Source organism: Xiphophorus maculatus, chromosome 22 (genome assembly GCF_002775205.1).
Source record: "Xiphophorus maculatus strain JP 163 A chromosome 22, X_maculatus-5.0-male, whole genome shotgun sequence".
Taxonomy (NCBI): domain Eukaryota; kingdom Metazoa; phylum Chordata; class Actinopteri; order Cyprinodontiformes; family Poeciliidae; genus Xiphophorus; species Xiphophorus maculatus.
Window position 1 is genome coordinate 13,155,785 of NC_036464.1, and position 265,551 is coordinate 13,421,335.

The window sequence follows — 265,551 nt, forward strand, 5'->3', positions numbered from 1 at the left end:
AGAGGATCATTATAGCAACAACTTCATGTTGTTCATGTAGTTTATTATGATTAAATGTGACAGATTAATGCAACACATAAAGTAATTGTGAAGTAAAATGTTAATCAGATATGCATTTTCAAATTTTTTACAATACAAAATCTAAAATTTGTTACAGGTATAGTTATTCAGCCATTTTCATTTTGACATGCCAAGTAAATTACATCGCTGATCATAAACTCCCAGTAAAGTATATTAAAGTTTGGTGGCTGTAACACAACAAAATTTGAAGAAGGTTCAATGAGTGTGAACACTTTTCCAGGATACAAAAAGAAACTCTTTTCTTTTAAAAGAGTTTTGTATTGGAAAGAAAAATGGCAAAAAAAAAAAGATTCTGAAATTAATTCACCTAAATATATGAAACTATGCTGTTGTCAAATAATGTTGTTTTGTTTTTTTCAGGCTGGGACATGAAAAGACAAAAACCAATGCACCTATTTATATGTGGAAAATCCCAGTTTCTTTCTGACCCAACTCTGCACTCGACTCAGAGCAGATGCACCATCTTACATCAATGGAGCTTTTCTCTTCAGTGGAGGGGAAACCTCATACACATAGTGGGCAGGGATACTCACCACAAACCAACCTGCTACGTCCCCCTATGCTCCAAGACTCTGTAAATGTCAGACTGTGGAAGAGAGAGTTAGTTTTGGAGTAGTATGGTATTTTTGTTTTACCTTTTGTTAATATGTCTCTCTTTCTCTCCCACACATCTGGATATCCATATACACACTGTGGATACTGGAGGCCAAGCCTTGCATACTGGAAAATCCTAAAAAAAGTTTTGGTGTTTTGTGAAATTATGAGTAATTGGTCCTGGTTGATGCACAGGATAAACTCCAGTTTTAGTTGCTCCCTCCTGCACAATTTGTATAATCTACATACTCACACAATTTAAAGGCTTTTAACTTCAATTACTCTGAGTCCCACAGTTGAAAACTTCAACAAAAAAAATACCTACTGATGAATTTGATGGGAAAGACCAGATATGGTTCACAAAGGAGCACAAGGTTACTAATCATACAGGCTAATTATGTCAGACTTGTGGATTGCAAAACTACCTTTCTGCTTTGATAAATAAATATTTTGCTTTGTATTTGAATTATATGTGGAATTTTTGACACCACTTGCCATTTCAGTAAAAAAAAAAAAACGTCACCAAAATTCTAAAGGTAAGATGAATGTTTGCTGTGTTTGTTTTTTTTACATCCTAAAGATGCCTGAAAGAAAGACAGAGGCTGGTGGTTGTAGAGGTGATGGTGGCCACAACAATGCCTGTCCCACTCCCTACTGTTTCATCAGTAGACTTAACTACTAATGGCCCCCTAATGTACAAATACCATTCTGTAGGCATTAGTCACACTTCTCCTTGGTCTTTGATGCACACACAAACATGTAACCACATACTAACACCAAGACACTCAGAGGAGAGAATCTATGAGACATTAGTCACAGTGGCAGCCCTGCCAATGACTGGAAAGCAGATGAGGGCCAAGGCCAGGGACTTGGGGTCTATATTTTCCTGCGCAAACAATGCATGTCAAGGAGGCCCAGAGAGGCTTTCTTTTAAGATGGGAAGATGTTGTTCAGAGCACAAAGAGAAGGCAGCAGGCAGTAACAGTGAGCGGAGTGGTGAAGATTGAGATGTGTTTGAGGAGCAAGTTGTCATTAATACATCTGTGTGTTTATGAGTTCATGGTTTGCATTTACCTGCCACTTATTTGGGAATATTTAATGGTGTAAGAGTCAGGATTACAGCTGTAGAAAGCACAGAATTTGTTTTTTATTTTATTTTATTTTTTTACGTTTTCATATTTTCAGATTTATTTACATTTAAACATGTTCATTATCACATAAAAAGTGATTGGCAGAACCACTTATCTAAAGCAAAGTACATTAGGGTTTTGTTTAAAAAAATGTGAAAAATTACTGATCATTCATTTGTAAGGAAAACAATAAGCGTATGGTTATTTTTTTATGTTGACTGTGGTAATTGCATATTTGCATGGCGTCAGGAGGATGGTTGAGAGCATGAGACCTCGCCCAAACTTCTTGACATTTTCCCACGCATGTCCAGAGAGCTATGAGCTGACAATCAAAAACATTTCAAGAAATTCATCATCCTCCTCCCTCCGCCCACACACTCGATCAATCAAATGCCTTTTGTAGCCATCTGGGCTACAGCTCTGTTTGTTAAAATGGAAGGAGGCCTTTAGAAATGGACACATTAAATTAGACCTCAAACCCATTTATCGACAGCAGAATCTGTGATATTTCCAAAATTGAATAGGTCGTGTGATATAAATAATTTACAGATGTCACTTTTTGAAAAGACTGCCACTGCAACAACCTTAGATGTTATTTTCAATGAGTGAGTCTTATGGTGCAGGATACAGGGAGTTGTGTTGCTTAGGATAAATCAGCATTTCCCAACTTTTTTCTTACCCTCTGTGAAATTAATAGAAGTGAATTTAAAACACATAAACAGCTTTTATTTGTTTCACAGCAAAAAATACTCATGTGAGGGGAGGGGCAGTATTATGACAAAAAAGATCTGTCTTTGTTTTCTTATTCTGATTTTATTTATTTATTTACTTCAAGTGTAACTTATGCACACATATTCCAGTTTTGCAACTTGAATCTGATGGAAAACCTGTGGAGATAACAAGAAATTAGGGTGATGGCAGGAAGATGTTCCAGGCTCAGACATATGCAATAATAAATATAGTCAACATAACAGAGTAATATTGAGATTTTATAAGTAGAGGTGTTGGTGCTTTTATTGTTTTAAGACAGAGAATTCTTTGCTTTTCTATTTTTTTTTTTTTACATTTTTATTCTTTTCTATGGAATAAACATAATGCAAGGACAAACATACAATATTTGGTCCAAATTTTGTGACTAAAAAGATAAGAAAATAATAAAATAAATTCAAAAACATATATTGAATTTTGACTTTTCTTTCCTTTTGGCTTAACTAAAGTTGACCTAGATTTTTCTACAGTCATAGTGAGGTGGAGGATATGAGCTGGAACATTTTTTTTTTTTTTTTTTTTTTACTGAAGGAGGTTGACTTGAAAAGTTCAAGAAGCCCTGAAATACATGCAGAAACCCTGTTACTGGTATTAATATCTGTCTTCTTCAGAAAAGGTCTTGTCTGTGTTCAGTAAATATACCTGTGTGTATCTGTGCTTGAATATCCAGAAACTTTCAGGACTTAAACAGTCTCTTAAGGGAGGTCTGCAGCAAGAGCACCGTAACAGGACATGCTTGGACATGATTTATCAGATGGAGATATTCAAAACCAGCAAGACATCTCAGAAAAGAAACGATGAGTGCGTAAAGATATAACTTTGTACTTAATAATTTTATGAAGCCACCAATTAGCTGAACTGTTGGTCTTGCTGCTCTGAGCACTTAAATTGATATTGTACTTTCAGTTCTTATGTTTATTCTGTGTTCTTCGGCTAGCTGTAAAACGGCTGGGCAATGGGGAACAGTTTCCCCCGTGTGAGACATGTTTTCCACAAATTTAGATGTTACTGCTCTTTAACAGGTAAAGACCCAAGAGAGAACAGAGGGTGGAAATTTAAAGCCTGTTTAATGAGTACAGGGAGGAGGAAAATACTGCAATTTGACTTTACATCATAACAGAAAGGTTGCCTTTAAATATTGCATGGAAACCACCAGAGTTAAAGTGGAACAAAAGCCTTTTCTTTGCAAAACTGCACACAGTGATGATGATACTACAGTGATCATTTCAGTTCATATATTCTGCTAAGATTAAGGATTAAAGCAAGTGTTAGCATTGAAAAGTTTGGTTTTGGTTCATGTCTTGGGCTTGTTGGAGTCCACTCATCCGAGTTATTTTGTTGTTTTCTTCCTCCGCTCCACACTTCCTGCTCCTCATTTCTTCTCAGATCCTCAGTTTCATTTTTCCTCATCGGCTCTTCTGGTAGTTTTTCATCAGAATCACAACATTATTTGTTTGCTTGTCCAAATTAATCCTGGTTGGTTTGAAGTCAATAAAATACTTTGCAGAAAATGTGTTCTTTTCTTCAAAGTGGCAAAAACAAGAATAAAGTTCCATATTTTTAAAACAGAAATGTGTGTTTGGTAGAAATGCCTGACACCAGTTGAAGGGTTGTTATTTTCAAAATTCCCAAACCACGGCTGCAAGAACAGAAGGATTTTGTTATAGATTTGGGAGGGTGATCTATTTTTTCTACACTTTCAGAAAATGCCCAGATTGGTTTAACTGTCAGTTGCATTTTCTGTCACCTTTTTATGTCTTACACTTCTAAACTGTTTGATTTTTGAACCCTGTTGGTTTTGCTATGATTATAACCTAATAATGTTATTACTTATTCTACATTTTGCTGCCAGCACTGATGAAGATTCATTCAAGTGGCATGTTAGATGCTTGAAACAAAAAGTGAACCTTTTTGCCTGACCGTCTTTATGATTAATTCAGCTCATGTTTATCCTGGCACTTGGGACCTCGACACAAAAGTTAAAAAAAAAGAAGTTGTTGTTCTCATTTCCAGAGGTGGAAGCATATATGGCGAGACAGGAAACAGTGTGACAGCAGCACTACAGAAATGATAACAGCAGGAAAGTAGGTGTACTACTGGTAATATTTCTTATTAATGGTATAAGTTTGTAAAATTATCTATATGTAATGTGAAACGTGCACCATGTAGCTTGTGTGAAAACCTACTGTTGTCATTAATAATTACTGACAATTTAATTAAAACCACTTATTCTCTTGGTGATGAAGTGTATGTTACCGAAAAGAAAGATTTGCATTCTCAGGTTTAATGGAGGAATATAAAACACTCCTGCTTCAGTGTGTAACCCAGTAAATGTGTGATTGCTCTTTTCTCAGGGGTTTCCATAGTAAACCCAGGACTTTGTCTGACATGATGATTATTATTATATGTTTCACCTCCTGAGTGAAATTACTTAAGAATATTTTACTATTCTAAAAATACAATTCAAATTGTTTGATACAGTCAGGGCTTGTGTTACTGTATGGATAAGCAGATAACCTGTTTCAGTGTTTTGGCCAAAGATCGAAGCAATCAACACGAAACAAATCAAACAGCACAAATACAGTTACATGTTAACAATATGCACAAGTCTAAGAACTGGGCAAATCTTCCGAGGAGCAGAATTTGATACAACACACCAATCCATTCGTTATCTATACCTGCTTGCTGGTCCCCCTCATTGGGCAAAATTAATAAATTTACTTCTTAAAATACTCAAATGAAGTTTAGATTTGCTTTTTTTATTTAGTTTTGACAATAATTTTATTTCCTAGGTGAGGTGCACAGATGTTTCAAAACATTTTGCACAAGCACATTTATTTAGTTCTTTGCTTTATGTTTCGCTCTACGATACATTGCTTTTACAGTGCAGCAACTGACATTTTGCGGTTTGATTAAAGAAAAAGACAACAAAAACAAAGAGATTTATACGTCCTTGTGGAACACCTGACCTTTTCCTATATTCTCAGGATCTTTACGGAAGTCCTGAGAATATAAATTTGTGTTATTTATTAAAGTTAATGTGAGACATGTTGCATGGTGGTGATCCCTCCGGCCGTTATCACCAAACTCTTCAGCTTCCTCTCAGAGTTTTAACTGTTTTTGTTCACTCTCTCTGCTCTCATCAGATTGGACACCAGCTGTAAAAAACAGCTGTTTTGTACCAAAAAGGTAGCATGTGTAAAACTCTCTGTCCCGTGTGTGAAACGAAAGTCAACACTGACTTGTAGCAATATTATATACTTCCTGCAGTCCATGTAACTGATAGCTATTTGTTTAAATCTTTGAAGGAAGTTGCAGAAGTCATAGGTCTGTTATGAGGTTTCTTGTTTTTTCAAATGATGAATGCAGCACTTTGGATTTACCTAAAAAAATGCCTCTTTTATTTCTTAGCACCGATTCTAACCCTGCAGAATACTTTCCTTCTTTGTGTGTTATAACCATGTTGGAGAAATAATTTAGACCTTTTGTAGAAAGCTATGTCAGCCATTCTCATTTTGAAAGTCTCTGTTCTCTCGGGCCTCTCTTTCCCAGCTCCTCTCCCCTGAAGCACCATGGGTGTGTTTTGGAGTGCACTCAGCGGGCTGCCCCAGTCACAAAGCCCTCATGCACCACAATCTGAGGCTGCCAGCTGGTGAGAGTGGGCAAAGTGTGTATGAATGTTTTGAGAGCAGAATAAAACTCACTTGCTGGCTTTATCCTCTCTCCCTTCGTAGCCGACCTAAGAAAAAGAATTAAACACACCTACTTGAAGAGACACGAAGGACTTGGATCTCAAAGTAGAGTAAATCAACAAGCTGCACTCATTAGACTCAACTCAGGTTTTTTCTGAAACCTTCCCAGCAGGAAATTGAGGCTGATAAAGCTCCTTCAGTGAGTAGCGGCCTCACAACAGATAAAAAAAAGAAAGTAAAACACAAAGACTAAAAAAAAAAGCCTGCTTTGAGGATTCAGGAATCCAAATTAATTGTGGGTCATATCACTTACAGAATTAAAGGAGGAAAACAAAACAGATGAACTACATCACCTTTCTGGAGCTCTTGGCAAATCAGCCATTCACACTGGAGCTCAAGTGTTTCCCGTGATCTGTTCACCGCTAAAGCCTTTACAAAATGTTCCCAAGCAGAAGAAAAGAGCCTTGATTGGATAGTATAAACAAAGGAGACAATTTTTCAATTTTCAAGGCCAAATGTATGTCTAATCTGATTGCTGAAGAAGGTCCTGAAAACCTGGCTTTTCTATATTCTTTGAAGTAAACAGAAACAAATGGCTGTTGATCCTCAACCTCCAGGCTGGTCCAATTCCACAAAAAGGCACGAGTGGGCACAAGGGAGATGCATCTGTCAGCTGTCATCTCTCCTAAAGTCCTGCTTCCTTCCTCTGGGGGATCGTGCAGCAGCCAGGTTTTTAGAAGAAAGGCGCTGTGGTACTCATCACACACTTTTTAATCATTTATAATGGAGTTGTAATGATGTAATGGTGCAGAGTTCAAGAGCTGCCTGGGATGTGGGGCTTTGGCCAGACTGACTGCAGGAGGCATTTTGACACTGTTTTGTCTAAAATAAATCAAGTACAGCAGCTATAAACACAGCAATTAAAAAAAAAAAACAACTCAAATGTTTTTACCCAAAACTTTTATTGTTGCTTTCATTAAAACAAACTATTAGCCCAATTAATTGTAATGATCAGTCGTACAGATGAAGATGGGGTGGCATGGCATGTTGCCAGTAGGATTTTATAGTAAATGGCCTTGCTCATAGTTATTTTTCGTTTTGTGTATATGACAGCTGTCAAGAAAAGTGAAAATTCCTCATAAGTCAAAAGAAATCCTATGTAATTTTGTTTATTTTAAAATCCAGAAAACTTTAAAACAATGCATAACATAGCATACATTTCAATGCATTTATATATTGCTAGTTACTGTCAAACTTTAAATGTGAACCGTTTTGATAGACAGTGAAATAATTAGATGTTTGAACGGATTGATTGTCAAAACACCCTCACTCGTCACACAGTTATTGTGGCTATGACTTAAGGTGAAAACTGCTGACCCACAATGACACAAAGGCTCATCTGACACTTATGAAATAATGTCTATATGATCACCAAGATTTTAAGCCAAATGTTCTATTGACTGACAAAAAAAATGGCATTTTTATTTCAAGGTATATGTCTTGTTGTATCTGGCATAAAAAACTAAATAAATATTCTATCTATTATCATGCAGGTTTAGGCATTGTTAAACCTTATAACACATATCTCTTAAAAGTCTATATTCAGCTACTAAATACAACTAAAGAAGCAAATGTATTTGCTTTCTTTTCTTTTCATATAGTCAGTTTCTGCTTCCCAGATCAGGTGTAGCCAAACATCATTGGATTAATTGACAGCCTTCTTTTCAGGGAGATCATAGCATCAACATGTTTAAATTCAACCATTTTGACACATTGAAATAAACTAGATAAATATTTTCTTCTCCTCCATGGGCTGCCACCTTATCGTGGTGGAGGGGTTTGAGTGTCCCAATGATCCTAGGAGCTATGCTGTCTGGGGCTTCATGCCCCTGGTAGGGTCACCCAAGGCAGACAGGTCCTAGGTGAGGGACCAGACAAAGAGCAGCCCGAAGACCCCTTATGATGGACAAGAACTTTGGACTTGGTGTTCCCTCGCCCGGACGCGGGTCACCGGGGCCCCACTCTGGAGCCAGGCCTGGAGGGGGGGCACGATGGCGAGCGTCTGGTGGCCGGGCTTTTACCCATGGAGCCCGGCCGGGCTCAGCCCGAAGAGGAAACATGGGCCCCCCCTCCCATGGGCCCACCACCCGTGGGAGGGGCCAAAGGGGTCGGGTGCAGTGTGGGATGGGTGGCAGCAGAGGGAGGGGACCCTGGCGGTCCGATCCTCGGTTGCAGAAACTGGCTCTTGGGACGTGGAATGTCACCTCTCTGGTGGGGAAGGAGCCGGAGCTAGTGCGTGAGGTCGAGAGGTTCCGGCTAGAAATAGTCGGTCTCACCTCGACGCACGGCTCTGGTTCTGGAACCAGTCTCCTTGAGAGGGGCTGGACATACTTCCACTCTGGAGTTGCCCAAGGTGAGAGGCGTCGGGCAGGAGTGGGCATACTTGTTGCTCCCCATCTCGGCGCCTGTACGTTGGGGTTTACCCCGGTGAACGAGAGGGTAGCATCCCTCCGCCTACAGGTGGGGGGACGGGTTCTGACTGTCGTTTGTGCTTACGGGCCGAACGACAGTTCAGATTACCCACCCTTTTTGGAGTCCCTAGAGGGGGTACTGGAGAGTGCTCCTCCTGGGGACTCCCTTGTTCTGCTGGGGGACTTCAACGCTCACGTGGGCAATGACAGTGAGACCTGGAGGGGCGTGGTTGGGAGGAACGGCCCGCCCGACCTGAACTCGAGCGGTGTTCTGTTGCTGGACTTCTGTGCTCGCCATGGATTGTCCATAACGAACACCATGTTCAAGCATAAGGGTGTCCATATGTGCACTTGGCACCAGGACACCCTAGGCCGCAGTTCGATGATCGACTTTGTCATCGTTTCATCGGATCTGCGGCCGTATGTCTTGGACACTCGGGTGAAGAGAGGTGCGGAGCTGTCCACTGACCACTACCTGGTGGTGAGTTGGCTCCGGTGGTGGGGGCGAAAGCCGGTCAGACCTGGCAGGCCCAAACGTGTTGTGAGGGTCTGCTGGGAACGTCTGGCGGAATCCCCTGTGAGACGGAGCTTTAACTCCCATCTCCGGCAAAACTTCGAACACGTCCCGGGGGAGGTGGGGGACATGGAGTCCGAGTGGACCGTGTTCCGTGCCTCCATCGTCGAGGCGGCCGATCGGAGCTGTGGCCGCAAGGTTGTCGGTGCCTGTCGCGGCGGCAACCCTCGAACCCGCTGGTGGACACCTTCGGTGAGGGATGCCGTCAGGCTGAAGAAGGAGTCCTATCGGGCCTTTTTGGCCTGTGGGACTCCGGAAGCAGCTGATGGGTACCGGCGGGCGAAGCGGCATGCGGCTCGGGCGGTTGCTGAGGCAAAAACTCGGGCGTGGGAGGAGTTTGGAGAGGCCATGGAGAAAGACTTCCATACGGCTTCGAGGCGATTCTGGTCCACCATCCAGCGTCTCAGGGGGGGGAAGCGGTGCAGCACCAACACTGTTTATAGTGGGGATGGTGTGCTGCTGACCTCTACTCGGGACGTTGTGGGCCGGTGGGCGGAGTACTTCGAAGACCTCCTCAATCCCACCAACATGCCTTCCACTGAGGAAGCGGAGCCTGGGGACTCTGGGTTGGGCTCTCCAATCTCTGGGGACGAGGTCACCGAGGTGGTTAAAAAGCTCCTCGGTGGCAAGGCCCCGGGGGTGGATGAGATCCGCCCGGAGTTCCTTAAGGCTCTGGATGTTGTGGGGTTGTGTTGGTTGACGCGACTCTGCAATGTCGCATGGACATCGGGGGCAGTTCCCCTGGATTGGCAGACTGGGGTGGTGGTCCCCCTGTTCAAAAAGGGGGACCGGAGGGTGTGCTCCAATTATAGAGGGGTCACACTCTTAAGCCTCCCTGGCAAGGTCTATTCAGGGGTCCTGGAGAGGAGGGTCCGTCGGATAGTCGAACCTCGGATCCAGGAAGAGCAGTGTGGTTTTCGTCCTGGTCGTGGAACACTGGACCAGCTCTACACCCTCGGCAGGGTCCTGGAGGGTGCATGGGAGTTCGCCCAACCAGTCTACATGTGTTTTGTGGACTTGGAGAAGGCGTTCGACCGTGTCCCTCGGGGAGCCCTGTGGGGGGTTCTCCGGGAGTATGGGGTACCGGGCCCTTTGATATGGGCTGTCAGGTCCCTGTATGACCGGTGTCAGAGTCTGGTCCGCATTGCCGGCAGTAAGTCGGGCTCGTTTCCGGTGAGAGTTGGACTCCGCCAGGGCTGCCCTTTGTCACCGATTCTGTTCATCACTTTCATGGACAGAATTTCTAGGCGCAGCCAAGGTGTTGAGGGGGTCCGATTTGGTGGCCTTAGGATCTCATCTCTGCTTTTCGCAGACGATGTGGTCCTTTTGGCTTCATCAGATCGTGATCTGCAGCTCTCGCTGGAGCGGTTCGCAGCCGAGTGTGAAGCGGCCGGGATGGGGATCAGTGCCTCCAAATCCGAGGCCATGGTCTTGAGCCGGAAAAGGGTAGAGTGCCTTCTCCGGGTCAGGGGGGGTGTCCTGCCCCAAGTGGAGGAGTTTAAGTATCTCGGGATCTTGTTCACGAATGGGGGAAGAAGGGAGCGGGAGATCGACAGGCGGATTGGCGCAGCGTCTGCTGTCAAGCGGGCGCTGTACCGGTCCGTCGTGGTGAAGAGAGAGCTGAGCCAAAAAGCGAAGCTCTCGATTTACCGGTCGATCTACGTTCCCACCCTCATCTATGGTCATGAGCTTTGGGTCATGACCGAAAGAACGAGATCGCGGATACAAGCGGCCGAAATGGGTTTTCTCCGTAGGGTGGCTGGGCTCTCCCTTAGAGATAGGGTGAGAAGCTCAGTCATCCGGGAGGGACTCAGAGTAGAGCCGCTGCTCCTTCACATCGAGAGGAGCCAGTTGAGGTGGCTCGGGCATCTGGTCAGGATGCCTCCTGGACGCCTCCCTGGTGAGGTGTTCCGGGCACGTCCCACCGGGAGGAGGCCCCGGGGAAGACCCAGGACACGCTGGAGGGACTATGTCTCTCGGCTGGCCTGGGAACGCCTCGGGATTCCCCCGGAGGAGCTAGAAGAAGTGGCTGGGGAGAGGGAAGTCTGGGCCTCCCTTCTGAAGCTGCTACCCCCGCGACCCGACCTCGGATAAGCGGAAGAAGATGGATGGATGGATGGATGGATGGAAATATTTTCTTTTTAATAACATATCCAGACAGGCACTTTGAGCCATTTGGGTTCCTTGCGGATCTGATCTTACATTCTGTTTAAGTTGCTAGCTGTGGTTAGCCGCGCTGCAGAGAAACACAAAATATTCGCTGTCAAAGACTCTTCAGCTGATGTCTACTATTAAAGGAGGCACTTAGTGTCTGAATGCTATTTGAGGAGAAAGCCTTGGGGCCACAGTAACAGTTTCGTTGTTGCAAATGGAGGTTGAGATGAAGTCATCCTTTGGAGCTTCGCCGGGTCTATTTTTGGGAAATAAGGAGAGGTTGGCTTAATGGGGCTGATTTGGGTGGATAATAACAGGGCTGATATGAACTCAGGAGGCATTCTCAACCAGCTGAACAATGAAACGGGTCCTTTGACTCAGGAGGCATACGGAAGCACTTCAGAGCGGATCCAGCTTGGCTACAATTTCAGTTTTCTTCCCCTCAAAACCATGATTATTCTTTTGAATTTCACCCCATCAAAACTGCACTCAGACCTCAAGGCACCGCAGCAATCCTCTGGGTCTGTCATTTGCATCTCAGGATTTGTGGGAACACGTTTGAAGCTTTTCGGATCAAATGCAGCATTAAAAAAAACACTACACTACGGCTCCACACAAAACGAAAATAATTACATAAACATAAACAATCGTATGATGAAAGATGCAGACCAAAATGTTAAACTGCAGCCAAAACTACACTTAGAGTGAAAGCTTATTTTTTTGCATCTTATTTATAGTAAAAAAAACACTGTGTTGGTCTATTCATTACATCATATGTATTTGTAGTCAAACCAACAACAATGTCTTCTTTTGAAAGCCTCACTAGCCTTTGTCCTGTTTGTCTTTTCCTCTCCAGATTTGTACTGGCAACATGGCGGCTGAAGAGAAACACAATCGGGCCCAGACTGCTTCAAGGTGGCTTTCATTCATCCATCACATCAGGGTCATTCTTAAAGCAGAGCTCATGCAAGCAGTTAATGCCACCGAGGTGCAGCGCTGGATGCTGCTCAGCGTAAAACCTGCCTCGAGGGGCAGACCAAAGAGGTCACGAAGCACTTCCTATACCTTAACCCCGGCCTTGTAGTGGAAACTACTGGCAGGCATCAAAGTAGTGTCAGCTCAGGATAAAGCTTCCTTATTAAGTTTGTAAATCCCCTCGGAGCGATTTTCACATTCTGGAACGAACCATTCAGCCCTCTGTGATTTTCTTTAAGCAGTTTTTGGGGGTCCTCTGCAGAGTTGAGAAGTTCATCAGAGGATATCTCTTGAGTATCTTGCAAATCTTTACTTCATCCTTGTGAAACAGATTCTGTTCTAAAATTGTTTAACCAGAAACACGATGCCATGCAGATCAGCAAAAGTATTACATATTTTCTAAAATAGAACAAACCTTACCTAGCAACTTTTCATCACCCACACATATAAGATAAAGTTACTGACTAACTTCAGGCCAAGGTAATTGTTTTAGTTCCCTTCACCAATATCATGCCACAAATTGATATGGTGTGTGTTTTTTAGACAAATAAGATTTAGTTTATTTTGAGGAGAACATGCAGACTACATGCGGAAAATCTCAAAACAGAATTCTGAATCTTCTTGCTGCAAAGCAGCAGTGCTAACACTGAGCAACCAAGACAAAAAGCAAGAGTCAATAGAAAACAAAGAAACAGAAAAGACACAATGAACAATGCAAGACTAAGCAATAAAATAAAAATAAAAAAATTAATTAAGTCAAGTTGATTTTAAAATCCAGATAAAGTTTACATAAGATTCATTCAATTTGGTATAACAAATGCTTGGAGCAGTTTTAAGCTCACCCCACACATTTAAAATAATTTAGGCAATAGCGGTTTTACCACTTGGGGACATTCATGTGTTTTGTACACAGCACTGAATGTACAGTCCTGCGTTAGAAAGGAGACACTAATGCAGATTTCTCTGTGGAATGTCACCTTGTGTACCCTCTTTGTATTTAATTCCACCTGAGTTCCTTGTTCTTTGCTGGGTCCTTGTCATATCTGTCTAGTCGTGTCAAGCTGTCTAGTCTGGCGTCTTGCCTGCTGTCAGTTATTTTGTAACCAGTTGGTGCCAGTATTTGAGCTTTTAGCCTCCCTCTCAATCTGGGCTGCTAGGACTTTTTAGATTTGCATTTTCATCATTAAATCATCACTTCTTCATTCCAACCTGGGTCCTCAGCGTCTTCCTCACCACCACTGACTGCAAATCGTGACAGAAAGTATCTTAAATATTGTTTTGGAAAACTACAGCTTTGGAAGCTGAAGTACCTAGGCTCGATGCTACTTGAAATACTATTGGCTGTTTTTTTCAGGACTGTCATTTATTTTCCTTGGTGTGATTGGCCGTCGCCTGTAGTGCAGACATAAAAAAGACTGTAGACATTAGCTTTTTTTGGTAGTGCTAAGACGACTTCCACTGTCTGTATTAATGCATATCAATGTATATTTGCTGTTTATTAAAATAGGCAGTTGTGTTTTAGAGTGGCTCTCAAGAATTTTTGCATTTAACTATTCAAGGAATAATTTGTGGTCCCTGTAACCCATCCTGACACAGTAGGACAGTAATAATGTTTTGCTCTTTACCCAGTACACTTGCACTATTCAAACTGGCATCAAACATATTTAATATACATATACTTTTATGAAATTTGTTTCCCTATGTTCAGAATTACATGAAATGTGATTTTATAAGTGCCAACATATGTATCAAGACGAACAATTTAAAAACAAAAGTACATAATTTCATTCCAACAGCTGGGTACACATAGAGCTACTGGTTTTGGTCATTTTTTGTGGCTAACAAAGCCATCTGTATCAGATTGTATTTTCACGCTTATTGTCATAAATGGTTTTGTTTGTGAAATGGACATCTTGCACAAAATGAGTTCTCTTTGATATGACAACAATGACAAATGCTAGAGAAAAATGTGATTCTGTACTCCTAGAAATTCAAACTGGGGTTGATAATAGCAACTTAGCATAACAGATGTACCTCTAAGTCTACAGCATTAACCAGGCATGCATTTCCCACATGGCTCCAGGACTCCAGCATTGTGGCGCTGGGATACCAAGCTATAAAGGGAGATGAGATAATCTGGCATGATGGTGGAGGTCCACTGTGGAGAGCGTATTGTCTCTGATGAAGCTAATAAAGTCCTGCAATGCCAGATCCTTGGCTCAGCTCCAGACCAGGCATACTGCTCCTGTCTTTTCACTTATCGTCTCCTCTCCACCCCTGCCCCAAATGTAGCAGGGGGGCTATCTGGAGCAGCTTTGATCCCTGTCTGCCTGTCATTTACCATTAGTCACCCTTGGGTAGGGGAGTCCTCTTTGGGTCAGTGATGGACCAGAGAAGAGCTGAATGAAAGGCTCATAGCCATGAAACAATGAGCTCTGTTCGGCGCAGGAGGCGTCAGGGTGTTAGCTGACATACTCTGGTGTGTGCCACATGTCTCACCCCTGACACTGTCACGGACCAATCCTTAGTCCCTTTACAGCTTTATCTCCCTGATGTGGCCCCACAACTCTGGTAGTGAGATCACAGCTCCTGCTCAAGCCTCCATACAGTCAGTTTACTATGATTTAAGTTCTTTTTAATGGGTTTTTCCAGGGCAAAGCTCTGACACAAATGGTGAGGACATACATTTACACTCAATTCCTTCAATAGGTAAAACAGACATGTTCGCTGTTTTACTCTTTAAAGAAAAAGGTTTTCAATTTCCAGTCGGATTCATATAGTATAGTTGTTTCTGGTTCTATGGGGTAAAGACCTCTGAAGTGAACAGGGCTGAATGATGTCTGAGAGCTTGGAGGTGTGAAGTCCTAGGAAGAGAAGCAGACAGTTCATCCATCCATCCATCCATCCATCCATCCATCCATCAATCCATCCATCCATCCACCTGTTGCATAGATATGAAAGAATCTGTAAATCTGCCCAAATGAAAGGATGTAAAAAAGGAAATAATAAATGACTCAGAACTGATTCTTGAGGAACCCCAATGGTTTGGTTTGGTTTGGAACGTTAGAGAAGAACTTGTTTGTCTTGATTTAAAATTTCAAATCAGATAAATAAAAAAGAAAAAGATGACTAATCTTGTCTTGTTTCAGCTCTGAATGATCAATTACAAACAGCTTTCGGTTGTGCATAACACTTAGTTGAAGTTACAGTTTGCATTGTAAACATATTTACCTTTTGTTTTTAATAAATTAAAACCAATCTCTTACTTGTTTTATGGAGACTTTTAAATATAATGTACTGCTACGGTGAAAACTGAAGGCTTTCTTTTTCTTTAAACAAAAAAAAGGTTTCAGAAAAGTTCTTTCACTGATATTATTGAATCTTAAGTCCCATGTGATTGCTTACTGCTGCTTTGGCCTTGATTTTCAACAGCAGGCATGAAGAGATTGACATACTGTATGTTTAGTCTTTTGGCCACCCATACATTACACCACCAGAGACTGTAGATCCCTCTGGCAGAAATGGTTTTGTCTTCTGCGAATGATTGCCAAAACCATGAAATGTCAAACTGATTCAACACGACTTGGAAATACAAAAACATCTATATTTTTTTATCTCCATTTTGAGGGTTCTTGGCTTTCACTAATCAGTCAGTGACCACTACTAGCCTTCTCACTTCTGGAATCACATTTACATATCTTCACCCGAGCAACGGTCAGATTCAATTAGAGTTCGAAACACAACGGGAGACCTGAACCCCCCACAACTGGGAAATGAATATCGTTGCTACCTACTCCACCAGGAGAGTAAATTTATTGAGAAATATCACAGGATGTCTTGTTAAATGATGGCGACAGACTCAAATTAAAGCATGAGTCAATAGGACACGTCGATCAAGACTTTTGAAAAGCCCTTGTCATTGTAGTCCCATAATATGTTTAGTATCTCCACTCTTTATAGATGTGGATCTTTATAGATTATGTAATTTTAAAGATGATTAAACTATGACAACAAACACAGGGACCATGTCACACTCTGGTAAAACCCCAGTCCATGTAATTGTAATTAAATTCAATACAAGTAATTGCACCACCTATTCAAGACTCATAGTAAAATTAAACACAGTGAAAACTTGGACTCTTTTGATTTGTTTCACATCTGAAACAGACTAGTTTCCCAGGTATAAAGTTTTTTTTGTAGTTTTGAAAAACCACAGCAACTTCAAATTGAATTGTAAGTTTATTTTTGACATAGGCTGGACATTTCCTATCTCTTTAAACACAATGATACATGAGTCACACTCAATCACCATTGTGAAAATTAGAATCATTAAAGAGTTCTCTGATCGGCCTCCCAGTGTACTTTCCTCCATCCTGGCTACCGACCTCAGGTGTTTTGGGGAAGCCTGTGCAAAGGGGTGAAGGTCATGGACTCATGGGATGTATTCAGGAAGCAACAGCACATGGTGTTACCCATAATGAACATCATGGGTGCCAGAGTAAGCAAAGCAGTACAGCAAAGCGCCTTCTCTATAGATTGATCTGCATTCCAACCAAACACCAAACTCTCAGGCTACTTCAATACTACTGCTTCCTTCCAGGCTTTTTCAAAGAATCGTAACTTTGGACACATGACTAATATATAAATCATTAAAAAGAAAAAAATGTAGCACAATGCTAATTGAATTTATGAATTACAATAAAGTTTGACAAAAACATGTAAATGACCTCTTAAATATAGAGTAAAATGTTCAGCCTAAGAGAAGCTCAAAAGTGAGGTTCTATTAATAATAACATTTAATAACAATAAACGTAAATTTTACAATTAATGGAAATTACAGGAGGCTTAGTAAAATTCAACAAGAATGAAGAAAGGAAATGGGACAGTGAGCTCCAGGAGAGACAAGTCTAAATAAAACAGGAACTGAGTTCTAAAGACAAAAAAACAACTATAACTATAATCTTCAGGAAAGACCAAAGGAATTAAAAAATACTCACAGAAATACAAAACCATTAAAGACCCATACTGTGAATGGCGATTGTAAACAATTTCTGGTCAGAGTGTTTGATTTAGAAGTGATATTTTTTTAAACTTTTACAATCATCTACATTTATATTTGGCAGTACTCCTGATAGGAAATCTTTTCCATACTCAATTCAAAGTACTTGTTTCATAGAGGAATCAATGGTGCCATACTGCCTCCCCTTTTCTTTTCCTCTGTAAATAATGATCCACTTCTGTGCACACATAATGATGGTTTAAAGATCCAGTAAATAATTTTTGAAAAGACTGCTACGACTTTTTAAGGTTGAAGGTATTTTTAGTTGTTAGAAGTCCGCTTTGGTCCCTCTCAGGTGAGCTATTAGTTCCACTCCTTCTGGATCAGCTAATTTTGATTTAAGCAACTGAAGTCACCAAGAGGGACTTTATTAAGTGTTGATGTCCATTTAAATGAAATTCACTTAAATAGTCTAAGCTTTCCACTGAGTGAACAGTTTAATTTTTCATTTCATTAATTTTGCTTTATTTAACCAGGTTAAGATTGAGATCTAGATCTGATTTGTAAGGAGGATCTGGGCAGAAAATCTGGAGCTCTGGTAAATTTTTATTCATTTTGTGTCAGCCTGCCTTTGTGTCTGTCAAGTGGTTTGATTCATGCTCAGAAAAACAGTCCACCAGCGGGATTTTGAATACAATATGTCTTTCTCTGCTTTACCACAGACTGACGACAGAAGGGAACTAAAGCAAATCCGAATGAGCCAATTAAACATGAAAAAATATTCCCAAAGCAAGCTGCAGCTCTGTCTGTTCATTTTTCCACACCAAACCTTAAAACTTCACTTGAGGTGAAATTATCAGACAGTTATTGTTTTTGTTCAGTTTTTCTAATCTGGTAAATTTAAGGGTCCCATGCTGTACTCTGAGTTTTTATTACATGACCACCTGTGGGCTCAGAATCAAAATCAAAGAGCCAGAAGGGACAGAGAAATCCAAAACTCAAAACTATTTGTAGAGGCAAATTCAGAGCAGAAATGGAAATATTTGGTTAACTCTGTGGCAAACGGTTGGCGGTTTTGGAGCGGTCCATAGGTGAAATGGAGTGAACAGCTGGCCCTTTGTTTGTGGACAGAATGGTGCACTCTGTGGGGTCACTGTAGGGGGGGCCAACATCACAGACACGAGGACACACAAACACACACTTACACGTGACGGGGTGCACAGGCGTGTGCACCCCTACACAAAAAAACATAACATTCCTCTGCTTCTATGAATGTTTTGTTAATCATGTGAATGGGTCACAGAGTTACACCCCCAAGCATAACTACAGTCTCCATAGACACAAACTCACTCACTCATGCTCGTTCTCACACTCAATATAAGCAGAGTGGGTGAGACTCCTATAGTGGGATTCCAGGTTCTTAATAACCCCTCAACCAGTGTCAAAGTCTGGCCCAAAACCAATGCCTGTTGCAGGCGGTCTGTGTAGTACTCAACGTATATCCTGTTTTTTACTGTTATTTCTTTAAAAAAAAATGTTTCAAGTCACATGTAGGTATCTGAGAATAAATATACAAAAATTAAAAACAAAGATTAACTGTGGAAGAATTAGTTATGTTACAGCAGGATGAATAAGCGTAACACACAGATTAGTCCATAAATTTGGTTATGTATAATAGAGTATAATGATAAAGAAAGTAAATATTCAAAAACATGTAATTGAGAAACTGCAAAGCGGCATAGAAAAAAAATCAGCTGAAGTCTGTCAGTATTTAGAAAGCAATCCTTTCATGAAGACTTGTCCTTTGTGTTTCTGTGATATTCTTTGTTAGACTGGTAACCTGTTCAGCGTTGTAAATAATTCTGCAGAAAAAACGTCCACACACCAAGCTTCAGAATGACCTGTAAATAGCAGGGATGGTATTCTTTGTGGATGGAGTTTGCATGTTTTCCCTGTGCATGCGTGGGTTCTCTCCGGGTACTCCAGCTTCCTCCCATAGATCCAAAAACATGACTGTTAGGTAAGTTGGTACATTTTCCTTAAGTGTGTGTGTGTGTGTGTGTGTGTGTGTGTGTGTGTGTGTGTGTGTGTGTGTGTGTGTGTGTGTGTGTGTGTGTGTGTGTGTGTGTGTGTGTGTGTGTGTGTGTGTGTGTGTGTGTGTGTGTGTGTGTGTGTGTGTGTGTGGGCGTGTGGGCGTGTGTGGGGGTGTGTTTGTTTGGTTGTCTGTCTCTGCGTCGCCCTGCAATGGACTGGCGGTCACCTGTCCAGCGCATACCCTGCCTCTCGCCCAATGACTACTGAAGATAGGCACAAGCCCCCGTTGTGATTCTGCGAGGAGAAGAGTTCATAAAAACAATAAGTTTTTCACCAAGTCTGACCTAAAACCATGTAAAGGTGTTAAACAAGGAGAAATTCCAAAACAATTGCTACTTGTACCACACACAGTCTCACACATGCCGGAAGGTTAATTCCTCTCAACGCTCGATTCCCCCACTGAGAGTCGAACACAACTTCTGTTTGGTTTGGACAGCCCTGAGAAAGGACCTCCATGTTGAACAAACTGTAGCTCAGTGTGGTCCCTGTAATAGAGCCTGAGGAGTCAAATACAACAGGAGTTCAGTGCTGCTGGAGAGATCAGAGGCCAGTGATGTCCAATTATTCTAATGTTTCAGTAGTAAACCATCTATCCCAGAAACCTTAGTCATTTCATGCATCCATGCAACCATGAAGGTAGAATTTCTGAGGTCACTTATTTGTGGCCTAAATTTTGGGATCATATGAGCAGATCTTAACTGTGTTCTAATTTTTATAAAATGTCACTTCACTTAAATAAATGTACATTTTCACAGCAGAACACATAATCTTAACTAACAAACATTTCACCTCTTGGTACCTACATTGCTTTGCAAAAGTCATCATCCTGCTTATTTTTATTTCACATATTGTCCAATTACAATCACAGAAACTTCAAATTATTCTTTTGAGTTTTGACTAACACAAAGTAGTGTATAACTTTGAATTGGAAATAAAAGCATCCATGGTTTAAAAACGTTTTTCTATTCCCTTTAGTTAATCATGTTTAGGACCACCTTTCGCTGAGGTAACAGCTACAAGTCTTGCCACACGGTATCTTTTCGCTTTAGGTGTGGATTCTGATTGTGTCTAACACATAAATATGCTTTAAACTAAGATTTCCATGATGATCCTGGAAGATGAACCTCCTCTGACCAGCTTTCCTGATCCTGAGGAAGAAAAGCAACCCTAAACCGTGATCCGCTCCATGTTTCACTAAACACTAACAAACATCCAAGGTTTTCGCACACTTTTATCCTGTGAGTACACAAATGTGGACTCATTTTACTACTTTAAAGGACAATTGATTGCACTAAACCACATTTTGATATACCAGAGTTAAAAGGGTCAGATACAAACTCACTCTGCGTTTTTTAGATTTTAAGATGTAAAACCATTTCTCGTTTTCTATCCATTTCAAAATTATGCACCACTTTTTGTTGGTCTATGACATCAAATTCTAAGAAAATACTGTAAAATTACTGGTTGAGATGTGACAAAGTATGAAATCTGCAAGAAGTCTGAATACTTTTTCAAAGTAAGCTAATGAAAGCTAAAGAGTGCTTTGTGCGTATTTACAGTTTTATGATTTGGCTATTTTATGCTCTTTTCTTCACATTTGAACTTTCCTTCCTGTGCTCACACATGTTGCATCTGCTGTAAGGATGCACTTTTTCTGAATCCTTTCTGAACCTCTTTGTTTACTTCCCGTTTTCTTCACCAGAAGAGAGCAACAAGACAGGCACCGTGTTTTACGACTTGTAATCACAAAGCATCAGCTCATTGTTGCAAAACAATTTTCAGTTTTTATATATAGTTAATTCAAGAGAAACAGCAGCATGTTTTTTAATATTGTATAGCCACAAGTCCTAATCTGCATAGGAGGGGTCAATCATCTTACTAGATTTTTCTCTTCAAAGATGAAATGGGGTGGGGAGGGAAGAATTGCATGTATTCAGTAAAATGACCACAGCAGTTAATCATGGTTTGTTTTTCATCACAGTATAAGTCAACACCATATGGGAAAAGGAAAACCAATGTGCTTGTGCGGTATGACAAAACCATAAAGCATGCCACTTCAGTGAGCTACTCTACTGTCACTAAAGCATGCACGGACACACAAACACACATGGATGCCCTAAGAGAGGTCCAGATTTAAGAGCTGCCGCTGGCGTGGAACATAGTGAAAAGGAGTATTCTGCGCGGCCCTTGGGGGCCACAAAGGTATTGAGTGGTTCTCTGTGCGTGTATGTGTGTGTGTGATTCACACAGTGTGCTGCAAAATGACCTGAGAGGCCCCAGCTAGTTACAGCCTCTCTGCTGGAGACCACCACCACAAAACAAGCATTGTTGGTACAGAACTCCAGACACCAGATTAAACACACTGTGAGCACAAACATACAAAAATACATGCAGCACAGACCAAAGTGTTACAAGTTTGAAACCAGTGTGCTACTTGAAATGAACAAATTCAGCGCCAACACGCACATGTTAAACACTGTACACAATGCGGAGCCCTGCTCTAACAATAGCCCCTGGGTTGTTGGTCGGACTATTATTGTAGGTGTTTCTATGCTAATTATGTGTGACTGAGGCCATGTCAAAAGCAGTTACTGGAAATAATGTGGTGAGCTGGAAATTATGAGGTAGAATTACTTTGCCCGCAAGGAGGAAAAAAAAGCATTTCAGTTGACCAAATGGGTTCAAATTTTGTTTTCAAAAAGTGATCCAAAACCGCATGCAAGGAAATATAACATCGTCTTCTTTAACATCTCGGGTAGGGAGAGAAGGGGGTCAGCCTCATGACCTTCACTTCTGGCTCTTGACTCTGCAGGGACCCCGTTGGCTGACAGGATTGTGCGTCATCGCCTCTTACCGCTCCAGTACTATAACCCCCCTTGAAGCCGCTGGCGATCACACAAGTGTGAAAGTACCAGCCCCAACTGTTGCCCGGACCAACCCATTCAGCATCCAGATCCCACACAGTCCGACAGAGAGCAGAGAGAGTGCGCACGGAGCGCAAAGGGGAAAGTCGCGCTTTTACAGCGTGGATTGTTTTTAATGATTCGTTTGGACATTTCTCTGCACGTTTCCTCTTTTTCATATTTTTTGGAGTTTTTGCTGGATCGTTCTCGGCCCATAATCGGCAGTCCTTATTATGACTTCCTCGCACCTGTCTCTACTGACGCTGATCTGCGTCCTGGCCTCTGCATCGTTTACCGGAGACACCGGCTTCCTCCAGCTCTCAAGTGACTTTGATGAGGATATGCTCTCCCGGCATATGCATAGGTTGTACGAGAAATATAACAGAGAGAAGCGCCTGAAAGAAGGAAACACTATCAGGAGTTTCAGAGCCATCCAAGGTGTGTAAACAAGCTCACCTGCATGACGCATGGGCGCTCAAATGAAGCAATTTAGGAGTAGCTGTGCTGCAAAAATAAGTGTTTTAAAATGCATTGGGAATTGCATTTTCCCAATGCAAATTTGCAGGAGGAAAAGTTCCTCCAGTTATTTCCATTAACTGCTATTCAAAATGCAGACACCCAGCCGGCCCAAGTCACACATGAACAAAGCTTCAAATTATGTTTACAAAAGAAATTGAAAGACTAAATAAGAGATCACGTGGAGTAAAGGGTTATGTTAATAGTAGTGGTGGAATCCAATAAAACTGTCTTGAATTAGAGGCATCAAATAGCAATACTTGCACAGTAGCAATATTTTTTTCAATCCAAATACTACTGAATAAATAAGTCGAAACATATGTGAAATCAAGCAAACACATCAAAAATATAATTACTTATTTTGTCTCTGAATTTGCACCGGGACTTGTGTAGCAAGTACTGGTTCTGAAACTCATGCTCACAGCAAGACGTCATGTACTGACGTGATGCTGTAGCCTGGAAATGCAGCAGTTCTCAAAACAAAAGTGAACTCAAGGTGAGTGGTGGACCACAAATGGTGGAACCTAAAAAGAAGCTTTTAAATATTTGATTATTTTATAATAATTCTTAAAAATTAGTGCATTAAAGTCTGCATTAATAGTCGTAAATTAATGTTGCAAAACAGTTCAGCAGCTTATTGTGTCTGTGAAGGAGTCTTATTTTATTGACACTGTAATTGCAAACTAGACAATAGACAATGCATTATTTCTAGCAATTTCTTGTTAGTGAAACAAGAAATTGTCTTATAACCTGCAGATATTTAAATTATTTTACTAATTTTGCATTCCTCTCAATTGTTTTCTATTACCACTATGGACCCACCATCTTTTGTGAGGTTTAGTCTTTTGGTCACTTAAATCTTGTGTTGCCAACATGAACCATAAAGTTCTGTCTAGTTGGTCAAACAAATTACAAGCATTCAGAATAAGAAAGCATGACACTAGAAATATATTAACCTACCAAAACCTACCAAAAGTTAAAGCATTTTTTTGGGATTAATTGTTTGCATTCAATGGTATTTCAGTTACATTTGTGATGTAATATAATATACAATTTTAGAGTAAATAAATTAGAATTGCTACAAGACTGATGTACCAAAGGAATAACTTAGATAAATAAATTTGCCTCCACGTTTATGTTTACTCAGTAAATCGTTCTAAATAGTTTTACAGGGTCAAATAAAACTTTTTACGTTGGGCCCCAAACAGTCTAAGGCCGGTTCTGCACTCTAAATATCTAGGATTGTTTTGCATCAGTCTGAGAATGCATTTAAATAGTTCATTGGGGCTCTGGAAGCAATGGCGCCACTCGCATGCAGGGTCCGATGAATTACCCTAGACAGACTCACAAGAATGCGTTTGAGCCATGTGCAGTAAAATACAATACAGTAAAAAAAAAACTTAAAAAACTCAGGGGTAGGCAGATATGTGTGCAGAGGAGGGTCATTGTCGTGACTTCTGTGTTTAAGTTAGTTGGTCCTGAGGGGAACAAGTGACTCCACGTCCTGGAAACAGGAGGCTTAATGCACATTCTTTCCTCTCTATCTAAAGCTGCTTTTATTAATGCAACTCTTCATTTGTACACTGCAGAGCTCTCAGATAGCATATCATAACATGTGTGTATTTTTACTGCAGAGGCTTGATGTAATCCAAGGAGACATGTAAGAGATTTTTCACAACGGTTTGAGGACTGCTGAAAAAGTTGATTGTATCTCAGTGACTGAGCAGGCTGTAGCAAGCTTAAAAGAAAGCTTCAACTGAAACTGAGGATAAGCACTTCCATATGCAGGTTGAATTCTGGGTAAAATATATCTTTTCAGTCAGTCCACACTTCCGCTGAAGTCTTACACAATGAACAATAACTCTGCTGTTGAAGTTAATGTTGATCATGAATATGCAGCCTGCTGCTCACCCAGAGTCTGTTTCCTCTTAAGGGCACACCTTCTCACATCCTACCAATGAGCTGCTCAACAGTTTCAGGGTTCAGTCATGTAACAATGTAAGGAAATGCCTTTTTCCTATTTGGGGGAGAAACTTAACCACACATAAGTGCCTTTGGCTCAGAGTTTTTTCTTTTTCTAAACGTTTTGCCTTTAATGTAAAAAAACTCAAAAAACCGAGTTCAAACGCAATTCAGCTTCTCGTTGCCTTAACCTACTCCGTTTTTCTGTTTTGTCACAACTGTCACATTTTGCTCTTAAAACCAAAAGAAAAAAAAAAAACAACCAAAGAATATGGACCTTACCAAGCTCCGCCCACAACCGACCCACGTGACCGCAAGTCTCACAAACAAAGCCTCAGCGCGTTGTTTCTATGTAAACATGACTCGATTAGTGCATCGTTTCTACTTTCACAATATATCAGCTACTACAATGGACCGAGGAACTAACAAGTTCATGTCATCATCTGGGAGGAGGTTACTGGTTTCTCAGTCACACGCTGGTTGCAAACCCGAGGCCAGCAGGTGTCAGTCAGTTATGGTAGATCTGAAATTTGGTTTGATGACCTCAATATGAGAAGCTACAGACTGATAGGAGGAACCAAAGAGCTCTGTAAAGGTAAAGGCAAATCTTCTGAAGTTGGGATATAATTAATTTAATTTCACATAATTACCACGGTAGAAGCCATTTGTTGTGTATGAAACATATTTGTTCTATTTGATGTTTGTTGTGAATGACGTAAACTCACAAACGAACGAGGTAATTAGTACAACGTTTAGAAACTACAGCGGCTGTAATGCTGTAAGACACTTAGGCAACACACTCCACCTGCCTTGCCAGCTGGTGGTGGTCAGAGGCCTGGTGTCGTCAGTGCATTGCAGCATCATCTCTGTAAATGTGACCTACAGCAGCTGTGGCTACTATCCAGTAGTTTGCCATCATCAGCATGTAAACGTGTGCATGGATGTAGTGTGAAGTGCTATAGAAGTACAGGACATTTACTATTTAAAGCCAGGGAAGGGTTAACATTATCAATAGCTGGTCCCCATTAAGACTTCCTCTACATGGATAACAGCTGAACCACGAAAAGACTCACACAGACACACAGCAGTCACTATGCTCTCACCTTCAGGTAAAATGTTGTGGCTCTTTTCTGCACTGTCCACAGTGTAATTTACAGCTTACTGATCCCCAGTAAAGTAAACACACTTCAAGCTGATTTGTGTTTACTTTAAGTTTGTCATGAAAACAAAAGAAAGCCTTTTGCCTAAGGTAGCAGCAAGTCAGCAGGAACTGAATGAAAGTTCCAAGGAATTCTGATCAACTTAAAAATAAATTGTACATTTAAAAATTAGTTGGTTACTTATAGAACATATAAATATTTGCATATATATACTTAATAATGTAATTTTATTCATACATCTTATTTGATTCTCCAATGACTGTGTGCTGATTATGATTTAATGTCTCTTCAGACTCTGCTGACCACAGGATTGTGTACAGACTTAACCTAACAACCCTTCAGGAATCAGAGGCCATCCTCTCTGCAACATTCCACTTCCTGCTAGATAAGCACACACTTACAAGACCCTGGTTCTGTAAACGCTTCAAGAGCCCATCATGCCACTCCGCATTCACACAACCTTCTCCGTCCATCAGCTTGCTGTTTCGCTCCCTCTCTTCTGGGTCGGAGGTTAGATCTGAGCCGGTGGAGTCATCTATAGGTAACGTGACCTTTTACCCCCACAGGAAAGGGGTTTGGCAGATAAAAGATGTGACCAAGATAATAAAGGAAGCTCAAGATAGGAGTCAGTTTTTGCTGTCGCTGGAACTGGAATTTGGACAACAGCCCCATAAAAAACAAGGGGATGTTTTCTCTGCTGTCAGCATGCCCTACCTGTTACTGTATGCCAATGACCAAGCCTTAGCAGAGCCAAACAGTGTTGCTGTTAGCCTTCAGAGATATGACCCAATAAGTGAAGGAGCAGAAGTCCTGCACAGGTCTAACTCCTCACCAAGACTGAAGGGACGAATAAGAAGACAAACAAATCCACTTCCTGACACCATTCAGAACAACGAGTTGCCCGACGTCAACTACAGACCCAGTGAATACAGAAAAGAGGACCTGTGGGAGATCAACCGGCACCTTGCACTCAAACCGAAGTTTAAAGCAGAGAGGAAAGAAAAGATGGGGAAGAGTCAAGACAGGACCAGAGAAGAGCGAGACAAAGCTGAACATCAGACCCTCAAAGGAGAAGAGAGAATAGCACAAATTAAAATGGACGATTCAACTACCTTCAGAGATAGTCCAACACTTTCTCTTGGTGACAGACATAAGAATGAGCGGAGCAATCAGGGAAAACACAAGGGCAGGGTTAACACTCAGTCATCTGTTCTGAGTTTTGATGAACAAACAATGCGGAAAGCCAGGAGACGTCAGTGGGGCCATAACAGACGCTGTTCCAGGAGGAACCTAAGAGTGGATTTTGCTGATATTGGCTGGAATGAATGGGTTATAGCCCCCGAGTCATTTGATGCCTATTACTGTGCTGGTGCATGTGGTTTTCCAATGCCTCAGGTAGGAGTACACACATCCAACATCTTCTCTTGTTTCTTTCTACTTTGCCTTGTATCCTGGTCACAATTTGATGTTTCTTCTTTCCTTAAACTTTGTCAGGCTGCCAGGCCATCCAACCACGCCACCATCCAGAGCATAGTCCGAGCTGTTGGGATCATCCCTGGGATTCCTGAACCCTGCTGTGTCCCAGAAAGCATGAGTCCCCTGGCTGTGCTCTTCCAGGAAGAATCCAGAAACCTGGTACTCAAGGTTTACCCCAATATGTCCGTCCAATCCTGCTCCTGCCGATAGAACAGTGGTGAGGGGAGAACGCAAAAAAGGGAGAAACAACAGGTGTAAAGGTGGCAGAACTGTGCATCAGATAACAGGTTTCCTGATGCTGGAAAAAAATGACACCCTATATTTCTTCAGGAATAAGGGAGCTATAAAGGAATCACTTCCATTGAATTTGACTGACCTCTGCACTGACAGGAGAAGCACAGACAGTGTTTTGTATCTCCAAGAAGACCCATAGGTTGCTGAATGCATTCTGTTGAGAAGAGCATTTAAGAGATGTTTTCCTTTTTAATAGCAGAATGTTTTTAAACACAGCTCATGTTGAGTTTGTGGTTTTGTTTTACAATGCACTGCAAAAGTATTCATACCTGTTGAACCTTTTAAAATTTGTTCCCAATACAACCACAGGCTTCAAAATGTTTCCCTGGGATTTTATGTGACAGAACAATACAAAACTCTCATTTGTGAAGTGGAAATACAAGGACAGGTGCTATTTATTTTCTCCTTTTCAAATAAAATTATGTAAAGTGTGGTGTTCATTTGTATTCAGAACCCCCAAGTCAGAGTCAGATAACCACTTTTAGGTTTCTTCCAACTTCTAGAAACCTAGATCTGTGTTTGCATAATAATCCATCAAACACAGCAGACTGGAAGGATGGCATCTTTGAAAAGCAATTTCAAATTTAACATTTATCCCTGGGCTTTGACTAAGTCACTCTAATACATTTATATTCTTTCATCTAAACCATCCAATTTTGGTTCTGGTTGAATGTCTAACATTGGTGTCCTGGAAGGTGATTCCTCAGCCCTTATCACAAGTTTGTTGCAGTCTCTCAGGGTTTTCTTACAGAACTCCCTCATCTTTAGATGCAATCATCTTCCCATCAACTCTTGGCAAGTTCCCTCTTTCTGCTGAATAAAACCATTCCCATAGGGTGATGTTTCACCATTTTAAACATGTTCCATCATTTCCACATACATGCTCACACATTTTGTTCTACTTTATGTTGGTCTATCACTTAAAATCTTATCCAAATACATCCAAGTTTGTGTATCTAATATGATGAGATGTAAAAAGGAGTAAGAATACTGTTGAAGGTGAAATCTTTGACTGCAAAATGACATTATTTTTTGGCAGCTCATTCAGAAAACAAGATTACAAAATATTTCCAATTTTGTGCATACTTTATACCCTCATATGTGTACTTTTGTTTGCAGAAAATATGTTGTTTATGTTGTATAAAGAAACAAATTGTAGAGAGCACTTCACACCCAGCAACTCCCCTCTAACACTTCAAGAATGTTAGAATAAAAACATGTGTTTTGTAAGTTGTTTTCTTTTTGTACGTTTGGTATTTTGGATGTGAAATCTGATTTAATATGACTCTAACAATAACTAGATTATGTAATGCTACTTTTCAGATTATACTGTGTTTTTTTTTTACTTGTGTATTGCTTAAATTATGAACATTTTGCCTTATAAGAATTAGAATAAAAATAATTTAATCCATTGGCCTTGCAGTAATATTATTGTTTTACACAGTACTAGTTTTTCTCGGAAATTTAAGAGTGTGGAGTTTTGTATCAAAACAAACCTTAAAGGACACCATAGTTTTAGCATCATTGGTGTACAAAAGCAGGAAGGTTCCACTCAGAAGCAGGCCCTTTGAACCCATTGTTGCCCCACACCAAAGGCTCAGGCATCAGCTGTCCAGCGAATAATGTGACGGATGTGGGCTGCTACGGATAAATGGTTCATGGAGGAAGCAAGCCTTCACCCATCAGGACGTCAGCCACTTGAACTTCAAAACATAGAGCACTTCCCCTTTTTCTGCTCATCCAGAGAGCATTTCCAAGTGTGTTTTTTTCTTCCTGCAGATGCTTGCAGACAGCTTATCTTGTGTCGAGATGATCTGCTTATCCCTTTAATTCACATAAGATAAAAGCAACAGGAAAAGAGTCCCAATTTTTATTAACTATCCAATTACTACTCAGAAATTCGGCATCAGTGTGATACATCTGTTCATAATGACGAAATGTTTTATGCGTAAAACACCTGGAAAGAAAACTGTCCGAAAGACAGCTACATGTTTCAGAGAGGAAGGATATCAAAGACCGTATTGTGATTAATTATTGCTGTCCAATATTAAATTAATAGTATATTTGCCATGTTCTTCTATACATGGCGGATATACCATGTTTGGTATACTTGTTCTGATTTATTAGCACTTCTGCTGATAAGTGCTAATAAAATTAAGCTAGTACCATTTTATGTCAAAAGGTATTATATTATTTTTGGTAAATTATTATGTTAACCAATTCATATTGCTATATTTACTCTAATATGGCACAGACTGATACTAAATTTGTAATTTGTAACTGTAATTTCTGTAAATAATAATATGCCTATTTACTTAGTTTAGCCTTTAATTTGGAAATATATCTGTTCCGTAGCTGAGGGTTTTTTTTTTTACCATTTTTATATTTATTTACTTAGTTAGCTTTTTTCTTCTTCTTTTGTCCTCTTCTTCCTAAAATAATAAAATATTTTTATTGAGGGTTAATTTTAAGGGTTAATTGATACTGCATGTACAAGAGTGAAGTGTTAGTTGTTTTCAAATTTGAAACAATGCCTATTAGCCACTTCATTCCATGGATTATCAAGCAAACATAGAAAACCATGTAAAAGGGCATCTTTGTGTTATTGCATCTAATGACAAAACAGTAAAATAAAGACATCACTGTGAATATGTATTGCAGTAAGAAACCAAAACTGATGAGGGTGAGAAAATGTTGCTTCTTTTTTAAGAACCGGGAAATATTCAGCAATAAACTAAGCATTTTATGAATGAACTATAGTACGACCACCATTAAAACTGCAATGACGGCTGCAATTAGGGTTATTATAAATCATGTTTGCTTTATGTCAGAGCTTCAAAGTGTGTCAGCCCTCACTACAGCAAAATGTCTACTTTTTTTCCTTTTCTTTTACTTATTTCCTGACTGATCCCCTTTACAGTCTATGCACACCACATGTCATCTACAGTCACTCTCACAGGAAAGCTCTGTGTTGTAGCCAAGAAAATCACAGCAGACTCGTGCAAATGGGCCAAAATGTTTAGAAACCAAAGTGAAACAAGGCAAGTGGGAAACCAAGAATAATATTTACCTTTCTACAGCATTATGGTTAAATTATAGGGGAGCATTAAAGTAATTATTGGGCAACTGAGAATTTTCTGTACCATTTTCTGTAAAATGGTCTGGTTATTGAGCTCAGAGCAATACCTCTGTTCATTAGTACAAAAGCTACTGTTTCTCTTGATTAATCTGTCTAATCATGTGAGTCTGTAGTTGTAATGTTAAGAAATCTCATCCTATGTGTAGAAATGGTATAAAAATGTGAACTGGTTAATTTGTCTTCTAAACATTTTCCTCATCCAAGGAGGAATTCAGCTCCTTCAAAACCCACAATAAAACCCACAATAGCAAAAGTTTCTTTTCACTGCATGTTCTAGAATTCAGCCCCAGTTTCAAAAGATGAAAAGGATTGTTTCTAACTTTTAATGATTGACCATAATTACTTTCACCCATCTCAAATTTTCAAATAAAACAAGCTTTGATTTACAGCTTTAATTATATCTGAAAATAAAAACATTTTCTTCTCATAATTAATCTGACTCTGAAGAATCTGAAAGTGTTATTGAAAATTTTTCTTCAGTTTCACTTTTTTTTCCATTTCAAAACATTTTCTTTCAATTTTTAATCTTTATTTTCAGTTGCATTAGATGTTTTGGTTTTGTTTCAAATCTGTTTCAGATTGATTTTTTTTTTCTTTTGATCCAATTGTATGTCCCCATTAGGGCCCATATTTGGGCCTTTGTCATACAGGTTTCACATTCATAGGAGAGGTTATTCTAGAGTTGAGTCTAAATAGGCAACAAGCTGATTGGTAGACAGAATTTCAATCACAAATTCACAGGAGTGGAGCTTCCATAGATGTATAATAAAATGCATAATTTACCTGTTAACTCTGCTTAAGTCTTTATGCACTTACGTAGAATTTGATTTGGGCTTCTCTTCCTGTTATGAACAGCACAATTACTAACAATACAGATTTAAAGGAATCCAGGAGAGGTAGCCATGTTTATTGGCTTATCGATCAAATCAAATTTAGTTGTATTCCTGTTATCTAGACTTGTTTATCAGTTCCAGGTTGAAAACCAGTGGAACTTGTTCGCTGACAAGTTAACTATTGGCAATAGAAGCTAATGTTGATACTCAGCATTTCATAGTTTCAAACATGAGCAACATGTTCACTAAAAGGGATAGTCTAGAACTGTATAACTCAAGTTAATTAGATAAATATATGAAAAGAACAAATCTTTTTTTGCCACAATTAGGCTTTTCATTAAAGACAAACATATTGGATTTTCTGTTTATAATTTGGATTTTGAAATAACTATTCTGTTTGTTCATCCAGATTAAAATTTGGAAACCTCAACTTAAAAAACCCCACAATTAAATCATTTTGTATTACAAATTCTGTAATATGGTGTATTAAATGTTACCTCGATTCAGAAAGTGAAGCTAACATTTAATATGCACACAAAATGGTTTATTTCAAATGTTTATTGTACTTGATCTTGATTATTATGCTCTACAGCTGATAAAAACTGTTAAGAAAACATGATGATTTAGGGGGTCTTCACCTACTTCCATTTTTGGGTCCACTGAACAGTACTCCATATACATATTATCTAATGGATTTAATTTATTTCAGCTATCTGAATCAATCAGTAGTAACCATTTCATTTACTGCCTGGGCCATTGACAAATCCTGAATGAAAATGAAATCAGCGCTTCTTATTTACCAAACTCTCTCCTTCTAACATTTTTTCATTAAAATCCCTTTTATATGGAAATTTGTGATCTCCCAACTCCCTCAGCAATTACTTTTTGCAGTTCAGATTCATTGTTGAGAGTTCCAATGACAGAAAGCTGGACTACTCGCAATACATTTTGTGGTTCATAAAAAAACATTTAAAAATCGCTTCTACCCCTGTTGATCTCATGTGTTCTTCTATTTTTCTGAGAACCATTGTTTTTCTTTCATTTTTTTGTATCCTCTCTACCAACTATTGTGTGACTGGTCGGAAAATTGAAGTGGAAATGATGTATGCTAAAGACTTCTCAGGAGTTCTGCACTTGAGTTCTTATGAAGTATGAAATCTCCTGGCCAAACTTTCTTCTTGTTCTTTCCACTTTGACCTTTATTTGTTCTTGTGGATAATGTAAAAACCTTCAGTGAGTTGGTACTTGTTACAAAAGGTTTCAACAAACAGAAATAATTGCATAAAGGTTTGATTCACTGGCTGCTCGTTCAACTATAGAATTACTAATGCTCTTTTGTGACAAAAACGTTTTGATAACATTTGATTTCTAAAAGCAAACTCAAGCCACACCTCATGTACAACTCCAAAAAAGAACAGCTGATAAATATAAGGAGAAACTGCACAGAGACATTTTCAACAATCGTCAGCTTTTCCGGAGATCTTTTCAACCTCCTGAGTCACATAAGGCACAAAATAATCTGTTAAACTGTTAACGTACAGGGCACCAAGACAGACGCGCCCCTCTGCTGCCATCTGGTGGACAAACTGTAACGGACACGTCTTTAAATACATACATTCATTATACACATCAAAGTCTTCAAGTTTAAATTAATCTTTTTTTTCTTTCTTTTTTTTTTTAGTTATGAGAAGTCATGTGTCTCGACAGGTGGTGTCTCTCTCTGAAGTATTCGTGGCAAATCGGGCAGGTGAGTTTCTCCTCCTTCCTACGTCTCACCTGAGACTCCGCCGCGAACTCCTTTTTGTGGTGAGATCGCATGTGAAACACCAGATCGGAGGTCATGCGGAAGGACAAGTTACATTTGGCGCACCAGTTCTGCACCGACACACCGAACGAGGAGGTGAAAGTGGGCGGGAGGACCGTGAGGGCGGATGTGGTGTGGAGACTTCTGGACCAGTGCTCCGGCGCGTAATGGAAAGCGTTGCCTAATGGAATCGGGGAGGCCAAAGTCTGCATGTCACCGCCCACGATGCTGGATGCCATCAGATTGTTGTATCCCAGAATAGTCCTGTTGGTGAACGCATCAGTGATCTCATCCACACGGCTAGGGGGGGCTGTTGGAGCGCTGCTCAGTTGGATCTGCTGGTTCACAGCAGATGTCCTTTTATAAGGTTTACAAAACGCGCTTTTCTGCTCGCCCTGGCTGCTCGACAGAACCAGAGAAAACGCGCTGTTGCCGCTCGAAAGCACACCAGATCCTTCCCCTGTCCCCAAACGTGTGTCAAGCACTTTATGGTGCGTAAAAGCAGCACTGACTTCCCCAACTTCAGCTGAATCAGCGCTTCCTCGTGGCGCACGAACTGCTTTGACCCTGTCAGCTTTGAGTTTGTCAGGAGAGGAGGAGGAGTCATCCGCAGCCTGGTCGCAGCTCTTACCCATTTGGGTGACATTTTCATCGTTTGAAATATTTGTTTTCTCTAACAGAACCGTTTTTCGCCACTTGGGGACCGGAGCATCTTCGCTCTTTCTCTTTCTGGAGGGAGTCTCCGCCTCGTCGCTTCCTCCAGATATTTTTCTCTCTAGATCTCTGGCGATGTTGTGGAAATCGGTCACTCGGTGATGCCTCTTGGTTTCCACGTGCTTGAGCTCATGGACCTCACGGTACCAGGTGTCACTCTTCGATTGGGTGCACAGAAATCTGCAATGAGCCACGAATGGATTGTGATTTTTGAAGATCTGGTTGCATCTCCCGCATTTGTATTCTAGAAAAGAGAAAAAAATACATGTAGGCTATAGCATCACTTGGGATTTATTTATTTATTGATTTATTTACTTACTTATTCGTCTTCAATCAACATTGGAAATAAAGAATTTTCTTAGTACTTGTCTAACTCAGGTGGTTTTCACTTTAGATTTTTAATATGATAAACCAAACATTATATTGTGCATTGACTGAAATATGCTCAAATATTGCTGTTAAGCTAATGGAGTTATAAATGTATCCTCATCCCTAACCTCTTGCTTTGGACATTCCTATTTATTCTTCAGTCCTTCGGCTCTTTCCATTAGGCTCCTCAAAGCCTTTGTGAACTTTGTGTTCTAACAAAAATATTTCTATAGAAGTAACACAAATATTGTTTGTAGCTCTAAATACAAAGCAAATATAGTCACCGATAAACTCATGTAGCCTGCTGCATTTTAGCCTTTCCATGATTGTGTGCAGAAACAAGGAACTTGACTTCAGTCTCGCTCACTCCCAGCATAAAGACATTAACTTTAGAGGAACTAAAACAAAGTACAAAATAAGTGTATGTGCATCTATTTTTATGTATAGATAAATTATTTATTAAAATAATAAATATTTTAATGAAAATGCTAGTTTTAGCCTAACAGCAAAAGCAACTGTAGAAACTGTTTTTTTAAATAAAAAAAGGGTTGTTTTTTTTATATCATCTCTCCACTTTAATGGAGAGATGATTATTTAATACAGTAGCTGGCCTATTTGCATGTACATCACCTAAACACATACAAGATGAAGATCTTTGAATCGCTGTCCACTGTGTGTGAAGAGACTGAAGTTCACAAACATGTTCAATTTCAGTCTGGCTGGACAGCGCAGTCCTTATGATAAAATCCCACTATTTAATAAAATTTCCCTAAGCAACCAAGAAAAACTCTTCATGCAGCTTGAACTCATGCTTATAAAAACTCATGCTTATAAAAAATCTCACCTCAATTTAACACATTGATCTTGTGTATAAAGTCCATAAGACATATTTTGTTAAAATGTAAGTTGTATCTGGGTTTTTTTTTCTGGATATAATGTGCAGCTGCAATATCTACACACATACCAGCAAATAGCTTTTACACAGTTGTCCACTGTCATCACCATTATGTTTAAAAGGAAGTTCTCAAAATTCTGTTGAATAACAGTCTGAACCATTGTTTAAATCCCTTTAATTAATCCAATCCATCCAAGCAGTCTATACATCGGTACCCACAAAAAGCTGTGTCTCACCTCCGTCCAGCCCTTTGGTCATGTCTGTGAACCCCAGCAGGTCAGACAGCTCCTGGTCGTACCACACCAGCAGCTCCTCCTCAGACTGAATGTCCCGCGTAGTGCGTACATACACCTGACCCGCTTTCAGAAATGCCTCCGCGTTCTGCTCCTCTGCGTTACGCGCAGCCTGCACCAACCGCAGCCAGGAGAGCACAAGAGCTGAATTGTGCATGGCCTCTGGGTCAACCTGTTGGCACGACACATCAAAAAGGCGTCTTTATTTATTGTTGTCTGTTTTGTTGTTGCTGCTGTTTTTAATGCCACTATTTAAATTTTATTTTAAAGTTCACAAATAAGCCATACTGTCATAAAGTCGTTTAAAGTCCACATGTCCACGCTGCCTGACCCTTGACTCACCCTGAACATGTAGGACTTCGCGGTCTTGTCGCTGCATTTCTGGGCAATAAAGGCGATGGTTTCGTAGAAAGTGTTTTGAAGGACGCACGGACCAAAGCACGTTCCTGCAGGGATGCATCGCGTCACCACCACACTGGTATTCAGATCCGTTGGATGCTGCAGGAATTTAGTGTCACTGGACCAGACAGACCGAGTCTGGAGAGCGTGATCCATCACTAAGCTGGAGAAAAATAATCAGAATCAGATACCGATTTTTTTTTTTTTTTTTTTTTTTACAATCAAATAATATCTAAATGGCATGCATAAAGCTGTCTATCAAGTAATTTGCTATAGAAAACAAATGTTTTAAATCTGTAACGTGAAGCGACCTGGGTTTCAGATAACAAATGATAAAAAAAGATCCTTTCGAAATATTTATGAATAAATAAAATCCCAGAGGGAGGCAGACACAGCTGGTGTTGGAGTGAAATAATTTCTATCGTTCTTTGTTTCGGTTTTTCACTCGGTTACTCCTTTTGTCTCCGCATCTGCCGTGGAGTCCAACTGGCTCCTCTGTGCGCAAGAGAAGTTCAGCGGCTTTTAAAAAGCGTTTTCTGAACATTTCATACGATCACTGAAACATATATATGCAAAATGCCGATCTATTAGTTTACACAAACATATGAACATACGATATTGTAACCCATACGAAGAATTTGGTGCCACTCTTTTTTTAAAAAAAAAAAAAAGCGTTCTTTATGCACAGGTTTCGTTGTGACTGGTCCGTGGTGTTCCTGAGTAGGCAGCAGAGGAGACGTGGATGAAGGATGCTGCTGACGGACTCACCCGGCGAACATGGAGGATGCTGTTGGTTCCGGCAGGTGCAGCGGACCTCAGAAGCGAAGCTTCCTTGGACGAGTTCCTTCTCCGACTGAGAGCTCTTCCTCACTTGCTGCCTATCTCCTCTTCCACTCCCAGAGCAAATTGAAGCGTGAAGCGCGGCGCACTCATTATAACACGTGCGCGCTCACGGTCACACGCGCTCATGCACGCCTTTTGCTGCAGCATCTAAAGTGATAATACGGCATTTACAGTATTTTCCATATGAAAACAGGATTTTGGCATTAATCTGGAATGCAGTGTAATAACGCAAATCCCAATTTCATCGTGTTCATTTTAGCCTTGTGCTTATGTGCTACAGTCTGTACTTTGTGTTATTTCTCAGTGCGTAAAATAAATCAATCCAGTTATTCTGACTTTTTAACTCTACTCGAAAAATAATCATATGCTCTATTGCACAACAGAACCACTCCTTTTAGTGGTTTCAATAAAAACAGTAAGTTTGGCTTACTCCATGGGGCAGAATGTGGCCAAAGAAAATGCAATGAAGTTGGCTGCCATTGTGTGCGCCTTTAAGGGTCTGGGCTTGCCAACGGGCCAATGCATTATTCATAACTAAATGTTTTTGTTTAATGAGCATTTAATGATTATTCTGCATCAGAGCTTTCAATTTTGGGGTGGCCTAAATATCCTGCTGGTTTCTGAGCCAACTTTTTTTTTATAACGAGGAGGAAAAAAAACAAGGAAAGGATTCCTTGGAAATTCTCCAACTATCAAATGACTTTAATAAATTTAAAGGGCTTGGAGGAATAATTAATAATATATTTATTTATTTATTTTGGTTTGGGGGATATTAACTTGTATATTTATTATTTGGAAATAACAGCTTACTATAAATGTTTAATATAACCAATTTCAATTAAACTTCTGTTATCTGAGATAGTTTGTGACTAAAGTTGACAACATTGAGTGTAAAGGCACAGTTGTTCTCATGAGGTGATCACAACGTGACAACCTTTCCCTATATTGTGATATATATTTAACTTTGTGTCACATTGGACTTGCTCTGTTTGCTATAGCTTGTCATGCTAAAATAATTTTCTTTATTTTTGGGACAATCACAAATGTTTGGAAACTAACCAGTCTCCTATGGAGTCCCCTAGCGGCCATGAAAATAAGTTGTGTCCTAAATTTACTAGTAAACTGCTAAATGTGAATGATTGAATTTTTTTTTCTCCAGCTCAGCTTTGTGTGGTCTAATTGAGCCAAACCAACGCAAAAACAAACTTCGAGATGACCAGCAGGGTCCTTTCTTTTTGGCCTCAAACATCTTCATAAGAAAAATTAAAGGAGCTTAAAATTATCCAGTTTTACATTTATTTAGGCCTTAAGTGAGTGCTGACTGAAACATCAACAGTTTTATATTGTAACAGTCATGATGTACAGTATGTTTCAAGCTGAATCTGTGTCTCAAACCTCATGGGGAATGCAACATCACATTATTATAAAATTTGTTGACAGTCTTTCCTGATTGATCTAATGCAGATATAAATCTGCATTAGATTGGCTCTTAATGATATTTATATAATAAATAAAGTGGAATTGGAGCCCAAATGAAATAAGATTTATATTATATTATATAATATTTTAATTATTTATATTATAACGGATATTATAACGAGTCTGTTTTAAAAAGCGTGATAATGAATGGTTGGGGAAACACTCACCGCTCATACAACTGCTTTATATCAAACTATAGTGGGGTCGGCAGGGGTGCCACACACTCTTACATTGGGAAAATTTGGAGAGACCAATTTATCTGACAGTCATGTTTTTGGACTGTGGGGGGAAGTCGGAGTACCCGGAGAGAACCCACCATGCAGAGGGAGAACATGCAAACTCCGCGCAGTTAGATTCCCGGGTCGGGAATCGAACCCAGGACCTTCTAGCTGCAAGGCAACAGTGCTACAAACTCAGTTGTGAATGTGTATACATTTTTTGTTTATTTTTTTAATTAGCCTACACGAAAATACAAAAATCAAGGCTAAAACCTTTAGATGTCGTGCAAATGTATTTTTATTATGTTTGTGCCTTAAGCGTAATCCACAAACTGTGGCAATCTGCCCCCGAATTTGAACAGAGAGGATTTCTTTTTCTTTGGAAACAAATGGAAAAAGTGAAGTTTTGCATCTCTCCTCGGGTGTCGCTCCTCTCCTCCTCTCGGTTCTCCTCTCGCATCTCCTTCATCCTGCCCCGCTTTCATGCTTTTTTTTTTTTTCTTTTCCCCGTCAGCCGAAAGAGAAGTCTTGAAGAGCCCGGCTTGAGCAGAGCAACACTCCTCCAGGGCTGACTCCTCCTTGAAGACACACACACAAACAAAAAACCAACAGTCTGTTTGAAAACAGACGAGTAAAGAGAAATGTGAAGATCCTGAGTGGCTGCAGTGTTGGAGAAGTAAAGTGCTAACCTGGAAAGATGGCGTGGACACAGGCTCGCTTGTTGCTCCTCGCCTTTGCTTCGCTTGGATTTTTCCTCCTCTGTGTCCCGGTGGAAGGGGAGCCGCCGGGAGAGCAACAGGAGGAGGAGGAGACCATGTCCTGTCAGGGCGCGTTTGACCTCTACTTTGTTCTGGACAAGTGAGTCCCCTGATATTATTTATGGCATTGTTACTTTCTGCTCGCTACTCATTGCCATGCAACCGAGCTTAGAAACGTGGAGCGCATCAATTGTCCTGTTGTGGCCTAACGGTACTTTAGAGAAGAAAGCTACTCAATGCGGCGCTATGGGTGACTTATAAAATAAACATCTGCATCGTAGTGTTTGTTATTCTACAAAGTCAGTGTTAGGATAAAAGTGCCTATGTGTCACAAAACTATCCTCCTCCTAAAAGTCTACTGGAAGAATTTGCTTAGGAACACACCTAAAACCACTTTTCTTTGTTTAAGATATGTTCAACTATGCAGGCTGTAGTGATTTTTCAAGTAGAGGGAATATTCTGGCTTTCGGAGCGTATTTTTCTTTTTGTCTGGCTGAAAGTGGTGAGTCAAAAAAGGCTGTGTTACCCACGGATGTGGGCAGGGCGAGCAGGATAGGGTTTCAGGCTGATGACGCCTGCGGACACAGCTGCAGAAGCTGCCCGCAGCGGTGCTGCCTGCATGGCCCGGTGAGCTCCTCAACGGGTCCTTTTCACTTATGCCCTGATTTAAATAATCACTCTTTCTTTAATCCTGCAAGTTAATGGATATGTTATTGTGTTTTGGATAACAAAGCAATTATTATTATTATTTTGCAAACTCTGGCTGAAATCTTTAATTGTAAAATGGTAACATTTAAAACAAAGGGAATGTAAAATATACCTAAAGATACGATTTAAATGAACAGTATTTATTACAGTGCCATCTAGAGGCAAAATTGTAGATTGCAGCAAAATCATTCGCATCATTGGCTTCCTTAAGCATCATACAGGGCCTTTGTCATAATTTCTCTGCAGAGAAATTACAACAATAAACCACTAACCAATAAGGATTCACTGTGAAAAATTGTAAGAAAGATCCACTATTTGACAGAACAATATCAATAAAATACATATTTAGACTTATGCAGATTAGCCTAATGTTAGAGAGTATATTTAAAAATGCACCACAAATGTTCAGAACAATATTGTTAATTGATAAGATAGCTAACAATGTCTGAGAATGTATTACCAAAAGATCACCTTGTATTAAAACAGGTTTTAAGTCAACATTAGATCATAAATTCTTTAGAAAAGCTGGTCATTTCATCTTTTTCATCCATCTACAAGTGCGGTGTGGCTTGTGTCTGGACTATGCAGATGTAGATATGATGAAACACAGTGGTGGCAGCATTGTGCTGTGAGCTTTTCTTTAACATGGGAGTTGACGGGATGATGCAGATGAGTTAAATACGGGGAAATCCTGGAACAAAACTTTCTAAAACCTGCAAAAGACTTAAAAATCTGAGAAGGACTCTGAACTGTGTTAACCATATGTATTCAGCCTCATACATATGTTGAGATTTTTATCTGAACTGTATTTAAATTCAGGTCTTGAGCATCGATTTATGTCTAGCCAACATGCCCATGTTCACGACTCCACACACAAAGAGCTGTTTTTCTTTCAGTGAGCACATGAAAAGTTTTGAAGTTTCAAACACCCCTTAAAAGTTCATTTCTATGCTTTTGTAGTTTTAAAGTGGTTTGTTTGAAACATTTTATGTTTGTTTTTTGTTCTTTTGATGAAGAAATTGCCAGTGCTAGTTACATTCCAGGTTCTCGTCCACGCTTCTACACAGCAGCTGAAATCAGGTGAAACCAGTTAGCATCACTCCAGCAGAGAACATGGAGTGATGTACAAATAATTTATGTATTTATAGATTTGTTTGGTTGGCATTCTTTTTCACTGCAATGCTTCTCCTTACCTTAGAGTGAATTTATGTAGTGTTGTGATTTCCAGCTAAGTCTGCCCTCTATTTACTTATTTTTCTTTTATTTCAGAATATAAGTGTTTTAGTTTTATTTAAATTCAATTGCATCTTGTTTTTTAAGTTACTTCACTTTGTTTGTCATCTTGTTTAGTGAACACTGCAAATCAGGAACAGAGCAGAACATATTCATTAGTATAAAAGACCAATTTTATTATTTCAGACACATAGTTTATGACATTGCACTTCATTCCTTAAAAGGAAATTCAGACACTGAATACACTAATGTAAATTCACTTTTACATGCATATTTTCAAGAGTTTCTATCATTAAAAGAAAACATAAACAAACGAAATGTTGAAATAACAGACCAGGCTAATAACTGGTGATAATATTGCCAGAAATAAAAAAGGAAGGGGAGGGAGATATATTCTGAGCACGGGTAGTGATTCTCCAAGAACAATATTATCTTGTTGTTTTTTTTAACCTCACACACCATTATGAGTAACCTTACCGTAGCACAGCAAAAATGCTTTTGCAACAAGGCCAAGACAAAGCCACATGCTGAAAAAAGTCCCCTCAAAATCAACACTGCAGTTGTTATTGTTTCCAACATTTCTTCCAAATTTTTGTCTAACATGTGATAGCATGCTACATATCCTAACAAGCTCAGCTTTATCATCAATATCTGAATTGAATGTTGGTAGAAACATGGCGATGTGGCTTGTAAAAAAGGGTCTTGGTCATCGTGAGACTTTAAGAGTTTGTTGCCAAATAGGCCAACAAGAAAATGCTGCAATCTCTGCTGAGACCATAATAAATTTTTCACACAGGAACATCAAACTTTGCTTTTTGTAGCCCTCTATTCACTCTGTTCATGTTGCTATTTTGATTACTTTCACTATCGCGTTTGAATTTGTAAAAAGGCAAATAGATTAGATTATTTATCCATCCATTATCCAACATGGTCATGACTTGTGGGGTCACCAGGGCTGCTTAGAATGTTTTAGTTTGATTTTAAAAAATGCTACAAAAGCTTTATTTTTTTTGGTGAGTGCACCAAGAAAAATTGCTGCTTATGCACATCATGCGCCAAATGGACTTTAATTATGGCGTTTCAAAACATGCTGTCTTAGCAGAGAAAAAAAAATTAAACAACACCCAACACCACAGTCGAATTGTTTGCTCAATCTGATTAGAAGATGAAAAGTACAGCAAGTCTTTAATGGAGTAAAGATTGAGTTTGTGGCGACGCTGCACGTAATCCAAGGCTTGCAAACATGAGCTTGAAAAAAAATGCCCCTCTTCCAGTGTCCTCAATGGAACAGCCCCATGAGCTGTGAAGTAGACAAACTGAGTGACATTTAGGTCGGGTTTAGACATGTTGGGCGATCTTTCAGATGTCCACCTCGACATCTGCCTGCCACTGTTCAGTCTTTACCCTTTGCTTCAAAAAGTTTAGTAGAAGCCTCGGGAGTGCGGCACATCATGCATGGCCTAGCCTCTGGTTTGTTACACTGTCTAGAGCTGTAAGCTTCATCAGGCCTTCAGGAAGCTGCTGATCTTTCCTCCGAGATAGGACTGTCTCGTTTCCACGCTCTGCGGATCTTAAATGCCACCCAGTGACCCAATCTAATATTTCAGTAGCAGAGTACAGAGCAAAACTGAAAACAGCGAATGTGCATCTAGTTTTTAGACATCACCTCATCGGTGTTTGTCTGTCCCTCATGTTTGACTTTGGCTGTGTGACAGGGTTATGAGCTCATAACTGCAAGCAACAGAAAAACTAAATTACCATGAGTGCCACCTTCTTAAAGCCATGTCTGATCCTCACTTAAAACCAGGCTGCAGTTTTTTTTCCTCTCAGTCTGGGTCTTCACAAATTCAGCTGTGTGTTGTGTAGAGGTCTTAAACAGATTTATGTTATTTTTAAGGGGGAAACATAGTCATGTCTGGTCTTCAGAACCTAAAAATACAGCTACCAAAATAAAATTATGATAACTTTGTTTTTCTTAATTTTGATTGTAGAAGTAACCCAGTCTTTTATTATTATTACATTATTTTTTACATTGAATTCAACAATATTGAAAAAAAAAAGTAAAATCAAATTTTCATATGTAGTTGAAACCAAATATTTACATATATTGTTTAAAACTCAAATAATCAGATTTTCCTAACTGTCTGATATTTAACAAGCCAAAAAAACAATGTTCCTTCTTTTAGGTCACTTTCAGTACGGAAGAGGATTAGGGCCACCGAAAAAAAAAAAAAAAAAGAATTCTGAGATTAAAGTCAGAATTCTGAGATTAAAGTCAGAATTCTTTTTTTTTTTTTTGGGTCCTCTTCCGTACTTTCAGTCCTATTCGAAAACTTTTGCCATTTTGCTAAATGGCTAAATATTGAGAGAGATCACACTTTTAAAGAACTTTCTTTTGGGTGCTGGATGGCTCAGTTGGTACAGCATGTACCTCGCCACAGTTGTCCTGGCTTTAGTTGCCAATCTGGGCAACTTTTTGCACGTCTTCCACTTTTCTCTGATTTCCTGTTTGTTTGTTCACTTCTCAATAAAGACCCCAATTTTACTCTTACTTACTTCAAATTCAAAAGTTGTTCAGACCGTAATATTACGCTGCCGTTCAATAATTTTGTAAAGTTCAGAGATAATGTCATGACGTCAAGAAGTATGGATAGAGTAATTCACAACCTTTGAGCTAAATGGATTCAAACCTATGAATGTACATATTTTAAGACAACACAGCTTTCTCCTCTGACATTATTGAAAAATAAATAGAAATATTAAGAAGAGGAATTGTGAACCTCCACCAGTCTGGTTCATCCTTTACAATTTCCAGATGGCTGAATGCACCACATTCATATGTTCAGATAATTAAGAGAGTATAGACATAGCAGGGATACCCAGCCGGCATACCACTCAGGAAGAACACCGGCTCTGTGTCCCAGGGATGAGCATGTTTTGGTGAGAAATATGCATAACAACCCTGAAGCCAAAGTAAAAGACCTTGTAAGAAGGCTGGTTGAAGCTGGTAAAAGAGTGTCATATGGATATAGGCAGAAAGCCTACTCAGAAAAATGAAGGCTATTACTTCAATAGCAACTTAAACAGTCAGATATGTAGTTAGAAAACATACTTTGGGACAACTACTTTTATTTTTAGAAAAGATGTCCTGTAATGTAATTAAACTAAAGTTTAAGTGTTTAGGTAGAGGAAAAAAGTGAAGCTTGAAAGCCTGAGAATTAGGGGTGCACCGATTTATTGGTCAGCCGATTTATCGGTGCAAATTTCCTTAATTTTGGAAGGTCGGTGATCGGCCAATACCTACATGTGAAACTGATCATATCCTCTGATCTTATCTACTTCTGCGAAGGTCCAAAAATCAACCACTGTCCTCTTCAGCTCTAATGTGAGAGAAGTTTGATTGGTAGACCAGCCCACCAGGTCATGTCTGCATGCTAGTCATAGTACCGTTACCAATGCAGCAACTATCTGTCTATATTTACAACATTTCAGACAAAAAAAAAGAAGAAAAAAAAAACTTTTATTGTCCAAAATCAGAATCGGCAGGTCAGGCTTTTTAAAGATTGGTAATTGGCAATCGGCCAGAAAACTGCAATCAGTGCACTTCTACTTGTCTTGGGTTTGTTTTGCTGCAGGAAGGAACGGTTACTTCACAAATTAGATGGCTTGAGGAAAAAACATTATGTGGGAAATATTGAAGCAACATCTCAGAACATCAGCCAGGAAGTTAAACTACAAATGGGTTTTCCAAAGGGATAATAACCATATGCACACTGCCAAGTTAGTTAGAAGGTGTCTTACGGACAACAGAGTCTTTATTTAGGAGTGGCCATTACAAAGCCCTGGTCTCAGTCCCACAGAAAGCAGAAAAGGCGTGTGCAAGTGAGGCAGCTTAACTAACCTGGCTTAGAGGCCAAAAGTCCAGCAAATTGTTGTGAGAAGCTTGTGGAAGGATTCCCAAAATGTTTGGCCCAAGTCATGTAGTTTAATGGAAATGAAACCAAATATCAAGAAAAGACATGTACACTTCTGAATTTAAAAAAATAAGTTAAAAAGATTTCTCCCTCTCATTGTTCTGTATTTTAAGAAATGCAGAATTATTTGGGTAATCAAGGCTGACAGGAAATGTTTAGTCTCACAGTGAGGAAAAAAATTCTTTTTAAACAGTGTATATAACAATCTGGTTTCAGTTGCATTTTTACATACTTGTGTTCGAGTTAATCAGCAGCTAACATGTTTTTAAGTTGTTTAACTGTAACTTAAGTTTAAGTTACAAGAATACAATTTTCTTGTATTGACTTATAAGTCAATAAACTGCAGCAATATACAAAACATTTCTTTAGTAAATTCATTTACAATGTTCTGACTTTGCAAATTATAGAACATTAATAATATGAAGTTCTTTCGCTTTAGCCATTTCTGCACGTTACTGTTGCATGCATGTAACTCAAGCAATGTGCTTAGGTCTTATTTTGCTAAAATGAACATCAGCTGGGCTGTTTTAACTTTATGCAATCCTTTTCACAAACACGGTGAAATAAAGCAGAGTTTTTTGTTGAGCTTTGGTGCACGAAGTTTCTCAATAAGATAGGGATCTAGCAGGAAGCTCCTCCTGCTGCTTTTCTGTTTATCAGATAAATCCACAGAAGATGGTAATTGAGAGGGAAGTCTACGTTTATATGGAGGATACAAATAATCCCACTTGAACCCAACAGGCTCTGTGTTTCATTTTGCTTATGACCCTCTAAAACTCATGCAGATTTGCTGCTAAAGAGCTTTGATGTTACTTCCTGTAACACACATTAAGACATCTCCCCCCTGCTGAGTGATAGTTATGGTTCCCTCTGTTGTTCATGTCAAAGCCTTTTCTACTCTAGCGGACGGACACCCAACCTGTTGTTGGGCTGGCCGTGCATAGTGGGACCATCTGTTCCCCCTCACAGTCACACACACACACACACACACACACACCGTCACTCGAACACATATAACACAGAGGCCAGCTGCTTGCTACGCGGTCCCTGTTTAGAGGCAGACTGCTGCATCTGTCCCTGTCTAACCTCAACCCTGTGGCCCAGCAGCAATTAGCTCCCATTAGCAGCGCTGTGAGACGGGCTTTAAAGAGACGGTTCTGTTTATGGCATCATGCAGCAGACTAACCAGCATCTCACAGATGAGGGGTTGCAGTCCAAACTGAAGGAATGTTACTAAATCATCTGAGGGTTGATCTCGGCAGAGACAGGGGTGACTTTTATTCTGAAGCATGTGGGATGCATTTGCATGTTTTCTAAAGAAAATATTAACACTCTTATGCATACATGGATTTGTAGTATTTATTCATTTTTTAACTGGGAAAAATGCTGATTTTCAGATCTGGCAGCGTGAAGCATCACTGGAATGAGATTTACTCCTTTGTGAAGCACCTAGCAGAGAAGTTTATCAGGTAAAATGGACAACGACGCATATAAATTGTTGGATGGTTTGTTTAAGTCTTTACTGAAAGCTGAAGTGGAACAACTTTGTGTCTGCAGCCCCATGCTGAGGATGTCCTTCATCGTCTTCTCCACACAAGGAAAAATCATCATGGAGCTGACTGAGAACAGGTAACACACTCAGTGTTTTATCCATCCATCCATCCTAACGCTAGGTTCTACCTGATTCAAAAACTTTTGTGTGTCATGTTGACTCTACTACTCTGTTCTGTTTATTTTAATAAGAACTCTCCCTCAGTTTGTTTAGGGTGTTTTTAATCTGGATGTTTGTCTTTTACTCCTCAGGGAGGCCATAACCGAAGGCCTGAGGGCTCTGAACGATGTTATTCCTGGAGGAGACACATGCATGAACCTAGGCCTGGAGATGGTATGACTAATTCTTTTTGTGTACTAAATGCCTCCTCTGTGGCACAATGATTTTATATCATTCAGTTAAACAAAGGTTTAGCTGAATTACCTCAATCTGAAAAAATAGTAAACTGCTGTTTTGCCTGTTGGTACTCTGTATGTGTGTCCAAAGCACTCCATTTTACCGCCTGTCTTTTTAATAACCCCTTCTTTTACAGCTCACTTCATAGTAATTGGTAGTGACAGCTAAGTTTTTCACTTAGGACAGTTAAGCAAGAAAGCGAAAATGTTAAATGATGACATAAAGCAAAGTTCGGAAAAGTCTCAGAACAAAACAAGTCGGACTGTTTGCAGGCAGAGATTAACTCTCTGTGGTTTGAACAGTTAGTTGTGCAGGGTTATGTCTGCAGTCATAATTATTATGCTAGAATTCACAATTGGGAACTATGCATTTTCTTTTTTTTAAATTATATAATGACAGTTACCTTGACTAGCATGTTTTTTTTTGTCACATTATGTTTTTTCTCCCATTAAACTTTTAACGCCTTTATGCTAAAATAATAATATTTCCTCCACACAAGAAGAACTGGCACATATTTACATGTATATGTGCATTAAATTAATTTTTATTCATCTCTAATTGAATGTCACAATTTCTTTGCATTTCCTGGGATAAGCAGAAATACCAATATGTGATCATTTTACTGTATGAAACCATTTTAAGGGAATATCGACTGATACCTGTTTTTGCTATTACAGGCTAATGCACAGATATACCATGAGAACCGAGGTAAACTCCAGATGAAATGTTGTTTTTTTCTTTTTTTAACACAATTAAATATAATAGCAAAAACAAACAAGCGTATATACTCCATGTTCTTTGTAGGGACTGCCAGCGTTATCATCGCTCTGACAGATGGGGAACTGAAGGAAAGACAGTACGACACAGCACAGCGTGAGGTAATGCGTGTTAATGCGGGGAGAAATGCGTTATGGCATGCAGCCTTGTTATGGATTATTACCACTCTAGCTGCAATCAGTTTTACTATAGAAAATTGTTGATCGATTGAATTTGTGGCTTAACCTTAGGAGCAGTGATGGCATAGTTACTTTGAAAAAGTAACTTTAATCGGATTACTGATTACTCCTTGAAAAAGTAACTTAGATTACTGATTACTTGATTTGGAAAGTAACTAAGTTACATTAAAAGTAACTTTTTTAGTTACTTTCAGTAGTTGCTAACAACAACACTCTGCCTCCTGTGAAAATTACATTGAGCTTTGCCAAAACTTAATTGCAAGTTATTTTATAATGGTAACATCAAAAATGTATCTCCACTTATATGGTTGAACTGAAAGGGAGATTGTTTAATGGTTACAACAGTACAAAAAAAATAACTTTAGTAATTTGTGTGCTCCAGTATTGCCTGGAAAACTATAAATAGGATTTTAATCCAGCCTTTCTTTATTTTTAAGTGTTGATTTACTGAAGACTTTAGATTTCAATTGGCCAGTATGGGGATTGAACCCATGACCTTGGTGTTATTAGCACCACACTCTGACCAGCTGAGCTAACCGGCCATACATAATGCTGAGTTTTTATCAATGTATGAAAAACTCACATGATCTTACCACAATCAAGATTTGACAAAAGTGCTCATATTCTAATGTTTTTCAAAATCAACATGCATAATGGTTTAATTTAAAGCCTTCTACTATTTTGAAGAGTTGATTTTCTGAAAGCCTTTATGTTTCAATTGGGCAGTATGGGGATTGAAATCCCAATTCAAATGTTGCTTCAAACCTTGCTGGGAGTGGAAGTAGCTGAAATGAAGTATTTAATTTATGACCTGATTTGACAGAGGCAGCTGAAGAAAAAATTACTTAAAATCAACCTCTACTAACCACTAATGACAAACTAAAGAAATTATTAAGATTCCATATTATGGCTCTAAATACATTTTTAAGGGAAGTTTGGGGAACAAAGCTGTTGAACATCCAGAAAACGAGGCCTGAACCTCAGGAACAGAACAGTGAAGGTTGTAATGACTTGGATTTATGCTCCATAGATTCAGAGAAATAACCTCAGCTCCCACAGTGGAGGAATTTGTCCGCATGTCACTCATGAAAAAGCCGGCAGAACACCTGTTTCGCTTGCAGAATTGTGACAAGATAAATATTCAGCAATTAATTTTATGGTAATAAATCATGGACTGTTTGAAATCAAAAGGAAATGTAATGGTTAGGATTTAGTTTTTTGTTGTTTCGTATCAGAACAAAATTACACAAAAACAACTCATAGTGTCAGTAAGTCATCTTTATTATGAGAGACTTGTATAAAGTTTTGAGAAATAGCCTAGAAGTTCATTTTGCTCACATATTAAAATCCCTAAGGCCATTTTAGATCAGCAGAAAAGCAGAAACACTAAAATCTTACCAAATGTTCGACCAATCCTTGCAGGCACAAAGAGCCAGGTCTTTGGGAGCCATTGTTTATTGTGTAGGAGTCAAAGACTTCAACCAGACCCAGGTAAGATGCACATAGAAATAAAATGTTGCAAATGCATTAAAGCAACTACTCAATTCTGCTTCCTGTTTCTATATTTTGCAGCTTGCAACTATTGCAGATACCATGGAACATGTGTTTCCAGTAACAGGAGGCTTCCAAGCCCTCAGAGGAATTATTGACTCGGTATGACACACACATGCAGTACCACATCTATGTTATAGAAAAACTCGCCCACACAGGAAGACTCATTAGAGCATATTGGATCCCAAAATTTCACGTGTGATTTTTTTTTCCCCCTTTGTGGCTCTCAGATTATCAAGAAGTCTTGCATTGAGATTCTGGCAGCCGAGCCATCCAGTGTGTGTGCGGGAGGTAAGAGGTCTGAGCCGTGAGGGTCTTGGTTAAAAGAGGGGATGGCGTGAGCAATTGTGTCAGTCATCGAAAGCCTTTATAGTGGAACATGAGGTTAAGTAATTGCATGGATGCTCATGACCGCAGAGTGACAGGGAGCGTATTGTCACCCACAGCCAGAGGAAATTAGCATGGCCGCTCCAGCGCAGCATGTGTGCAAAAAAAAAATCTTTAAGCATGGCTGCATCTCTGGCCTAGTTTGCCACATTGTGTATGCTAAACAGACCTTTGAGATTGTTTCAAGCTCTATTGTCTACTCCTTCTCCAGTGATGTTGCTTCCTGTATGATGCTTAAAGAAGCCAGAACCAGCAGAGGAAATGCTGAGAGAGATCCTTTATGTGCAGCCGGCACGATGGATGAGCTTTGACATGACCTTATTAGGACTCACTTAAGAGACTGCATCTGCGGGCCTTCTACCAGGGCTGCTAATGGAGATTACCTCGCATTATGGGATATGATGAATGAGAAAAGCATGTTAGAGGAGGAGACTGGAGAAATATCTTGCCTTAGAAGTAAAACACAGTGAAAAAATTCTATTACCAGACATAATTACTGTCTCTGGTTTCTGAGTCTGGGCATGTCTCACTAGACGTGCCGAAATATCTTGCTAGAGCCTCATTTATTTTTCGATTGATGAATCTCCTAATGTTCAGTGAACTAAGAAACCAAGAGACCAAACCCTGATTATGGCCTAATTAATGGAGATTATACCCAAATGCACTTTGTTTGCCTCTGTTTGTAGTTCAATGTCTACACAACTGGACAGATTTGTTCACAACCCTGGGGAAAGATTTGTAACAAATATTTTTTTTAAAAGGTTTTAAAATAAATATCTTTTAGAACAGCAGCATAAGAAAACACTGGAATCCATATCTGAAATATTTCTTTTAATGAAACATAAATTGTGCAACTTTTAAAAAGAAATCTGATGACCTCTGTTAGCAAAGTGAAAATAATTCTTCAATAGATCTTTAAGTAGGCCATTAATCTAAAACACGGATTAAATCAACACAGAGATGAAGCTACACCTTCTTCCAGGTCTTTATCAATCTCCATACTTGGTAGAAGGTAAAATGTGGAATCACTAATATATTATCAGCAGGGATGCTAATAATGTTCCTTTTTAAAATCATTTTTATTCTTAACATTGACTAACAATAATTAAATTAAAGGTTGATTATTTTTATGTTTCTATGCAAGTTTACTCAACTGGAATAAAAGTTTTTGTTTTTTTTTAAGTCTCAAAAAGTCAGATCTTACTGACTTGTTATTGCAGAATATTTTCTGCCTCAACATAAAAAGGTAACACTGTTATTAAGCATTTACTTTGAAGCAGAAAAGAGTCACTAGTTTGTAATCCTACATCCACATCCCTTGCATTAACATTTACATACATTTACAAACATACTAACGTTCTGCATGCATGTTGTGACACTGTCTGCTTCCTTCTCTGCATCCATGCAACATATCGACGCATCTCCTGAACTAACACACATGGTTGGATGTTTTATAGTCGGCAGCATTCACACGCACACCCCTACATGGTTGTTGAATCACGTAAACACATGTCCCTCACATTGATGTGAAGTGACCAGATCGAGCTGCCTGCAAACAGGCCATCAGACTGGACAGTGAACACCGGGCCACACTATCTGACGTGACAGCACCGATTCCCCCTACATGACACACACACATACACACGCAAGCGAATGTTCGGCCGGAGATCCAACATGACAGCAGAGATTGCTGCTTTCATTAACGTCTGACCCTTAACTCCCTGCTGTCCCTTCCTTTTTATGCCCCTCCCTGCGTTTCAGTGTCCTTTCTCACTAGCGTGATTGAAGATACGCCGTTCAGACAAGTCATGCCACGTCTTCTACACGCACACACGTGCTCAGACAAAAGGACATACATGCATATGTCCTTAAGTGTGTCAACACAGAGACGCGCACTGAGACCAATCAAATCCATGTCAGGCATTCAGGTGTAGATGTAAAGGGACTTGTGGTCGCCAGGGCAGGCAGACAGCAGAAAGCAGAGCCATGCGGGTGGTGCGTCAGTGGGGTAACACCAGTATGTGCCCACCATGTGTCTGACAGCACTGACCTTTCAGCTTATCATCTGTCGGTGTTTGCAGAAAGGGCTTAGTTGGACTATTGTCTGACTTTTTTTTTTTAAGTTGTTGGTATGTGTTTAGTCAAGAGAAGGAACGTGCATGAAGAAAAATGTCATAAATAAATGCAACAACAAAAGATGTTTGCAATCATTAAACATTAGTAGCTTTAATGACAGTCAGTTGTGCTAGATTAATGAATACATTGTAGGTTTCTGTGTATGCTATGTGTCACACTGCAGAGTCGGCTATTTGATGGTAACATGTTGTGAGAGGATGTTGACTGCTAAATCAGCCAAACTGTGTTACTCTTAACCCATTATATTATATTATATACATTACATTTATTTTAGAAGATAACTATTTATGAAATGACATAATTTATGTGTTTTGAAGGAGATGCACAGTCATGTGGTCTAAATGTCAACACATTTGGATTTTACTCTGTGCACAACCGTAGGACAGTATAAAAGCGACCTAAGGGGGGTCTTATCTTGTCGAGGTTGGATTTTTCTTCTGAAACTGAGGTGCAGTCTTTGCAGTGATGTAGATGTTCTAAAGTCTGTTGTAACGTTGCCTTATATCTCTACTTTGATAAATCTCAAACATCACCACTCTTTTCTCTGAAGAACCTCTAAATTCAAGCCTTCACTCGTCTACATTTTTGGGGGTTTTAGCTGTCAGCTGTGCTTCTTCATGCATAAATGCGCGTTATAGTTTACGTAGCAGCTTGTCTGACCTTTAAGGAAGGGCTGCCACGTATACACCCTCTCCCAGTGATCTTTTTATTCAGTGATCTTCACGCTGCAGCGTTAAATGATAAAGGTGTGGCAAATGTTCACTTCTATTAGCAAAGATACTGCTGGAGGAAACCTCAGCGCACATGTGTGCTTGAAAGACCACAGAGAGACACACGCATTCCTGCTTGCAATTACAGAGGATAAATGCTTACACATTCCTTAAAAAAAAAACACAATATAGACACACGTTTGCCTCCACACTGACATGTGTGCATGCCTGTATGCCATGGTGCCATAGGTAAGGTCAGACCTACTTTGACAGTGCGGTTGTCAGCCTTCCAGGCATGTTTTTAGGATAGTGGTTCCCCCCTCGCTCTTTAACATATGCTGGGTAGCAGCCACATAGACACTCCAGCATATGCTGGCAAGCTTCTGTCAGTGCACTTTAACAGTGCCTTGGGGAAACTAAAGGTCAGACACACACACATGAACACATGCACACACTCCTCCCGGCTGCTGCTCTGTCTGGGATATTTGTGAATAGCAGCACTTTTAACATTAACACCACTGGAGCATATTATGGGCTTTCCACACATGCACGCACAAGCACACACATGTAAACAAACAGTAATGAAGCATGCACGGGTTTTCTGCAGCTTTAGCTCAACGCATCAGCGAAAGGAATGGCTGTCAGGATTCGCCATAATTGCACACTGAATGATTTACTTTCTGTATAATCAGAATATGAGAACAATCTTGATGTTTTATGGCTATCTCAGATGAAAATACGCTTATTACCACAAATGTACATGTTATCAATCTCTCCTGATGGCTGGTCTGCCTTCTGTTTGTTTCCCAGAGAGGTTCCAAGTGGTCGTTAGAGGTAATGGTTTCCTCCATGCAAGAAACATCAACCAGGTCCTCTGCAGCTTCAAACTCAATGATACTCATAGTGTGGGTGAGTTCTGCACACATGGACATTCATTCAAGCAGACATATACTTTAAGACAGGGCAAAATGGATCTTTAAAAGTTTTGTTTTATGAAGCTGAACTGAAATTTTCTTCGTGCTTACATATGGCAGGATGTGTTTGTACAGCTAGGGGAGCAGGACGGTGTAGTGACAAATAAAAATACTTATGTTTATGCAGTGCTCCGCAAACGTATTCGCCCCCTTTGAACTTTACGTGGCACACATTTGAATTCAGCACCCTTTAGTTTGATATCCCTGAAAAATAAGGAAAACAACTGGCTAGTGGGATAAAATGTACTCAACTAATCTGACTTCATAAAGGTGTGGTAAAAAGGAAATCATTTTGGAATTAATAATTATACGATCTGGCTTACACGCAAAGAAAAAAATGACACTGCATATTACCCTGATCACTTCATTCCCATGTTGAAACATGGTGGTGCCATCATCATGCTGTGGGCATTCATTTGTTCAGCAGGGAGAAGGAGATTGGTCAGAATGGATGGCAAGATGGATGGAGCACACGAGACTTGTATTTCTAGACAGAAAGTTTTGCTCTTTAGCTGTCAGAAGTCACATTTATCTCAGTTAAACCATCAGCTAAATACGATCTATGTCAGTAAATGTATTGTCAGATTTTACCAAAAAGTTCCAATTGTTTTCAAAGCCATTACCTGCAAAGGCTGTTATTTTTTTAAGAACACCACAGTGTTTAATGTTCTCACAGTGAACAACATACACATTTTGGGGCACGACTTGTTTACTAGCCTGCATAAAGAATTTCCAAAGGTTTTGGGAAAAATCTGATGCAATGATTTTACAGAGAAAACCCTTAGAAGTTCTGGTACCGAAGCTTTTATTGTTCCTTATTCAAATCTGAATGCTTGTTAGGCTTTGAAATGTTTTGCATTTCACAAGAAAGAAAAATTACTGAGTGGCTTTGCTTTTTGTTTTTTCTTTCCTGTGAAGACGAAAGACCCACTGGAATAGAAGACACATTCCTGCTCTGTCCTGCTCCTATCATAGAGGAGGTGGGGAGGTAAGCTCTCTTTCTGTGGTCCTGATATTTACCAGCTGCACCACAAGTTTTGTGTGGACTCAGAAGACTTTTGTCCTTGAAGAAATTAGGACCAAAGTCGCCGAGTGTCTGATGATCAATCAATGTTTGTCACCGCTAACGAAGCCAGACACCAATCACAAGGGGACGGCAGGAGGAGAGCCCAGGAACACGAGTTAATGAGAGCCTGCTTGAGAGAATCGCGCGGATGTGTTTGTAGGTTTGATGCCTTTAATCTCAAAGTGACAAAGTGTGAGCGAAGACAGCAGGCAGTGGAAAAGTTCCCTCTGAGGGCTCCCAGCTTTGCTCCCAGTAATTCATCACAGCATTATCTTTCGGGGGAGACGGAGCGTTGCTTTTGGCGGAGCTCAGAAGAGCTGGAGACCCGGCAGCCGCAGCCTTCCCTTCACGGCTGCCCGCAGTCTGGTACATAATTATACATTTGGGCCTGCAGCCTCAGACACCTCCTAGTCATCCTCTGTCTTGTTTCTGTCACTCAGATGTCTACCACAGTTTGAGTTTGTCCAGTGAAAAATGATAGAAAAATTATTCTCCTGGCCCGGGAGAAAGTAATTTTTATTTTCATATTGTTCTGTTAAATTTACAAATCTGTAGCAGTAAAGGGTTTTTTACCTTTCTTATAGACTGGAAAAAACTCTCAAAACTCAAGCAGACATTTAGGGTGTTTTATATGATTGAATACATTTGTGCCACATGGAGCTGCTTTCCCTGAGACCAGAGCAGAACATCATTAAATACTGCAGTAATGCCTTAAGGAAGCATCTATCCAAGATACAAAGGGCCCATCAGAGCAGAGTCAGCAGAGCTTAGCTGCCTGAGTGCTGCTAAAGAGGATGTCAGCTGTGACTGGCCAAAGGGCGCAGAGAGATGGCCAACATCTGGCTGATGAGTTTGAGACGTAGAGACATGTCATCCAGTGAGCAGGAAACTGCGCTGGTGATTCAAAAACATTTTCCTTACCTATTGTTAAAAACTAAAAAAAAAAAAGTTTTGTTTTTAAATTTAATTAAAGAATGTATGTATTTATTTTTATGTGAATACATTTTTATTTAAATCTTCAATATACATTTTTAAGACACAAATTCAGTTGTGTGTGTTTGTAATTTTCGCTACTAAAATAATTGATCATGTCTGTTTATGTAGCACATTTCAGCAACAAGGCCATTCAATGTGCTTTACATGATAAATAAATTATATGTTATAAGAAAGAATGAAGTGCAACGTTACAGAGGCAAAATAAAGAGGAGACATGAAAAGTTACAATCCAGACTAAAATTCTTCTATGTCCCAGTTGTTGTTCATCAAAGGCAACTCTGAGCAAATGGGTTTTTAGCCTTGACATAAACCATCATATGCTATTGCTGATTCCTTGTGCATATGCAGCTTAATATCCCTGTAATAGGCAAAGTTACCAGTAATGAATCCAGCAGGAGAGATCAGCATTCCTTACCATGCCTTCCAAGAAAGGACCCACATCTAAAACCCAAATTAATACATCAGAACCAATTTGTCACTCCACTGGAAAACCAGTCATGTTGTGTAAAAGAAAACATTTCCTGGCATAAATCTCTGGATAGTGCCAACATTGCCATTAAAACCACATTTTATTGTGCTGTACTAATAAAATGATGTTTTAATGACAGAGGTTTAAAGTCACCCTTCTGTGCAATCGTTTTAAAACCACCCGCTAATGTCTTCATACTTTTGATTCCGATTTTTGTTGGAATGTCGCCAACTACCAAAGCTAATGCAGTGCATATCTTTTCATGGGACGCTGAATAAGTAAACAAGCACAAAACCTGTGTGGGTTGGACTTTCTCTCTTTTATTGAGGCCTTTGGGTAGCAGTTCTTGAGGCTTTCTGCTCTACCCAAGCAATGCAATGTAGTTCACAAACTTTTTAAAGCAAGTAAAAACTATGGTTTTAAAGTATCTCTTGTTTTAGTAGCATTGTCGCATGCAATGAAGTCACTGAGGTCTCTGTCAGATAAATTTGTTTTGACTGGGAACCTTCCGGACGCAGACCCTCCACCCCCACCTTCACCATGCTCCTCCTGCACAATATGCCCACACAAACTCGCACAAGGCAAAAATGTATACAGTGGGTGCATTGATGATTGATAGGGACTGAGATCTCTCTGTCAGAGTGGAGCTGATAGCATCATGTCTGCTGTCTGCCTGAAAGGAAAGCCCACCATGTGATAGGGAGGCCAGCCAGAAAACAGAGGGAATAATTAGACAGAAAGATTAGTGGCACCTGCACCTCCAGTTCCATCTTCCCGAGTCAATGTCTCCAGGAGCTGTAGACCGCAGTCACCCACTGCAAAAGTGTACATGGGTTCTCTTAAGGGAGGATCAAGAATGGGAGAAGGTTTTTTTCCCTACCATCCCCCACGCTCTGTTTCCTCTCCTCTTCCCACCCGCCACCCTGCAGTGACCTCCGTGTTGTCAACCCCTCCTCAGATTTTAACCTAAAGCTCAATGCCTGCTGTTGTTTCTGCCTCCCATAAGAACAAGTAGCTGTTTTATACTCAAATCCAAGAGTTTGCTTCTTTGGTTTGTAGTTAAAACCTTAATAACTGTACACTGCCTTGCCAAGGTATTCCTAACTTTCTCACATTTTGTCATCTTACAGCCGCAAACTGCAAAATATTCTGTTGAGCTCTGTTGTGAAAGACTAACGCAAGATGTGTGAGGAAAATAATGAACAAATAAGATCTGGAAAGTATGGCGTGCAATGACATTTCAACCCTTTGCACTGACACTCCTAAATAAAAGAGAGCATTTTGCAGTTTCCCACTATCAATGTAGGAGGAAAACATGTGGCAGAAGATGTTCAGGTTACATCAGATCTAAGTTAAAATCTATGGCCGATATGCAAATCCTGATCACACCGTCACCCGGAGCTGAATAAAGATGTCCGCCATGCAGACTTCTGTTTGGGAAAATTAAAAAACAAAAACATCTGCTTCTGTTTTGCCGACTGTGCACAAGTTTGTGTGAGTGTATCACATACAATCTCAATAATTACAATAAAAGTTATGGTTTTTAACTCATAAAACATGAAAACGATCAGAGGGGTATAAATACTGTACATTTGGAAAGCTGTGTAAATGTCCAATCTCCTCTTCGCATCTATAACCCTGAATGGTTTTAGATCTTAAACTGCTTGTTTTTCTCTGGTCTCTTGTCTCCACCCTGAATATCTCGATGCAGCGGTAGATTCTGGAGAATAAGAAGAAAGTTTATCCTTCAGCGGTTTCCACATTAGAGCTTTGGGTCTAATCCAAGGAGTGGAGATTCTTTTTGTGGGTGGAGAACTCTTTGACCTTCCCATTTGCTTTAGCTGAGAGTTTTGTCAGCATATTTGTGTGCTTAATACAGCAGTAAGTACAACTCCATTAGATAGAGGAATGTGTTTGACACCCCAGGCGAGCCTCAACAGCCATAAATGTGTTAACACATGCCGACATCTTTGAGTGTTTTCAGACGAGATGATCAGAGATTTTGGGTTTTTTTTGTTTGCTTAGGGAGATCTACCTGCAGGTGAGCATGAACGAAGGCCTCTCCTACATCACCAGCTCTGTTCACATCACAACTACTGAGTGTGTGAGTAGGGCCTGCGTGGAAGCGCAACACATGTTCATATCTGTCTTTGGCATACTGCCTCTGTTAAACAATTTTTCTTCCAAGTTATTTTTCTCCTGCTTCTCTTATCTTCCCCTCTTTCCTCTGTTGTTTGTCATCAGAGGGGGCAGTGAGTACTTTTCATTTCCTCCCTTTTTCTTATTTTTTTTTCTTTGGTTTTGCAAATAGTTGCATGCAAGCCGAGTTTAATCGTCGTGCATTCCTCCCGCATTTCTGTGTAGTTTGACGGCACCATCGTGCTGATTTCACTGCTGGTTGTGTTCCTGCTCTTGGCTCTGCTGCTGATGTGGTGGTTCTGGCCTCTCTGCTGCACTGTGGTAAGTGTGAGCGTTTCAGAAAGTTCATCTAAATGATTTGATCAGGATTTCTGAAAGCATTTAGGTCAGTTACACCCAGGTTAACTCATATTTATGTGTCCTTTTGCGTCAGGTAATCAAAGAACCGCCACCTCCTCCACCTCCAGAGCCAGTAAGTCAGCACCTTCATCAGTCAGAAAATTATTGTTTTGTTTTGTTGAAGCTTTCTAAAGTATGCAGAAAATAAGTTGTAGTCTTTGAACAGTGCCCTGGAAAATAATCACATCTCTTGAGCTTTTGCACATTACACAAGACCATGTTTAAGATATTTATTTCAGGTTAATGGGACAGACCAACACAAAATACACATATTTATGAACTGGAAAGAAATTGATAAAAATCTGAAATATGTATTCACTCTAGCCTTCTGTACATTGACACCATAATAGTGAATCCATAAGAAATCACCTAAGCAGTAAATAGAGTCAACTTATATATGTATTCTCAATACACTGCTTCGTATTGGTTACAACATAAAATCACAATAAAATACACTGGTTACATTAGACAAAATATTAACAGAAATTAAAGAAGCATAAATACTTGTGCTGTAAATGATTCAACCTTAGTACAAGCTGTTAGCTAAATGACATAAGCATCACAATGACGTTTTTTGTCAAAGGAATCAGATGAGGATGATGGGATGCCCAGGAAAAAGTGGCCCACAGTGGACGCTTCATACTATGGAGGAAGAGGAGTTGGTGGCATCAAGCGTATGGAGGTAAAACTCAGACTCAACGCTTTGTTTTTTCAAAACGGAAAACAGCATTATGCACGGAGTATTTGATTTGTTTTTCCTTATAAATTTAAGGTACGATGGGGGGAAAAAGGGTCGACCGAGGAAGGTGCCAAACTGGACAAACCTAAAAACGCGATCGTAAAGATGCCTGAGCAGGAATTTGAACCTTATGAACCCAAGCCTAGAAAACCTCCACGCCGGCCCTCGCAGCAGAAGAAGTGGTACTCACCCATTAAGGTCAGTGTGTTGCAGCTACAGACATACTGTAGTTCATTTTTAGTTTACCTTTTCCCATCTACCTTGTAACTTTTTTTTCTACTTTCCAGGGAAAACTAGATGCTCTGTTGTCTCTGTTCAGAAGAGGATATGACCAAGTATCTCTAATGAGACCGCAGCCTGGAGATCAGGTGAGCCTGCTTCTTAAAGTCAGCTTAGCACACAAAGCTGTACACTAAACTGTAATTTAAGAATTGGTGTAATCTAGAGGCTCATTCTTTTGGTAACAACTACCCAGGAGTTTTTTAATAGTAAGCTACATGGTACAGATTGGGGGTTTTCTGTTGCTCAGCTGTGAATAACAGAGCATGCAGTTCGATCTTTATGTCTTACTGATTTATAACAACTGTTTCTACGTTACATGTAGAGGTCGGTTCAGATTTCCCCCCACTCCTTCTTAGATTCACCCTCAGTCATAGAGTCGTTAATACCATTCGTCTTGTCAAAGCCGCAATTGTTCACACACAAGGACTTCGGTTGTTTTCTGTGCTTTCCCCTGAAATTCCCTCCAAATAACAAGGTTTCAGTCAAGGTTACAAAAAAAGAGGTTACAATCTCTCTGCCTCCCCCATTTCTTTCCCTACTCTTACTGAACCTCACAAAAGATTTTAGGCCTCTTCAACAAATTGTATATTTTGTCACACTATCGCCACAAACTTTAATGTGTTTTATCTGGGTTGTATGTGGTAGACCAACACAAAGTAGTGCACAGCAAAATTGTTCAAATAAAAATCTGAAATGTCTTATGAATATATGCATTTATCTCACTTTACTTCAATACTCCCACACAAAATCCAGATGTCAACAACTAAGAAACAGCATCACAACAACCAAGGAATATAGCAGACAACAAAACTGGGCCTTTGTGGAAGAATTGGAAAATTGTTGAGTGGTTGAAAGAGATTCATAAGAGGATACATTTCTATTTTGTTAAATGCAGTTTATGAAACAGATGGTGCTCTGGTCAGAGGAGACCAAAACTTTTGTGCCCAACATGCAACACTTTATGAAAACTAATACCCCAAATACACGTTTCTCAATGTTAAACATGGTAGGGATGTTTACTTCAGCAGCACTGGTTGAGAGGTGATGAAAAAATGGAAAAATCAGAACAAAATCCTCAAGAAACCAGTTAGAGACTCCAAATGACTTGAGACTGGGGAACATACCACAAGAGCTACAAAGTAATAAGTTAGACTAAAGCATATGCTAAAGCATAGCATTAAAGTGTTAGAAAGGCCCTTCTAATCTGTGGTGAGATTTGATAATTGAGGTTCAGCAGTCAGATTGATCTTAAACTGTTTTGTAAAAGAAGAATGGGCATAAACTGACAGAACTGACAGGTACAAAGCTCAATAAATTACACAGAAGTTTGTGGTTTTTATGTAAAAGTTAAATGTAAAAATTTTCATTATTCCTAAAAGACAAGACATTGATTGTGTATGAAACAGAATTTACTTTTTTTAAATGCTGTCTCTCACACTTGTGAGTCCTAAATTGTGCCATCTCTATCATTCCTCCAAGTGTCAGAGGGAAGAATGAGCAAAGTGCTCTCTGTTTTCCAACATTGACCCCATGAAGGGCATCCCATAACCCTAAAGTCATGTTTTCACCATCATACTGGTCGTCATGGCGAAACATCTGCACTGTTGTAAATGGCGTCATTGTCGCTTCACATATCACTTATTGATTTATGCATTTGAATGGCATGATTCATCTTTACCATGTCTCAGTGTGTCAGTGTGTGTCTGCTGTATGCAAAGTCTATAAAACTGGTTAACATTGGTGCTTCTATCTCTCCTGCCTGTGCTGGATTTCTCTCTTTTTTTTTCTTTTTCTTTTACATGGCAGAACAAAAAGTGTCTGTCAGCGTCGAAGTTTCTGGAGTCTTTGTCAGTCACTTTCTATGGGAGCGTGGTTCACAGAGCCATTCAGCAAGGACCCAGTTTCCTTCACGCGCCATTAAGTGGGGAAAATGAAAAGCTGGACAGAAATAAAATGGATGCAAAAAGCCCACTTTTGTACCAAGGGAGATAGTTGTGCAGAACTGGTGCAGGACATGGTGCATGAAAGTTGATCTAAAATCCGAGATTGACTGTGAGTGAATGTCAAATGTCTCTGCAGAAGACTGATGGCTCGAAAAGATAGCAAGGTATATCTGTGTGGTTTGTTAAACGGCAGCTCAGAAGGAATCTGTTTTGCTTCTTCCACTCATTACTGACTAAATCACTTTGTCTGCATAGGGCCGTAAGTGGACTGCCAGTTTCTACCACGCTTCCTGTTTGTACTTCATTTTTTTCACTAATGAATGTGCGCACATGTGTATGTGTATTGGTGTGTAGGCGTGTGTTAGTTTTCCTGAGCAAATGTCACATATACAGACGGGGAGCTAAAAGACCACAAGACATATAATGACAGACGGGATTGCCTTCTTTTGTCCCCAGAGCTGATCGCCATCGAAATCTTCATCGCCACTTGCTTTCTCCACTTACAAAAAATTCTTCAGATAAATTCTAAATTATCCTGAATCATTTTTAACCACAGATTTCAATGATTAAGTGACAGAGGAGTGGTATTCAGGAAACCCATTATTCAAAACATCACAGATTTATTTTAAAAATAAAGCTATAACCTAATAAAAGCGTCTAAGCACCATCACATTATCTGTGTTTACAGTTTCTGACCACATTTAGGCCTCTGGTCATTTTATAAACACAAACTTTAATGTGTTTTATCGATAAATCTATTTATGTTAATGATGGTTTCTGTATGTGATTGCGCTTGATTTATTTTTGGGTCATTACCATAAAAGGGGCTAAATAAAAATAAACATGACAGTTTTACTGACTTGTATTAGTAAACATTTTAACAACTGTGACAACTCTTCTGGCTTCCTCACAATTATGCAATATTTTGAGTTAATCACAAAATCCTAAGGATCAAAGAGTATTAAGTCTTTTGGGAGCATGTTAATTTTTAAGGGTTTCTACATTTTCTCTGTATTGAAAGAGAGCATAGCAAAAGTAGGTAGTTTATATTTAGAATAGAATAGAATTCAACTTTATTGCCATTGCACATGTCACAAGTATTTATTTAACTAGATTTTGTCAAGTCATATCCACAGTTTCAGGTTTCATTAGGTAAATCATATGCACATCTAAACATAAGTCTTGACCCGACTGGTTGAGGGTCAAATTTGCTTAAAAAATTCTATTGCAGCATTTTGGTATCTTATGATATAATTTTGAAATTAATTTATCTCAAACTCCACCTTAAGGCACTTTTTATGGCACAGTTTTAATCCAGACATATAGAATCAATTTCAATTCAATCATTCTGATAGATGCAAAGTCAAAAATATGCAGTCATGTGGAAAAGAAAAGAAAGTTTTATTTCTAACTAATTGCGTCCAACAACTGACTTTGGAGCAATCTCCCCTCTTTCTGAATGAGCTTATGGAGACAATGGACAGCTGATTGCATCTAATCGTCAAAGTTGCAGCAATCATTCAAAATGAGCATGCACGTGGCAACTTTGGATAGGAAAAATACCTTTTAGGAAGAAAGAAAGACACTTCTATCAGAACCTGAGTCAGTGTGATCTGCCATTTGCCACCAGTGACTGGGGATTGGGGAAATTTAAAAAATGACTACATTTTAAGAGCAATGGATTTTAAGATTTTAGTATTATCTTATTCATTTTTAATTTTAAATGTTCCTTTCTACAATTTTTTTTCTAGTGTAATTGCTTGGAATGGAACCCATAGCTCTATATTAGTGTTGTTTTATCGCAGATTGTGTTGGACTTTTTTTTATATATAACAACTGAACATTCAGATAATATTCTCTGAACATTTAAAAAGTGTTGCACATAAAAAACTTCTGACCTTATCATATGCTTCTAACTGATGAATAAGAGATGCATTTCCTGAAAGAAAAAAAAACAACATTGAATCATACAAGCACCAATGCAGCAGTTTCCATATGTGAGTGAAGCGTGAGCTGTGAGGTCATGTGACCTGACGGGCTGAGCTGTCACTTCACATGTGTCTCGTTCCTGTTTTGTCCCCCACCGTCTCTTCACTATGATGGTTGAATGTGTGTGCATATATCCATAGGTGTGTGTGTGTCTGAGTGTGTACCACTTACTTGTAAATATCCACAAACAATTTCCCCTGTAAGTCTGCATTACTAAGAAGGACAAAGTATTTGGGGTTGGAAGTGGAAATAGAGAGCAGATGAATGTAAAGGCATGCTTGGGGTGTTTCAGGATTTGTTTTTGTCTCTGAGCAGATGTTCAAGGATCGAAACAAACAATCACAGTGACAGATACAGTAGTTTGCATCCTAACCCAAAAAAGTAAGTTTCTTGTTCCATTAGGCTCATTCTGCTGTGGATTTGTTAAACAAAGGCAAGCAGAGAAAAAAGTCTTTTTATTAGACTTGTCTGTCTGGTGCATCTGCGTATTGTAAAAGTTGAATTTTCATTGTTCTAAAAGTCGAAATAGAAACACTGTTCCTTAATTTAACTGTAAAACACATATTTGAAAAACAAACCCTTCCCTGTGTTGCATATTTTGTGACCAAAATTATTTAGAGTCACTGTGAGGGGCCCAAAATGCCACATGCTGCTGTGGAGCTGCAGGTTGCTGACCCCTGCCCCCGGGGGTCACACAAGGAGACTGACCATCATGACGAAACCAAATGCTCTGAAGATGCACCTCCACACCACCCATCCTCCATCTCTTTTATACATGAGCTTTCATTCAGACCATATGCTATGGTAGAACCATGCTTACAGTCACACACACACACACACACACACACCCCTGCACACACACATAAACATCCTCATATTCATGAGCTTGTCCTCTCATTGTGTCCATATGCTGTCTCTCCTGTTGTGCTGCTGTTCACAAACTGGCTTTTCATGGCCGCCCAGCAACAGCACCCAAAGAGCCCCGTTCTCCATCCACCCCGGCACTCCCGACCAAGCTGCCCTCAATCAATTACCCACCCCTCATATATACACGCTTGAACCCACAATGGCCCCCTTCAGTCACAAAGCTTCTGCTGCTGGGTCCTCTTAATGGCCCCTGTGTGACTTTAGGGCCTCTCTGCTTAATAAGGTGTTATAATCAGACCACCAAGGGTCTGCCACTCAGAGACTCCACCCTCCATCTTTCACTCAGCAACTCAGCAAGGAGAGATAAAAACCCATCAATGGGGACAATGAGAGACTCATCCCTTTCTCCAAAACTTGTAAATTATGTTAAACACTGTTATGAAGAAATGTAAATCCCTCCCTTTATATGGCTTCAAATCAAGCACATTATAGACATAACATGCTCTCTGTTTGGTATCTAAAGAGTCCAAATCACAGTGGAGGTTTGTCCTGAAAGAAAAAAGGGAACGCTGAAGACTAAAACACTTTGTCAGAGCCGGCATCGCAGCTATTGTGGTGCAGGTGTGAACGGAAAACAGAAGCTTCTCTGTGTGCTCCCTGAGGCACCAGACATCAGACACTCCTGTGTCTATCTGCAACGCTGGGCAAAGCCTAACAGAAACTATTCTGAATGTTGAATCTAAAAAAAAAAAATTCACTAAGTTTATACAAGGAATTAATTTTCCCTATTTCTGGAAAGTGTTCACATCCATAATAAATTATTTAATTTTTTTTTTTAATGTGACCCTTAACCTGGACATTTGAATCGAAAAATAATACATCTGTGAGGCGGAAAATAAAAAGGTAGAGCTGAATAATTGTACACACCCTTAAACTAATACTCACAACAGCTTCTCTTGAAAATATTATCTCACTCTACCTTATTAAAGTTCCCCAAATCCAACAGACTATGGTGACATCTCTTGCTCACAGCCTTCTTCAGCTGAGCCCACAAAGTTCTCTTTAGATTAAGTTCTCCGCTTTGACTAGGCCATTCCAAACCTTGCATTTTCCTCTCAGGAATACATATCTATGTTGACTTGGATCACATGCACTTAGTGTGATGTTAAAAAGTTAAATTAATTTTTAGCTCATTACTTGACAACTGGAGAGTTTTTATTAAAACTCCATATGTTAATCTATCTTTAAAAAAAAAAAAACGTCCATAAAAGTAGCAGTTTGCCAATGAAGCCCCATCACGTTGTCTTTGAGACTTGGGACACATGTAAACTCAGGCGACACCTAGCGGTTGCAGGAAATATAGCGGCACTTTAAAATAAAGATTCATTTCTCTAATTCTGCACCACTTGGCTTCATTTTCAGAAAGTAATCTACAGAGTCTTTTGACTACAAAACAGAAAAGTAATTGCTTCCAACACCAAGTTTCAACCAAGGACAAAATTTTATTTTAGTAAGGCTCTCTAGACGAGAATACAAAACTCCATTGTAGTCAGGACTGCATGTTTTCTCTGAGAAAAGGTTTCTTTCTCGCAACTCGAACCCTTACAACACAGGAGATTTTTGTCACATTGAAAACACAACACATCCTTGTCGGAGGTTCCTTCAGTCTCTTTGCCTTTTTAGAGATATTTCATAAAGTTTTGAATGTCCCTGTTTCCCCACATTTACTGTGGTGTGGAATATAAATAAATGATTTCTGCCCTTCTTCTGACTGATACCTGGAGACTATGAAATCCCTCTGGTTCTTTGTAACCTGTATGAAAAACCTTTTTTCCAAATTAGGACATATAATCTTTATCTTGATTAGAATGAATATAATTGTAAAATGGTGAAACTAAGTATTTGTTATTCCGTGTTTTTATTTATTTATTTTTTTTTACATTCCCTCGTCCACTTTTAAGAGATTTGTTTGTGTATTAGTTAATTTGATTAGAATAAATACTTGATATGTGAAAAAAAATTGGTTTAATTGGTCTCATTTTATAAGCCTGGTATTTATCAAGAGTACACTCTAGAGAGCCACTATTTTATTCATTATTCTGCAAAAAAGCAGTGGTGATTAAACCTGGTCTCCTTGCTCTGCAGGGTCGTTGTATTCGCTTTCAACGGGTCAGAGATGATGATCGGCCGGCTCCTCCCCGAATGCCTCACTCTCCTGCTCCTCCTCCTCCTCTCCCAGTTGAGGAACAACCTTTAGTCTCCAACTCTGTCCCCCGTACGAAACCTCCGTCAAGAGGACCGCGCACTGCTCCATCCTCGCTCACAGCACCTCCGTCCCGCTCGCCGCCTCCTGTGACACGACTCCCGCCCGGCCCACCCCCAACCCGTGCTCCGCCTGGGCCCCTTGGACCCCCACCATCCCGGCCTCCACCGAGGCTGTAATGACGAAGAGAATGGATGCAAATACAGAGCTTTGCAGAAGTATTTTAAACACTTGAGCTTTTTCCATCTTGTCATGTTACAACTAGAGAATTACCATAAATGTATTTCATTGGGAATGCATAACTGTGAAGTTAAAAAGAAAAAGAAAGAAAATGTTCTTCTGCAGTTACAGCTGCAAGTCTATTTGGGTTATTTCTCTTCTGTTGTCCATATCTTGTGTCTGAAATCGTTATTCACTCATCGATCAAGCTGGATAGACAACAGAGCAGCTGTTGATGTTCATTTTTCCTCCTGGAAGGTGATCCTCAGCATAATGCTGCCACAGCAATGTTTCACAGTGGAAATGTGTTTAAGGTGTCCGTGGGAGAGAGAGTACACAACCCCACTCTTAAATGTTTTTCTGTCTCAAATAGATTTTCAAACAGTATTGCTCTTTATTTTGCTCAATCAATCTTGTCATCTACATCACGTGCAGTGCTAGTTTTACACTTCGGGGTTATGACGTCAACTTTGGTTTCGGCTGGCCAGAGCACCTTCTTCCACATGGTGGCAAACTGCTAACAACAGATTTCAACTAGATTTCATTTTGGAGGATCAGAGTGAAGAGAACTGAATTCACATCAGATATTTCTGATTTGCTACTTCACAGCCGTGCAATACTTCTAGAATGCTTGATCAAATGTAATAAAATTTGTTGTTGTAACATGACAAAATGTTAGAAGAACAAAGGCAGGTCATACTTTTGCAAGTCACTCTCATATCTTAACTAATTCCCTAGAAAACCGAACGTCATAGTGAAAAATCTTCCAGGCCAGAAGCACAGATATTTTTTTGAGCGCTGTGTCTTGTTGCTGGACAGCAAAATTTATCAATCTTATGTCAAAACCTTTATAAAAAATATAAAACAAAAAAAAAGACCATGGATTCAACTGGGACTGTTTGTACAGTAACAGCGTCGTAGAGTAGGTGGTGGTTGTAAGTGTTTATCAAACTTTAGTAATGCTGAAAGTAAGCTAGGGACAGATGGCTTATGAACGTAAGCAGAAATGTTTTTACATATAAATGCAGCACAATATTAATCCATAAGGAGAAGGTGGTATGAAATACATCATGTAGTAAACAAAAAGGGTGGTAGCAGGGTCATTTATGTTGGCTTTTTAATTAACAATTCATACATTTTTATACCTTTTCAACCAAAGAAACCTTTACTGCAGTCTACTTAAAATGTAGTTTTAATGTTCACCAGTCTTATTGCAACTGCAGGGCAGTTTCTCAGTATGTTATTTATTGTAATACAGGCCCTCGTTTCTTTAGCATCTTTTTAGGGTTGTAGGTTTTAAAGTCATTGTAGGGTGGGGAGCACCATGGCAGATATTAGCGAGCTTTGTGGCATGGCATCTGATGTGCTTGAGATCATTTTGAACACATTCAAGTAAACGATTGTATTGAAAACCGTGTATCTTCAGGGCTCTTTGTATACTGCATTTACTGACTGAAATGATCGTTTGCATTATTTCTTCAATATTAACACGTCTGATTTCAATAAAGACATTTCTTTTTTATGCGCTGCCTTTCATAGTTTTTGTTTTACGTATTTAAAGATGAGTCTTTTCCGTGACGGTGTAACTCAAACCAGCAGAGGAACAAGCAGGTCAACAGATTTTATTACATGGTTATTAGCTGATTGAATTTTGTTAATACTTGTTGATGTAATGCCTTAAAACTACATCAAATTAATTAAGCAAATTACAAAATGTCAGGCCTGTTGTAAACTACACAGGAAATGTATGTCGAAAACCATAAAAAATTACTTTACATCCATTTATCTGGAGAGTTTATGAAGCAACTTTTAAGTCTTTACCAGGAAATATATTTCTGCAGTAATAAAGTGCAGTGCTCATATTCCTAAAGTTATATAATAATAGAAAGGGATATTTTAGCCCCCTTTTTGAACAACATACTATGGGGTACCCTTTATGAAGTTACACAATATTAAAAGTAATATTTGGTGAGACTTTTTTTGTCATCCAGACCATTTTAGGAATCCAGTGGTTTCAATCTTATTGCAATTATATATATATAAATATATGTAAATATATAAAGCATTTTGTGGGGAAATAGAAACCCTGTTTGATTTTAGAATATGCTTACACACACGAATTTTGTGTGTATAAATCTGAATAAATAATATTAACCAACTAGTCTTTGATATAGACTACATCCAGGTTGGCAGAGAGAGAGCGAGAGATCTGGTTCCTCGGATAATTGTAAAAATATTCTATAGAGTACTCGATTACTAAAATATTCTTTTACAACAGCCCTACTGCTCAGTGTAATTTTCTTTGGATATCAATAGCAAGAACAAACTTATTTGTTTTAATAGTTTTAAATCCACAATCAAATGCGATAATCATAAATAAAAAACAACTTTAATCCACAAACATTACTCTTATTTACGGATTGAAGACCATGTCTCTGAACTTTATCATATTTTTTTACTAAAGTCAAGACAAAAAAGCAGAGAAGCTACATGTTGATCCATGTAGGATATAAAACATAAGTGAAATTTAACCGACTTTGGATAAATCGGATTTTTTCTTATCAATTGCAAATCAAGGCTTTCTATTTACATAAGACTGAACCACATACAAAACAATGGAAATCCAGGGTTAAATCTTAATCTTTGTCCCAAATCCTGCTTCGTACTTCAGGTCCCTGTTGTTTTTCTCCTAAGGAATGCAGACATACTGAACACAGAAGTGACTCGAAGGTCAGCCTGTCATTACATGACTCGCATTACTTCATCCTATCAGGGAAAATGAATCACATCAGCACTACGGTATGTCAGAAAAACAACCTAAGTTTTGAAGCTGAGCTGCAAAATGCAACAACTTCCCTGTTCAAGTTGGGATTTATTTCAGATTTATGATGAGTCAAAACAGAAAAGCAAGTTCACTCTGCACTCCATAATTCACTTTAATACACTTGAAGGAACCTTATGGCATTAGTCAATGCTTTATCACAATTTACAGTACACAAGACTGCAGCAACGTCAAGTGGCTAAATGTGGAAATGAAAACAAAACTGTTGTGTCTCTGTATGAATGCAATCAATTTGGGGCATGTCAAAATGAGTACAGATACGATTTTCTTTTTTCTTCCACTTGAGTAACAACAAGGCAAGGGGAGCATAATCAGCAAGAAATTCTCATTTCCATCCCACTGAATGATGTAAACTGATAAATGTTCAGAGTATCTTTGAAACACACACACACATATCTAGGTGTGCTCTCACTTTGATACACACATTACAAAAGCAGTCCAACAAACAATACAAGTCATCTTCCTCAGGATTTCCTTTTTTTCTTCTGCATTTTCTTTCCAGACTGCGCCCCCTTCTGGACACCTCTCACCATGCCTTTGAACTGACCGTGCAGTTTGGCTCGCTTCCTGTAGGCGTAAAGCAAAACTTTAGGCTCAAGTCTAAGCCTACAAATCAGTGTGATGGCATGAGCTGATGCTCATACCTGCGATTGAGCTGGTCCTTCTTCAGAGGGATGTAAGCGTAAGGATCCACCTTTCCTTTTTTCTTCACATCTCCTTTTCCTTTCTGTCAGAGTTAGAAAAAGACACTCAGAATGACAGTGTAGACTCAAGCAACTTCACTTCAGTTGCAGATTGTTGTTCTTGTTTACCTTTGATTTATAATCGGATCCAACATCTTGCCTTCGTCCCAGAGGTCTATGGATACCCGAGCCGCCGGCTGTGAGAAAAGCATCATCATCACACAGTGCTATGTACAAAGTGTTTGCATCTATTTGAACCTTGCCACAACACAACTGCAAACCTTAATGTACTTTAACTGGATTTTATGCGAGTCTGCAACCTGTGGCCCTTCCGTATCGGCTCTTCATAACTTGGGCTAAAAATGATAAAGAACCAACTAATGCTTTTAGACTTAGAAATGATAGCAAATTCAATGTTTTTAGCAATTTTGTGGTTCTTTTCATGCAATAATTGTATTGCATGAAAATAACATTGTATTGCATTGTATTACTGAATTATCCAAAAGAGCCAGTAATATTATTTTGGATTATTTTTTTCTGGCCATTAGGTTGAAAACTGAGTCTTTTTCCCACCATAATTTTTCTACACCCCATGAAAGAACACATATCCATCCTCTTTTTTTGCAAATGTTTTGAGTTTTTCAAATATAAGAAAAATGGTAGTGGTTTAATAAAGACACATTTTCTAAAGTACATATGTGTTAAAAATAATAAATTGTTCTTTCTTCAAAAAGGCCAGGTAACTTTTGTGATTCTGAATGGGTTTTATTAAGCTGGATTTAAGGTAGAAATGGTTGTCTGCAGTTTCCCACAAGCTGTGTATAGGATACAGCAAACATTGAAGAGTCTTTTGGCCTATGTGCAAAACACTTTGTGTGGTCGAAGATTAACAATGCAAGTCAGTTTGTGCAAACCACCCACACCGTGAAGCATGGTTGTGGCAGCAGTCTGCTGTAGGAATGCTTTTCTTCACCAGGGAAAAGGAGCCTGGTCAGGGAGAAATCCTTGAAGAAAATCTGCACAAGACTGAGATTGAGGCAGAGGTTCGCCTGGTTCCATTTCACCAGAGCAACTCTAAATATACAGTCAGAGCTAAAAGGAGTGGGTTACATCAAAGTGCATTCATTTGTCAGAATGGCATAATCAAAGAAGAGAATAAAACCAAATTTGTAATCTGTGGCCAGACTTGATGTTCACAGATCCACTCCATCCACTCTAAGCCACTTTGTGAAAGAAAATTGGGTCAGAGGCTGGTAGGGATTTTAACTCAGAAGACTTGCATCTCTTTCAGCACACTGAACTAAAGTGCTAAGTCAGGGCCTTGAATGCATGCAAGCACATTAAAAACACATATCGACATCTTTCCATTTCACAAATAATCAATACTAAAATTCAAATAAAACACCACTGAGGTTTCTGGTTACAACATAACAAAATGAGAAAAAGGATAAATAGTGTCATTTCATCTCCAAGGCAGTTCAGTAATCAAGAGGAATATCTTCTTTAGTTACCTTTATATTTCAATTGAGGTTCAACATCCATGTCCTCGTCTAAATTGTCATCTTGAAACTTTCTCTTCTGGGATTTTTTCTGCAAGTGCAAAAAAAAAGAAAGAAAAAAAGCAAAACAGCTTACAAAAGTTTTGAGTTTTTCCAAATATAGGAAAATACACCGTGCTCAACTCACAGATTTCACTCCTGCTTCCTCCAGGATATCATTCATCTCTTCTCCACCTGTGAAGAGAAGCACCGCCGTCAGTGTGTTCACACAAAAAGCTCTTGCAACGACACCACCGGACTCCTCTAACCTTTATTTTTCCTATCGTCCTCGTCATCCTCTCTGATGATGAGCCGTCCGTCTGAGGTCACCTTGAAGCCGTGTTCGACCTTGGTGATCTTCTTCAGCTGTGGATTTGTGGCTGAGAAACAGCAAAACATCATTTTAACTCCTCTGAACCTCATAATTGTTCTCTGATTAAAGCAAGGAGCCTCACAATATCGTAGTACCTAGAACTCTTTGTGAAACCTTTGGATCCAAGAAGTTCAAAGGATCATCTCCCTCTCCCTCCTTCAGCCACGCTTTCCCTTTCTGTTTGCTTGATTTCTTCTGGGTGTTACGAGACTTCCCTTCATCCTCAGACAAATCACCGTCAGACTCAGCCAGGATGTCTTCAATACTAGAACGAAAACAGGGAATGTGATAAACATATACACGAAAGTGAGTTTCGTGTGGGGAGCTGTTGTTGTACCTTTCGCTTTTTCCTTTAGACGTCTCCTCTTCGCTCTCTGACGATGCGTCCTGCTCCTCTGCGACCTGCTTCCGCCTCTTGTTTCGGGCCTCGGCTTTGCGGATGTTTGTCAGCACCTTGTGGTGCTCTGCAGGCAGCATGCTCTTCACCAGCTCAAAGCTGGAAACCCATAATCAGAGCTTTCAGGAGAAGGAAAGCTTAATGCTAACAAATAACATAGCTAGGAAGAAAACTCACCCAAACTTTCGGATAAATTTAGTGAAGATGTTCTTGAGTTTGGTTCTGAAATGCCTTCTTACATCATCCTTGATGTTTCCAACTCCCTCCATCTGAACAGAGAGGGAACAAAAAGTATTTTATCATATTATATCCTCACTACTAAATGTTTACGCACTAAACCTTTAATCTACTGTTTAAATATTAACAATTTTTTTTGTCAATTACATCAAAATCTTTACAATTTCTCTTAGATAAGACATTTTACATCGTAAACGTTTGATTGATCATCAATGGGCAACTATTTGGACAAAATGTCCTATGTGTGCAGTGTACATGTGACTTTTAAACTATGTAAGTGCGATGGGCACCAGGTCATTTATTTCAATCAGAATTAAGACAGTTGAAAATGTTGACAAATTTTTTATTTTTTAAAAAAGAGGATTCTGGAGTTTTAACCAGCAGACAGACCCATAATTTTAGTCATTATTCAGAAACTGTTACCTTAAATCAAGTTAAATATGAGTTGGAAAGTACATTCTCGTATTTTGTTTTAGTGCAAAAAAAAAACAACAACATATTAATCTGTTGAAATTAAGAAAATTATCCAAAACAGAATATTTCTGAGTATCAACTCTCTGTGGAGGGGTGGGACTGACTGACTTGGTTGTCATGGAGAGCTCCTTTGAAACATTTTGTCACCGGTAATGTACAGTTCATACCATAAGGGTAACGTGTGAGCCCAAAGCTTTGGGGTCCATGATAAACAGGATGACTTTGATGAAGCCCAAAGCCGCTTTGACGACCTCCCTGGTTCGAGACGAAAGCAGCAGACAGACGTTTTGCAGCAGCTGCTCCATGGTGGAAACGTCTATCGAGTCTGAAAGACAAATGTAAAAAGTAAAAGTGAGTCTGCCGCACAGATGTCATTTTTTTTCATAAGTCCAGGTGAAAACATACAAATGAAACCCACCTTTGTACTCAAACACAAGACGAGTCAATGCCAAAATGGTGCAAGTGATCATGGTGACGGATCCGGTGAGTCCTGCATACACCAGAGCCAAATACTCCTCCATCGCATCTATAATCGAGGCAGGTAATGTTAGCTGTTTTATAAATTCCAATGTTACAAACTTACATGTATTCAGAAACAATGCAACACCTTTTTTGTTCCCACAGAAGCGAACAAAAGCGTTTCCTATTTCCACCAGAAGACTGTAGGCGTTCTTACGAGCTCCAACAGAAACCTCCTTGGTACAGATGATCACCTGCAGGGCAGAAATCCTCATAAACACCAAATACATGAGCTCTGTCTGTGTCTGTTGTCATCAGCTCTGATTTGCGTTTGCACCTCCGGCAGCAGCGCAGTGATGAAGCCCTTGTGCTCCTCATTCAACCTTTTCACGATATGGATAAGACACTTGAGTCTCGGCTGAGAAAAGCGAAAACAAAGCAGTCAGGTGGGAGTGAATCACATCAGTCAGGCGTACAGGATGTTTTTCTACATATATAAAGATTTTACCCTCTTTGCGGGAGACGAAGCATTTTTAAGAGTGTCAAGCAGGACAGTTTTCAGAGTTTCCAGGTTGGACAGGACAAAGGATTTACACTCGTCTCTCTCTGCTCCGCACATCTCCTCCAACACGCGGTATGCCTTCTTCTGCATGCCCGGCTCTTTGGCCTGAACACAAATGCAATAAAAAAAAAAAAGAAACCTTCTAAAAAGGGCCTGAATTAAAAAACTGCAAGGGCAACCAATATTTTTTCTAGAACAGTGAAAACTGATTTTTAAAAAGTTATAAATCTTGTTAATAAATTCATTACAGAGCGACAAACAAAAATGTATTTCTCTGAAAAATAAAATAGAATTTTTTAGAACCAACTAAAAATAGTTAAAAACAGAAATGGTACATCCTACACAGTCATGGGAAAGACTGCTAACTTGATAGTTGTTCAACAGACAGTCACCGACCCTCTTTACAAGCAGGTTTACTCAAAAGAAAGGAAATAAAGAAGCCAGGAGCTTCCAAAGTGCTGTAATGAAGTACATTATTAGAAAGTTTAGCAAGAAATAAAAATGTTGGAAAAAAAGGCACTCAAGCAAACCCACATAGATATAACCAGGACTTAGGCTACAACTACTTCAGATAAAGGAAGTTTATTCCATTTGAACATTAAAATCTCTGATTCTGGAGGAGTGGAGACCACTACCAAGTTTCCAGTCAGTGTTATTAGGGAGCCATGGCAGCTGCTGCTTTTGGCCCGCTGTGCTTTATAAAGTCCAAAGTCAGCACAGCTGTCTACCCAGAAATTCAAGAGCACTTCATGTCTCCCTGTCTTGGCAAAGTTTGTGAAGCAGCTGATCTGATTCTCATGCAAGATTCGACTCCTGCACTGCCAAAAGCAACAATGCTTACTCTTTTGGAAGAGATTAATGTGGCTGACTGACCAGCAACCTCATCTGATCTAAAGCCTATAAAGAATCCACAGAGGGTTGTCGAGAATGATGGGACGTACCAGAGCCAACAATGCAGTCGAGCTGCAGGACTCTATAAAGGGAACCTTTGCTTCATTCATTCAGGCTCCAAACCACTCTGCATTCATGCAGTAATTGCAGCAAAAAGAGCTCTAGCCGGGCGGCTAATACACAGTACATAAAAGTAAGTTTTCTGTATTACAAATACTTTTTTATTGGTCTAATTTGTTTCAAATTTTCTGGGAAACGGAAATTTGGGTTTTTATTCGATATAAGACAGAGTCAGAGTTAAACTTGTTGATTCAAGTAACTTTTCAATTATATTTTTATTTATTTCGATGCATCATTAAACATACCTCCATATATGGTCTTATGAGCTCAAACGTTTTGGCCATAGTGCTTTCATCAACGAAGGGAGCCATGGCAACCACAAGGTCCATCACTGCAAGCCTGAGAAGAAGATCGGACCGGAACAGGATCAGCAAACAGATGATGAAAATATATTAATCATTTTCTGATGGAAATCAAACCCAGTGGATCCCAGTTAGATGTCCTACCGTGTGAACTCAACGCTCTCCGTGCTGGTCAGCCGGTCAGAGGCTTTTTGCAGCAATGTGCAGATCAGCTGCGGATGATCAAAGTAAAATTGCATAAGCAGATCATTTTAACACTCTTCAGCACAACAGAAGCGCTAAAATGTTACCTGCATATCAGTGACAGTTAAGTAGACTTTGATGGTGTCCAGCACAGCCATCCTGTAAGTACCAGAGTCCCCGTCTGCAGGCTGCTGGCTGTACAGGTTGAAAAGGATGGGCAGGAAGTTTTTGGAGAACCGTCCCAATTCTGCCTTTTCTTCCACTTCAACATGATCGCATACAGGAATGATTATAACACTGCAACGATGCAACAGTTTGCACAAAGAGACGACCTCTGGGAACATTTGCCACCTGTGGAGCAGCTCTTGTTGATCAGCGTACGCAGAGCTTGGCACACGGTGAGGCGCAGGTCTGGCCGTTCGTTAATGGCCATGCCGAGCGTCCGGGCGACGCCCTTGAAGGACGCCGTCAGGTCCACTGGACATGTGCAGAAGCCAGGAAGCATGGTCCAAATCTGAAATGTGGAACTTAGATCAGCATTGTTTGCTTATGCACAATCTGGTTTGTTGTAACCATAGAAAGTACACCAGGCCTGGTGCATCCAAGCTTAGCAGGCTCACTTCCTGGATGAAGTCACTGACCTACCTATCTATGCATTTAGCTTTCTCAGTTTTATATTATAGAACAAACTCCCGGCCCAGAGATTGTGTGTTTAGCTTATCATTCTATTGTCATTTAATCTGTGGACATTTTTTAACCTCAGGAGTAAGTCATTCTGGATCAATGATTGTTCTTTTTTCTTGTTTGTCCGTCCTACCCCACTCTGTTGGAGTTCTTTTTCTTGCCATTTCTATCCACTGTTACCACATCCTCTTTGATATTATTAGAAGCAAATGCTAAGAGAAATCAAGAAAATGGAGGCTAAATACAACTGATATTGTCAGAGGTCTTAGGCTAGTGGGCTTGTGAATAACGGTTGTTTTTCCCCTAAATGTAGATATTTTTTAACCCCTTGTCCCGGATCCAATAAACATTAAGTAAATAACTCCAAAATTCAACACTTATAACACCAGTCAAAATTAAGTGAAAAGTTAAAGCAACGAGACAAGTTTTTGTTGTTTTTTTTGTTACCTGAAGCTGTAATGTCTGGTAGACTTTTGCTTCCAGCTTCTTTCCTTCTTGCTCCAACTCTTCAGCTACAAAACAGGATTAGCCAGTTAAAGCATGTAAAAACACAACATTTTATTTCCTAGTCCACATTCATTCAAGCTGCTAGCGCATGAGAGAGAGACTTAACAATAGCTAATTTTGGAGATTTTAGTAACCTTTTGGAAACTTCAAAGCTACGGTCACGGTTTACATTCTGTAGGGAATAGATCTGGAAACTGATTATTAGCAATGCTAGTAGTACTGATCATTAATACAAGATGCTAAATCTAGTTAATAGTTTTATCTCAATAAACTTGTAACTTGCCTCTTTGCTTGAGTGTAGTGGCCAAAGGGAGAAAATAAGAAGCAAAAAAACCGAGGCGAGTGTTTTTCACGTGATCTCGGATGACTGGAACCAACCAGCTGCGAGGGAACTCCAAGTCATCACTAAAAAAAAAAACGACAAAAAAACACAAGCAAAAGTTCATAAAATCACAGTAAAGACAGCAGAACATCCTGTCGTTTTGGCGTAGTACTTGTAGCCGGTGATGTTGAGAGGCACAGCGGCCAGCACCACTTCAGGCCCCATACTTTCCACAGCGCCTCCCACAGCCAGGTCCAACTCCCCGCTGAAGGAGAATTGAGGGACGGAGCGCAGGTCTGACAGGGACTGCAGGGACTGTCCAGCACAAGGGAAGAAGTGTCAGTCCACTTCATTTTACTCTTTATCATCTTAAGGGTTTCAACATGTCAAGGCTATACCTTAGTCATGATAGGGTGAGCTTGTTTTCCTGCAGCTCTGTAAAAGCAACCAAGGATCTGCAGCACAAAGGGCCACGAGGCATGAAAGCGATAGGATAATCCTTCCTCCACAATGCTGGAAAAATGCAAGTACAGACAGTTAGTAGTTGTGTAGTGACTTATGGAAAAACGGTTAAAAAACACAAAAAACTATCTGCGATCTTACCGAAACATTTTACAGACATATGAGGGGTTCCCTGCAGAGGCGGTGGCAGTGATCATCCCCATTTCCTCCATGTGAGGAGCAACACACTCAGTCAACAAACTCTGAGATATAAAGACATCATACATAACCATTTAGCATATGCACACACCAAAAACAACACCGAAAAGTTTAATTGCTGTCAGTTTCAGTGCCTATTACCTTAAGTGTGTTGGTGGCTGCAGAGACCACCTGTGTGTGCGGCGACAGCAGGCAGGACATGGTAGCAGAGAACAGCCGAGGGAGGTGACCTAAACTCAGAGAACTCTGCAAACTGGACCAAAAGACACACAGAAGGTCAGTGACACACCTGAGAAAAGTCCTTTCAATCTCGCTCTCCAATCTTGACCAACTATACCTTGCCAGGTGAACATGTGCTTTCTCCATGACGGTAAGCCAGGCTAGCAGAGGCTGCAGGTCATTCTCACTGGGAAGGTAGTCATAGAGAGCCTGAGGAAGACAACTGAGAGTGAGTCTTCAGCAGATTTTACGCCATGAGTAACGGGGCACATTGCTTTTGTCTCACCGTGATGATCTGGGCATTGAGTTCTGCAGAGAGGGACGATGAATTCGGCTTTGCAATGAAGAGCCGATGAAACGCCTGCATGGCGCTGGCTGTTACCATCTTACAGCCGAGACAAACAGAAGAAGCATTGCTTTAAAAAAAAAAGTCCAAAGAAGCACCAAAGTAGCTGCAGCTGGGGGAACTCACCACATGGCTGAGAGTCATGACACGCAGCAGAGTTTCACAGCAGGACTTAACGGCTCCCAGAGGAAACGATCCCATCAGCTCCTTCAGGAGGCAGAGCACATGGAGGGTGGTGGTGTCCTCTTTGCTACCTGACGAGGTGCCAAAGATCAACTCATGGCTCATCGGACACATTTTAATATAATTGCTAAAGAGGATGTTCTCTCGTTGGATCACCACAACTTTCAAAAAGCAAACATTTGGACCGGACATGGTCTTCCAAACATTTTCTGCAGCCATTTCGAAACTTACTTCAGTATAATCAGCTGAGACCCTTGCATAACTATTCACATCAGTTGAACTAGTTTGCATTTTGTCACATTAATCCACAATGGGATTTTAAAAACTTCATACAACACAATTACATTTTTTTTTGTGGTCTAAAATGTGACAAACATTTGCATACAGTTTGTTCTTTTAGAGCATAACCCAGCTTTAAACTTCTCCACAGCTTTATATTTGACCTTTCTGCAGTCTGCATCACAATTATGAATACATTGTGTTGGTTTATGGTGTAAAATCCCAACAACATACATTACATGCAGATCCTTATATTACCTAATTCACTTTCTGACTGTTTTTGTGTACAAAATTTGCTGATTTTAACTAATTACTAGATATAAAATTCCATCCTTTAACTGGAAAGTGAACATTTTACTACATCAGTTAAGTAAACTAACAACCATGATGCCTCACCTCCTGCCTGCTCTATTTCTTTGATGCAAAACTTGGCTGTAGTGACAGCAGCGGGGTGATGGCTTGGAGCATCATCAGCAAAGAGGAAGTCGCTGCCTCGAAGAATGGAGCAAACGCCTTGCTGAGCTGCTTTACGGACCTGAGGGGGGTAAAAAACAAACAAAATAGACAATCACTTGTTAGGAAAATCTTGTATTGTAATTTTTTGGATGAAAAGTAAATAAGGTTTCTGTTTATTTAAGCCAGTGGGAGTGACCTTTGGCTTGCTGTGCACCGTGAAGCTGAGCAGACCATGATAAGCCTGCAGAGTAGATGGGTAGCTCCAGACAGAAACATCCTGCTTCCTCAACAAAGTGGCCAAGCAGGACAAGATCTATAGATGCAAATGCAAAAAACAATATACATTTAAAAACAGAGTGAAAACAGAACAACACAAAGGCAAACCGGAAAATCCTCTCACCCATCTGAGAGCTGAAGATGCATCAGATGAAACTTGTTTAGACATGATGTCCATGAGAGCCTTGGTGGTGTCTGAGAACTTGGACTTAAGCACTGGAGCTGGAACACTGGTGACACCCAAACACTGAGCAGTCAGTATTAATCAGGTATAATATGTTCAGTCATGGAAAAGACAAACATTTTCTAATTTCTACCGTTTCATGACAAGGTTGAGAAGATAAGCCACTGCAGTCTGAGATTCTTCTGATTCCACAACTTCCAAGGTCGTCATCTACCAAAAATCAAAAACAGACTAATTAGAAATAAAGCTAATTAATCTAAGGGGATAACATTTCTTTCTTAGTTTCTTTCTTTCTTTCTTTTTTACCACAAACTTTAAACAAAATATAAACCAGTGAAACACTCACTAAAGCAGCAAAGTACTCCGTCTCTGTTTCCTTCCCGCCTTGACTTCGGATCACTTCAGTAACAGCAGCTAAAACTGCACAAATCTGGCAAACATCAAAAGACTCAGTTACAGCAGGTGCAGATATGCTACAAAATATTGCTCATGCTAAGTTTAGAAATTGGGAGTATGCAGGGGGCAGGCAATACACCCGTAGTCCTACCTCTTTATGTGCAGCGGAGTTGGACTCCCAGAAGCGCTGCACCTTTCTGAATGTGAGGTTGGAACAATCGGACAGGCCACTCAGGAAGGTGCCCGATGTTCTCTCCGACAGTCTCTCATCAGGCTCTTCTTCCATTTGCGTATCCTTACGGGCCTCTGCATTAAGCTCCAGGGGCCCAGCCTGCAGCTCATTGTGAAGCTTGAGAGCATCAACAGTCAGGTCACTCTTCGCTGTGGAAGTAAAAACAAAACAGAAAGATATCAATTCATTGCTGTCACTCCCAAACTAAAGTTCAACATTTACTCACAAAAAGAGTTAAGAGGGCCCGACTTACTATGTGATATAAATTAATTTATCATTGTGTTTACAGGCTTGTTTAGACAATTACATCCATAGTTCCTACACAAGTTTACCATGAAAGTAAAACATTTTTACAGCTTAATATTTTCCTCTTTTCTGTTTTTACACCACACATGTAATGGTTCATTACAAAAAAAAGAGTATGGAATATGCAAGAAAACAACTTTGTAAGAGTATACAGATAAACAGATGAATCAGGTAGATTGGTGAATGAATGGTAAACAAATGGGTGGATAAACACCTATTTGTTTAACATGATTACATCATGATTACATCATTCAGAAAACAAGATAAAGTGAAACTATTAATATTTTTGTTCCACTGATTTTCTATCCTTATCCAAACATAAAAAATACTTTAATAAAGCTTCATACTTATCCAGACTGTCCTGTGAGTCCTGAATTATATTAGAGGCTGATGTCTTAAAACTGCATTCCTTAAAATTTTTAGGCAAGTGGTAATAGGCAAACATACAGTACATGAAAATCTGTAACATATGTCCAGTTATGCCTCTGTGTTGTGAACTGTAGCAGTGAAGTAATCATGTCAAATAATGACCAGTGTGTTTCTCAGTGCTTACAAACTCCATTTAGGATTTTACAGACCGACTGAACAGAAAGGTCAGGGGGATTTACTCCTGAGAGTATGATACTGGGTGTTTGCTAAGCAGCGTAACAGATAAAGTTATCTAAGTTAAATGGCTAGTGTGGCTGATGTTAGCTCTCTGAGACCCACGTGTGTATCTCTTACCGCTGGGTCTGCTGAAAAAGCGGCTTTTCGCCGCCTGTCGGAACCGGCTGGTCTGCGGATTGGAGTCGCTGCTGTGTCCTTTCTTCCAGCGCTTCAACTTGACCCCGGTCCCCGACCGAAGTTTCCCTGATTTCACCATTTTTCAGGGCCGAAAATAATCACGTTTCTCCACTGCTGACTGTGGAGCTCCAGAGGACTCCGTCGCTCGCTGGATGACGTCACAAGATTTGCTGTCGAGTCCAATTCGACGTTATGTTGGTGTGCCAGTAGATGGCGCTGTTCACGACAAACAGCCCTCCCTCCTATTTGTGCGGCTATGATTTCTGTTACAGCCATACAGACAACTTACAAACTAATAAGTTCCACTTTGTTTTTGCAGGTGTTCCAGCCCAGGAATTGATTCCTAACAATTTCTCTGGATGTCTTGGTTTTTCTTCAGAAATACTGTGTTTAATCCCAACCAGCAAGTTTTCGGTTTGACCAAGCAGCGACTAGACTGGTGGCTTCGTAATGTTAACAACGTTGGTGTGAAACAAAGATGTTGCTGAATTATTGATATTTTTGAGGTTGTTGTTTTTCTTGAAATATGAATTTTAAGGGCATTTTATTCTTCAGCACAAGGCAGAATGGCCCTTCAATGTATTAAAAGGTGATCCATGACACAAAGATTTTCCCGATTTTTTGGACTGACAAAAAGGAAAGATGAAAACATTCAGTCAATATGAAATAAATTCCCAAAAGAAAGAGATGAGTTTAAATTCATAACATTTATTAAATGACATTACAGTGTGCATAATTTTAGACAGAAAGCTATTGCATGTTTGTACAGTTGTTTGAAATGATGAACTAAAAAAACAAATCTGTTCATCTCTTTCTACCTTACAAAAGGTTCCTTTATTATATTCAGTGTCTAGTCAAAATGTGCTGTTCACACAATGAAATGGACAAAAAAAAATGTATCTGATGTTTACAATTAGAAATACTCATCTATTTGTCACAAGAGAAAAAAAGAGAGTAGATTTTCCTTATTTGCTCTCCTTAGGTGAGCTGCATTTAATTCATCAACAAGCATAAGTACAAACAAACAAGACGAGGAGAGGAACCCATGTAAACAATAGAGCTGCAAGTCAAGATCTTCAGAAACAGACAGACACTGGGAGGTGCATCTTAGGGCGCTATTATCACCTAAAGTGTTTCAGTGCTTTTCAGTAATATCTCTTTATTTGGAAAAAAGGGAAAAATAGAAAAAGGAACGATATAAAAGCAATAATTTATTATATAAAATGTACATAAAATTTCCCTGCTGGAAACCTGCTCCTGTTTCTGAAGCCTTATCTGGCACATCCTTTTCTGATCTTCATCCCTCAGTTGGGTATGACCGAAGGATTTATGTTGACGATCACTTGGACGACATAGTCCTTTTGGATCTTGGCATCTTGGAGGCGAGTCTTGTCTGTCAGAAGCTTCCCAGAGAAGAACCACCGCTGGCGGATGACCTCGATGTCCTCCTGTTTTTCCAACTGTTTCTTCAGCAGGGCGATGGAGTCCGCCAGGCTGGCTGTCAGACGCACATCCTTCCCTGAAACAGGAATGTGCTGAGTTAGATATTTAAATGCTTCCATACAGAGTTGAGGCCAAATTCAGAATTTTATCTTAATTTCCAATATTTTTCTTTTTATTAAGCTGTGACTGAGGTCAGATGTTTTGGGTTCTACATGCATCTAATCAGGTTTGTGGGCCACTTTGCTCACACACACCTTTTCATCATTGATTGTAAGCGTTTTATGAGACTTAGATCTACTCCGAAACATTAACTTTGTTGCCTTAGTTAACCACTTTATAACTATAGAGCTATGTAACACTTTATTTGACAGGGTGTGCATAACACTAACATGACACTGTCATAAACATGACATAACACCTGTTATGAACATGAAGAATGTTTATGTTCATAACACATTAGCCACAAAATTGAGGCTTTTTTACAAATCACTCTTCCAAATGGACAATGACCTAAATCATGCCTCAGTAACACTATATTTGAAGGGGTGTTTATGCTGTTGAACATAAACATTCATGTTTATGAATGCTTCATAAACATTTATGAATGTTTATGACTGTTGTCATGAAGTGTCATTCGGTAAATAATGACACTTTTGATGCAAAGTTGCTTTAAAAGTGGCATTAAAAGGCCATTAGAAGTGCCAATTTTGCCTTATTTGGTAAATACTGACACTTTAATGCAAATATGGCACTTTTAATGTGGCACTTTTAATGGATTTTTAAAGCAACTTTGCATTAAAAGTATCACTTTTTACCAAATTACATCTCATGACAACAATCATAAACATTCATGAAGACTCCTTCATGTTTATAACAGGTGTTATGTCATGTTTATGACAATGTCATGTCAGTCTTATGCACACCCCTTCAAATATAGTGTTACTGACGCATGATTAAGGTCATTGTCCATTTGGAAGAGTGATTTGTAAAAAAAGCCTCAATTTTGTGGCTGATGTGTTGAGATGTTACTTCAGTATTCCAAATAATGTTCTTATTTCATGATTGTATCTATTTTGTGAGATGCACCAGTGACTCCCGCATCGAAACACCTACACAATAAGATACTACCACCCTCATACTTCATTGTGTTATTTGCTTTTCTTTCTCATAGCAAAGATTGTTACAGCCAAACACTTCAATTCCATCATCTATGCCAGTTTGTCCAGGCAAGGCCTACTGGTGGGTCTGTCTCCAGCTGTCAGATCACAGGTATATCTCCAAATATTAAGTATTCGTCTCTTTGTGTATTCACAAACTGACTTTTTTGTTGCTTTAGCTGATTTCTTCACCCCTGAGTGGCCTTTCAGCCTATTTTGGATACCAGTTTCAGCCAGTGTTGCCAGAAGGTGTTTAGCTTGGGTGTTTTGCAACAAAACATGGTCTCTGGGATTCAAAGCCTGCTTCCTTCCCAAGAGTATGATGCTTTGATATCAGTATTTGGACTTCTTAAGACTGTTTAAGGACAATCTTGGTGTATGTAAACTTATTAAAAAATATGTGTCTCTCACTCTCTGATTATCCCAGTATTTAGCATATAAATAATTTTCACAATCCTAACCTAAACCAGGAAAGGTTTAATCTGACTTGATGAATGAACAAATGTGCAAGCTTCTAGGAGAGAGAGGCTGCAAACTATTGTATCTAAATATCTGGTTTCATCTGCGATTCTCCACTTTTAAACATCTGGCGGTGTTACCTGTTGATAACCGCACCCGCAGCTGGAACTCCTCTCGAGACGGTGGAGGTTGAGCTTGTTTTTGTGCACTTTCAGACAGTTTGCTGTCGCCAGATGTCTCAGTGATCAGGTTGATAGGTGGCGCTAAAGTGTACGCTGGGAGCTGGTAGCGGTTTCCCAGTTCATCATAGCTCTCCGTGAGAGATCCTGCAGGGGAAAGGACACCCAAATAAGTGCCCACTTCTCAAAAGCCTTCAAAGATTAGAGATAAATACTCTCCTCTGAGGGAGCATGCTGTGCTTTATCCCAGAGTTCTGGGTGTATCTGTCTTTAATGGTCACGCAGCACTATTACATAATTACAACAGTAATCTCTTACAAATAAGTCATTGGATTCTGCAAACCACTCTATGGCATTGAGAGAATTACTATTCAATCAGTGCGTTCCAGCACATCTAAAGCTTAGATATGTGTGATATGTTTTCACATAGGAAACGGATTGTGTCAGCGTTTTATACCGTGTGGCAGAGTGATGCAGGCTCCATCCACTATAGCCTGGGCCAGCTCCAGGTCATTGCACTCCAGAGCCAGGGCTGCTGCTCTCAGTGCATCCCAGATCTCTTTTCGTCCGTCAAAGGCAGGAGCTGTATCCCAAAACTCGTCTCTCTTGCTCCTCAGCTGGCCCTCTGTCATCGGATACTCGCTCTTCCATTTAGGACGGTCTTTCTTGAGAGGCTCATTGCGTGCTATAAAAGAGAAATTACAAAAAGATTGTTGCTTCTATCTACAAATGGCTTGTAATCTACAATGCTTTTTTTGGAGGGTTTATGTTAAAGACCAACAAAGAGTATGAGTAGTGAAGTGGAAGCAAAAGTGGAAGCACATCTTTCAAAATCCTTTACATCTGAGAAGTCTAAGAGACATATCTATTCAGCACCCTAAACTGACCTTCAGAAGCCACCTAATATGTAAATAGTCAATGTGTCTGTGATTTAATCTCGGCATAAATCAAGTTGCACGCCCATTGCCTCACAGGTTTGTTCAAAAACATTAGTGAACAAATAAAAAAGTTTACATTTAACGAGCAACACAGCAGACAAGTCAATTATAAAGTTGAGTCAATATCCAAAACTTTGAACATTTAATGGAGTATTGCTCAATCTATCATCTGAAAACGAAAAAAGGATTGCACAACTGCAAACCTTCCAAGACCAGTTGCAAGATGAACGCAGTTGTTGAAAGAAAGTTTCAAGTTTTCCACAAGCATTTGCAGCTTGTCACAAGCCATGTCTGGGACGCAGCCAATATGTGGAAGAAGGAGGTCTAAATCACCTCAGACCAAAATCAAACGGTTGGCCTCTATGCAAAACAGAACCCTGTACATCATCCTCAACACACCAACCACACAGTGAAGCATGGTGTCGGTAAAAATAATGGTGAGGAGTTGCTTTTCTTCAGCAAGGACAGACAAGATGGTCTCAGTTGATGGGAAGATAGATAGAAGAGGCTGCAAAAGACTTCTTCATCGTTGCTGTTCATCCAATTACTTGAACTATTTTGCAAGAGAATGGGCAAAAAAACTATTATTTTAAAAATTTTATGAAGGTAGTAACAAACCCAAAGAGCAGCAGCAGTAAATGCAATGACACTTAAATCTAAAAAGTATTCACTCAGGAAGGGATTAATTCAAATGCAAATCACATCTACAATTATACACTTTGTTGTGTTGCTCTGTCACATAAAAACCCAATAAAATATATGCAAGTTGGTGGTAGTAATTTAACAAAATTATCAACAAGAATAAATACTTTTGCACAGCTCTGTACTTCTGATCAAGAATGTTAATGTCAATGAAGTCGCAAACCTCCAAGAAAAAATGCTTAGTGTGGCGATAGCTGCCATGTTGACCCACGTCATGGCTGATCTAAAAACGGCTAAGCTCTTTTCCATTACCTCTGGCGCCACTGAGCATTAGGTAATGTTTTTATTTTGCTCTGATGTCCTAGGTAGAGTTGTTTGTCCTAAGCTTTTGTTTCCGATTGGGAAAGCCACATAAATATGCAATTTATCTCTGATGTTACATTAAAGCAACGTATTATGAGCAGAATACACTTTTGTAATAACATAAAAGAGAATGCTCTGGGGGATGTATTAGCAACACGAAATGGATTAAGTGCAGTATAAAAATTGTACAGTGCATACTTAGTCAAACAAAAATAATTCTGTGGTTATTTTAACACATAATAAATGATATGATATATTAAGTTTTCTTTTCCAGAGGCACATTACCATAAAAAATCTGGAATTGTCAGTGCAGCTTGTGCAGGATTGCAACACCTTAATATAAAGCATATCTGTTATACAGAATTACCCACAAAGTTGGTTTGATTCACTGCTAGAGGAAAATCAAACTTGTTATTTTTAGCACAGTGGATTATTGCAGTTGCTAGTAACAGAGACTGTACTGTACATGTGCATGGACACACAGAGACACACAGCAATGGATTATAGGCTGTAATCAGGTTCCACATAACAGGATTTATCTGCCACTATCCCATTGGGCATCGGATGAGATGAGCATTCTTTGACCAATGAGAACCAGTGAAACAAAAATAAAAAAACGTTTGTAACAGCCTGCATAGAAACGCAAACCCACTAGACAGAGCTAGACAGGAGAAAAATTATGTTTTAATCTGTTGACTTATATATATATATATATATATATATATATATATATATATATATATATATATATATATATATATATATATATATAAACGTGTTTTATCTGCTCTGAGACTGTTTTTTGTTTGTTTTAGTTCTTTTTTTTTTTTTTAGTGGAGCGGAATTTAAAACCTTACATAACATATATTTATATAACACACTGACTTCCAAATTCACCAGTATGGACACCAAAGATAATGTTTGTGACACTTGAAATAAGACCAGCTTGCAAATATTTGTCTTAAGGTTGCATGTTGGGAAGTACAGAAGTGTAATTGTAACACAGCAATGATTCTTTAAGGTTTTGTTACCACATTTGTACAGCAGTAAAGTAACTGCTGTTAGGCTTGAATTCATACACATATTTTGTTGGAAACAAAACTAATCAACAGCCTTTCCGTTTAAAATAACTTCACACTTTTGTAAAAATTTACTTATGCTCTGTTATCATATGAATGCCTACAAACAAAGACGGTTTATTTTTATGGAGGACTTTGATGAGTAAAAGCAGACATTTACACAACAATGTCTAGCCTAAATAAACCGTCTGATTGCATCTTGCATGAAATGTGTGCACTTCTAATCTAATTCATATTCTAATGTAGTACTTAGCACTGCTTCTATCACAAAGTATGTGGCATTGTAAAGACATCAGTGAAGGGTGCAGAAATTGCAGGATTCAGTTTGCAAATTTATTTAATCGCAAAATCAACTGTTTTAGTGCATATTAGTGTCATGAAGACCAATCCATAACTTTTATACAGAGTTTCGTTAAGTTAATGAGTCTTCTTTTCAATTTGGCTTTTTTAATGAAAACACAGCCAAAATTAAATGCAAGTTCAAATAATTTTTCTGAGTAATTATCAGATGGTGACAATAGTTATACCTTATTGTCAACAGGCAAGGCAACATCCAATGAGAAGCAGCTTTAAAATTAGTGTGGAAGGAAAAAAAGAATCTTCTCTTAGCTGAATGACCAACATTTTTAAAATTATTATCTAACTCGAATTATATATTTACTCGCGGTGCACACTTTGATGATTGGGAGAGCCACACAAATATGTAATTTATCTCAAATTGCAGACATCATCAAAAATATTACCATTTGTAATATCGGAAAAGGGTTGCTTGGATCCAGTATGTGGTAGGATATCATATTTCAAGAGCCTTGCATGCAAATTATGTTTCCAGTTAACACATCAGGACTGCTGGATGGACATTTCCTTGATGGATATTTTTAGTGACTGAGATGCTAAGGCTCACAAGGAAAATGTGGGTGAATGGTAATTTATCTCTTTACAATATCTAGCAATAGCATAGAGATAAATGTGTTCCTAATGTGGTGCAGTCTAATTTTGGCTTTGGTTTATTTGAATTAGTAGAGGGATGTAATAACCTGTCAGAGCCAGATGTTAAGTTTTGAGGTCCTGAAATCAAATTAAGATTGCCTATTGAATTGCAAGTCTATGACAGCATCTGAAGTCTGGTGAATAATATATGTTTGTAATATAAAAAATTACAAATATCACAAAATTACAAAACCAAATGCTCGTAATCTATAAATAAAAATATATAGATATGTCTTTAAAATTGTGATGTTAGCTTTTTATTGCTAGGTGTTTTGTAATCTTATGCGAGACAGCTGTGATATAATTAAAGCTTTTTTAATTAAATTTCAATACTTATGCACAATTTCAGATTTTAAGAAGTTGATAAAAACTAAAAGCTGAAAATACTGAAAACATACCTGGATATATTTATGTTTGATCTGCTAAGCAACTTGGATTGACATGATAGTTTTGCAACCATCACTGTGACTCTTTAAATTAATAATCCATGAATGGGTTGGATATTCCTACGAGGGTATGCATTTAATAATTCAATGTATTATGGGGATTTTCTTTTTCTAAAAGCTAAAACTAATAAAAATTGAATTAAATACAATTAAAGGACCTGCAGTTCATTTCCTTCTTTCATGATTTTTATTCAGTTAAACGGTTAAAATGAGAGACATGAGGTGAAACCTCAAGGCAAACTGGAAATCTGTGAGGAAAATTCAGATTTGTGGATCAGTGTCTTTAAATGTATGAAACATACGACAACACACAATAAACCAATGAGGCTTTCTACAAAACTGATCTCAAAAACAGCAGCAACATTCACATATAGCCCATTAGCTAGATTGACCTGAAAATAAAATAATCCATACTTACTTCTGAGCAAAATCTTTAAGGGTGCATTTGGAGCATGATAATAGTTGCATTCCCTCGAGTTAGGAACTCCCATTGCTGTCTTTTTGTCTGCGCTTTGCTGAGAATCAAGCTTCTGTTCATCAAAAACTTCACAAAATGAGCCACAGAGCTTGACCTCAAAGAAGGTGGAGAATCCCCTCTGCGTCCGCTGAATAATGCTGATCCGCCTGATCTAGTACATCTCAAATAGCCAACTGAGATTCAGAGCTCATTTGCCTGCAGGTACACTTCTCCAGTTGCTTAAAAATGTCACCACCTTCTCCTATTTTAACCCTTCTAATAAAAACATATGACCCCATAAATACCAGGTGAGCAATTAATTGAAACTCGTTCAGTGTAATTCGGAGAAAGATTCTCGTGTCCTCACAAGCAGGTAGCTGCTTTACCTTTACACAAGAGGCCTAATCCTCTGAGCTCTATTTAAAGACAGGATGGAAATACCCAAGGCAACATACTAAAGCTATTAACAAGCTATAAACTCCAGTCTGCTGGAAGAAAAAGATGTTGTGCTACCCGGAATTTCTCCAAGTGACTTTATTCACAGAAAGGACAGTGAGATGGTTTATTACACAGCTTGTGTATCAACATTTGTCCAAAATTCAAGTTGATAAATCAATTCAAGAAAGACTAACAAGGAAATACCATTTTAATATACAATTCGGGCAGAGAGTGGGGACATTCTCTGCTGCTACTGCATTTAAATGTGTACTTCACATCCATCTTCCACATAGGTTAATATTTCAAAAATACTAGATTAACGAGTGTCGGGTCATCGGTACAGATTAGATACAGGACTAAAAGATAAGGCTTAAGAGGTTCAAGAGATATCTGCAGACTGAAAATGACCTCCAAACAGCAGCGAGATGAAAAGACCTCATCACACTAACTGTTAAGAAGAACTGCATGAATCTTAAAAGTGTGATGACGTTTTAATGCCATTTTCAAAGCGTTCTGTGACGTTGAATGATGTTTACATGTAGATCTGCACCACATAAGGAAAATAAGCAGCAGAATTCTATTTTCTGTCGTCACCAGCTTTGGAATCTCAGCCACTAAAAACAGACATCAGCTGTTGGCATGAAGGGCTGATAGTGTCGGTCCCAGAAGCCAAAAACATCATTAATATGCAGAAACTTGAAATATAGTACTCTAGCCAGTACTGTATTTAAGCAGTCCTTTGCAATATTGCACACGCAGCTGCAATGCGATATATTGTGCAGCTCTAGCAATTTCATTTCTATGAGGTATTAAAATATTAAATAATTCATATAGATTTATTAAAATATTACTTATTCATTTTTTAGCTGTATGGTAGCAAAAAATTAAAAGGAAATTTGAGCACAATAATCAAGCTGCACAAGGTCAAAAAGCAAGAATTTGAGTATTGTGCTTGATGGGCACCCAAAAACAACCTTTGAGATAAGAATTACAACGAATAAACATATTTTCCAGTGGTTTTCAAACTACAGTACAAGTAGCAATCGTAGCACTAGGAGTCTCATTGATGGTATGCTAAGGAAATGTTAGAATCATTAATTTATCGTACAAATCAATGAGCAACTCAAAAACTGTGATGTAGGACTAATGAGTGCAAACAGCAAAAAAGATTCGTTGTCATTGAAGCAGGTTGATTTCTGCATCACCCAAAAATAACTCACAAAGAAAACATAAAATACAACGTTGTGTTTCACATACCTCTGAAGTTGGGAAATTGATGTCAGAATAACGTTACACCCATCATAACTGTGGCAGCAAGTCAGAAAATCATCAGGACCTGCTGGTTTATGTGTTTGTCTTACTAAAATTACAAAAAAATAAGCTAGCTAATTACAATTCCTTTCACAGCATTTTAGACTATACTCATAAAATGTACATTTTTAGGAGGTTGTGTTTAAATTGTCTTTTGTTTTGTTTTTGTTTGCAGTTAGAAGTACGTTTTAACTGCAGCAGCCATGTTGGATTTTTAGGTCAGTGTTTGAGGTCAGCGAAAACTTCTAACTTTGGAGGACAATGTTTTTTTTATTTTTCTAACTTGGAAGCAAAAAATTCAACTTATAAGTAACAAAAAAAAACTGTGTATTTGAACTGCAACCTTCAACTAAATGTGCCGAGCAAATAGATAAAAAACTAATTTTAATACATTGGTTTGTGTCAGCTTTTATGACAAACTCAGCCTTTTACTGACAAAGATTCACTTAATATAATTTATTAGTAAGGTGGCACTTGCTACACAAATCTGAGTACTAGCGACTTAGTATTTAACACATTTTGAAAACTAATCCATAAAAACAAACATAGGTTGAAAGGCCAAATGTAGTTGATTGGATGTTTGTTGTAGTTTTATTGATTATCTTTTCATGTTTAACTTTTTATAGGGGACCATTCATTTCCCCCACCCCAAAAAGTACTGATCTGGCATTAAAACCACTACTGCTATTTATCCTCTGCTAACAACTGAAGTAAGTAAGTTCTGGCAAAAGGTTTTAATGCCAAAAACTGGCAAAGCTAAACTTGTATTCCACTGGAATTTATTTTATTTTCATACAGTTTAGCCAGTGCTTAATTGTTCAGGCCTTCCTCCATATAAGATCTAAGAATGAAAAGGCCAGGTGGATCATAAACTACGGACCACACCCATGTCATATATCTTATTGAAAAATTTTAACTTTATCTCAATCAAAGAACTTAATGTTAATGATTGATGATAGTACAGCAATATAGTTGTAGTTGAACTACAATAATAGTTCCAGCTGCATAAGTAGATTCTCTAGATCTGAGAAGTCCTACTTCACCATGATGCGGACATATATTTTGTCTTAGTTACAACATCGTCCAGCAGAATTAAATATGCATTAGCAAGAGCATTATCCCAGGCTCCACATCACTGTAAATAAAGCACTTGAATGTGTTCCAGCTTCTTACCTCCACGTTTTTTAGTCCTGGTGGAGCCATGGGCACTCCCTTGTCCATCCATCCTGCTCCTCCCCACGCAGCCTCCCATCACTGTCCCTGTGTCCCAGAACAAGGAGGAAAATGTAACTATCTAAATCATGTTTGACTTTTTTAAATGTTATTTTTTACAATAGTTATGCTTTTGATTGAGCTTTTGAAATGGGAGGGAAGAGTGCAAGAAACGAGTAATGATTTTGGGACAAAATGACAGCTCAGCACTGCCTGTTCATGTGAGGTCAGACAAGCTGCTATGTTTGTGTCACGTGTAGTGCCAGCTGATGGGTACACGCGCCTGCACAGCATCATGTCTCTATGCTTCCCATCTTTCATTCATAATTTCAAAAAAAGAAAACTCACTTTAGTTCACTGTTCTTGTAAACCGTGCTAAATTAATAGATGCGCTTTTCATTCAATCGAAATATTGTTGTATAAATCGCAGAATATTTATCCTACTATAGATTTAAAATAAAAGACAAATCACCTGAAATCCAGTCTGCTATATTATGCATCCGTCTGCAGTTTGCTTGCCACATCAGAACTTGTTGGCAAACAGAAGTTTATCTCCGGATCTTGACGTGACGTGACGGGTCAGCTGAAGCTGCGAGTCTGCAGGATGACCGACCACAGTGGCAAGAGTGTCGGTGCAGCTCCGGAGATGGATGGGCGCACTGAGTCTCTGAAAAAAAAAAATACTTTTTCCCTTTACAAGAATGCAACAAACAAAATCTAAATTTTCTCAGCTGAAAATTAGGTAGGTCCACTCGGGGAGTCCGTTTCCGATCTAACTCAGAATTAATGCTTTAAAGCCCCGCACGCATGCGTGAAACAGGCTCAGTAACACAGCGGAAACGGAGAAGGGACTCCTTCAGAATAACAGCATCTATTGAGGAAAATATAGTCACTGCAAAAGCATTTGCCCTCTTAAGCTTTTGCACAATTCGTTATGATACAACCATAAACTGTACTGTATCTTTAGGTTTTCTATTTAGTAGACCAACACGATTAATAATTGTCAAGCTGAAGGAAGCTTTAACCCAATATGTGTGGCCACCTAAACCGAAGGGCAGACAATGTGAAAAATGACTTGAAACGCAGTCAATAATGCTATGGCAACTTTGGAGGAGCTACAGAGATCCGTGGCTCAGCTAGGAAAATTCTACCTTAATGGAAAGGTAGCAAAAACTAAAGTCACTACCGAGAGCAAGCAATGAAATCTTATTCATTTCTAAAAGAATAGAAATAGGCTTTCTTATATTTTTTTTTACTATTCAAGTATTTCTGAGGAGGATCTCAAGACTGACATATCGGTGAACCCAAGTGGAATCTCAAGCCTAACTTTGCAAACTACTGGTGTAAGGGACACAACAAACTAAAGCGCTTTTATCAGACACAAACCAGATGGAACCTTTCGGCTACTTGTAAGAGTCTATGCTGTCAGATAAAAATGTGCTTAGGTTTCTTTCACATCCTCAAGGAAAAAATAACTTGTGTTTACATTTGAATAGGCTTATGTTGTATCTTGGTCTGGGAACAGAGTAATCCCACCAAACTTACCCTCGGCACAGACAGTCAGTCAGCTCAGTGGAGCTTATATACTGCTTCATTTAAACTGTATGGTCTCTAAGTTAGTAAAAGGTCCTTTAAGGTGCGGATTGGGTGAAGCTGGAAACACCTGACACTATAAATATCATTAGAAGGTGGATAATGAGGGGTTAGCCAGCAGCTTCAGGGCTCTGCACTCATACACACATGGAGGATTTGTTTGTTTATTTATGTTTGTTTATTTATTTAATTTTCCTTTGGGATTAATAAAGTATTTTTGAAAATGTGCCAAGTTGTTTTGCATGATGAAATGAAACTGAGCAAAATAATTTCAGTCAACATTCAACTCTAGCTAGATGCTCAAATCAAATATAACACCAACATAAATAATAAAACAGGACAGGTGGGAGGAAAAAACTGTAGGTTCACAATTTTGTTCCAAATTCATCTCATTAAGGTTTTGGACAAATTTATGGCTTGAAACACTGACATCTGCTGGAAGATTAAATCCTGTCATCCTTGCAGTTTACAGGCAGATGTGCAGCTGAGACACACAGGATGAGAGTGACAGAATCAGCCTAAAACCATCTTATCTTCATTTTAAAAGGCCTGCACTTTTTTCCTCCAATGGCAAGCCCTAAACATTCACAAATTACCAACTAAAAACACACTAAATCCACAAAATAAATCAAAATGATAAACATCTAAATTGGAACGGGAGCTACAGTATTTCATAGCTGATCTCTGAGACATAAATAAATAAAACGCAGAGTGAATCAATTGTAATCTCCTCTCATACTAGTACCCAGTTTGGCTTCCCATCAAAACAGTGACGCAACTGGAGCTGAAACAGATCTACATGGTGTAGTAGAGCTAAAAGGCACATTTCTAAAACGTGACCATGTCATACCATACAAAAAATGAAAAAAGGTTTCTAAAAAAGTAATAAAAATTTATTAACATATGCAAAGTACAGACAACATCATCGGGGTAGTGTTTGAATGGAATTGAATGCTTTAAGCATGTGTTACCATTTGAGTGGCTTTTGATAAATTAACATGGAAAATACAGGAATAGGAAAACAAAACTGACCCACTTCATTTTCAACTTTAGTGTGTCTCTAAGACATTTTTTTTAAAACACTAAACAAATTGGGAAAAAAATAGATGAAATATTTTACCTTGAAGATATTTTAACAAATAATTCAGTCAGCATTATTGTAGCTCTGACTCAAGTAGCATCAACTTGTTGCAAGACATATTTATATTGCATAATTCATATGCAGTCCCTGTCTTATTGAGGTAATGGAGGTCAATAGTGCCGAGTGGAGCCACCATGCGAGCCAGCTGGATAAAAATGGGTTGATATAGCACTGATTTCAGGCTATAGGTTTGCTGAAGCAGTCGGTCATACAGGTATCAAGTCCTTTCTAACTGGGAAGATGTCCCACGTCAAGCCGTCACCATATGGTGGGTGGCCGGATGGGAGCAGGACGCGTGTTACCCAGTGGCTAAACACGAGAGAGACAAAGCAAACATTATATCTCTGATCACATACAAGATAAAAACCTGAGCGGTGAGTTTGTAAAAACAATGAAAACACACCTTCTTTTCTCCACTCCCAAGAATACTTTCCAGTTGTTCAGCTTGCCATAGTTGAAAGGGTTTCTATAAACCTGACAAATCAATAAAAAAAAGAAAGTAGTAATTAAAAAAAAAAAAAAAAAAAAATCAATAAAAAATAAAGGTTTTATCCAGTTTGAAAAGAAACTTCTTGTATCATTTTACCAATGGCATTATGGGGTTTAAATTGTGTATTATCAGATTAACTCAAGCACATTTTTAGGAATTCTTATTAGAAACAGTATTTGTCCCCTTACAGGTCCCTTCTGTTGCTGCTTTTTGTGAAACTTAAAATGTCTTAAATCTCAAGAGCCAAACCGGAGTAAACACAAAATACAATTGCTGATTTCATTAATGACAGGGAAAAAAAGCAAGCCAATCCAACCTGGCTCTCTATGAATAAGTTATTGTCTCCTAAATCTCTTTGCAACCTTTAACAGACTCATAGATGTCAACAACTTGATTTTGAGTTTGTTCTTGAATTTCTTTAGATCGGGGCATTATGTCTTGCTTTAAGATCTTTTAGCACACTTTCACGTTGCCAAACTGGTTCTATTTAAGGGATTTCTTGATCCTACACATCTTGCAGGTATTCAGCCTTATGTGTGCTAAATGAAATCTAACTTTGGTTTACCCCACAAAACTGTAGCCAATTATCATTAAATGATTATCTAAATTAGAGTTCAGGTTCAGTATTTTGTATTAACTTAGGTCATCTTGTGTGAAATTCAAATGAGCTCGACAATGGGAAACAATTGCATGTGACAAAAACGATAAAACATAAGAAATCAAGAGGAAAATACAGGGCATATATTTTAAAATTCTGTTTACTTGAATACCTTTCCCCATGCTGCCAGTCTCTGTATTTCCTTCTTGTTAATGTGCCTATCAATGCTTGTCTCCCCTCTGGATATTAGAACTGCGTGCCATACAGTTAGAGCTCCCAGAGCCACGCCCACAGTGCTGCAGAAACAAAATACCTTTTAGTTAATCTACTGCCAAAAACAACAAAAGGCATCATCTTCTTGTAATCAAAGTTAAACCACAGCCTGCTATCAATCTCAAAGTGAAAGCGGTGTTGTATTAAAAGAGTGGAACCAGTCATAGCAAAGACTTTTTTGTCTGTTGAGGCTTTTCCCTACATTTAAAGTAGATTATAATTATTGATAAATTAAAACACTTTTTACCTGGTGAGAACCCACATGTAGATGATGCTCTTATGAATCATCCTTTCCTTAAAGGTGTATGAAGGTGCAGGCGTGTGGAAGTTGGTCTTATCAAAACAGACAAAAAGTACAAATGAATCACCAATCAAATGAATAAAGGAACCACTCCTTAGCTTAATCACATCTCTGTGCTTTGTTATTGAGATAATACCTGGCCAGATGGGAGAAGCCCTATAAGAAGTCCCATCCCTGTTACAGGAATCCCTGGCTTTTCCAAATCCAAATGCTTAAACCGCTGAAAGAGAAGCCCGCCCAGATGTGAAAGACAAAAAGACAGCAAAAAATTAACCTCATTGAAAAGAAACAAAAAAAAACAACTAATTTTAAAAAGCGCAAGGATCACAAGGAGAATGCAGCAGGCCAGCTGTCTGACCTCAAGAGCGTTGTACGCGTCGAGGAACAGGTTTCTGCCGCTGATGCTACAGTAGACACAGCCCAGGGTCATGAAGAGGCAGAAAGAGAAGAAGTAGCGATGGTTAAAATGTCCTATGCAATTATTTAACCAAGCTAGCAGGTGGATATTAAGGAAAACAAAAACGAAACATGCTTTCAGTCTCTAAATAAACTTTCTGATAAAGCTTATACAACCAACTGAGTTAAAAATGACAAAGGATACGGCAATGATGGTCCATTTTCAGAATGCACCTGCAAGAACAACAACAAAAAAAGCACATTTTAGGTACATTTGGGGTACTTTTATAGCAGTCAGTGGTGGCAAGTTCTTTATTTTAAAGTTGATTCAAAAGCAGCCTCTTCCACAGACAATGGTCTGAAGTACAATTCCAGGAAAAAAAAAAAAAAAACAAGAAAAGTTTTATACAAGTTCGGTTACCAAGTTGAACAAATAAAAACTAAGCAAATAAAATATTTTTTAAAAATCACATAAGAAAAAATGAATACAAATTATGAAAATATAATAACAATAAACAAATAATATAATCTAAATATGATTTTTTTTTAACTAATTTAAAATAAAACCAATTGAAATAAAATTCTCACAATTGAACTGCAGCACCAGACACTCAACAAGACAAAGTGGAACAACAAAACAAAATTTTCCTTCAAACATTTAGCCATACATATGAATGACTTGTACAAAACAGAAAAACATCAGCCACTTAAACGCACTTGATTAAGGTAAGGAGTAAAGACATTCACTCACCTGTTACAGATACCACAGTGGTGTGTTCTTGCTGGTTTAGGCATGATGCACTTTTTACAGACCGACACAAACGGCCTGTCATTTTTTTCCTGCGAGAAAGAGAACGTGTAGTATATCTTTAAAGAGCAAAAAAAATGGCAGCACAGTTAAACTGGTTGTTCTGCAGAGAAGCACATTTTGAGAGCTTACTGTGGGGGGGTACCCTGGGGAGGTCTTAGCAGCTTTGTAGTAGTGAAAAGCGATCATGATGAGATTCCAGTGTCCATAACAAATGTGCCAAGCAATCCATGCAGGGGAGTAAGTGTTTAAGATTAGAGGAAGAAGCACTATGTAGGCTATCACCAAAATGGAGCTGGTCAGAATCACCACCAGACAAACAAACACCTAAAAAAAGAAAGTACAAAAATGGGACAATCAATTACAATTATATGCATCACTGAAAATTTTATCCTTGTTAAAAAAGTATTATTTTTTATAAAGAAAACAATTAATTGACATGCTTAAGGAAGACCCTTAACATTGTGTTTTTAGGCTGACCTTTGAAAGGCCATTCTAAAAGTGGTTTCCCAGATTCCTGTTTCAGTAATAATTGAATCAAACATAAGAATAATAAAGCTGGGACACAACAGATTAACATAATGATGTCCAGTTTAAAGGATCATTACAGACCCAATTCAACCTCAATCAGAGAGGAAAAAAGCAGGGAACGTGGCATATGCCAAAACAAAATAAGATGTACAAAATAAGGCTTATTATTAATATGTCTCCATGTCCAAAACAAGAGATAGACATTTCCAAAACCCTGGAAATGTTTATCTCTTTGCCCTTTCAAGTCAGGGCAAAGAGAAGTCTTCACACACAGTTAAATTTACTCACTCACCAAGCCAAACCAGCGTGTGACATAATCCACAGTCCAAAACACTGGTTCAAAGATGGAGTCAAACACTACATCAGAGTCTGTGAGGGTGTTGAAACAAAGCGACTGCACCAGCAGCCTCATGTAGGCCCATATTTTCCTGAGCCACAGGGGGAGTCTGCTCTTCCCTCGCCTGCTGCAGAATCGTATACGCCCGCTGCGAAGCAGGTTGAGCATGGAACCAGGACTGCACCGCATTCTGCATTTGTGATGAGGAGATACCTGCACAGATAAAATAAAGATACAGAGTTAACAGTCTTTAAAACTTACGTTTTATACAGAAATCAAAACCTTAAAGCCATTAAAGCTGTGATACTTACACAAAACTATTGTAAATTGGTCAATTGTCCTATCATGGCTTTGATCAACGATTGGAGGATGAAATACTAGATTTGTTTAATTTTATATTCATGAAATAAATAAAAGTAATAAAAACTCCCATCATTTTAGTCCATAAACGATTAAACAACACATACTTTTGCAGTTTAATAAATATCTAAAAAAGGATAATATTTTTGATCATGTCATAAAACCTGTGTCGATGTAAACTCTGCTACTGCAAGAAAAAAGAGTAGCAAGTCCAAGGTCTACTGCATTTTAAGGCTTTTCACTCATCTTTTCCAGAGGCGCCAGTATGATGATTATTTTGTATCTCTGTTGCTTATGATGGCCATGATTTCACAGAGGCTTATTAACAGGGCTTAAATGATTGTCTGAGAATCAATTAAGACCTTGTTTAATATATTTCACAATTTCATTGTGAGCCCAACTTACCACAATTAGGCGCATCCAATATTTTAAAGTCAGAGATGAGAAAGATAAGTGACGTGCAGTTAACTAAAAATAATTCTCAAAAGCGTGTAAAGCATGATTTGTCAAAAAACGGGAGAGGCAGTCCGGCTCGACTGCATTCCCAACAGAGTGGTGTCTGGGTGGAGGATGTTGTTTCTGTGCAGGTGAAAGGGAGAGTTAGTGGTCTATTTATTGGACAGCAGATTTCTGTCACCAACACACTCACTTCATCAGTCAATGGCAGGATATTCAACAATGACCCACAAAGTACCTTTAATTGTTTCTTTATGAAAGAATAGCCTGTTGTGGATAATTCATGCTGCCAGTTAACTGTCTCCCTGCGACATAAAATACTCCCAAATCCCTTTTGTCTGGATGTCATAAACAGCTTTTTACCAGTGTGTACTGCTGCGGCTCACACTGACATTTAACGACAATGTTGATAGAAATTTGCAGAACTTACCTGTTATGGAGCAGAAGAATACTCTGAATGAACCTTTAAGGACGACATAGTTAAAGTGAAGGTAAAGCGGGCTTGTGCTATTTAAGAGCCAGAGTGGGTTATCGGACCTGTCGGTAAACGCCGCTGAATCCTGACCTGGAGCTATTGCGCATGTTCTGTAGACTTATTCCGATGCATCATGGTTATCTGAGTCAGGAACTGCGAATTAAACTCACAGCAGATTTTAATTTTCATCACTAATTTTTATTTTTGAATGTTGTCCTTTATCTTTGTATCACTATAAATCCAATATAATAAAAAAAACCATACAACAAGTTTGTCAAATCAACGAATAATCTAAAAACTGGTCATTTGCTTCAGGAATTGTGGGAATTGAAGTCTTCCCGAGAGGTCAACATGTGGAGCTGTCTGTCTACCTAGGCAGAGGCAGCCTGTCGTGGTTGATTCCAGTCATTATGTCGTTTTGTTTTAACTTCGACACTTCAGGGCAAGCAAACGCCTCTCAAGAAGTGGATGGAAATGAAGTGCAAAGCGGAAACAAAGACGATGGCGCTAAATATGTGAGTAATGTTTGTTAATCTTACGTTCTTACAGCCTGTTTTAGTTGCCCGGGAGAGTAGCAGAAGTCTAATTTGCTGGGAAGATAATGATAGCACCGGGATAAAAGATTATTAAGTTGCATTTGAAAATTTATTTCTAATTTTATTCACAACGTACCAGCTAGCATGGAAATAAGACTGTTATACAGCTTTTGTTTTGGTAGTCTACTTCCACAATAAAAGCTGTGTAACTAGAACTTGTCCACGGCTTCTGCTTGCCCCCTCTACTGGCGAGTCAGCTACTGCTGTGTTGCTATACTGAATAAAGTTGGAAATCCAAAGAATGATCAAACTTAAGCATTTTTTTAAAATAACAAAATATATGAAATGCCACATTTTAAAAATACATATGGCATACATTTAAACTTTTTTAGGTGAAAGTATATTTCTAAACTCTCTCTATATATATACATATACTAAATTTTTGCTTACTTTTCATTTTGCATAATAATGTAGTTTTTAAAAGCATATAAAATTGGAAATTAATGTTATTATTATTATTATTATTTTATTTAATCTTGGCCCAGGCCTTTCCATGGTTAAATTTTCACCCAGATCATTTGGGTTTGAAATGTAGATGTCCCAAATTATTTAATACTTATTTAAATATTTTATCAGACTCATAAATAAAGGCCAAAAATAAAAATAGATTACAGTCTTCTTTCTGGAGGCTGCTCTTTTGATCGTGGTATTCACTCTCACTTTAGCCGTCAGGAGCCCACCAAACTAAATGTTGGAGGTTTAAATGGAGCAAACTTGACCGTAACTATTTAAGGTCCTGGTGTGACCTTAACTATTTTAAATGCGAATAAATGTGTTGGAGACCTAGTGTTTTCTTTACCAGAACCTGCTTTTTTACATTTCACACATTTAAATTGTATTTTCTTGTGTTATTTATTGTTAAATATCAAACTGTCTAAATTTGTTAGAAAACACACAGACTCATAGGGTGTCCTAATTTTTTTTTTTTTTCTTACATGACTGAGTGTTTCTTAATATTTTAGAAATCAGTCAAAAGTGAGGGACAGGATTTAAATTGATGGAAAGTATCTATTATTTTTACATCAAAAGTTTTGAGCCCTTCTTGATTTTTAAACTGTTTTGATGAAGGAGAGAGCATTTAAAGGTCCTTTGGCTTTCTTTCCACTTGTAGCTGTCAGTTTACATTGAACCTCTTAGTCGTTTCACATTGTTGATATAGAATCTTATACATACTTTTTCCAACTTAGTTATTTAGAACATGCTATTTAAATTATATCCATGTGTTTTACTAATATAAAAAAACAACAAAAGCTTACAATTTAGACATTTTGTGGAACTGCTTCAGTTTTTGAGCTACAGAAAAAGAAAGTTGTAATGAAATGTCAGCTGTTAACCACTAGAGAGCGTTAGTTAATTTATTTTCCCATAGGAGACCCCATAACAACGAAAGGTTAAAGAGAAAAAAATCAGTTTGCGTTGGTGTTCCTACTGATGGTAGACTGCATGAATCATTATTAGCTGTGCAGACACTAAACTACTAAGGCATGATGGAAGCTTTTGATTTTTTTTTATTACCAGAATTGTTCTGTGGCTGTGGGTGTGACCCACATGACATATGCAAATAGTGTTTTTAAGTCACGTAATGAATCACAAGGCTGATCAGCAATCTCATGTCCAAGTTTAGCAACCAGTCAGCCAGCTCATTATGTCATCATTAGATTATTATTATTATTAGAAAGGAAAATTAGAAATTAAAAGGAATTTGGTGTTAGCAAAGCGTTGGCTTTCTTAACTTTCTGTCACAATGTGCTGCCACGATTTCACAGAGGCTTAACAGAGCAGAGTCATGCTTCTGAAAGGGGCTTTGGACAAAATGGAAAACATCTAGACCATTACTCAAGTCAAAATCTCAATGAGTTTTTCTTTCATGTTCTTTTTAGATTTTTCCTTTAAATTTCAAACACATTGTCTCTGACCAAAACTCACGGTTGGCTCTTTCATTCCCTAAAACATGCTGCTTTCTGTTGCAGGCAGAAGTTGATGATAATACACCAGCCGGTCCAGTAAAAGAGGCTAAAGAGCACCTTCCTCCATCTGACCCCCAGTTCCTCCTCACTGATGGAGTCTTTGAAACAATTACCATCGGCACCCTTCCTCCTCTGCACTTCCTCAACGAAACCGTTTTTGAGAGGACGGCCTCAGAGCGAGAGGACAGGGAGAAAATCCTGTATTTCAGGGAGGAGAAGAACTCTGATCTCATCTCTGGTGTGTACGAGGGCGGCCTGAAGGTGTGGGAGTGCACTTATGACATTCTGGAGATAATGGAAAAAGAGGGAGAAACCTTCAGTGGGAAAACAGTGCTGGATTTGGGTTGTGGAGCGGGACTGTTGGGAATACTGGCCTTGAAGCGAGGAGCCAGGCAGATCCTTTTTCAAGATTATAACAGCACAGTCATCGAACAGCTCACAGTGCCAAATGTAATCCTAAACTGTGAAGAGGATGATGAGGTAGAGGGTGATGGTGAGAAAAAGGGGAAAGGCAAGGGAAAAAAACAAGAAGACGGTTGTGTAGGGAAAGAGGATTTGAACTCTGGCAGCCCCCCTCCTAAGAAAAGAGCAGCAGATCTATCCAAGCATCCATTAATGAGGAAGTGCCTCTTTTACTCTGGGGACTGGAGGACATTTCTTCCTTTGGTCTTAAAGAAAGAACCACAGCCCAAATTTGACATTATATTCACATCAGAAACAATCTACAACACTTGCTACTACCCTGCCCTACATGAAACGCTGCACAAACTGCTGGCACCAAGTGGTCTGGTCTACCTGGCCACCAAATCACACTACTTTGGTGTTGGTGGTGGGCTACATCTGTTTGAGACATTTGTGGAGCAGAGGGGTGTTTTCTCCCTGGATCACCTGTGGGATGGGGCCAAAGGCCTGCAGAGACATGTAGTGGTGCTGCGTTTTAAAAAGCAAAATGAGAACTGACAAGGAAACGTCAGCTGGTTTTGAAATTATTCATGGACAAACTGTTAAATGAGTGTTTTAGAGATGTGCTGATTAGAGACTTTATAGCCAATTTCAAGTCACAGATTTTGTAAAGCTCTGACTGACTGATACAGTTTTCTCTCTGCAGACTATAAAAATTAAAAACTTTTTAAAAACCTTTTTGAATACATTGAAGTCTTTTGTAGTAACACGTTGGATAATGATATTGCAGCCCAATGTTTCAAGGCTGTCTGCGTCATGGTGCAATTGGTTGTGGCGGAGAAGTTTCTCTGCAATAAAAAGGAAAAAAAACATTAGAACTTCCTGTAGAGGTTCAGTTATAGTTTACTTTTCTTTTTTTTTGCCAAGCTCAGTATGTAGATGGTTACCAAATCCTTTGAAATTTACCATAATTTTTTTTTTTACAGGGTATAAGTTGGAAGAAAGCTCTGATATACAATTATGTGCTAGAGTTACTTGTTGTAACTTAACAGGAACATGAAGCAGACTTTTTGTTACAAACAGACACCGTGTGGCCACACATATCTTTTTATACAGAGGTCATAAAAAACACAGTTTTAAAATTCTAAAAATTTTCCATTTAACTTTTTCCGAGAAGAATAATTTGAAATTTTCCATCTACCATTACCATTATACCATTTAAATTGAGATTTCAGAAATATGCCATGAGGCCCAAATAAATTTCCACAAATCCCAGGGACGACCCATGTAGAATGAGTAAGCCAGTCAGCTGACTGGAAGAAGGCTTTTCTTTTACTTACAGAAAAAAAACCAAACGCCTGTTTCGAAATATTCCCGACAATACGGACAGTCATAGTGTTGTAATTAAAGGAGGAGAATCTGTTTTTCTTATTCTGGTAAACCTGAATATGGGGGAGTTTGATTTGCATTCTCTTTTTAATAAAAGTCATCATGTAATTGTAAATACGTTGGTGTAAAATCTTTATGTTATGCTCACGATACCCTGAAACTGATATTTTTACCATGAGAAATTCATAGCAGCCCTTGTGAACAATCAATAATTATATTTAGACCAGAAGACATCATACTTTGTATTTAAGAGAGCTTAATTGTAAAACTCTGCAGCGTTTTACAATAAAAACAAAGTTCAATGTGCTAAGGTTATGTAGGTAATACTTTAAATTGTCTTTAGCATCGTATTTTAATGCCCAGCATTGCTAGTGGTGTTAGCATTAGTAACTGTAGACATTAGCGTGTATTTCCTGTAGAGTGTAAAATTTCCAAAAGTTTGCCAACTATTCCACCAAGTTCCGTTGGCAAGCATAGTTGGGCTTTTTAAAAGGGTCAATCGGTGTATTTTTGCTGTAATACGTCAGTTTCCTGTTGTTTACTGAAATGCTCCCAGCCCCCAAAGTTTGAAAGTATTTGCATGAATGAACAGCCTGCATGCCTCTGCAGAAAATGTTTTCCTTCCTAGGAGCTTGTTTCTCCTGTTGTGCTTCCTCTGACGACATTTTGAAGCATCTTAAACGATACTGACAAAAACCGCCAGCAAAATCCTTTTCCCTCATTATCAACATCCACACAGAAGAGTGTTATAAGTGTGACCTGTTTGGGGGTTAGGTGTTGTGTGTTAACTTGTAGAAAAACGTAGAAAAAAATTTGAGTTTTAGCTTCCAACTAACAACACCAATAAGAGCCAGTCAAACAAAAAAACTCTGCCCGTTCTAGTCACCAGCCGATTTCTCGCTACATCTTTTTTTTTTTTTTTAAATATAAAATGTTTTAGAATTTTAATAAGAAGTAGGAAAAAAACTTTAAAAAATGCATTCTTGGGTTTCTCCTTCTACTTTTTACTTCCTAAAAAGAAATTTGAATATGCCAAGAACTAAAGTGATGTTAAAAGGGGCTGTTCCAGGTCTTTAGATGCATGGGGAAGACAGAAAGGAAATGGGCTCAGTGACCTTTGCAAGTGTTTTCCCCAGTGTTCAAACACCAGCATGAAAGCCCGGCTTGTTTCAGCCATCTAGCACAAAATGTCAATTGCAACTTATCCCCCAAGCCTAGGGACAAGGTTTGAAAGTGGATGCTGGCGTCACGGCGCATCAATAGCGAGGGGAACTCTTTGGGGTCTCTGTACCGCCTTTTTTTTCAGAATATATAGCCCTAATGGGTCCTGCTCCAAAACGATGAGTCTTGACACGTTTCAGGCATGTATAGGATCCAGGAAATGTGCATAGACGTGTAGCCAAGCATGGCGTAGGGAACTACGTGATAGTTTCCCAACTATCTGGAATCCCCTTTTGGTACAGAACAAGGAAATCCAGTGAATAAATCTAAGAGGGATTTTTCTGAGGAAGAACACATCAAGTCCAGACTAGTTGCTTGTACTTAAGGTAGGCAGGTGAGGAGGATGAGGAAATCAGCTTTTTTTTTTTCCCTCATTACTGGCTGAACAATAGGACTCTATGAAGAAGTTGCTACATCACTATCATGTTTGACTTTCTCTGAACAGCAAATAAAGTTATTTGAGACCTAGTTTTTCATATAGTTTGGTAGAAAGCCATCTGAGTATGTGCATTTTTACATTCATCCCTGCAGCTATTGCTCAAAGAACCGCCGTAATCTTTTGGAAACATTATGTCAGCATCTCTTACATGACTGTACTGTTAAACACCCACGAGGGTATGAGCAGACTTTCCAGTTCCCTATTGTGTAAATACATTTTTGCATTGAATGCCACTCAACAAGTATATTACATAGGGTTGTCCTAGCACAGTTTCTGTTTGCAGAAACTGACCGACAAACTTCCAGTGTGTCCGCTTCGTCATCTCCTCTCATCTTGACAGCTGTTCTGTGGCCTGTGGGGGAATTCCTGGTTCCTCGAGTAGACACAGCCTTTCCCCTGCTTACTTTATGGGAACAGGGGGCAGGGCAAGTCAGATGGTTTTCCTCAGAAACTATTATGTGTTGATTCATGGTGAGGGGGCGTGCTGTTCACACCCACTGCTTCCTTCTTACTGGGAAGTGACTGTCAGGCTTACCGTACAGAGGGAGTGTATGAAAAACAGAGAGGAGGGAGGTTTGATGGGTGAAGTGAAAGGTCCGTATTTAAGCACATTTGCTGCGAATGTCAGGCACTGGGTTTCATATTTTCTCGGGAGTTGGAGGTCATGACAGGGAGAGCTGGAAAGGCAGGTGAACAAACAAGGACTCCTGAAGTGTGTGTATACACATGGAAAAATCCTGGCTTTAATGAAGAAGTACTTTTCTGATACAGCCAGGATCTGGGAAGATATTCTTCAGGTACGTAGTAAAACATGTTACATTTTGATGTGGATATTAGTGTAGAGTTTCTATTAAAAAAAACAACCCAAATGCAACACTTATTGAACGCCATCAGGAACTCTTATCGTTTCGTTGATTAATTCTTATTTATTTCTTAATGAATGGATGTTTCTTGTCAAATAGCCGGCCCGCAGAACCGGTTGTTTCCTTGTTTAACTGCCAGGAAGGTGTGCGTTTCCCAAATGTGCTCAGGTGTGGTTTTCCTTAGAAAGACTTCTGTACTGCAGCCCAATTAATATCAAACTCATTTACTTACACTATGTGTGTCTGTAAAACACTGACCCACAGCAAGTTCCTTTCCTGGCAGTGTAACTGATGATTCATTTCGTCTGTTGACCGGAGCACCATGACCCTTGTCAGATAGTGGACAAACTTTCGTTTTTGCGGCGCTTCCAGGAACACTTGAGTTTAGCAGAAGTTTGGGGTCCTGAAGTGGGGCGTTTCAAACTCCAGAATGGAATCTATTTAGTCAGATCTGGCCCATACACTGTTTATGCACATTTCAATTTTATGCCGTATGTTGATAAAACATATCCTAAACTTTGAAGCTATAACATATCTATATTTGAAACAAATACTCCAACAATAATTATTAGCTGTGTGAGGCTAAGTTTAGTCACCTCAGTAATCGTCTCTTGCTCAATCTTACCATGGAAGAAGCTGCGTTGATGTTATCGTCTCATCCTCACCCTGCTGTTCTTGAGAAATGGGCAAGGGCGCCTCGTCATTCTGTTTGCTATGTAACAAGCTTCTACTCCCTTTTTCTTGCTTACTCCGAAGTTATGTTGCAGTTATTTGTATATATGCTCTGTAAAATTTTTGCTGTGTCTGACTAATAGAGTGGTGATCTAAACAAATTGATACTGAGATATGAGTTTCTTCAGACAGGTTTGCCATTTGAGGATCAGGACACCTCTGAGGACGCCGTGCTGATAAGTGCTCCGCTGTGAGAACTGAATTCCATAGATGGTGACATGTAAAGATGTCATCTATGGATCCAGTTCTTTTGGCTTGGTACTGGTTTGTCGAGCACATTGTTTGGAATCCGACAGCAGCTCTCATGATCATCTAAATCAATTAATACTGGTAGGCCTATAAGTGTTGAATTCAGACTATTTTTGTATTTGTGTGTTTGAACTGTAAGTCCAAGTTGTTTAAAATTTTGATTTATTTTCCTGGTAGTTAGTTGGAATTGAATAATAATTGTAGATAATTAATGTTTTTGTTGCATTTAAGAAAAGTGTGTAACATTTGGTTTTCATTTAATTTTATTTCTTTTTATTGTATGATGCAACATTTTGCCTCATATGTGTTGTTCCTGCTTTTCCTTCGGTATTTGGGACTGAATTCTGTAACAAACTATGATTATAATTCGTGACAACAGGTAAAATATTTAAGCAGAAATTACAACTGATTTAATCTGTTGCATTTGGTTTGTTTTCTGTCTACAAAGTTTTACAAAGTTCATAAAGGACTCTGTAAATACAATGAACTATGAGGTGTTTGTAAATTGAAAATTGCTCTTGCTAGCTGTTTTTGCAGATGAAACAATATACACAAAAACTGTTTAAAAACAAGAGCAATGAGAAATGTATGTAGTTTCTGAAATGTATGTAGACTGAAACGGCAAATATCGATGTTCTACTCATAATATCCTCCTGAATCAGAACGTAAGGACTGCCACATCATGAGATCAAAGCTGAATGTTTCACATTGAAAGGTTATTAATTGTAGTTTCACCTTATTATTCACTTCCACCCACAAAGAGATTAGGCCTGCTCTTACAAAAAGAGTGGTTGTTACAGTTTCAGCTGTTGCCATTTACTACACAGACTTCTCTCAGGGCATTTGAGTCATAGGAATTGTGACCTTTTTGTTTAATCGTGTGTACATCACTGTAAACTTACACAATTTTCTACCATTCTGATCAAAGTTTAAACAAAATCAGAGGTGGAGACAGTGACTGTTCAGCTTGAATACAGTTTATTTCACACAAATCGAGCTACGCTGTAGACGCACGTCAGCCATGGGGCTTGTACCCTGTGCTTGAATACCCTATTTATCATGTGGCATAGGAAATGTGGTTTTTCTTGTACCACTGCATGCATAATCAATGCATGATGGAAACACACCAAACTCATTATTAAATAACCTGTAAAAAATTAACAAAAAATTAACATTAACTACCAGATTAGCTGGTAGTAACTCAGTGTTTCATTTACACAAAGTTTAATTGATATTGTCAGATGTAAAAGATTCTGTGAAACACGTACACCACAATCAACTCTGATCAAGGAAGGAAGGGTGTGAAATAACTTCTTTAACTTATGTATGTGTTAATTTTGTCCCTGTGACTTGAGATTTTTTAAATAAAATATTTCAAAGAAAAAAAAATCTATTTCCTTCTTGTCTTTACTTATCCTAAACAAAACGATGGCCTGTCTGAGTACAGAAAAATACTTTGCATAGTTCTGCACTTTCACAACATGTGTCCTAATCATTCTGATACTATTTAAAGTGAATATGCAAACCTTATGTAGACTCAAGATTTTTTTGTTTGTTTTTTTATATATACACGGCATCGTTACTACGTGATGATCTTATTCTGGAAGCTAGTCATGCTGTCACACTGACCAAGCTACAATAATATTCAGATTGGTATTTTTTCTTAACGTTGTTCACTTTAGGAATAATCACAACAAACAGTTATTATAAGGTGCGGATCATATTCTGTGTGATTTCCTACAAACATTATCACATCTATTTATATATTAAGCATCTGTGTATAGTAAAACATTAAGTAACATGCTAAAACAGGAGCAGTTTTGAGGTTCTTGAGAGTTCCTTTTTATTTGACAACTCCACTTCACAACATCACCTAAAGAATAAACCAGGACAATTTGCAGGTATACTAGATTCAAAATTGAATATACATTGGATATATAATAATTTGGATAATATAAAAATATAAAAGTTATAATAATGCATCACTTAAAAAAGCCAAATGGCATACTTAATTTTTTTAATTGACAAAATGTGATAGATTCTTAATATAACATGAACTATTAATCATTTAAATCATTTACAATTGTCATCATATTGTTAGTTATGACAATTATTATATATGTGTATTTACAGTACTATTCTACAATGTTAGAATATATTTACAATAGTAATAAAAAAATTATACTTTCTCATTAAGGCCACATTTCTGTAAAAATATATTTTTATTGGTCTTATCTTAAACTGTACTTTTTATCAACTGTAAAAAAATAAAAAATAAATAAAAATAAAGGCTTGAAAACCCCATTATGTGTAGTTAATGCGTTTCACTTAGTGAATTGAGTTACTTAATATTAAATAATATTCTGAACATGACTGCTTCTTTTTATTTCCTCTAATATAATTATACATAATTAATAATCATTTTAATTATATTATAACGTAATATTATTTTGCCTGCAAATACGTTTAATTAATGTTTAATTTGAATGTCCAAAAAGGGAAGTTGTTTCTTTTTTACAATTAATAAATAAGGCTTAATATACTTTATGAAAGCATCAGTTCGACCGCCACGAATTACAACGTACAGTTTCCGGAGAAGCTTCTACACGTTCAATGCCCAACCCACCGTCCCAATCCTGCCACTGGACACGCCCACTCACAACGAATCAGTCAATCATAATCAGCCATTAATCCTATACTCCATGTTTATTGGTTAAAACTCCCCGTCAGTATTGTGACGTAGATCTCCTTGTCCAACCAATTGTTAGAGCTTTTTTGTGTGGAAGGAGCAACAAGAGTTTTGCAAAGAAGTCGACCTATTGTTTCTGGGACCTTTATGGTGTAGTTTTGACTACTTTTGTTCATCAGGGAGAACCGATACAAACTCCATACACTTTGGTTTTACCTTTAGAGAACAACCCGGTTTATTCGAGGCCGTAGTATGGATGAAATACGGCCTAACAGTGGTGCGCAAGCCCACGGGCTGGTGCCACTGTTTCCTCCCGGACTGCAGGCTATATATGGGGAATGTCGGCGACTTTACCCCGATCAGGCCAACCCGCTGCAAGTTACTGCCATTGTTAAATATTGGTAGGTAACACGATATGCTGTAGCTGGTCTGAGTTATATTCATAAGTAGATATTCTAGCAAATAGTAGGAAAAGTTTGTGTATCAAAGGCTAAGAACTATCATTAAGTTAGCTTAGCGCACAATGCTAACATTTACAGTTAAGCTAACAAACATCCAGGAATATCCTTTGAAAACAAGTTCAAAACGACACAAACTTGGTACAAACACTACACATGAAAGCAATCTTAATCCTAGTTATAGTTTCATAATGTGGTTTAAAGCGTTTAGAAAGAAGAAATTGGCTGTTGTAGAAGCTCAGTCCACTGACAACAAAAAGAAAACTTTACATGGTCAGTGGTTTTCCTTTTCCAGGCTTGGTGGACCAGACCCCTTAGACTACATCAGCATGTACAGGAACATGGGCTGTGCGGCTCAGGACGTCCAGGAACACTGGCACTATGTAAGCTTTGGACTCAGTGACCTGTATGGAGATAATCGGGTCCACGAGTAAGTTAATTTTTTGTGTCATTTTTCTACATTTTACATAATTGATCTCTATTAATTTATGACTTTTTTTGTTGTTTTTTTTTACTAATGCATTTTGTGTGGGGGAAAACCTATCTACAGGTTAACACTTTACATGATAACCACCTATTGTAATGGCAGTTTATTGATTTTGACATGCATTGTGACTTTAGCAATCCCGTACACTTAAGATTAAACAAACATCCAGTTACTGTTGCTCTTTGGCCACTTTTGTTTTTCTCCTCCAGATTTACAGGAACAGACGGGCCCAGCGGATTTGGGTTTGAACTTACCTTCAGGCTCAAGAGAGAGGCGGGAGAGACAGCACCTCCAACGTGGCCTGCAGAACTCATGCAAGGCTTGGCTCGCTATGTCTTCCAGTCAGGTAAGATTTATAAATCTTACAAAATGGTGCTGATGAAAAGTACAGTGGAAAAAAAAATGTTCCTGCAGTTTTAAAGTAATCAATGATATCTTCTGGACTTTTATTTGTTTTTGTTTACTCAGCCATTATTAGACTCACTGGATAATTTTTATTTTAGAACTGTCTCTATATGCATGTTTCCAGCATATGTTAGATATTATGTCTTAATTTATTTAAAATATGTTCTTAGACTGATATATTTCAATATGCCTGGATGGAAGAGTCATTCGAACCTCAGATTCCCAGGAAGTCTTGTTGCCTGTGCCCCCCCTTTGACTCTTCAGTTCAATTATTGACTTAATATTTGAGGTCATTTTTGTATCTTTGAGATTCTTAATGTCCAAAAATTGAATTTATCGACCAGAGAGAAGTTAAATAAAGTCTTGCAGAAAGAAAGGACATCTAAGGCTCTTTGCATTGCTTTCCAGCTGGGGTCAATTTGCTTGTGGGTGGGCCCTTAAGTTAACCGAATGCTGATTCTTGGCCATCTTCTCTCCCTTGGTTTTCTTTCCACTCCAAACAGGGTGTTTATTACCTCCCAAGTAGACAGATTCAGTCAGTTGGAAATCCATTTTTAATGCATTTCATTCCACATCTGGATACCAGTTTCATCCCTGTTTTCACTTCTTTTTGTTCTTTTTCCCATCATTTTTCTTCGATTGTTGCTCTTTCTTTATCATCTTAGGGAAATTAAGAATAGAGATGAGTCCAAGTCTCATTTTATGAAACATATGTTGTCTTTTTTATGTTTCTGTAGAAAACACATTTTGTAGCGGGGATCATGTGTCATGGCACAGTCCACTGGATAACAGCGAGTCTCGCATTCAGCACATGTTGCTTACTGAAGACCCACAGATGCACCCCATCCAGACTCCGTTTGGTACCGTCAGCTTTCTCCAGGTGGGTTTCAATACCTCACATGAATAAACAACTTTACTATACATACAGCATTAGCCTTGAGAAGAGGCTGGGGAGTCGTAATTAATTAGGAGAGTGGATGAATTGCTTTCAATGCTTTCAAACATTGGCTGCCGTTTCTTTTATCCAACAGAAGAAAAAGTAGCACTTAGTTTGAGAAGCACAAGGTTCCTGAATCCAGACAGAGTTGATTTTCAGCAGATTTAACCTCGGTAGCTCCCAATGACAGTTGTTTTGATATGAGACTTTCATACTGTTCTGTGTAGATGCACAGTTCAAATTGCTTTTTTACCTGAAATCAGGTGCGTCAAGTCTGATAAATAAAAGGGGAAGAAAACGATAAACACATACAATTAAGGAACTCATGCATGCTGCATGAGTTCCTGCAACACTTTATGAAATTCTGCGCTCTCTATAGATTGTGGGCGTGTGTGCAGAAGAGCTGCAGGCATCCCAGCAGTGGAATGGACAGGGCATCCTGGAGCTGATGCGTGGAATCAAAGTGTAAGTAAAACTGTTGAAGCTTAAAAAAATCCCAGGCATTATCCTGATTTCTTGCATAGCTTTTTGTCTAGTTTATAGAATTTGATGCAGTTTGCATATGTTTACCTTAAATCATAACAGATTCTTGAAAACAGCACTATCAGCTCTTAGGATTATGGATGTTGGTATCAAAAGTCTGAACCGTTTCCAAAAATAAATATTCAGACTTTTTTTTTTTTAAATCTTTGAATAATACTTTTGAGGCTGCAATTGCAAATTAACTGCAGCTGCTGAAAGCAAGGAGTTTTGTTTGTATGTCTTATTGAAGTGCAAAAGAAATCTGTTCCGCTGTTGAATTAATATTGAAAGGGGGCTTGAAGTAACTGCTACAGGACATTTGGCAGTAGATATTTAAGTCTCTGGATTGTTGGGTGGGGTGTTTTAGGACTGAACGTGCTTCCTGCAGATTAAATGTGACCTCATTATATCGGAAGATCTGGGAAGTATGCATGCACACTTAATGGGAATCTGGAACTCTTTGTAGTGTTGTCCGACTTCTTCCTAAGCAGTTTTTGGGGCTGCAAAAATATTTTACACTAGATGCTGTTAGAGGAATATCAAAATATAGGATGCAGGTTTTATTCTAAAGAACCTGAGAAACATTACATCAGAGTTGCTGCACTGTTCAGGTTAATAATTTGTTGCTACATTATTAATTAATAAAAAGAAATTAGTCTTTTATAAACGTAAATTCAACCTAATTGCAGCTGGGTATGTGTTTGGTATGCCTTAAATTCATTTTTGTGCTACAGCTTTAAGTTCCTGTATCAATAAATTAGACCTTTAAATATTTAATCTGAACTTTAACATTTACCTAGAGAAGTCTGAGCTGCTGAAGTGAAGCGAGTGTAGGCGTTAATTTATCTCATAACTGTTCAGATGAATCTGACGCATTGTGTTGGTAGATAATTTGAGTGTAATAACCCAACAAAAATAACTGCTGCATTGCTAATGAGTTAAAATATGATCTGACACCAATTTAAAGTTCTGATTCATAACTGAAAAGGTTAAAGTTGAAAGACAGAGAAGCTCTTCTTTCAGGAACGTGGGTGTTGATGAGTCAAAACAAAGGACCGTGTTGGTGATGAAACACTTTGAATGTAGGGAGTGCCAATGTGAGCTCATTTTGTGAGGGAATGGATAAAAATCATCTGCCTCTGCAAAACTGTAACCGAACTGCTGGACAAATTCACAGTTCTGAGTAAAAAAGAAAGTATTTATTGTGTGTGTGTTATGAGTTCTCTTTTGTCAAATGATAGTGTTTTGCTCAGATCAGCTCCTGTTAAATAAACTTTGTATTGAAAAGCAGTCCATATCACTTACACTTCGAGTGTGTTGTGAACTGGGAGTGCAAACTTTGGTCATTTGATAACTTTCGAGTTTAACTAGAGGTTAATATTAATTGTCTGGTTTACAGAGCTGGCGGCCCCTGGCTCATCACTGACATGAGGAGAGGAGAAACCATTTTTGAAATTGATCCACATCTACAAGTAAGGTTTCATTCAAATCTGCACACATACAGTTGCTCCTGTATTTTGCTTTTAGTTGAAGGTTAAAAGATTATGAATGCAAAATTAATTGAGAGTAGATTAAGGAATTGTTTGGACATTACTACATGCATCTTGATTAGATTAGATTAGAATTGATTAGAATATCATCAAAAAGTTCATTTATTTCCACAATCTAATTCAAAAAGTCAAACGTTCATGTCACATTGAGCGATACGCTGTAAGTCGCATTGAGGTCAGTTAATCTTTAGAATTTATAGTTACACCTAAATGAAAAAGACATTTTCAGAAAATTTGAGTGTAACAAAAAAAAAACACATATTGTTATGTTAAACATAACAAATGTTTAATTCAGAAAATCCTATAACCTCTGTAATCATGGTGAAACTGCGGAGCCATGCTTACATATGCAAAATTTCTTGATTGGGTTAAAATCTATTCAGATTAAATATTCAGAATGAATCGTTCATATGGGCACAAAATTAATTAATCCAGTTAGGAGTTGGCTCCTGCTCTCACTGGCAAAGGTACCAAAGACAGACTTTATTCTGAATAAAAGCAGTGACATGCACAGAGTTGTAAAATTTCCCTAAAAATAAAAAAAGGCAGAAAAAGTTGTCCTTCAGTCTGTGCTAAACATGAAAACAAACACAGAAGTGTTTTTAGAATGGTCCCATGCAGGTTATAATAATGCCTGAGAAGTTAACACACCCTTTAATTAAGCCTCCCACTCTTTCAGAGAGGTCGGACTGACCCCGCATGCGCCTTTATAAGCTATTTTTTTATTTTCCTGTGGTTTTGGGAACTGACGGGACGCCCCCGTCACATTCCCGTCGGTTGCTATAAAACCTGCCTTGCTCTTCTGAAGCGTGGAGCTTGGACGGTTAAGCTACAGGCTAAGCAGTATGCTGTTGATGTTCCTGCATTGCAGGATGAGATATCAGCAGACCAGTTTTACTACCCTGACATATCACACACATACACAGTCAGGTCAGTTTGCCACATTCATAATTACAATTGTTCACATGGATGCCGTTTAGTTTATCAGTTGGCATGAACCACCCCTCTGTACCGATACCGATCTGTGTGTAATGAACCCAGATAATGAGCTACACTTCCTGAATAAAATCAATCGTGACTTTTTGATTATATTGTTTTTATTTATTGAGATGCACTTCTAAAATGTTTGGCCCGTGTGAGTTTCATCTAAGCTAGTGTTAATGTTTGCATATGTCTGTTGCACATCCAAGCAGGAGAGAGTGGACCAGGGTATTGAAACCGAGGGCTCTAACCTGAGCGGCGTGAGTGCCAAGTGTGTGTGGGATGACCTGAGCCGACCCCCAGACGACGAGGAGGACAGCCGATCCATCTGCATCGGATCGCAGCCTCGCCGGCTCTCAAACAAAGGTACGACATCTCCTAAAGACTACAGGAGCGAATCTAAAACACTGAGGTGGGAAGCTGCTTTCAGTAGCTCATAGCTCTTCTGTTCTTATTCCACTCAACAGACACAGAACAGATCAGAGAGACCCTGAGAAAAGGACTGGAGTTTAACAGCAAGGCGGCCTTGCCACCCATCAGCAGCCAGAAACAGAACCACGACAGAGCTCAGTGAGTTCTCCTCCCACACACCAACACACTTACATGGGCTCTGCTCAGCTCAGTGGGCCCCAGAGAAAGAGATGCCTCCTTCATGCGCAGTGACTCAGAACCCCGCTGACATCTGAGCTGATATCACCATTGTTTCCAAGATACCAGCATATTACGTTGGCTTGTCTCTGTTCATTTCCTCCTTTCTCTAGAACTGGGTTTCTCCTGCACAGTGGGTTCCATGACAGGAATTGTGAAGCAATCTGTCTACATTCCTGTGTGCTGACAAAGCCCTGCCATTTCCTACACTTTCCCCCCCACCCCCTGCCCTACAGTTTTTCCACAGTTTCATCAGGAAATTTGTCACTTTAGGGACCCCCACTAACAATTTATCTTGTTTTTTGGTTTTTTTTTTTTTTTTTCAGAAGTCGGAAGGACAGTTTGGAGAGTGAAAGCTCAGCAGCCATCGTTCCTCATGAGTTGGTCCGAACTCGCCAGCTGGAGAGCGTCCATCTGAAATTCAACCAGGAGTCCGGCACGCTGCTGCCCCTCTGTCTGCGGTACGGCTGAAACGCCACCACTCACACACTTAATTCACCGTTTTTAAAATGTAGAAAAAAATGGATCAAAGGTTCATTTTAGGATAAGGAAATATTTTGAGAAGATAATGGATAACATCAGTTTAAATTGAGCAAACGTGCAGTTGTGCCTAGTTGCCTGGTTCTCTTTATTTTTTCTTTTTTTAAATCAAAATATATATTTTTTGTTGACGAATTGTTATAGATGTATTGGAAAGAGTGTTCATAAACTATTATTTTCTCTTTGTAGGACTAGGCCTGTCACGATAAACAATAAATCAATTAATTGCACCATAAATTAAAACTATCAACCTCATTGTAATTATCAGCTTTATCGTTTCTTTTGGCCTATTTCTCTTTCTGTTGATGAAAAAACTCCGGTCATCATAAACTTACATTTGGACAGGATCGTTGAAAACTGATTAGACACTTTAAAAATTGCGACTAGAGGGACTTGAACTCCGTCCAGACTCCTTAAAAGCTGTGAAATCACCCTTTAGTTGAGCCTTTTAATTGGAAGCTTCAAAGCACATAACCAACTTCAGCATTGTGTTTATGTACAGCTTTTGCACATATTTTAAATGTAATCTGCAATGTAGATGACCTCAAAATATTTGTTCAAACACCTTCTAGTAAGTATGTTACTAATAATTCATAAACCCCTGGTGAAAGAGTTAGTGACTTTTAACTTTTAATCTTAATCTTAGGAGCTTCAGCTGATTTTATGACAACGGCTTAAACAATCAAAAATCAATCAGTTTCTGTCATTTAAGGTCGGGCATCATGGCTAAAAGTAAAAAGGCTTTCTGTCTTTGAACATGGCAGAATTGTTGAGCTGCACAAGCAGCTCTCACAGAGTGACTTCTCTGCAGTGTTTGAGCACAGTCAGGCAGTCATTTTAAATGTTTTTAAAAGATCCTGTGGCTTCAGGAACAAAAACTGGTTGAGCCAAAACACTGTGGCTCCCACTGATGCCTACTGAAGGCCAATAAACATAAGACGGCATCTGAGAAAGAAGGGCGCAGACCTCAAAGAACAAAAAATGTCTCAAAAGGCCACATTTCCAAATGCTTGAGGCACCATCGCCCAACAGAGCACCAAATATGACGTTTACATGTGGATAAAAACTGATGCGAATGGTCCCGATGGCTTTCAGCTTTACTGGCATGAGAAGTTCCCACTTTTAAAATTAGCTTTAAAAGTTTTCTGTCTAAGGAAACCCAGCAGATTGCATACTGTCCCTTAGATCATCTAAGGTCACATCATCTTAATTCCACTTAAAATAGTTTTGGGATGGTGGTTTACAAAAACATACATCAGGCCAGGGTTTTCCTTTATAATGATATTATGTGGCAGAGCAATGTTCTCAGCGAAAAAATGTAAATTATCATTATTATTTTTTTACTTTTAATGAAATGTGTACCATGAATACTTTTTCCAAACAGTACATGTAGCAAAGCTGCTTAAAAAAAAAGCAATCGATCGGCGTCTTCATCTTCCTCCTGCACACTAAAACCACCAGTCGTCTTTTTCAGTCACAATTGAACAGCATCACACACACTTCCTCAGCCTCTCTTTCGTTGTCACTCAATGTCAGTTTGGTCTCAAGGCAAATTCACTTTTGATCCTCTTCATCACGCAGAAGTCCAGCCTTTTGAAACTCAGTGGTAAAAATCCACATATAATAACAGTACAGGCTTATAATCCTCAAATTACAGTTTATTAGCCTGACACTAAGGCAACAAAGCAGGTTTTTTGCAGTTCCAGTATTGATATTGCGATGATAGCTGCTATGTAGCTCCACTTAAAAATTAAATAGAAAAGAACAGCCTCTCTGTGAAACGATGTGATATTTTGACTCTTTACTGTGATGTGTTTGTACTAACCAGTCTGAGTCAAAGCAACTGTTCCCTTCAGCTTTGTGGCCGTCTATTCAGCTGGAACAGCTGAACACACAAGGTAGAGCTCTCCTGAAATGCAGCCGGTAAACAGACTGTTGACTTGGTGCTGCTCTCATCTTTCCACCTTTCCGTTCTTCAGCATCTCGTCACACACTTCCAGTGATGTATTCGCTCTACGTTTAGGTTCAAACTCAGGTCAAATGGAAGCTTGCTAGAGCTTTTTACCACTCAAAATGGTTTCAATTTGCTATTCTATTCCAAAAAAATGAATTCTCTCAATTTTAGTAATAAACACATCAACATTTGCCATGCTTGGTATGGTCTTAAATTTCTGCTTTTGACGTTGTCTCACTATAAATGATTCAGGAAGCAAAAGCAAAATAATTGTTTTTCACTTCCATAGTATGTCTTTTATGAGATATGATTGGAAAACAGAATACAATAGTGATCACTAAAAGCTGGCAACAGCAACTGTTATGAAGGTTGCTATATTCAGCAGTCTGCATGTAAAAATACTGCAGTCAGAGGAAGAGAGGAAAATAATGAAAAAGTTGTATTTCACTTATTTCTTTAATCTTGAAGACCTGAAACTGAAATAATGATAATGCTGCGGGTAAGTCAGAACTTGCAGAAACCTTGCTACTTGTCCGGGTCAGATGAAGCTGTGTGTAATTGGATGAACTAAAGAATTCATGCTGTGTTGTATTTGATCGTGTGCAGGGGCAGGTTACTCCACGGGAGACACTTCACGTATAAAAGCATCAACGGAGACACGGCCATCACGTTTGTCTCTACTGGAGTCGAAGGAGCTTTTGCCACTGAAGAGCATCCCTACGCGGCGCATGGGCCCTGGCTTCAGGTATGCACATAGACGGGCTGAGTTGTTTTGTGCGATTTCTTTACACTCAAAGCATTTAACTGGTGTTTGTCCTTTGCCCACATAGATATTGCTGACTGAAGAATTTGTTGAGCAGATGCTGGGGGATTTACACGAGCTCGGCTCTCGTGATGAGGTAAATTAAAAAAAAACCTTCTGCTTTATGTTTTGCTTTCAGTTTGCTTAGCTGTCTCAACTCTAGTGTCCTTTTCCTTTTGTTCAGTCAAAATTACCCAAGGAATACAGCTGGCCAGAGAAGAAGCTGAAGATTTCCATCCTGCCAGACTCTGTGTTTGATAACCCATTGCAATGAGGCAGAGAAAATGCAGACAAATGTTTTCCAAGAGCGTCGCTCCCAGAACGTGCTGCAAATCGAGCAGGAAAAAAAAATAGTAGAAATATACTGTCATCCACAGAGGACTGCTTTGCTCCGGAGGACGATCCTGGGGATCAGCCACACATTTCTGACTGTTACTGTGTTCTCAGACTAGGCCCATTGTTTACCACTTCTCTCTGAGGCGCTAGTACCTTGAGGTTATCAACCCACCCTCAAACCAGCTTGTTCAGATGGTTGTTCTGTGAGAACTTTGCTGCGAGGCAAACGGGATGCTTGTATTGCTCAAACAAAACAACAACAACAAAAAAACTAAAATATGCATCACTGACACGGCATCCTTGATCATCAGAGACTGTCTGAAGCAATACCTGGGCTACATTTTATGAAACACTACTATTTATTCAAGTGGCCTTAGAAAAGGGACTTAAAATGGCAAACCAGTTTATTGGTCTTGTTTTCAGTTACTCCTTTTTTTTGTATAGTATTTACAAATGCTGGACATTTTTCTTTTATGTGTTTGTGTTCACACCAAAGTTTTTGGCTGCCAGTACTGTCTGTGTCTCAAATCTTTCAATACCATTGCCTTAGCAAGCCACAGAGCTTTGGTTAGCCACTCTGCTGTTGTAGCTCCCTCTTGCCAAGAGCCTTACCCCACAGAGTGTTACATGTAACATTTATTTTCCCCATGCAAGCAGGTGTGTTTTAAAAGCTGAAATGCATTAGGTTTTCAGGAAATGTCAAAGAAAAGATATCAGTCTTCCATAACCTAACACAGGACCTCCTCAGTGCCTTGAGCTACAAGCTATTTTCCGTTTACGTACAGCACCGGATTGTTTAAAAAACACATTATTTCATAATTAAAAGAAAAAAGAAACTGGTTAAGCTGCCAACCATCATATTTCATTCCCCATCAACACGAAATGTAAAATCAGCATATTTTGGTGTTGTCTTAACTGTACAAGTACTCTCATGCAGCATGTGATGGCATATTTATGTTTTTTGTCATTCATAATGAAAGAAAAGTTTAGATGCTGAATTTCTTTTTTATTATTATTTTTTGAGTGAACCGGCTGGCTGTAATCCTAAGTGCATTAAAGAGTGTAGCTATTACACAAATAAATCAGGATCACTGATTGAAAAGCGTTGTGAATGCCGGTTCTTGTGAGTGGTTGGATGTGTCTGAAGGCTCATGCTGGACACAGTGTTGTCACTGCCTTCAGTTTATGAATAACAATCCTAAGTACGCAAGAAAATGTTTAAAAAATGCAAAAGTGTGTTGGTAGTAATTTAATTATGAAGGATTAGTAGTGGCAGAAGATGTGGAGAATATTAATGAGTGCAAATTAGTTTGCACTTTTTATTAAGCTCTGCTGTATGAACTTGTGTATTTAGTTTTAATTAAGTTTCAGGTTCAGACTGACTGCAGGGGATTGCCAGACACCAAGTGAAACAAGGAACTAGTTTCTGTAAATGGATTTTAAATACATACATTGATCTCATTCTTGTTTTCATTGTTTGAAAGAAAACTTTAAGACAGAATTAACTCTCTTAAAGTTATTTAAAGAAATTCAATTTTTCCAATGTGTTTTATTGGGATTTTATGTGGTGAACCAACAGAAAACGATGTGGAAACCTGGAATTAAAACAATTCATGGTCTTGAAAGCTGGGGAAGAGTGGTGTGCACTTTTCTTCACCCACCCTTTATACCCCAAAGTTAAAAATAAAGCAATGCAACCAGTCGACTTAAATAGTCATCTAAAGAGAATAATAGGGAACAAGCAGCACCATGATGAACAAGGAAAACAGCTAGATTAAAGTTGTGGAAAAGTTACAAAACAGTGTTAGAAAATCAAATAATATTCCAAGCTCTGAGCATCTCATTCAGCACTTTTGAATGTATTATCTTACAGAGTGAATGTTACCACTAAATCTACCCATGAACCTACAGGCTTGACAATCAGGAGGCCCACAGTCTGGTCCACAGTCTGGTGACAGAGCAACTGTTATTATCATTACTATTGACTTGATGGAAGAGTGACTGGTTTTAAAAAAATCACAATAAGACCCGTTTGCAGCTTACCTCTTTAGCCAGGAACACATCTGCTACCACACATGGTGATGGCAGCAGGATGCTGTGGGAGGGCTTTTTGTTTGGACGGACAGAGAAGCTGGTCAGAGTTGATGGGAAGATGGACGGAGCTAACAACAGGGTAATTCAGGAGGAAAAGCTGTTAGAGCCAACAGAGAGATTGAGACTGTGGGTGGAAGTTCCAACTACAGACAAGAGCAAGCTAATGGGCTGGATCAATAAATCCTAATAACGTATGAAGATGTTTCTGCTCTGTTAAACTTATTTGATGAAGTTCTTTGAAAAAGTACTTGTTCCCTTTCAAGTGTCTTCTGCTTTTGCTTTTTTGTCACACATCAGTGTTAGGCAAATACTGTACCAAACACTGGACCTAATTGGGAAAAAAGGTTATCAGTCAACTTCCTATTGTTTCCTATTGTGTCCATGGCTGGTCACTCCTATATACTGTACAGAACAAGCTGCCGTGTATTGTGAGTGTCTCGTAAAGATGAAACTAGCACTTGATCGTCTCTAGTTCACAAATACATAGACTAGTCAAACCACAAATTGATTGTGCTACTATACACAGAGATTAAAAATATTCTAACAGGTAGCCAAAAGAATTTTGGTGACAGACTCACACTTACTCATACCTCAGTTAGACTTGGTTTTAAAATGATTTTCATTGACTCAAGAAGGTTGTTTCTGATAGGAACTGAAATAGGCATGTCTCAAAAAAAGATAAATATATCTAAAAGGAGAAGTAGTTCTGGGGGCGTGGGGGGGTCATTGATGTTTTTCTGCAAAGATGACATATCAAAAATAGTTTATTTATACCTTTCTCAGTAATTGAAGGATTATTTATCTTTGGCGATGAACTTCCAAGTCTTTAAAGTTGAAAATGTCATCACCTTAATCTTTGTCTGTTGGCTGAGCAGTTCAGAAAAGTTTTTACTTCGAGTGAATGAAACATATTGCGAACAGGAAAAGATTACTTTAAACATAAATCAACCAGGGGTAAGAATAATTTTGAGCATGGCTGAAAAAGAATAAAAAATAAGTTACACCGCAAAAAGGTATTTATTGTTATTATTATTGTAGAGGATAGGGGTAGAAGAACTAGTCCAGGATAATATTTCATGCAGAAACCGCCACTGCACCTAAAAACCTAAAGTAGTTTTAACCTGCAAATATATTTACAAGAACTCCAGTTTATTGTTAAAATGTACCTGACAAACTTTCAAAGAAAAGAAGGGTTTTTTGTTTTTTGTTTCCCCCCCACCACCACCCCCACATTTCCTCCCTGCTTACGGACCCTCGCATGGGCCCCTGAGGGCCTCCGCTGTGCCCTCTCCTGGTTCGGATGTAAAGCATGTTCCCGGGCGGGTCACACCGGTCTTCTGCAGTGTGTCCGGTAGAGTTTGCTGTGTCCGCTCCTTTGCTCGCCTCGCCTTCCCTTCCTCCTCTCGGCTCCTCCCCGTCTGTGTGTCAACTCTGTGACGGGTCACGGTGTGTCGGAGCTGGGGGTTGGAGTCGGTGTGAAAGCACCGTGCTCTCTTCCGACCAGTCACCGTCTGCCTCTGCTTACAGTAAAACCTTACTCAGAGAGTTGACGGGAAAGCGAAACAGTCGACAGAAGCAGCTGGGAATGTCCTAAAAGCCCGGCGTCGGGGCTGCTGCGTCGGACAGACGGCTGTAATCTAACCGGAGAGAGCTGGGTTTCATCGCGGGCTGGATGACAAGCTCCTCGGCTTTATTCTAGGAGCACCGGAGTCTGCCGACGACATGGACAATAAATAGTTGGTAACGTCGTTCTCTTCCGTAGAAATATACTCATTATATATTCTGCTTTAAAGCTCATTTAGTGGCAAATTACAGCGTGTAATTAAAATGTCAGCGTAGCTTAGTGTAACAACCGGAGAGGAGTCAAATTCTCAGCAGCAAGTTGTCACTCGCTTTTAAACGCCACAGCGTGTGTGGCCCTGTTGGTGAAAAGATCAGATCGCACTCAGATTCATATGTAGGGTTTATGAAGTTCACTCTAAAATCATGTTGTTTCTCTTCCGGTGCTTCAAAACATGAGGTCTGTGTACCTGTTTGCTCCTGTTGTGCCCAGGGGCGCCTCCAGAAAGTTTTCAGTCGGACTGGCCAGATGGGGGCCTTTAATAATTTTGGGGTGGTCCACCAAATCCGAACGCAAGAAACAGAGTTTTAGGAGTTTTATTATGCTTTTCTGCCGTGCACAGGTGCATCACAACAAAACGTAAATTTATTCTTGTGAAAAATTGAAACTCTTCACGGAGCAATACATTTTTTTATGTGTTTATTCTTGTCAGTTTAGATGAGTGTGGCTTACAGCAAATGCAAAATGATCTTTTTTTTTTAGAAAATTAGAATTTTTCTTCAGAGCCATTTAAGAAGGTATTTTAATACAGAAATTTCAGCCTACTGAAAATTATGTCAATGCATTAGTGTGTCTGCATTTAACACTTGGTGGGGTTTTCTTTTGCATGAATTACAGCGTCACTGCAGCGTTGAATGTAGGCGATCAGCCTGTGTCTCTGCTAAAGTGTTAAGGAACTGTGGGGTTTTTAGCTCGCCTGCTTGGTTTAGTGGGTATCTCTCACATTCTCCCTGATAATTCATAGATCTCTCTGTTGTATGTAGTTCAATTAAGTTAACTGGCAGTTCAGGAGTATTGCTATTGTCATCATTAAATCAGGTCTTGTTGGATTTAGCAGTATAGACAGGTGCTAAGTCCAGCTGGAAAATGAAATCTGCATTTCCAAAAGGCTGATAACCAGATAAAATATGATATGCTTTAAAATTTTGTTGTAGATGGCTGTGCTGTTCATACTTTGTAAATCTCCCCCCCGCCCACCCAGTGTCTTGATTGGGTTCTTCTGAAGATAGTGGCTTAGAAGATAGTGTTGCTTTTTCTGCTAGTTTTTTTTCTTCCACTGAACTTTTTACTAATATGTTTGGAAACAGTACTCTGCGAACAGTAGAGCTTGTAGAGATGATTACAAGTGTAATGCTAAAAAGGACACAACATTTTTTAAGAATGAATAAAAGTTTTAATAAACTCAGACTTGCTGTCCTATTTTAAAGTCATGTGGTCTTTGGTGTTTACCACTTCTTATGGCCCTTCACTGTTGTTTTACTATCGTAACACAAAGATGCTACTAGATGCTACCTGACAATTAATAAGTTTTTCTTAACTTTCCATGTGATCTTCTGGAAATTAAATCATTCTGCTACTCTTTTTTTTTTCCCCCTCCCAGCTGTGCACCATCAGTTTGGATCTCCACCGAAGCTATGGATGCAAGCTGGAAAAACTGCTTCGAGGAGGAGCTTCTCTGCCCTATATGTCTGAATGTCTTTGATGAGCCAATCCAGTTGCCATGCAAGCACAACTTCTGCAAAGGTTGCATCTCTGAGGCCTGGGCCAAGGAAAGCGCGGCGGTCCGCTGTCCTGAGTGCAACCACGACTATGACCAGAAGCCAGCGCTGGAGAAGAACTTTAAGCTCGCCAACATAGTTAAGCGGTTTAACGCTCTGAATGCAGAGAAAGCCCCCGCTGTGCTGCACTGTGTCCTCTGCAGACGAGGCCCCCCGCTGCCCGTGAGGAAAGTGTGCCTGCGTTGCAAGGAGCCTTGCTGCCAGACCCACGTCCAGACGCACCTGCAGCAGCCGTGCCCGGCGCCGGGACACCTGTTAGTAGACATCGAAGAGCTGAGCGCCTGGACGTGTCCCACTCACGAGGAATACAGGCTGCTCCACTGTGAGGAAGAGCAGGTGGCTCTGTGCCCCTTCTGCTACATCTCCCACTGCACGAACCAAAGACACACAGTGTGCGATGTGGACACACAACGCGTACAAATGCAGGTATAAGTCACACCTACTTACAGTGGTACACTCTAAGATGGAGAAAACATGTCGGTGCAGGAAATATTTCTTCTAGTTTTACTGGCAAAAGTATATTTTCTCTTTATGTCGTCTTTTAATCTGATTTGAAAGGGGGGAAAGTGTGCCTCTAAGCAGATAAAAGTACTCACACACACACACACACACACAAATGCATACTCACAGCTTTTAACCTTGATCACACCGCCCATCGAGGAGGTTCACGCCTTTGCATTAGCAGCACTGCGCCCTCGGGTAAGTGCTGTGATGTAGTCGGCACCCACCAGAAGTGACGACCCCTGTGCAGCGGGGGGGCAGATCCTCGTGTGTTGGTTAATACCAGCCGCCTTGATTTAAAGCGACTTAATATGAATAACGCTTCCGATAATTTAGCCTTTCATCTCCCCTCATGGGGTCTCAGCTGAACCCAGGCGAGACGTTTTTGAAAGGAGAGACACAGAAAGGTGGGAAACAGATGCTGCAGAAAGCGATCATCTGGCAGCAAACTGTTAACAAATGAGTTATGATTTGTCTTGGCAGGGTTGACCTTAGGATGGGAGGTGCATGGAGGAATGTTTCTCACATAAACCAGCCAGTCGCAGCCGGGATACAGTGTGTTGGAAAAGTATTTACAACCCCTTGAATTTTTCCACGTTTTGTCTGGTTACAAGACAAAAACATTTATGTTGAGCGATAGACCAACACAAATCAGTGCAAAGTTGTGAAGTAGAAGTAAAAAAAAAAAAAAGTTTTTTGTTTTTTTTTTTATAAATACAATCTGAAAAGTGCTGCAGGCTTTTATTAGGTTTGTATGATAAGTATGCATCAACACTGGTATCGTCGATGTTAGTCATTTCTTATCGTATCGGTATTAGTCCAATAAGTAAAACCGTTTTGATATTAAAAACCGATGTTTATTTTCATCTTGTTGTCATTTGTTTGTTTCTTTTATGCAACCAGGTATGTTTTATCGAGATTGAAAATCTGTTTTTCAAGAGAGCCCTGGCCTTTGTTGCCATTTGTGTGTGTGTTTTAGGATGGGCTGAAGGTTGGTCATGTGGTATTTGTTCGGTCATGTGATGGAGCTAGTGATGCAAAACTGATTATGGGGTGTTTAACTGGAGCAGGGAAGCAGGCGGTGTGGTCACTTTTACATGGTGTCTAAAGTGGAGGAAAACGTAGACCTGTTATCAGCCACAGCAGCAGCATTAATGTTGGCTATTGATATCGGCCCAATTTTTAATATTAATGCATTTCTAAGTGCTTAAATATTCAGAATGCTACATGTGGTAGCAAACTGAAATTGCACATCACTCTGAGAGCACCATCCTCCCTCTGAAACACAGTGATGGCAGCATCATGCTGTGCATATGTTTTTCTTCAGCAGGAAATATGGATGCAGCTGAGTACAGAACACTAGTTGGAGAAAACCTGTTAGAAGCTGCAAAAGACTTGAAACTACACCTGAAGCTCATCAGCTAAAACTACAATGTCATGGTTTACGTGTTAGAATGGCCTAGTTAAAGTGACACTTCAAAATTTTATTTGGCAACTTTAAGACCATATATATTTTCTTTCTATTTTACAATTGTGTTACTTTGTGATGCTCTAGCAAACAAAACCCCACTAAGATACTTGAAACTGTTGAAGGAGTGTAAGTACTGTCTTATAGCAGCTTGTTCTGATTTTAAAATTCTGATGTTGAAAGGTGTCATAAACCACCACCCACATACACTTTTCCAGCAAGGGAAAGATACTACGAAGCAAATATGTTTTAACATCTGCCGCGTTGCCTTGTCATTGATGCTTTTAGTAACTGAAATATTTCCAAATGGGAAAGTTACAGCAATTTATTTTTTTCTCCAAAGTAAATCAAAAAGTCCCAAATTATTCCAAGTCCCTTGTGCAAAATGTTTCCCCCGGTTCTGAGCTATTATTGGGACAAAAGCTGTCTGTTCAGCCCTTTCCACAGCTGCTCTTTCTCTCTCCCTTTTCTCCCTTTCTGCACACTTGCATGCACACACCCACCCATCTTTTTTTTTTTTTTGTTCTTTCACAACCTTATATTCCCAGGGAGGAAAAAAAAAAGACATCCTGGCTTCTCTCAGATTAACGCTGTCCATGCTTAGACCCTCATGCCCTCTTTGATTCCTCCAGCAACCAAAACGTTGGGCTTCTTCTGCGCTGCGCGTTTGTTAAAGTAATTTGAGGCCCGGAGTGGCTTCTCATCAGTATTTACTGAGAGGTCTTTCTCCTTGACGGAGCTGTGGTCTATTTTGGTGAAAGCACTTTAAATTCCCCTGGCAGCACTCTTGTTGCTTTTGGGACAAACGGAGGAGGGAAAAAAAAAACCCCAAAGTAGCAATAGTGTCTTCATATCTTTGGTTATCTTTGCTTCTCTAAGGAGATTTCTTTAAAAAAAAAACGTAACTTTCCGCATGCTCGTTGGTAATTTTGAGATGAGAAAGGAAGAGTAATATAATAGCAATGTTATCCCCGGGACAAGCAGAGGAGGACCCCTCCCACACAACCTCACCTTGGCTTTTCTCAGGCACCTCAGCAGGAAACCGTCCCTCATGGAGGCTCTGCTGTTTGCATTTTCTCCTATCATAGCTGGAGTGAGTCAGTTCCCCAGAATGCTGAGGGCAGTGCACTGACATCAGAAGTGGGGAATATTTGTCTGTTGATTGTGAAAGAGGCTCTCTGTTCATTGAGCCCGAGGCTCCTCATTTAAACATGAGCTTCCTGGTAGCCCACTGGTGTCGGGAAGCTTAAATAAGACAGCATGGAAAGTGATCATTGGCAGATTTAAGGATGATAAAGGTGGGCTTTCATGCTTCTGCATAGCCTCGGCTTCCATGTTGTATTTCAAGCACAGCCAGCTAAAAATGGGAATGGGATGGAAAATGACAAAGGTTTGAAAATATGGCTGAGGGGCAAAAATGAGAAAAAGCAGCGATTGTGATGTACAGCAATAATTTGTTCCAAAGTTTTTCTGCTGTTTAGAAAATACGACGTACAGGCCGAGCCACTGAAGCATTCTGTGTAAAAGATGTGACTTAAAACTGGAAGAGACAAGGTGCCATGTGAGCCTTCATGGCTAAGTCATCTGATATGGATATGAGTCTCTCTCTGTACGATCACCTTGATTAGAAATGCTGCGGTTTCACGCTACTTGTGCAAAAATGCAAAACAAAAAAGTGCAATACGATCTCATCCATTTTGAAAGAAACAACTACACCTTTAAGTTATATAAAATTTCTCCAAACAGGGCAAGGCAAGTATATTAGCATAGCTCCAGATATACACTTCCAAAGAGTGCAATGAGAACTCAAAAAAAACACAATGCAATGGGAAAAATATTTCAGCTTTGCTTTTACACGGCAAACACTGAAAAGCATTGCATAAAAGGAAAACATGTCAAAATGCAAATTTAAAACAAATGAGTTGCTAGAGAAAAAGAATCACTGCCAGGAGTTATTAGACTCCAAGAGCAAAGATTGTCATCTTCGATCTCATGTTTCACTCACTCATTTGTGATTAGGGAAACAGTTTGTTAGTGGGATTCTTTGATCAAAAGCTGCAGGAACAAAAATATGTTTGGGCTTGATTTGGAAAAGTTGAAAGCCGCTGCATATTTCAGTTTTTCAGGGAGTTTGTTTCAGAGCTGAAGAGCATATAGACTAAATGCTGCTTCTCCTGGTTTAGATCTGGTCCTGGGCAAACTGAGTGAGTGGGTTTCTGATGACCTGAGGGGTCAACTTGGTTTATAATTATACTAACAATGCAATATGTATCGGTCCAGGACCATCATGTCAAGTCAAGTAAACTTTATCATCTCTAAGGGGCAATTTGTTAGGCAGACAGCAGCGAAGACATACAAAATACATACAAAAAGGAGACGAGTCTATATTAGTCCCTTCTATTCCTGTGTGTGGTATCGGTTTCAAAAAATTAGTCAACATTGCATCGATTGATACTCAAAGTATTTGAAAATAGACCTACGTTGGTCATTAAAAAATAGCTCCAATGATTGACTGAATGTAATGTTAGAGGGGTCGTTAATAAGAGAGAAATCAAAGCAAATCTTCACCCAACTTCAGTTTCTATCAGAAGAAAAGATTTCTAGCATCTCAGTTAATAAAGATGAAGGTACAGTTCTCCTACTGCACATAGTCGAGACTTTTATGTTCAGATGACAGAAATATGTGACTTTTGAATCAATTTTACGGTGACTGGCAAATACAAGACTGAAAGAAAATGTCAGAGTTGCTTGAAAAGTTCATCCAAAACCTCTTTTCTTTAGACTGTGAATGAAACTGTGAGACTTTATAACAGTGCTGTGCCGCTTTAGCATGTAGCCACACCCGTACAAATATGACCCTCATGAACAAGTCATTAGAAGGTAGAACCAAGTTTGGGGAAAAAAAATGGGAACATGAATGCCTCAAAGAATATCCCTCTTTAACTGTGGTACACATAGGTGGCTGCATCATAGCAGGCACCTCTGTTGCTGTCGTATGTTGATTACAGAAGATGGGAAAAACGTTCACAATAGGAAATGTTGATCCGAAAGCGCACAGATAACATACATTAGTGTAGCATCATTTTGTGATGATACTACACTGTTTTCCTTCTCTGACCACCAGAAGATATTGGACAACCTGAAAGTCAAACAAGAAACTAGAGAAGAAGAAAGAACTGGAGGTTGCTGCATTGTATTGTACTATAATGCTTTAACATTTTGGAAGGGATGGAGCTAAAATGAATCTGGGGTAACATTTTAAATACATTTCTTTTCTATTAAACAATCTAAAGCAGTAAGCTGAAAATAATCCAAATAATAATAATAATATCAAAACAGAGCAGAGTGAGCTAATTTATTTCTGTTTTCTTGATTTTTGTGTGTTTTTGATTAGTTTCTCGGTTCAAAATTATACAAAAAACAGTTTTTCTTTTTACGAATAGTTTAGCAAACAAGCACTCCATATAGGTCTTTTTCTAATAGCTTTTTAAAACCAGTTAAGTCTGTTGGCTCTGGTCTGTGTAATGTGGTGTTAAAATATCAGCTCCTCTTCTTTCAGTATGAGTGTTGTCAGCAGCTGAAGAGTCCTGTTGCTCAGATACCTTAATGTAACAACCATGAAACTCCCTCAAGAGGTCAAAGGAATGTCCTCGTTCTCCTTTTCCTTCTTTGCTCGCTTTCAGTCTCAGTCTTACACGCGTCATTCTCAAAGTCATATTTTGCATTGTGCACTTTTGCACCCTCTCTTTAGTTGAACCCTGACATGCATACACACAGAAGCCAGTGTTAACTGTAGGAAGCAATGCGCATAAAGCAACATAAAACAGCATAGAGGTGGTGCTGCTTTTGCTCCCCTGCGTATGAAATATCTCTGACATATAAATACATAGGCAAGGCTTTGTTGCCTTGACAGCGAGGGTTTCACGGTGCCTTTTGCCATGCAGAAACGGTTCATTAAAAAGCATACCTGCCCTCTGCTCTTGCTCTGATGTCGGCTGGTGTCTGCAGATTGATTTCTATCTCCTGCTGTAAATAGAGGAGGATTATGTTTACTAGCTCTCTCACTGGCCTTTGGCTCCTGTAGCTCTTTTTGATTTTGCCCTGAAGAGAAAGGAGGTCGACTGATTGCAACAATGGGCTACATTTATCGTTACAGGGTCCCTCACAAACCTTGGAGCAATCAGAAATAGATTTGTGCAGTCGTGTTTGCCTTTGCTGCTTCTCTCCTAATGGGTAATTGCACGTGCCTACCGCGGGCAGCTGTTTCCCCTGACTAATCGGGGTTGTGGAGGAAGTCATGGTTATCTGAGGTTTGCTGAGGTCAGGGCGCAGAGTCTCTATATATCATTGTCTTTGTGTTTCTAGTGCATCCTGTTGTGCTTTGACTCTGATCCGTGTCTCTCTCTCTCTCTCCACAGGCCATGCTAATGAGGCAGCAAGACAGACTGGATTGTCGTGTTCAGAACATCGATGAGCAGCTCAGCAAGCTGGACTCAGATAAAACCCTTCTGAAGGTGAAGTACAGCACGCACCGCACAGAAACTTAGACTGGGCTAAAATCAGATCGGTGGCTTTGGGGTCAAATTTTGTGTGCTTTGTAAAAGCAACCTTACCTTTTTCCTCTGCTTCAAAATGTCCATATCTCAAACAGCTCCAGTTGTTAAAGTCAATTCAGTCAGATAGTGTATCGGTTAGTATTAGTATTAGTGTATGGATTTTGGGTGCTGTGATGGCGCAGGGGTTAACCACAACCCACATATGGAGGCCTTAGTCCTCAACGCAGGACTCGATTCCTGGCCTGTTGACCTTTGCCGCATGTCCTCCCTCTTCTCTCATTACCCACTTTCCTGTCAATTTGCTATCAAATAAAGGCCACTAGAGCCAATAAAGCCTTTAAAAAAAAGAGTGGTTTTGTATTAATTTTGAGGATTATTATTTATTCAAAAACGAACAGATATTGCAGAATAATACTGGGTAACAACTATTAACTATTAAAGACCTAAACTACAGCAATGAAGAGAGACAGTTGCTATCTACAAGTCATATTTCTACTTCACACTCTGTTTATGCAGCCAATAGGGAGTTGATTTTTAGACAACAAAGTGATGTAATGCGATGCAGCCAATGAGCTAAAGGGAAACTTTATTCTATGATGTCTGATAAATTCACAGACGTTAGACTTTTACCCTCAACATTTATCTCAGCTCAAGCCAATTGATGCTTTTAAGGTCTTTTAAACACCTTATTCATTTCACTGGACAAAAGAACTGCCTCATATAACAAACATTCACTATTGTACCTTATGACTATTTCAATAAAATATTAAACAGAATGACTCAACTTCATCCTGGGATGCCAGAATTTGCATTTTGCAAATTTTGTCTAAGTAATAAAGGGAGCAAAAAGTGTTTGATGCTAAAACATAAAAATAAAAGTTGATTCGTGCTACAAATAAATGCACATCTACAATAGCTTCTGCATGAAGGAAAATATATTTTGTAAAACATTTGCCTAATTCACTTCTGAGAATACAGGAAGCTTGTAGCAGCTGAGTTCCTTTTTTTTTCTTTACTGTTTCTTCAAAAAAAAAAAAACTTTCCAAAAGTTCCAGAAGTTGTTTGCGTTTATTTGGTAAAATGCCCATCGACAAAGTAAATGCTGGGCTTTGTTAGCATGTGCGCTTGTTTACAAATGCCTTTCCTCACAGGAGGCTGTGTGCGAGCTGAAGGAGCGTGTCCGAGCTCAGTATCAGAGGATGTATGCGCTGCTTGAGGCAAACCAAGCGGAGACTGTGCAGATGCTGGAGAGGACTTACACCATGTATGTGAGGAAGAACTCGCAGCAGGTCCTGCAGCTCAACGAGAAGCGGCAGGAGTCAGAGAAGCTCCTGAGCTCGGTTCAGTCCTTCTGTCAAAGAACAGAGAGTTTAAACTTCATGAAGGTACAAATCAAAACTTCTCCTTTCGTTTTTTTATATTGTTGATATTTTAACATGTTTTGGGCTTTAATGACCTTTGTAAAAATTTTTTATTTATTTATTTTGTTTTTTTCAGAACACCAAACCTTACCAGCTGCTGATGGATAGGTAGGAAACCAGTTTTTTTTTGTTTACTTCCAATCTAAAATGTGATAAAACATAAGAAAATGTTTGTATCTTGGTAACTGTAAAGTAAGAGGGAGCCTTTGACAGTTACATGTGATTCATTGAGTAATTGAAAAGCAGCACTATATTTAGTATGTTACTTCAGCTGAGCCAACTATTGACTTCTTCCTTTGGCAGTGAACTTTAGATATAAAAATCATTGCTTGCATCCAAGCTGAGGGGCTTTAAACAGCTGCATACAGAGAAAGGTCTGCAACAACAGAGTAGTGTTCAGTGTGCTGCAAAGCAGAAATAAGATCATTCTGAATGTAGGAAGCATTAAAAATTGTTACAAGTTGCCAGTAGGTACATTTTTTCTTGGATTACTTTGAAAAGCATATATTATGATCTTTACACTTGTTTTGTGTTTGGACTTGGAGCTCTCAATAGTTATAGTAAAATCCCTGTCCAAATGGAGAAATATAGAGTGTGGAAGAAACACAGCCAAAGCTGACATGTGGAACACCCATTGCACCACATGGCTAAATGAGTGATGGCATCAGATTATCCTTCTGAACCCCCGCTTCAGCTCAGAAGGTGAAAATTCATATGCCGACATGTACACAAAAGAAGTAGTCAGAAAACATATCTGAAAGCAGCAACTTGGTCACCTAAAACCCCAGCAACCCACCCAGGAATTTAATAATACTCCATGGCAAGCCTGGTTTACCGCTTCACTTCTGTGCAAATTCTGCCCAAATTACCATGCGCAGAAGTGAATGGGAGCAGCTTAAAGTTTCATTTAAAAATAAAATAAAAATGATCAGATTGTGTTTTACTTTCTCTGTGTTACCAGATGTAACTCCTTATGCAATAGTGCAGGTGAATTTGATAGTATATGAACAATTGTTCATTGTTTTAATGACTGTGTAGATCAGGGGTGTCAGACTCATTTTCATTTTGGGTCATATCAAAAATCTGGATGCTCTTAAAGTACCGGTTGTACCAGAATATATCAATAAAACCAATTAAACGGTCATAATATCAATAAATAGCTGTTCCTCCAGAATTTTGTGGTTGTTTTAGTGTTTTTTGCAATCAAAGTTGCAGATTTTGAGGTGCTAATTTAGAAATGTTTGTAGGAAATTTTTACAATGTTTGCGCTAATTATGATATTTAATGTGACTTTTTTTCACTCACCGTATCAATTACAGATTCCATGTTTTTGACCAATTTTGAGAAAATTTGCAATAAAATCAGAACAAAATGTGGAGATTTGTTGATTTTGTGTAAGTTTTGCAGATTTCTGAAAAACTGGAAGGACTTATTGATATAATTTGTAGTCTAGAGGGCCACATAAAAAGCTTCGGCAGGTCAGATTTGGCCCCCTGGCCTTGAGTTTGACACCTATGGTGTAGATGCACAGGAACCAGCTCTTTATTAAATCTGGCTCATCCACTTAGAATTGGTTATGCTGTTCTGTGTGGGACTCTGTACTGCTAATGCTGGCCTCATAGAGGTAAAGGTACAGAGTGTTAATGAATTACATCACCTTTAATCTTGTGGAGTTAACCATTTACTTACCTAAATGATCCTAAATGGAACACTTTGTATGTGGATAATAGTTGAAGTGTGCCCCAACTAGGAATTCCTGCAGGTTTATCCACATTGTTGTCAGTTGTGGTTTTTATTTGGGTGTTTTTGTTCCAGGTTAGACTCACATCTAAGTGGGGCCATCCCTGCCCTGAGAGTAGGCCAGCTCAACTCTCATCATTTTTTATCTGACCTCTCGGCGAGAGAGAAGAACCTGCGAAAAATGCTCGAAGGTAGGCAGGAGAAGCATCAAGTAGCTAATGAATAGACGAGTGTAACCTATTAAAAGTTTGCCTGTTTAACTTTTTCAGAGCCGTTTAATGAGGCGTCCATTCTTGAGATCATCCAGTCTCACAGCAGCCATGCTGGTTCTCAGCTGGGAATGAGTTCAGGCCTGCAGAAGAGGAAATACAGCATGGCCTTCCTGGAGAGTAACTCAGAAAACTCCTCTTCCCAGGATCCTTCGCATTTAATCTACAGCAGCAAAAAGCCCTTCCTGACAGAGCAAAGCCACCGTTCCTCCTCTGTGTATTCCTCCGAGGTCCTCCCCCAGGCTCCCCATACCTCCGGTCGCCTCCTTGACTCGGCGGCGCATCACATGGTGGGTCTGGGGTCAAGCTCTAGCCACCACTCAGGAAACCTTTTCCCATCGTCCCACTTCCCCAGTGGAGGAGCGTCGCAACAATCCATGTACGAGAGCAGGAAAGTGCTGATGTGCACCCTGAATAACTGTTGCTGCTCCAGAGCACCGGCTTCCCGCGCCCAGCCTCCGTACCCGGCGGCGGATACCTTCCCCTCTCAGGGGTTCCCCCCGCATGCCCCACTTCCTGCGAGTCAGCCCTTGCAGCATTTTCCCGTCAGGGGCCTGATGGATGCGTCGCAAACCTCCAGGCACCCTGACTTCTACGGCCTGTACGGCCAATCTTCAACCAAGCATTACGGGACCAAATAAATCAGAATCAGCTCTTGGTTCTGTTACTGTATCAGAACCCCTTTTAGGATACGATTTTAATATTTGTTCGACAACACTTCTGCAAATCATTGTAGCCCGTTTATCCCAGTAACACTAGTAACTCCTGAACCCGTTGTAAGTTTGCAGCTAGTTTCTTTTTCAACTTCACTGTAAGTGCTGATGTAAATTTTTTTTAGTCTTAAACTCCATCCAAGCAGCAAATGAGGAAGTGACATGTTCTTCATCACGAGTCCTGCTGTGGGACGTCAGTGCCTAAAAAAGACTGTTAACTCCACTCTTAATGTACTTGCGGCTCCTTAGCTCTTGATTATTTCCTGCTTGCTTCTGAAAGTGAGCAGGGAAACTCTCCATGCAGACGGATGTCAATGTGGCTTGAGGAAAAACAAAACAAAACACTGGACTCCAAATGCTTGTCAGTTTTTTCATGTATTTTTTATAGAAGAATATGAATAAACCAAAGTATGTGAAATATGTTGAATAAATAAGCAGATCAAAACCCTCTAAAGGAATCTTTAAGGTTTTTTCCAGTCTCAATGTTTTTGCATTAAACATTGCCGTCTCAAACATTGCGTCCTGCTGTGGTTTAAAGTGGGGAAAATACAGTGCTTGAAAAAGTATTTGCCTGCTTTCGTTTATGTTTTGCTTTTTTGCCACACTAGATATTTCAGATCATCAGATAAATTTTAACATCAGACAATGATAACCTTTAAATAGTTAATACAAAATTATGATTTAATTCGTTAAGAAAAAAAAATCCATCTAAAGGAACCTGGTTCTATGTGAAGAAAGTAACTCCACCGAGTTACGTATATATGAATTATTCTTATTGGCTACATTTTTTGGTTTTGTATTTGTTTTATTACTGCATTAGTTCACTAAACACCTTCTTTTTGTAAAATTAACAAGCATGGTAGTGGTAGTGTGGTGACCTTGGACTGCTTTGCTTCGTTTAAACATTGATGATTTTCCTTATATGATGGATCCATAAATTCAGAAATGTTATCTGGAGCACACCTGCAAGTTCAACTGTAAGAAAATCGCTAAAAGCATTTAGCATTTAGCTTTTGGAGCTGCAGGATGAACTTAAGCATGCAGTGCAGGTGTGAAAATGTAGCTTGCTTTGTCTTAAAACAATACTGCAAACAGGAGATGAACAGAATTCCCCCACAGTGATGTAAATCTCATTCCCAGTTATCACAAACAACTCATGTAGTTGTTGCCGGCAAGGCAACTGGTTATTGATTTATGGGGCAATTACTTTTTCATATGGCGCAAGGTTGGTTGGTTTTTCACTGAATAAGTGTAATCATCATTTTCTAAGCTACTTTTAATATTTACTGAGGTTTTCTTTGATATTAAAACAAATTTGATTACTAAAAGTTTTGAAGTGTTAGAAAAATAAATACAAACAGAACAAAACTGTTTTGGGTTTGGCTTGTTTCCAGCGTTTGTTTCTGGCAGACATCACATTGAAGGAACAATCATTGTAGAATAGTACAGGCATAGTCTTGATAAGAACTTTGTGAAACAAGGGTGAATTTTTCAGCGAGAAAATGATCCGAAACACAAAAGAAAACTCAACTGGTTTCAGAAAAAGAAAACTAACCTGACAGAATAGCTGACTGAAAGTCTGAAGCTCAGACAGCAAAGACTCTCAGGAACCATCAAGATTTGAAGATATTTTGTGTGGAATAAAAAAAGGATCAAAATCACATGTGAACAAGGGACTGGGCTAGTTTCTACATACAGAAGATATAGAAACTATCCAATGCAATTGATTACCAAATCACAAAGGAACACAAAGAAAAACAAATACTCCTCTACAAAGCACGTTTTTGGAAAAATGCAAGAGTTTAATTTAAAACAAACAAAGAGCCCTGACTGTAACTCAATCCAGCTGAGACAGAGAGAACACGGTGGAGGAGGTTTGAACAGTGATTTGTTCCAGCGTGGCCCTCAGCAGGCCCATTATCTGCCAATTTAGGACAGTTCACTTCCTCGTCAACATCCTGGTCTCTGGCAAAATCTCTGTCTCATCCCTCTTTGTCTCATTATGGGAGCCGCTTGTCAAGTTAGGTCAGAGAAGTGGAATAACTGATGAGCAGCACCTCCTCCTCCACTCCTCTGCCGGGTTTTGATTTGCAGCGGCAGGACAGTGGTTGAGGAGGACAGGGAGGGTCTGAGCAGTGGATGACATAAGCGCAGGGTTTTAATGAGGGGCTGGATGGAATATCGTCATCTTCTATGTATCTGTCACTCATGCTCTTTTTTTTTTTTTAAACAGTGCACCTCCCCCACAGTGAGATAATAAGAGAGCTGGGGGGCAAAGTCAGGGTTGAGAGGAAAAGGAAGAGAAAGGGCTCGGTTGTGAGGGGAGTGAAGCTTATCACTTATTTATTGGCTGTAAAATCGTCCTCCCTTGTTTTGTTTTCTCGTTTTATGAGCCCTGTCTGATTTGTACGTCAAACATTTCTATATTTTTTCCCCACCTTTCTTAAGCAGCAAAGAAAAGAGAGGAGACTTAATTACAGGACTACAGTCTTATCTGTGTTTGGAGCCCAAATAGCATCGTCATTATTCACTGCTTTTCCTTCTCTGTGTACGTGTGCTACTGAACAGCCGCTATTCTAAAGGGGGTCACATCTAATCCCTCTGAATTATTAAAGAGTTGATTTCAAATTAACTTTATCATGTTACCTGTCATTAATGCTAACTCAAACTTGGCCGCTTTTACAGTTGTGTTTATAGTTAGGTGTGTGCTCAGGTGTCAGAACACAGTCACAGTGTTTATTCTGTATTTGGGGTAAATAGGTGATGCACCGGCAGCTGTGCAACGTTGTAGCAGGTGTGTTTGAGCTGTATATGCAGGAGTACAACATGGCCCGGCCTGCTGCAGGATGCCAGCCGGCCGTACCTGCGTGTGGAAAGCTTCGCAGCTGTTCTTTGTGTGTTTTTTCTTTTGTCAATTGGTCAGAAAGTGAAATGGATGCTGGTTTTCTGTATTTTTCCCCTGTTTCCCCCTGTATGTCATTATAGGCGAGTCCCACATGCTATTGCTAATGTATGTGCGATTATAAATACAGCTGTAGATTCAAGTGTAAACAAATTAATCTAGAATTACATCCAGCAATTAAAAGTCAATGAATGGAGATAAACAATAACTTAAGCGTCCAATTATTTGCAATTACTTTCATTAAGATTTCTCGCAGGCTTGCTTACTTGTCCGGTCCTCTGAGGACTGGTAACGGTCTTGACTTGCAAATGATCCCAGAGTAGAATGATGGATTCAGTGTTTAGAGATGGACTCATTACAGTTTGCAGATTGATGGATGGCAGCTGTCACCTCTCTAAGATCTTCCCTAATGCATTGTCTTCTCTTTTTGTTGACACACTCATCAGATCAATGAGTCCCTCTTCCCCCTTTTCTTTTTCTAGTTTAACTTTTTGAGGAAATAAACTTTTCCCCAATTTTTTTTCTTTCTCTCTTTTTTTTTTTTTGAAAACTCAATTTCCAAAAATTGAAACCAAACCTTTAGAATCTCACTTTTCCAACCAAAGAAATGCATGGAATGACAAAAACACTTTAAATAGATCTGTTTGCTGAGATGTTTTTGTGAACAAACTGGGTTTAAACAAGATTAAACCCACAGCATCAGATTGTAGCTATGGCAGCACAACAATCAAATTATGAAGAATGTTCTCCGCATATTTACAAAGCAAACTTGCCAATTCCTTTAAATTTTAAATTTAAATCTTAAATATATATTTTTAAATTGTCCTTTCTGAAACTGTTAAAATCAAATTTAGTTGTATTCTTATTCTCCATAAACAAAGGGAAACAATTCTAAATCTATGGTCTGTTAAAATGTAGGTTTTTTTGGTGGAGCTCGAAAAACTGAAAGTTTTAATCAGCTCCTTGGTTGGCTTTGTCTTGGACCGGCTCTGGTTTGGAGGAAAAAAACTCTGAGCATTCCAAAAGATAAGATGAAAGACTTTATATAGATTGATTGCGCATGTCTGAAAGACTTTATTTCTGTTATTTATGATGATTTTCTGCTTAGAGGTAATAAAAAATTACATTTTAAATAAGAATATTACATCCGACCAATAAAAATGACTACTTTTAATTACAAAAATATGAATTTAATGAAAAGTATGTTTAATACCCACAAGTAGGCTTAAAGGTTGTTATTTTAAAAATGTGCATTTAATCTGACAAACGATTAAATGTACATTTAATCACTTATATTGCAGGACGTATAGCATAATTTATTGTAAATTGTAAAATTAACCTAGTACGTCGAAGAATACTTGTCAGGTGAAAAGATCCTGGATCCTATGATCCCGTTTTATATTAAAAACCCAATACTTATCAGCATCAATACTTATCTCTGAATAATAAGAATAGTAAAGCAAGCTTCAGCTCACTTTGAAACTTTTAAATGCAGCAAATATAAATAAATTCTTACATAAGACAGATAGAAGAAATAAGGACCTTGTTGGTTCCAAGTAGGCAATTTCTTAATGATGTATTTAAATGAGTAATGCGCTATAGCATGGACCGCTCTGCAGCAGTGGGAGTTTACTCATCTAATGAGGCATGCTGAAGTATGGAGGGAGGGGGAGTCCAGATAAATGTGAAGGTGCTCTGATTTGGCTCAGATGGGAAATCTTCATGATTAATACCAGAAAAACAAGGAGACGAGGAGGAGAAAAGGAAGGATTGATACATATAAAAAGAATGAGTGGGATGAGTGTGAGTTAAAGGGGGGGGAAGGGTGAATGTTTGAGGGAGTGGCTGGGTGGTGGATTCAGAGAAACAGTGTTGGAAGGATGAATACTTCTTGGAAGAGTCTAATAGTTCCAGTACCAATGTCATTTTTTCATCTGGGGCCCCTCAAAGCTTTTGACATGTTCATTTTTCCATTTTCAGGCACCGTGAACTGTGGAGCGTTGTATACACAGGTGTGTTGCCTTTGTAGCCCCAGTTTGCCACAGGTAAACTTCACTGAGCTGCCAATGCATCTTAAGGAAAGTTAAAAAAAAAAACAAACAAAAAAAACACAATGTATACAAGCGGTCGTCCCTGATGTCATGTTACAACTGCATTGTTCACTGGATTTCACTGGGGGTTAAAAACTCAGAGCAGTGCTTAGCTATGAACTGGATGGACAAGGATGAATAGTTCTGACAATATTTTACAAATAAAAATCTGAAAGGTTTTGTGTGCCTTTATTATCAGTCAATGCTTTATAGAACCACCTGTCCAAGCTCAGTCAGATTGGATGGCAAGGATCCAATCTGACTGGATTGGATCTACCGCTCAGATAAGTTTCCACGTATTCTACCACTAAAATACGTAGAAAAGTATTCTAGTCAAATCACAGATTCTCAGTTGGACTTAAATCTGGGCTTTGACTACGTCATTGAGAAGCACTGATCTAAAATGTTGTTTCGTTGCTCTGGATGTAGGTTTTGTAGGTTTAAGGTTGTTGTCATGCTAGAATGTAAAATGACGCCGTTCTCCAGTCTGTTGCAGCATCTAATATTTTTTTCCCAGTTTTGCCCTGTTTCAGAGATTTACTTCTCATAGTGTGTTTTACATGAAAGCAAAATTGTTTAATGCTGCATTTCAAATGTTACGTTTCTCTTTTGTGACGTTGAATTCAGGCTAACTTTACAAATATGGGGGAAAAAATGCATTTACTCAATGCCTATAAAGTATTGCAGTGGATGACAGAGGGAGCCAACATTGGCGGTATGTGTGGACCTTTTTTGGGATGAGGGCCACATGAAAGGCAAATGAATATAAATTCTGCTACTATGGAGCAGTGTGTTGTGTTCGTGGTATTGGTCTGCACACAGTAGCACTGACAAGGCCAAGGACTCAAACAGCATAATGCAAACAGAGTGGCCATTCATCAACCATTTAGGATTCTAACCCTCATCTGCTTTGAAATCTGTGCCAAAACGCCAACTCAGAAAACCAAGAGATGCCCACAGAGCAAGCCCACATCAAACACAAAGATCCATAGCCAACATTTATTGATCCAGAGGTCTATTTTTTGCTGGTGGAAATCGTTGGTAAAATGAACCAGTCCAGTGTTGTGTTTCAAATTTCAGCTGGGGAGAAACAGGCAAACACCGCTTCAAATGAAGCCATGATAATACGTTCACATCACATGAATTATGAATATAGTAGACACTTTAGAGCTCTCCTGTGCTCAACAGATGTTTTTGAATCAGAGCACAGAGCAGTGTTATCTGTTACCATGGTAACTTTAGGATACACTAGAGTGTCGCCGTGAAGTGTCGGAAGTGGAAACGCTAAAAGTATCGATGGATGGATGGATGGATGGATGGATGGATGGATGGATGGATGGATGGATGGATGGATGGATGGATGGATGGATGGATGGATGGATAGGTAGGTAGATAGATAGATAGATAGATAGATAGATAGATAGATAGATAGATAGATAGATAGATAGATAGATAGATAGATAGATAGATAGATAGATAGATAGATAGATAGATAGATAGATAGATAGATAGATAGATAGATAGATAGATAGATAGATAGATAGATAGATAGATAGATTGATTGATTGATTGATTGATTGATTGATTGATTGATTGATTGATTGATTGATTGATTGATTGATTGATTGTACTTGAATTATTTTCAGTGTCAAAAGAACAATAAGAGAAGCTTGTTTTTACTTCTACATGTGTAAAAAGGCACAAACAGTGAATTTGACCGTATTTCTTCTGTTTTTGCTGTGGATAAAATACATTTCCAGGTGGATGGTGGAGAAAAATAAGGGTTAAAATTAGAACCTTACTGAGTGTCAACTCTAAAAGTCAGGCCACAGAAGAATCCAACAAATGACGAAGAGCAGCCAGAGAGTTTAAATATTACGGTGGCATAGTTACAATCCACAAAATGAATTGAATTGAATTTTAAAATGACAACACCCCACTATGTGCATGTCAGTAATAGAAAATATGATTACTCTTACTTGTTTCTTTTATCCTACAGTCTTTGGTTTCACTTGTTTAAACCCACTGAATAAATTAACAAGGAGTCATGCAGATTTTATATTTTAAAGTTATATTTAAGGAATTGAAAGAGCAACTTCAGGCAGGGAAAAAAGTTTTAATTTTTGTATTATTCTGCTTTGTAGGACTTTCCAGTGTTCAGACATGCAGACATGGATGGTTACCAGAAAGACTTAAAATTAAATTACAAATAATCAGGGAGTTTTATGTCCCTAAATGACTTAGTTTTGACCTCCTTTCATTGAACTGGAATAAATAAGTCTCTATTTGTGAAGATTAAAGGGGGCTTTCAATGCAAACTTCAGTCTCCGCATGTGTTTTTACTTCCATTCAGGTTTCTACTGTTTCTACTGTTTTGTTGATATCTGCAAAGCAACAATAACAGAAATAAACACATGACAATGGTATATGTCTTATCATTGCTTTAAACAGCAAAAAGCATAGTAATAATAATAATAATTGTTGTTTAATAATCATTAAACAACGACCACTCACGTTTTTAATTTAAGAGTTTGTATAGAAAGGAGAGCTGTCACGTTGCGGACCTATAGGCGCAGAGATTTTCTCAACCGTAATTACAGTGAAAAATAAAATGAGGAGGCATGCACAGCAAGGAATACAAAGTAAGAGCAAAGCAAAATTAATATGTAGTTGTGATGGAACTAGAAAAACAAGATCTAGGAAAATTATCAAAATACCGACAGTTGAAAACTAAACACCCTCAGGATTTGAAGAAAAAAAAAAATCACTTTCTTAGACACATTTATAATAAATTTCACACAAAAATTTGCCAGAACACTCATATGGAATAACAATTTTTGTTTTGTTTCTACTATTTTATTAAGCACTCTGTGTCAAACACTCCTCTGGACAGGGTAACCTACATGAAAGTAGGGGCGCAGCATTGGACCATAAAATCCTTATGCCCAATAAAATTGGTGCAAATGTTCCCAAAACACTCCCTCAGCCTTCTGTGTAGCGGCCCGGTGTGGTTTATGAGTCAGAAAATAAGAAGCAGCAGCACCTGCTCTCTGTGAAGGTGACATTAACTGGAAGATAGTAATACATTGATTTCCCACCTGTCGAATGACGTTGGTGCCCTGTGATTGGCTGACAGGAGCGGTGTCGTTTACAGACGGTTGTCATTAAGGGGCATCACCCACCATGGCCGCACCGGAAGCAGGGTTGAGTCAGGATACATGTTCCCACTGCTGCGTCCTGACCGTCAACATTCACAATTGAACTCTAGGTGATTCTTTAAAATACCAAAAAAATAAATAAAAATAAAAAATACCAGTGAAAGTTCAGGATTTCGAGTCAGAAAGGGCAGCTCATGCTGTATTTAAGTGTTTGTTTCAGTTAAATTTGATGATTGTGGCATAAAGCTGATCCAGTTATTCAGAAATGAGAATATTACATAAGAGCAATAAAAGGGAGACTTGTATCAGAGAAAAGGTATCCCACTAAAAAGCCTCTGCATGTGCTGCACATTTGTTTTTAGAATTGTGGACTTGGGAGTCTCTTATTGTCCTCTTATCCGTATTTCACAGGTTCTCTGTGGGGTTCAAGTCAGCTGAGTTTATTGCTGGTTAAACTAGAAACGACACTGTAGTCATCAAAGCAGATATTGCTAATTTAGTCCGAGTGAGGAGCCACCAAGCCCTGCTGCCAAACTAAATGTAACATCTCCGTAATCCTTCAGCAGAGGGAACCATGAAGGGCTCTAATGTTTCCTGGTAGGTGGCTGCTCTGATGCTGGACAGTGGACTGTCACCAGAATATGACATGACTCTGTTTGGGAAACCTTCATAATGGACCTCAGGCAACTTGGATTATGTGCAGCATGCTGAACTTTCTAATAATATGCTTGGATACAACACTCTGCACAGCTAGCTGCTTTAGTTAGGCCTTTTTATGGCTTACCTTCCTCGTGGTGTGTGTCAGTGAGGGTCTGCCGTTAGCAGTCAGGTTAGCAGTCTTCCCTATCCTTGTGTATGCAATAACTTTATATTTCTGTAAAAGCAATGCTTTTTTTTTATTGCTCTTATGTTATATTCTCATATTCTGAACTTTGGGTTTTCATTAGCTGTATGCTGCAATCATCAAACATTAATAAATGCTTCCTGTGTGTAATAGTCTCTATTCTACTGCATAGGAGTTTCAGTTAATTGAATTTGTGAAGTAAATGAATGTTCCTCCTGAGATGCGTGGGCGTCATGGAAGATCATGTGAGTTACATGTAACTTCCATTGACTTTGACAATTTAAAATCAAATCGTGGAAGAAAAAGAAAAACCCTCATTAAGCAGCTGTAATGTCTTAAACAGTTTGAACAGATCAGGATGTGGAACAAAGAAACTCAATTCTCTTTGTATTTCAAGCACACAGAAGATCCCTTCAACAAAACCCGCTGAGACAAACCAGAACAGCTGCTTCTATCTGCAGGTGAGCTCATTAAGCAACACAGCCTAGCTTCCCATCACAGGCCATGTCTTCCTGCAAGGCTGTTTGTACAGTTGAGAATATGTATGTAGATGATTCACTGTAACTGGATATAACCACCATCTGCCTCCATAAAGCTTTAACGGACATTGCTTCTGAGTTATTCATTGTTGGTGGTGGTTTACAGTCAGCCTGCAGTCAGGTTTAGAGGACATTTCTGAGCTTACGCATCTCTCTGTTCCTCAGCTCTGCTTTGGCTGCTTTTCAGGTATTTTAAATACACTTTTGTGCTTATAATTGTGAGAAATCTGAACATATGGCTACATCATAGGTCTCTTTAAAATGTGAAATTCATATTGATCCTTCGGTAAATTCTACTATAAGACCAAAATTATGCCAGTTGATGAGGGTTGGCCTGTTATAACATCAAATGTGTAATGAAAAAAAAGCTACAGATCACAAATGTGTAGATACCCATTAAAATGACCAGTTGTGATGTAAACATAGTAGACTAAGAAACTACTTCTACTACATATAATGTAAAATGTATGTGTACATGTTACATACGTATCCATAGTTGAATTTTCTTGACATTTGTTTATTTAACTTTAAATAAAGTCAGAGTTAGCAGAAACATTATAGAAGGGGTGCCATGGTTGGTGTAGACGGAGATATTTTGTTTTTAATTAGGGTAAAAAAAATGTGAAAAAATGACAAAAGTTTAGACACTCCTGGATTACAGAGAATAAAAGGGACCTTATAGTATAAACAAGCCCATTAAAACTGGGCTCCACCCAGTAGTGGCGTTATAATGCAACTTCTCAGTTGAAATTGTATCCTTGAGCCTAGACACCATTTACCTTTTTTTTTCTTTATATTCAACAAAGGTCATTATGGTCAATTTTAGTTTTATCACATCACAAATGAAGGTCTTGATGCATTATGTGAGCTATAACCTTTCTTATTTTACATTTGCAATAGTTTCTTCATCTCTGATTGGGTTTCCCAGTCTGTGTTTGTACAGGATTCATGTTCCTGTAAATGACTCATCAGGTTCAGCCAGTATTTTACTTTTGCACCAAAATACTTCCCTCCATGGGTCACAAAATCTGATTTGAAATAAGTTTTAAACAGGTGCCCAACATATTTTTCAATAAGCCCACATCTATATTGAAAATGTTTATTGGACCAGTGTTATAGTCTAATATTAAATGTTTTCATTATCTGCAAGCAGAAAATCATAACAGAAATAAAGGCTTGAAAACAGTGTAACATACTAAAATAATGAACTTTTCAATAATATTCTAATCTGAGATGCATCTGTATGATTTAAGAAAATGCACAGTAAAATAAGCTGTGAAATCCATTGAAGTTGCATAATAAACCAGCCTGAAACGAGAACCACTTGGATAAATCACAAAAAGCACAGAAATGATGCATTCCTGAGTGTATGCAAAATTCTGAACAAAACTTATTTTCAACATTGAGGATTATTGTCAAACATTTATTGAACTGTATATAAATCTATTTAATTCAGAACATGTTTTCCTTGAACAGGACAAACACAATGTTATAAATGATATTAGCATTGGCTGGTGGCAACAGGCGTGTTTTTTTTCTCCCTCCCACCAGTGATGGTGCAGTGAAATTACTACAACGGGAATGTCACTATATACACAGTAAAAAAAAAAAAATAAAAAAAAAAAAAGAGTGAATATTTTGATATCAAAAAACACTTCTTATTCAAATAACTGTCTTATCCAATCATTTTAACGGCATGTTTAGCTGCCACTGCGCTCAGCTGTGTGGAAGAGGGTGTAAAATCTGTCCATTTGGTACAAAAAAAAACCTGATCACTTCTCACATCCATTTAAGTGTCCTCTTTGTCTACTGGTTCTTCTTCTTCTTCTTCTTTGCTGGTTTGACAGCAGGAAGCTCTTCTTCCTCAACATCCTCTTCTTCCTCCTCCTCTTCTTCTTCTTCCTCCTCAGACAGATCGGAGTCTTCATTCTGTGAGACTGAGAAAGAAAGGTAGAGACGGGATCAGAATTTAATAATGGACCAATATTATTATCATTTTCTCAAGCAGCTCCATTTCCAATGCAGTTCCATTGGCTCTCTGTATATTTGAGTAAATTTCAAATACATAGTTAAAGTAGTCAGCTAGTCTGGACTTGGAGAAACTGGTCCAGTTCCAGTCACTGGGACCATCAGCTCAAATTACATCAGGGGTCTGCAGCTCTAGTCCTTGAGTGCCCCTGTTCTGCAGCTTTTGGATGCATCCCTACTCCAACACACTAGAATTAAGTGAATGACCAAGCCTGCAAAACTTGTTGACATGCCAAGTAGATAATTCAGCCTTTTGATCAAAGTGTTCAGAGCAGAGATGCGTCCAAACATGGCAGGACAGCGGATCTTGATGGCTGTCCTACCAAGCTATAACCCTACAGAAGGTTATTGCTTGAAAACTAAAACACTGCAAATCACTCAAACGCCATCGGTGGTCAGAAGTTTTTTAACTGGTGAGAGTTGATGGGGAAAAAAAGGTCAGTTCTGGAAAACTAAAACTATTAAGAGGCTGTGAAAGACTTGGGACCTGGGTGGAGTTTCACCTTTCAGTAGGATAAAGTCAAAGTTGAAATGGAATGGCTTAGAAGTGTTCAAATGGCCTAGTCAAAGCCTGGAACTAAATCAAACTGAGGAAGAACATGGGAAAATGTCACTCTTTAGAATAAAAAAAAGAAGACTTAAAACCATGTGAACTTTAAAATTATGTCTTTCTTTGCATTAGTCCACACAGCATATAAAATCCCAATTCAGCACATTCGTATTTGTGTAACTTAACAAAATGTGAAAGTCTCCAAAGTGTGTGAACGGTTTGTAAGCAGCCTGTATCAGAGTAAAAGTTACCGATAAGGTGCAGGCCACTGACAGAAACTGGTCCTGTTCCAGCTTTGAGTCGTAGAGTCACTGGAGCTTTTAGCTCAAACTCTCCCAGACTCACCTAAAAAAAAAAAAAAAGGAAGAAACAAAAAAGGAAGTTAACTTCAGGACAGCTTCATCTTTATAATGTTTGATTATGTGATTAACTTACCATGGGTAGACACTTGATGTGAAGGTTGGCTATGGGTACTGAGATTTTCTTTCCCAGGTGATTAATGGCCATTACCTCCACCACATTACTCTCCTCCTTGGCTCCCACACCAAGGCAAATCTGAGGAAATAATTGTTATCTAAATGCATTTCTGCAACACAAATCCAAGGGGGGGAAAAATAAAATCTGCTAATGGGTTTGTAAAGTTGCAACATCGAGGCCAAAGACCTCAACAGACGTAACGTGCGCATCAAAGATCACAGTAAAAACGGAACATACGGTTCTAAGTTCCAGAAAGTGTTCGAGATCCTCTTCTTCGTCTCCTTGGAAAGTGTAGAAGGGTACTTTAGACGACAGCTCGCAGGCTGGAATTAAAATAAAACCATGAAATTTATACACGGCAGCATAACACGAGACATCACAGCGTTCAAACATCCACGTGTGCGCCGTCAGAGCAACATTTGAAACTGATTAAAACTATTCTTACTGAACAAGAAGCTCTCCATCTTTGGCTGAGTGGTATGTTGAAGGACCGAGGATTCCTCATCAGTGAAAGACATTTTTGTAGAAGCGTCAAAAGTTGGCTTAAATCCTAAATTTTGAAGATAAACCAACGCTCTGCGAAAAGGAGAGCGTCGCAAAGCAAGGGCGAAAGAGGTACGTCATATTTATGCGCCAGCTGATCTGGTTTTTGTTTTGGTCCTCTTGACCAATCACCGTCAAGGAAATAAAATCACTCGCTGGTGCATTTTCTTTCTCATGTATATTTATTCCGCCTTTCTTTTTGATTTATTTTCGAAAGTGAATTATGTATAAACACCTTAAAACAGCAATAGCTCTTTGGAAAACAAAACAGCGGAAATTACTGGGGGTATAAAGTGTTATAAATAATAATAAGAATAATACTAATGTTCAGGACAGGGCTTAAAATTCCCAGAAATCAATTTTGTTGCCACTTTTCTGAAATTAGTAACGTATCGTTAAGTAAGATTAATGCCAAGCGCCGAAATCTGATTCTTCATTTTAATCAGAATAAACGTACATTTAAATAGCAATTCCCTCGCAATATTTGGAAAACAAATAAAAAAAACAAATGCAAATTCCAAAAAATATGATTTGTACACTCGAAGTAGATATATTAATCTCTTATTGAGGGCACACCACAATAAGGTTTCATTGCTGCATTTTCAAATATCAGTACCCAAGACCCTAACATCTAAGTCAGAAAATAATGCATTCAAACAAAAAATGTTTCTCAACGTTTTGAAAAACTAAAAAAGAGAATATCTGAAAAAAGTTTATTTTTTCTAATCAAAATTATCAATATAAAAATAAAACATGCAACTATCCAAGGCGGTATTAAATATTGTAATTCTTTACAACACAAACCTAAGTTTTGGGGTTGTAAAATTGGGAATTTAAACCTTTAAAATATAATTGGGTTGTCACATTTCTGTTCAGATTAGGGTTTTCATCACAATTTAGTTAAAAAAATAGAAATAAAAAACCCCCAAAACACTGATTACTTCAATCTTTTAAAATAAACTTTATATCATTTTTTTTTTAAAAAAAACCTTTCATAAAATTTTTTACTTAAATTCTATTTTGTTGCAATATTTTCAGAATATCAACATGTGATCTTTAACCACAAATCACACATAAGACACACACACACACACTAAACAAACTGACAAAATGTAGCCACAGAAATATTTAGGTGTGTAAAACTAAGCATCTCTGATCACCCTTTCAGTTTCGACATTATAGATTGATAATTTAAAAAAATAGTGAAACAAAGACACAAACCAGGATCTTTATATGATTTATTAGTTTAATGTTATCTTACATAGAAATTTGTACAGAAATAAACACACAGTCACTTTAATGACTCCCATCCCCAAACCTGAACTGTATGGTCTGAGGGATTTCTGCAACTGGCAAAACAAAAAAAAATCACAAGCATCAAACTGTAAAATATCCTCTTGGAAGAGTCAAGAAACTAAAAACCAACTTCATTTGCAGAAGAGCAGATCTGTTAGCTAGTTTCATTCCTTGTTGACCAGTGGGACATCTCTGTCCAACAAGGGGTTAACATTTCTTTCCACTAAAACAGAATGGAAGCAATTTTCAAAAATAATATACAAAACCTTTTTATACTTCACAAATGATATTTACAAACCATCTAAGCACAACACTTTTATGCATGTAGTTCAAAGTGGCATGCTTCCTCTTTTATGTAACATCAGAGGCAACTGTAACCAATGTCAGCCACAGCTAATCCAACACACCTCATGCACGTTACGACTGTACAGGTTGGAAACGTCACATTGACAGGCAGCTGCGGGACAGCAACCGCTGATCTTCATTTAACCAACAAAACTCGCCTGTTATTAGACAAAATGTTTCACTAAAAAGAAAAGCTATACATTTGCAGAAACAAATGGAAATGAGTCGGAACAGGAAACAATCAACACACGGGTAGAAAAAGGCCAACAGTAATTTAGCTACAGTTTTAAAGCTGCAGCTGAAACACATGGAACCACCAACAGAGGCTCGTCTGAGATTACATTCATTTGAATGAAAGTATGAGATTTCAGAGGTTAATGTAAAGCAGTGATTAAATAACTTAAAGTGTACAACAGACAGTTTAACTACAGTAGAAGTGAAGTATTTTTAACCAATGCACCTAAACCCAAAGGCTACTGAAACTTAAAATATTTTGGTCCCAATGATGCATTTTAATTTCTTTCAAAAAAAATAAAAATCACGACAGGGGGGAATCAAGTAGATATTCCACTGCAATTAGGAAAAAACTCAATGCACATATCTTAATAATCTCTAGAAAAGCATAAGCAAACTAAAAAAAAAAAAAACGTGAGAAAAATAATGGAAAGCAAGCCCCAGAAAATGCTACAGATTTTTAAATTAAATGAATAATCAAACATGAAGATCTAATGAGTAATTGCTGGAGGGGAGTGAAGCAAAGAAAAAACAACAACAAAAAATGAGTAGCAAACTGTAAACATGTAGAAGCTTTTCTATTGCTTAGCAAATGTTAGCAGCTACTTGGGCAAAAATTCAAAGAACCCCTTGGCTAATTTTCATCAACACTTTCTTAGATGTTCAGGTTTTCATCTCCCAGTAGACATGTAGAAAAAAAAAATTAACACAAGGCATTCTTTTAGCACCTCTTTTCCTGTTTGACGTCTAACTCCCGTCAACATCTTTATTGTGTAATTACAAAATAGGCTGAAAACAGAAGGCTGAAAGTTGTATAACAGCCCAAGTTAGGAGCCACCTTTTTTCTCATAGCTGCAGCTGTTTACGATCATCTTCTTTTTCAGAGGGATGATGAATGGAGGGATGGATGTAGTGGCAAGTCTTGGAGTCCTACTAGAACAGTCCTAGGGGCCACATTTGATGTTACTACGTGGGAGTGGCTAGAGACCTCTTATTGGATGTTTCTGCTCTTGAACTGCCAAATCCAACTGAGCTACACCCATTAAGGGTGGATTATGGTTTCTGTGCGATTCTTGTGCTTGTTTACACAAAATCCAAACATCACAGCACATCCTGGGGCGAGCCCGAATTTAATGGCAGTATAAAAATAACCAAAGTTTTATCCACATGAAGGTACTAAAAATGCTTAAGGTGTGTTGACTCGAGCTTGCTCTGTCACTGTGCGTTTCTTCAGAGGCTGCGTCCCATAATGATGACATCTTTGGGAAAGCCGTCCATTTTGGCCACTTCAAAACATCCCAGTTTACTGTAGAACTCCAACATTCGTTTATCAGTCTGACGAACTTTACAGAAAGCACCATGGGAACCTAAGAGGAAGGAGAAAGAAAAGACTAATCATGTGACAACCACAGATTTTGATGTATTCTGATAGAAATGTATTTGAACAGATCAAAGATGTGTAAGTGGCGTGGCAGAAATTGTGGTTTTCAAAAAATATTAAAAGTGTGGCATGGACTTGTATTCAGTCACTCTGAGTCAGTATTTTGTAGAACCACCTGTGGAAAGTGATTTTGGGGAACATCTCTACCAACTTTGGCCACCAAGAGCCTGAAACTGAGTCAGACTGAGTGGCTGAACTTGAGCTATTTGGCCTAAAATGAAGTTTTACAATTACAAACATAACATAACTCAAAACACACACATTTTGACCCTGTGAATTCCTACACTACACTGAAAAACATACAGGCAGGCCAATCTTCATTAATCTGCATTAATCTAGCTGCTACTTACCATTGGCCTTAAGAGAAGATAACAAACATCCCATCATGCTTTTGGCCACACTGGGGTCAGTGACTTTGGCGTGAATGTCCACCTTGATGAGAGATGGGAAATTGGACAGGAAAGACTCCGGTAGACCCTCCTCCTCCTCATGAAAACTCAGAATCATCTTCTACAGAAATGAAACATAGACCATGCAATATAGTCAATAACAGGAGACACTGTGCTGCAGGATGCCAATCCAGATGAAGTGAGATCGTACCTCGGCCTCAGACAGATCCTTTTCACAGTCTGGTTTGTGGTATTTCTCCTGCATGAAGGGAATCCAGCTCGACTTGCACTTCTTGATGAAAGGCTTCACATCTACAGTGCCGAGAGCGTAACCACAGATCCCCTGGTCATCTTCCAGTACGAACCCATAGTCTGAGCTCACTGTCAGCAGTCCTCCAACTAGCCTGCAATCAGATGCTTGGTTACTTACAACTACTTGTAGGTTTCAGTCAAAGGTTGATGACAACTTTCATACTGATGTTTTACCTGTCCCCAATGAGGTCAGGTTCCCCCTCAGTGAATGGCTCATCTTCCATCCCTTCGCAGTACATTTCCTTACAGATTTTGTAAACTGAAGCCTGAGAGAGAAGCAGACACAGCGATCACTTAAGCTTCTCAGAGGAAGCCGGCTAATTGCTACTAGAGCTAATGATTATTTCAGTCATCTCTATTCAAGCTATTATTCCGATGACTAATCAAGTAATTAGCTCGATTAGTCATCTGAAATTGGCACATTCTGCAGTTTTTTCATTTGACCACTTAAGTTTATTTTATGCAATATTAGAAATGCATGCAAAAATGCATTTAAACAATTTGCTTTTTAAACAAACATTAAATAAACATTTTATTGTCTAACGCAAAGCAACATAGCATAGCATTTCTTTCAAAAATGATTGATCATTTGTAGCAAAGGATGCATTTGCAGGTAAATATTTCCACGAGTCAATATAGGGCAGGGTCAATCTATTGACAACAATTTTGATTAATAATTGGATAGATAATTGGTACTAAATAGTATTTGATATAGAATTTGAAACAGGTAAAGCTAAAACTCTGTCACCTGAGGAGTTCTAGGTAGAACAAATCTACAGACAAAGAATTTTATCTGGAATGTGAAAGGTATGTAACTTTGTCTTAATTACTGCTCTGAGGGTGTTGTTCTTCCAGTCAATGGCATGTTTTAGACTCTGAATGCTCCAGTTAATGATTATTTGATTACTAAATTAGTTATTTCAATAACCAATAAGCTGCAAAAATAAGGAAATCAAATCCCATCGTTATCCAAACTGTTTGGCACCCTGAAGTTATCTGTTAAATATTTTTTCAACAATTGATTACATTTGACCAATCGTTCCTATTTCACCAGTACAACAGTATCTTACAGATTGCTGAGCAAATAACTACAGAAATGTGGCACACCAAAGTACGGCTACAATCAAAGGGACATTACCTCATCTTTGGGATAGTATGGCCTTATGGTATAGATTTTGGAGGTTGGCAAAGAAGGTGGAGGCTGGTAGAAAAGATCGTTTGCCCCATCTATTGGCAACAATCTCTGTGGGTATCAAAACAAAGAGGTTCAGTCTAACAGAGAACAGGCAGTCTGTTGCTTCGGCTGACTGCCTAACTGTGCATTTGCCAAGTCGTGCCACTGTCAACCCAAAACGAACCGCAAAAGACAACAAAGGACTTTGAAAGTTAAGATTAATCAATGACCCAGAGTTCCTTGTTGGTCTGACAGTGGACAACTAGAGCAAACACCACATTTTTTTCTAACTTTTTCCTTGGAGCAGAGAAAAACACAAGTGTTTGCAAACACAGTGAAGTGAGGGTTTCGTTTTGGTCTGACTAAGGCTTTACTGGCTGAAGGAGATGCTCCTTTCCCATTGGTAAGGCATCGCAATATTACGCTTGCGCAGGACCCTCCTGTTGAGAAAAATAATGATGCTGGCGCAGAAATATGGAGAACTCCAAGAAAAAAAACCAGAGGGGTGGAAATCAAATAAGAGTCCTTTTGCTCAACAGCATACCAAATGGAAGTGGTGTTTTAGAGAGGAGGCTGGTGTGTTTAATCTTGGAGTTCTCCCTTTGAACAAACGCTTGCGTACTCGCTTGCGCTGCGATGCTTTTTGCGCGTGCGCTCGCAAACACAGGGGTCTTTTTTATTTATAATTTTTTTGCGCTGTGCTTTCCTGCAAAGAAACAACATGTCATGAAAATAAAACCTAGCCATGCTCGCTTGCGCCGCGTGCGCCAGGGAAAAACAGCATCTCCTTTGGCAGCTGCTGAAAGAAACTAGAAGACATCAACCAGAAAATGCCACGCCAAAAAGAAATTCAACGGCTTTAGGCTCTTTTATGAAATGAGGGAAAATTGCCATTCCACCCATAGAGTCTGATAACTCTCCAAAGTTAAAAACCTGGATGTTACAAGATTAGTTTGTTACGTTCAGCTCACCTTTGACAGACCAAACCTCATCATACCTGCGCACATTTACCATCGTCTTCCACAGCACGGTTTTTTTTTTATTGCCATTATTTCGGTGCATTAGATACCTGGAACTCTCCTGCTAGACCTCCCCTAAAGGCCCAGGACTCTTGTTCTCCTTTAGGGAATTGTGCTGAGGACTGACTACGACACCCTGTTAGGAGCAGAGCCAAGCGGACATTGTTACCACAGGATGGGGCTCTGATACAGATGAAAGGAGTGGGGAATGAAGGGGGCAATATGTAATATAAATTATTTTTTTTTTATCATTAAAACATAAAATGGAATAAATTAGTGGTGCATAAAAATATTTCAATGATGTGATGGGGTTCAGGCATCTAAATCTCATGTTTGTGGAATTATGGTGAAACTCAAAAGCAAGATTATGTGTTTAGCAATTAAATTAACCAGCTATAAATCTCAGTCTGCAGGTTATCTGCTCATTTTCTTAATCTCCTCCAACCTTTGTGTGTAAAGAAAGGTAATACTCCTCCTGCCAATGGAACATACTGACCAACAGTGGGATAAACTATTCTGTCTATGGCTCACAACAGAAAGCTTTAGCTGCCATCACCCCACTGATCTTAGCACCCCGTGTGAAGTCACATTCTCATTTTATCTGCCTTGTCACATGACGGGGGGAGCACGAGTCATTAAAAACCAGGAAGACTGAACGAGAGGAACTCAGCACACTCCCAGAGTTAAAGGGCCTCTCAGTTTTATATTAAAAGCCACAGATAAAACAACTCAAAGTGGAAAAAAAAGAAGACAATAAAAATAAAAGATAACTATGGGGTCAAAACACAGCAGAGAAAGCGTATATCTAAAGCACGCATGATCCTTTAACAGATTGAATAAAACAGCTGCTAACGAAGTCTGAACCTGGTTGACAAGAAGCCCTGTCATGTGACCAGTCAAATACAGCGCGCGTGCAGGATGCCTAACCCTGCTTTACACATGAACCTCATACTGATCAAAACAATGTCCTGGGAAGAGCTGACAGCACAGCACGCAGATGCACCCGCATGAAGGAACCCTGAACTGAACATTACTCACTTATTTTTAAGAAAAAAAAAGACAAAAAAAGCTCAATCTCTGTGGATTTACCTCCACCAGAATTACCTGGATCAGCAGAATGTAAACAAGAAGCAGGAGTGACTGCTTGTTTTGAATCCAGATACTGTGGATGTGAGCTTACTTCCTCCATTTAGAAAAGTATAAATTTAATGTTGAGGCCAAAACTCAAGTTCCTCTGGGCAGGTGCATCAGGCTGGTCTGAGAGTTTATTTAGGCCTACTGACAGAAACAAAAAACAAGTTAGGAAGATGCCGCTAAAGAGAGAAATTTTTGGAGTTAACCACTGGAATTCAAGCTTAAAAATCGCTGCGCAGGATGTGACTTCATCCGGAGGGTTGTTTCCTTTCCTCCAATTCAATCGTTTTACATAAACAAATTTGGTTTGAGAAAAAAAAAATTTTACGCTCAAATTCAAACATGAACAAAGGAAAGAGACAACGCCTGTATTGTGCATACATCGGCCACTGTCGATCCAATAGCAGTAGAAACTTGTACTGTGGATTCTTCCATCTGTACATAGTGAAGGGAGAAAACAGTAGAAAATAGTTATTAGTAGGTGTTCTTAGTACAACATTTAGGGAGATTGTGACTAAGTGCCGGCTGCAAGGCTTCCATCAAGGGAAATTCATGTCAACTGATGAGACAACTTGTGTATGGTAACAAACAAACATAGCATTAAGAAACTGCGCAACATGGCAGCAGATAAAAATCGAATTAAATAAATATGGAGACCGATTTTCTCAGTGTCTCTGGCTTATAGAAAAGTATGTCCATTTTAGGTAAAGTCAGACATGTAATGTGTGAAGTGAAGCCTTTTTCCAGAGCAGGTTTTGCTGCCTGCTGTGTTCTGTTGGTTAGGATCCCAGCTTTACAAAGTAGCTGAACAGGGAAGAAACCTGTGAATGAAACTGGGTTACAGGAAGTAACCTACAGGCCATGCTGGTGCTTCGGGGTAATCAATGCAACTCTGAAAGAATGAGACATCGGATGCCACTCAAACTGTATCCAGTGTTTAACCGCACACAAGTGCGGAGAGGCACGTCTGCTGCCACGGCAGGAGACCACCTCCTTTCCTTAAAGGTTGACGATAAAAATCAGGCATGAGCCGGTCGTTGCTACGACGGCTTATCATTGCTGTGAAAAATTATAGCGTGTACACTCAGATTTCCCCCAGAGAAATGCAGTGCTGACCCTCCCCCACCTAATCCTGATATCACCAGCTGGCTATAGAATTAAAAAACCTCTCCCTCATTTACAGGAAAGACAAAATCATTTGCGTGGAAATATTTCTAATTTAAAAAAGCGTGGACAGTGATTGTGTTTAACTAAAGGAGGACCACATCTCTCTCATTAGATACCACTGCTTAAGAACTACATTTGGCAAGCTACAAGCAGGATTTCTTCTCTACCTAAGCAGATTATTAATTATATAGCTAATTTGTGTTATACTTGTGCTATTTCACAAATAAAATAAAAAAAAATAAAAATAAAATATACATTTCAGGTTAGTAAACATCTAAGTTATACTACTTTTAGCTGGTGTTCTGATTGTATAAATATAACAATTGGTTAAATTTTTTTAGTAGTAGGATTGATTATTGATTTTCTGTATTTTTATGCAAGTTTCAGTATCTTTACTGCGAGCGTCTCATACCGGCCCATGCCTAATACAGACTGCGGTAACAAATCAGGTGATAATCATCATCCACCTAGCGGCCTCGTCTCTGAGGCAATTTTGCAAAATATTTTCAGTAATATCTCAAATATTTTCAGCTAAAACACTTCAGATATGTTTGAGTTTATTTTTCTCTATGCACCAGAATGGCCTTCAACAATGAGTCAGTCAACTTGCTCTCCAAGCTCGCGTGCGCGCCAGGGCATGAAACAGGGGGGATAGGGATTTCCCCTATGCCCGACCCCACAGACAGAAATGGAGGCAAGTGTGCCTGAGTGGGAATGTAGCAGTGACTGGACACACAGCAAGCAGCAGTAACCCTGTAGTGGTATTATCTATACTGTATATCGTAAATGTTGAACTTTTTGTTGGATAAACAGGGAGGCTGCTAGCAGTGCAAGCGGCATTCAGTCGGACGTAAAAACATGTAAATTACAGAAAACAATCAACATGTGTTCAAAAGGAGGAATTCTTTGATGCATTCTGCTTAATCTATGCCAAACTGATCTAACAGGATCTTTGATTGCTTATAGAACTAACTTCAGATTATTGTGATGTACAAATGTTTTGTGAATATGCTCAAATTTAAAAATTTAAATAAACCTCACTTATTGAATCTACACTCCTAATCAATAACTGATCTAAGTGTTTGCTCCATTAAATCTAATTTTCTGAAAGTTTCTTTTAACAAATACGTGTTTGTGTATACATATTAGATGCTAAGCTACTTTTTTTTTTTTTTTTGCCAAGATGAAGAGGCCCCAAAGCTCCTCAATACGTACCGAGCCACAGGACAAAAGACTTGACCATAGACATCATGCTCTTGATGTCCCAGATGTAAGGGTAGAGGTCGAACAGGATGGTGCGGTTGGCTGTGTTGGACAGCCGTGTGAACATGTGGATAACGGAGCAGCACATGTCTTGAAACTTCTCCGCCCGCAGCTGCCATTCAGCCACCTGAATTTAAAGATCCAGAAAGATAATAAATACTCGTTGTTAATCATAAGGGGTTCATTAATGCTCGATTTGGGATGTGAAATCGCAGCTCAATTAATTGGCCTGTCTTCCTTAGGTAACTGTTTAATACCAATAGGTTTTATAAACAGAATCAATCTGCTTTGTGTTGGTTTGATCTGATCTGGAGATTAATTAAATCGGCTTGTCTTTGTTGTTATTTGTGTTTGAACTCAACTGTACTGAATTCATTTTGTGAAAACTACAGCATAAATTTGACGATTTCTTGTTTCGACTTTTTCACAGAAAATATATAATTCTGGTTTAATATACGACAGTGAAATTTTTCCTCAAATATAGCTTAAATAATTAAAGGGTTGATCTTTCTGTTGTTTATACCTGTGTTTTTTCACTGTAACGAGCTAAAGTGTCATTACACAAAAATAACAGGTGACTTAATATGAGGGGAGCTGTTTAAACAAACAAGAATGGCTCAACACTGTGCAAGCATCCAGTTTACCATCATACCAACACCACCCAATGGACACTGAGGGTAGTACACATCCACCATTTTGTTTTCAACTCCATTACCAGCTGGTTCAGTTAATAATGCACCTCAGTTCTCACACAGATGTCTCTCTCTTCAGAACAGTCCAACTTAGAGAATAATCTCACCTTTTCACTTTCTTTTCTCTTACAGTTGACGCTGACGACGCTGCTGTTGGCTCTCAACCAGTTGAACTCCTTTAGCATCTGTGTGGCCTTGGGTCCATGTTCGTAAGGCAGGTAAAAGAGCTCAGCCAGGAGACACAGGTCCTCGAGTGTTGGAGGTTCTGGTGTGAACAGAGGCTTCTCGATGGGGCTGGGCACATACGGATCCTGACGATTAAAAAAAGAAAAGAAAAAAAATAAAGAAAATTTGAATTTAGAAGTTTATTCTGCAATACTTTTATCTTAAACTTCAAATATAAGGAATCTTAGTACCTGTTTGAGTTGATCATCTGTCTGCATAGGAGCAATATCACTCCCAGAATCCTCCTGGATTGACTCTTCTGGGGACTTGGATTCAGCCAGACTCTCCTTGTCTGTATCCATGGGCTTCAGGTCCTCTGCCATTTTGTAAGTCAAGATGGGAGCGACGTCTTTCTCTTCTGGATCGGCTTCTGCCTCTTGCTCATCCAGCTTCTCTACCACCATCTCCATTGGCTCCTCATCTGAATCCTTCTTTTCCACATCCACCTGCATAGACACAGTAAATCATACAATATTTTTTTTTCGAAAAGCACCAGAAAACAACAGTTTAATGAGACGGGCGGAGGGATGAGAAATGATAAAGTATTATTTCATGATACAAACAACTTTGTTCATCGTTAAGCATGAATAATTATTAGAATTAACTATACAACTATTTAAATCTCACCTCTTCTACCTCTTCAACTGTTTTTGAAAAGGAGTGTGGGAGGGGATCGAGGAGGAGAGGGGGCATTGCAGGAGACATAATGGGCTGCTGGAACACAGTAGTGACTGACGTGGAGGAGCAAAGGGACGGAGCTGTCATGGAAGATACATCAATGGCCGTGCTTTTGGCACCACTCTGAGGCACCTGTCGGCCTGAAGGAGCACAGGGTTAATCCACTGGGTTTTCACTTAAAAAACATGGCACCTAAAATATTTATTGGGATTGCTCTTACTGTTGTATTGGAGAGGCACACTGAATTCTGCAAGCCACTCTGTCAGAGCGAGCTTTAAAGCGAGCTGTGGGCTGTAGAGCATGTCTGTCTCCAGCTCCTCATCACTGCCTTCATTCTCAAGCTTGATCTGGATGGACACAGTGCTGTCCTCACCGTCAGCTGGTCCAGAGAGAGAAGCAAATTAATAACTTACAAGCATTATGCTACATCATCACAATTTCATATTGGTAAAGAGTTCACACAGAAGTTTAATTTAACTTCAAAACATTCCTATGTGTAAGGAAAGGACAAAATTATTTTTCAAATCTACCACTGTGGACCTGTCAGAGATAATAAAAGTGGGTGGATGGGAGACCCTAAACAAACTTCAGATTATTTAAAGCAAATTTCTTCCAATTCCAAAATACCTTGAGTAGAAATCATTTTTAGGATCTAAACCAAACCTGTTTAAGAGCAACTGTTTTCTTTGGCATGAGTGCACATTTAATAGGATTATCTAATCCTGTTCTGCAGACTTCAGAATAATTCTAAGTATTTGTATCCTTATCCAAACTTGTAAAATTGAGAGAAATGTAACTTTTCAAAGCTGCATAGCAACTCTCAGTGTAATATTTTTCATGCTGAGATTGCTGCTTTGGCTCATACTTACTCATGACCACATCTTTGCGAACCCCGTTCATGTTAGACTTGTACCAGGTGGCCAAAGTGTGAATTGGGACAAAATTGGATTCAAACTCGCAGTTGGGGTTGGTGAGGACTCCCTTCAGCCGGGGGATGAGCTCAGTGGAACGGCCCTTGTACGGACCTAAAAAGAGCCTCTTTTGGTCGTAATCATTGGCATGAATATTGTCCCAAATAACAGGGGCTCTTCTCAGGATCTTTGACACCTCTTCAATGGACTCCACTGGGATGTCTTTAGAAACTACTTTGGGACCTACAGATAGTACAGGACATTAAAATAGTCAATTTTATTCCGCAACTATAATACCAATGAGATTTAGCTGAACTAATGGAATGATGCTCATATGACAGGACACTTTTACACTCACCTGTCCACAGCACATCAATGCTAGGCAGGAGTTTCTCTCCAACTGTGCGGAGGTAGGGGGATTGCGAGACACTTGGGTAGCAGAATGTTCCACAGTACTCTGTATTTCAGCAAAGAAGAAAATAATTAAATAAATGATAATAGAGGCATTGAGAATTGTATAAAATTGCAAAGAAAAATGGAGTACCTGTGGGGCAAAACAAGAAGGTTTCAGGCTCTCCAAGGTACTGGTAGATTTCATTAGTTAGAGAAACCTGAGCATGAGCAAAAGAGCTGAATACTTCTTTGTCAGCAGGGCACATGTTGTGGTCAATATCGTCAAAAAGTAAGGCAAAGGATTTGCAGCCAAAATGAGTAACCTGAGGGAGGGAAAGAAAAGATGGCAGGCATTAAATCAAAGAAATGAATTTGTAGTACATTAGGGATGTGCCCATAATTAAGATTTTATTCCAGTGTTAAAATATTTCAATACCTGATCAAGTTTTCTTTTAAGTGCAGAAACCTCTTTCTGATTAGAGAACGTTATGTCTAATCCAGGGGAAATGGCATATATAAACTCTATTCCATGCTCCTTGGCAGCACTAACTAAAGTCATGAGTTGTTCTGCAAAACAGATTAGATACATTTTTTTTTAGAAAAAACAAATACACACAGTTAACAACTATGATTCATGTTTCTTAAGCACAACTTTTTTATGTTATGGACATAAAGAGAAATTTATGGAGAAATTTAGTCAAAAATATTCACCTGCTTCTTCCACTGAATACAGTTCTCTCCAGAACATTCTGTGCTTGTAGTCATCTTTAGGTGCATAAAGATATGTGTTCAGCCCCCACTTCTGTTGCCTGTGTAATTTGGTAATGTAGACCAATCAGTGCCATAATCCAAAATTACCTATTATTTTATTAACACCTTTAATTAATAGAATGCACATTACCTTCTGAACAGCTCTTTTCTCTGTTCCATAGTCCATGGACGCCCGTAAAAGCCTACATAGAGAAAACATATAATGAGTTTCAATGCGGTCTTCTTTCCATTTCAAGTCACATTAGCAGCATATTTTGACCCCCAAGGCTGCCATATTAAACAACTTACCCCTCAGATATGAATTATAGCTGGAAAGGACATTAAAGCTGCATGCACACATGCTAATTCTGGCTTCCCATTTGATTGTATTTTACTAGACTATTTTACAGCCTTTTGGTATTCTCAAATCTATAATACCTTGAAATGAAGTCTGGATTGGACTACCTAAATTAATGTAGAGGCAAAAAAGGTCCAAAAGCATGATCTATGATCATCTAAAGGCCAAAATGTTGTCCAAATGCCCCCATTTTATAGGTCTTCTATGAGTTGGGGAGGGGGGTAAAGCTTTCATGGGCAGAGTGAAAGACAATGGAATAAACCTGAATGTAACTCGACCTACAATATCTTCCATTTCCCATGAATCACGATTTTATCTTGTAGACGATAAATGATTAAATTTGGAATATCTATCTTTTTACTGCATTTTTTTTTCCAATAAGCGATCAATTTAGATTCCAGAGCTTTCCAGACTGAGCTGAAACCCTGGATGGTGAGCATGCATTTGGTGCAAGCAAAGAAAAAAAAAAAACATTCAACTCAGTGTATGTTAATGTCACATTCACAGTCTCATTAAAATTTAATCTACCTGCCTCCGGGAACACATCATTGTTATAATGATAAATTACAAAGAGCATCTTATCACTCCAGCATTTCTATGTTCAATCTCTCACTGTTTACAGATAATAAAAAAACAAACAATTTAATATAGATAGCATTTTTATATTTAGTCATCATTACCTTCGACTACACCACTAATGAATTTTCTGTGGCCCGTCGTTTCCACTACGATGCTGGAGTCCGCCACTGGGCCCGGGGCCTCCACACAAGCCTCTCCAGAGACTGGGCTGGGGCTCGGTTCAACATCTAACGGAGGAGTGTCTAAAGTCTTGTCTTTTTGAACCATCGTACAAGGGTTTCCTTGACACAATCACAAAATCCGGAGAGAAAAAAAAACAGGCGGCAAACCAAATGCAGGTTTTTTAGCACAAACAGGCACCCCAAAGGAAATGCACCGCGTCACTCTCCGCGTAACGTCGGTAAAGCTCACGGTGTTAGCGACAATATTCTTCACTAAAATTCAAAACTTGCTTTTGCAAAATGTTTCTAAAATTGTTAGCAATTTTAGACCACAAAGAATACTACGAATGTGGACAAATTTATGAAGTAAGAAAAACCCTCGTCCGTCTGTATCCGACTATCCTCTTCGCTTTATGATAAATTTAACCTACTTTTCCTTGGTTCTTCCTGTTTACACCGAGTGCGCATGCTCATGAGACTAGCTCAAACCAGTCAGAACCGGATCTAGGTGACAAAACAGAGCAAAGCTTTTAGGTGTAGAGAGAGCACCTTCTCTGCAGACGCCATTGCAACTGAAGACCCACATTTCTTTTTACATATTTACGTATTTAGATTTAAAAAATAAAAAGATTAAAGATGATATATACATATAAAAAATTGATATAATTTGTTATATTTTTGCAATAAGTAAATCATATGTTGATAGAAAAAAAATTAATTATATTAATCAAAAACTAAAGCTAAGCTGAACAAAAGACTAGGGTTACTAAAAAATTTTCAATATGCCATCATGCTTTAGTTTGTCCATATGTTCAGTGACTGTGTAAATTATCTCCACAGCTTTTTACAGAAACCCCTTACATTCACATTTTAAATACATTATACTATGGTAATAAAATAATTGCAGATTTATACTCTTGGGCAGGTGGAAAAAGCAACAATGCTTTTTTTTTACCCGCCTTATGATTTTAGAAAAGCCTCTATATAGTCCAACACAAATACACAAATAAACATAGGTGCTAGTGTATAAAATAAACATTTAACACCAATTCCCAATATTCTGTTGGTACTTTTGTGGAGTCAACATTACCTAATGCCACATGGACTGAGTTGCTAACATATAGTAAAAACAAGTTGAGTTTGACTGGTCTTACAGGCCAGTAACCTAAGCTTATTTGTGTAGCACATTACAGCTACAAAGCAGTTCAAAGTGCTTTACATGATAAAACGTAATTAAACAAAAAAAACACACTACTATGGCAGAAAGAGAATGAAAAGTTGTAATCCTATATATATATATATATATATATATATATATATATATATATATATATATATATATATATATATATATAAGGTTTTAGCCTTGATAAAGGAACTAAGTGTTTTAGCATTTTTTCAGTTTTCTGGGAGGTTATTCCTAAATAGTGGAACGTAAAAATTCAATGCCACTTCTCCATGTTTGTTTCTGATTCTGGGGATGCAGAGTAGACTTGAACCAATAGAACTGAGTGGTCTGTAAGGTTAATATGATAACAGATCTCTAATGTATTCTGATGCCATGTCTTTCAGCAATTTAAAAACTAACACAAGTATTTTAAAGTCCATACTCTGTGCTACCAGTAGGCATTGTTAAGGACTTTAGAACTGGGGTGATGTGCTCAAAAACTTGAATAAGTTTCTCTAGATCTTCTGGGATATTTGTTTTTTAATCCTGCAAATGTACTTCATGTAATAGATGGCTGACTTTTTGTCCATGTGTGTTTCTGAAGGTTCAGATCTGGGTCCATCACTAAACACAGATTTCAGGCCTAAATAGTGGTTTCCAGTTATAATAGCTAAAGGTGCATGCTGACTCTTGATCATTTCTCTTTAGGTTGAAAATAACTTCAATTTTGTTTCTGTTCAGTTGAAACAAGTTATGGCACATCCACACATTGATTTATTCTGTGCATTTGCTCTATGTTTAAATGGGTTCATAGTCATAATGCAGAGCTGTGTATCATCTGCATAGTTGTAACTAATCTTTTCCCCTTATAATCTGAGGCAACAGAATAATGTAAATATTAAATAAGAGGGGCCCCACAATTAAACTCTGTGGCATCTGCTTGTCACTTCTGTCCACTCCAATGAAAAGTTACCTATTAAATAAAAGTCCCTCTTCTTCAGGGAGGACTCAAACCAATTTAGTACTGTACCAGAGTTCAACCCAGGTCTCAACAATGTTGAACTCTGCACTGAGGTCCTACAGAATCAGCCCTGTGGTTCTTCCACAGTCTGTATCTATGTGGATGTCTTTGAACACTGACAAGGGCAGCCTCAGTACTGTAGTGAGCATGGAGACCAGATTGAAAGACATCAAGAAGCTGTTTAATTGTTGAAAACAGCTTTTTAAATAACTTTGGTGATGAATGAAAGGTTGGAGATTGGCTTGTAATCCTGAAATGTGTCCAGGTTGTTTTTCTTTTAAATCAGTGGTTAACTCAAAACAACAGCAACTAATGTGAAATCAAAAACAACACCAAAACCTTAGTTTGGCTTTTTTTATTCAAATGTGTAGTTCATTTAAATGCATTACATACTCTGCCAAAAACAAGGAAGCTCAATTCCTTTTTTACTTTTAAAATTATTCCCTCCATACAATTTGATTTCAATTGTACATTTAAATAAAAAGAAACATTTTTCCCCCATTTATTCCATTTTTTTCAAACTTCTTTTAAAGTTTCATTATAAATTTTCACTTCAATAGAAGGTGTTAGCTTGGAGAAACGAACACAAAAATAATCATGATTCAGCAACCAAAATGTAAAAACAGTGTTGCAGATGCAGAGACATCAGTCGACTGAGGTAATTGTCAGCAGTTTCCTGGTGCAGACCTCCTGTTACCTCTTCAGATTCTGCTGAGCCTGCTTCAGTAAAGTGTCGAAGTCTAGTGCATGATATTTGCCTTTTGTAGGAAATGGGTCATACTCTCTGTTTGAATCTAAAAAGATAAAGGGAAATATATTACAAAGACAGCAAAATTATTCAGTTTTTATGTATTCATGTACAATTTTAAATTGAATGATTCACAGGAGCATCTCAATAAATTAACTACACATTTCAAAAAGTGAAACTTCTGCAGATTCGTAACACAGGCCGTTGAGCTATAAGTGTCTATTTCTGTTCCTTTAGATGATTATAGCTTACAGCTAAACTAAACCCAAAATTAAGTTCCTTAGAAAATCGGATTATTATTTAGGAACAGCTCAAGTCACAAAAGGTCCTTGCTGAAGAAGTTGTCTGCTCACTGGTCTGTATTCAAGCAATTAATGGAAAGTTCAGTGGAAGAAAAAAGTGTGAGAGAAAATTAAAATTTCTTCAAGAGTTTACAGGAGACTCACAGGGTTTTAACTGCAGCTGAAGTTGCTGCTTAAAGACCCATCAGATACAAACATGTCCAGGATATAAGATACAACTGTCACACTGTTCATCTTCAGCCAATGCTGAACCAGAGATAATGTAAGAAGAGTAATTAGGGCCAATGAGGTATAAATAAAATGGCCAGAGTGTTCCAATTTACTAATTCTAATTTAATGAGAGCCGACAGCTGCATTAACACTAAACTATACAAACCATGTTAAATATTCTGCAATCCATGACAGAAATTTTTCATAACACCACCGTAATCATGTGGGGGAACAGCAGAACCTCTGGCATGCTCACCTAAATCAGCATAGTTGGACTGACAGAACTGTCTCCTTCCACCAAAACAGAGGTCAAAGGGGAGCTCATCAGGTTTACGCAGCTTACTGCCATTTTCAATGGCTGTAAATGCATCCTTGGTGTTGTAGTAAGTTACAAACCCATAGTTATCCCTGGGAGAGATGACAACATTTCAGTAATTTATTTTTCAGTTTTAACACAAAAGTGTCCACATAAAGTTGTAGAAGACCTCTGTTGCTGACTGTAGCTTGCTTTTAAAAAGGCGACCTGGGGATGTTGCCAGGAGGCCCCAGTTATGAACAAGCTTGGATTTGCTGTTGCACTGTAGCTTGGCCAAGGAGGTCACAAGCAAGACCCACCAGGTTCAAAGACAGTGCGATCGATTAATATTAAACAGATTTACTCACCCATGTTCTCTAAAGTGCAGGGTACATTCCTCAATTTCTCCAAATAAAGTGAAACGCTCCCTGAGCTCTCTTTGGGTCATGCTTCCCCGAATTTTGCCGACATAAACAACCCGCCTCTCCTCCTGGGAAAAAAATAAATAAAAGCAGACCCAATTAGATTAGAAACAAGTTAAATATTTTAACTTTGGACATAAAATCTGCCATTTTACTCTGAACTTACAATGGCTTTCTCCTTGCGCCTCTTTGTCTCTTCCACATTTGTCTTCATACCAGTACAGTATCTAGACCTGTATGAGGGGCTGAAAGAGAAGATAAGTTATTTTAAAGTTACTGCAGCATTGAAAAAGTTACATGTCTACAAAAATAATGGTTAGTACCCAGAAAAGCAAGACTCAAGTACCTGTGCAACCCCCTGCTTCTACTCCATTGAGCTTGTCTTTGAGGGGAAGGAGATCGTGACGTAGAGCGGCTCCAGGACCCAGAGCGAGAGGAGGAATACGAGTATCTCCTCCTCCGTGGAGGGGACCGGGACAAAGAGGGAGAAGAACGAGAGGAGGATCGGGATGAGGAGCTCAGACTGCTGTCTGAGTTGCGGTGTCGATACCTACAGAACAAAAAGTAAGAAATGGTGTAAGAAAAATTGAAAGAACTTGTTAAAAATAACAATGGATCAACAAACCAAAAAACAAACCTTTTCTTTGCTGGAGATTTGGACGTAGACCGTGATCTAGAGGTGTAGGCGTCTGAGCAGCTGGACGTTGGGCTGGGGGAGCGGTAAAATCTTTTTTTTGACCGCCCACGAGTTCTTTCTTTGGGACTACTGCTGGGACTAGGGGTCCGAGAAGCAACGTATCGGCGGTAGGACCTCCCTGATGGCCTCATTCTGGGACTTGTGACACGTTCCTGCTGGGATGGAGAAAAATCAGAAGTCTCCATGATGGAGCATTGCTCCGACGCGTCTCTGTTCTTCTGGGCTTGAAAGGTTTGTGGACAATCTTGAGTTCTGGGTGAAATCACAAAATTTGTGACTTCCTGTGGAGATGCTGCCAATACTGGTGGAAGTGTTGGCGGTGGGCATGAAGGGTGTTGCCTGAGGGGCTTAATGGTGAAGACAGATTGCTGCTTAATGTTCCAGCGCTTGCCTGACTCGCCAGGTGAAACACTTTTGTTGGAGAGGCAATAGTCATGATCCCTGCATGCCAGATCCGGGGCCACGGGGGCAGCAGCGGGAGTGGCTTTACTACGGACCCTAACAGGGTGCAGAGGCTGGGCTTCTATCTGGATCACCTTGGAGGGGTTGGACTTGGGAGCTTCAGAGCTATTGGGCTTTCCCAGTAGAGCCGCAGGGGCCAGAGGTTTCCACATCTGGTTGGGAGAAGCGGTCTTGGGAGCCAAAGCTGAAGAAAAAAATAGAAAGGGTGAGCACCCAATGTTTGCCAATAAGCTCAGTGCTTTGACTGCTTTAGCTCGGACATTAAATGTGAAAGCAACGAATCGAAGGAAAGTTATTCTTTCATTTAAAGCAAAAGTTGAACACAGACTTAATTGTGTTTTGACTAAAGTACCTGCAGCATTGGAGAGGTCATTAGTTCTTTCACACTTAACAGCTTTCTCTGGAATCGATGCAGCTCTGCAAAGCAAACAGTGTGTTAGCACTTCGGTTAGCAGTGCTCCGATGGTCTTCAGGCCTAAGTTAGACATGAGGACCAACAAATGGGAGTTTTTGCGGTAGGTCTTGGCAAAAGGTGAATTTAGGTCATCTCCACACACTAGAACTGAGTAAATAATTCAGAGCAGCGTAAAGGGCTGTAGGGTAACTCACCTCGAGTTTCCTACAGCTGCTGCTCTACCAGAGACCTCCGGCACACATTTCTCCTCTTTTGCTAAAAGAATAGGGAACAGGGATATGAATGTGTCAGCAGATGGACATTATTGGGAAAGAAAATGCCAGAAAGAGACAGCAATATCATGCACTTGAAACGGTGTAAAATAGATTTAGATGATTTCAGATTTCATTATTTAACTAGTACTGACTAGGCATGTCCTGGCAACCATTATTAAGGGTTACTAAGAATTTTCAAAGTTGTGATGTAAAGACCACTGAAATGTTGCATCATCTGTGTTGGTATAGGAAGCTACGTCGACACCGTGGGAATCTCATACCGGCTCTGTCTAGCTCTGACTAGACTTGCTCCACGCACTGCGTAGCCTGACCAGTTGTTTCTAATCTGCTGCCTCTTGTGCATCCGCCCACACAAAGACAGCAGGGCGACAGTTAAATGGATCTGCAGACAAGGCAGAATTCCAGCAGCAGAGAACACAGGAGCCCCCTGCAGAACCAATCTCTCTTACATACAAATCCTCCTGTAAAGCTAAACCCTGTCACAAGCCCAATGTGTCGGACTGCCTTCTATTGGTCAAAATATAAGTAAACTCCCATCTAACATGAAATGACTCCTGTACGTGTTCAACTCCTGCCAACCAAACATAGTGCTGCCATTACTCGTCACCATTATGAAACTATGAAAAATGATCCTCTGGCTGCTTTTAGCTTGGTACTAAAGTAGAGCTGCGTGACCCACTGTGGTACTGAACATCACAACTTCACAGAAGATTTAATGCATGGTAAGTAGAACTTTAAAAGGTGAAAAAAGAAAGAGTGGGTGCAGATGGTAGCAAATCAAAAGTGGTTACCTTGAGTCTCCTCAAACTGCTCTAGTAAGCTCGTCAGATCAGCAGCTTCAATGCCTTTAAAGACACAAAAGTTACACTCATAACTACAATGTGTGTACCAGAGCAACATTGACTGAACTTTCAAACATATATGCATGGCTCACAGTTACAATAGAGAAAAGAGAAGCCTACTGATGCACCAAAAAGCTGGCTGTAAAATGGAACTGGCTGATTTTTAGCTTAACATGTTGACTAGAGACGCAAAAATCTTCTTGAGTTTCTGCAGGTTTCACTGATTCAAATGAGACTTTTTAAGACCGTGTTAAGACCTTTATGAAAATAAATAAACACCTACATCTCCACAGAAATGTACAAACTTCCTCCAGCCAACTGGCGATAAATTCGTACTTACCTATGATAGACGCAATAAAGCTAGCTAGCTAGTAAGGACGCATTAGCAGATGGTTTATCAGTAGCCTCAACCATATCAAATTACATAAGGCAATGAAGATGTCTTAGTACAAACCAAACTTTCCTGACAGAAAACTCATAAAAAAAAAATAAAAAATACAGAAATATACGAGATTAAATAGTCCTCTCAAGACAAAGTTTAAGCCCTTTGGGAATGAGGTAGCAAAGGTTAATTTACTTTAATTTAAGACATTTTCAGACCTTAATTTTAGATACATGAGTTTAAACTTTTTTAAGGATGTGCAGATACTCTGGAATTACCCATTGTAGAAATCTTCCCCAGCAAATACACACATATTGATTATTTTGTATTGCTAGCTGTGCTAATCGCTAATGAAACAGAGTTTCAACATGTTTAAAATGTTAATAAATTTTCCCTTCTGTTATTAATATAAATAATCAACGGCAGGAAGAATAGAGAAAAAATATTTTTAAAGCTGTAGGATTCCAAATTTTTCTGTTGGCAAGTCAAATAGCTAAAATGTTTATTGGTGCATCACTAATAAAATATTCTGGAATGTTCTCTATGAAGCATCCAAACTCACCTATTTCACTAGTGAATGATTCGATCAGCTCTTGGGTGTTGCTCTTAACTCTTTGTGGTTTCACGGCTGTAGTAGATCCTTGTTTAGATTCAACCAGAGCAGAATGGTTTTTGTGATAATGGGGATTCACAGAGACGGCAGCACAGAGTTGGACACTTTGTTCTTTGGTTGTGGGTTTGGACGACTTTCTGTCGAATGTGAGTGGGCCACCTAATGAGGTAGAAACGGTGATCCCAGGCATATCCTGGGAAGCATCTGTGGGTTTGTGTACATCTGTAGTGATTTCTGGGCAGACCTTAGTGTCCTGTACAGACTTTGGATTAATGGACTCGGTTTCACCTTTTCTTCCTGAATCAGAAGGGGAACACCTCCCATCTGCTGAAGACACAACTTGGACTAAAGGCTTTAAAGAAGCAGGAGGAGCAAAGCTCTGAGGCACATGAGGCTCTGTAGGCTTGGCAGGTGCAGCTGGAGTTTTTGCTGAATCAGGGGGAACTTGGGGATTTTGGAGCAGTTTGGAAGGCTCCTGTGTTTGCTGGGGCTTTGAAACAGGAACAGCGGGTGAGGCTTTGGTGGATGAAGAAATCATGTAGGCTGGCGGCTGCAGCAGAGCCTCTGGGGTGGGGGGTGCACAGGGTCCCTTCGGCCGCCAGGCAGGTTTGACCTCCTCCACTTCTTTCCTTGCTGCCAGAGGGTTTGCACGTCTGGGATCCCTGGGGTTGGGGTCAGGAAGGTGGGGCAAAGGGAGTAGCTCCTTGGGAAGCTCTGGAAGGCTGGGCCACCTGGTGACGCTCTTGTCCTGTTTCTCTACCGGAGCCGGCTTTTTTTGCTGCCGGAGTCGCCTGTACTCCTCCAGGCTGAGCGGCTTGGGTTTGGCCTCTGGGACTGTGGGGGTAATGCTGACAGGAGGGGAGATCTCGAGAACTGCAGCAGCTGCAGGGGCCTCTGCCTCTGAAGATATCAGAGGGAGGGAAATGGAGGAAGCAGATGATGAACTTTCTTTTTCTTCTGGGGGAGTGGCTGACTGTTTTGGTGTTTTGCTGAGCTGCTGGGAGCTCACAGCTGCAGCTGAACATGTCAGCCGACTTTCCTCTGGAGCAAGGGTTGCGCTCCATTCAGGCAGCAGAGGTGAGACGAGTTTCTTGTTTGTTTCAGGAGCCTTAGCTACAGTGGTGTTTTCCTTTTCCGTTTTGATTTGTTTTATTCCTTCAGGTTTTAGAAGCGACTCAGGTGGGGAAGAGGCAGAAGAAACCTTTTGGTTTTTGTGCACTTTTTCTTTACCGGACCCTTTCTGAGGCTTTTTGGGGGGATCCGCTATCACCCTTCTGACTGTGCCACTCCTGAGGACCCTTCCTTCTACAAGTTCAGACTGCTGCTTCTCATTACATTTCTTTTTCCTTCTTGCTGGGCTTGTTGTTTTTCTCTCCTTTTTCCTCTTAACTTCATTGCTCACATCTAAACGTACTATTGGCGTATCGCCAGGAGCGATTTCAAAGGTTTTCCTAACAGGGACATCATCTTCATCGTCGACTACTATATGCTCTGAACCGTCGGCCAGCTCGTCTTCTGCTGTTTCTGGTTTGATCTCGTTTTCTGGGAGCGGCTGATGAAGAGGATAAGACAGATCCATTTTCGGGATGGTAAAGATAGGTTCTCCGTTTTCACTTTGATCCACAACCTCAAGCACTATTCCCCCTTCAGGCAACATCTGCTCTCCTTCTTCATTCTCTACAGATATGGACATGCAGTATGTGTGCATGTGCCGGACCAAATCTCCCAGGCTAACTGAGAGACCATCTTGACCCTCCTGCTCCAAGAGGATAGGGAGCGGCAACGGCAGACCTTCCCAACCTGGAGGGTCTGGAGAAGACTCTAGCCTGTCTGGGCTCTGAGTGAAGGAGCCGTCCTCCTCTTCCTCCCCATCACTTCTCTGGACACAGCCCCCTTGCATCCTGGACAGGCTCTGGGCACCAAGAAGGAAAACATCCAGTCAAACCTCTCCATCCGTCTGCTGGAGTACTTTATAAAGGGTTTTTATGAGTGAATACTTTACCTTTCCTCCTGATAATGGTCTGGAGCTACAGAGCAAGTCTTTCTGAGGTGAATGAGACAGGCAGAGCATTCTCCTGAGCTGGAGACAGAGCATAATGATATTTACGTTTGGACTCATACTTATGCTCCCACTACTAGAACATTTCCAAGAAACATGGCAGTTGGCTAGGTTCGTTTTTTTTTACAGCAGGAAGTAGAATCAAATTAAATCAACAGGAGGGAACTCTACCACAGGTCTACTCTGAAACACAGATGGAGGTTTGTAATGTGTAACTGATCAAAAATAACGTTCTGCCTTTTTTCATTTCCCAGTTTAGACTCCTTCAAAGTTTATATTTCAGTTAACTTTAAATTTCACAACAGGAGTATTTGGTATCTTTACTTTAACATTTATACCCCACCACCCACATTTAATATCCTTGTTTTACAATGGTTATGATCAATGTTAGTGAAACAAATCAGTCAAGAATGGAAGTATCACTAAATGAACAACATAAACTTAAAATTTTCAGCAGTAAGTACAGGAGCAAAGGACGGGTTCTTACTCTAGCAAATCTTTCAATGGATAGAAAACAATCATCTATAAATGCTTATGTTTCATATAATGCATATTTTGTAACATCTCGCAAGCTGCAAGTATAACAAATATGTTAATAAGGCAAACCTCTTCCAACTTTGGAGGGATTGCAGTTCTGTTGCAGTGTAACCAACATGAAATTAGTAAATTATGTTTGCAGACGACTAGGTTGTAATCCTGACCAGAGCTGTCTCCTTTTACTTCTAATCGTGTTCACAAAAAGGTCTGCATGGACAAAACACCTTTGTTTATTACAGTTTTCCACATGTTTTCATGGAGTTTTGATTTGAATTACATAAGTCATTATGTGAAATCTGTGTGACAAAGTCAATTGGGTGTAGGTTTTGTGCTGAAAATTACTGTTTTTTATTTTCATAACTGATGTGTTACAGTAACACATTTCCAATAATCTAGAGTGACTTTGCTTAGATTTTAAACTGCAGCTACTATGAAACAATTAGTCTGATTTTATAAGGGGATTTGTTATATATATATTACACACTGAATACTTTGTTCTGGGTAACAATTCCTCTCTGCAGACCACTAAAGCTGAAGTACTGAACTAGTTTGAATGTTGTGTTTGCATGCAATGCCAAGCATTCCTGTTGTACAGCTGGAAATGAATTCTCAAGTGATGGAAGACTTTTCTTCCCTCATCCCTTAGTTTCAATAAATATTAGCTGTACCCCTGAGTGGAAACACACTCAACTGTCAACCAGGACAAAACAGAAGATTTATGGATACTATATTCTAAACATGTGTACCGTATTCTGCCTCTAGAGAGAGAGGTATTCCCTTTCACTCTGTGTTTCATGTTCAAAGACAAAAGTGATTTTGAGCACTCACCGGAGAGTGTTCCCGGCCCTTGGACAGCATGTCTGAGTCAGGCAGCGTGTCAAACGGTGACAGGTTCTCATCGTCTACGTTGTCGAGTATCTCAGTCAAAGCTGTCAGCAGCGTGGCCTCACTCTCTTCATCGAGATCTTTAGCCTGGGTTAAAGTTATTTAATCTGTTTATTCAGAGCTTTAAAAATAAAAGCCTCAAATGTTTTGTGGTTTTTTTTAAGATGCAAAGGTAAAATCTATCTTGCCTCTAACGTTGGCATGTCCTCGAAGATGGAAAGGATAGAGGGGTCGACGCAGCTTTGGAGGCTTTCCCTGGAGCTGAGCCCTGCAGGCTGGACAGAGACAAAACGATAAGCGCTCCAGTTTTTATGGTGGCAAACAACGAAATGGCAAATCATGTCATTAGCTTATAAATATACATCAAGTCATCTGTAGCAACCGTATTTGTTTTTGAGATTTAAAGATCCTTTAATGAGATACCAGAAAAAGTCCCAGAGTGATTTTTTTAGCAGGGGACTTTTCTCTCCCCCCCACCTGTTGCTGCACACTGCAGGTGAGTGGGCTGGAGAAAAAGAAGACTGTTACATTTTTACCAGGACAGACAAATTCAGGTGGGGTGAAAAGATTGAACTGTGGAGCTGTTAAACCAAAGGAGCCCCACCCAGGAGACTGATTTTAAAACTGTTGAGCAGTTTATTATTCAGCTAATAAACCAGCTAAAATCAGCTTGTTAGACCCAATACTCTGCTAACTGCTAACTAGCAAAAAGGCAGAGTGTTTTGTCTTAACCAGGATTTTTTTTCCTTCTTCTGATTTAAATAAAAAAGCAATAAAAAAAATGTTTTAAACAGAACTACTTGCAGCAAGACAATCTCAAATTAAAATGCTACAAGACTTATCACATTCCTTTAATTGCATGGCTTACTAAATTGTCTTAAACAGGTATCTGTGTCATTTTACTTCTCCATTGCAGCAAGTTAATTACTACACTTTAAAATGCACAAAAAGTACATGATGTTAATAATTTTTTCTTTGGCATATCTGGAAAAAAAAACACCCTTTCATTTTAAGCCAATGGACCCTTTTCACAGTGACGTCAGACAATGGCCGCCATAACTCAAAACTGGGTATCTTTACTTCCGGTGTGATTTTGCCTTGGGAACCAAGCTGAAAACTTCCCGCATTCTCATAATCTTAAGGATATAATAAAAGGTAAGTTTAATAATAACAGCATTTAAGTGTTAGATAGCTGTTACTAATCATTGTAAATTCACCATTCTCTATCTGTGTATAAAATAAACAGCCTCCGATCGGAGAGTAAGCCACCTAGCAGCAGCTTTAGCCACATTTAGGAAAAATATACTCTCTGTCAGCGCTGTAACGTTTAGAGGTTCACTTTCTGTGTTTTATAAAACAGTGTTTATGTGCTAGATAACCGTTATAAGTCATTGTCAATTTACCATTCTCCAACTGTATTCAAAGGAACCAGCCTCTGATCATGAGTAAACCAGCTAGCAGCAGCTTTAGCCACAGTTAGGAAACATATACACCGCCGCCTGTCAGTGATGTAACGTTAGAGGTTCATTTTCTGTATTAATGGAAAATAAAAACAAGACAAAAGCCACAAATAACAGTTGGGCTTGACGATATTTCTGTTTTTCCAGCAACAAAATGCGCATCTCCATGCACTGTTCATGTTTCTGTCACTGCTAACTGTCACAGAGTCTCTCCCAAAGACGCAAAGAAGGAATAAAAATAAATACACAAGAAAATATTAATGTGCAATGATTTGGATAAATAACTTTAATCTGATTACTGGATTTGAAATACGAACTCGTTAGATTATTCGTTACCGAAAAAGTGGTCCGATTAAAGGCATTACAAAGCAGCGGCGGCACCGGACATCTCTGCTTATAACAAACAAATCCCTATTTTATGGGATGAGTGGCAACTCCAGTCTATAATTTAATAATCTGATCAAGATTAGAGCCTAAAACGTTATAGTTCAAAAACAGTAAAAAGTTCTGGTTAAGGAACAGTTATGTCACGTAGTTAGCTAGCTAACAAAATTCACTAATGCTAAGCTAACGGTTACGCAAAACAAAAATACCTACCTTCATAGTCAAACAGGTATTGTTCGGTGAAGAATTTGTAGCCTTTGTCTAATTTAGATTTTTTTGTCAGAGAGAACTGGTTTGCAAATCGTGATATATCTTCAAATCTTATTTTAGGCAAATGTTTTAGAGACTGTGTAAACTCCATGCTCCGGTGATCTGTCTGATCAACATATGCTGTCAGATTTATACATCTCTCTCTCTCTCTATATATATATATATATATATATATATATATATATATATATATATATATATATATGAAATAGACAACTTTATCATTACTTACTATGTACACCGGAACTAAGGATACACAGCTTCGAGCCAAAACGGAAGTTGTGTGACGTCATGTGAAAAGGGTCTATTAGCCCCCTACACTGACTGACCCACGTGTTTCTATCTACAGCGCAGACATGTTTGAGCCTTCCCACTTTCCGTCCACAGGAAGGCTGCACTACCCACGTGTTGCACTACAACAAACCATAGCAGGGCCCTCCATCTCGCCATTATTATCCTTTTAAATCTGTAAAGCAAAGTGTGTGATTATAACCCCTTATTCATAGAAGAGTTACTCCACAAGGTGTCACTACGCTTAATTTATACTCCTAGACAATGTGCGTGGAGAACAGAATGCGAAGATAACCCTCCCTCCTGCGCATGTGTGAATAAACACATGTGGCTTTATGTCCACAAGCGTGTTTGAATGAAAACCGGTATGGCTGCTTCAGTCCCAGTGCTGGTAACGATTTGCGACTGTACTGGTTACAGTCATAAAGTAAACGGACTTATTCCACATTGCTGCAATGCGCTGCTGTCTAAATCACTCAGGATAGTAATTGGATTCAGTAAACAAATTCAACTTAGAACCACTTTAAAGCTTACATTATGACGAAAACGTGAGTTGAGCTGGACTGCCTTTTTTTAATCATCACCACGTGAGAATTAGCATGGACATGGAGAGAAAATGCGTTCAATAAGCTTCATAATAAACATCTCACAGCAACTAAACCATGTGTAATCATCCAAAACGAGCATTTAATAATATCACACAGCTGTCACCATGTATTATTTAGATGTTGTTATTATTATTATGAGTTAAGAACCCGGCTATCACTAGCAGAGTAGCCCAGTAACGCTTTCTCGTTCAGACAGAAACCAGAACAGCAAAAAGTTCCTTCTGGTCTAATTCTGCAATAAAAAAAATACAACACATTGGTATCGCTCTGTTATTAAAAAACACGTAAAAAATATTGTTTGGTGTAGTAATACCACTCATTCATCCACGTGTCACTTTCCCACGCCAGCTTATACAGTCAACGCAACAAGCCAGCTCTACAAAGACACAGAAAACTCCAATCACAGATATCAGCCGGTGGGGAAAAAACGAGTACAAGTTGTTCCTCACCTCGCCTAGTGTTTCCAATGGGAATAAATCCAAATTGCACGCTAATAAAGCCTCCTCGCCTGTTCCCCACCGCGCCGCCATCTTGCATGCCCACTCCCTGCCGGGGCCTGGTTTGAGAATGAAAACGTAGTGAATCAGAGGAGGAACAAGCTGTAAGCCGGTAGGAGACACGTGGTTCAGCAATCCCGGCAAAATGACGCAGAATGACGCCGAGGGTCAAATGTCGCGTGATGACGTTTTCTGTTTGTTTGTAGTTCTCTTTCCTGGTTCGCCTACAAACCTGATTGTACGGCTTCCTGAGCAACCAACATTTTACTAAATACTAAAATAAAACATTTTTTTCCTATAGTTTATTATGACTACCCGCTGGGAAACGGAGAATCATGCAAAAACAAAATTGCTATTGAGCTTACCAAACATCAAGCAGGAATAAAAAAAAAGATGTCATTTTGGAAAAAAAAAAAAAATCTCAAATTAAGATTTGAGAGAACACAACAGGATTGACAGAGCGAGCGGTAGAAAATAAAAAAATAATTGCACTTTTAGGGAATTTAACAAAAGGGAAAAATAATACAAAAATGTAAAAATTCTGTCATTATCATGAGATTTTTTTTACATTGTGGTTTTACTTTAAAATAATAATATTTTGAGATTGTGGTTTTCCATAGAACATCATGCACCTTCTGATGGAGTTTACATGATATCAGAGATAAATTATTTACTCTCAGGATTAGTGTTAAATTCATACTTGGCTTTCATTGAAAATAGCAATGATTCACTTTCTGCCCCATTCAAACCTGAATTCAAAATTGTAAATTAAAGAAAAAAATCCTGTGCAAGACAGTACTCATCTACAGGCCCCTAAATATGTATTGTTCTGGGAGATTTAGGGTGAAAATATTTTCAGTCAACCAAGAAGAATCTGATAATGAGAGAGGTGTCTCTCAGATGACAAACCAATGTAACGAAAAATCAGTTTGGTGAAATGCATTGTAATAATAATTGCTTGTAATAACATTTGCTTGTAATAATAACTGGTATGTTGAAATTTAATAATAACTTTCTCAATAATCAGTCGATAATTAATTAGCATCAACCAAGCTCATTTTACATTTTACTGCTCTAAGCAGCTTTTTGCAAGTCTCCTCTGGTATTTTAAGGATTTCTCTCAGGTGAAGTCTTTGAGTTTCTAAGGCCTCTTGCCATCACAATAATCTTTCTAGCCTCTTGCAGTATTTAATAACTCTTTCCACATTCTCCAACAGTGTTCTCATCATTTGGTCCAAGATACATGTGATGCTGACCTTTGAAGGTGTCTTCAAACAGAGCAGTGGAAAACAGAAGATGCTTTAGGTCATTTGCCTGTTAGGCTGAATCCCATTTCAAACATTTCAGAACAATAGAGTGTCCAAATAGTTTCTGCAGTTATAATTAGTCTGCAGTTAAACTGATGTGCAGGCTAACCAATTACATGTTAGTGTCTAACAGAGCAACCACAGAAGCACAGAAGTTATAATATAACTTATACATAAAACATTAAATATAATAAATCAAACTTTTGATTATTGATTGAAATATTTTCTAATCTTATTGTGTTTTTTAGGAAGGCATTAATGGTACATTTATTCTATGGATAAATATTTTATGAATGTGTGTGTCACAATTCTCTTTTAGATGCATCACATGTAAAGTTTAATCTAGATCTTATACACACTGAACCTGTGTCCTCTCAGTCTGAGAATAAATCAGATAAAACAATTCATTTAGTGTCTGAGTTTAGAGATTTACATGCATTTTAGTGTTAATTAGAAATACATTTTAAACCACATGTTTAAGATGGCTGTATGGCCTTCCACATGATTTTCATACTAGCTTGTTGGATTATCATCCCATTCCTCCAGGTTTGTGGGTCACCTTGCTCACACATATTTCAGTTCCACCCACACATTTTCTGCTAGACTCAGGTCAGGGCTTTGTGATGACCAGTTCAAAACATTAACATTGTTGTCCTTACACCACTTTGTGGCAAATTTAGCTGTTTGCTTACGGTTACCATCTAGTGTTAGACCCATAAGCACCAAAGCTCTCCTTCGCTGGCTGATTTCTTGAAACGTTGATCCAGCATTTCCACATAATATTTTGAAGTACATTGGTTACTTGTGCATACACACAACATTATGCAGACTTTGAAGCATCTTCCCCCCACTCTTCCCCTGCAAATGTAATGCAGTGCGTAATGGCTAAATATTTCAATTTTAGTTTCATAAAACCATGGAACATGAATTGAAAGTTAAGAGCTTTTTCACTGAGTGCATTTGCAAACGGCAAATCTGCCTTTTCATCTTGCTTTTAGAGTACCTTGGTACAGGACTCATTTTGCTGTGGATAGAAATACTCTTAGCAGCTTCAATCGGCAGCTTCACAAGGTCTTTTGCTTTTGTTCTGAGATTGATGTGCACATTTCACATTGAAACACACTCATCTCTACAACCCACAATCTCTCTCCCTTCTCAAACCTGTGACGGTTAGATCTTCTCATGCAGTTTATATTTGCATTTCGTTGTTTGAACAGATTGATGTGGCAACTTCAGGCATCTGCAATTTGCCCAGGATTTAACTAGACATGTGGAAGTCCATGATTATCTCCCTTGTATCTTGATTAACATCTGCCTGATATTTTTGATTGTCTTGCGTTGTCACAATAAGAGCCAGTGTTTTCAATGTCGATTTAAATATTCATGAGTTCTACAATGTTGTTAACTAACATGGATGCTTATTAAGCTATGACATTATCATCTGTCATCATCAACAGTTTACGGAAATACTGATCTCTGTGTATGTGAACAAATTTACCAAGAGTAAGAGCAGAAGCTTTTAAAATATTCTCTCTTTGATTATTCTGGAATTTAGAAAGTAGAGATCATTTTGGTAATCCTAACAGGAAAAGTTTAGTTTGACTTAAGGTATATATATATATATATATACATTAAATCGACATATAAAACTTCTGCGTTTTATTATACATTGGTCTTAAATATTACCAATTTCAACTTTATAAATATTCTTTATTTTTTTTGGAATGTGGCGCTTTTGGCCCCTAACTAATAATACCAGTAGTAATCAGTTTCTTTTATTGTTTTTAGCAGCAGCAGTAGGGATAATTGTTTCTTTCCTGTTTGAAAAAAATCACATTCACCATTAACATTTTAAATGTTTGTGTAAATCTGTTGATCCAGTAGTGTTTTATCACTAAAAATAACCAGTATGAGTTTCACCAACCAGTGAAACTCATACTGGTTGGTTGTTTTTTAACAGCACACTATTTTCTCCACTACTCTCATTACCAGCTGTTGCTGTTTTGGATTCAAAGTGCAGCACATCTGTGATTGCTTCCAGCATGCTCTCCAACTTTCTGCCGTCATAACAAACCCAGACATTTTGCCTCTGATGTCGCTCATGCCTGCTTACGCACATTGCTGTACTTGTGTGAGGTTGTCTGTCTGTGAGTCAGTCAGAGAGAGAAAGAAAGGAAAATAGAAAGAAAGGAAGAGGAGCGCCGATGTGCCCCAGCACTCTCCCAAACTGATACCTACCTACCGGTGCTCTGCCGTTGTCATGGTTACAAGCCTCCCCTCCCACCTCACGGTCGTCTTTCTCGCTGGGTACAGGGAGATGAGAGGAGAGGAGAAGTGGATCTGGCTGCTGCCTCTGCGTCATATTCATACCAGTGCAGCTGAAAGCCTCCCCTGACCCCCTCCACCTCACCAACACACACATCCACCTCCTCCTCTTTCTTCCTTTCCTTCTCATCATCCACTTTGCACACTGCCAGATCCCCCTCAACCACCACCACCAGCGTCTCTCCATTTGTGTTTGCTATCTGCACCTGGTTATCACAGCACTCCGTCTCTCTCGACTGGACCTGCTGCGTTGGTGACCTGAGAGGACTTTCATCAAGCAAGTGAGGGAGAGGAGAAGAGAGGAGAAGACAAAGGTAAGCACTGACAGGAAGGATATTTAAGTGTGTTTGTGTCTGAAAGAGAGAGCGTGGGGGGTAAGAAAGAAAGAAAGAAAGAAAGAAAGAAAGAAAGAGAGAAAGCAAAGAGGTGTAGGACATGTAAAAAAAAAAAAAAGCATGAGGAGAAACCATCTGTGGCAGAGATATCAAGAAGCACCAGGAGTGTTTTGGGTATTTTGGTGGGATTTATCAAAAAATTGTAGACCGTTGGTGCACAAAAACAAGTGTTTGATGTAAAACAACGTGGTGGGAGCAGATGTGTGCCTCAGTCAATGAGCTTGTGTGCAAGCACTTTGCTGTGTGTCACATATTGTTATTGAGCTGCTGCTATTACGTGTTCCCACAGCGGCGAGAGGGATTCGAATGCAGGGAAAGAGGGATGGGGGGGGGGGGGGGGGGGGGGGCAGGCTTGATTATTTTCTCTGAGAGCTTTCCGAGCAATGTGAGGACGTGTAGACAGAGTGGCAATCTCTGCACCTTGAAGAGAGCTTAGAAAGAGTGTGTCTAACAGGGCAGTTTAGTCCTCAACTCAAATCTTTTGAAATGGGTCATAATACCCCTTTACCATTACTTCCCACACACTACATCTTTTATTTCTTTTACAGGCAGCAGTGGAAATGTCCCCTTTTCTCCTCGCCCTTTATTTATTCTACTGTTCAGAGTTTGCAGTAGCGAGATCTGTTAATGTTAAACTACAGTCGTGGCAGCTTTACAAGCATCACAGGAAAACAAAACATATGAGAGAGATGAGCACACACAGAGAGAGAGCGAGAAAGACCAAAGGGACAACAAGATCGCTGTCTGCGAAGGGGAAATAAAAACAGGAGAAAAAAGGGGGGCCCAGAGGGTTGCTCATTGTATCTTGGTCCTGACAGAAGTGTCTGACATGGTGTCAGACACTTAACTGTGATGTCTCTGTCAGTGCGACGGAGTATGGGGAATGTGCCTGTCAGCTTTGATTTTGACAGAGACACGTTTATTTGTCTTCTGTAAGGGAATTAGATGGCAGACAGAAAACAAGGATCTTAAGTTTGTTAAACTGAGCTTCTACCAGGAGAGTGCGTGGGGGTCAGTCGAGGTGAGGAGGGGTGTTTGTGCTGAGATTTGGCAACATGGTGGTGCCAGCATTGTCTTGTGGGAGGGAAGACAGGGAAGTTGCTGCCATTCAATGGAATGGGAAAACCATATCATAGGCTGCAAAAGACTCAAGACGATGCCAAAGTATCACCTTCCAGCCCTACAATAAGTAGCATTGACCACCACAGACGGGTTTAAATCAGAGGGTTGGAATGGCCTAGCTAAAGCACAAACCTACTTGAAAATTAATGTTTACTTTGTGTTTTCCTATCATATAATATACTCAAGACATATTCTGAGGTTTGTGGGTCAAGAAGTGGCAAAAAGTGAAAATGTTTAGGGGTATAAATACTTCTTCACCATACTGTGGTCTTAGACATTTGCTGTAATTCAGTTAAACAACAGATTACACAAATAACATGAGCTGTTACCTAGAGTGCATAAACGTTATGCAATTATACCTAAAAATCTTTAACATTTTCCTTTGTACAAGGTGAAAATATTTATTTTATGTCATTTCCACACAGTGTTTTCCTTTCACTTTTTGCCACGGTGCTTGACAAAGAGTACCAGAACACTATATCTACTATAATATTTTTCAGAAATGTTGATATATTGTTACAAAAATATTTTTTTTAAATGGAAGTACATTGCAGCAGAAATTGTTACTGCATACACTGACCACCAGAGCAGCTCTGACTCCATTGTTTATGTTGTGGTAGGAAAGTGTAAGCCCTGGCTTCAGGAAATTCCTTTTTTGATAAATTGTTGGTTTGCAAAATTGTGTTTCATTTTGTTTCCTTTGTCTTTGTAATGTTGCAAATTTACCAAAACTAAATCCAATCTGAATCTGAATGTTTGCTGATGTCTGTTGTGCGTTGCACAACTACACACAGCACAGATCGAACGTGGTGAAGAGACATTTAGCTATCAGGAGTTTTTCATTATGTCTGAGCTGAAAGGCCTTGTCGTATTTGTAAAGACCAGTGACTTCATGCAGGAAAAAATGGAAAAAAGTGAAGTGCAATTGATTCTGGCCTTCGCTCCAATCCAATGTTTTGTTAGAACATTAAGAGTGAGTGTGCCAGGGTGGATACTTAAGAAAACTGCTCAAGAAAGACTGGAGAAATAAAGAGAAAAACAGCTAAACTTGAAGACCCCAGAATTTGAGACTCATCCAATGGAAAAATTCGGATGGTTGACGTTCCTTTCTCTGAGTCATTAGGTTTTATACGCTACAACCAACCAGTTTGAGCCATGACTTGAAAGTTTTTGCTTAGAAACTCTCTCCATTGAGTCTAACAGAGCCTTCGCTGTTTTGCAGAGTGGTCCAAAATCCTAATCTGTAGTGTGCCAAGCTATTGGGGACGTAACCCAAAAGACTTACAGCTGTGATTACTGCTAGAGGTGGATTTATAAAATACTGACTCAGGAGGGTTGAACACAAATGCATGTAATACTTTCCAGACTCTTGAACTTTATAGTTAGGCTCTACTTTGTGTTGGCCAATAACATAAATACTCTGAAGTTTGAGAAATGGGTAAAGTTTCAGGTGTTTTTAGGTTTAGAAAAGTGACACTGTGATATATTAGTTAATGAAACTGTCTGTAGTCATCTGTCGAGATCCCGACAACAACAAAGGTATTAAACTTCTGGAAGTAAGTTGTGAGGGTGTGCTTGTGTGTGTGAAACTGTAAAAATATGGGCTTTGTGAATAGAATTTATGGGGCGGACACAAGCAAAACCAGAGAGGTGGACAACGTGAACAAAATAAAGCCTGCAGAGATTAAGCAACAAAGTACAGAGATTTAACGAAGAGAAATAAAAGTACAAAAAAATAATAATCAAAATAATTGGGGTGACATCTGAAGCCAAGCCAGGCTGCGTGCCTGCAGTTTTGTTGGGCCTGCACACGTGCATGCTGCATGTACACGTCCTCCGTGCCTCCCATGGGTCTCCAGTGTCCCTGCGCTCTAGGAGGCCTTTGCATTTTTAATCGATCCTGTCTGTAGTGATTAACACCAGCGTTCTCTCTGCAGCAGAAAAACAAAAAGATGGAGCGGGATTCGGAAAGAGAGATGAGAATCTGTCATACATGAGGCACAGAGTGTGTATGCGGGCGCGTTCATGTGTGTGTTTGTTTGGCAGTAATTACCCTCTGCCTCTGGGCTCCTACTGAGTATGTTTATCTCCCACAGCAGCACAGGGCAAAAATAGATGATGCATCACTGCCACACATGCACTCACGCCTTTTGCATTTTTCCCTCTTTCGTCTCTTTTGCCCTAATTGCCTCCCTCCTGCATTCTCCATTTCAAACGTGCATTCGCCCTCACTCTGATCCACATTCCCTCCTCTAGTCTCATACACTGCCTAGACTCTTTCTTCCTGTTTCACTGCTCTCTGGTTTTCCCTCCCACTCATGTTGCAATATGTCTATTAATGATGCAGCTTGAGCACTGCTGCCAACTTCCTGCCTCTGACAGAGAGAGAGGAGTGTGGTTGTGTTGTACATGGCCTGCTTTTTCACCACTCCCTCTTATCTCTCCTCCCCTCTATGTCTGTGCTGTTTTCCTCAGAGTTAGCCCATGCGAGCGGCGTGTGGACTGAGTGCAGCTGTTTCGTTCAGAGAGGAGCCCAACATGTGAGAAGATGTCTGTTGGAGGCTGTGCTTGTCCCGGTGAGTGCTCACTCTTTCCTTCCTCCTCTGTCTCTGCGCTCAGCAGTGTTGTCAGAAAAAAAAAAGACTTATGCAAAAAGTGCTGCAAAGCCCCCTGGAGCCAGCACCAAGCTGTGTGACTTCTGGGTGTTTGTGTGTGTATGTGTCGGTGAAACCAATGCCAGACTTTTTAACACAAGGTTAAAAACTGAAGCTGCCACACTGTGGGATTGAGTTGTTCAGCAGAGCCTCTCAGTCACGCTGGCTTGCTGTGCAGCAGATCAATGGCTCAGAGTTTTACCACAGACAGAGAAACTGAAATATCGATAGGTACTTCATTTGCTGGCAGTTTTTACTCATTTTTGCAGCTTTATCTTTCCAGTGCAGGCCTGGAAAGATAAAGCCTGCAGGCCTGTTTCTTAGTTATTTCAAAGTGGTAGAGGCTGATGAATAGTCATTGCTCTCCAACTGTTTGTTATATTATTAAAGTCCAAATAATACTCTCTATAATATTTTAAAATTCTCATTTGTTTGCTCTTTATAGAGTCACTTTGAGTCTTATAGTTGATTTAGCAGGTATATATCAGTCTTACAATCTGCTCAGGAAACTAGCCTGCAGCCTGCCGCTTTACAGATATGCCGCTTACAGGAGTTTTTATAAGAGAGCAGGGTGATGCTACATCAGTTTTTTCACCATTACTGTCAGGTAATAGTTTTTCATACAGACAAATACTGTCTGTATGACAATAAGAAATTTAGATAGTCAAATTTCTCTCCCTCGAGAAATTTGAGTATTTCTCAAGGGAGAAATAGTCAAATTCTTTCAGCTTAATGACTGACAATTCACAGCAACTGGTGGGGAAGGGCTACATCACTTGTGTGTGTGAAGTCAAATTTCCTGGTACAGAAAACAACAACATGCCTCTGAAGCAAGACTTTTTGGAGATTGGGGGGAAGCAATACATAGGTATAGACATGTTGCCTTGGTGTTTGAATGCAGAAAAGATAGAAACAGATGTTGTTATCGGCTTACAGCTGGCGCCGAAGCACATAGCAATCCTATTTTATATGAGCAGCAGCCATTTTGAACTCTGAACTCAAAGCTGTTCATCAAGCTCCAACTTTATTTTTAATATTTGAATGCATAAAGTAGAACAGAATACAATGTTATCAGGTAATGGTGGATTAGAATTAGGAAATCCCACTGGCGTTTTGACTTGCAATAGCTTGTGCTAAACCCGGGTGTAACATCCTTTCCAGATCCAATCTCTAACTTTCAAGACAATGGAGCAAAATTAGTTGACTAGATGAATAGAAGAAAAGTTGTTCTTCCCTTCCTTCTAAACAACATGAGAATAAAAGAGAAAGGTGAAAATATATCTTCACAAAGATGTCGATCAATGTCTAATTATGGTTGAATGTTGGTTGGGCAGAAGAAACTAAAATACCAAGGCTGACCTTTAATATCTTTATTTTGGCAAAAATTGGATGGGACCTTTTCAATGTATTTTATTGGATAAATAAAGCTAAGGACTGGTCAACCTTCAACAGGGATAAAAGAAGATGTACATGAATGTCCAATGATCGAAAGATATACTACATACAACTAAAGACAACTTGCACCTTCTCCATCATCTCATTAAAAGGACTTTAATCTGTATAGACAGTATGACATTTTCCTGTTTGTTTTTGCCGTTTTAAAATCGTATCCTTTTAACAGCTTGATAAATCTTATCGGTCTAACCTACCAATGCCTGGTTACACCTGAATGAGACTCTACTAACTCACGGGCTGTGAAATACATTTAAGCCGCTCTCCCTTGGCGAGTTTTAACAATTAATGAGGGTGCTTAAGATTAAAAAAGAGCTGAATTTGCTTTAAGCTAAGCTACTTATTTTTGAGTGTGACTTTGCACTTTACCTTTCTGTGTGTTTAATGTTTCTCTACAGTAATTAATGTTGACATCTGAGATTAAAAATTGATATTTGCAAAAATTACTCTAAATCTTGCTTGGATGGTGTTCCCACACTCGGTTTGCATCACATACAGAAGGAAACTCTCTACAATGTTTCTTTCTGGATGTCTCTATTTGGCAAACAAATAGTTTTGGCCTATTTTAAAAAGCAAATGGCATAGTATGCATAAATGTTTGCTATTATTTTTTTCCTTGCTCTCAATTTGTCTTCTATTTTGTGGGAGATCACTGCTTTGTTTGTGGAAAAAGTGGGAGCAGGGGACGGACTTTGTGGCACGAGGGAGTGAGTATTAGACAGAAATTAAACTATAGCATCTGCTCCTGGGAAAATCAGAGAAGGCAGATTGAATTAGAGCTTCAGAATAATTTGAATGTGGCTGCCTCGATTCATTAACAATAGCCCATCAGGCAGTGTATTAGGTCTTTGCTTGACTTGTTCCCTTTCCTCCCTCCCATCCAGCTTTCTCGCTGCCTTCTGTAGTTTTCCTAGTATCTCAGTCTTCTTTCACTGCCAGACTTTACTGTGGAGCAGCAACTTTTAATCACATCCATGTGTTTTTGAGGGATGTATATAAAAGAACAAAGTGCAGCAGAAAGACCTGCCATCAGTCAAAGACTTGCAAGCTACAAATCCTTCCATGCAAATAAGCATGTGCCTGCAGTCTCACACACAGACACACACTTCTGTGAGCAGCCTGCTAGGACAAGTTTAGGCTGGTAGATCTCATAGATAAGCTCGCATGCTTCAGTCTCCCTCTTCCTTCTTTGGCACGAGCTGCAAATCATCATGTTTGCATACTTTGCATTTTCATGGCAGAGTAGATGGAAGATCTCCCGAAATGCTTCTAGAGTACTTTTATGGCACAAACAAATTCAAGTTAAAGCTAAACTTTCTATTTCATGAAGTGATCCTTCTTCGCTTATTGGGTGAGAATTTCACATGATGCAACAGAGGAGTTTTGCACATGTTCTAATAAATAACAGGCTGCTCCTGTCTGTCTTGTTCTTCTGCAACCCTGTGGCATTCTGCTGTTGCTGGGATTTAGCTGTGAATCAGCCCTTTTCGGGCTTTGCTCCATGCATGAAGAAGATTCGTCCTAACACAGAGGAGCCAATCACATCCTTTGTTCTGGCTAAATGGTAAAAATAGATTGCCTCCAAGCTGAAGATACCCCCACCTCACAACAGCCTGACTCAAGCATGCGTTCCCCTCTGCTCACCACTCTCTCTTTCCCTCTCTTTCCCTCTATGACCCTCCACCCCCTCCCTCTCTCATCTCGTCGTCTTTGACTCTTGCTTCCCTTGTTGCCTTTCTGCAGGAACAGCAGCGTTACCTCATGCAGAAAGTCACAGTGTCCACAATTGGAAAAAAAGTGACTTAAAGCAAGATGGCAGTCAAACAGCAAGCACTTTTCTCTCTCTTTTTTTTATTACTGTTACACAACAACTCCACCACAGCCTCAGCCTTATCTTTGCTGCACTAAAACGCTTGAGTCTCTCGGCCGTTCCCTCTGCTGTTCTCACTTTTTCCCATTCCCTCCGTGGCCTTTTCTCCGAGCCCACAGATTTTGTTTGTTAGATCAAAATGGCTGTGTGTGCAGAGGCAGAGAGAAAGAAGGAATGCGTGGGAGAAAGAGATGCTGGGGAATCAGAGAGGGGGGGTTGCGGAGTGGTGCCGAGCTGCGGTGATGTCACATCTGCTTTGGGCTGACAGGATGGCAAAAGAAAGCTGCCATGGGCCTCAGCAGCTGAGAGGAAGGGGAGAAAAATAAATGCCTGAGAAGGAGAGATTTGGATCAAAGCACAAAGTGTATTCTGTAAGAGATCTGCAGAGCGGTGAAAACATGACGGCATGTTTGGAACCAGACTACAGAGGATGATGCTGCTGAGACTGAAAACAAAAAGAGACACTTGTGTCTCTGCGGTTGCAAGAGAGTGGGCTCAAAGCAATAAGCAGCCAAAAATCTAAAAAATAAACTTTGCTCATAGCAAATGGCACACTGTACACTTGTTGATGATGTTGTTACTTTGAAATAATGAAGGTTTATATGAAACCTGTTGCTGTGTGACAATAAGATCAGAGAATGCTCCTACAAACATAAAATAGATTACATCTGAAGCATTTGGACAATAAATTATCCTTTGTTATTATTTAAGCAATGAAGAGTATTTACATCTAGAGCCACAGGATATAATCACAAAAATCTGCTTCTTTGTTACTCAGTTTAAAAGTAGGAATCAAGTTGCAAAGAAAATGCATAATTATATTGTCTTATGATGTTGTCAACATTCCAACACTGATATCTAAAAACATCAATATACATCAGAATAGAAAAGTTCATTAATTTATTTTACAAATTACATCCATATTGATTAATTACAGAGTGATGTAATTCAAGCATTTATTTCTGCTCATTTTACAAAAACCCATATTAATTATTTTTAAATGTAATGGTTCTTAAGACCAAAGAAAAACATATATTTTATACAAAAATGTTTGGCCACTGAAAATAATGAATTGCTGCATCAACACAGTGCACCATGGAGGTGATGAGCCTTTGGCTCCTCTGCAGAGGTGTTAAGAAGCCCGGCTTGGTTTAATTGCTGCTTTCAGCTTTTCTGCACAACTGGCTCTCATGTCTCCATCTTCTTCTTCTTGACAATACTCAATATATTCTTCATGGAGTTTTGGTCAGTCCCTTTCGCTGGTCAGTTCAGTCGTGCTATCATGGTTATTAAATTTAAGTTTAATTAGCATGCCAAGTTCACATAAAAACTTAAAATAGCACCTCCATAAACCTTGCCAGCAGAGAAAAATGATCTTAAATTTCTTTGGATGATATGTGTCTCCACTCTGGGACACTGGTTTCCAAACAAAATACAAACTTTACTTCCATCGGTAAAGAGGACTGAGAAGCACACAGCAACAGTCTAGACTTTGTCAAAATTATGGCATTGTTTTGCGGATTTATCTGAACTTCAGCACATTTTTTTTGTAACCATAGTTTTTCCTTCCACTCTGCTTTCTGTTCAGGGAAACTAATGGACAGTGTACCGGACAACAGTGAAATCTGCTGAGTTCACCAGCAGTGAACACATAGGGGGCAATGATTATGTAGGTCATAATATAAAATTTTTGTATCGATTAATATAATCTTTCGCTAAGCAAAAGCAATATTATATTTTTCTTTAATTATCAAGTCATGATAATAAGACAGACATAAACACTGCAAATTAATAAAAAAAAAACTACTCAAATATAACAACGTCGTACACCTGAGATCCTTATTTACAAAAACCTTCACATCTTATCTTTACTCATATTTGGGGTCATCTGAAGCACTATTCGATTTACCACATTTTTATTTATCATGCTTCGATTTATCCTGCTTTCAGGCTGCTGAGCTTCTTTCTGTCAGCCCACAGTTGCATCCTCGGAGCGCAGTGCTGCGTTAGTGCTGCCTTGTTGCTATCACTACCAGTCAGTTGTCACAACAGTTTCCCTGTCAGGTTTGTGCCTACGCTGTGGTGTCTAAAACAGCAGCAACAGGATTTTGAACATCCTGTTCAGCACAAAAAGCTTCACTATTGCTCCGTGAATTTGTGAAAGGAAGGACTTGCCTGAGTATTTTGGTTTTCCAGGCAGGTTGAATCCATGGTAGTGTATATGATAGATGTCTTAATCCAGTTGAACAATTTTCAAATTAAGCTAGAGATTCATTGATAAACCTAATAATAAATGAGTTATTTTATACATTATTATTTAAGACAGTTATTGCTTTGCATAAGAAACATGTTGTAAGTAGGCCTGAATGAAATGCATCTCAGCTCTACATAAAATTATATGGCCATGCTTTTTTTTTGAGTCTATATTCTATAAATACAGGAGGATACATAAGACCTTGTGTGGTACCAGACCAGTTTCCAAAGCCTAAAATAGGCAGTCAGCTCTTTTTCCCAGACCTAGTCTTATCAGGAAATCTATGTATATAATAAAGGTGACTCTGACTGTTTTTAAATTATTTCTGATTTTGTTTCAAACATCTTGTTGGATCTAAAATTAATTAGTCCATTTCACTGCTCATTTAACTTCTTAATTTGGTAGAGATTTGCTCCTCTGTAATTGTATAATTCAGGAGGCCTTATTTCAATTGTAAATATTTAAGCCCAGAACTAAAATGTAAGACCAAACACAAGGAAATGTAATAACCATCCAGGCAAAAGGTATTGTAGACAGATTCTGCTCTGAAGACACACTGAAACATTCTCAGCACTGGCCAGCAGAGGGAGATGCTGCACTTTCACCGCTCTCTACACAAAAACCAGCCAGTTAAACATAATCTGAGGAAACAAATGAGAAAATATGTCATCCATCCATTCATCTATTTTCTACCCCCCACTTCGCCATTCTCCAGTAGACTCATTACATCATTTAAGTATTATGATTCTGTGCAGACCTAAAATTGTGCTATGTTCAAAAAGCTTAACAGTTGGGGCTAGCTAAATGCACTTGTGTTTTTAATATTAATTTATGTTTAATGTATGACTATTATAATTGACAGATTAAACCTTTTCTGAATAAAAAAGAAAAACAGCTGCATTTTCTATTGAAGGCAATTAAGATTAATGATTAACTACATGTAATACAGGCACTTGTTATAGAACCAGTGGTTCAGAGTAGTCATGTCATTTTTCCTTAATTTGAACAAATTGCAGCAAATATAGTATTTGGAGACAATTTCGTGTGCCTCTTAAAAATGTTCCTTTATTTATTTATTTATTATTATTGGTGACTTGTCCTTTGGGCTTTTTCGGTTTTCTTTTACTGCAGTAAGTACATTATCTCAGTTCATCAGCAGGCCAGGGAAGCAAACACTTATCAATGATTTAGTGTTCTATTCCTGAACATTTTGTACTTTAAGTTGATTCCCTTTTGAGGTCTTTCAGTCGGATTTAGAACACGATGCAGATATGGCATTTAACTGCCTGAACATGCTTTCATTCAAACCATTCAGCGGAAGCTCTTATTGTTTAGAGTTGTCTTGCTGGAAAGTGAGCCACAGTTCCAGTCCTGTTTTTTTCAGGCTGCTACAGATTTTCTTCCAAATTATGTTACCTGAATTCCCGTCATAAATAAGCAACCTACCTGAAGAAAAGCATTAGCATGTGCTCAGGGGGAGGTCCAGTGTTAGCTTCCTTCAGATATATAATGTTGGTCAAAAAGGTCAATTTTTGTCTCATCTGACCAGAGCACCTTCTTCTTTCTTGCTGTGTCCATCACATGGTTGCTGCTGACAGTTTTTCAGTTGACAAATTGTTCCATCTGAGCTGTGGATCACTGCAGCTCCTCTAGAGTTACCAGCTTTTTGGCTGCTTGTCTGAGTAATGGTCGCCATATCTCTGACTGTAAGTGGACAATTGTCGCTTTTTGGTTGTGCTGCACTCTTTCCATTTTCAGATAATTGAAAAGGGCTCCACAAGTTGTGCGTAGAATATTTAACAATGTAATCCTGCTTAAAATGTTTCCAGACTTTATCCCTGACCTGCCTGCAGTATTGGTATTCATGATGCTGTCTGCCTTATAATGTTCTCTAACAAACCTCTGAGATCATAACAAAAAAGCTGCATTTATACTGAGATTAAATTACACACAGCTGACCTCTAATTAGACCTTTTATGATGGTTTAAGCCATTTTCCTTGCACTGGATTGCACTTAAAGGTATCAGAGTAAAGAGGGGTTAATACATATATAAACACACCCTTCCTACTTTAATTTCTATTAGCAGAAATACAAATTTCATACATACTTAACCATGTATGAACGGAACTTTTTAGTGTTCACTAAAAAGCTAGTGAAAAAGTATGCTAACTTTAGACCCACACAATGCTTTGTGTTAGCACTACAAACCCAATATAATAAAATAAAACTTACCGTCATAACAGAATAGAAACTGAGAAAGTTGCAGCGGTATGAATAATTGTCTAAGACGCTGTACTTGTGCTTTTCTGTTTGATGGAATATTAAATCTAAATTCACACTTTAATTTTATGTTTTTGTTCTGTGCCTGGTGTGAGATTTATACAGTGAGAATAGCTGTAGGTCAAATGCACTTCTTCACTCTGCTGCATTCCAGGCTTATTGAGTTCCACAAACTGAGTGGCAGCTAAAGTGAAAGCCTCAACAAATGAGCTTTAAATGCACCCTGAGACCACAAAAGGTTTTCTATCCTTCAGATATATTGCTTGTAAACACAAGAGTGGATATTGACTGAAAGTGAGGCTGCAGATCACATAACTTTAAGGCTAAGACAGGCTTAGAGCTGCAGTCCAAATAAGAAAGCATTTGAAAAGTTGGCTGGAATTACATAGATTTTCTGAATGGAACATTTTAATCAACCTAAATGACTTTGAGAGAGATTCTGAACTTATGAAGAATCTTTTTTTACTCATTATGAAGTTTAGACCAGAGAGACTTTTTGTGATTAAGATATTATCTCATACAGCTCTGTAGGACATAATTCAAACAATTATTTGTCTGTGGTAAATGCTAAATTTGGCAAATTTAATGGGAAAAAAGCCTATAGATCTTGTGTTTGTTTATTGTTCACATTATTTTATGGAGAACTATTATAATCAAGCTAATAAGATAATATTAGATTAAAACTTAAAAAAACCTCAGCTAATAGGCACACAATTTTAGGTATAAAGTTTTGAATAAAATGAAATTTCTGATTTTAAATGATCATATCCACATTAAGCCAGGAGGTCTTAACCCTTTTGTATTGGCTTCCCATTCCAGAATTTATTTAAAGGCACTAAATGAATCATACATTTCATGTTCATATCTATATAATCCTGAGAAATCTCAGATCAACAGACACGCTTGTCCTAAATGTCCTTAGATCATGATTTAAATCCCAAATGAGACCAAGCCTTTTCAGTTACTGTTAATGTAGATTTTTAAAAATTATTTTAATCATTATTTGTCCTTTTTTGCTTTGCTTAATTAGTTTACATTGTTAATTCTATTTGTAAAATGAATAAGATGAAATGTGTAGCACTTTGGACAAGGAAAGACTCTGAAACACATTCATCTGCTTACCTGCTTACTATATAATATCTAAAAATTACAGTGGCTCTCAAAAGTGCACATACTCCTGTTAAAATGCAAGGTTTTATGATGTAAATGAATGTAAATTTGATAAATCAGTTCATAACTATTTCTACCTTCAAATGTGCATAAATCCTGTATAATCAACCCTCCAAAGCTACCATTTGATTCTACATGCAACAACAATCATCTATAATCTTATTACACGGAGCACAGTGCCCATAGCAAAGCATGGTGGTGGTAGCATCATGATCTGGGGTTACTTTTCTTCAGATGGAATGAAACGAATGTTTCTAACTGAAGTGGATTGAATAATGAATTTTGAGCCATAAAATTTGTTGTCAGCTGAAGATTACTTAAAAACTAGTTTTATTATCAAGTTCATTGTTACAAAGACAATGATTTTTTTCTCCTAACTGGAGAGGAAGAAAACAAACGAGTATACAGAAGAGGAATTTTGAATTCCCATTATCCCAGTGAGTCAAAAAATACATCCAATTTAACAAAAATTATGACTTTAGAAACATTTTGGGATGGCTGAGTCAAAGCCCAGAACGAAATTCAATAGAAAATCTGGCAGATGAAGAAGGGTGAGGATAAGAGATGTACTCACAATAGATTTGGAGAATTTTACAAAGTTGACTGGACAAATATTACAATGTGAAGGTGCAATGAAAGAATAGTGAATGCTAAAATTGAAACAAAAGGTTTTTCAATTAATTATGCACTTAAAGAAGTGATTATTCATCTAACTTTTTCCAGATTTTTAAAAACTCAATTTGAATTGTAATGGATGAATGTCACATTACATATGGAACAAACTGATGATTTATTATAGCATCATTGGCAATTTAAAAGCGGTGTGAATAGTCTTTTGAAAGACACAGTATACACAGCATAAGAGTGCATATTTCTTAACATTTTCCTTCTTCTTTAATATAAGATAAATTGCGTTGTGGGAAAATGATTGTTCCTCTCAATGGGCACCCACCTTGTTCCATGCTGGAGGCCATTGGTGCACTGATGAGTTCCAGACAAAACAAATTGGGGGCCCAGTGAGGGAGTGAGGGAGGGAGGCCTGTTTTTGTCCGGCTCTGTGAGTCGGGATGGGCGGAGGAGCCTGGAGGCGGGGTCTTCGTTTGTTCGCGTCTCGGCTGCAGGAACAAAGGGGTCCTGTAGTAATACAAGCATAGGTATCACGGTCCTCCTAGCTAATGTCTGCTAAAACGTAGGTATTCTATTATTGCAGGTCGGTTGAAATCGGTGGAAGTAGCGGGAGGCTTTTTTTTCTGTCACATGGCCGCCGCCTTTTGGACCTTGAGAGTAAATTATCCACGGTAAACGCTGGAGCTTCCTCCATCCTGCCGCTCCGGCTAGCAGCGAGGCTAGCTGGCAAGAAACACCGAGCCGAGGCGTTGAACGACGCCGACTTTTTCTGAACCTTTCTCTGCAGGTAGCTAAAAACTTTTAGCTATACGTATTCAGTTGCAAGCCTGTGTTAACAAAGAAACACTGAAACAGGACGCTGGTTGGCAATAAGAACTTAAAGGCGGACGGTGGTTATGGTGGTCATTTAGCTAGTAGGTTAATAGCTTAGCAATGGCATCCGTCTTTAAACGGTTACCGTTAATGAGGACGGCCCAGGAGTTGGTCCACGCCTGGTCCCGACAGGTAAACTGGATGCTGCCACACTCTTAAATGCATACGGTGCATTATTACTCACAGAGGTATAACACGACTCCTCTGACCTGCTGTGAAAGTATGCTGAAGAGTGTTTGCACATTGATGTTTTATTGGCTGAGGGCCATCCTGGATGCAGCTCTATTGTTTGCAGTGAAGGAGTTTGGGCGGACTAAATTACACCAAGGTCTTTTTATGTGGAGTTAACCTCTGTGAGATCTGGAGCGCCTCAGCACTTCTCATATGTTTGAAGGAGTTATATATATATAACACTAACAACCTGGTTACTACGACTTAGTGTTTTTTTTCTTGCTTTAATTTGCGTTAGGGATGACTTTGAAAATCTGTGAACATTTGTCTTTTGATGCATTGAATAGCTGTAAATGGGTCGTTTTTTTAGATTTAATGTTTTTTGGAGGTGGATAGGTGATTTAAAGCTAGTGTTTTTTTTTACAGTAAAGTAGTTTAGGTGGACTAAATTACTGCCTGAGATACCTTTACAGCTCCCATAAGATGAAAGCTGTTTAAAGGCTGCGGTTATTTACCTTCAACTCGTATTACTTTAACATTAGCTGGTTATTTGGACCTGCCTCTTTAATAAAGCATTTGTGGTTTTTGCCTATTTATATGATATATATTTTTTAGGTTTTAGTAAAGTGATTTGTTTTTATTTTTGTAAGCTATTAAATTCCATGCTTACCAAAGGTGCACCCATTAGCCTTTCTTACTTATTTTTATTTATTTTTCTTTTCTTCTATTTGGTTTGACCTTCCAGTTCATATTATGACTAATTTAGTCTTTTTTTTTTATCACACAAAGCAAAACAGATGGATGTTCTGCAAGTTATGATTGGGAAAGTAAGTTTTGAATAGAAAAATTAGCAACAAGGTCATTTGAATGTATGCATCAAAGCATATGTATATGATCATCTATGTTTACTTTAAAGATTTCAAAAGATGACAGTTTTTTTTTTTTACCAACTGCTGTGCTTTTATGATATACGTAAATTTACTTTGTTGAAACAAAGAGTTTAAATGTAGGACTGAATGCAGTCTGGGACTAATGAACAGGATTCTTGGGGAGCAGGTGAAAAGGTCATATGTAAACCATATACTGCCATTGTTGAGTTCCCCACTGCAGGTTTAGCCCTTATCATAATAGGGAGTGGAGAATGACCTGCCTTGACTCTCGGATTTGCTGAAGAAAGGAGGAAGAGGTTGAAAGCAAATGAAGGAGGGGTCCTATTTGTTCAAGGGATTGGCTTCCCTTTTTACCCACTTTAATGTGCGTATTGCAATCACCTTTTGGGGGAGTAGTCTCCCTACAGGTCCCTTTTATAACTGCAGAAAAACTGATGAGAAAATATTGAAATGAAATTCCTGTAATATTTCATCCTTTCTTTGGCGTTGTTTGTGTGTGTGTCCCCTGCTGTTTTTAATTAGGTATGATCCTGTTTTCTTTTGCCAAACTGACAGTGACAGACTGTTGTGTATAGAGATTGAATTACAGGAACATTGTGCTGCCCTCAGGTGTCTTGTCTGAGAATATTTGATCTGAAAAGTGTAACGTGTCAACATTTTTAACAGAGAACGCGCACGTTTAACAAGCTTTTAGGAGTGTCACATCTATGACTGCAAAGAATCCGGACCACATACATGAAATTCATTATGCATTAGAAATATTGTTTGCATTTGTGGAAAAACAAAGCTGAAAAAAGAGCTATGTTTACCAAATCTGGGTCAAATTTCCAGGGCTTATACTCTCTTGCTTTTTCAGTTCAGTACTCTGATTATTTATGAAATATTCTTGTTTGAACATGATTACATGAAGTTTTGGATCATGCCGTTTGTGCAGATGCATCTCAAGCAGAGCTGCAGAATAGATTTTTTTTAAAACATTGTTTGAACATTGCTGGTTTGTTTGGTGAGAAAAGGGTTAACAGCAGCCAGCATATGAAGTAGGGGGATGGGTACTCTGTGCAACTTAAGGGGGGAGTCATGCACACGCACATACACAAAGAGTAAAAAGATTGTTTTCTTCTGGGATCACACATCTAATGCAGATGGCTTCATGAAAAGGTATAAAAAAAATGACAACAAACCAGGCCACCTTTGCTTTCATCTGCCTACTTGACTGATTATTTGCCTCAGATGTGCGAAGGCTAATAAATGCCCTCATGATGATTTGTTTTCTTGTCCATTTAGTAGATTGAAGATGCATTAGGTAATGAATGCGGCAGGAAATTGTTTTTGCAGCATGCTTTCATTTGAGCAAATCGCAACCAAATCATCCAACATTAGATTACTTAGTTGATGCTGTGATTTGAATGCAGTAAATCCAAAGTAATCTAAATCTCCTTTTTAATTCTCTGCTCCCTCCCCCCACCCCTTTTTTCTGTGCAGGCTGTTCGTCAAAATCATTCAAACTGTACTCTCCTAAGGAACCCCCCAACGGTGGCAGCTTTCCCCCCTTCCACCCAGGCGCTATGCTGGACAGAGATGTGGGGTAGGTGTCAGTTTCAGCGTTGAAGGAGAGGGTTCTAAAACAACAATACACTGGTTTTATTGCTTTTTGTTTTGCTTAATTTGATTCACTAATTGGTTATCTTGATCTATATAAGTGTACATTTGTGTCCTGTTCAGTTTTTTTATTTAGTCTTACTCTCTACTATCATGTTTTGAATTATTTACAGATACAAATCGATAACTAATATGTTTTCTATCCTTGCATCTTAAAAATTTAAATATGATTAACAACATTTACTTTTAAAGAGTTAAGTTTTTTGTAATGATCTGCATTTGTAAGAAATTTTTTTCTACATTCTTAGGCCTACACCTATGTACCCACCGTCATACATGGAGCCTGGAATGGGGTGAGCATGCTCAGCTTGGAACATATGGTCATCTAGTTGGTCTAAATGCACGTTTAGGCATTAAACAAAGCACTGAAACTAAAAATATTGTAATTTTTACTAATGGAATAATAATAATACTTGGTCATTTTTGCGATAATATGAAGTATTTAAAAAAAAAAAAGATCAGTTAATTTTTTTGTCCTTTGCAATAGATTGCAGGGCTATAAATGTATCACATTGCATAGAGACAAACACAAAGGATTCTCCTTAAGATAAACCCAATGCATAATTTGGGTTCTTACATACACCAAGCAGATTAAACTGCATGTGTTGTAATAGTTCAAAGTATATCTGTATCTATTGATGCTGTCATGGAACACACATGAAATGAGAAGTCATAGTTTGTCACAATTTTTTGAAATATAATTATTTCAAATAATCCGTCTTTGGCTTGGAAGCAATTCTTGACGTGTTATATTTCAAGGTTTATATTCCCTAATGTTGATCCTTAGACTTAGACTTGTACTTTATTGATCCCTTGGGAAGACTCCCTCAGGAAATCCCCACGGCTTATACTGATTCTTAGTGAGTGAGATTGTAAAAGTCACCATGGTAGGGATATTCTGAGTGAGTAAAAATTAGGGTTATTTAAATCTGATAGCACCACAGTGTTCATTGATATCATTAGTTATGTTGCTAATATGCTGCCCAGGCTGAATCCGAGAATGTCTCCTCATGCTGGAGTGTTGCTGCTTCAGATTCCAGAATGAGCCGTCAGTGAAATCAGAACTCTGCAGCACTAACATCACATTGTTTCATAGAAGTTATGTTTCAGAAGCAAGGCATGTTGCTACAGACGTTAAAATGCCTGACTGTTTGATTTTTAATTAACTGTGCTGATCTCAATTCCCACATGGATGCACGAAAGTGAGGGGAAACAGTTATTTTTGTAAAGATAAAAAGCTGTTAAACTCTAATCATATTTTTGTCACAGTTTTAGTTTTACTCTTTAAAATTTGTCAATTCACTCCGAATGTTTGGTAAAGGAATAACTGCACTAAACTGAATGAAGTTGGAACACTTTAGTGCATTAAAGGGAAAGAGACAAAGTTAAGTTTCAATTTACAACTAGGCTTTGTACATCAAGAAGTCGTGAACATTTCACAACACCTGCACTCATTTTCTTGCTCAAAAGAATTAAAATCACTTTTAATAAAAGCATGTGAGATATCTCCCAATGGAGCAAGTCAACGGCTGCATGACAGCTTCCATTTAAATTCACACTGGCTGATGAGACACAATCCTGGAGCATCAGATTGTTTTAAATATGTATCTCTGAAAATAAACACTTTATCTCATTAGTAAAAATGATTTTGATGATAGGGTTTCTTCTCCTGGCCTCAACAAACACCAAGAGAGGAAATTTGTGCTATAATTAATATTTCACCTAAGCTTTGGTGCTCTTTACCTAAATGTGAGCACTATGATTATAACATTTGATTTAACTGTTTGCAAATACAAAACATTCCTATGTTTAGATATCAACTCCATTCAGAGTAATATTTTAGGGTTTCAAACAGTTTCTGTTCCGTGCCACAAATGATTGCTCGTTAATTATTTTAATTAATTACTCATTTGACATTTGACTCATCTTATTGTTTCAGGAGACCCACACCGTATGGGAACCAGACAGATTACCGGATATATGAGCTAAACAAAAGATTACAGAATTGGACAGAGGTGAGTACTGTTTCTAGCTCAGATCAAAATGGACTCTTTGAGGCTTTTATTGACATTTTCTGCCTCACCTAAGGTGAACTCCTAAAGTCCTACACAATCAGATACTGTACATGGTAGTAAAAACATTACTGGATATTTTTAATTCTTTGCACCAGTAGTCTGTTTCATAATTTTTGAAGTTGCTTTACCATTTATGTTTTCAGTGTAGATGAGACAACAAGCTCATCTGAGCATTGTTGGAATTTTAGCCACAGTTTAATGCCCATCAGTGTCTAATATACTTAAACATGCTTTATTTAAAGTGTTTTCCTAAGCTTGTTTTTTGGACGTTGCACAACAAAGACACATTGTAAGAGTTTCAAGTTCTTTTTAAGATTTTGGTGAATTTAATTAGTTTTAGACATATTCTCCTGTATTCCTTTTCTCTGTAGACAATGTACATTTTCCCTTCTCCAACCACTTCTGATAGATTGATTAAAGTTTAATCTACCTCTGCTTTCAGGACTGTGACAATCTCTGGTGGGATGCCTTCACTACAGAGTTTTTTGAGGATGACGCCATGCTCACAGTCACTTTCTGTCTGGAAGACGGCCCCAAACGATATAGTGAGAGATACTTTACTGCTGGTTATGTGGACTTTTTGTTTCTTTGACGTTCTTTCTCTTTTGTTTCTCTGCTATGTTTTCTTATGTTGTTTTTTTCTTTTGTCCCTCAATTTATTCACAGCGATCGGCAGGACGTTGATTCCTCGATACTTCAGAAGTATTTTTGAGGGAGGTGCAACAGAGCTGTTCTATGTTTTGAAGCATCCAAAGGAGTCTTTTCACAGTAACTTTGTGTCTCTTGACTGTGACCAATGCACCATGGTGACTCAAAATGGCAAACCCATGTTTACACAGGTAAATGTTTTTTTTCTATTCTCCTACTTGGTTAATCAAAAGCTAATTTTCTCCAGTTCCTCTGACCGTCTCTCCTGTGGATTAGGTGTGTGTTGAGGGTCGCCTGTATCTAGAATTTATGTTTGATGACATGATGAGAATCAAGACATGGCACTTCAGCATCAGGCAACACAGAGAAGTTTTGCCAAGGAGCATTTTGGCTATGCATGTAAGTATGAAATAAAATTACACTAATGGAAATTTGCATGCATTAAAAATGTTTTCATTCCATCTTTTATTTTATTATTCACTTTTTTTTTTTTATCTTAACCGCTAAGGATCCTCAGATGCTTGATCAGCTAGCTAAAAACATCACCAGGTGTGGGCTGTCCAACTCGACGCTCAACTACCTCCGTGTAAGAAAGCTTTCTTTTAAACCTTCTATTCTTTTTCTTTTCCTCACTTTGAGTGTTAAGGTAAAATTTGAAATATGTTGCCTTTTTATTTCCCTGAAGTTATGTGTGATATTGGAGCCGATGCAGGAGTTGATGTCCAGACACAAGACTTACAGTTTGAGTCCAAGAGACTGTCTGAAAACCTGTCTTTTCCAGAAATGGCAAAGGATGGTAGCGCCTCCAGGTAACCCCTGAGTGCATCTTTGGCTCAGTTCATCCTAAACTATACTGTATTCACCAACCAATACCATGATGCAATGTTCTGAAAACTTATCATACTCCATATTTTCTCAGAATACAATCACAAGCCTAAATGTATATTTTCTATTTTGTGTGGCACACTAGCACAACACAGTACATAATTGTGATGTGGAAGAGAGATGATGAAACCGTATTTAAGCTTGATCCAAATTTGGTAGCAGCGTAATACTCTTCTATTTAAAAAGATTTGTCTGACGTTTGTTCTCAAATGTCCATCTTCATAAACAGCCCGTTGGCAGGTCAAATAGGTATGGCCCTTGAGAATCTGTGGCAAGACTTGAAATTGACATTCAGATTTCCTCCATCCAGTTAATCTTTTATACCCACTTCAATCATGTGTTGCATAAAATCCCAATAAAGTTAGCTGAAGTTTGTAGTTGTACCATTAAGGGGGTGTGAATACTTTAACTGGGTACTGTAGTTTCAGAGGTGCAGATATGAAAACCATTAATTCCACTAAATGCACCGTCTCTAATCTGTGTGCAGCTGAGCCAGCAAGACAAGCTCCAAACAAGCGGCGGAAAAGGAAAGTGTCCGGCGGAAGCAACGTGAGCTCCGGCGGAGGCGGCAATAACAACAGCAACAGCAAAAAGAAGAGTCCGGCCAACAGTTTCTCACTCTCCAGCCAGGTACCTGTAAGCATTACTACTTCCTGACTGACCTACAGTTGATTGTGACAAGCAGAAGAGCAGTGAGGTTATAAAGTAATTTGATGTGTCGTAAACCAAACAGCAGGTGAGGACGGTCTAAATGTGGTTTGGATTCAGACAGGGTTCAGGGATAAGTTTACTCTTCCCAAACTTAAACCTAATTAGTGACATGCTAGACTTCTCATGTGTACCAGTAATGGGCAGTCCCTGGTCCTCTGGTGGCAGAGTTCATGTCGAGGATGCACATGAGAGCTCACTTTATGATTAGTGCAGAATGTATTTTTGGGGCGTGTAGCTGAATAACCTTGCTGTGATTTTTTTATTTATTTATTTTTTTTCATTGGAACAGTTGGGTTTGGTGTTGGCTACAACCAAGCTCATCAAAGTGCCTGATTCACACATAACAGCTGTCTTTGCCTTCATGGTTGCTTGATTGAGCAAATGAGACCCGAGGTGGAATGAACCCCCCCCTGTGATGCAGCACTCAAGGATCAGGGATGCCCAGCTGTGTCAACCCTGGTTCTTGGAATAGTCCAGACAGATGCCCCAACAAAACCTTGCCCTGCTAAGTTTAACTGTAATGGGTTAATCGCTCAAAATTTAGAGGTTTTTGTTTTTCCGTAAAATGTGGCTTGTGTAGCATGTATAATGCGTTTCATTCATTAAAATCAGATTGAATGACTAAAAATTTAACCCAGTTGGTTTGCACCTGGACCACATGGGGAAAAATACTCCCATTAAGTCGTCGTACTGCCATTCATTGCGCGAGTACCCTCCCCCCCAGTATTATGGGGATAATGTGTACCGGCCCTTGCTGTCCCCTTTAGGATGTGATGATGGTGGGAGAGCCCACACTGATGGGAGGGGAGTTTGGTGACGAAGACGAGCGTCTGATCACACGACTGGAGAACACGCAGTACGATGGGGCGAATGGCCTGGACGATGAGGACAGTTTCAACAGCTCGCCTGCACTAGGGGCTCACTCGCCCTGGAACAGCAAAGCCCCCAGTCAGGAGGGCAAGAATGACAACTCCCAGTCATCCCAGTAGACTGCTGAAGTCTAAGCCAGATGTAAAAATTTTAAGTTTAAAAACTACTGGAACCTTGCCTCAGCCATGACAATAGCAGGATGGTTGAGGGAGGGCTGCACCGAGCACTTCTATTGAGTTGATGTTTAAAACTGTACCATTGCTGGGAAAGCAGAGTCAGTGAGAGAAATTAAAGCTGGTGGACCGACGCTTGAAGCAAAACTGAATCTCCTGCAGATTGTTGCACATAATTAGTGGTGCTCAGCCTCGTCCCCTCCGTCGCGTTGGCTGTTGTCAGTCCTCTTAAAGGAATGGTAACGGTGTTGTTCGCCTGCGCTTCCACTCTCACCACAAAGCTGAGCCAATGTTGACGTGTCCCATCAGAGTACTCACCGCTGCGGTCACGTCGGTGGGTTTTTGTTCCAACCTCGGGTCTCTCAGCTGTGCGTTTTTTTTTCCCTCCCCTTGAAGACGCACCTCATTGTTTCTGTTGATCTCACTGTCACTGAAAGAAAAATGCTTAGCCTTAATTTTACCTTAACCTGACCTTTTTGCAGGCTGTAAACATCCAAGTATGTGCACTTAAAGTGTCAAAATTCAACGTTCAGTTTTTAAAAACTCAATTATTTGTTTTTGTAGGACCTGGTTGGAACAAAAACCTGTACAGTGCCGGAGCTTGAGGACCGGAGTTGAGAACCACTACGCAAAATCTCTTAACACACACTCACACATTCACCCATACACGCCCACATCCACGCACACACACACACCCACACAGACAGACAGACCGACCAGTCCACGCAACAACAAACACTTTCGCCTACATCTGTGACCCCAAACAGTGAGGTACTGGAGAGAGGTGGTACGCAGCATGTCTGGACCAGAGCACCAGACTCCACAAAGTTGTTTTTATTTTCTATATTTTAGATCTGTTTTTTTATGTAAAGTATTTGAAAAAAACGGCAAGCAAACAGTAACACCCCAGGATTTTCTTTGCACTGTTTTCCACTATTAACGGCAGTCTATTTTTCTTATGAAATTGACGTGTATTTTTTTTTTCTATTACTGCTTATGTAAGAAATGTAAGACATTTGAGACTTTCAGTATATTAATGTATAATTATTGCTGTTAGATAATTTTTAATGTGGTGATGATAACTCTGTAAGCTTTTGTCATCCATCATCTGGCAGAGGTGTGGACCTGAGTCAAACATTTAATTACTTTAGACACGACTTAAGGAAATCGCAAGAGTAGAATCTCAATTTGGACTTTACCGCCATTGACTTGTGACTTCATTTGGATTTAAGCTTTTTTAACTTGAAAATGGTTGAAATTTTGTTTTATACAAAAAGTATGTTTTTCAACATATTTCTTTTGCCATTTCTTGAATCAAATAATAATATTTACTGTGAAAACACCTAGAGGACATTTTTTGGGGGGAAGGTTAGTAAGTTTATGTTCAACTGCTTGTTGTGACAAGAAAACACAGCTGTTAAATTATACTAACACACTTTAGAAATTAGGATTACTTTTTTAAGTTAAATATTTGAGCAGATTCCTGGCTTAAAGAAAGTTCTAAGTTTAAGATTTTAGATCTGACCTGAAACTTGAACATCTTGGCTTTAGACTTGACTTGGGACTGGCAGAATAATGACTTTCTCCCACCTCTGCTATCTGACCTCAGTAATAAACAGTTTATTGTTTGTACTACTGCTCTACAGCTAATCTGATGCGAATCCAAAGCGGAACTGCGGTTACTTGTTTCCCCACTAAATCTCCATCTAATGTCCCATCCTTGCAAAACTGTCTATTTTGTCCTTAAATCTCTTATTCTTCGGGAGGGTAAGGGAGCGGGGTTCTTCAGAAAAATATAGTAACAGAAAACTCAAATTTGCTACTCAGAATATTTTAAAAATCAAGTTTTAACTGGATTGTAAAATAGGAAAACTTTTGTATTAAGCTTCCCAGCAATGTTTTTAAATTACAACAAAGAAAGCTGCAGACCAAGGAGCTCCATGTAAAGACTCTTACACACTGCGCTGTTTTTATTTTGAATATTTTTGTTGGCTTTCCTCCTCATGTTTGTGTCTGTGCTTGTATATTTTTAGGTAGTACTTTCTGTAAAAGTTCTATGTATTCCTTTGAACTATGAGAAACTCAATCTAATGTAAAGAGATGGAAAAAAGCCCTGTAAGTTGTTTTAAAAAACATGATTTTTAATGGTACAATCACTGATGAAATAACTTTACCTTCATTTTAGCAAACTATTTATTTTTCTATGTACTGATGTTCTGTTCAGGTTTAACCCATCTGTACAATACTCATGATTATATCTGGAGGAATTTGTGCTGCTGCTGAGTCAGAATGCTTATCACAGTGATGCAGTGTTTGACATAAATCCAGTGAGTCAGGCAGTTGGTTTCTCTGTAAAAACACGTCATAGCCGTGCCATAAGTTTCTGCTCTCTGAAAGTCACATCCTTATAAATAAATACAGGTATTTCGGTTTTTCTGTGCCACAGTGGTGCAGCTTTCAATAAGACTCAAGTTTATTGAAAACGTTTTACACATTTTTATTATTATTAAATCCTGTAACTACATCAATAATTTGGGTTAAATTCACCTATGTAGTTGGTAAATCGATGCAGTTCAAGTTGCGGTCAGTGTGCAGGTACACACATAGTGAAACGGTGAAACTCCGATTCGTCCACCAGGGGTCCCCCTAAGCACCAGACTGAGCAGCTGGACAAGAGTTTCCTCCACCATCGTGTACAAAATCCACAACAAGCTGTCGTGTTTTAAACCCTTTTTCCAACTGTCTCCCAGTGCCTCCTAGGCTACTTTTTATTTGTGGTGTATCAGTTCAGAAGGCGGACATGAAAATCAAACGCAGGGTCGACTTACCAGCACCCTGTGCTCTTTACAGGTTGACATAATATGGGAAATATAAGTGTGTGAGGCAGAGAAATGGCAATGCACCTGTAGCTGACTCTTGTAGCACCTCATCACAGGGGTGGTTTTATATATTTCTTTGCCAGGTTTCTGTCAGTAATAATTATTGTATGTTATCAATAAAGATGAATTTTCACTGAATATCGGTTGTACTCATTTGAAAAATGAAAAAAAAAAAAGTACTACTCCTGAAATTATTATTTTTTGGTTTTCCAAGGAAGTTTTAGTTAACAGAATACAAACAATTTAGAGGATTAAAGAAACGTAGTGTTTGAAATAGAATAAGTTATTTATGACACCACTGCTTATACAGTATAGTGAGTAAACCAATCTTGTCACATACTGTACTAAGAAGCCATAAAAGCCCACAGAGGAGTGGTGGAGAAAGTTGTGGGATGAGCTTTGACTAAATTGATGGAAGAAACACCTGAACTTTTGAAAGTAGATATATTAGCAGATGAAGAGGTTAGCCATATTTTGAGATTTTTCATACATCTTCCATTTAATTTTTACAATAGAATGACACCATCAGTCATCTTTACATAGATCTGTTTTTCTTATATGGTTGGAAACTGTGCAAATATCTACAACCCATACAAAAAAAGTTAGCTATAATTATATTTATTGAAAACAGTAATAAAAGAGTTGCTCATTAAAAATTTCACCAGATAATTTTTAATTGATAGTAGACATTTATCCAAGCAAGATTTTTTTTTTCAAAAGGTTATTTAGTATTTGTGGGTCTATAGTCGTTTTACTTAGCTGTTTGGATAGTAAAGAGTCCTGTGACAGAGCAACACAAAGCTGTAAATTGGAAGAGAAATGTGTACTGTAGGGTGATGTGGAGTTTGTAGGGCTATTCAAAATTTTCTACATGTCAGCCAAAATGTTTTATTGTCACCTGAGCAGAGTGCATTTTGCTACGTTTGCTGGATTCGCTAAATCACTGGTTTTCAATCCTGGTCCTTGGGACGCTTTGAATCAAATAATTGCATTACTTCCTCAGCTGCCACGCAGTGCTGCAGAAGTCTGTTAATTACCCATTTATTGCAACCAGATGTGTAGAGCCAGTTAAACCCCCCAAAACATACAGAACCCAAGACTGAATTGTGGCTACCTGTAAATGAGGCTCCTTGTGGCTTTTCTCTTTCCATGCTCTCCTGAATCCCAGATTTGTGGAGAGTGTAATTAATAGTTGACACATATTGAAAGCTTCTTCCAACTGAGCTGTGGATTGCTGGAGCTCCTCCAGAGTTATTTTCTGATCTGGGTCAAGTGACTGAAGTGGTGGTTACAGCATTTGCTCAAGTATTCTTATTGACTAAAGCTGGGCACTGTGGGTGAAGTTAAAAGAAAGTCACAGTTACTGAGTCTTGGAAATTACAAATCCAGGATTACACTTTTATTAATTGTTTTTAGACTGTCAGTGAAGGATTTTACACCATTGCATAATAAAGAATTACCTCTCTTCACATACAGAAATTAACAACATCTAACACTGAATATTATTTAAAGTCAGCTCTTAATTAATTAATAAGCGGTGACTCCTCAAAAAATGCTACGTTGCTGTATTTTGTTCAAGCGACAGAATCTAACTTTAACAAACTTTTTTTTTCCACATTTGTTAAAGCTGTCACCAAGTCGTGACAGTTTGCCACGAAACAGATAATCTGTGAAAAGATTAATCTCATCCCCCTCCTCCCTAAACTGCTACTGCTGTCTAAAGAAATACATCTTCTGAAAAACAACCAATCAGAACCAGGAGGAGGGCCTTAGTGCTGTCAGTCAACCTCATTCACTCACTCTTAAGGGTGCTAATGGAATATTTTATTAAGATTGTTTGAATTTTTGTGAGTAATAAATACATTGTATTTGTTGTGTAGCTGTAAAAAGAGTAGAGAGACAGGAAACATCCACATAGATAGGGACTGTCGGTCAGGGGTCATTGGAATTGTCCTAACTTCCCCCCCCTATATTTGTTACTGCCACTAATTAAACTTGGTCTCATTGTTAAGAGTACAGCCACGAACAGCACAACATTTACCCGAGCTCCACAAGAGCATCTTACGACACTTTCCAGTGGCAAGTTTCTCTCTATAACAGGTTAATGTGTGAATCGGTTCGGTTCAAGTCCAGTGGGACGATTCTCCGTATTACAGTCTGCAGCGCAGTAGCTGCGGTCATTTCTCCGCTGATTTGCAGCGACACTCAGCAACGGAGAACCTCGAGGTTCTGGTTCTGATGGACTAAATAAACCCAGATATTGTATTTTGCCTAATAGAAATGCATTGCTGGCCCAGCGTCTCTGCTTTTCTCTTCTTTATTACTGTCAGCTCTTCAGGGAAACGAGCTGCTATCAGCGATGCTAACTCACATTTACAAAACTTATCGCTGTGTTCCGCCCGCTCCCCGTGATTAAACTCACTATTACGATCCTCTGTACTGAACAGCTCTCTGAAAGCAGACAGCATGTCCGTAAACAAGTTGTACTAAATATTGTACAATAACGATGTAACTTCTATCATGATTATAGATTGGCAACCCCCCCCCCTACACATTACAATGAAATACTGCTACTTCCGGTGGGCGCCGGAAGTAAGACCCAAAATCGTTTCCACAGTAAACCTCCCAGGTGGTACGGCGCCCCTGGCTGGAACCATATGGTCAGAAATAATTAAGACACCACCAGCATTCCAGGTAGGTTTACCTGAAGCAAATTATGAGTAGACTATGTGAAATAGCAACTTTTAGCCACTGAGCCCTTTTTTTATTTTTAAGAAACTGCATCAAAAGGACGCATAAATTCTATATTTAAATCTATGTATATATTTGACATAATCAACGATTAAGGGCGTAGAAAACGTCGACTCGACGCTAGTTGACTCGAGACTGACTAGCATAAAAAACCAAAATGAAATCCAATGGATTCCAGCTCGTGACCTCACGCTTACTAGTACAGCTACATCATATTAGCACAACTATCCACACAACGGGAAGCTGTTGGGTGGGGCCACAATAAAAGCATGAAACAAAACTGGCACTATTTCCTGGTATAAAAGAAATCATTGTTAAAGTTTAACTGCAAAGGCAAAACATAAAATTGGTCCAAGGAATCAATTAGTTATGGTTTCTTTCATAAAAAATATTAGTATTGTCTCTACAGTAAGTGGGTCAGGGCCATTTCTACAGGGCTTCTAGCCCCTGTCGGACCTTGTCTAAAGCAGCCCATAATGTTATTCCTTCTTTCATTTAAGTCTAAAATACCAGAATTTGCATTAAACTTTATCTTTGACTGTCTGATTAGATAATTTGTAAATAATAAGATGCTATGATATGAAACGCTACTTGAGTAGCCTTTTAAAAAATACTTTTTACTCTAACCTGATTAATTCCTTGGATGGCTACGTTTTTTTTTTTACTTTTACTTGAGTAAAAATATGTTGAAGTAGTATTACTCTTACCCAAGTAAAATTTTGGGGTACTCTACCCACCTCTAAAAATAATGTGAATCAAACACCTTTTCTAACCAGCCTAATTCTGTCATCTCTGCATTGTGAGCAACATAGCTACAGAGCATTACGGCAATGGATGTAGCTTTAGGAGAAAATTAGGATTAATGTTTAAAGGGAGGACTTGCATATGTTTTTCCTCCACTGAATAAATGTACTCATATTTTTATTTTATTTTTACACAATGTGCCAACAAATTTCACTGCGACCGTAACAGTGAAATGTGCCCGACTCTGAGATGCTATTTCAGAAGACACTGGATTGTTTAATGCACACTTTGGTTGTGGTGGTGTTCACGTGCTAAAGCTTCTAGATGAACAGATTAAAGGATCAGCTTGTAATTGACGACACTGGGTTGAGGTTAACCAGTTACAGGTGATTAGCCGGTGTGCACCTGATCAAAGAAAACAGAAACGGACAGACAATTCATCCACTGCTTTAAAGTTATGCAAACTTTTGCTGCCCCTTTTAATGTTTACTAGGCCCAACTCTACCTCCACGCCAACAGTTGTTAACATTAGGCATAATCAGTATAAAGGAATGCCTCTGCAGGTTCTGTCCCATCAGTTCCTTTCCTGAAACTATTTAATCTGGGGTGTTGTTCAGACAGACCGGCATCTTTGTTCTTGTTTTGACATGCTTCACTGAAAAGTGGCGCTGAAAAGCTTCCATTTGGATACTTCTGATAACATTTCTCAGCTGTTTCCAATAACCCCCAAATATTCCCTGAAATGTTCTTGCAGGATTCCTTGACATGCTTTGGATATTGTGTATCTCAGAAAACTCCCAATCCCGAGTGTATCTTCCTCAGATATCTTTCTCCACACATATCAAGTTGTGTGCCGTGTTATTTGGCCGCTTTTCCCTTGCACATTTGACTTACTTTGCATGATCACGTGACCATATGGGATTTTATTAACTCTGGACACAAATAAGTGGCCTTGTTTGGAATCAGGTGTGGTCAGTGTTTACATATTTGTCATCTAAAAGAACGTTTCACGCACGCTTAATCCAGGATCCAGGAAACCATTTCGGAAAGTTTGCCTATTATGTTCTTCATCTCTGTCCCCCACATGTTCCTTCTTCCATTCCTGCCTCTCTTTCTCTGTGTGTTGGTTTTTAGGACCCTCCCTTTCTCTCTCTGATCCAATCCCTGTTCTGTCCCCTCCCTCTGTGTCAGAGCTGTGCACTCCAGCACAGAGACAACTTCCCAACAAGAGCAGACCGTATCAGATTTCCTCTAATGCACTGAAATTCTCCCACTCCTCCCTCTGAATAGCTCTGGATCAGGTGAACATAAGTACAATTTTGCTGTTTGACTAAGGAAGGTGAGTTGGGTGAAAGGAAATGACAAAATTTAACTATTTTGTACTCCTCACAGTATCTTGTCTTTAAATCTATCCAATTTACCACTTTGATCTTACTTTTTTTCTGTAGTGGCCATGCCTTAATGACTTGTACTCAGTGAGCAGGTAAGAACATTTAATTTTTCTGTTTTCATCACAGCTCTTAATTTTTTTTTTTGTTCACTGTTGGCGTATTTAGTTAACTGCTAAATGATAAAAGTTTCCTTTCTGATTCATGTTTTTCAGCCACCACTACATCATTAACAAAGTTATCACTGTCTTAAAAATTGGGCTGTACTGAAAGTCATTTTGTTGTTTTGAATATATCTTTTGAGAAGCCATAGGACCTTATGTGTCAAATGTTAGACAAAAAAAGGTTTTGTTTTGTTCAGATTTAGAAAAAAATGTAAATCTCTGCGTATTATTCCCTGTGTCAGGGTTTGAAGAGTTAATAGAGCAATTGTGTGCTCTATTAAAAAGCTCTGACAATCTTCAGAACTTTGTAGAACAAGCATGGTTTGGGATAAACAAAACTAATGCAGGTAACTGCAGCTTATCTCCCTGTTTACCCTTTGAACACAAGTCTGTTAGGTTACAGTCATTTTCTTGACATTTCTTGGAACATTTAAAAGCCAACATCTTCCACACTTCATTGTTTTAGAAGTTAAATAGACATTTACTTCCTGTTTCCAAAATGTCATTGTCGTGGTTCTTGTTGTAAAAGACAACATTGTTTATTTTCCCAGTCACTATAGGAAAATTGTTTTATCATCTCTTTGTGTTTGTGTGACTCACTCTGTGGGTTTCAGTGATTTCTTTAAATCTCTAATAAATGGAGCTATTTTCTTCTCTGAGTTCAGCGTTGTATTCAGTCTGTACTTCTTTTTTCCAGGTGCATTCAGGTAGTGCTCGCACCATGAGTTAATCACTCTGAAACTGTGGCTTTTTCTTCCGATAAACATTTTCAGTCTGGTTTAACCTGTGAAAATGCACTTATGTGAGAATATGTGGAGATGGCCATACAGCGGGGCAGTAGGAACGATGTTGCTACTGCTGCTGCTGCTGCTGCGGAGCAGCTCGGCCCAGGATGTTTCTGCACAGCTCAGCTGTCAAGAGGCCGAAGTCACTCAGAACATCACCCAACCTAAGTACAACAGCATATTAAACACCAAAGTGGATGCGGTGTCTTTGGTGCCATTTGTGCAGTCCTTTCTTTACACAGTTCAGCCTCACCCTTTTCCTGAACGTAAGTGTTGTCTTCTTGTTCCTCCATCTAACAGTTTACTTAGGAGACATATTGATGTCCTGTTGCTAGCTTATGGACTAGCCACAATAAAATAATGTGGTTTCCACTTGCTTGGGCAAACTTTACCTATGGGGTGAGGAGCTGGGGCAACGCATCAATCTCCACAAATAAACATCACAGAGGTAGTTAACCAGTGAGTAAATGGGACTTCTCGAAATTTGGCCAGTCAATCATTAACTTTTGTGTGCAGTCTTAACTTTAGATCTTTTGTTTCCTTGATCCTTTAAGGCCCTTAACATTTATTGAAGTTGCCCTATAAAGCAGTCTCTGTTCCACTCATCCTTCCAACTTTATATTGATTTCAGATAAGAGTCAAAAACCAGTCTGACAATACAAGCTCATAGTTGACCCAATTGCTATTGATGTATCGAGTACTATTTAAGAAAAAGCCACTTGATGTTTAGAAGACCCAAAACCATACCAGTTAAACAAATGCGTAACAGAACACCGCCTTTCATCTGTCTGTGACAAAAAGCTAATTATTTCCTGACTTTTTCAAGTTCGTATATGCCTCACTTTGATCACAATCCCCTGCACCGCAGGCTAGAAATGTATAAATGCGTGTAAGTAGAAGAATAGGGGATTATATTTATAGCATGCTGCTTTCTGATGTCACACAGATGGTAAATGAAACATAAAAGCTCGTTTGATCAGTACCTGAGCGTTTCTTCTCAGTTACCAGCACCGGCTTTTGTTGTGAACTAAATCCACAATACCAGGGTTTAGCGGTAACATTAATGACTGGCTTTGTATTGTGTTATCTCCCACTGAAGGCCGACCCGTCTCCTAGTAACCACAAGATGTCGGTGTCAGATTTCCACCGTACAATGTGAAAATTTTAAGATGTTTTGTAAAGGACAGGACATACTGTCCCTGTGGCCAGGATTTTTATACAGGGCTGACCAGAGTAGAGAGGCAGGAAGCATGACACATCAAATCAGCTTTCTTTGAAAAGGCCTCACATTTATTCTTAAATTTCAGAAACACATAGCAACTTTGTCTCACATTTCTTCCCAGGCTTATTTCTGGAAATAATCAAGGATCCTCTGCAGGTGCAGTCAAACAAAGGGCTGATGACTGAAGTAAGTGTGCTTGAATCTGAAATATACACAATTGGGAAAATAAGTATCTAACATGTCAACCTTTTTCTAATGAAATATATTTCAAATGAGAAATAGATTTTCATAACCTCATTTCATGCCAATGAGGCTATTGGCATGAAATTCACAGCAGTTGCTGGTAAAGACCCAAATAATGCCCACGTGTGTTGAAATCAAAAGAAGCTAAGTTCATAACTAAGTTATGAAGTAGACTGGCACAGGGAATATGTATTGAAAACTCTAGTAGTAATAAGTAGTAAGTAAAAAAGCTGTTTAAGTGGAACTTAGACCCCCGCTTTTGCTCCAAATGTCTTGAAATCTTGAAGGTTCCAGGAGTTTCGGCTCTGCCCTCTGAACTTTAGCTCTTTTCATAGATTTTCAATTGTATTCAAGTGAGGTGATTGACTAGGGCATTCCAGAACTTCTTCTCCAGGGTTTCATTTTCTGTGTATCTAGGATTGTCTTGGTGAAAAATCCACTATAGAAATGAAATTTTCACACCACAGTGTTCTGGGCTCCAGACTTCACTGTTTTCGGCATGGTGTTTTTAGAGTGATGTGCAAAAACATTCCTGGTCCGAACATGGAGTCTGCATTGATAGAGAGAGTTCAATTTTGGTCTAATTTTATCAGATTATGTTCTCTAACAAAGCATGTAATTCCTGCAGAGCTTTTCAATAAAGCAGACTTCAATTCTGCTTTTTCTTCAGCAGTTGAGTCTAAAGCAGTGGGTTTTTACACAGTCAACTTGCTGTTGACGTGAAAAAATTTTACCTGCTAATTCCAGATCTTTCTGAGCTCTCTGTTAGGAGTCGTTGGCTTTGTAGTTTAAAACAAGTGAGGAGAACCCGGCCATGACTGGTTGCAAGAGTTGCATTAAATTATTTCCACTTCCAGATTATGGCCTCAACATTGCTTACTAAAGCAGTTGGACATTTAGAAAGACTTTCATAAGCAATACAGTCATGAAATGTTGCAAAAGTTAACTGCTTTTATTCACCACCACACACTTCTAGCAAAATGCATTGGACATGAAATATCACTGTTTCTAGGCCATCAGTTAGAACCAAGCCATCTAACTTTAATTTGTTCTGAATGGGGTAAGGATTATTTTCTAATTACTGACAGATTTCAGCTAGTTCCTTAGATTTTATGTTTTTTCCAGTTTCTTTCTTCATGTGTTCAATGTTTATTGGATTGTTGAGCTAAGAATCTGTGACTGTTGAACATTGGAAAAAAGCCTGAATGTTCTGAAAACTGCTAAGACTGCCATCCTCATGGTTGTAATATGTCAAAACATTAAAGAGAGAACTTGTTTGTTGATGTCTCACTGGGATCTGACATCATATGAGGCCACAAGGATCTAATTATCACGTGTGCTTTTGCATTCAGATCCTCACGTATGAAGTGGGTTTCCTAGTGTGTATCGCCATTGGCATCTTGTACATCGTCCTGATGCCCATAATTGGTTTCTCCGTGGCTTGCTGTCGCTGCTGTGGCAACTGTGGGGGGAAGATGTACCAGAAGCAGACATCCTCCATCAACAGTCTCAGAAGAACTCTCTACTTCAGCCTATTTGCAATTACAATCATTATCTTGTGAGTATGCACGTGTGTGTGTGCGTGTGTGTTTTCAAGAGATATAATGAGAAGTTCATTCAAATGTTTGCAGCTCACTGCATGTCTGCATCTCTTGGGTAAACTGTCTATTCATTAAGCAAATTTATCTGCTTTTGTTCTTTCTCTGTTTCTTATTGCAGTGCTGGTAACATTTGCCTGTTCAGAAGCAACGACGATCTTAAAAAGAGTGTGAACCAGAGTCCGTCGGAGCTCAACAATGCAATAGGTGACATGCACACCTTCCTGGTATCTGTGCCACAAGTAAGTGAAAATATACACAGGTCAAAGTGTTGACAGCTGGCAGTTTGGCAGTCGTTATCATTTTATCTTTTTTATTCAAACTGCTTTTAAACCATGAGAAATATAGCTTTTGCTTAGTCAAAAAAATTCCCAAAGGGAAGTGCTACCATTAATATGCACACCACACTTTTCAGATTTTGAATCGAAAGAAATTCTAAAATTTTATGTGTTGTATTTCTTTCACTTCAAAATTATGCCTCTACCACATGAAATCCCACTGAAATAGATTGAATAGCACGATTGATCAACTGCAAGGCAATGTAGATTAAATTAAAAAAATTCTTACATCTGTCAACTGACTTAGATCCAGTTCTTTATTTTGCAGTGTCAGTATGGTCATGTAAAGAGAATGGGGTGGTACCTGGCTTAGAGATACTATAACTTCATGTGATTTAAATTATATTAATATAATATTATTGTTTAACCCATAAGTACCCACTTCATCTGTTTAATTTTCCATTGTTTGACTTCAGCAAGTGGAAAATGTGGTGAATGAAAGCTACAGAACTGTGCAGGAGGTTACCAGGAACTTAGATGGTAAGAACAGGGAAGTAAAACTGCTAAAACAGAGGAACCACTGTGCCTCACCTGTCACAAACTGAGTTGTTTGGGTGTTGCAGATATTGGACGTCAGTTGGGGGAGAAAATCCAGCAGCGCTTTAGAGGTACTCTTGACCCAGCTCTGCAGTCGGTCAAACGTCTACACAATGGTATGATTTCCACGCCTGACCAGGTCTGGGCCATGAGAGCATTTAAATGCGTTCGCTCATATTTGCAAATGAACATCTCTGCTTCCTGCTCCGAATGGAGTTAACATGTTCTTTGTACATGCTGTGCATTTTACTTTTTTGATTAGATGTTTTAATCGCTAGTTTTAGGAATAAAAAGTTACATAATACAGAGCCAAGTACAGACAAGTCAGCTGCTCCCACTGACCGATAAACCGAGTAGTTAAGAAGGCTCCTGACTGAGCCTTTGTTTAGAGTAGTTGTTTTGTTTTAGTTCGACAAAGGGCCGATTTCAGTGCAGAGTATACTTGATCTCATTGTGCTGCTTCTGATTCCTAAAACATTGAATGTTTGGGCTCCTTGGGAAGAAGAGCTTCCCAACGAGGACTTTGGGAAGGACTTTGAGTGTAACCACTTTACCACTTTAATGTGTAAAATGGTTACACATTAATGTGTCTTTACACATTAAAGTGGAAGTAATATTGCATATTTGCATCTTCTATGGCTGGAAGCTAAGGCGTCCACTCTTCTACCTCCTTAGTGACTTAGTCTGCTTTACAGTTTATAAGAAATAGAAACCTGATATGGAAGCATTCCTTTGTGTAGGCATTTTTTTTCATCAGATTTTATCCTCAGGTGTAAAACTGTAAAATGTAATTGTAGAAGTTCTCACAGAAATTGTTATTGTAGTTATTATTACACTTGATAAAGCGCTCTTGTTAAATTCGAGACCATACTTCAGCTACAAAAGAGAACAAACGCAGCTTTAATTAACATTTGCAAATGGAGAAAACATACAAAGCTCACATCTCAGTGAGAATCGGATGAGTTCTGACTTGGGGCTGAACGTCCCCTCATTTACATAGGATACATCACACATTACTTAGTCACACCCCCTGGCTCAAGTCTCAGGTAAAAATCTATACGTTACTTATCTGTAAGTTTCAGTCGAGCAGGGTTGCATACACATTCACAGCTCAGCTTTAGGCTTTTCTCCAAAAAGGCCTCTCTGCTGATGGCTAAACAGATACTAGTAACTGAACTTCTACAAACTAGGCTTATCACCTTAGGCATGTCTCACATTTCTAACTGCTGAACACCCTGTTCTTCACTTATTTGAGGAGGGTCAGAAGAGCATATGTCCTGTTGACCTGCAACTGAGTGCAAACCTTTAATAAAAACATCATAAAGTGTACATTCGAATTTATTTAAACATTGTTACTAAATTTTTCCTTCACACTCTGCAAGTACAGGTTATTTACAAGTTTAAGCCATTTACACAACTCATTGGAAAGTTTGTCACTTTTCTACAATAAGCTTAAAAATGCCTTTCCAAACAAAATGTACTTGATGCTCTTTATTGACAGCTCTGGTAAATGTGCATGAAGGCTGAGGGTAAATTCATTTTTGTTGCAGAAGCTTAATCTCACACACCCAAAAAATCCAACTTATAGTTTGAGTACATTTATTGACCGTGGGAAAGAAAATGTCTTTTTTTTTCCAACTTAGATTTAATGTTTTAAGTTAATCTGAATACCTAGGAGAATTACTTTAGTATTTCTTGACTCCGTGGTTCCCTTAAGCATAAATATGACATTAAATGCCCATGAAACCAAAAAAGAAAAAGCGACTTTTCAACGTAGGAAAAACAAGAGAACATACCATTACCAAGGGCAGATGCAAGCTGATCATAACAAGTTTTGAAGTGACTTCAAGTGCCTAAACTTGCCCATATCTACATTGGGAACAAAAATAGAGAAAGTTTCCACACACATTAAGGAAGATGTGTTGAAAGTGGTGCTGGTCATTTTTCCTCTTCACCGTTTTGTACTTTTGCAGTTTCAGTTTTTTTCTATGCAGCTTTTTTCAGGATGACAACAGGATGTCCCTTGCCTACTGTACATCACTTCATACCTGCTAAGAGTACAGTTTGATCAGCGGTCGGTCAGCTGACCCAAACATGGATCAGAACCAAAATGAACAAAATATTCAAACACCAAGTCTTCAGAAAGTAATGCAGTATTACAGTAAATTATACATGAAACTTGAACATTTTGCGGCTATTTATCCTCATAATTCATAAAAATGCCCACAAACAAGAAAAAAGGGACACCCAATGGTGTAAGTAAATGGGTAAAAAGTAGATGTAGGAAGGGACTAAATAATAATGCATGGCTACAATATGGGAATGGGAATTGCTGCTGAAGAAGTATATACAACAAAAGCCGAGGGAGTTAAAAACAATCTCCAGAGCTCATGTATTTTATTGCTTTTACAAGTCTTTACCAAGAGTGCCACCTAACTGTGAAGTGTTTTGTAGTTATTTGTTTTCCACTATGACACCTTATGTAGAAAACCCTTAATAGAAGTTACTACTATTAGTGAAAATTAGTTTCTAGATCAAAACCTGTTAAAAACACAGATGTCTGTAATGAGTGTTTCAAATGATCACTGATTAGTGGCTTATTTTTGTGTGTCTTTTTGTTTGTTTGTTTGAATGAGCAGAAAGTTTGAACACCAGCAACCAACTTGACCAGTTGAACTCATCATTAGCCCAACTGCAGTCCAGCATAGACCGTACTCAGGCCAACATCAGCGTTGTCAGAGATCAGATTAAACAGACGCTGTCCAAGCCAGAATGCAAAGAATGTCACATCCTAACAGCAGACATGGACAAACTAACGCTAAACATCACCATTTCTGTAAGTGCTGGTTTTCTGTAGTCTAAAATATAACATGAATCATTCTTATTTGATTTATTTATTTTCCTGTTGAATGGATGAGTTCTGGGTTCCCAGAATGCCTGCCTGCATGACAAGGACACATAAGGTGCTGAACATCCAGTTCTGTTAGCTGAAGTGTTTTATGGAAGAGATGAGTCGGAGCATTATGTAAACTGAGCAATCAGTTTACATAATACTCCGATTCTGTCCCTAAGCATATTGTCATGAATAAACAGGAGAAATGATTTCTGCAGTCACACTATGTTTGACGCAGGCTGAGACTCTGACCAGAATGACAAATCTTTCTTTGGATTTGTCTGAATGATGAATTTCTCCTCCTCCATTCTTTTCCCACCTCCTAAAATGCTCAATTTATGTCATCTTTGATCATAAGTATTAGGTTGATTTATTTAAGTTTAAGATATATTTTATTTTGAGAAGAAAATGAACATGGACACAATTGATAGTACACTTTGAAAATCATTGTTGATTGACCTGGCCGTTTCTTGGTAACTTCAATTAGATGGGGTTTTTTTTGCACTCTACTGCCCTCCTCTGTTGCTTTAAGTTACAACATGTTGGAAACTCCTCAGCAGAACTTGCTTGTGTTTGTGTTTTTCACAGGCTCCCAGCCTGCATGAGTTTCGATCTGCAGTGGATGAAGTCATTAAAGCTGATATCCAGTCTGAAATAAGTGAGGTCAGTGGGAACTGTAATCAAATAAAAGCATTAATGGTCTGAAAACAATGCTGAAAAAAATGTCTGAGTCTGAAAAAGTCTGAAAAAAATTATGATGTTTTTATACATGCTTTCTGTGCCACAAAGAGCTGGTTTGTTTTGTTTTCTTTTTTGTGTGTAAATATGTTTAATTGTCAGTGTAAACAGTATTATTATTATACAACAGTCAGCATCATTTCCTTTTCCAGTAAAAGAAAATGACACAGATACTGTCTTCTGTCGTAGACGCATCAGAGCTATTTGTAGAAAACTTTTTATAATTTTACAGGCGGAGAAGTTTTTCGACACCATTCCTGAGAAGGTGACCAGTGAAACTAAGGATTTAGTTAAAAGTGAGTGAATACTACAATTATCTCCACAAATATAAGCTACGTAATTACTACATTTTTTTTTTTTTTTTTTGCCTTTGTATTTTTAGGCAGCAAAGAGCAGCTGAGCAGCATAAAAAAACAGGTTTTGCAGATTTCCCAGGGTCTCCACCTTTCAGCTTTGGATAATGCGTCCAAGACTCTAAACCTGCTCCAGAGTGACATTGACATGTACTCAACTGGAGCGAGTCAAGCAGAGGATATAAGGTATAAACTATGGAAGTGCAAATGTATGCAATAAATTAAAAAACAAAACAAAACTTTCCTAATTAGTGTAACATTTCTTTGGTTAGATGGAGTGTGGGTCTGGCCCTGTGCTGTGTGATCTTCCTGGTAGTGGCCTGTAACATCCTGGGTCTGATTGTAGGCCCTCTGGGTCTCTCTCCTAAAGTAGACCCCACCAACCGCTCTAGCGCCTCAAACTGTGGAGGCATCTTTCTCATGATGTGAGTGACGCTTGCGCTAGCTGGAAACCACCCCACTGTCTAACCCACTGGGAGTGTTTTTAAAGAATTAAACCTGGATTTAATTACAGGAGCGCAGGGTTCAGCTTTCTGTTTTCCTGGCTGTTCATGATATTGGTGCTGGTGCTCTTCTTAGTGGGTGGAAACATGTACACACTGATTTGTCGACCATGGAACGATGGCCAGCTGCTTCAGGTAGAAATATACACAAATATATACATTTGAAATGCTTTACAATCCCTAAAGATCAAATCTGAATGCAAAACAAAAACATAACTATTGATGACACAAAATCTTTTATGTACAGTAGCTCTAGATATAAATGTTTTATCTTGTGCTTTGCAAAGTATCCATGCCTCTTAGGCTTTTTCACGTTTTTTTCATGTTAGAACCATTGCCAGTGTATTTTCCTGGAATTTTTTGTGAAAGATCAACTCAAAGTAGTCTACATCAAAAGGTTGGGTCCCAGTTGTGAATCTCCTTGAATAGCTGCATCTCTTATTGAATCATTTTTATGATTCTAGATTTTTTTTTCTTTTTTTCATATGCCCACAAAACACTGTGATAGCAAAGTGGTCCAAACTATATTTCTATTGCTATATCCTATTATACTATACATTTGAAATGATTTGTAGGAATACAGTTTCTTTACATAACACTATTCCAAAAAAATACAACCAAATAATTTCAAATTTATGTTTGAAATCATTTATGCAGGCTTTTAAGAAATATCAGAGATGCATTAAATTAATTCCTGATGGCCAGACTGAGATCAGCTAGGCAGTATACAATAAATTCTCGTAATATTTTATCTGTTGGAGTAAATAATTTTTTGTCTATAATTGTAAGGTACATCAATTCTTTTTAGGAATATTGTTTAAACGTGGTCCACCGTAATTAAAAGATTCCTGAGTCACTGTCTTTCCTGCTTACAGTTCATTGATACTCCAGGTTTAATCCCGAACTTCGAATTAGGCTCGGCTTTGGGACTCAAGAGCAAAATCAACCTCTCCCATGTCTACAGGTATGCATCACCACTTCAACTCTAATGCAAACACTGCTACATAAACCATTCATGCACGGTTTATGTATCAGTGTTTAATAATAATAGTGTGAATAGTCAATGTGATACAGCTGGCCGATGATGCAGAAGGCAGGTGTCTGATTCATAGATTGCTATTTGGTGCTGAATTAAAGGGCTATTTCACTGTTCTTTAAATAACCTAAACACCATTTGACCGTCTCAAAATGTAAAATAACTTCAAAGTAAAATTTGTGATTTCTAAAAGCCTTATTTGCATTTTGGTATTAGAGTAAGATCAGATTAACCACTACCGATCACAGGAATAAATTTGTATCTACTTGTTTGGCTTGAGTGACTAAACCTGTTGTATCAGGGATTGGCCTTTAATTTGTCAAGACGATATGTATGTGAGAAACTTATACTTGATGTCTGCCTTTCCAGAGACTGTAAGAAAAACGATCCTTTGTGGACGACGCTTCACTTGTATGAACGTATAAATCTTGGAAACGTACTCAATGTGTCTAAAGTGAGTTTTGTTGACGCTATCTTGTTTTAAGCACATATTTTTTGCCCTTTTAATTGTGTGTATTAAATATCTTCTCTAATGATCTCATGCTCACAGTACACAGCCCAGATCAACAAGGAGTTTGAGAATACAAATATCACTCTGTCTTCAGTCAATATCCTGAGCCCTGAATTAATAAAGAGACTTGTAAACACCTCTTCCAAAGCTAATTTCAACAGTACAGCTATCACACAGCAGGTACAGCTTATTCCCATGTAGAGTTATTGCTATTATATTTATTTCTGAGTAACCGGTGATCCTTTACTTTCTCTTACAGATGGATAACATTTTAAACATCAATTTGAATAAAACAGCAGAAAAAGTTTTTAACTTGAGTGATCTACAAGTGAGTCTCGTCACATTAAGACTAATTTATATTGAAAGAACAATTTTGTTTCTTGCGTTTTTAATGTTTATTCTAACTTTCTGTCCATTTCTAGCTGCCCGCCATTAAAACTGAACTTCAAACTGAAGCTTTGAAACTGAGGCTAATTCAAGCCAACATAGAGACGACCATCTTTCCTCAAGTGGTGAGTGCTGGGGTTCGTCTCTGATGATACCTGTTTGCATTCCGGCACCCACTCATGGGCATTTTGTTTGCATTAACGAGACGACCACTGCTTTCTGCGCCACAGATAAACCTGAAATCATCCATCAGGAATCTTCAGTCCACTTCAGGAAAAATCAACGTGAGTGCATTGACCAACACCTTGAGCTGCAGAAAGCAGAAATCATTCATTAATTCTCCTCTGCGCTTCATTCTTGGTTTCATTCGGTTCTCTCCGGCCCTTTCAGGGAACAGTGGGGGAGGTGCTGAGGAAAACTCAAGCAGCACAAGACTTTCTCAACACAAATACGACACAGATTGTAAAGACCGTGAGTAGAGCCACGAGACGCATGAGTTTGAAGAAATGTGCTCCATGTGGTCTGTTAATGCCTGAGGTCATTTAGTGAGTGGGGAAGAGGAGGGTGGGAGGGCCATGGATTACTTATTATGGGTGTGTGTAGTGGAAACAGTGTGTTTGTTGGTTCCATATCCACAGACCATTTGGTGTGCTGCTGAATTCATCTTGAGTTATCCACTTATGTTGTAGCAAAGAACTATTTATGTAGATTTTATTCCTATCAGTATAAATTTGAGCACTTCAGAATTTAGAAGCGTCTTTTGCATAGTTACAGTAAAATCAGGATGGATGAGATACTTTTTGCTTTCAAGTGACTGTCTTCTTTTTTCTTTTACCACACCTAATGATTGACTGACCATCTCGGGCTGAAAGTTAAATGCTCAAAATACAGTCTGTTAGTGACCTCAAGTGGTCAAATACCTTTTTGATAAATTAATGAGAAAATTGGTCCACCTGGTCTGGCATAGACTCTACTAGCATTCTGTGGTGAGTGACATCATTATGGAGTCATCACTGCAACAATTATTTATACATGTTTACATTTTTGGACATGATCATGCCTCAGAATCTTTCAACTTGTCTAAAACTGCATTTGACTGGCTAAGCTGTAGATCAAATTGCATATGTTATGCACAGAAACACAGTTATTTACTAAATGCTGTGTAATTAATATGCCATCATATATGATGGTGATATAAATGTCCAGAAGTGTAATATAGTTCAAATCAATCTCAGACTTAAAGTGGAACTAAATCTGGATCAATCTAAGAACAGATTAACATTTATTGAAACCTTTGCCTTTTGTTTATTGTTAATGATCCACCCTTTAAACAACATTTGTGTAGCGCTTCAAATTACTACTAAAATATATTTTTTGCAACTTTTAAATGAAGAGCTTCATGTTGAATTTGTCATATTTAATGCCAAAGATGCTTTGCATTTCTTAACAAAAGTCAAATCAGTGCTGTCGCTGAAAGAAATGGGCCATCTCACAGATTTTTATTAGAATTTATGTTCTTTCCATATTTTGGACAGCTAAATTTTATGGAGTCTAACCAATTTTTTCCCCCCCGAATCCTAGGAAAGTAGGAGGTTTTTAAACTGCCAGCTGGATTACTTCACTGCTTATGCTGACTGGGCCAAGACTATGGTAAAAGAAACACTTCAAATCTTTTATCTGCAATCTTAGAAATGAATGCATTGTGTTTGTCAAGTGTTTTTTGAGCCGCGTTCAATTTCCCGCAGATCACCCAGCAGGTCGGCCGCTGCAGGCCTGTTGCCAGGGTCGTAGACTCCTTTGAGACTGTCCTTTGTGTTAACATAGTGGAGTCTTTGGTGAGGAGAACAAACTTCTTCCTAATTTATTTTTTATTCTTGAGTCTACTTGTTATTTTCTAGTTTCTTAAATGTTTTTTTTTTTTTTTAGAATGTGTTCTGGTTCAGTCTGGGCTGGTGCCTGATGTTCTTCATTCCCAGCATTATATTTTCCATGAAGCTAGCAAAGTACTACAGGAGGATGAGCTACTCTGATGTTTTTGAGTAAGTAGCGAAAAATGTGTAGGTGATTCATGTGACTGAATACGGCTGACTTTGCTGTTCATTTCTCTGTCTTCAGAAATCACATCGTTATGAACCACATCCCTCGGGCTCAGATGAAAGTCACCTGACATGGGACGGCGTGTGCGTGGGGCAGATTTAAAGGTCTGCAGGCACAAATGTTGTGTTTGAGAAAATCAAAGCACATGGGACACCACAGCACAGATGTGGCACATTGTCACTTGGGTAAAATAACTGAAAAAAAAATACAGTTAAAACTAACATACCTACTTGAATATTTTGTAAATTTTGGTTTTTACTATAGAGTGTAGAGGGAAACTTGACCACAGTGGTACATTTCATGCAGCCCATGTTTCCCCTTTAAACCCATCTAGAGGGATTCTGATGATATACGAGAATCTCAAAGGATTTTTAACATTTCTTGGCTGAAATTAGCCTCATCAGGCATATTTCTTGTTTCTAGTTGATTGCATATATATATATGTTGACGCACAGTTCAATGTGTTGACATTATTTGTGGTTTAGCAGCTTGTTGACAATGGGAAACACATTTTATTTTTGACTGCATTTCTATTTTCATTTGCACTAATGTTGGGAACAAATGTTTTCTGGGTTCGATGTACTTAATTGACTTGCAAATAGTTTTAACCATATCATTGCTGCTATTTGCTTACTTTACAATGCCATTACCTTTTTTTAATCTTGAGTAGTCATTTCTTTTGAATAATGTTATGTTTGATTGGTGTTGATTTTTGTTCTACTTTTTTCTGCAGAGTTGATTCTGTTCTTTTGTTATGCAGCACTTTACACCATTTGATTGTTTGTGATTTTTACAAAGGGTTGAAACATTTCTGTCAGCTGTTTTCCATACAGTGAACAAATAAAAAACACTAATCAAGAGTTTAGTGAGTCTTTTGTGCATCATATTCTGTGCAATTTTATTATGGTGGTTTCTATCTTGATCAAAAAACAGAAAAGTTTTTTCATGGCGCAAATGGCTAGAGGTCATTTCTGCAAGGCACATAAACTTTTATCCCCCTTCTATATTGAGAAGAGTGAATAATCTTTGCATTAGTGTGCTACAACAACAAAAATCTGACAAATATTCTTTCATTTTGATTAAACATGACTTGTTACAGAAAACAGATGTTCTGCCTTTCCACTGTGATGTCTACCATGCACAGCTCTCTTATTAGAACAGCCATGCAAGAAGCTCAATATGTTGTTTCCTTTCTGTTCTAAACTTTTTGTTTTATGTTTCACAATCAACCGTATTTACACATCATGCACCAATATGACAAGGAAATGACCCATAATGAAGCTGCTGGTTGCTGCTGTAATTTAGAAAAGTGACACTCAGAAAATCAGAAGCCATGACTTCAAAATCAGGGCTATAGACTCTCAGCTTCAGGTCACCTTTTGCATTCTGATAGCACTGTTTTCTTTAGTGTTGCTGGGGATTTTGTTTTTGTGATAAAAGCTAAGAAAGAAAAAAAATGCCTTTACCCTAAGTTACTCCTACAAAAATAGAAGGAGGTGTTCTGGAGAATTGAGGCTAAAATGAAACTTTCCAAACACTGTTTGCAAAATGACCCTGAACATACAACCAGAACCGCAACAGAAGGGTTTAGGTCAAAGCATATTTACATACCAGAATGGCCTAGCCAAAGTCCAGATGTAAATTGACAAGACCTAAAAATTGATAGTTACAGACGCCCTCTGAATCTTACTGAGCCTGATCCAAATTACAAAGAAAAACTGACAAAATCAGTTTAAAGATGTGCAAAGTTATTGGAAACAGAATAATAGATGCACATTTATATTTGCTTTTTCTATTGTTAATAGATTACTTTCCTAGGATTTCATTGAAGTCTGTAGATGTAAAGTGACAAGATGTAAAAAAAAGAACAAATATTTGCAGTTCTATGTAGATTTTCTTGTCTAGATTTTAACTAGACAGGTTTATTTCTTGAAAATGGGTGGACCTCTGCCATGTTTAATCCACATTCAAAATATCTGTGATTCAAAAAAGAATAAACCTGAAGTTATTTGCTTGACTCATAACAAAAAGGATTTGATATTTATGTAAATAAATGTTTTAGTCCTTAAATTTAGAGGAATTAACACCAAAGTCACTGTAAAAAAAATCAATTTTAACCTTGCCAGTTTGAACTCTCAGCATTGTCTGTACTAATTGTTGTCAAACCAAAACAGTTTCCAAAGTTGCAGCAGTATGCACATAACGTTGCCCTTTAATAGAGCTGTCGCCCTCTAAAGCAATCTGTTTTCAACAACACATTTGTCATCGCTGTCCAAAACTTGTTTGCATAAGTAATGCTCTGCCGATCAACGTGGAAATGCAATAACGACCTTCGGAGGAAGAGCTCAAACTCAATTTGGAGCCAATGATCCATGATGGTAAAAAACAACGCAGGAGCGGAATCGTGTCTATCAAATCTGTGGTCTGAATCAGCTAAGTTGCTTAAAATTCATCATCACTCCCCTCCCCCGAAATATTTTAGTTTCAAGGTTGATGGATCTTTGTTGCACATTGACTCGACATGTGATGAAAATGTGTTGTAACGCAGTCATCCCTCTCACGGTGCATCAATTTGTGCTGCTCTGTAGGGTGATCCAGAAGCTCGAAGACAGATAGAGGACGCAGCACCAGGGAGCAGAGAACCAGAGCCTTGTTGAGATGCACTACTGTTTAAAGCAAGCTATAATTAGAACAAGTGAATCAATGACATTACAGCACAAGCGTGACCCGAAACCGTGTAATAAGAGACGCAGGATGCTGGGAAAAATCAATGAGGGGGAACAAATGTTAGATCAAGTGGAAGAGAAAGAAACAATGAGGCAATATCAATTCTGCAGCTTTTTGCACCCAACCTTTTCTTTTCTTGCCTATTATAACTGAACCTCCTTTCTTGTGTTCTGAGAATGGAGAAGAGGAACTAGTCACATACTTTCTACCTCTGCTGCTGTGATTACATCTTCACTCCTTCATGTGGAAGCTGACATTTAGCTGTGAGAGCCACGCAGAAGCACCTAGTGTCCCACATTTGCTCCACTTACAATCATGAGTCTGAAAGTGTAACTAAAATAAACCCTGAACATGGAAACACTGCAGCTGTAAGTGGATTTGGCAGAACCTCTGTCACCGTTTTAAGTGTATGGTCAGGCTTCAAGTTCTGTGGAGCTTAATGTCTTTATTTATTGTTTTTAGTGAACAAATTCTGCTTTGGTCTGTGAGACAGAATGTAAACAAAAGTGAACAAACCAGAAATACTTCAAATGTGTATCGTTATCAGGCTTGATCTGAGTCATCATGATTATAATAGGCCATAACATAAAGTTTAATTGAATGTATATTTTTCATTTTGGCAGTATGCAAAAATGTTATTTTTTGACTTGCAGTAGCTTTAAGCAAAACCTCCACATTTATTAAAAAATAACACTGCACATATATGACTGTGTATAATTTATTATCAAATACAACATCCAATTTTTAATTTAGAAACTAATAAACTACTTGATATTTTGAATTTGTTAAAGTATCTGTATTTCACATATTGTAGTAATCTGCTTAGTCATCATCACACCACGTCTGAATGCTGCCCTGTGTAACTCTGTTTTGATAAGAATAGCATTTTAAATGACTTAATAAAAATGCTCTCATTCAAATCTTTACTATTTTTAATTGCCAGAAGGAAAAACAAAAATAATTTTTACATCCTGCAAAAATACTGTAAAGTTCAGAGAAAATCCTGCAGAAACCAATAAAACCGACAACGGAAAATTAATCTTTTCAAGATGCTAAAATGGTTTTCATTGCCAACAAAACCACCTTGCGTTCCACTTTAGACAGACTGGACAAACAAATCACTTAGTTTAGATGGAAATCTCATTTTTACTTTTAATAGCATAGAAACATATGCTGATAAATACTTTTAATTTGTTTAACTTTTTAAACTCCTCCAGAAAACATTGGCAAAAAACCCCAAAACAAAACAAAACAAAAAAAATCAAAGTTACAATGTGGATATGAAGAAGAAATGAACATAAACTGCAGCAATAAACAGGCAGAGTTGAAGGCAAATGAACATTGAACATCCAAGCAGGCAGTATGAGCGGCCTGTGTGGGGGAAGTCAGGGAGTTCCCAGAGAGTCTCAGTTCATGTTCAACACACTGATCTGAAATCAGCCCGTCGGTTCTGTCATAAATTAAGACACCAGAGTGACGGATTGGAGTGACGAATCCCAAGACTTTCTGAGTGAATTTAAAAACCGAGGAGGAAAGGAAAGCACACAGAGGTCGGATGCTGGGAGTTCCCCCTCAGGAATACGAGGGAGCTGCAGAGATGCGGCAGAAATGTGACACCGCTCTGTCAGCTGAAAGGCACCGACTGTCCCGCAGCTTTTTGAAGTCTGATTGTCACATATAAGAGACGTCTGAGTTTCACTCAGCCACACCCACACAGAGCTTAGTAGTCTTCAAAAGTTTGGTTCAAAATAAATAAGAATATTATGGATGTTTCCATATTTTAGTACAAAATACAATCCTTTTTTAAAAAAAAACAAAAACAAAACACTAAAACACTCTTTTCATCCATCCTAAATCAGAAAAGCTCAATCTCAACAGAAACATTCAGAGCTCAGAACAGTCAACATGACTGGTGTGATATAAAAGTGCAGAGCCAAGAATACAGAAGGCCTATCAATCTAATAACATTTTCCACAGTGGTTCCAAGAAGGACAACATATGAGATCTTACGCAAGCAACACGGAGACTGGTTTGGTCCAAACATGTCCCTCACACACACCCACACACACGCACACACACACAAACACTTGAATCTCAATAAGATAAGTGCTGAAAATTTAATTTAAAGTCCAAAATGTGAGTCACTTTTACTGGGAATGTAGTCTGGAATGTCCCGTGAGTTGGGTTTAGAGGGAACAAGATGGAGCCTGGAAGGGAAAATGGACGACACCGAAGGGAGAAACAGACTGCTGAATGTTTTGGTTATCATGTCAAGGCAAACCAATCAAAGTGGAGTTAATGTTTAAGCCTTTTTAATTTGTCAAATGTGAAACTAAAAGTCAGCAGTAGAACCTTGACCCCGCCTGTCTTACCTCACTTTGAGCAAACAAGAACAGAAAGGCGGCTCTCTCTGTTGATTACCAGCTGCATGGAAGTATGCAACTCAAGTTAAAAAGACTAAAGACAATACAATAAACCCCAGATGTAGTCAAGATATTTTTTGGACCGCTCTTTAAATACTGCATAGCTTCTGACACAGGTTAAAGTTACTCAAGTAGATCCTGTAAAGGCTTTGGAGATAACACAGCAGGAAAGGAAAGTAGCTTTAAAAATAATCCAGACTATCCCCTCAAGTCTGAATTAGTGGCTTTGTTACTTATCAAGCAATTAGTTGTACTGTCTTATTACAGTAACCTATATGTCACCATTGTCTTTTAATAAGGCTGATATTAAATACGCTGGTGCGAGTACAGTTTCATTCTCATGCAGTTAAAGTTTAAGCGATAAATAACCCTGTAGATTCTGTATTTACACTAAAAGGTCAACTTTCACTGCATTACGTACACTTGTTGAGTCTTCAGTAGTCAGTTCAGAGTTTCCAGTTATCAGATTTGTTCTGACACCCTGCTAAAAGTCACCTCACTAGTGTCAGTAAATTACTCTACAGATGAGCATTTAACTTATTTGTATCTTTGTGCTAAAGTAAGAATGCTGACATTCAGTTTGGACATGTTTTGTTCTCTGTTAAGTTCGTTTGGGTTTATGAAAATCCACCTGGGTCTGCAGGTAGAGCGTTTGTGTTCGGAGATGATTTCAGTTCCTGTGTCTCTGTGTGAGGAGACGGAGTGTCTGCGTCAGACACGGAGCTTGGCCGAACGGTGGGCTGGCGGGGAAGAGCCGGCGGCGGGTACAATGGCGACTGGAGGATGTCGGCGTACCGCTGGCTGGGCTTTGTCTCCCTCTGCAGAACTTTTCTCAGCAGCGGCTTCAGCTGCCCCATGGCCAGCTGGCTGCTGGGGGGGTCTGCAAATGGAGCGGGGGACGGAGGGCTGCAGGAAATGTTTTTGAGCACCAGGTTGAGGATGGTGGTGACGGTGTAGTCCTCGGGGCACAGTGCCCACAGCAGGTCCAGGTAGGGGTCCAGTTCCCGGTGCTGAGACACCTCGCACAGCAGGGAGTTGAAGATCTCCTTGTTGAGCAGGGGGCTCTGTTTGCAGAACTGCTGGGCCACCTGGGTGACCCGCTCCCACTGGCGCTTCACCATCAGGATACGCAGCGCCTGCAGGATAGCGTTGGGCCGCCCGCTGACGAGCAGCAGCTCCACCTCCAGGTCCTGCCGCTGCTCTGTGTCTGTGTCCAGGCTGGACAGGACCCACAGTGCCCGCCTGTAGAGGGGAACGTTGTTCTCCCCGCTTTCCCCGCCTCTCCCACTGGGGAAACCCCAAGACGACGAAGCCAGGCTGAGTCCCAGCGCCGCAGAGCCCTGCTGCTGCTGGGAGAGCTGCAGGAACCTTGGCAGCCAGCCGGGCTGAAAACGAACAACTGACTGGCAGAGAAGCTCAAACACAGGCAGGGCAGCTGGGGAGGTCGTGACCTTACAGTTATTATCCCCTTTCAGGCTGGGGCTGTGCTTCGACTGCCCGTTCATGGCGGGAAGGGAGTTCGGGCAAGGAGTGAGGACCATTTTCCACACGTCTGGGGCGGCCCTGCTGGACAGGGAGCCCTCCACGTTGTGGTGCAGTTGCAGCGCAGCCTGAGCAGCGCTCCACGCCTGGCCGGGGAACATGCTGAAGATGGAATTCAGGTAGAGCAACGTTTCGCCGTCCAGTTCGGAGGACGACAGCAACCTCACCACTTCTTTCTCCACCAACGTCCCACCCACTGCCTCTACCTCTTTCACACCCCCCCTCACTAAACTCCCCTTCAGCTCCAGCAGAGCCACCAGAGCTCTCAGCTCCCCCTCCAGAGAGCACATTAACTTATCCTGCCCTGCAATATAGTCACCTCCTCCATTTTGCAGTGACTCTGTCTCCGTTCTCCTCAAGCCTGAGTTGAGGTAGTTCCTGAGAATGGAGGCCAGAGAGATGGGAGCCTGGAACCGTCCTCCCTTCTTCAAGGACTCCACAGTGAGCTGCGTGCTGCTGAGGCTCCTTTGCTGGTAGTACTTGCACGCCTCCTCGAAGACGGCTTCAACCAGGACGGCTCCGGCCTGATTACTCTCAGCCGGACTGAGGCCCAGAGTTTTCCCCGTAGAGTCCTTCTCCGTAAGCATGAAAAGTCCAGTTTCCGAGAGCAGAAAGGGAGTTCGTCTGTCAGCCTGGTTTGCGTATAACAACCCCTCTCTTTTCAACGCAATCTTTTGCAGCTCTGTGCCACAGTTCACCTCTATCAGATGCAGGGTTTTCCCGACCATTAGCGCCACGATGTTCACGTAAAAGCACAGGCTGGTGTGAGTGTCTGCTTGAGGCGTGAAGTTGTCCGCCAGCTTGTACATCCGCCGCAGCATCCCGTCCTCCTGCAGGATGTACAGCCAGCCCGTGTTGAGGAGCAGCAGCAGGCCTCCGCAGCCTGTGGGAGAAAAGCTGCAGATTTCAGGCGGCTCGAGAGCTGACAGATATCCCAAACAGTCTGCAATCAGCTGCCTGAAGTCGGACTCCTTGGCTGAAAGCTTCTTTATGGGGGTATTTTTGCACGTGGTGCTGATGGTGAAGGAGTCGTGGTGAGGGGACCACGTCAGGAAGAATTTGGAGATGCACAGTTGCAACTTGGCTTTCAGGTCAGGCAGCAGATGCACGTAGTCGCCTGAGCTGATGACGGTGAATTTAGGATTATTGTGAAGAATGATTTTCAGTCCTCCCAGGTTCACAGCTCCATCCTCCACCTCACAGTCCCTCCTGCAGATGCAGTATCTCAGTTTGTTCCTGGTGGAGCTGAGGGCAGAGGAGTTCTCTGAGGCTGGACGCTCCTCACACCACACCAGGAGGCTGGAGCACACACACACTGACAACACTCTGGCCCGGGGGCTGTTGCACAGATCAGAGGTCTGCAGGAGATACCAGCCGGTTTTGTAGTCCAGGAATTTCCAAAACTCGGCTTTCCCATTCTCATAAACAACCACCGCAACAACTCCTGTCCCCTTGCCTTTGTTATGAAGGAGATCCAAGTAGAATACATCCACTATGGAGACGCCCCCTTTGAACCACACGTCCAGTTTCTTCGGGTTGAGAGCCAGCTGGGGTCTTTCATGCTTGTCAAAAGTCATGAGACCGACCTTAGGCTGGCGGAGGAGGACATGGACGTGACGTCCATCTGGACTCACACGAACGTCTGACAGTTTGATCCTGCTGGGCTCGTCTTTAGAAAAAGTTAGTAAGTCACTCAGCTTCTGGCTTCCAGCGTAGTCCCTGAAATCCGACAGCTCTTCCAAGACAAACCGCGACATATTCACGGTTCTGTTTCGAGGAGTTCAGAGTAACTTCCTTTACCGCAGCCCTTATCAATAACCCGTTAGCTTTGACGGCTCATAAATCCGACCCCTGGCTCCAGCGAAGCTAGCAGAGCGGATGCTTTAAGTCCGGTGGAGGGAGTCATCTCTTTAACGGCCGAGGCGGAGGGATACACAAATCCGACAGCATTACGCTGCTGTAATTTCATGTTTTATAGACCAGAGCGGAGCTAAACTGTTAGCTGACAGTGTAAAGGTTTGGAAAAGCAGTCTGAGAAAAGGCACTGCAGTCATTCCGGTGCTATGCTAGCCCTCCTCTAATATCACGGGACTATTAATTTCCGGATACCGAGACTGCTCTGCATAAAGAGGAGGAGCAGAACGCCGACCGTTGGACTACAAAGATTTTGCAAAGGAAAAGGAGGAATCACTCTGCTGATATATTTTTTCTCTCGAGGTTTTTCATATTAAATAAGAATTTGATATCTCAACACCGTTCATTAGATTATAATAATTAAGTGTTTTTAATTGTGTGACGATAGTGACTTGCAAGTGTGTTCATATCCCCTGACCTTTTTGCACATTTTGTCTCTATGTAACCAAAAAAGTAAGTATTTCATTAATCTGAGAGATTAATACGAAATAGCACATAATTGTAAAGTGGAAGGAAAATGATGCCGTATCATCTTTTATTTTAATTTTCAAATACATTTTGAAAGGTGTGGAGTACAATTCATATATAGAACCATTTATCTTTTCTTACAACTAGCTGCAATTGTGATCTACAGTATTCTCTTTTACAAAATAGCAAAAACTCAATCTAATTAGATCAAGGGTGTCAAACTCATTTTCATTTTGGGCCATATAAAAAATCTGAATGTTCTTAAAGGGCCGGTTGCGCCAGGATATATTGATAAAACTAATTAAATCTAAAAGCTGCAGGAGTAGCTCTTGAGGACTAGGTAGAAAACAGAATTACAGAATTGGACTCTATTTACTAATTAGGTGACTAAGACAGTTGTCAGTGCTGAATTTCATTTAGGTGTATCACAGTGAAAAGGGCTGAAATGTAAAAGTTTAGTTTAACGTATTTTTTATACAATTATGATTTTTTTTTGTCTTGGTCTATTGTATAAAGTCACAATGAAGTACCATAAAGATTGTGGCTGTAATGTGACGAGATGAGAAAAATTATTAGCTTAGTGGCGATTTTCACAGCAAGATGGAGCTGTAGTAACTTGGTATGAGATTTTTATTAGGTTATTTTTCATCAGAATATTGGTGAAGCAGGATGTAGACCAAGCCCTTTTCAAATGTGAAGGATTTCTATGTAAAAGTGTGAATATTGTTAATTTCTTTGACTTTATTCAGACTAGTACATGTTTTATGTAATCAGTCAATCTTCCATCCACTTTGAGCGTGATCAGAGATCTTCCAAAGACAGACATTCAGAACAATCAGCTTTATTTGTCAAGATTGTTTACACAGACAAGGAACTTGACACACATGGCACACATGATTAAAGATAATTTCTAATAAGACAAAAATTAAATATCTGGTTATAGTTCTTGCCACCCAAACACGGGAGGTATACATGAACATTTTATATTACACCAATTTAGGTTGGCAGTTTCCTATCCATAAGCCATGATTAAATCCAGCTTAATTGCAGGTTTTTAAACGCATGGTAGTTTAGTCAATTTGATCAAAGCTAACAACTTTTAGAGAAGCATTGTAGCCACCATGTCACATTTCCCTTTTCAGTCATATTTTCACATTGCAGTTTTGTTGTGTTTATGTGCCTCAATGTTATTCTGCCCAGGCATACACAAGTTAATGAATACAGAACTTTATATATTTTAATACCTCTAAACCTTTGCTGAATCTGGCATCAGATCTCCTAGCAGTAAAGGAAATGTTAGTGTATTCTGACAAGATAACACATTAGCATTTTGAGAATTGGCTATTCTTCTTCCTGCTGCATGTGTTTATGTGAAGCAGTCCTGAAAATATTTCAGATGATGCAGGTGTTATTAGGCTGCAAACAATTTAAGAGGAACATTCAGTAAAGAATAAAAAGAGGAACTATGTGATTTTCTGTTTCTACTTTTGAAAGCTATTTTTTTGTTGCAGTTGTTTTACTGATCAGGTGTTTACATTTTATCTTAACTGAAAAACCCTCCTAATTCTTTCTGGTTTTTGGTGAGATGGTTTAAAATTTAGCCACTGGCTTGTGTAGGTTTGTTTTTTCTGCTCTGTCGTCCTTGTTTACTCAAATTTCTTATAGAAGCGAGATTTATTAACTCAGCAGTCCTAGATTTATTATGAATTGAGAGGCCTTTTTGAGGATACGGGCATAGTTGGAACAAAAAAAAAAAAAGGCATACCTGGATGAAAAATGCATTGTTTTGATAATATCTAACATTTATTACAGTGAGAGTTGAAGGCTCATTGGTGACTCACAGTCTAAGCAAGTGGATCCCTGCTGCATGTATTGCTTTACCAAACTTTTCTGGCAACTTTCACCACAGCCCACACAGTGCATTAACTGCTTAAAGACAGTGTTGCTGATTTATAAATAGATATTTAGAAATATTTAGAGTAGAGCCGCTGCTCCTTCACATCGAGAGGAGCCAGTTGAGGTGGCTTGGGCATCTGGTCAGGATGCCTCCTGGACGACTCCCTGGTGAGGTGTTCCGGGCACGTCCCACCGGGAGGAGGCCCCGGGGAAGACCCAGGACACGCTGGAGAGACTATGTCTCTCGGCTGGCCTGGGAACGCCTCGGGATTCCCCCGGAAGAGCTGGAAGAAGTGGCCGGGGAGAGGGAAGTCTGGGCCTCCCTTCTGAAGCTGCTACCCCCGTGACCCAACCTCGGATAAGCGGAAGAAGATGGATGGATGGATGGATGGATATTTAGAAACCTCTATAGAGAGACCACAAACAAGTAGTTGGCAGTAGTAGGAATATTTTTATTTAATTTATGAAGGTAGTTTGCAACACTTAAAACTGAAACTAATCTGAGAGAAGACGGATCACATTTTCTTTAATTCAAATAGATTTTGCGCTGTTTCTCTTGATTTGTCTTCAGCTCTCGATTCTGCTACTTGTGATCAAATCAGGTCACATGAAGCTGCAGATCTGCTCAGAATCTGAGACAGGAGAAAGGGATTAATTCAAAGCTTGTGATCCCATCAACATAATCAAATCATGGAGAAAGTTTAGCTCCATGTCTCTTCAAATTATCCATGGGATTCTTTTGTTTTTATTAATGACAAGAAATGTTTTTAAAATACTGAGGATTTCAGGCTCAATTATATAATATCTTTAATGTCAAGCAACATCCAGAAGGAGGCAGGATTGAGCCTCACTGTGTGGCAGGGATTCAAGCCCTTGTGCTCAAAATAATAAATGTACAACACATATGATTACAGAGAAGACTAAACGTATTCCTTATTTGTACATATGATAACAATAACAAAATAATAAAACGTCAATGTTAAAAATGCTCAATATTATTTAATTTTAAATAGTACTTAAATAGTACTTAATGAAAGCATTTATTAATACTTCAACAGTTTGTTTATCAATACATATTGGCACAACTGGCCCTTTGAGAACATTCATGATATTAATATTGCCAAAAAATAATATTGAGTTTGACAAAACTATGCTCTAAAGCATATACTTTTTTTATCAGTTTAATTTTAATTTAAGTTGTTTATACTATTAGTACTCTAATTTAAATTTGTTTTATTTGTTTTTATTCTAATAGCAAGCGCCTTTGTATCATTTTAACTTGACATTATTTATTTTTATTTTAATACAAGGAAGTAATTTTATTCACTTAAATCTTGGATTAAAAAGCTGACATGTTCTTTCAGTTTCTGTTAAGTAGATCCGTGCTGTGGATTTTATGACTGTCATTGTTTCTGTTTTAATTCAATGCACCAGTGTAGCAGCTGTTCTCCTCCTGTGTTGGAGACAACAAGGACCCTTTAAAAGTCAAAGGATCTTTTGATGAAAACTACTTGCTTTCACCGCCTACTTATTTTCACAGCTTCAAATTGCTTTTCTTTTTTTGTTTCTTACTTAAAGACAGAAATCTCAAAGTAGGAGAAAAATGGGTAAAACCGTATTTTTCTGAAAGTTTTCTCTACAAAACTGGGTAAAGTTTAACTTGGAAGAGAAGGTTCTCTTTCTTTCAGCTCCGACACACAAACAGGCAGTTTCTATTATATCACCCCAAGCCGCTTTTAGAGGACGTTGTTTGGTTATTCAGAATAGTGTGCATGCAGATAAAAGTGTATAGTTGCAGTAGATTCAGGCTTCTTTGCTCATGGACAGGTTTGCCTTGGATAGAAAACAGCGTCTATTAGAGAATGTGTTTAGGCCGCTGTGCCTGTAGACAGGAAGATAAAGTGCTTGTCTGGAGACTGGAGGGGATTGAATGTGGGGGAGATTTTCTTCTTGAGTTATAAGGCACAGAAAGGGAAACTAATGGCTGAAAGAAATGCTGCTTCTTAGAGTGGAGAAGATGGGTTGGTTGTCGGCTTTGCATCCCCTTAGGATAGACGCCTTTCTTATTTGAGCATGATTTAAAATCATAAGAATTGGTAATTCTCTGAGTGTTTGGGCTTTACTAAGAGGATACGTCATTTTTATGATATCTGTGTCCCAAAAAACATTACAACTGCTGATCAGCCTTATATATCCTGTATGGACAGGTATTACTAGTTTGCTCTTTGTGATAAAAGATGGCAGCTTCCCTTTCTCTATGTCTACCATTGAGTTATGTTCAACATCTGGAGCTTTTTGTCATATTGAAACTACAGTATACTCTCTCTCGCTTGCTTTGGCGTTTTCACCTGAGAGACAGCCTGCTGATGTTGGATGGCGGTTTCCAGCTCTTTTCCCACAGGTATAAGTGTCTGTGACAAAAAATAAAAGAATTACACAAATATTAAATAAATATTTGGATTCTGAAGGCATAAAGTTAAAGCCTTGCGCAGATGTTCATTACATTTGATCTTGAGGTTCAAGTCTTCAGTAGGGACTGCAATAGTCCCTACTGCAGACTATTGTGCAATAGTCTTCAGACTGCCTCTGTTACATCCACAGAGGCAGTCATTTACTCAAGGAAAGGATCAGACTTGAGAAAAACAAAAGTCAGCAGAGCTGTACATAAATGAGATATGATGGGCAATATCTTTAACTCACATGACACCCAAAATAACAAGCTGGATGTGAAAATAAGAGCCACTCTGGAGATGTCATTAGCAATGATCTCAGCATAATAAGGAAAATTGTTTCGTGTAAAGGCAGTGGGGTGAAACTTTCAATATTCTTCCAAATGAGCTTCATGATAAGCAAATAGAGGCCCTGTATTCTCAATGTTATCACTTATAATGGATATGTCTGCCTCATTGGTAGGGAAGATAGCATTTACAGCTGGCTGTCCCTCCACATTTAGCCCCAGCTCTAATCTCAATGATCCATACCCCAACTCTGAGCAGCAATAATAGTGTGATCTCCTCCATCACACTATTAATCCGATTTATGGCCCTTGGCTTTTTGTGGGACTTGTTTCATGTTTTCAACACCCTCTCTCCCATCTTGCTTTTCTTCTTTCTCTTCTTAATCTGTCCTGTTCCCACAGGATGCACGATGTGATGCTCAGTTTTGAACTGCTGAATGTAGTACTCTCTGTGACCACATATGGGCAGCGTGTATTGGGTTTGGTTGATCAGAGGAGGATGAGAAAAGGTCGTGTTCTTGCTGATTTTACTCATATTTGGAAACTGAAGTGTTTCACTTTGTAAGTAGAGTGAATCCACTCCTGCAACAAATATTCTCTTTCACTGTCAATTGATTGTGCACTAAGTCTAAAGAACATCTTTTCATCTAGCCTCCTTCTTAGTTTCCTTGTTCAGTTTACCCTTCTGCCTCTTTGTTAATGATCCAGAAATGAGGATGCTGTCTTCCTCCATCTCTGCCCTCTCCATTGCTGTAGATCTCCCCTTCATCATGTCTCTCTTTCTACTTCCTCCTTCATGTCTAAAGAACATCTGAGAGCAGACATCTTGTAGTCACAAAATTATAAAAAACAAAACAAGTTCCCCTTACACTGTGACCAATAAGAACCATAAATGCATTGGTAGTAAATATGTGCTATTTATAGACACATATAAATAAAAAGCATTTTTCAGTCTTTTGCCCAGCGGTGGTGCCCAAACCTTTGCTCAAAGAACCTCCTATTTCCACAAATGCTCCTCTTGAGAGTTGCTGTCTCATCCTCCCCCGCGCCTTCCCCACTCAGCTCCTCGAGACTAGTGGCAGCAGCAACTATCAAACACTTTGTGGAGTCTGGTGAGCTTATCATATGAACTACATCTCAGGCCAACACTTCCAAGAAACGTGGGAAGTGGCATAAGGAGAAACATTGTTGTGATGAGTGTTGGAAAGAGCAGGAGCTTCTTCAGGAGACAGGTCTCATTTCAATTTGTCAAATTGCAAAGTCTGTTTATTCTTGTAACAACAAAAAAAGTGTTGCTGTGCAACAACCGTGTTACTTGTTTCAATCAAGGTACTTGATTGTAACAAGTAACACGATTGTTACAATCAAGTAACTGTGTTACTTATAAAATGACACGGCATGTCTGGAAAATACAATACATCGCCCCTTAAAGGCCAGATTGTTGCACTGTTTGTAGAGTGCACAAATCTCATCTCTGTATGCCGACTCATATCTTCCTACACTTCTTGTAAACCTGGGAGAGACATACTCTGAATTACTTGTAACTGAGATATAGTGAAAACTGGTTCTGCAAAGTTTTGACTCAAGGCATTTAATAAAAACGCATGTGCAGAGCATTCAAAGTTTTAGTTATAAAATGTTTTCTAAAGCCATGTCACTTTCTCTTCCCTTCAATTATGCCCCACTTTGTATTTTTCTATCAAATTAAATTCAAATAAAAATACATATAAGTTTCTAGTTGTTACATAGAAAAATGTAAAAAACTGCAGGGGCTTTAAATACTTTTGGAAGGTTCTGTAAATCCTCTTCTGCTGACTCTTGTTCTTTTTTGTCTCAGAAAACATTTTCATTCCTTCTGCTACATGCAAAGACTCAAATCAGAATCATCCCAGCCTTTGATCACACCGAGGCTCCCTTCACTAGCACAGGCCTAATTTAGCAGCCATAAAACCTTCATGATCTAACTTGAAACACCTTCACCTGGGCTGCATCCTGACACGAATCTGGCAGGGTGTCAACGTGATCAAACCCGTCTAAAACACAAGAGCCGAATGAGGATTTGTACTACTCACAAGTGTTTGTATGTGAAATGTGTGTATTTACTGAGGAGGACAGTTTCTTCTAAAGTGTGCTGCGATAAAGCTGTCCACGACGGGCCTTGGTTGATGAGCTGTGACATTATAATGTCTTGGCTTTTTAAATTGTCAGTGTCTGCTCTCATCAATTGCCTCTTTGTGCCTTTTATAGGTGGTTATAATGGCTCTACTAAAGAGGTATTAGCAACAACATCTGTTTTCTTTTCCCTATTTACACACATGGAGATTACTCCTCTTCACCTCTGTCTTCTGCTGCTGCTCTGCATAACTGAGCTGTATGTTTTACACATCCTTAGTGAGCCAGTCCTTTCAGTCATTGTAGCTATATTTTACGTACCAGCACATGGGGGATACAATTAACCTATCTTATGTAATTTTATTAAGGAGTGTAAACATGCTTTAAGCTCTGCTGACAAAGTCCTCTTGAACATTACCAGTTTCAATGCAGCAGTCCTGGGGTTAAAGTCACACTATTACTAAGTGTTTACCCCTAAACTCCCTTCTTACCATACCGCCTTCTAAAAGGTTGCCATGCCTTTGTCAAAACACAGCTGGGATTCTCCAAGCGATTGGCCCCCAGTTTTCTATTTGACCAGCAGGAGGCAGGACGTGGTCCTTCTGGCATTATTTCATATCATCTCACTGGAGGGAATGTTTTTGTCATTCTGGTCACTTCATCTGACTTCTCCAACATCTGGTGTCTAGTCCGTTTTTGAATTTGGCTCCAGGAGGAAAGACTGTTGGGTTGATGTGGACTCAGGGAATCGCTGTATTAAACCGCAGCTGGGCTAGAGTTTTTCCACACTCATATTTATCATTCTCAGCTTTTAAAGAAAAGACACATGGAGGAAAAAATATTTCTCCATAGTTTTTATTGTTTTATGTATTGTAAATTAAATTACGTTTCAGACGCTAATGAAACATTTAAACAGGTTACATAGTTTTGGTTGCAAAATAGATCTCATGTGTCTCAATGTCTTTGATATAAAAGATGTGCTTTGCCTTGTTTTCTAAGATTCTTTAAAAAGCCTTTAAATTAAGGTGTTCCTTGATATGCTGCATACAAGATAGATTGTCCCATTACTGGCTGTGTATTGATAATTCAGTGATACCTGAACTGCAATGTGGTTCAGTTATTTTTTCTTTTCTTTTTTGTTTTTTGCATACTTTACAGAGTTGTGAGTACCAGCTCTGTTTATAAATACAGAGGAATATACCAGGCATCAAAGATTACCAAAGAACCAAAAGTCATCTGCATATGACACCTGTATATTACTATTATACTTGATTTTGAAGCTTAATTTATTACGTTATTATTAAGATTTATAACGAAAATTTTTAAATGTAAAAATGTAATTTGATTCAGTTATTGTGGTAAAAGTGCAACATAATTTTTTTTACATTATTATGAGCTTTTAATTTTTGAATATGTAACTTTGCAAACAGCGATCCATAAATAATGCCGTATTATTGCAATAATCATATATCTCTTAGATCCTTCGGTGATAATGCAAAGTAAAAACAGCCAACTTTATTTTCAACCATGAGTTTCCCACCTAAAGTGGAACAGAGAGCTCTTTTATTCCCAAAGTTTATCCTCTTTAACAGTACTGGCGTTGGTAGGCGCCTAAGATTTGTAGGCACTAAAGCTTAAAGCACAACTGCAATAAGAAAAGGTTTCTAAGTATCATAATTAACCAAAAGTTTGCTCATATAAAACAAAGGTGACTATACAAGTTAATTTTTTCTGTGACCTCAAAAACACACATTTATAGACTCATTTGGACTCAGCAGAGCACCAGAACCATTACTGCAGGGAATCATAAAAGATACTCGCTATAAATTGAGAAACACTTTTATTTTCCAGTGATATGAGTGTCTTGAATCATTGTGAGTGTACCTGGGCATGCTGCTCCCACAGAGGGAATGTGAATGTGTCGGTACGTGGAGCACACCGAGTCATTTGCTGTGCGGCTGCATCTCAGAGGAAAATGACTTTGACACTGTTAGCCCTTTGCTTTATAAATTAGGTCCCTGGGTGGACATCCAACTTTACACCCCAAATTCATTATGAGTTAACCACGATCCATTTCAGAAGAGAAGAGCTATACAACCACATATTACCAGGTCATTATCAGAAGCATTAGGAGGCACAAGCACCTCTATACCTATTAAAATTGAACACTGTAACATTGCTACCTACCAAAAATCATATTCCTGTCATATGATTGGGTTGATGTATACAGATAGTGTAGCTTTAATTGCCTTTTGGTCCAGGGGTTTTGCTAGAGATGAGAGACATCTTTTAATTGGGGGGGGAAACAACAACTTGGAGCTCAAGGGACAGAGGAGGTTAGTGGAGAAGTTGCATTGAGTAATGATTTCCTGTGGGCTGCAGAGATAAAGAGGGAGGACTTCGTTGGGTAGTGGTCAGAAAAAGAGGAAAGGAGGAGGTCAGAAGGAACAGAGGACAACAACTACATTCAAACCCATTCGTGTAGACTGCCTGCTCAGATCGCAGAATAGCAGAGCTCAGTTAATCAATGTCCAATTCCTTTCCTGTGCTTCCTCTTTCTGTTGAAGTTACAATTCTCACTAATGAACTACTGAAGAAAAGTTCAACTGCACCTGATGATGACCAAAGAAGCTGTCTATTTTTGTGGTCAAACAGTTTTATTGAGGAATCAGACATGAAAATTGAGACATCAACAATACAAATTTGTCCTCTTTTTGATGTGAACATAAAACATAAAGACAGTACAAAAACAAAACAAAACAAAAATGAAATAAATAAACAGGGACATTCTAGCTGTCTATTTTTTATTACAGAGTTTCAGGATACTGAGGTTGCACATGAAGGTAACTTTATTTCTGTGGCAAGTTCATTTTCACTGCTTTATAACGAAGCTGTTTACAAACAAATTGAACAGGAGCATCTGGATAATATAATGATACTCACCAGATTAGATCACAGTTCTACAAAATTTGTGTTTCTTTCTGTTGGATCCAGCATCAAATTTAACATTGTTCTTCTTACAATAAAAGCAATAAAAGGATGAAGCTCAGAGAAGGATAAAACACTTTATTGTTCCATATTATATCAGCAAAGCACCTTGTTCTCACTCTGTTCTACTTTTTTGTGAATCCTGGAGTTTTTCTAAATCTCAAATTAGTTTCTTAATTTTTTTTGCTTTATTGAGCAGCACAAGCAGACAAGGTTTACTTTCCAGAGCAAGACCTGCTAACATAACAAATTCTTTCAGCGGGGCCGATATGATTGTGTTTATTTATTTATTTTTACATTTGAAAATCTGACAGGCAGAAAAAGTTTGAACGTTATATAAAAACAACAATATTGATGTAATACGCATGTCGGTAACATGAAATATGCTACAAAGAATCCCCTGTGAATTCTGCGATGTCGTCTCTTGGGTTCTTCATTGTCCACCCCGTTCCTTCAGTCACTTTCCCTGATAATTTCTCCTCCTCTTTTTGCACGCCTCCCCACACTGCCTTTGTCATGCCCATTAGTCCTCAGCATACAATCGATACCCTGAGGCCCACAGCTGCCACTAGAAAAGCAATGTAGGAAATGAGAAAGGGAGATAATGAAAGTGTAAGGAGAAGAAAGAGAAGACTTGTAGTGGTGCTCCTTATTGTAGTTGCTGTTTGTGAAAGTCCTTCGTCTTTGTTTTCTCTCCCTCTGCCACTTCTGCTCATTGATTTAAACTTTTGGATAAAAGTTACTGCTAAAAGCTAAAACTTCTAGGTTGTCAGATAGGTTATTGGGTCACAGGTAACAAACCCCTTTTATCTGTCTGGATTTCAATGGCTTAGTACATTGATTCAAAACTGTTGCCTTTCAAGGCCAAACCATACTGACAAATGGGATTCAGCAAAGGTGCAGCACTCGTAGATTTATAGTTGTGAACCCTGCTTTGTGTCAACAGGAGTCCAAGGGGGAGAAGGGCTGGTGCTGGAGGTGTAAATTAGACTATAGATCAGGGAAACTGGCAGTCACTGATGCTGCTCCACTGATGAATGGATAACAGCACCTCTGTTCCAAAGAGCCGCCAGCATACGGCAGATAAACTGGGGTGCCCATGTGGAGGGCCAGCAGCAGACAGACAGGTGTGCACACCTTTGGACTCCAACCATGTGCAAAATTTAATTTCCATGCCAAGAAAGTGCAGGAGACACTCAAAGGCAATGCAAAACTACTGCAGAGTTTAAACCCTCGTTTGCACAAATATTTCTGACTTGAATCCACTTTTTACTGAGAGAGAAATGCTTTATTAAGCAAGTAACATTTCTTAACATTAAAAAAAAGGTTGCTTTTTTTCAAAAAGCAAATGCTAAATAGAAAAATTTGTTCTTCAGTACCATGGTGTTTAATAGTATCAGTACATTTAGATTGAGAGAGATCTAATATATTTATGCAGCATTAGCAGCAAGTAAAAAGGGGTCATTTATCACAAATACCTAAAATGGCACAAAACAGGTAAACCACAGGCTTGCCTCTTGTTTTCTGTGCAGAACAGTTGAAGAAATTGCAGAAAGGCTAATGTTCCCATGGGTTTCAATCCCATGTGAACATTTAAGAAAACCTTTAAGGACATCTTTTTCTGTCCATCCTCCGGTTGTGTGATTCATTTTGCCATTTCGGTGAGGCTGTTGTTATTTATAGCAATGTTCTTGCCCAAATGTTGTCTCTAATTTAAAGTTTCCAGCAGTATGTTGCTCCACACTCTCTGAAGACATGGTGCAAAGAAAATCCAGGCAGAGTTTCCCTCCTTAAATCACCAGGAAGCCAGAATGACAACAGGGAAGGGGGCGTGGGAGAGTGGATCAGAGTGGGTGTTAGACAGATTTGAGATTACTGTTTTTACCTCCTCCTCATTTGATCCATCCCTCTCTAAATCTCCACTAAGCTACAACCATGACTCACCCAGTCTCTTAGGAAACTTAAAAGGAAAGCTTGGAAAGACAAACGAAGCATCAGCCATGTTCTAACATTAAGCAGACACATCAATCTAACAGACACTCTCATTATATTGGCCTAAGTCATATACACCTCCTCGAATAAGAAAAATCTGAAATAAATTGGATTCTTTTTTTTTTTTTTTTACCAACAAGAGAGAAACATTTCCCGTCATGCAGTCCTGATTTTGCACTACAATAATAAAGGCTTTTCAATGACCCACAACAAACGCCTCTAATCTGTAACCTCACTTCTTTTGATGATTGATGATATTTATCGAAGAGCAGTGTCGGGAACAGATGCAGCCAATGTATAATGCAAACACGCACAGGAGCACAATATAATAATAATATTGCTCAAACATGCTTGCACCCAAAAATGAATTTATTCTAACATTTTTTTTGTTAGAATGAAATTGACAATCGAAAAGCAAGTGAGCAGGACTTCAGATAGAAATGAATAATTTGAGTCAGTGTAATGGCTTGCATAAATGATGAAAACAATGTAGTAAACTATTTACTCCACGAAGCTTTCTGCTTTTGTCTACTTGCGTTCTCTTTTCACTCTTTTTACATATTAAATCATTACAGCACTCACGCTAGTATAATGATTACAGTGAGCATGTGCATGGTGACTAACTATTCAAATGCGCTGGCTTATTGAACTGTCTGCAGAAGCTATCCGAATCCATCCTGTGCAGTGTAAGTGTATTAAAGCGTATGAGAAACGACCTATCATGTTGTCCTGGCTGTAAATCTTTTTTAAAAAAGAGCATTTTCTGATTAAGCAGTCAAGAGCTGTTCTATGGAGATAATGTGGTGCTTTGAGGGGATTTTCACAAGTAGGTGTTGTTGTTTCCCCCTGGCACAGGGGCAGGGATTTTCACTGAAAGTGTCTGACTGCGTTGCCAGTGCAGCCATTGGCACAGTGCAGTACACATCGTCTGCAGGCTAATATCACGGCTTCAGCTGTTGAAAGTGGGACTGAAGGATTTGATGGCTCACTCAGTAATTTCAGGGGACATGACAAGTTATCAGCCAGATTGATTTCAAATGCTGCGTGACTAATTGAAGAGGGGGTTTTTCCAAACACACACAGTCCGTGTTTGTCCTTTCATCTTCTTCTGCCAACAGACAGAATATTATTATTTCAGAACCATGTGAGCTGACGGTTTCCTGTTTTCTTTTTTTTGTGTAAACTAATAAATTCAGCTTTTGGTGTGGCTATTAATCTTTTTTTCAGTGCATCTTATTGAAGTTTGATGGCAACTATAGTATTTGAGTCAAAAGTTTACATACACTCATCATCAGCATCAATATATTAATCTGGGTGTTTTAACCCAAGATTATTCAATGCACTAATTTAATGATTTTTAAACAACAACAACAAAAATAGGCTCACAATGTTATGCTTAGTGTCAAACTTTACTTTACACATGTGCATTTAGTAGAATCTCCATTTGCTCGTTCTTCATAACTGCATGCTATCTTTATTATTATTGCTGATTTTATGTGTACCTGTCTGCTTTCATTTTCCTTGACACTTTGCTGCTGATACTCTTATTTCCCCATTGAGGGACAAATAAGAGCTTTTTCATTTCCATCCTAAATGCTCTCCATATAGCTGAACACATTCATAATCCCTTTAGATCAATGGGAGCTATTAGCCTCCATCAGCTTCAGGGGTCAGTGTCTGGTCTGGCAGTTAATTTACTGACTAATATGATCATTTTCAATGCTTTATGAAAAGAGCTGTTAATACTAGCGAATGAGGCAGTTGCAAATTAAAGTACTGTTGATCTGCTTCAAGCCGGTGACACATTTACACAATAATGGCCTTCAAAAGGCCCCAGATTGAGTTAATTATGTTCAGCGCATAAAGTAGTCACTGTTTGCCACTAAGTCCGAAGAATCTTCAATGCATGACGCTCCTCATTACAGCTAAATCTCCTGCATGTCATGCATGGAAGCTGTTCTCAGGGAACATGTTTGGTAGAAACTGGCTGAACGTCTGATCTTACTGCTGGCAAAAGGAGCAAATAAATTAAGAGAGAGTGGAGATAAAAGGTGGAACTACGATAAAAGAGGTCATATTAATTTTTGTAAGCTCTGAAAGCAAATGTATTTTTGCAGGTTCACCAAAAAGCTTTGCACAGCCTAATTATTATGTATGGGGATCAAAGAGTGTGGTGGATTAGCATGCTGAATGTGTTTGTGTCTAAATAGTTATGTAGGCAGCAGGCTGGAAACTTTAATTAAAATCAGATTTGAATGCTGGGTGTACTATTTTTTTTTTTATTTATGCACAACATACTTCTTTAAATTTTACCTCCAAGAAGCCAACGTTTTTTTTATATTTTAACCCCTTAAGGAGTTTACAAAACATGCTTTTCTTTGGAAAGTTTTGACATTTTCAGATATAAATTAGCCTATTTTAATAAGAAACATTTTTATGTATTTATTTATGAGGCCACCTTAGGTCTAAGAGTCATGCAAGCATAAAATATTTCATCTTATTTTAAATAACTATCCAATGTTGGCTCGACACTAAACAGACAAGTTGAACAGAGGTCCTTGGACACATTGTTTTTGCCACCTTTTCACAAAGACAGTGTTAAAAACATGATTTTCAAATGATACTTATCTGCTGCAGATACATTTTTAGGCATGACTCATCTTCTTTTGTTCACTAGTTTCACCCTGTTTTCAACCACATGCTGCACACTGTAGAGTGAAATTGAAAGAAAAAGCAGCAAATCCTCCACAAAAATCTCTGAAAGGCCTGCAGAAGCACTTATCTAAGCCACTTTAAAATGTCACAAGAAAGGTTGGTTTCCTTGGGAGCAAAGCACAAAGAAATTAGGAGTCATTTAAACTTCTGAATTATACTGAATACTTGAAATTCTCTGTAGATTTCAGAATTTTCAGACATTCACATCAACTTGCAAATAAATGATTTTTTTTTTTCTCCAGATTGACAAATAAGTTTGAGTCAGAGGTTATTTCAGAAAATTGGTGTAACTTTGTTCTCTGCTTCAGGATTCTCAGTAATCACCTCTCTGCCCTGATCTGTTTTAATTGGGCTCACTGGCTAAGGATTCACACTCATCCTTCTGCTCAGCACCACATCCCAGTTCCTCCTGTATCTGAGAAAGACATGTTAATTTTCTTTTTTACACTATATGCTTGCCAGGCTTTACCTTAGTGAAGGAGAGAAATTGTATTCTTTCCAACAATTCTTCCCACCTGGTTGTTCAGCTGAGTCGAACTGTGCACTCCTGAAAGACGAGACCAAATTTCTTTCATCTTGTAAAAATAAAACATCTTATCTCCTTTGTGTCTCTTGTTTCAAATTTTCACCTCAGTCAACTTTAGATCATATTTAACTTTAGCTTTCATGTTATGAGTACCTGCAACCCTCCAAGCCTGAAGAGACAATGACTAGATATATGGATGTGATCGGAGCATTTTTATATAAAATTTACACACAAAAAAGTATTTTATTGCAGTTGCATAATTTTGTGCTTCATATTTTGAGAAACCAATCTTTTATTTGGCTGCAATAAAAAAATGTTTTCCGTGTTAAAACATCTAATAAAGCTTTCACCAAAATCAGTGGCAGCCAAATTAACGGTACTCCTGTCAAAGTCTTTCGAAAAAGAGAAGAAAGGAGCATGACTTTTTATATATGCTTTTTAAAGTTGTTCAATGAGTGCAAAGTCATTAATCCTTGACTTTCTGCAGGGGGATAATATAACATGACACAAAGACAGGCTGCCATGCTGGATAAGAACCCATATTTCCTTGCCACCACATCCAGTGATCAGGACATAAAAAGCAATATCTAAAGCTCACTGTGGGAGAACAACAGCAAAGACTGACATACTGGTGGTCATGGTGTCTCCATAACAACCATCAGAAATGATTTGCAACTGGTTATTTAGCCGTTTCTGCCCTAGAATTGTAAATGAAACTCGTAGAGTTTTGCTAATCTCTGAGACTTTAACCAAGAACTGTGTTGTTTGGTCGGATGGATTTGAGCCTGGACATTTCCACATGCTCACTGTTAGGTATGGAGGAGGATCTGTGATGCTGTGGCCCTGCTTCTCTTCAAAAGTCTCAGGAAATGTGTTGGAAATTGGCAGACTCATTAAACTGAAAACAGGCTGTGGACAGTCTTTAGAAAGTTTGCAAAGAGCACAAATAAAGAAAAGAGATTAAAGGATTAATTTGTGTTTAGGCTTTTTACGCATGTCTAGGATTGAGAATAAAAGAGGTGTGCTAAAGTAAATGTAAAACGTACAATACAATCTAAATTATGTAAAGGTGCAAGAAGCATTACTGAAATATTTACTCTTTTAAAGTATTTCTAATCTTTTTGAAAGTTGAATTGGAAGAGTGGTCAACCTAACAGGAAGTACCTTTGCTGCAACATGAAAATCACAAAAACATTACACTGTGTTTTTACAATGCAGTGTTCTGTGGGGAGGATTTCCATATTTATGTTGATGTTACTTTGACATAAATTCTGAACCTATACAATGTTGGAACTTAAGTATCTCCTCCACCAGAATACTATTTATTAAAACAACAACAATTTTATTATCTGGAACAGTAATCTGGATCAACCTTTGATGTCCCCCAGATGTCCTCAGACCTTAAAGAGATAATGGATTTACTTTCCAGTGTAACCTTCTGCTTTGGGAGCAATTGTCAGCATTTGCAATCTTTTTGAGCATTTGAAACCATTTTTATTTTCTCCAAGCCAAAAAGGCAAAATAGGAAATGCAGGGGAATAAAATTTGATTAGTAGTTATCTTTTAGATTTTGTGAAGCTAGTTAAGAAGGTAACACACACAGGCCTGTAACAAGCACCTTAGCAACAATATCCAGATCAAATCCACTTGTATATCCTTTCTCCTCTCTTTTCTCTGTAAGCATTTCACATACACAGACCCTCGACATGCTCTGGCAAGCATTTACACTTCACTTTACATGCAACGCATGCAACACACACTGGCGCGCATGCCCACACACACTGCGTTCAGACCTGTCATCTCTCTGACAATCTGTCTGCAGCACTTCATCCCTGAAAACACCTGTCAAGTCCATCTCAGCTCACCGTCTCACACACACACACACCCCTACACGCAGCCAAAGAAACAGAGTTCCTTAAATGCAGCCGGACACACTCGGCTCCAGGCTTCAATGGTGGTAGGAGGCTGGGATTCAGTGAGCTAAGAGACCTTTCTCCAATTATCCCAGAGGATGCGGAGAGTAGTGTGTGCCTGCATGTGTGCGTGACTGTACACATGTGTAACTGTGTGAATGCTCATGGATGACTTTCTGCCTCTCACCCAGAGATCGTTAGAGAGCCACTCAGCTGTAACAGATCCCCGCAGAGAAGGACTGAAGCAGAGAGGAGAGAAAAGCCACAGGTAAAAACCTGGAACAAGATTTTCTTCTGTAAAGAAAGATAAATAAATCAGTTTGTTTTAGTTGATTTTGTCTGAAGACAACAAACCTAAATTTAAAAAAAATCCCTGCTGGGTTGGGTAGTAATAATTGTTTGTTCAAAAATGTTGACTCAGTTTGCTGGACTGAAGAAGATCGCTATTTTAGACCTACAATCATTTAATCCGGAAGAGGAGCTCATCCTCTTCCTCTGGATGAGAATGAGCTCACAGTGAGAGAGCAACTTTGTTGTTGAAACAGAGTCCGTTGCTGCAAACTCATTGCTTAAAACTGGTTGTCTTTTCTTTGATAAGACCGCATATGCCTGGTTGCCTGATTTCCAACTTTATTTAGTCTTTTTACCTTGTTTTACTGCAGTCAAAATGCTGACTAGATCTTCAAAATTGCAGTGCAAAATGAGACAGATGAAAAAACAAAGCCCCTTTCTCTTCTCCTATAGTCCTCCTGCCGCTGTTATAAACAAATAATAAAAGCCAGGCGAAGGGTCTTAGTGTTGTCAATCACCCTCTTGTATACACTGCTCACATGCTTCCCCTTTCTCTCTGCTACGCTACAGCTGGTTTAACACAAGGGAGCTTGCCATGAATGCTCAGGTTATTTAGCATGGTGACGGTGGATAAACAGTTTTCCTGAAACTGTAAGTTGTTTCTCTACCATTAAAGCATGTGCTTATGTACATTACACACATGCTTAATTGACAGCAATCCCTTCCTCCTGGTTCTGATTGGTCATTTTTGGCCAGTGCATTTCTTCACACTACAATAGTAGCTCAGGCTAGAGGTGAAAGAGATTGTTCTCTCCACAGATTATCTGTCCCATATTATGCTGTCATGACATGGTGACAGTTTGAACAAACATTGAGTTCATACAGAAATATGAACTCAATGAAACATGTTTAATACATGCTTAAAAGTTATTTCTAAAAAAGGATTTTGTTTTTGTGTTTTGTACATTTTTTTTCTCTTAGATTATTCTTATAAAAAATTACACTAAACTTCCTCTTTCTGCTGCATGTTCCAGTGAGATGCTTCATGGTGATACAATGGACTGATATCTGAGCAAGTGGTTGCCATGGATATGAGCATTTTGGTCTGTTTCTGGTTGATTTGGTCCCAGCCACTCCTGCTTAAAATAATTGAAGACTTATTTAAGGAGGAAGCCACAGTCTTGTGTAATTCACCAGATCTTGAATAAAAGAGAATACCAGGAAACTCTGAGCTCATCCCACTGGCAGAAAAACTCTGGTCAGTGACCAGTTGCAGGTCAGTGACCAGCAATAGGTCAGTGACTGACCTGTTGCTATCAACTGTATATTTGGTTTAACTTTTATTGTACTAGATGTAAAAGGAATTGCATCACCCAATTAGCCTTTGACTGTTTTTCTGCAAGTACCTTTCCCAAGAAAGCTGATTGTAGATCAGAAACAATGAAATTCCTATTTGTAATTTGTGTCAACATATTGTGCCTTAATATTTGAAAGTATAGTTCACTTGTTCAGCTTCAAAATAATCAGATCAGAGCTCTGTGCAGCCTCTGATAAGTCTGAGAACCGGAAAAGCCCAGGTTGTTGCTGTATTTACTCTGCCTCTGATCTGCTTTGTTACATATGAATGCATTGTTGAGACAAATGTTTGTCAAAAAAAATAAAAATAAAAAATCAGATCAGATATTATGTTAGCTAAACAATAAATCCTCTCAATAACAGTGAAATGTGTTTTTTATGTTTTACTGGAATATTGTTGACAAACTGATTACAAAAGAAGGAAATTGTTCTAAAATCTGGTCTATGACTGGAACGTATACAGGTGTATCCTGCTAATCTGATGTGATAAAAACTGATACATGGAAATGTCTGAAGAGTGTTGTATGGAAGCCATGCTTCTGATCTGCTCTATTGTGTTTGTTTGCAAAGTAGGCACAGGTGTCAAAAGGAAAAGGAAGATTACATCTACCAAACACAAAAACTAAATTCTTCCTGTTTGTTACTACTTACCAGAAACAAAGAGATTCACATTTTTACTTCGAGAATAATGCAAGTTTGCTTGCTGTGTGTAAATAAGCAATACGTTGATGCAATTTACAGATTCTGCCTCCTCTTGATCAGTTAAATTTATTTTATGTCTCGTTAAAAAAAAGGTAAACATGCAAATCTTGCATTAGAAACCCTGGTCCAAAACCTGGTCTACTTAGTTTGACAGTGGCCTAACTGTGAAAATAAGGTTCATAACAAAAGAATACTTCACTTTGTATGTCAAATTAGTCACCATCTCTCCGTACGGAAAAGGTCAAATAAATCCCACTCACTGTTGTGACTGGAGCAAGAGATCTGCTGTGAGGTGAGAATTTCAATTACCTCAGTGATCTTTAGTCTATTAGAAATTCAGCAAATTTATTATAATAATAACAGAAAATCATATGCGGCCGACACAAACATGCTGATTTATTAACGGAAAAGAAAAGCCATAGATATATTAAAAAACATATTACACACATTTAAGATTAGAATAAATCAGATCACTAAAAAACCATTTCAATGCAGAAATGTGAACTCAATGAAACATGTTTAATACATGCTTAAAAGTTATTTCTAAAAAAGGATTTTGTTTTTGTGTTTGGTACATTTTTTTTTCTCTTAGATTATTATTATTCAATTCCTCCTTGAGTTGTAGTTTTCCTAAGTTAGTTCTTCTCCAGTGTTTGATATTTACCTTTTTTTCAGTCTGACAGTTTTCTTACAGTTTTCCTCCTTCCAGAGGAAGGAAGAAAACTGCATTCTGCCTCAGCTGTTCTTCATTTTCTTCTGATTAGCTTGTCTGATTCCTCAGTCATTTTCCATCCCTTCCTCTGTATTTAAGGTCCTGGGTTTTTATTGCTGGATCTTTCTATTACAATGCCTGCCTACCTGTTGCATTCTTTCTGTAACTTCTCATTGTCATTAAAATAATTTTTGTTTGTCTCAACACTTGGGTTCTTGCAAACTGTTATTGCGCAATAGCCAGCCCTGCCCCAAGCCACACAACTCCCAGGGACTGACTACTGACCAGCTCTCCGACTACTGGGTCCGGAAAATCTCTAACCCACTGATTCTTACCCTGAAGCAGGTCTAGGAGAGACAATCTGTCTAAACTGGTGTTGAGAGAGATTCATCTAGCTTTAACTATCTACAATCCAAGAGCTATGACCCTTTTCAGTTAAGATCAATCAGCTGAGTAGCCCTCGCAACTGCATAACTTCAATAACTACTCTTGTTAACGGTCGCTCTCTCTCTATCAACAACGTGCACTTGTTACTGACTAGAGAGTTTTTAGTGGCTCAACATGAGCCCCACGGTCATTATTTTACCAACACTAAAGCTGCCACATTTCTAGAATCATGTTCATAGGTTGTACACCAATCTTATTAGAATTTTAATACATCTTTATTAAGCAAGCTTTCAGCAGGGATAAGTGACAGACAGATTAATTATCAATGATTACAAATTAAGAGTAAAAATTGTCAGTTATTACTGCTCTTTCAAATGAGACTCATTGGAATAGATATTCAAATTTAGTAATGCCAAAAGAAGAAAATTGAGGAACACCTTAAATAAAGGTTTGGAATTCAAGTTAAAAAGTCTAAAACCCAAGCCTGCAGACAAAGATGTTAGTAGTTTGCAGACAGTATGGCTACTTTCACACTGCAGCCTGAAGTGATCCAAATCTGATTTTTTTTTCTTTCTTAATGCAATCTGTATCGGATCTTTTCATGACACACTGAACCACACACATCAGATTGTTTTCTGAATGCTGTTCTCCCATTGGCCATCAGTGACAAATACACCAATGTATATATATTTTTCATTTTTGTTCAAGGTGAAACAACTTAAGTGATATTGGTTAGTAATAGTTTTTCTTTCTTAGCATAACGTAGTGACTTGGTGTTAGTCCCTTAAGCCTAAATGTCCCAAGTTGTATTATTTCCTTTAATTCATCATTACCAGCAGTATCTTGATGTAAATGTTATCTTAACATTTCTGAAAATTCTGTTTCCTTAAGAATGAGAGAATATCATTCTTGGCTTCAGGTTATTGTAATTTACTGGCATATTTTCAATTCTACATTTAGCACAGTCAGTCTGATCTCTAAAGAATAATTTGTAACTGCATGAACATTTATTTCTTTCTAAGTATTTTTGACAGTAGCTGTAAAACATAGGCATGCATAATTCCCACTTAACTGCAAATGTGTTCCATCAGTAGCTAAAAGATTAGACCTGACTGAGTCGAATATATAACAGATGTAGCAGTAGATCAACTTAAGGTGTGGATCATGGTAGTGTAACCCCCATAAACTATGCTGATCTGTCTGTATGTTTAATGTGTTTGTTTGTTAGTTCTTAGAATGTCCTGTAGAGGGCACTAGACCCACATTTCTCCTGTGTCGGTACGAAAAGAAGGTGGAAGAAGAAAAAAGAAATGGCAGACTATGCAGACTAAGCACATTTCAGCAGAAGTAGAGAAGTTACTACGCATAAGTGCTGCTGTGATATGAAAGAAATCTGTTTATTTTGAACTGGATAATGTACATTCTGTTCTGAGATTTCTCCGGTGAGTCTGTTTTATTTTCAGCTGCTTACTTACGCAGAATGGCTACCTAGCTGGAGCTAACGTTGCTCAGTTTTTTTTTGAACTGGAAAAAAAAAAACCAACCGGAGTATAAAGTGTCTCTCTGTTGTTGTTGTTTTTTTTTTGGACGACCGATACCTGAACGAGCCAGTGGAGTCCAGAACCAGGAGGGGTCCGCCGCCATCTTTGTGACTCGGACTGAAGCCTGGAAAGACGGAGGGCCTGGTGCTGCTGGATGTTTTGCGTGGACAACAGATAAGCTTATTGTACAAAAAGGGGGGCCCCCAAATCTTTTTTTTTATTCCACAAACTATTTGTTCATGAACATTTTCATAACGGACAACTTATGTGCACATTGACTGAACTGACTGACTGAACTGTTTTATTGAAGGACTAACTGGAATATGTAATTTCTTTTGTTGAAATAAGCTTTAAAGCTACTGTTTAAAAAACTACCCTCAATTTTCTATATATTAATTTGATATTTTTATATAAGGGTGGACAATTTAAGTTTTATACCTTAATTTTATTAAGGTAATTAGTGTTACCTGGATTTTTTTTTTTTTTGTGGGGAAAGAAAAATAAACTTGAGTTGTTAAAACTTGTATGCTTATCATCCTCCTGTGTGACCCTAGAACAAAAGTAACTTTCCTACTGAATTTATTGCTAATTAAATTAAGTAGTGGTTACAGTAGTGCCACAGAGAAGCATAGAAATAAAGTTTATTAATCATCTCAAAGTGAAACAAAAATGTAAGTCTTGTGAACTGTTCATAATATCCACTGAGGTGATTCAGCATCCTCTAGAATCTTTTGATGGATGTCCATTGATTAGAAACTCCTTTCTTATCTCAATTTCTTATGAAATTGTAAAATCTGTTTAGTTATAAATGGTTTGCTTTGCTTTTATAGTCAATGAAGCACCAGAGGGGCAGTTTTACGTTGATGTACAACAGAGTTGCAGAAATTATAACTAAATGTACAACACTTGTCTATTGTGTTTCTATATGGATAGGGGTGAAAGTCACTACTTTATATTGCTTTGCTCATGTTTCATTTTCTTTCTCATATTAAAAAGAAAGTATCCTCCAAAGTTCTGTCAAGTTAGTTCAAGATTTACTTTTTCTTTTGCTTGACACCAATAAACTGGGCCAAACTCATGACAGCTGGAAACTTCTCTTAGTATAATGAGGATCCTGAGGCTTTCCTATGGTTCCACCTGACATTACTGTGGCTGTGTTGTGGTTCAGGTTCATCCTGTCACGCTTAGCAGGGGCTAAGGATCGTTAAAGCAAGTAGAGAGCTTATTTAAGCAGATGAGGGTGGTATTATAAATGACAGGTACAAGGTTTTCTTAATGTTGGGACATCATGGGGCTCTCTTTGTGCACCCTGCCTGCTACAACTACATTAGCGTCAATGTTTCACCTTGAAAACTTGTACACTGTCAAAGTGGCTTTTGCAGAAGAAACTATTAGTGCAGTCGTTAATTAATGTCGCTCCCAGTTAATGAGGGAAGCTTTCAGCACAGCTTGGCCTGTCTCCAAATAAATAGAGGCAAATAACTGTGCTGTGCACGCACATAGAGCTGAACTCAAACTTTTGTCTTGTGCAGCTGCTTATTCAGGCTTTTTGGATTATTCCAGTCATTTAATTCAGACAGGGTTAGCTAAATTAAGGTATTTAGGCTTCATTATGGACTGATTGGCTTTGTGAGCATCGGGAGGTGCCATGCTTTGCTTGGTGCCATCCTGCACCTCAAATTTAATGCACTGCAGACACACTGGCTTTTGCCCACATTGCATTGTATGGTCGTTTCCTGGTAGGAAACGCCTGGTTTTCAAGGATGCCGAGTTGACCGCAGGGTTCACAAAGCGCCCTGGGCTGTCCACATAATTGAAATATCTGAAGGTCATGCTGATGACCGGTCCAGGGTTTGCCCACCTCTCTGGTGCATTCAGCTATGTTTAATTACCTGGTTCTCATGTCTCCCTCATTTCTCATGCTGCCCTGAGTAACTACCTATATAGTGCACATAAAAGTTCACTCCTAGCTATCCTGGTGAAACTCCATCTGGGATATGGGATAAATTATATATTTTTTTTAAATCAGGCGCTGAAAAAAAATATGGCAGTAGGAGAATCCTGTGCATCACATGTAAGCAAGTGTAATACCATCTTAATTTACTGGGCCTTAATGTTTTGAAGTTTCCAAGCATGTAAGGAATTAACTTTTCTAATTTAATATTGAAGCATCAGACTGGGAACCTGTATATGCAAACATCTAGGACTGCTGACCAGTGTTGAGGACAAAAATACTGATCAGGAAATCCCTATTTTTTAATATTATTTATGTAAGGCTGTTGGTGGATTTGGTGTAAATCATCAAATTTCTTAGTTTTGTTTCTTTTCATTTGTGACATCTCATCTTTTATTCCAAAGTGATTCACAGGGAAATTCTTATTTTACCGTGATTTGCAACTTTTAAGCATCAGCATGCAACCTTTACCAAGAGAAAGGCAATGTAAGTCTTTTAAATAAAACAAAATGTCAGGAAAGTTTAGGAAAAGTGCTAAAATTCCGGACGGTGTCCGTAAATTGAGATTGGCCCTGTTTCCTGGGACTTTAAATTATTTAACTGGTGTCTTTTCTTGGGATTGCTTATCTCAGCTTTAGGTTTAGATTGCTACTCTGAGCAGAGCTGTCTTCTGTCTTTGTTTCTAATGAAAAAAGGAGGAAAAACAAGTGGTAACTTTAAAAGATAATTGAGTCATTTTTCAGTGTGTGCAAAAAGAGAATTGTAATAAACTACTTCAGCTCACTGCATCTCTTATTTTAGTCCCTTCACGGATTAATAAAATATAACACATTCCCACACATACTTACAGAGAAACTTTCCAACTCATTAAAGCTCTGAAGTGCTCAGGGTAAAGAAGAAGAACGCTTTTGGGAATATTGTCATTTAAAACACAATTTACAAAGTCGATAAAATTTTCAACAATTTGATCACATGTCGCAATCATTTCCAAACAAACTCATTGAGTCTGTATTGTCACGCTGCTTCTGGCATGTCCTGCAGGTTACTTAGCATGCTGCTACAGGCTGGCTGTGAGGGGAGGTTGCCACCGTGGAACGCTGACTCAACGTCTGGCTGCTATTATAGTTCAGTGTTCCAGTGAGAATGGACACAGAATAATGTATGAAGAGCTACTTAGTCCCATGTAAAAGTGCTGCAGAGGAAGCTCATGTGGGAAAGTGGGTAGGTGATAGTTTGTGTAATAAAAGCACAATACAAGATTTGTAGGATTAACAATAAAGGATCAGTAATGAAATCACTCTTTGATGTGCATTTAAAATTTGTATTTTTTCCAAATGTATCGACTGAGAAGTATGTCCATGTGCTAAACAGTACATGCATTCACTAATAAGAACTCCCTTTGCATGAATTACTGCATCCGTGTGCTGTGGCATGAAGGCGATCAGTATGTGGCATTGCTGAAGTGTTAAAAAAATCACAGGATGCTTTTAATGTGGTTACTTCAGTTTATGCATTTCTGAACATGTTGTCACTTCCTTTCCTCCATGTAACACCTCATGTTTTCTGAAAGGATCCAGTTTTGTCAACTAAGCAGCCACAGTAAAGGTCATAAAAACTTTTTTTGGTACTAAAAGAAGTTTTAATGGCCTCACTGTCCCTGGGTGAAGAGGAGGCTGGTCCTCAGGGAAACTCAAATCAGCATCTCCATGAGGTGGTTTTGAGTGATGCTGTAATTTTCAGAAAAGCTGAAGTTGGGGTTTCATTGGCTGTAAGGCATAATTTTTAAACTTAACAGAAACACAGCTTAATGGACCCTGCCATCTGGGTAGCAAATCTATACATGTTTTGCTTTGTAATAATGAGGGGATAAAAGTTCCAGTTTACTTGGATGGTCCTGCATTTCTGTACCTTTTATTTTGAACCTAACTTTGTGTTTGTCTTTTCTTTATTTTTGACTTGGTTTTATAAACATATGAAAGTTATGTGGAAGTTTTGAATACTACTTTGAATACTAAGAAATATTTCTTCGATCACATGGTGGGCATGTCATGTATTCATCCTCTGCGTCTCCCTCTCAGTGCATATGTAATCTTCTGAATGTGCTTTCAAAGATTTGTGGATTTGTTCCATTATTAAAATGTCTGGGGTAATTAAGAATATAATTCACTATAATCAAGTCCCTGTGGATGTTTCATGTACCATGATTAACACTGCTGAGCAGAAAAATGCAATATTGTGGTTTATTCACAGGGGGAAATAAAGCCAGAGATTCAGTTTAATAGAATGCACACGCAGGCGGATTCATAAAGAAGAGTAAAACAATTTTTGTTGTTGATGAGGAGTTTGAGGCAATAAAAATCAATAGCTGGAATATTATGTGGAAATGAGCAGTATTGGAATTTAGATTGCATAGTGACAATTTTGCATTGTTTGAGTACAGGGGTGGGCAACTCCAGGCCTGGAGGGCCGGTCTCCTGCAACTTTTAGATGCGGCTCTACTTCAACACTCCTGAGTCAAATAATGAGGTCATTAGCAGGACTCTGCAAAACTTGACTGCACTTAGGAGGTGATTCAGCTGTTGGTTTCAAGTGTGTTGGACCAGGGAGACAACTAAGAGTTGCAGGACACCGGCCCTCGAGGACCAGGATTGCCCACCTCTGGAGCAGAAGGTGTTGGAGGATGGCTAAGCTCAAAGTTTAAATAAGTCATATAAGTTAAATCTGTCTAAATAATACTTTACAATAGTTGTAATCAATAAATTAGCAAATGTGTTCCTATGAGACTCGTCAAATCAAAAGTATCTTTCTGTATAAATTTTTTTTTTTTTAGTTTGACATAACTTTAAATGTTTTTTGTCAGCTGTAGGTAGAAAATAATTAGAATTAACAGAGATAAAAGCTTGTTTAATTTACCCATATAATATTTTATTTACTCAAGTTACCAAACAGATAAACTTTTCAACAATATTCTAATGTATTGAATGCAACTACATATGACTGCATATATTTGAGTACAAATATATCCATACATGCAGTTCTTCATCACAAAATAAATGTGAATAAACAGTGCTGTCTACAAGTACTGCCACTGCTGGTAAAGTTGTTTAAAATGGTTCTAATTGTTCTTTTATTGCAGAAAAATATTCTGACACTGTAAGATAAGAAAAAAAAGGTTTTGTTTTCAGTGACTAAAAATCCAGTCTGAAGAAATTATTTTTAACAAAAACACAGGTGTGTCATCTACTGGGAGTGTGTTGAAAGGAAACCCTAAGCAGAATTTGATTTGAGTGCCCAGCAGCCAAACAGCACAGCTCTGCTTGATTGTTCGCAAATGATGCATTTAATGGAACATGTTGCAGAGTTAACTACTGAGCCCTAATAAATTACATGAATTGAAAATGTGAGAAACATGCCCAACAGCTTTAATAAACAAATGGCACTAGGGATAAAATGCCTCGGAAGGAAAAAGCTGTAAATTAATAGTGGAGGTTGGGTTATCTCTTAAACTTATTCATCTGCTCTTAGTCACATCTGGGTTACATTGTTTCAATGCAAACTCAGTAGGGCTGGGAAACATGGTAAACCTTATTTTTGTTATGCTTATACATGGAAAGACTGTCAATTTTGTTGTCAACACCCCCCCCCCCAGCAATGTAGTGTAATGTTTTATAACACTTCAAAAATATTTCAATCGGCAGTATCCCTTTATTTCATCCAAAGCCACTGTCTGAAAATGTGATAGCAAAAATGTATCTAATTAGCTGAGGGTTTCCCTGGCCAGTTGAGAAGCAATAAGTGTTAAATGTTTTCATCTAATAATATAAACAGACAATCAAACAGGAATAAATTTCATCATTAACATTTGCTCACTGGATGTATTGATTGTTGAAGTGAGTCGCCTTTTTACTTCTGATTTATGAGCGCCGGGAAGGATGGAGACATTTATTTCTCCCCAAGAGTGGGCAATGTTTTTCTTTTTTTAAATTCCACAATGGCTTTTACTTTCACCAAAGCAACCCTGCTGTGAAATTCATCCGTTAGTTACAGTATTTGAAGAACGACTTTGAGATTGGCTTTAAAAATCAGGAGGGAAAAGTGCATTGCTTTTAAAATTAGCTTCTAAATTGGTCAATTAGGCCCATCTTTTGGCTTCAGATAGCTCCGTGAAGATGGCTGGTGTTCATGATTATTTCATGCTCTCTTATTTGGATGCATGAATTATGCAAGAAATGTCATAAGTCCAAGAGGTGGTGCTGTGAAGCCTTTGTAAGTGTGGAGAGTGTGTGTTAGTTCATGCAGTGTGTCTCCCCACCTGCTGAGATGAGTGGAGGAGACGAGTGTGGATTGAAAATGTGTGCAGGAAGGAAGCCACTACTTAAACCATGAGTTTCCAAGACTTCGGAGTGGGTTTGTAAGTTGCAGACACAAACAAGCTCACAAAGGGCCATGCACGTGTCAGCAGAAGCAACAGACGTGTGTGTTTGTGTGTTTAATTATGGAAGAGCTTCCCCTCTTTCTTCTTTTGTGTTCCAGGGATTACGCAGCACTGTCTTGAAGCTAGAGCTGATTCGCTCTCACTTTCTAAAATAGGTACACCTTTTTTATGTTTTCCCTCGCAGATTGCATGCTTATTATCTGCAGCTTTGTTGTGTTCTTTTAATACAATTTTCCCACTAAGGGTAGGACTGGAAAATGTGTTTTAAAGCATCTTATACTGTGAAATTATTCTCATTAAACTAATATATTTTGGGAAAGCAATAATTTCCATGCATATCTGTGAAACTGTCACATGCCTTTCCTATGTTACTAGCAGAACATTCACTAACTCGGTGTTGGAAAGCAGCAAGCAAATATTAGTTTCAGGATCTGTCCAACAACCATTTGTAAGTCAACAAAATCTGTTTATATTTCTGAAAAAAAAAACACAAAACAAAACAAGCTTTTATATGCG

General features: G+C 38.9%; 15 protein-coding genes, 2 long non-coding RNA genes and 2 other non-coding genes across 28 annotated transcripts; 8 read left to right on the forward strand and 11 right to left on the reverse strand.

Annotated features, from left to right (window-relative positions):
* The first annotated feature begins 22,408 nt into the window (after positions 1-22,408).
* Positions 22,409-29,073, forward strand: LOC102229905 (growth/differentiation factor 10-like). Its single transcript, XM_014475124.2, has 3 exons — positions 22,409-22,873; positions 26,366-27,468; positions 27,568-29,073. Exons 1-3 carry the CDS (start codon positions 22,669-22,671, stop codon positions 27,757-27,759), a joined length of 1,500 nt encoding a protein of 499 aa, XP_014330610.1. The 5' UTR covers positions 22,409-22,668; the 3' UTR covers positions 27,760-29,073.
* A 3,319-nt stretch (positions 29,074-32,392) lies between these two features.
* LOC102230431 (PR domain zinc finger protein 8-like) lies at positions 32,393-37,171 on the reverse strand. Of its 3 annotated transcripts, none has more exons than XM_023327192.1 (4): positions 37,058-37,171; positions 36,233-36,447; positions 35,834-36,062; positions 32,393-34,577 (listed from the first exon to the last, which is right to left on the reverse strand). In XM_023327192.1, the coding sequence occupies exons 2-4, from the start codon at positions 36,443-36,445 to the stop codon at positions 33,493-33,495; spliced, it is 1,527 nt and encodes a 508-aa protein (XP_023182960.1). In that variant the 5' UTR covers positions 36,446-36,447; positions 37,058-37,171; the 3' UTR covers positions 32,393-33,492. The 3 variants fall into 3 exon arrangements, with proteins under 3 accessions (XP_023182960.1, XP_005815580.2, XP_023182961.1); XM_005815523.3 differs by having other exon boundaries at positions 36,233-36,452; XM_023327193.1 differs by lacking the exon at positions 36,233-36,447.
* Positions 37,172-39,109: 1,938 nt separating this feature from the next.
* Positions 39,110-39,666, reverse strand: LOC111606724. The gene is made up of 2 exons (XR_002752221.1): positions 39,519-39,666; positions 39,110-39,407 (listed from the first exon to the last, which is right to left on the reverse strand). It is a non-coding gene; the product is annotated as an uncharacterized LOC111606724 (long non-coding RNA).
* LOC102230168 (anthrax toxin receptor 1-like) lies at positions 39,403-69,057 on the forward strand. Its single transcript, XM_023327879.1, has 18 exons — positions 39,403-39,687; positions 46,900-46,971; positions 47,060-47,131; positions 47,306-47,387; positions 48,128-48,158; positions 48,255-48,328; positions 49,829-49,897; positions 49,979-50,059; positions 50,188-50,248; positions 54,001-54,099; positions 55,083-55,152; positions 58,721-58,799; positions 59,060-59,155; positions 59,268-59,306; positions 59,817-59,915; positions 60,006-60,170; positions 60,260-60,340; positions 67,199-69,057. Exons 1-18 carry the CDS (start codon positions 39,527-39,529, stop codon positions 67,493-67,495), a joined length of 1,728 nt encoding a protein of 575 aa, XP_023183647.1. The 5' UTR covers positions 39,403-39,526; the 3' UTR covers positions 67,496-69,057.
* Positions 48,875-48,948, reverse strand: trnai-aau. Its single transcript has one exon. It is a non-coding gene; the product is annotated as a tRNA-Ile (tRNA).
* Positions 69,058-70,443: 1,386 nt separating the features above from the next.
* On the reverse strand, positions 70,444-82,576 carry rrp12 (ribosomal RNA processing 12 homolog). Its single transcript, XM_014469283.2, has 34 exons — positions 82,370-82,576; positions 81,260-81,489; positions 81,059-81,142; positions 80,846-80,922; positions 80,653-80,758; positions 80,449-80,565; positions 80,193-80,331; positions 79,461-79,588; positions 79,275-79,373; positions 79,107-79,198; positions 78,911-79,022; positions 78,713-78,813; positions 78,508-78,622; positions 78,282-78,424; positions 78,071-78,192; positions 77,728-77,792; positions 76,948-77,110; positions 76,704-76,858; positions 76,558-76,625; positions 76,357-76,450; positions 75,047-75,205; positions 74,876-74,956; positions 74,687-74,792; positions 74,498-74,605; positions 74,247-74,404; positions 73,546-73,637; positions 73,309-73,467; positions 73,067-73,236; positions 72,868-72,978; positions 72,747-72,793; positions 72,572-72,650; positions 71,190-71,257; positions 71,022-71,104; positions 70,444-70,944 (listed from the first exon to the last, which is right to left on the reverse strand). The coding sequence occupies exons 1-34, from the start codon at positions 82,506-82,508 to the stop codon at positions 70,842-70,844; spliced, it is 3,873 nt and encodes a 1,290-aa protein (XP_014324769.1). The 5' UTR covers positions 82,509-82,576; the 3' UTR covers positions 70,444-70,841.
* Positions 82,577-83,117: 541 nt separating this feature from the next.
* Positions 83,118-94,394, reverse strand: LOC102233580 (ubiquitin domain-containing protein 1-like). Of its 2 annotated transcripts, XM_014469290.2 has the most exons (5): positions 94,016-94,394; positions 93,505-93,591; positions 86,125-86,352; positions 85,629-85,814; positions 83,118-83,948 (listed from the first exon to the last, which is right to left on the reverse strand). In XM_014469290.2, exons 1-5 carry the CDS (start codon positions 94,065-94,067, stop codon positions 83,734-83,736), a joined length of 768 nt encoding a protein of 255 aa, XP_014324776.1. In that variant the 5' UTR covers positions 94,068-94,394; the 3' UTR covers positions 83,118-83,733. The 2 variants fall into 2 exon arrangements, with proteins under 2 accessions (XP_014324776.1, XP_023182950.1); XM_023327182.1 differs by lacking the exons at positions 93,505-93,591; positions 94,016-94,394 and adding an exon at positions 90,544-90,959.
* A 933-nt stretch (positions 94,395-95,327) lies between these two features.
* On the reverse strand, positions 95,328-101,390 carry LOC102220679 (palmitoyltransferase ZDHHC16A-like). The gene is made up of 11 exons (XM_005800449.3): positions 101,258-101,390; positions 99,967-100,224; positions 99,276-99,470; positions 99,087-99,175; positions 98,541-98,569; positions 98,298-98,431; positions 98,076-98,159; positions 97,886-97,971; positions 97,538-97,661; positions 96,681-96,751; positions 95,328-96,586 (listed from the first exon to the last, which is right to left on the reverse strand). Exons 2-11 carry the CDS (start codon positions 100,198-100,200, stop codon positions 96,484-96,486), a joined length of 1,149 nt encoding a protein of 382 aa, XP_005800506.1. The 5' UTR covers positions 100,201-100,224; positions 101,258-101,390; the 3' UTR covers positions 95,328-96,483.
* Positions 101,391-101,634: 244 nt separating this feature from the next.
* mettl18 (methyltransferase like 18) lies at positions 101,635-105,003 on the forward strand. The gene is made up of 2 exons (XM_014469297.2): positions 101,635-101,817; positions 103,869-105,003. Exons 1-2 carry the CDS (start codon positions 101,713-101,715, stop codon positions 104,823-104,825), a joined length of 1,062 nt encoding a protein of 353 aa, XP_014324783.1. The 5' UTR covers positions 101,635-101,712; the 3' UTR covers positions 104,826-105,003.
* A 2,892-nt stretch (positions 105,004-107,895) lies between these two features.
* LOC111606738 lies at positions 107,896-110,549 on the forward strand. Its single transcript, XR_002752225.1, has 2 exons — positions 107,896-108,113; positions 109,040-110,549. It is a non-coding gene; the product is annotated as an uncharacterized LOC111606738 (long non-coding RNA).
* Positions 110,550-111,912: 1,363 nt separating this feature from the next.
* Positions 111,913-122,571, forward strand: sufu (SUFU negative regulator of hedgehog signaling). Of its 2 annotated transcripts, none has more exons than XM_005800414.2 (12): positions 111,913-112,250; positions 112,603-112,737; positions 113,004-113,140; positions 113,937-114,079; positions 114,516-114,601; positions 116,058-116,130; positions 117,399-117,555; positions 117,657-117,759; positions 118,164-118,298; positions 120,938-121,076; positions 121,162-121,230; positions 121,318-122,571. In XM_005800414.2, the coding sequence occupies exons 1-12, from the start codon at positions 112,102-112,104 to the stop codon at positions 121,405-121,407; spliced, it is 1,416 nt and encodes a 471-aa protein (XP_005800471.1). In that variant the 5' UTR covers positions 111,913-112,101; the 3' UTR covers positions 121,408-122,571. The 2 variants fall into 2 exon arrangements, with proteins under 2 accessions (XP_005800471.1, XP_023182689.1); XM_023326921.1 differs by having other exon boundaries at positions 117,402-117,555.
* A 2,414-nt stretch (positions 122,572-124,985) lies between these two features.
* Positions 124,986-138,196, forward strand: LOC102220415 (probable E3 ubiquitin-protein ligase TRIM8). 2 transcript variants are annotated; one of them, XM_023327798.1, is made up of 7 exons: positions 124,986-125,303; positions 126,785-127,388; positions 133,350-133,445; positions 134,639-134,872; positions 134,985-135,016; positions 136,724-136,839; positions 136,918-138,196. In XM_023327798.1, exons 2-7 carry the CDS (start codon positions 126,819-126,821, stop codon positions 137,556-137,558), a joined length of 1,689 nt encoding a protein of 562 aa, XP_023183566.1. In that variant the 5' UTR covers positions 124,986-125,303; positions 126,785-126,818; the 3' UTR covers positions 137,559-138,196. The 2 variants fall into 2 exon arrangements, with proteins under 2 accessions (XP_023183566.1, XP_014324777.2); XM_014469291.2 differs by having other exon boundaries at positions 124,986-125,299.
* A 10,052-nt stretch (positions 138,197-148,248) lies between these two features.
* Positions 148,249-150,828, reverse strand: npm3 (nucleophosmin/nucleoplasmin 3). The gene is made up of 5 exons (XM_005800448.3): positions 150,664-150,828; positions 150,456-150,541; positions 150,177-150,296; positions 149,993-150,086; positions 148,249-149,100 (listed from the first exon to the last, which is right to left on the reverse strand). The coding sequence occupies exons 1-5, from the start codon at positions 150,734-150,736 to the stop codon at positions 148,970-148,972; spliced, it is 504 nt and encodes a 167-aa protein (XP_005800505.1). The 5' UTR covers positions 150,737-150,828; the 3' UTR covers positions 148,249-148,969.
* A 1,154-nt stretch (positions 150,829-151,982) lies between these two features.
* Positions 151,983-165,734, reverse strand: mgea5 (meningioma expressed antigen 5 (hyaluronidase)). Of its 2 annotated transcripts, XM_023326988.1 has the most exons (19): positions 165,223-165,734; positions 164,336-164,387; positions 164,146-164,243; positions 163,871-164,001; positions 163,586-163,757; positions 163,400-163,498; positions 163,000-163,284; positions 162,351-162,509; positions 162,080-162,270; positions 161,644-161,898; positions 161,335-161,538; positions 160,488-160,662; positions 158,487-158,540; positions 157,022-157,107; positions 155,917-156,021; positions 154,953-155,044; positions 154,678-154,870; positions 154,428-154,587; positions 151,983-154,003 (listed from the first exon to the last, which is right to left on the reverse strand). In XM_023326988.1, the coding sequence occupies exons 1-19, from the start codon at positions 165,386-165,388 to the stop codon at positions 153,867-153,869; spliced, it is 2,814 nt and encodes a 937-aa protein (XP_023182756.1). In that variant the 5' UTR covers positions 165,389-165,734; the 3' UTR covers positions 151,983-153,866. The 2 variants fall into 2 exon arrangements, with proteins under 2 accessions (XP_023182756.1, XP_005800468.1); XM_005800411.3 differs by lacking the exon at positions 158,487-158,540.
* Positions 165,735-167,811: 2,077 nt separating this feature from the next.
* Positions 167,812-180,248, reverse strand: pprc1 (peroxisome proliferator-activated receptor gamma, coactivator-related 1). Its single transcript, XM_023327274.1, has 14 exons — positions 180,078-180,248; positions 176,804-176,890; positions 176,559-176,702; positions 175,137-175,214; positions 173,084-175,046; positions 172,089-172,142; positions 171,217-171,277; positions 170,960-171,024; positions 170,086-170,791; positions 169,795-169,998; positions 169,615-169,693; positions 169,395-169,516; positions 168,988-169,139; positions 167,812-168,265 (listed from the first exon to the last, which is right to left on the reverse strand). The coding sequence occupies exons 1-14, from the start codon at positions 180,156-180,158 to the stop codon at positions 168,165-168,167; spliced, it is 3,897 nt and encodes a 1,298-aa protein (XP_023183042.1). The 5' UTR covers positions 180,159-180,248; the 3' UTR covers positions 167,812-168,164.
* LOC111606803 lies at positions 169,227-169,366 on the reverse strand. Its single transcript, XR_002752248.1, has one exon. It is a non-coding gene; the product is annotated as a small nucleolar RNA SNORA50 (small nucleolar RNA).
* Positions 180,249-183,945: 3,697 nt separating the features above from the next.
* Positions 183,946-207,490, forward strand: LOC102234841 (LIM domain-binding protein 1-A-like). Of its 3 annotated transcripts, none has more exons than XM_023327277.1 (12): positions 183,946-184,071; positions 187,750-187,850; positions 200,999-201,101; positions 201,424-201,468; positions 203,115-203,190; positions 203,693-203,795; positions 203,917-204,089; positions 204,175-204,297; positions 204,407-204,484; positions 204,584-204,707; positions 205,271-205,413; positions 207,102-207,490. In XM_023327277.1, the coding sequence occupies exons 2-12, from the start codon at positions 187,823-187,825 to the stop codon at positions 207,153-207,155; spliced, it is 1,050 nt and encodes a 349-aa protein (XP_023183045.1). In that variant the 5' UTR covers positions 183,946-184,071; positions 187,750-187,822; the 3' UTR covers positions 207,156-207,490. The 3 variants fall into 3 exon arrangements, with proteins under 3 accessions (XP_023183045.1, XP_023183043.1, XP_023183044.1); XM_023327275.1 differs by lacking the exon at positions 207,102-207,490 and adding an exon at positions 206,262-207,095 and having other exon boundaries at positions 205,271-205,419; XM_023327276.1 differs by lacking the exons at positions 183,946-184,071; positions 187,750-187,850; positions 207,102-207,490 and adding exons at positions 198,049-198,369; positions 206,262-207,095 and having other exon boundaries at positions 205,271-205,419.
* A 6,629-nt stretch (positions 207,491-214,119) lies between these two features.
* Positions 214,120-228,564, forward strand: LOC102219637 (prominin-1-A-like). Of its 2 annotated transcripts, none has more exons than XM_023327763.1 (25): positions 214,120-214,250; positions 214,360-214,394; positions 214,515-215,514; positions 216,592-216,656; positions 218,066-218,271; positions 218,433-218,553; positions 219,066-219,129; positions 219,213-219,302; positions 221,826-222,022; positions 222,668-222,742; positions 223,050-223,113; positions 223,200-223,356; positions 223,443-223,595; positions 223,685-223,808; positions 224,549-224,637; positions 225,079-225,163; positions 225,260-225,400; positions 225,480-225,548; positions 225,643-225,732; positions 225,838-225,891; positions 225,998-226,078; positions 227,189-227,257; positions 227,353-227,442; positions 227,534-227,646; positions 227,723-228,564. In XM_023327763.1, the coding sequence occupies exons 3-25, from the start codon at positions 215,256-215,258 to the stop codon at positions 227,772-227,774; spliced, it is 2,508 nt and encodes an 835-aa protein (XP_023183531.1). In that variant the 5' UTR covers positions 214,120-214,250; positions 214,360-214,394; positions 214,515-215,255; the 3' UTR covers positions 227,775-228,564. The 2 variants fall into 2 exon arrangements, with proteins under 2 accessions (XP_023183531.1, XP_005800503.2); XM_005800446.3 differs by having other exon boundaries at positions 215,161-215,514.
* Positions 228,565-231,135: 2,571 nt separating this feature from the next.
* hps6 (HPS6, biogenesis of lysosomal organelles complex 2 subunit 3) lies at positions 231,136-236,495 on the reverse strand. Its single transcript, XM_005800445.2, has one exon. It carries the CDS (start codon positions 236,151-236,153, stop codon positions 233,472-233,474), a length of 2,682 nt encoding a protein of 893 aa, XP_005800502.1. The 5' UTR covers positions 236,154-236,495; the 3' UTR covers positions 231,136-233,471.
* Positions 236,496-265,551: the final 29,056 nt, after the last annotated feature.

Coding starts and splice junctions, on each gene's coding strand:
- LOC102229905 (XM_014475124.2), top strand. CDS start 22,669: ATGACTTCCTCGCACCTGTCTCTACTGACGCTGATCTGCGTCCTGGCC. Junction 22,874..26,365: donor GAGTTTCAGAGCCATCCAAG/GTGTGTAAACAA, acceptor ATGTCTCTTCAG/ACTCTGCTGACCACAGGATT. Junction 27,469..27,567: donor GTGGTTTTCCAATGCCTCAG/GTAGGAGTACAC, acceptor AAACTTTGTCAG/GCTGCCAGGCCATCCAACCA.
- LOC102230431 (XM_005815523.3), bottom strand. Junction 36,063..36,232: donor CGAAGTCCTACATGTTCAGG/GTGAGTCAAGGG, acceptor TCGTGCCAACAG/GTTGACCCAGAGGCCATGCA. Junction 34,578..35,833: donor GACCAAAGGGCTGGACGGAG/GTGAGACACAGC, acceptor TCTCTTTTCTAG/AATACAAATGCGGGAGATGC.
- LOC102230168 (XM_023327879.1), top strand. CDS start 39,527: ATGGCGTGGACACAGGCTCGCTTGTTGCTCCTCGCCTTTGCTTCGCTT. Junction 47,132..47,305: donor ATGGAGCTGACTGAGAACAG/GTAACACACTCA, acceptor TTTACTCCTCAG/GGAGGCCATAACCGAAGGCC. Junction 59,307..59,816: donor CTCCTCCACCTCCAGAGCCA/GTAAGTCAGCAC, acceptor TTTTTGTCAAAG/GAATCAGATGAGGATGATGG.
- rrp12 (XM_014469283.2), bottom strand. CDS start 82,508: ATGGTGAAATCAGGGAAACTTCGGTCGGGGACCGGGGTCAAGTTGAAG. Junction 72,794..72,867: donor GGACGATAGGAAAAATAAAG/GTTAGAGGAGTC, acceptor TTCTCTTCACAG/GTGGAGAAGAGATGAATGAT. Junction 71,105..71,189: donor GATCCGATTATAAATCAAAG/GTAAACAAGAAC, acceptor TAACTCTGACAG/AAAGGAAAAGGAGATGTGAA.
- LOC102233580 (XM_014469290.2), bottom strand. CDS start 94,067: ATGTGGCAAGCAAACTGCAGACGGATGCATAATATAGCAGACTGGATT. Junction 85,815..86,124: donor CTGCATCACTCTGCCACACG/GTATAAAACGCT, acceptor TTTCCCCTGCAG/GATCTCTCACGGAGAGCTAT. Junction 83,949..85,628: donor GCGGGTGCGGTTATCAACAG/GTAACACCGCCA, acceptor TTCCTGTTTCAG/GGAAGGATGTGCGTCTGACA.
- LOC102220679 (XM_005800449.3), bottom strand. CDS start 100,200: ATGCGGTGCAGTCCTGGTTCCATGCTCAACCTGCTTCGCAGCGGGCGT. Junction 97,972..98,075: donor GGCTTCTCCCATCTGGCCAG/GTATTATCTCAA, acceptor TGTTTTGATAAG/ACCAACTTCCACACGCCTGC. Junction 96,752..97,537: donor GACTGGCAGCATGGGGAAAG/GTATTCAAGTAA, acceptor TTGATTTGTCAG/GTTTATAGAAACCCTTTCAA.
- mettl18 (XM_014469297.2), top strand. CDS start 101,713: ATGTCGTTTTGTTTTAACTTCGACACTTCAGGGCAAGCAAACGCCTCT. Junction 101,818..103,868: donor AAGACGATGGCGCTAAATAT/GTGAGTAATGTT, acceptor TTTCTGTTGCAG/GCAGAAGTTGATGATAATAC.
- sufu (XM_005800414.2), top strand. CDS start 112,102: ATGGATGAAATACGGCCTAACAGTGGTGCGCAAGCCCACGGGCTGGTG. Junction 113,141..113,936: donor TCGCTATGTCTTCCAGTCAG/GTAAGATTTATA, acceptor ATGTTTCTGTAG/AAAACACATTTTGTAGCGGG. Junction 118,299..120,937: donor CTGCTGCCCCTCTGTCTGCG/GTACGGCTGAAA, acceptor GATCGTGTGCAG/GGGCAGGTTACTCCACGGGA.
- LOC102220415 (XM_014469291.2), top strand. Junction 127,389..133,349: donor CACAACGCGTACAAATGCAG/GTATAAGTCACA, acceptor CTCTCTCCACAG/GCCATGCTAATGAGGCAGCA. Junction 133,446..134,638: donor CAGATAAAACCCTTCTGAAG/GTGAAGTACAGC, acceptor CTTTCCTCACAG/GAGGCTGTGTGCGAGCTGAA.
- npm3 (XM_005800448.3), bottom strand. CDS start 150,736: ATGTCTTTCACTGATGAGGAATCCTCGGTCCTTCAACATACCACTCAG. Junction 150,087..150,176: donor ACATCAAGTGTCTACCCATG/GTAAGTTAATCA, acceptor TTTTTTTTTTAG/GTGAGTCTGGGAGAGTTTGA. Junction 149,101..149,992: donor CAGTGGCCTGCACCTTATCG/GTAACTTTTACT, acceptor TTTCTTTCTCAG/TCTCACAGAATGAAGACTCC.
- mgea5 (XM_023326988.1), bottom strand. CDS start 165,388: ATGGTTCAAAAAGACAAGACTTTAGACACTCCTCCGTTAGATGTTGAA. Junction 163,499..163,585: donor CTTCTTGTTTTGCCCCACAG/GTACTCCATTTT, acceptor GCTGAAATACAG/AGTACTGTGGAACATTCTGC. Junction 155,045..155,916: donor CATACTATCCCAAAGATGAG/GTAATGTCCCTT, acceptor CTTCTCTCTCAG/GCTTCAGTTTACAAAATCTG.
- pprc1 (XM_023327274.1), bottom strand. CDS start 180,158: ATGGCGGCGCGGTGGGGAACAGGCGAGGAGGCTTTATTAGCGTGCAAT. Junction 169,694..169,794: donor AGAAGCAGGGGGTTGCACAG/GTACTTGAGTCT, acceptor CTTCTCTTTCAG/CCCCTCATACAGGTCTAGAT. Junction 169,140..169,394: donor CTGCACTTTAGAGAACATGG/GTGAGTAAATCT, acceptor CATCTCTCCCAG/GGATAACTATGGGTTTGTAA.
- LOC102234841 (XM_023327275.1), top strand. CDS start 187,823: ATGTCTGTTGGAGGCTGTGCTTGTCCCG. Junction 187,851..200,998: donor TGGAGGCTGTGCTTGTCCCG/GTGAGTGCTCAC, acceptor TTTTCTGTGCAG/GCTGTTCGTCAAAATCATTC. Junction 205,420..206,261: donor CACTCTCCAGCCAGGTACCT/GTAAGCATTACT, acceptor TGTCCCCTTTAG/GATGTGATGATGGTGGGAGA.
- LOC102219637 (XM_023327763.1), top strand. CDS start 215,256: ATGCACTTATGTGAGAATATGTGGAGATGGCCATACAGCGGGGCAGTA. Junction 225,892..225,997: donor CCACTTCAGGAAAAATCAAC/GTGAGTGCATTG, acceptor CGGCCCTTTCAG/GGAACAGTGGGGGAGGTGCT. Junction 227,647..227,722: donor AGCTACTCTGATGTTTTTGA/GTAAGTAGCGAA, acceptor CTCTGTCTTCAG/AAATCACATCGTTATGAACC.
- hps6 (XM_005800445.2), bottom strand. CDS start 236,153: ATGTCGCGGTTTGTCTTGGAAGAGCTGTCGGATTTCAGGGACTACGCT.